The sequence below is a fragment of the Simochromis diagramma genome, unplaced genomic scaffold (assembly GCF_900408965.1).
Source record: "Simochromis diagramma unplaced genomic scaffold, fSimDia1.1 OVJJ01000463.1, whole genome shotgun sequence".
Taxonomy (NCBI): Eukaryota; Metazoa; Chordata; class Actinopteri; order Cichliformes; family Cichlidae; genus Simochromis; species Simochromis diagramma.
The window spans coordinates 4,928,229-5,193,103 of NW_024386941.1; the positions used below are offsets into that span (position 1 = coordinate 4,928,229).

Below are 264,875 nucleotides of genomic sequence, written 5' to 3' on the forward strand. Positions count from 1 at the left end.
TTTAAAATGTAATTTTTAAACACAGGAATTTACAATATATATCTTTAATTGTGTAAATAAGTGTTGTAATGGATTTTAACCAAATGCTTTTGGCAAAATTCAGGCAATGAACCATCACCTGCCTCCAAACATCCAGATATTGATTTGTTTTCCCAGTATTGACTCCATGGCCATCTTTCTGCAATGTTTCTAGTTTTAAAGCTGATGTTTCAAGCAAGGTTTTGACTCAACTCTGTAGACTGTACAACTATTACCTCTGAGGATCCTAAATCATGTCGGTTTTTCCAGTAAAAACTGGATTTTTCTTCAGGGGAGGTTACAGTTTAGGATTACCCAAGGTGTTTTGGTTAAATTTCTTTTAAAAGGGTTTGAGTATGTAACTTCAGTAGTATCCTGTAAAATCATTGATGCAAGCTTAACATGGCATTGGAGAATGTCATCCATCTAGTTCAATGTTTTAGACAAGCCAAAAAAGCAAAATTCACCACCTGACAAAGTTGAACTTGGCCAGAATATTGCTGCTGACATGCTATTCTGAATTACACAGAGGATTTCCCTCTGAGCACAGCACCATTTCACCATCACTCATCACTCCATGTGTGGGTGAGTCCCACTAGGAATTTAATTTGTTTCCTGCAAATAGGTTACAATTCATAGGTGTGTTAGAGGATGTCTGCTTGAGTTATTACACTGTTTCAAATGCCTGAAGCCATTAGACTTTTCATGAACTTGCACCAGCCTGCTGTGCTATTAGGACGGTGTAAATTTAGCACCTTAGTGCAGAAAAGATCTGTAAAGAGAGGAACATCTTCTGTTTTACAGTGTGCATTTGAGAGGTGGTAATGAGTTTTCCTTTATTAACATTTCAGATTTTCATTAGCCGAGCGTAATAAATATCGAGCCTTTCATAACCCACCGGTCTTCTAAAGCTTTTTTGGCCGTTACTAGTCACTCCGAGTGTTTTGAGAATGAAACATTACAGCTTATTTTTCAAGTTGGCAAACAGCCAGTAGAGGAAAAGTTTAATTTTTCAACTGCATGCTCAAGGTCTTTCAAAGACCTTTAATAATGGTCAGCAAATTACTTAGTCCACCAATTAATTAGGAGATAGACAAAAAATGAAAATGAATTGGTTTTGATGTTGTTAAATAATACATTTATTCTTAATACCTTCTTTATGTTAGTATGGCAATGAAATTTTGTGCCTGTGTCTCTATGAGGAAGGAGAACACCTTGAGAAATAGATGATTATGAAAAAAACCCACAATGTAAATAGACAAGTTTAAAAATAAGATGTTTGTCTGTTGTCTGTGCACAGTAGGACTCTTTTAAAAAGTAAACATTTTAAGGGCACAAATTTTCACAATGCTTCTGAGAGAATTCACGCTGCTTTGTAGCTGCACAGAAGAGACTGCTCATATTGTAGTTTTGCCATCTTAGTCATAGCATTAATTAACCTTTAACAACCTCATCATTTATACATTGCCCAGTTAGACTAAATCCTGCAATAGGTCCCAAATGAAAGCAAAAAGCAAAATATTTTGAAATATTAATGCCTTTATGACAAAATAGAGCACATTGTACAGCATTAGTGATCATTGTAAAAGACACCATTTCTCCAAAGAAACGATATGCTCCTCTATAAGGTATTAGATTAAGATATAAATATACACATATTCCCAAATTTGACAGCAACCATAACATGCAACTCAGTCATGAAAACACTCAAATATTAAATCACGGACACATGCTCGCATGGTCCTTCTTTATAACAGCTCAACATCAACATTACAAAAAAACAAAACAAAACATTTACATCTGTGAACTGATAATTTTCCCATCACTCGACATACACACACTGTATATACATATAAAAGTATTCATACAGGCTAGTTTATGTGCTTAAATTCATTATAGTTCAGTTTTTGCACTTTTCAGTTCATCTTGACTTGCTGTGAAGTCATCCTTAAGCCATTTGTTGAAGACAGCAATGGGGTCAATGTTCCAGTGTTTATGAAAAGAGATGGGCACCTGGTGAGCTAGGAAGTCTCTGGCATAGTCCTCTGGGCGTGCCTGAAAGGTAAGATTAAGCATGGTAATTCATATTTGGAAGCTGTCTCAGGAGACGTAGGAGAAAAGGTATGAAAGCACGAGTTTATGTTCAGATGCCTCCTGAAAATAGAGAAAGTAACACTTATGATGCCTAATTATAGGTCATGCATGCTTGTGGTGTAGCGACTCATTTGACATTTAACTTTTTCACGATTGTGAGAAATGACTTAAAGCCATTTTGGAATATCAGAGCAGCAAATGCACAGGTTCAAATGCACTTTTGGATGTGAAACAATCACCTCCCACCTAGAATCAGCAGGCCCTTTTGTTTTATGTCAAACTGCACAGCCTTTTGTCCCCTTCTCCCATGTACTAGGGCAATACATGTGGTTTTGATTGGCTCTAGTAATACTGGAATCTCACAAGAAATGTGTGACCTACAAAGAGATGTGCTTATCTATGAATGCATGATATGCCACTCCATAGGCATATTTTATGCCCACTGTCTGTGGTGCCCTGTTGGCACCCTACCTGTATATAGGTATATATATACACACCTGCTATACTCCCTCACATGGTGAATTAAAGAAAAATGACAGACTTAAGACTGGAAACAATAAAACTGCACGTAAAGACGAAACATGAGTTATTTACATGTAATGTAAACCTGTGGAATTAAAAAGGACTTCATATGAGTTATTTACAGATTATGAAATGTACATGACGAGATTTTATAAGTATATGTTTATACTCCTGGGGATCTGAGCAGGAGAATACTTCACATCGGGTCTATACATAAGCTTTTGGCAGATTATATAAATATTATCTGTCAATGTACACACATGATGTACACGTTGAAGTGAAGAAGCAGTAGGAAATTAAGTGGTCTAAAAACCGATTTAACCCAGTTACATAATCACACATGGTATTAGCAACATTTTAGAGTTTCTTCTTCTCAACCTTAGCTATGTTTGGATAACATCAGGCAAACAGCAATGTCATGGAAATGAGATAATATGAAAATGATTTTGCAAGGATGAACGATTTCGCTTTCTTCCTTTTTTTGACTGACCTAAACACACGCATCTGTAATGATGCCCGACCGCAGGAGCACCAGTGCAATTGTACTCTGCCTTGTTTCTGAAGCTGTCACTAAAACATAACAGGAAGACAGCAAGTCAAAGGAAAAAAATCTCCTGTTATTTTTTTTGGAAAAAGGCTATCTAGCTGTTTTGGAGACTGCTATAAGTCTTCCAATTTTTTTCTGTCTTGCCACTTTCAGTAAACCATTGCTGGATAAAAAAGATCAATATCCTGTGAAGTGTAAATATATTTTTATCACTGAGAAGGGTGGACATACCCTAGAAGTCCCACAGGACTGCTTCTACCCACAGTAAGTCCTATTCACATGTTAAGCGCTCTGCTTGTCGCCCGTAGCTTTGTAGCTCATTACTGGTTGCTGGTGGACATTCCAGTCTTATGTATTTGACATGCCGTGACATATCAGTCAACAGTATCCTCAACCTCAGCTATTCTCTTCCTGTGTTTATGCCCCCATGCTGTCACCCAACCTGTCTGCGTAGCACCCCCTTCATTCAGGCGTATTGATGAGCATTGCACGTTTATATTAGTGATGCTGTAATTACCGGTTTCTGATTTGTAAGTACAGTCCACATCAACGCACCCATAATTACAACTAGGAATTTTCTAAGAGCTCAGCTTACCTAAATGAACCAGGGGAAAAGGATGGTAAATATGAGGTTCAGACTGCATCACACTTTCAGAAGTACAAACTCTAATGTGGATGGTTTCACCGTTCACTAGCTTGAAATTACAGAACCTGTGATAGAAAATTACTTTAGCATATGCAGTGCCTAATCAACCAGAAAAACTAAAAAAAAATCCTGCGTAGGTGTACAGGGCTTTTGAAAATCAGATATCAGCCAGTTCTCAGTCTGCCTGCAGATGATGAGGCTGAAACACCTAAAAAGAAATGTGGTTTCCTTTGCACGGTCTGTTCCTTAAAAGTCATCACATATCTCAATGTAAAATCTCCTTTATCGTAATACCTGAAGAGATTTTTCATTAAAGAAAAAAAGATTATTGACATAAAAAAAAAATCCTTATATTCTTCACACAAAAAAGAATGTATTGTGAGAGTATGATTACAACCTGGTGGAAGAGAGGACTATGTGTGACGGGAAGTCCGAGAGCATTGAGGCACATGCCCAGCACCATGTCATCTGGCGCGTCATTGCTGTAGCACTTGCAGCCACTCTTAAGAAGTCGCACCACAGCTTCCCTGCTGAACACCATACTGCAGCAACGCATAAACATACAAAAAGGCATGTAAAAGACACACATAACACACTTATCTGAAGTGTAAATGATCAATTTAGAAGGAATTTTTTTTTTTGCCAGGAAATTATATATGCATGCCTTTCCGCTATCATTTTAAGGTCCATTATGCGTGTTTCATTCAATTGAGGGGGAGGGCAATAGAATAGGGTAAAATTATGAGCTGAGAGCGAGATGGGTTTTTTCATATAAATTGGCTCTGCGTAACAATGATGCGACAATTCAATGAAAAGAGAAACAATTACAGATGACAAAATGAATATTAAGCTGACAGAAAAATCGCTCATTGCCACTCAGAATGGGTCTTTTTTTTTTTTTTTTTTAGATATTATTCTTCAGAAAACTGGCAGCTGTAGTGTTGTGAAGTGTCACAACAACTGAAGTGTTCCTAAATGGAGTTTCTCACACAGCTCACTCACAGCTCAAGAGGTATCTAAAGCACAGATTTTGCCAAATAGGTGAGATTTGTGCTGTCGAAATAAAAGTGAACTACCACTTTTGCTTTTTGCCCACTTTATGATCTTACAGTTGATGTAAGCAAAATGGCACTAAAATCAGATTTTTAATTAAATTCTGGGTGTTTTTCTTTCACCTGCTTTAACAACTGATGGCCATTTGTGATTCAGTGGGGTTTTATTTCATATTTTTATTGAGTTCTTTTACTGCAATGCAGTCTCCAAACTCATTTCCCTTAGGGGAGCACCACACTTTTAAACTAAATTGAAAGGGTTTATCTGTAAATTACAGATTACGTTTTTTTTTATTACACACTTCATAGTTCCTCTGCTGCCCCTGAATCTTCTATCATCATCATTCCCAGAGCATTTGAGCAGTGAAACTAACTCACCCACCACCTCCTGTTATGTAACTGTAGCCACCTTGGCTCAAGCCATAGCCGTATCGCTCCCCCAGACTCACTGGTTCAGAGGAGTCATAACAGCTCAGCAAGACTTGCAGTCTGGGAATGCTGGAGAAAGCACAGTTCAAACTAATCACACACTCATCATCATCATCATACGCACATTCTGGTGCCTACACACCTAAAAAACTATTCATCTAGAGGGAGAATTAACTGCGCTCCCTCAGGCTATTTTAAACACCCAGAGGCTTCCAAATGAAGAGGCAACCTGACAGAAAGTGAAGCCAGCTGGACATGAAGTTGTATGCTGAGCTTTTTAGATGTTTGATAGGATGGTAATATCTCTGGAACTCATTTTTACAAAGTGACTTCATTCCAAGCGTCTCTCTCTTTCAACCTTTTCACAGCTAAGACAGAATCTGGTAGAAATTTTATGAATAAATGTCAGTCAAACAGTCAGAGATTAGGCCACAAAATCCCAAACAAACACATTTCCAAATGACAAGAACATACCTGATAAGTGTGTCATCATCCACAATGAGGAGCCACTTGGTGTCCGGCACAGCGCTGCTTAGAAATCTTTGAAGGATTGCAAATGTTTTTCCACAGTGGCCTGCAAATACAGACATGCTATCAACAGAATGGCCAGTATGACTTAATCACATATTGACCATCTGGTTTACAAAGATAAATGACCCTGTTAGGAAGAAAATCACAGTTGGTATAAACAGTTATTTATATGCACAGATGCCTTCATGCACACAAACGCAGGCACAAGGCAGTAGCAACAAAAATTATAGTCATTTATTATTCGGACTGGATTTGAAAGGAGTGAAGCTAACCAATAGTCACAGTTGTTAACTACAGAAAGAGCAATGTTTAACTTAGGAAAGCATACGAGACTTGATTTTCAAGCTACGTTTAGATAAAAAGTAACTAATTAGAGTTTTATTTTCTCGATAGGGGCCTTTTCAGAAGGTAAGAAAAATAAGCACGACCATAGGGCTTTTTATTTGTAGCTTTTGCTTGTAGTTCTGCATTAACTTACAAGCGGTGAGGACTGCTTGGGCAAACAAAGAGCAGCTCTGCATTCTGCTCAAAGACACCTCAAAAGTATGTTTGCTTTTACACATGCATGTCAGCAACTGCACAGGTCAAACAGGTGATCGCACATGTAAAGATCTGTTAAAAAAAATGATTCACCTCTTCAAGATTTGGATTGCACAGCAATGAATAAAATCCTCTCTGGGCTTTTCAGTGCAAAGATATGTCCTACAAAGCTTTGTAAGCAAAAAAAAGAAAGAAAAAAAGAAAGCCCTTGTCTACATTCTGACATCTCAAAGAAAAAACAAGGTATGTTTGGAATGATGAGCCCGGAGATCAAACTTTTACTCTGGCAAGTTTGACATGACGGCCAGATGGAACAAAATTTTCTGCCAACTCCTGAAAACAAAAACAGTGATGTGGAAGTAAACAACAAATACAAAGAAACCAAAGAAATATGCCCATCAGAATCCAAATATGTGCACCATCAGGGCTGAGAGCTGAGACATGGAAATCTCTGGTGGCAAGCATCACAAAGAATACTGAGGCCTTACTGTTTTATTTATAAGGCACCCAAGGTGTTTTTGCTGGTATCTGAATATAGAATAAGAAGGGACACCTTGAACTGCTGACAGGAATAAAATCCAAAAACACGCTGATCTCTGGTAATCTTATATCTAGTCGTGGGAGTTTAGGGAAGATCAGGGTCGTGGATAGATAGTAGTTTTCTTCTTCATGTTTAATGCAGTCTTTAGAAGAAAAGAGCAAACAACCACAGCTACATTCATATGAACATAATACTACAGAAAGTTTTGCTTTGGCCCAGCTTTGACATTTTTTTTTTACTCAAGTATTTGTTCATACTCGGCCGTGAATCGTACTCGTACTTGCTTGATAAAGTTCCTATGCCACTTTTCCATTTCAAGGTCTTGCATCATTCTCTGCCTCACTTGCTCAGACTATATAAATTTTTAAACTCAGCCTGTTGAGTGTATTTTTCCATTTTCAAAATAAATGTATACTGTAAAAGATGTGGGTTTTCACCAGACTTAATATTTCTTTGTGGTTTCAGACAGATGCATGATGAGCTAGACAGTTCTGAGTTGGGTGGATACTTGTGTTAGATTTGTATTGTTGATTGTCATTTATGCTTAGAAATATCTACTCATATATGCTTAGAGTTGTATAATCAATGTCATGTTGGTAGAGGTTTGATCCTTAGTAGTCTGTGGAGACTTTGTGTGCATTCCAAAGTGTTCTGGCATTCACACCCACACCCTGGGAGCATGGGAGAGGTCGTACCTTCTCTTATTGTTTTGTGGTAGGATAAACGTATCTATGTCTGTTTTAGGCTAAGTGCCTTTTGTTTAGATGAACTGCTGGACTTCCAGACCAGCAGGTTTAGGGAAGTCTTTATGGGGTCACACTCTGACCCCACACACACACACACACACGCACACACACACACACTTACACAACGCACAGGCAAGGTACTCTTTGTTTGTATGTAGACGTCATATGTTAATGAACCTATGTATATTCATGTGACCTCAATAAAAGAGCAGTGTTACGGGGGAGCGGGCGAGAGCAACTGGGGACAAGCGAAGGGACGGCGTTTGTCCAGTTCTCTCCCGTGCACGAGAAACATAAAGAACTTTGCTTTTGCTGTGTAATTAAATTGTCTTCAACGTTCCAGCGAATAGGTTTAAGCTACAAACCTATCAACTTGTTTTTCAGGACAATGCGAATGAATTTATTTTATGTCAGATCTGTTTTTACATTGGACTCTTGACAATAATTCTGTCTGCCAGTCTGTGCCTCTTTACTTGATAAATGTGACGGCTTATGCTGCATTTCATTTTCTTTGTGCACATGTAAATGCACGATATGGCTTTAAGATTTGCTCCGAGGGCACAGGCAACAATGTTAGTGATGAACACAGACTCTTGACATATCGATGCCTGACGATGATGAACTTCAAGGATGCTCTCAGCAATCATTAGCATAAAGTTTGAGGCCTTGGGAAAGAAGCAGAAAGAAATGAGCAAAAGAAATGGAAATAAATTTTTTATGTACCGATCATCTCCTCCTTTCCTTGAGACAGATATATTCCTTTTATGTCTCATTTCACTGCATTCTTATCTAATAACGTAATGGCCACTGTCCTCATATTGATAAGTACCCAACACTGTTGCATATTTCTAAATATAGATACTGTAAATCAGTGAGGGTTTTTTCTGTTGTCGTGGTTTGTGGCTGGGGCAATCTCATTTAAAGTCTTTTACTAGATCTTTTACATCACACTGCAGAAATCCAATCTACCGTACATCCTCCAGGATGTAAATCCTATTATTAGTTCTGTTTGACTGACATTATGCACTGACAGTAGCTTACGTATCTGGCTATTTACCAGAATCACTGAAGATGCCCCTGCCTTGATGATGGACAGTGGACTGCTGCCATCACAGAAGGCAAAATTGGAAGGGAAGGAGGCCCTTTCTTTTAGATTACCTGGGAGAAAGACTTGGCCAACACTGCCCTTTTGCGGAACAAGGTGTAAAACTCAGGGGCAAGTCATACCAACTCTTAGTACTCTCTTAGGTAATAAAGGTAATGTGTTGACTTATGCAAAAGAATAAACTCCATGAGAATCCTGACAGCTTCAATTTCAGTTTTTTGTCAGAGCACAACCAGCTGCAGGCCTGTCTGGTTGGCTGTCTGCAGACTGTGAATGGCATCTCACCCTTACCCCATGTTCTATTGTCTAGAGAGAAATGATCATGAAATATCAGTTCTGCTTTGGGCAATAATTAAACAAATGTTCTTTAACCTAAATGATCTAAATCTTTAGGTAAGATCAGATCCACTAGACTAAGGAACACTTCCACACTCTGCAATTAATTATCCATATTTATTTATTCTTGCTTGCCCACTAAAACTAAGACAAACTGTAGCTTTAGACAACCATTTACGTATTTGATTGGAAGCAAATCTGTTATAGCGGCCTTAAAATTTAATGGCAATTTCTCATGACCTTTTCTAGGCTAGTGTAGATGAAGTCTACGTGTATACTACAGTAGGCAGCACCTTAGTTTTTACCCCTCAACTGTAAATGGCTGATGGTGTATTTTATATCTTGATAACGTGCTAATGAGGTGATGGAAGACTTTTAAATTCATCCAACAGAAGCAGCTACTAAAAATCTTAGATGGGTTTTAATCTCAGTGGCCTTGATCAGAGGTCAGTTCGAGTTCAGACGTCAGCTTTACTGAAAAACACCTAGTATTTGTTCACATGTATACCATCAGTACATCTACTAGGAGGCTGTTGGGTAGCACTGGGCAGTATCTTTTTAACACTATCAACAGTGTATTTTGCCATATTTATATTTTAGATTTTATATAGTGATCATGTTCCCTTGGTCTGAATGAATTTAGATGTTGTTCTGACTGGACAACCAAAAAAACATTTCAGTCAATACAACATTAGTAATACATGATATGCTACAGTGTCTATGGTAAGAAACCTCCTCATTGTGGATAGTGACAAGCAGCAAAAGAACAAGTAAACAAAAAAGTCAGTTTCCAGATTTAAATCACATCTCCATCAATGAATTCAACATGACTGAGTAATGTATGAGCATTTTTACACTTTCAATTACCCCTAAGCAAAGCAATCACTCTCCATATACATCAGGTAGTGGCATGTTTAACGATTTCTCTTGGATTTTACTGGTTCTAAATCGATGTGGTTTTACTGTTTCAAGGGAACTGAAAGAGGATTACTTTCACTATAGCATGGCCCTACTCCAAACAGCTGTGCATTAGCAATGCATAATAAGTTGCTGAGTGCACTGAGGGGGCCCAGGGGACTCCACTGTCACCTTGTTTTACTCTTCACACATACAACCTCCAACTGTACACCAGTTATGTCACCTTAAGAACTTGTGCATTTAAGACTTTACTACTATGAGATGTATACTTCTGCACTTTCCCCATCCGCATTAGTAAATTTAACAAGACGCAGGTTTGTTTAGGTAAGAATTACATATTCTTCTTGCGGAGTTATTTTAAACCCCAATGCAAGTCACAGAATCAACAGAGGCGTCAGCATGATAGAAATCCAGAAATCCTTTAATCTGATTTGCATATACCGTTTTTTTTCTTCTGTTGAAGTTTGACTTTAAAAAAATCAAAATTATTTCGGTCTGAAGTCTGAGAGCATCGACAGTGCAGAAGAACTATTTGTTTAGTGTTTGAAAAGCAAAGGCTCTCATTTTGGATTAGTTTAAGAGCAAGAAGTGCGTGAGACCTGCCACTATCTACAACGAGGAGGTGGAGATGAGGCAGCTCTCAAGTATGGGGGTTGCATATCAACACCAAACTGCACTGATAAGAGAGTAACTTTGCTAGAGAAGGTTGGCTTTTATTCTTTGGAAGGCTCAGATCTGCATCATACTAGTACAAATTTACTAGCAAGTACCCAGTGGCAGTTTACATCTATACAGCGAGAGGTTGCAAGAGACATCCTTGTTAAAAGTGCTAAGCTGCCTGGAGACAGTAACTGAAGGGAGGCACGGGTCTACACCAGAGCTCTGAACAACAAGTTTTACCTACAGTGGAGTTAAACTGGCAACAGCCGATGCAGCATCTTTTTAAGGTACAGAACGCGGAGTCTTTCGTGTCACTGTGTGCCGATGGCTATGAGGTAGAATAATTTTTTGCCCAAAGCAGAGAGTTTGTACCGTTCTTGTAAACTACCCTGGATTGCTTGGTGCATTCTTCAGGTCTATGTACTGTATATTTGTGCACGTTTCCCATTACCATACCCAGTGTGATGCATTCCATAATTCTATAACATTACTATGATTATGTTACATCTGGACAGGTTCTGTCATTGCAGATGCAATGATGAATTAAATACAAATAAGTACGTTTTTGTGCATGTATCTCTAAAAGTTACAAATAAATAAATCCTTGATATAAAAATGAAGGACCATAAATAAATTAGCTGAGATATCTTATTTTGCAAAAAAACCAAAAACAAAACAGACCTTATTGCTCACACAGAAATGAAGGACGCTTAAGGATGAAGGTAGATGCAAAGAGTATCGGACTAAGCCATATTGAAAATACTTATCATTTCAGTGCACACTACATTGCATTTCATTTATTTATTGTTCTCGGTAGAACAACAATAAATATATCCATCCATCCATGTGTAGACCAGCTCTGCATCATTTAGCTCAACAACATCCCCCAGTTCCTCCCTTAGGATAAGCTTGGTATGTTGTTGGATTAAAGACCCTCCTGGGGGATTACAAGGTTTTCAGTCCACCTGAGGATGTATTTTTCTAGCAGAGAAACCAGGTCTGCCCCAGAGTCTCTTCCCAGTCAATCAAGTCTGGTGCACCCCCTGCGGGAGCCTCCTTTGAGCTTTGTTACTAAGTGTAGCTAGTTGTTGTTAACCGCTGAACATCATCTATGCTACTTATCCTATCCAAGCTCTAAATGTAGATGCAATTTAAACACGTAAACAGGAATTTGAAACAGCTGATGTTTCTCAGAAATGAAAAATTATGCTCAAAAACTGTATTCTTTTCATTTGTATGAAACTTATCAAAACTGGTGTTACAAGGTGCTTCCCAGAAACATAGAATAAACAAACAAACTAAATGATAAAGCATTTTACGTATCAGTCGAAATAGGCCACACTCGAGTGTAACATCAAAATAAGAATGAGAATGAAGTGGTTCCATTGTAAAGAACAAATTAAAATTAACACACATAACCTAAAGGTTAAAAGAATAAGATGCAAGTAGGATATAAAATTTATGTTAAAATGTATATAAAAAGCCTAATGATACAAATGAGACTAGCAGTGGTTTAACAGAAGACACAGACAAGGCCAGCTAGAGATCTTCAGGCAGATCATTTTACAACTGAGGAGCCCTAGCAGCAAATGCTCAATCACCTTTTGCCTTGAAGCAGTTGGTGGGAACAGTTAATCGTGTCTGAGGATCTGCACCTGAACTAGTTAAGATGGGAACATCACTTTGAGTGTATATTCTGGGGCCAGGTGGTGAAGGACTTTAAAAGTAAAGTCCTTCACCAAAAAGTAAAAAAAGTAAAATCTTAAAATCAGTTCTAAAAGTAATGTCAGAAAGCTGCTGCAATCTGAAGTCTAATCTAACCAAGAGAAAATAAAGGCATGGATGACAATCAATGAGTTTCACTAAAATGCAGAAGTGATCATATTTCTTAGATGGCAGTAGCAGGACTGGATGACCTTGCTTATACATGTTTCTTGAGGGTGAGACTAGAATTAAAAAGCACAACCAGGTTTTTGACAGCTGATTTTACATAAACTCGTAAAGGAAAAGGGGGGATTCATACTGGGATGAAGCTTGTGTGACACAACAATAAGAATGTGTTTAATTTTAGAAAATTTGGAAAATATTTCTTAATATCAGTTAATTTGTAAGACTGGACAGGGTTTTGATTTTATTAGAGTGATAGAACAATGTGTCACTGGCATAGCACTGGAAAAAAACAAATGGGCAGGTCCCAGTACAGACCCCTGAGGGTCTCCACAGTACAGAGTAAGCAGCAATGTGGTCACCGTAGAAAAATTCTGTCTGGTCATCGAAAAGTTTTCATTCCAGATACACCTGCTCAGTGCTTTGCCCCCTTGATCAAACTTTTATGATTTACTGTGTCAAAAATTGCAGTTACATCAAGTAACATCAGAGAAGAACAGTGACTGGTATCAGCAGTTCATCTGTTACCTTGCTAAGCACAAAATCTTTACTGTGGTGTCTGACTAAACTAAACCTGACTAAAAAACTTTTAAAATGTTCAGATGTAATGCTTCCAGAAGCTGTAGACAATTGTCTATACAAGTTTTGTTGTAATACTTGTAATCACTCTTTAAGTTTTTCAGTAAGAAGGATTGAGGCCCGATTTTTGGATGAGTGGTTGCACACAGGCTGTCTTTAAATACTCTGGAGAGTGGACAAAGGACAGAGAACTGTTAAATATTTAAAGTAGAAAACTGTTAAGTATTTAAAGGGGCAGTGACATCCAAAACTTCAGATAAGCATGTTGGAAAACAGGTAAGTAATTATACAGTACAGCAGGATGGATTTTACATGATGTATGCCCATTTTCAAAAAAAAAAAAAAAAAGAATGGGAAATGGGTATAGATCTTATAAACAGCACTTGTTCATGAATTAAATTGGAAAGGAGTGCGAGCACTGAAACTGCTACATCGGTGAAATGATTAAATAAACCAACTTTAGGAAACCACCAGCTTTAAAACAAATATTTGGAACAAAGACTAGTCATAAAAAGGTGACCTAGTATTTAAGTCCTAGAGATGGTAGAAGTCACCGGGGGATTATTGATTAAAGTGGTCAGTAGGTTAGAAAATTATAGTTCTTGGTCAAGAGAAGCTCATATCAAACAGAAGGCACAAAGCCAGTTTTCTAAAAGAAAAATATGCCTTACAAAAGAAAAACTGCAGCACACTCCTGCTGCCAACTGAAAAGTTGAAATACCCACTGACAAAAGTACTCCAGCTCAATCTGGTTCCAGTTCTCCTGAAATGTTGGATTTGAATCACATCCCCTTCATGTGGTGGTGAAACGTGTATAACTTTTAAGCCTAATTAGCCAGTTCAACCTGGACCAATATACTAGGCCAGTAAGTGTATCTGCCGGTACAAGTGATGATTGGTGTGATGAAAAGTGAGGCTGTGAAAGGATAACTTACCCCTTTCAGTATTTGGAACACCTAAATTAATGGTTGGTATTGAAGGATCAGCATGATCGCTGTAGTACTCCAAAAATAAGGCGTCCTTTTCCCAAGTCTTCTTTATCACTGGCACTAGAGATAGAAGGAGAAAAATCAATACAGTGTTCAGAGTTTCACAACAAGCAGACCTCATGTTCTGTGCAATGTTTTCTGACCAAATGAAAACATTCTGATATTCTGTATTTTTAAAGTAAATATTTTATTTAGGGAGATGAATCATTAAGGATAGTGAAATGATAAACAATGTTCCCTTTAATCCTTCGACTTTGTTCAGATTAGATTAATTCAGTATGTACCGACACTGTGCTCTTTTGTTACTTGGGGAAAAGCCTCTTTTGATTCTGGCTTGGATGACTGCCTTTCAATATTTGATTAGACATATGATTAGTTACACCAAAGTAAATCGCAAAACTTTTCAAAGTAACTTGTAAAATAAAGGGTTTCTTCCCTTTACTTTTACATTTCAGAGCTTTGACTCTGGGGATTTTTGTCAGGCTTCAAAAATAATTTAACTTCATTGTGCTTAATGCCCAGTAGCACTGTGAAACCTGCAGCTTTTGGCAGTGGAAAGGTACTGCAGATAGCAGATTACTGTATCTGTATTTTTCATTCTATTTATACGCGGCTATCACAGGTAGGATAAGGCACAGTTAGCACCAAGTTGCTGACTTAATTCTTGGTGTCAAAGGTCAGCGTTTTCCTCTACATTTTATTACGATAGGACTCATGAATTTTTGGATATTTGAAAGTTTCTGGGCTGTTTAATTCACAGAGTATTAATGCGGAGAAACACAGGATACCCTGACATCTACAGCAGCATCAGCAGCTCAAGGCTGTGTTCATCTCTCATAAATCATCAAAAATGAATCAAAGTGGCATGTTTAAGATTAAAAGAATAAACCAAAAAACAAAAAAAGTTGTGTTCAGTGCCTGTACAGGTTCTGAACTGATAAGAAACATCAAGTACAATCAAGCTCGAAGTGCACATGTATCTTACATTACCACATTAAACAGCTAAAGCAAACAAGTATATTCCAAAGGCATCATTCAGGTCAGATATTGACTGCTTTAGACAATCATTAGGTTAAAACTTTGAACACAGAGTGAAGCAGCAAACACAACCTACACATGGATTGCTGTTAAAAAAAGACAACTGTGGCTCTTGAGGATATAAAATAGCATTTTATCAGACAAATGCCACTTAAACTGAAGCATACCAGTACATTAAAACACAGTTAAAGCAGAGACTGTGTTACAAGATGGCATGAGGTTCTGTAGTTCTTAAGAAGTGCTGTAAATATTTCATTAAAAGCAAATGGAAAGATAAAGGTGAATAAATTGTGTATCACAGTAAAAATACAGTATTATTATACTACACTATCTGCATGCCACATTTCAACTGGTTTTTAAGAAGGGTAACATGCTTTTCTTTAATGTTTTACTTCATTCTATGTTTTTGTCAACTCATGTTGACTTTTTATGTTTTGGAGAGAATGAAAGCTATAGAAAACAACAAAACTGACTTGATGGTTCTGCATTTATTTCTGTTTCAAATCAGTGCAGAACCACAAAAACGTCCACGTAACAATAGAGCTACATACGGATTTCTTTTTGTGGTAGTACAGGCTAGTTCTAGGTGCAACCTTCTTGTTTAGAAATCAATTTTACAATCACGATTTCGTTGAAAGCAAGCCACTTCAACAATCTCCAACAAAGCACAGTACTTTGGAAAATATGTAAGAAAACCGTTCCCACTAAAGGTGGAAACAAACTTGTTTCTCCACCTGAGGCAAAAACACACCGTTGACTACAGCGGATGATGTGTGACCAAATGCCTGAACCTAAGATCAGTGGAGCATTATGAGGAGCAAACAGTGAATGGAACTAAACTGGTTAAAAAAGCTCAACCCAAAACACAACATGCAAGTTAAATGATGCTAGTTATTGTTAAACTGAAGTGTTAAGCAGTCAGTTATACTTGTAGTTAATGTTTCTAGGAAGAACACTACCCAGGCTACTTTTGTGCTTACAACTGACTTATGCTGTGTTACTGCTATTGCACAACAATGTTGCTGTTGCTGACAACAAGTTTCAATAGGTTCACACTTCTAACTAGGCAATGTGTCATCAACGACAGTAGCTCATAATTGAAAATACCCGTCTTTTATTAACACTCAAAAATGGTGATTGTTGTTCAGTATTTTTTTGTTTATGTATTGCAAATTTTCTTGCAATATCGTAATATAGTTTTGAGGCTCTATTTTCTCACCCCTAATGAGAGTTCATCCTACAGTATTTTATTGTCTTCGTAATCCCGACAGCTACAGAAGATTAAAAAGCCTTCACACTGATTGACATCTTAAATTAAACATGATACACTTTCATGTCTCTTGCTTTACGCAGCTAAGCTAACCTTTGATGTCTGAATCTAATATTCATTTTCATCTTGTCTGCATTTGAAACTGATAATAGCTGCTTGGCAAAGGAAATGTAATTAAGGTAATTAGTGGAATTACTTTTGAGTGACGCCCTTTACGTATAGTGTTCAATTTGTCTGATCCATCTAAAGTTAATTTGAAATTTGATCTATTGACTTAACCCGCAACAGTTTTATCAGTTTAAAAGTGGAGTACATTTACTATAGATAGCTTAATGTTAGGGAGTGCGTGCCAGTAAGTGGCATTGCTGGATGACTGAGCATTTGGAGCAATAAGGGAGACACAGAAAGAAGTATAGCTAAAGGTATTTTTATCAGTCTAGACATAACAGTGATGGAAAGATTTACAGAAAGAGTTTGCTCATACAATCATATAGGTCAAAGGTAAAGCAAATCAATTATAAGAAAGCAAGAGGACAAAAATGTGTGCTGTATAAAGGGAAAATGTTCATTTCTGGATTTGGTATGAGAGGGAATGACTCACCTCTTTCACTGTGAAACTTCTTGCATGTTTTCACAGCAACAAATATATCTTCTTTATTTACAGGCTCCCCCTTTGATAAAAATAGGAGACATGAGTCAAAGACAAAAGCACACATATCACATATAAGTAAACCTGAAGCTCGACATGTATTGCAGCTAAATAGCTGAAACTCACTTTCCAGACTATATTAAATGTCCAAGTGATTAGTGGGAGTTCATATCTTCAAAGTGAAATTAGAATTGGATTTTTTCTTTCATATGGTCTAAGGTCATTTGTCCTTCTAGTTGCCTTAGGTTCTCCTTTTGAAACTAAAGACAGACACTATCTGATAACCGTGCAGCATATTTGAAGGGATGCAGGAATGAATTCAGTTTTCATTTGTAGCATCTGTAGGCTCGGAAATGAAAAAACAACAACAAACCAACAAAAAAAAAACACACATGATGGGAGAGACAGAAAGCAATGAAAGAAAAACGAACATCTAAATGCAATTTGGCAATTTCTTTCTCAAAAACAATTCACTAAATCACCTTCAGACAGAGTGCATTAAAAATGTATGCCACATTAAAACATCATCAGCTGCTGAACAAACTGTCACTTTTTCCACAATATTAATGAAACAAAATGCTACGTAATGTAAAGATCTCTTGTGCCGTGAAGCCTGAGCTACAAATACAAACTAAAAGACACACAAGGTACATTTAAATACTAACGGAGAAAAGAGATTCTTTGCTTTTTTACGTAATGCATAAAATGTCAGAAACGAGTGAAAAATGCTCGTCACAATCTGAGCAGAGCTAAAAGTGGCCTCTTCAAACGGATTTTGAGCGGTCCAAAACATAACTTAAAAAATACAGATCACACAAACACAGAAAAGGAAAAAATAGACCTCAAGGATGCTAAGATTTTGTTTATTCTGGGTCTCACGCCAGAATAAACAAGGCTTCGTTGTTATTCGTTGGCCTGTCTTATTAATTTTTTTGAAAAAGCCTGTTATAGGGTGGGAATTTGAACAATCTTCTGCCCTGAAATGTTTAGCATTTTGATAGAAACCGCTCTACAATAAGTTTAGTTATTGCCTAAAATAAAAACAACAGGCTTTGCTGTCGTTGCCACTTGGGTTGTAATCATTTTGCCCTCTTAAATCTGCCTCTCGAGGCTCCTGATTCTTTTGTCGACGCTGCAGCCGAGTGCTGCTCTTAAGCCACTTGCCAATTTGTCTCACAACTGTTTCGTTCACTGTCCGGTTACAATGCATCCCCTCCTGTTCTGTCTGAATGGAAACTTCTCCCTGAATACTTATTAAACCTGTGACCTTCACGTTTCTCTGCCGGCTGCTTGGCTTGTTGTCCTGTTTTCTGTTTAAATGAATGTCGTTTTATGAGGATAGAAGTTCCGTGGAGAGGGAGGTAATAACCACATGAATATAAATCTGACAGTTTGCACTGCAGCAAACATGTACTAGACTCAAGACCACAAATGCACATACACTATGTGATTTGAATAACAAATGAAAAGATCAGATTCAATTTTTGTTTTTTCTGTCAAAACCAGGAGGGAAAATCATGAAAAATTTAAATGGAAAAACTCAGAAATGGGACACTCAGCAGCAAGCTCTGGCATCTCAAATTCAACTCGCCTCACCTTCTCCACAAAACTCGAGTCGCATCCATCCCAAACAATCACTTCTTACTAGTATTACTGATCAATTTATGGTGTGCGTGGAACCAACTGCTGCAGGCTAAATAATATCATACCCTTCTAATAAGTTCACAAACCAAACTTCTCTCAGCTTGAGCAAACATCATACACTGGAGATCCTGTGGAGAATTTTGCTTAGAATTCAGCACAGCATAGTCAGTTACAGCAAATCTAACCAACACAAAAAAAATCTACCCCAGCAAGTATGATTAAGCTTCAGTAGGAATCCTACTGACCTTACTTACATTCTGACCGAATCAATTTTTTTTTTTCCATTAGTTACACCCACTCACTGGCTCCCACTCAGATACAACGAAAAATAAAAAAAATGTCCTAATGGAAGCTTATAAAGAAAACTAAAACTGCTTTCTTGTTTTGCATGTTTCCCCAGTGCAAAATTTAGACGGTAGAAATATCTGCTACAGATTCATGACACAATAAATGTGCGTGATGATTTATGTTTCAATGACAAATACAGCAAATATTCAAATATAATGCAAGCGTTCAGGTTAAGACACAGCTTGAAAAAAGGCATTGCGATGTTTGACATTTGACAGTAAATACATAGAAAAATATTTAGATATAAAAAAATACAGAATAAAACATCTGATTTGAATTTGGAAACAAACTGAAAGGATGTTGCTTCGCAACTGGCTGATATCTAAATTAATTTGGCAAAACAAATGAAAGACTTCCGTCTTTTCTGGTTGCACAGTATGTGGTATAAAAGCAGTACTTCACCGTGAAATGCCAGCGTGGCTCGGATTCAACCTTGGGCAAGAAGGCCATCATACATCATTACATGACTGCCAATACCTCACAGTGAACCATCCTCTGTTTTCTGCTGTCATTTAATTTTGCTCCCTTTCATTTCCTGGGAATTGAGGACAATCAAACTGATCCAAATACAGAGCAGATACTCACACACAGTGGAGGCTTTTTGCTCACAGTGGTTGCACAGTGGCTGGCCTGGGGAGAGTCCTCTGGCACAGTACACAGCTCAGGAACTGCAGTGAGATGTGGACCCTTCCCATTGTCCCAGATATACAAGGCAACCTGAAAAAATCCAGAATCATGTGGTCAAGCTTATGAGTTAAGGACAGAATGCAATCCTTAAGACATTAATGACTGATTAAAAACATAAACATGTGCTGCTTTTTGTATTATTATTGTCTTATTTTATATTATAATAAAAAAGAACAGTTTAGAAAATTCCAGGAGCATATTCACTATTTAAGCCGAATAACAAAAAAGATTAAGAAGAGGAGAGATTAGAGGAGACTTGAGAACTGGTGAGTATTACTGCATTTCTTCCTGAAGAAGAAAATCTGGGTTTCAAGTTAAATATTCTGCATGGAGAAGACAGAGATGTTGCAGAGTAAGAATGTGTCATGAGATGTGACAGCTAGTGCTGCCTGGAACTGTCTAAAGTAGTAGAAAAATACAGAAACTGTAAACTTACCAGCAATGAACTGCTGCAATTCATGCAGCATATTACATGTACAGTAATATTTAAAGCACACATTTCATTAAACAAAAAAAAAAGAAAACTCAGAATTCTATATTTTTTTTTTTATATAAGGTAGGTAGAAGGTGTAATATTTCTACTCAACTGAAAGAGATCTAACGGCACCACCTTTTTCAGTCTGAGCCAGATAAGTCTGATGTTCTGTTTACTCAACAAAATCCCTAGACGCCTCTCTGGCTGAATTTCAGTGATAAAAAAAATAAGAGCCTCAATACAGCACCATGACAATTCTCCAAAGTAATGAGATTTCACTTCAAGGTTAGATGAATTTCATGCCTTGCTCTTTTTGTGCAAATAAATTATAATGGGCTGGCATTGACTTGAGAGTGAAAAAGCTGTTAGAAAATGGTTGCAAACCAGTAGGCTCGTGATCTCACTCCATGCAAAACCGCATGACTTGCATAGTATCTTACCTCATGTTTAAGGTCAATAGTGAAGTCAGATTTAAGTGGCTCCTCTTTCACTTTCTTTGCAAGCCTAAAATAATAAATAAGATTTTGAAATCAAACACACAGCAAATAAATAGTAAATACATAAATGTATGTGTAAATATACGTGATAGTGATGTAACCTTATTTTCTGAAGCCTGTATGAAGAATTCAGTTTTACAGATTTATTGCACATACTCACCGAACAACTAGGGGGATGCTTAAGGCCCAAGAGGCAGCAAAGTCTGGATATTTAAAGATGGAGGGGTTCTCTGCAAAGGCATAATGATGGATGATGGTCGATTCCTCATCAAAGAGGGGCTTACCCAGAAACCACTCCTGATAAATAAGTTTAAGAGACACATTTCACTATGTCACACATAAAAAGTTTTTTATTGTTTTTCCCCATTAAAATGCTGTGAAACGTCATAAAAAGAAAACTTTGCACTTGTGGCCTAATTTAATTTTCACACTGCACGTCAGAAAATCTTTGAAATTATTTCCAGTGAATAAGTTTGTTGCTAACTGGGGAAATAATACGATTTCTTCACTGAACAAAGTTCAAAGATGACAGATATTGTAGCTACAAAGGCTCTGATCATGGTTCTTGACATATCTGGTGGAAAAAGAATAATCTGACAGTTTTAGAAAATCCCCCTAGAGCTGAAGTAGATAGAGTTAAAAGGAATTGTCCAACAGTTCAGTAAACATATTCATGCTTCTGATGTAGAATTGTTAGGAAGATCAACACTATCCTCTCATATCTGTACAGTAAAGTTAGCTGCCAGTTAGCTTATCTTAGCACCACCAGGCCTAAACCCCTGCTACAAATCCTGCCTTTCATAAAGGTTAAAAAAAAGTCTTCATGAAGTTTCCACTTTTTTGTGTTGTTTTATGCTCACTGTGAACATTACTTGTGTAAAGGTGTTTCTAATATGTTATTTGAACCATTAATATCAATAAGACAGACCAAACTGGGATGTGTCTAAACCAGAACGTCAATGCTGTACTAGCTTAACCAACTCATGAGCCATCATAAATCACAAGTTACTGTAATGTGTGAGAAATATAAAGAAAGTGACACATTTTGATTGGCTGTATTGCAAAAATATAATGAGAATTAAAATTCACTAAGATATCAACGGGGCTCAAAAACCCAGGCCACAAAGTAATCTGGTTGATCACCTAATAAAAGGATTCAAGAGTATTTTGACTGCATGGTCAGTAGTAACCATGGCCATAAAAAGCATGAAAATATGCATCAGAGTAGCACTGACTATATTTCTTCTATTAGCATAATGGAGATAAGAAGACCCCAACCCAACCACGCCTTTCCAATGTGGGAGTCAACCATTAGGACTACTCCATGATTATGACCAATAAGACCATGATCATCAGGAATACATGTGGTGGGCAACATGTGTGGCAAAGCAATATTTCAAGGAATAAATATAATTTGGTGTTCCTCTCGTTTTGTGCATGAAAAATGCATTTTATGTTAACAAGTTTGGTAAATGGTGAGTTCTGAATTTTATTCAGTACATCAGCAGTGGAAATGTGGTGAAATTTAAATTCTAAGTAGTGTTTGTGAAGGTTGTGCTGTGAAAATGGAAATGTCTCTAAAATGACAAATATGACATTAACCTTCAGCAGAGTATGTGTGAAAACCCACTAGGTCATTGCATGTAAGCTTCACTAAAATCTGACCATCACTCAACAGTAGCAGGAGTAGCAGTCTTTGGGAATGGTAGATGGATGATAGAGTGGCTACAGTCTGTGTAATTAAACATTTGCTTTTCTTTATTCAAGCCCAGCAACCAGTGGTCACAGGCTAGTGCACTCTTAGCAGCGGTCACAGCCCTGGATATTATCCCAGTTGCATCAGGAAGGCCATCCAGTATAAAATCTGTGGCAAATCAACATGCGGATCCAGCCACTGAGACAACCTCAGTAAAGACAACCCTCAGTAAATAAGGGAGCAGCCAAAACTACCTTCTTCGCTTCTTTGTTCGATTTAGTTTATCAAATAAATCCACAAACTGCAACTACAGTATATCACAAGTTGCACTGTGTTTAATTACTGTCATGCTCTGGCACCTAACTGGTTGAAGTTAATTGGAAAGTGGCAACTCATTTTTGTGAGGAGCCTTCGCTGCTTAAAACACTCTGATATGAAATCCAATTTTGTGACTTAACATGAGGCTGACCCCACTAAGCTATAACACCTGAGAGAGAAGAGTTTGCCTTTGGGCATGTTGTAATGAATCAAGTCATCAGGACGTTGTATCTGTTGCTGGCTTTGCTTTAGAATGAATTTGCGAAGATGCGTTCAATAATGAAACCGATCCCTAAGTTGGAAGTGAAATCCCACGCAGGGTGGAAATTGCCTTTTATGACAATCCAAGGGCACAGCAAAGCAAACTTCTTACAAACAGCTTAAATCTCAAAAACAAATGTTAAAAATGTGCCACAAATTTGTGTTATTTAAATAATTCATAAATGAAGAACTGAAGGAGAAAGTTATTTTGCTGAGCTCAACTAAGAGAAATGACAATTCCAATGCATGAATTTCTGGAGTGCTCATTCAATATTTATACTTGGCATACTCCACCAACCCATATAGATGAAAAATAATTTCATGAGTGGAGGGACAGGCCTTAAATTAGGTCTACAGCTGAGACTGGAGTGACATATCTGACAGGTTACGCTGTGAGCTGGTGGTGCTCAGTGCAGCTCGACTGTTGCAAAGAAGCTGCAGCCAACCTGATACTGTATCTCATATAACCGAAGCAATGATCGGCTAAGCTGGAATGAAAACAGGAAGCTTTGGTCTCACTGATGAATTTCTTAAAAAGCAAGAGAGAAAGCAATGGGAGAGAAAAAGACAGATGTAGATTAGGAGAAAATATTTTCTGCTTACTTTATTTTTGTCAACTTTTGCAAGGACTTTGATGAGAGCAATCAACTTCACGTTTGTTTCTTCCTCAAGAAATACAATCCACGAAGAGTTTTTCCCAAAGGAATGTGATAAGCTGAGGACACACACGCAGGCAGAAATATATAAAGTTAAATAATAAAAACATTTCACTTCAGTCTACTCTGAGGAGATATCTGAGGCTGAGGCTCCTGACCCAGTCAGATCAAAGCAGTCACAACATTTCCCCAGAGGACAGAAAGACAAAAAAACAACACAAGCACACTGAGTTCTTTCAGGGAGGAAAGCCTTTCTATATAATGGTCTGGGAATATTCTATGCTACAAGTCTATGCCATGGATGATGAGAACACATTTAGATGCTGTTACACACCTCCCTAAAACAATCATAAGACATATTTTTGATTTTTAAAAAGGCTCCGGCATCCAGACAACTGAAGCTAATGCCTTTATCATGCTGTTCATACCGCTGAATACCTGTTGTCACACCTACATGCACATTAAGAAGGTATTTATCATAAAATGAAGCAATAAATCACCGTTACTGTGTTAGTAATGGCTTTTGCACAAATGTGGCAACAAAATGTCCTCAAAACATAAACATATACCTTCAAAATTTCAAATTTACACAGTAGAAATTGACAGAAGACAGTGTTTCTCATATGCAGTCCTCAGCACAAAGCTGAGTTGTGTTAACTGTTTGTTAATCACACCCAATCATTACCAGTTCAGGGATACTTACTAAGGCAGCAGAGGAAGGATGCTCCAGTCGCCTTCATTTTCTGATAAACTGTGAAGGAGCAAAACCACCGGCTGTTTCTGTACGAAACAACACAGAAACGACAGATAAGAATTTCCATTCCCTCCATCAGTAGATTTTTTTCTATATAAGTTTCATAAGACTTATGTCTCTTGTTATTTAACATGTTTCCTTTTTTATGTTTTAGCTGATTTCCTCCAAATCCTACACACTGTACAGTTGTGTAAAATTTCTCGAGATATCCCTCATTTCTTTATATTTTAGTTAGAAAACAATTCAGCAATTTGTCATCATGGAAATGCAGTATTTAAGGCAAAGACAGCGTTTGCATCATTCTAACGAGCTTGGAAGTCAATAGTTTGATTTGAGCACCTTTATTCTTTAACACAGCCTGAACTCTCTTAGACAGGCTTTCTTGAAATTTCTTTAGGTAGTCTTCAGGAACAGTTCTTCAGGCTTTTTGATGGACATTCAAAGCTCTTGTTTGGATATTGGCTGCCTTTTGTTCTATTCTCTTTTAAGATGATCCCACACTGCTTCAATAATAATGAGGTCTGGGCTCTGGGGAGGCCAGTCCATGATTGATAGGTTTCCATTGTGTAGTTTTGTTTTGTTTTTTTTTTTGTGTGTGTGTGTTTGTGTGTGTGTGTGTGGGGGGGGGGGGAGTACTATATTGGCAGCGTGTTGGGCATGTCATGCTGAAAAATTGTGTCAAAAAGTTGCCAATCACATGCTTTCCACATGGTATTGTATGGTGGATCGAAATTCCTTTTCTGTTTTTACAGTTTTTTGTGTTTATAATTATGATAATTCCAACAATTACAAACCCCATCACCACTGGATGAACTCCCAGATGCCCTTAGACTGATGAGGCTCCGGCAAACAGTAGATGGATCAACTGATGGGTCAGATTTAACTCTCAGGTCCCGTAAAAAGGTGTTTGGTGGATTTTTTCCTATTTTCTTAGGGGCATGACTTTCAGGTAGCATTCATCTGATGTAGTTCATTTTTTAGATCTTCCACTTCTTCTTTTGTCCTCACCTGTGTTTTTTTTTTCCTTTTAAAAAAGGCACACTACACTATATGCCAAATTTTTAGCTAAAACCTTTTTCAGGATCACCTTATTGGTGCAAAAATACATTTTTTTGCCTGTCAAATTGTATTATCTTTGGTATTTTTCATAGATTCAGCCAAAGAAATGGGAACAAATGTGTTTTTGGCACAGGCTGCAAGTAACAAAATGCCTAAAAATACTATTTTGTATATGTGTAGAAACAACATGAGTGGCTTTTTTTATGTCTAAATAATTCATAGGTCAGCATTAAGTGGATTAACGAAAGAAAAAAAAAAGGTCAGGTACAAGGAGTGGACTGAAAATAAATGAAAAAGCATCCAGTGTCCAAAGACAAACTTTGAATACCTCCAAAAAGCCCTGAGAACTCATGCTTAAGACCAATTACAAGAAAGTATAGCTCCTTAGACGCTAAACATGAAAAACTGAACTGTGCATTACCAGCTTTGCATAATACTGTACTGTGTACAATTCTGCAAATCAGACTGGTGTGTTTTACTGTTCTGCACAGCACAGCTACTGTTTACTATTAATTTCAGTAAATCAATAAGTAAAGAAGTCAATGATTTCACAAAAATATTGTCACTTTGATGAATGCATTTGTTAAACTACTCTGCTTATAATTGGGTTTTTCAAGTATCTGGGTTGTGTTGCACATTAAAACCTCTCATCATACTTTCATGAATCTGGATATGCTCATTAGAATATTCCAAATTAAATCATCATGCTGAAGTTTTCCCAACAACGATGGTGAGAAATCAGGATATCAGAACGCATGACATTTCTGTCTTTTGAGATGGTCACTGTATCAGATCAGTTGGCTGTGGCATTAGAAAAAACACGATGAAAAAACTATAAAACTAAGTCCAGAGCTGCTGCTGCTGCTACTTCCTGTCCTTACACTAAAATATATACTTTGATAAGAAAGAAATAAACAAGAACAGGATATTTTAGGATGCGTACAGTGCCTACAATCCCTTCTAAATAAAAATTTCCTTTTGAGTGGCCAGAGCTGAGAAATTGTGTGAGGATTGTCTGAGAGAGCCAAGGTTTCATTTCACACTGTGAGGAAAACAAAGCAGCAGAGCGTAAGACCCTGTGGTTCATTACAGCATGGTCCACTCATCATGCAGGAAGTCAGGGAGAACAGTCTCCTCTGAGTCGTTCTGTCTAGCGGCAGCATGTTTGATTTAGCTGATGAGACCGACACTGTGTATACATATTAATCCTTATTAGTCAGCTGAGGTTTATTATCTCTAACCATATTACACACGTTTACTCTTAAAACGATCACACGTCTGACGTCTGCCATGTTTTATTAAACTGTTCTCTACTTGACATTTACACTATTGCTGTTCCATGAAAAAATAAAGGGGAAAAATAAAATCAAAGGCGCATCATCTTCAGATAATAATGCAAATTCACAACGAGGGCTTTTTCTTCGAAGAGCTATCGAAATTCTTTTGATAAAAGAGGCATTCAAGAAGACCAGACAGATAGTTTTATAGCAGTTGGGTGCGAGCTGCAAACTGCTAATCAAAAGATAAGAGCCAGTCCTCACGAGGACATGAACAGGACACTGATTGCTTGCTGACTAGGAAGATAATGGGGGTCAGTGGGACCTGGCTGTAAAACAGTCATAGGAAGCTTTAACCAATAAGGGCTGGAGGAGAGAAAAAAGATCCAGAAGCCACCTGTAAAAATAAGGACTGCAGTTGAAAAGAAAATCCATTTTTCATACGAACAAATTTTCATCACTGTGGCTTCTTATACGCATGAATTGCTATTACAGTGATGAACAGGAAAGCATTAAAAACATGCATATTGCACTACTGCTGGTAAAGGTTTTAGTTTAATCGCATTTTGCTGTAGTCTCAGCGCGTCTCTGTGGATATAAGCATTGGCTAAATGACAAAAACACTATAAATGTAATGTGAATTTTCCCAGAAGGCAGAATGTCAGACTGTAGGAACATGGGCTGTGAACCGACACAGAATGCACAAGTTCCTGTGTGTAAATCAGTGCAACACAACCTTTAGGAGTCCAATGAGGAAAAAACAGAAATATCAGAAAGTTTCCAGTTAACTGACCCTGAAACTTCACATAATTAGAGAAACAGTGTGAGCTTTTAATTATTTAATTATCTAAAACAACATTTTGCCCACATCCAAACTTCATTACCAAAACTATCCAAGGTTATCTCTTTTCTGCATTGTCGTTGCTGTGTTTTCAAAAATGATTTATAGATATTTTCATGACAGTTTTCTGTTCCACAGAACTGTATACATCTAAAATAACAATAAACAGCAAAAGTACAATCTTAGCAAGTCTCTTTGGCTTTGATGGCTTTCTTTCACTGTTTCTATAACACCCTGTAAGACTGTTGGAATTATAAGATTTTCTGTGATGTGCCTCGTAGGTGTGACTGTAGACATAGACAGCTGGTTATAACTTATGTTTGGCTTGGGATGATAGGCTGGCAGACAGTAATATCAATTGGAGTTTACATTTTATCCATGCTATTCGAACACCTTTTCTGCTTTTGTTTTGGCATATTTTTATTCTGACAGCAATTCAACAAAACAGGATCCCGCAAAACAGAAGGAACTTGCACAAAAACTGGCACTTGATGATTTTAAGAGCTATTCTAAATGAAAATATTTTAATATGTTAACTGAAATTGGACCTCAGTAATAGAGGCTAGAGCTCTCTTGGTGATCATTTAGTAACTACTCATGGTGAGGGACAAATGTGCATTCCCTAACAGAAATGTGTATACTTTATCACTGGTTGAGGAAAGGGGTTCCTCCAGATTTCTTTTTTCAGTACATTGTGTTCTGTGTCCTGATTGGCTGTAGATCATTGTCTATTAATCTCGTGCTGTGTCTCCTGTACAGTACAGAATGCGTCCAGCTTGTCAAATTTACATAAATCTTCGATTGCTAGCAGTATGACTCTGAAGTGCTGTACTGTATGTTTGTAAGTTTCTCCCCAACAAACAACAATGTTGACGAAATGTTTTGCACCATCAAAGGCACCAGCTGGTGCCTTTGGTTTCATGCTATAATGCTGGACTTATTTTTCTACGATGGTTTGAACGTGAGCGTTTAAACAAGAGAGAAAAGTGTGAAAATGTTCATGCCTGTCTGAGAAAAGCATATAAAAGTGTGTAGTGAAGGGTTTTAAAACCTTAAAACATCTATAATAATTGTAAAACATAAAGTTGGCTACTTTGCGAATTTCACCTATCGCGGGTTATTTTTAAGAACGTAATCCCCGCGATAAACGGGGGACCACTGTATAGTGCTTTTCTAATCTTACCTAGCACTCAAGCTACCTAGCACAGGTGAAACTGGTCTCAACGAGGTATATGATGCTGCACTGAAAAGCTCCTGCTTTGTACAAACTACTGGAGCTACAGTCACCTGTCAAATGTGTGATGCAAACTGGAATTAGAGAATTTTCACCTTCAAAGTAAAACTTGCAATCTGAATTGTGTTGGCTGTAGTGGTATGACACAACTGTTACTCTGAAGGCCAGTCAAAGTGTGTTTATGTGGCACTCAGGGATGTAGTGAATTAAAATGGTGAGTGTTTGCAGACAAGTCAGCGTCTTCCTAACAAACTACAGGGGACCTCAGCAATCCACTAGTGACAAAAGAGATTTCTGGTGCAGCTCTTTGCAAACAATTTCCCCTGTGGACAGTGAGCAAAATTCCACCCTTCACTCGCTGCATTAACCAACTACTCAAAGATGATTGTGCCTGGATTTATCCAAACCTAAACTATAGCAGCTTCAGATAAGAAAATGTTTTTTTCCATTAAAAATAAGAGATTTGTCGCAGTGAAGTAATTTTTCTTTGTCAATTTTGGCTTTCAATTAAAAAGGAATTTAAAAAGCTGTGCTATTACAGATACAGATGTCCTTGATTCATTTAGTGGACTTATTAAATGAGAATTATTTTGCTGATTACAATTAAAATTAAATGCACAAGCAAAAGACTACATTTTATTAAGTCATGGAATTAAAAACTGAACACGGTAAAGGTAAACAATGAAATAAAAGGTTTTAATGAAAAAGAAATGCAAGTATAAGAGGGAAAATTGTTGTTCCCATTGTCCTCTCTCCCCCTTTTTGCATTTGCATTTTTTCCATCTGATATTTCACGCTTTATAAATTCTACTAGATTTTAATTTTGGGTTAAACCATGTTTCATACAGATCCACATTAAATTTTAACGTGTTAACGTGTTGAATATGCAGCCTTTGTGTAACAGCAGCATTCATTCCCCGTGAGCTTTTTTTGTGCATTTCAATCAAAATTCTGATTTATCACAAATCTTATAACTCTTTAAAAAGCTGTTAAGCCTTTACTGATGTGTCTTTAAGAAGCTGCCGGCTCTGAAATTAGTTTGTGTAATTGCATGCAACAGATGCTAAAATGCCAGTCATCTCTGAGATCACAAATGCAAACAGAACATGATGTGGCAAGTCTGTCTCGTCTCATAAAACTTGATGTGGATTAGTGTAACTAAATCTCATCGTGACAAGTCTTGTCATCTTGCATAAACTGAGGCCACTGTTTATTACAGCAAACATGGAATCTTATTTTTAAAGTGTACCAGCTATTAAAGCATACAAAAAAAAAATCTGACCTATAAAAATTTAATTAGACATTAACTCTAATTTCTTATTTTTGGACTTTGTAATTCTTGTGGTGTAGTGTGCGCCTTTGGGGTTGTTTTCACACAAAGATGAGACAAAAAAGAAGACAACACTGGCTCCAGTAATTTTCAAGGGAAGGGTTTAAAGTTGTTGCTGAAAAACTGATTGCTTTTTAAAAATGGGAACAGACTTTTTTGAAACGCTTCAGTTGGGTTTTAGAGTAAACCACAGCACAGACTCCTTAGAGTGATGATTGCCAGTGATGCTGGAAAATATTTATTGAAATGCCTTTAACAATGTTAAAGGCATTTCAATAAATGTCTTTAAAATGTATTATTATTTAGCATTTCTGGTCCACTTTTAAAGTGATTTTATTCTTATTACAGGATAGGTCTTTTAGTGTAAAACCTGGCAATTCATGGTCATCCTCTATAAAAATGACCCATGGAGTACCTCAGGGGTCTGTCCTTGGACCTTTTTTTGTTCTCTGTACATGTCACCCTTGAGGTATGCCATCTGTAGATATAGTGTGAATTTCCACTTCGGTGCAGATGACATGCAGCTGCACATCTCTTTAAACCCCAATGACATTCATCAACTCAACATACTTTATCCATGATCAAATACTGGATGGCACAGAACCTCCTTTAATAAATATGAATAAGACTGATGTAATCTTTACGTGAATCTTTATTTAGTGGTCCTGATGGAGTGCAAGCATATACGACAACACATCATGGGTGTTTGTTCATGAATTTTGGCCAATATTTTAAAGATCTTGTCACTTGCGACAAAGCTCCTTGGCTTGAACAGGCATGTCATCTCTATTGTCTCTTCATTCTTTATGGAACTCAGGAGACTCACCAATATCAGTTCAATTTCTAAAACTCCTTATACACATGTTTGGGTCAAGAAACTACAACAAACTAAACAACAACTTGTCTATAATCTATTTTTAAAAACACCTAAAACAAACAAACATCTTTACTGCCAGAAGATATTTAAGATCTTCTGGCCACAATCTGAGGTCCTTGACCAAGGCCCTGCTAGCCATCTCAACTCTCAGCTGAGGACGAAGGGTGACCAGGCTTTTCTGATAGGACACCCACTCTCTGGCACAACTTCCCGAAGGAGATCAAATTGACACACTCCCTGTCTTCTTAAATGTCTCTTAAAGCCATGTTTTTAGAAGTGGGCTTTCTCGCTGCTTCCACTTTGAGCTAATTTTATATCATCTATCCATCTGTCCATCCGTTCACCCATCCATTTTCTTCCACTTATCCACTTTTGCTGTTTTCATTTAGAATTTAATTTTTGTGTTTTAATTGTCTTGTGCTGTAAGGTTTCCCTCTATGTATAAATTTCTTCTTAAATGTTTTGTTACATTTAGCTTGTATTGTTTATTAATTGATTTATTTATATTACTGTGGCAACACGAATCAGAAAAAATGACTTGCTCTAAATTCGGCACAGCTAGTCAATACTCTGGATACAAGATACACAGCATTGAGCAGGAGACTGAGACAATATTGTTTCCAACTCAGTGACCAATCCAAGAATATTGAGGAAGAAAAAAAGTCTTTTAATAGAATAAACGCAGCGAGTGATTACGTCCTTTAATTGAATGTAATATTGTTGTTAGCAACACTGCATTGACTATTTAACTGAATAGATTATATCATACATTGCACTACATTAAATCTGCTCTGAATAGATTTGAAGAAAAAAAGCCAGGCTGACATAATGCTGATGTTCTTACTGGGAGTTTACAAATCCCTTAAAGTGCTGAAAACAAACAAACAAACAAACTTTTGATGATGATTATTAAGTATGTAAGTGGTCACAGTGATACATGTGAAAATCAAAGTTAGACAACTCACTGGATTTCCATAACAAATAAAATATTAAAAGCACATGAGAAGCTATTTCAAACTACACTTACTTCATACTTTTGACTTAAAAGTACTTTACAGGTTAATCTGAAACTACCATGAATTATATAATACTAATATTTAATATTTGATCTGATGAGCAATGAGTAACGTTGCAACTAGTAAACAATTAGCAAAGTGTTTATGTTTAAACCCTTTAGTGTGTAGATTTTAAATGAAAAATGAGTTTAACTGAATGTTATGACACCCTGCAGCAACATAAACAGAAAGAACTCATATTCAGATGAGACTGATGCTGAAAGCTGATGTCATGATCAACACATATTTATACTAAAATGTACCACCATAGGAAAAAGGCGTGCACATTGAGTCTTACCTTCGTAAAACCGCGTGCCTGCTTGAGCAAATCCTCTCTCCGTCTTTCTGCCTGCCTCACATGGAAGGTGTTGCTTTGACTCTGGATGACGAACACTATCTCCCGCAGGTCTGGAGGAACACAAAGGACAAAAATGTGTGACAGCTCACATACTGTGAAAAAGGATCATGGCAATCGATGACCTTCTGCAAGCAAGGCAAGATAAGAGCCACAGCCTGAATAACAGAGGTGACTTTTGCTAATATCCATTACTGGCCTGGTGATAATAACCAGGACATCAAGAGCTTAATTGGCTTGGGGAGAGAGTATGTAAATGTCACATCCCAGACTGTTTTAGTTAATAAAAGATTAGCAGTCAGAAGTCTTTCTCTGAGGTGCTGTAACACCCAAAGGTTGACACAGCCCAGCTGTTCATTTCTAGCTGGCTTACACAACTGCAAAATCAGTAGAAATAAGTATTGTTCCAACAATGTTAAGGCCAAGGTTAGGAGAAAGTGATTAGCTCAACAATGTCCATTTGAAATCTGCTAATAGAAGCTATAGAATAGAATGCTGACCAGTGGTGGAGCGCGGGGGGTGGGCTTACTGGGCTTAAGCCCGGGTTGACTTTTGGAGTGTAATTTTTTCATAGTTAGATGCCTGGCTGACAACTGTATAAAACAAAAACTACACACAATATTCGAAGCACAGAGCGCACACTGTGGGAATTTACGACTGCGTAAATCCCCCCTTATATTGGTATGATCCGAGCTCAGACACTATGCGACTGAGCGAGGGGGCGGGGGGAGCTGCTGCCTGCGAGTGCGCTGATGGAGAAACGCAGCCGGGCAGACAGAGGAGAACTGAAGTTCGACCAGGTACCAAAGCAAATCATTCGTACTGTACAAATAATGTAAATATGACGGTGTATCACGAAAGACTGATATCAAACTGATCACTTGACCCATATTAGGTTACTCGTTCTTCAAGTGAATCAAGAAATGGCGAAATGAAAAGCCGGCGAACAACAACAATGCTGTTTCTTTAGAGAGTCTTAGCTTACATGTGTGTTTATTTCATATTTTCAGTTGTTTCCCTCCACGGCTAAATAAATCGGTTTCAGTAAGGCACTGATATACAAGAATGGACATAAGGGGCTTCTTTCAAAGAAAAAACTCTGGTAGATGTTATTTTATATATTATGCTTTGTATGTTGTTCAGTATATTTCTATGCAAAACAAGAGGAATTTCAATACACAGCAGTATATTCACTGTTTAAACCAGGGGCGATTCTAGGATCAGAGCTTTGGGGGTGCTGAGCACCAGCAGAGCTGCCCAGCCAGGCAAGATAAACTTTACTTGTCACAGAGACCAGAGTCTCCGTCAGTCCCTGCATCCCTAAATGTCTCCAGTTGTCCCGAGTTTTCTCTGACTGTCTCCTTGGTGCATTTAAACCCCTGTTCCTCCCTGTCCTCGTTGTCTGTTGTCTTCATCTCCGTTATCAGTCATCATAATTTTACCATCTCTGTGCAAGTCTGCAAATTTCTTTATCAAATCATAAGATTCTTAAATTCATCAAGTCTCTCTGTGCCACGGTCCTCATCAGAAAACAGGAGATCAATGTTTTGTACATTTTAACACAATTTAATGAGCATATGTTTCAGCCAGTACCTTTTGATTAGCCTTGTCTCGTGGTTTCTTGCCCTGTGGTAATCTTTATTCTGTCTTCACTGAGATATTTGAATGCTAATCAATAAATCAATATTCAATTCTAAAAAAAAAAAAAAAATCTAATCCCCACATTTGTGAAAGAAAAGCAAAACACTTTTTTGAAAAGTCTGTAACAAAACCATCAAATCTGATAAAGGTTATTTAAATGCTGCCAAAGAAGAATGGATTGGAATAAAAAAAAAAAAACATATCCTAACCTTAATTACTGGGGGAGAATAATGAATGATGCTCATACTGAGTAAAAAGTAAACTGAATACATTTTTTGGACAGAGATTCACTTTTAAAAGTGTATGTATAATATAATACAGATACATAAAAATACACTCCAAAAATAGAAGAGTCCTTTAAATGTACAAAATATTAATTAAAAAAAATTATAAAAATGGAGGCAACTGTGCCTATGGTACAATGTATGAAAAGATCTTTACTGCAGATACTACTAATATGGCTCTGCAGATTTTTTCTTTTATTTTAATCTATGTCACCTCACCTTGAGGTTGGCAAATCTATCACTGTTTGGTGGTCAACTCTCTCAAGCAGTTTAACAGTTTCAGTTTTGCCTGTCACTATTCCCTGTCTGTTTTCTTACCTGGTTCTTCCTGAACTTGTACTTTCTCCTCACGTTCCCCTCTTTACTCTCTCCCTCATTGGACTGACAATCATACCCAAATAGATTGTATTAGATGAAAAAATTAAATTAATATGAAAAAAATACTATTGAAATCACTAATAAAAAAGTCCTCTCTCAGTGTACTTTCAACCAAAAGGCTAATAACCATACCACATATACATCTAATAAAAGATATAAATACTGAAACTCTGATCCAACATTATTCTTGATTGACGGATCATTTGTTCTTACACTTTTACCTAAATGTGGCTCCTTTTTTGAAAAAAAACTTCCTTATATCCATTATGAACCTGATAATTAATAAGAAAACTCCAGACAATTCCATTCTGAGCTGAAGAAGCTTCTGATAGGTTAGTAGAGTCCATGTGAGTAAATTGGTGGCACACCTGTGGATGCATATAAGGCAAAACACAGAGCCTGTTTCTGTGAAATGGGAAAATCAAGAGATATCAACCAAAACACCAGTAAAAGAACTGTGGAGCTCCATAAGTGTGGCTCAATTTTGAATACAATTTGGTGCCATTTACAATTAAGAAATACAGATAGTTTCTCTCTTTATTCTTAAAGTTAACAAATGTGTTTTTTATATTTATCAATCTAAAAAAAAATAAACATTTAGTCTGATTTGATGTTACAATTAAAAAAGTGTTTGTTTTTATCTGAAGAGTTTGTAAATATCTGCTTTCAACTGTATATTTGATGATGTTGATGTTTGGTTTGATTGTCAGCACAAAGAGGGAGAGAGAGAGGAACAGAGAGGGAGAGAGAGAGGAACAGAGAGAGAGAGAGAGAGAGGAAAAGAGAGAGAGAGAGAGGAACAGACGCGAGGAGATGGTAGCGAGAGAGAGAGGACCACAGAGAGAGAGGAGAGACGAGAGAGAGGAACACAGATGAGAGAGAGAGAGAGCGAAGAGAGAGCGAGCGAGAGAGGAACCAGCAGAGGGAGCGAGAGAGAAGAGAGGGAGAATGAGGACAGAACAGAGATGGAACAAGAGCAGGTGAGACAGACATGTTAGTCAAATGGTTGTTTACCAAAAGTATCACCGTATCATAGGTCCTCATGTATCTCGTACCTAGTGTTTCTTTTTAGGTTTGTTATTTTTCAAATTCTATATTAAGTTATACAGGCTTGTTTGCACAACAAGGCTAAATAATTATATGAACTTTTCTCAATCTAAATAGTGGACTTTGGTAGAATTAAAAAATAAGTGTAGTGCAGGTCTATAATTATTTTTAGTGCTACTATCATCTAGTTCTGATTCTGGTTCTGTCTTGGTTAAGTCCTAAGTAGTCCTGACTTTGAACTGTTGTAGTTTTGTTTTAATTCCGGATCAGTTCTGGGTCTGGTTGAATTGGGGTTTAGTCCGTGTGTCTTGACACAGCCCCGACTTTGTTCTGCCTTGCTGCTTAATTAAAAAACTAGTTTAAGGTGTCCTGCATATGTGATATATATTTTTCCCTATATGAAGTCATTCTTTTTTGAACAAAACTCAAAACAGAGCCTATTAATCTTTCAGTCATTTCAACACCCCCCCCCTTCCCCAAATCCCACATGCATACTATCCTTTAGGGCTAAGCCCCGGGTGTATCAAATGTCTGCCTCCGCCTCTGATGCTGACAACATCTTTAGATTCTACCTTTGTCGTCAACCCAGCTAGCTGCCGTTCCTCTTCATTTGAAATCTATTTACAGGCTAGTAATAGTGACACAGCTCAGTGAAGAATGACATTGGCTACACAAAAAAGTCCATAAAAACCCTGTGGCTCTCACGACCACTACAATCAAACTGAGACCAAAGGACCAGAGGCAGGGAATAAAAAAAAAAAAAAACTAAAAAAAACTGTCATTTTATCCAGCTCTGTACAATTACAGCTGACAACTCCTAAATCCTGTAAGCTGTCCATCACATCAAATAGAGTCTGCAGCACCTGGCTGGAATGACTGTTACAACTGAAAATCTTCTCAAGGATTTAAAGCTCAGAGGTAGGTGAAGTAAGAAAGAGAAACTGGGGAGGTGTAAGAGTTATGGCCGGCACCTCAGAAACTTTGGACGTGCAGGGTTCTTGTGTACACGTTTACTTATTATGAGCTCAAACAAACAACACAGTCTGTGCCAAATAATTCTAACGTGCTTTATCTGTGTCCATTAGTTACTTATTTAAACAGAATACAGTCATAGAGAATACACTGCGTCTTGAATTCTAATTGCCAGCAGGAATTCTCCAACGATGCTTTCCCAGATTTGTGAGAAAGTGTATTTCTTTTAGTCTTTCAAAAACAAATAAGTAGCAGTCACCACTGACAGGTCTACAGTCTTCCCTTCGGAACAGTTGTGCGAGGAAAAAAGGGGAATGGCGAGTGCTGACATTGGCAGGATTAGATGGATTGCCTCCACCTCAATTACACTACTTGAACCTATTCCCATACTGAGTTTGGATATTAGCATCGGGGTCAGGGACAGACACTATGTCAGAGTACAGTATCTGTGTCAAATCTTTTTAATTAAGTGTCGGTGGGTGTGTCGCTGCTTTGCTCAGCTCATAACAAAGATCCCATTCATCCTGGAGCCCTAGTAATGGGGGAGATTACTTGCTAAATCTCAGCATGTCCATCTCCCAACAGATCTAACCTCCACTGAGCTGAGCTTACATAGTGAATACCCCTACACCACCTCTAAATGTCCTTCTGCTGAGTTCGCTAAATGAATGTGTGTGTACGTGTGTGCGCATATGGTTTCACATAAAGCAGTGCATTTTAAAGCCCCAAGTGAGGTACCAGTCTCTTGATACTGCACAGTACAGCAATAATACCAGCTGCAGGAGACTAACAGCAAAATCAGATAAGCAGTTTGCCAATCCCTCATTGTGTAGATAACACGTACCCTACGTCAAAGCAAAGGAGAATGAGGGGTAAAAAAAGAAACTAATTAAAACAGAATTCACTGCTCTCGAGTCCACACTAATGGGTTTCGATTAATCATCAAACAATGGAGAGAAAAGGGGAAGAGGAAAAATCCTGTTATAGTACCCCTCTTCCTTCATCTCTTTTTTTCTCTGTCCTTCTCCTTTCAGGTAAAAATCACCTTTGTATACTCTCTCGATACAATCGATACATCTACCTTTACGTAATTATAGGACCGAGATTTAAAACAATGCCTTCAGCGCTAGCACTTTTCACTGTGGAGGCAAGATTGTACAGGGATGCCTCTAGGCTTAGATCTATATAGATTTAACTTGAGAAAAAGTTACGTGTTTTGTAAATGCACTGTGTGTGGTTTGTGTTTGGAGGTTTGGGGCTAGGTTGAGGTTGCTGGTGTGATCGCTCACATGTACGATTTCTAATTGATTGCTATATTGTTGCTGGGCAATTGTGCCAAGAGAGTGTAAGTGCTGGAGATGGTTGTTAGTTGTTGTGCTATCTGACAAATGGGAGGTATTTTTAGGCCCTATTACAGCGGGAATGTCTGACTGTTTCAAGGACAAAAAAAAAAAAAAAAGAAGCTCGGCATGATTTTCTTACTCCTTCACAGCGTCCTGCAAAGTTAAAAAAGCATCCAAGTAGCCCTGTTTTCCTCTTTCCTTTCCTTCACATGTAATGCAGTTTTGCACTATATAAATTAAGTACCAAGCCTGCTTTTTTTTTAACAGTTTCTAGTGTATTTAGATAGGATGTCAGATGTTTTCGTGGGTGGTTTTGGTCATGGTCATAGCTTTCAGAGTAACTACGCAAGTTTGACAAGTTGCATTTAATGGTTGTTTGGATGTGCTGCTTTCACAGCTGTCACAGAAAAAGTGCTATTAATCTTAGCAGTAGTAGCTGTATTAATAGCAGAATTTCCAGAGGTGAAAGTATGCAATCAATTCATCTATTTAATAACAGGCCCAAGATGTGACGTTGCACCCTGGTGCGAAACACACAACACAGTGCTTTTTTCTGCAGTTAAATTAAATTATCAAAGGATCCCTCTTGGCTGAAAATAATATGCCTTGAATGAAAGAGATTGAAGGTTCCTGAGGAGATGAAGCCAATGCCCTAGTCCCCTCAGTGCAGATGATTTTATTTTGCCAGGTCGATGGAACTAGAAAGCAGTATTCGTTTATCTCCCCTCGTTCAGCATTCCACAGAGGCAACTCCATAGAAAAAAAAAAAAAAAAAAAAAAGGACTGTATCAGCCTTGAAATATATTGGATGAAATGAAACACTGGAGAATTCTGCCTCCTCCTCTCTCTCTGATCTGATGCTTTTCTCAATTCATGAAACCACTCTTTAAAGGCCATCACCATCTGATCTGTGGAAAACTCCACAGGGAGGCTTCGAGTCTCGTGTGTACTCACAGCTTCAGCATCTCTGCGCATAAGAGGGTATGATCAGGCTGATTAAAGAATCAAGGCTGAAGTGTTTGTATTTCTAGGTATGCACACGGAAAGGAGGGCATACAGCGAGAGAGAGATACACGGCTGTATATAGATTGTGTTCTTCTAGTGGCCTGGCCGTGCTGTGTTGTCGCCTCACTGACACAAATCAATAGTGACACTTCCTTAGAGCAGGATTGCAGATGTTGCCAAGTGGCAGCGGAGCTGAGAGCCCACTGACCTCTAGGCTCTCCTGCAGCTCTGTCATTTCCATCAGTGTCACAGAGCAGGTGTGTGTAGTCAGTGGAACTGTCACAGAAACATTTCATCTCAGCCCCAAGTATTTCCATCTCCGCAGTCAAATAAACACACGTTTGAGGCAAGGGGCAGCGAACATATACAAATATGCTTATATGTTTGGGAGAAGATGGAAATCAGATCCATAGTGCAATTTCAGTGACAAAAGTCGGCTAAGATCTAGAGGGATGGGCTTCTGTGGAGGGGGCCATTAGGATGTTGTGGGAACAATACCACTGCCATGACAGATTCAGAGCCCTTCATTGCCAGCACATAGTGAGAGATGACAGAGGATGTCAATAGCTCATTTCCATACTCAGCAGGCCAAACCCCCCATCCAGCAGCTGATTGTGCTGCTGTAAAACCTGCTACACTCCAGTGACTCACATCATTGGACTCCCCGAGACAAGATGGCCCAGAATCATCTATCTCCCAAAAAATCCCCTCCATCTTTCCCTTCCTCGTGTCCAAAACGCAAGAGACAAAATTCAATCGAGCAAACTGTGTTGCAGTTTTCTGTCCAAACTAACCATGACCACCAATACCAACCAGGTCCAGGATTTATTATTCAAAATGAATACACCCTCTTTTTTTTTTTTTTATTCGGTTGAGTTTTAGGAATAAAAATTATTTACCTTCTTGAAAGATGATAATCTAGTGTGGCAAAGGCCCCTGCTGTAAGTAAAAATGATTTTCTATCACCCATCTTCCTCTATTAATACATACTTTTAATTACCCTGCACAAGATCAATAGAGAGCATGGTGTATTTAACTTTTAGCTTACCGCTGAAAAGGTCAGCATCATAAATATCTCTCAATAAAACACAGGGAGGAAAATGCCAAAGTGGGGAACAACAGAAAGGGAGCCGAATGAGGAAGAAAGCCAGCAGACAACGATAGGGAGTCACATGCATTGAAAAACAACAACAACAACAAAAGACTGGAAAGGAAAGACTGTGCATGAAGTAGAAGCAAGATGGGAAAGCCAAGAAAGGAAACAAGCAATCTTTTATAAACATTCTCTTCAAGTAGTAACACAGAAACACATAGAAATTACAACATGTAAAAGGACAGGCTGAAAAAAAGCTGCATCCAACCTGTGATAATCACACTCATTAGAGGTTCTCTGGAGTTCCTGACTCCATGGACAACTCTGCTAAAGACTAATGAGTGCTGAATGCAATCCTTAAACCTCACTTAGAATCAATAATTCAGGAAGCTCAGGCAATTAACGCTTAACAGATTCCAGGTTTTGCTTATGAATCCCATTCGTTACCCATTAAAGTACTGAATGAGTCGAGAATGGATTTGATATCACTTTAAAACATTTTTTTTTCTAATTTCTGTAAAGCTGAATTTTTGGGAATATGTTTGCTTTCATATCTTATTTGGCAATATATGCCACGACTGATTGCATTTCTCAGGATGGTTGCCTGCTTTTTAAATTGCTTTTTAAATTAAATGAAATAAAGCCATCAGCTATGTTCAGGTGTTTGAGCGGGTTTTCCACTAATCACATGGCTAGAGATTTAATCCCTGGCTTCTCCACAAGTGTCCTTGGGCAAAATACTAAACAGGATGCTCCCGGTGGCTGGTGAGCACCTTGCATGACAACTGCACCTCCATTGTAAATATGTGGAAAAAGTGAACGAGACAGAAAGCAGCAACGCAAAGGAGTTTGAGAACTTCTAAGAAGAAAAGACCTATAAGTGCAAGCCATTTACCACTTGAATAAAGGAAAGACACAGACACAATAGAGCATTGTCACAAGCAAGCAGCAAAGCACTGTTTGTAGGGAGGGGGGAAAAAAAGGAAAATAAGAAATACTAGTTAGAAAAAGGAGTTCAGTCAACATCTTGTGAACATTGATATGCATTCTATCTTCTCGCATGTCCTCTTGGCCTGGAGAGGCTGGCTCTGAGCCACTGAATAAATATAATATAGCCGCATACAGGGACAGTAACACAGCTTTCCTAGGATTAACGACTGCTATAGTGATAATTGGATTTAAATTCTGGCATTTGGGTTTTGTTCTGAAAAAGGAGATGTAGAATAGAGTTAGTATATAACCTCGACTATATAACAGTATACATTTAGATCCAGATTTAAAACACAGCTTTGGGCAATACACCTTGGATCTGCCCAATGCTGGTATATTCCCTGAAAAACAATTTAAGGTTATTTATTTATTATATCAACTTTCTAGTACATCAATTTAACATTTTAATAAACATTTTGAAAATGAAAGAAATATACTAGAAAAAAAGACCACACACAGATACTGGTGATGACCCAAATAAACAGCAAAGGTACCATTAGACTATATTAATGTAATTAATGATGTCTGTATTAAGGTTTCCATTCTATTCTTATAATATGCTGCTAATTAATGTGTCCCTAATAGAAGGGGAAAAAAAGACAAAAGTTCAAATGAAAAGTTTTATGACTTCTTATGAAGTCAGTTATAGAGGTATCGCAGCCAGCTGCGATACCTCTAATTAACCTCACACATCTCCACTGATGGTTTTAAAATTAGCCTAATAGTAAAGTAAGTAATGGATTACTATGGTTTAAGTGGTGACCTGGATAGATTTTAGTCAAAAACTGCCTCATTTAGCCACGTATGTAAGTTATAAACACTGCGTTGGATCTACCTAATAAAAATAATTGGAATTGGCAGAAAAGTTATTCTTGTTTAGATGTTTTACCTCCTGATACAGTATTTCTAAATGGCACAAACAATGCACGTGAACTTCTTTTGAAGTTGTTTTAATAGGAGATAGTTTTCTGTTTTTCTTACATGTATTGCTATTCATAACTCGGACTTCTCTGCTGTGCCAGTATGCATATAAAACACAAGTTTTATCCATTTGATCTTTTTCCTCTTTGGACTAGCAGTGTGATAGTGAAATGAAATGACTGAACTGATTAAGCTAGACAGATAAAGGCCTTACAAGCTTTGGATTGTTTAATTGTTTTTGTCATGCTGAACAATAAATTTTTTTTTTTTACTTCAATACAAACTGATCAAGAGAGAAAAAATAAGATGAGAGACACAAACCTATTGTAATGTAATACAATAGTCTCATTTCGAAATTTGCTCACTTTTATCAACAAGTTGAAGACACGTCCTCCTGCCGGGATAGATTTATGATGGTACTTTGGAGCTTCAATGAAAGACCAAACAAAACCTTGGAAATTAATGTGCAGAACACATTTAACCGAGTAAAATGGAAAAAAAAAATCAGATTCCATTCGGTGATAGCGCAGTGGGAGAGACTTGCAGCCCTGGAAACTGATGGGGAACATGCACATCTAAGCATCTATCTGTATTTGAACAGTTCTATACCCAGTGCATTTAGGTAGGTCACACTCTCAACAATTTAGTTATCTGTTGTTAAGATGTAGCATGCTGCATTTTTAAAGCACTACTTATTGCACAATATGGCCGGTGGGCTCACACTGTTTTTTTATTTTTTGTTCCATCTATGAATATCTGTAGCATGTACATACTGCACATAATGCATTTACTTTATTTAAAGTCTGCACCCTGTACTCCCTCTGAAGAAAGATTGCTAAATGAATGACTTCTAATACCCATCAAATGTTACTGGGGCTTTTAAAATAAACAATCCAGTCAGACCTCCTGAAGTTTGCTGTATTGTTAAAACAAAAGGGAGTCTGGCTCTCCTTGATTCATCTTTTACATTCCTGCCCACAAACAACATTCTCTGCAGGCGAGCGTAGCTTTTCTGGTGTGACAAAGGGAATTACTATGGCAGTGCCAGATAGTGTAGCTCCATTTTTCAGATCGCTGTCTGTTTGTATTTCCTTTCTGTGCCGAGGTGCCAAATGAGAGCATTACGAAGTTGCTTTTGTGTGCTTTTGCGTCTGTGGTGACCCAGTTGAATGAACAGGCAGAGGTCCAGAAAGCGGGCTCCAAACTCCTCTGCAGTCTCCCGAAAATCACTCTCAGATGGTGATTGTGCGAGTCCCCTGAAGCGTGAAAAGCATGCATGAGATCTTTTTATTTGCTCTACTTATGAAATTCCTGGTTGCTGTCAAGTCGTTGAAGAAAGATGGGACTTTATTTATGAAGTCTGCGAAACTCTCAAGATTAAATTTTCAAGGTACGCATAAGCAAAACCCATTTTACTATTTTGATTTTGCAGTACTTGCCATTTAAATTTCACACTGTCCAATATTACTCAGTTCAGGTTTTATTATTCATGATTTTATCAAGCAATAATGTCAATTCAATTCTTTCATCATACAGCGCTCTTTAAAATTGAACTATATTAAGCAATCGTTCATCCCTTTGGATGTCATCTGGAATTACGGGTTAGTTCTACTGAGTTAGTCTGATCTGAATTATCAAATACAGTAACATCAAAATACTGTAAATCAAATTGAATACAAGAACTCCACTATCAAAGACAGCAATACCTGTATTTATAATCAAGTACATACAAATATGAATACTTCTAGGAATGTATGGATGTTTATCATACTCCATTTGCCTATAAAATGAAATGTAGGTCAATTAATTGTTTACAATCTCTATTTTTATTAGTAAAGGGAAAAAATTGTGCTTAGACTAAATATGATAACTATTTAGTCTTGTTCCATTACATGGTGCTGTACTATTGCTACCCGGTAGTTAAAAAAAGCCAGTGTTCTCATTGCTATGATATCATACCATGCAAAAAATAATGGTAGAGACACAAATAACTTTTACTGTGGTAAAGCACACAGTAAACCAATGCAACAACCTTTTTATTATCTTGTTATTATAATTATAGTGTACATTATTGCAGAGAATGTTCATCAGAGCATGACCTTCAGTGTCTGGGGCTGTTTGGAGTCAAATGTGAAGCCGCCAGCATGAGATGCTGGATTGCTGCCTTTGGATTAGGGAAGGGTTGTTTCCCTAAAGAAGTTTTACTATACTGTTCAAAAGTAATGGTATATGGCAGCGTGACCTGGAGAGAAAGCTTGCTGTGGCTTCAGCAGCAATGCAGGTGTTGTACAGGTTAGCAGAAAGGATAAGCTTTTAATCTTTTAGTTGATCTACACTCACCAATTAACACGTAGCAACTATATTGACATAATAGCATCATGCAACAGTTGCTACAGATTTCCTGGCTTCACATCCATGACGTGAGCCTTCCATTTCACCACATCCCAAAGTTGCTCTGTTATACTGGGATCTGGTGACTGTGGAGGCCATTTGAGTACACTGTAATGTTCAAGAAACTAGTTTGAGATGATCTGAGTTTTGTGACACGGTACCGTAACCTTCTGGAAACAGCCATCAGAAGATGGACACACTGTGCTCATACAGAACTGAGCATGGTCAGTAAAAATAGGCTCAAGTGTTTAATCGATGTCTGGTTTATGCTTGGTTTGATATTCAGCAAGTTTTTCACCATGTCTGCATGGCAAATATAGACAAATAGGTCACCTTGAGATTGACTGATTAGATATTTGTTCTATTGAGCAGTTGAAAAGATATACCTAACAAAGTGCCCAGTGAGTGTATGTTCCAGTCCTAACCTGCTCTCACGAGCTCTAGGTAGTTTTTGAAAGAGTGAGATCAAGCAGACAAAATTTGTGATAGCTGTGCTAAGGCTTAGAGATAGGGTGAGGAGCTTGTAGATGCAGATGGAGCTCAGAGTAAATCTGTTGCAAGACCCAGACTTCACTGGATTTTATACATCTCACCTCACCCCAATGTTCCTAGGAAGTAGGATGTCTGAAACCCCCTGTATAGCCTCTACACCCAGGACCCAGCCAGAGATAAGTGGTAGAAAACAACTGGAACAATGGGGTGTAATGAATGGATGAAAAAAACCCATCAGGCTAAAAGTAATTAAGTTATAATTCTCAGTTGTGGCTATAAGATTGAAACTATATTTGTTGACATATTGTCAACTAGTAAAATGACCTTTGGGGTCCAAAATAAGTTCCAGTCAGATCTAGAACTAAATCATTTGTATTTTTTAATTAAGCATTTGAAATTACTGTAAAGTGGTACACATGGTATATGTTGACTAATTTTGTGTCCTTAGCTGTATCTACAGCAGATAAGGACATACTGTTTAAGCATATGCTCCCTTGTCTGAGCACTGCAAGTACAGGATAATGTGATTCAGGTTTTCAGTTTCCCTCCTAAACACGAATTTGTTATTTTCCAGTTTCCTTCTGCTTTTAAGTGTTTTATTAGCAAACCACACACACACACACAGAATATTAAAAATTATACACGCTCCACAAACACACAAGTTTTTTTTCACTTTCTATTTTTTACTACTAATTAGGAATAAGAGACTTACCCAGCTGATTGTTGTGAATGACGTGCAAATCATCCTGGCTCTGAAAAGACAGAGAGACTTTTTAATAATTCAAATTGCAGTCTTCAAATAATGACCCACATACATTCTCTTCTTTGTTTTAACATATCATGTAAAAAGTGTCAAAATATGAATTGTGTGAAAATCTTTTTTTTTTTTTTTTTTGGCAAATACTCCATTTCCTCTCGCTAATCACTAATTAAGACTTAGTGATACTAAATATGGAATCCCCTACAGGATATTTGGAAATATAATGGGCGACACCCCACGTCATTAGCCCATCCTAATTGTGTGGGTTTTGTGCCTGCAGCATTAAGCTCTGTGCATGAGGCTCAATTAAGGCATTCTGCACTGTTCCACCTCCAGAGCTGTCAGCACTGGCTGCAGACCATGGAAGGATGAGTAAATCAATCACAAGCCAGGGAAACTTTGAAGAGCTGTCTTTCACCTCTATCTTTCAGAGTAAAAATTTTCAGTCTTGGGGAAGATTGCATGAATGTCTGAGTTGTGCCTGTTTCCAGAACTCTAGACCGAGAGCTGCAGAGTATTAATAGATAATGACAAACCAAACCCTTTTTTGATTTATGACTTCCTCTAGACTAACAATCATTTCACTGGCAAGCTGTTGCAGCCTTCAGATAGCTTAACTAAGTCATAAATTCACTGTCGGTGGGTGTGGTACAGCGGTTACAGGGATTCACAGTAGTTTGGTGGCATTTGCAAAAAGCAGGCTACATATAAATGTGCTATCTCAGCACATTTACAAACTAACAATTTCTAGATTAGAGAACAGCCCATTAATTTACCCACTTTCCTCCTGAACACCTTCCTATAACGGTTGTGAGTACACATCATTTATTTTTGTGGTGTGCACGTTTCCTGCACGTCCCCTCTGTTAATTGACCAAATCTCAAAATTGAGCATTTGACATGAGATGTAATAAACTGGAAAAAAAAAACAAAAAACTGGCATCCATAACGCCATTAACACAGCAGTGATTTGTGCATGTGTGATGCTCTCTGTCTTTTCCTATTTTTTCAGGTGATCAGAGTTAGAGGCAATATATGCACAGGCAGACAAGATCATATCAGGGTGATTTGATTCAGTGGGTACATCAGCTTAATTGGACTCAGTAGCATTAGTCATGCCCACAAGGCTTCTGTCTCATCTTATCAGACATTACTCGTTTGAAATCATTTCGTTAGCTGAAGAGAGAAGGCACCTAAGGAAAAAAAAAGCATCTCATAAGCCAGGAGAATCTGACTTGTTATCAGATAATTAGTCTTATAAAATCTCTTCAACTTGAAAATATAGCAGGTTATTATGGAAGAGAAACTACTCAAAAAGTGGAGGTATGAATTAAAGGGGTGTAGAAATTGCTATATATATGGTGGTTGTGACAGAGGCGTGCCACATGCTTTTCACTCTGTCTCTCCCAGCACAACTTCACTCTAGGGCACAGAAGAAACAGTAAATCACTGCACTGTGACTACAAGGAAAAAATAAATCAAGACACCCATTATGACGAATTACCTGCTCTGTCAAACATTGCCAATTATATTGATTGTATGTGTACAAATGTTTGTGTGTATATAATGTGTACATGAAAATGATTTTTACACAAGCCTTAACAAGGTCTAATGCTTTGTGACACACTTTAATGAGAAATGTCAAAATAGACCCTGTACCCCTACACCAATCTAAATCATTTTGTAATGTTGTGTCTTTTTTCCATTTTAAATCAGTTATTTTGTTATGAACTCTTGTAATACAATCTGTGTTGAGTCAGAAAAAAAAGGAGCCTCCTCATTTATTTTATGTAGACCATTGTTTTGGCACAGCGGGGCTCCTGACGCAGCTGCCTCTGGCCACAAATATTGAAAAAAAAAAAAATCCACTGGGTCATCTGACAGCAAAAGCTGAACATTTCCAACACATCATCATCATCCAGCGAGGGACTGTTTTGACTGTTCAATCACATGCAAGAGCACGTTCTTGGCATATTCCTTTTCTCAGTTACCGATCTCTTGTAGTGACGGGGTAGAAATTGTTGCTGGTACAGCTTCCTAGAATCATGTGCTATTGCACTGTGAAACAGCTGCACAGCATTTTACCCTCTGTTTAGCCTTCAAACTCAGCTCCATTACTCAACCCGGAATTTTCGGCTCACATTTCATCTTCTCACCTGCACACGCTGTAAACTCTTTGTGCTTGTTTATACAATGTTATTTTCAGCTCTAACACCTGCTTAAGCTACCTGATGTACTTTCTTGATGCATTTTCTTTTATTCGCTTACTTCAGCAAGACATTGCTTTAAACACGATTAGTTTTACATAGAGTATCTATTAACCTCCAGTGAATGGTGGATTTTTAAAAAAGTAAAAAACACAACAAAGTTATGTCAAATAATCTTCATTTAGCATAGAAAACCTCAAAACACTAAGCAGAATGAGAAAACAACGTGCCAGACGTTAAAATCTGAATCTTTTTCTGTTTGTTTTTTTTCTTATACTACTTATAGGTGCATTGCCATCGCATTGCGTTTTATCTCTTATCAATTGACGCATTAAAAAATAAATAAATAGTTGACAGAATGAAAATGAAACTTCAGTGAAGCTTCAGCTCCACTGAGAAAAACAAAAACAAAACAAAAAACCTACCAATAAATACAGGCATCAAAACATCAAATCTATGTAGGACAGAGAAGGGGAATATAAAGTATATATATAAAAAAAAAACCCAAACTCTTAACTGAAACTATGAAAAGCATAAAATGTCAGATTTCTATCATGTTTTGAATATGAGGTCTGACTTTCTGTTTTTAATTACTTCATTTTGTTTAGCTCTCTTCTACTGCAAAGGTTTAATGTCACCTCACTGCTGAAATAGAAGTTGGAAAGCAGTCAGTACAATGTGCCGTGAGTTTAATTTTCTTTTGAAGGTTGTTTTTTTTTTTCAAGCTTGTGCAGATTGATCAAATTCTGGGTTGTTGATGTTTAACTGGACTTTTTCTTTCAAAGACGTCATATTATGCTTTTCTTGAGTGTATTTTACATATTGTTTCTGCATGTATAGAATGGTACAAGGTTAGAAGTCTATAACAAAGAGGATTATTTTCTCCCACAGAAAATGAATTTAATTTTAATCCATTGCTGATGGCATCATAACATATGAGATATATTGCTATATATTACAATATTTAAATGTGTGGCTATAAATTAGAAGTCATAGTCGTGAGATTAAAATGATATGATGGTTTTATAAAGTGTTACAGGTGCATAAATATTAAAAATAGCCCATTTTGGTAGGTGGTTGCCAGGCAACATGATTGTGTCATTATATTTAATGCATAATTCAGGTTTTTTCAATACAAATGAATTGTTACTGTTGTGAAATTAAAATGATCCAATGCTTTAATAAAATGCAAAACATTATTCATTTTAGCCTGTTGGTAGGTGGTTTGACATCATAATATCTGATATAGATAAGAACCTTCAGGGACTTAACATGTACCTGTGTGCCAAGTGTGGTCGCTGAAGTCCGGATTGTGTAACAAGAGTTGTGTGGACCAAACATACAGACAAAGATTTTGTGTATTACAGTGAGATGCCTGCTTACTAGTTAGAACAGAGGATGAGCAGAGCAAGCGCAATTTTCTTCAAAACAAATTCCTGATTTATGCGGAGCAAAGAATCAGTGATTAAAATTACGTTTCAACACTGTTACCCGCGTTTTTACTGTCTTCTCTCAAAGGCTGCTGCCTGAACCAGGCATAGTTCAGTGTTGGATTTTTGCAGCAGTTCTCTGGTCTGCAAAAATCAGAAAAGAAGGCATTACATAATGGATAGCTGGCTGACCAATCAAAGCAGACTAGGTTTAATACGGAGGCTTTCGAGAGAAAGAACATAAAACAAAGCGTTTCAGACAAACGGTGAAGTGAAGTGCTGCATGCACGGTAGGAATAAAAGAAGTTTTTTCAAATAGGAAGTGATGTCAACCAATTCCAGAAAACCTCCAGAATAAATTTATGAACCTACAAAAGAGCATATTGTGGCCTCTTTACAAGCTTGATCTATTACCTGCATGTAAACAACATGGAAATAAAATCTGCTTCAACAACAAATTTATATGGTGAAGAAATGAGTCATTGGATTTTACCTAAAATTCCTTTTAAAGCCATCTCTTTGGTTTCACTTCATAAAATCCCTGGGTGACACAAGGGCTACAAATCTTTCTTTGGTAAATGATCTCATATTCCACGCCAGAGTGAACTCACATCAGGTCTCATATCATTTTTACTATTACTGAGAGATTAATTAGTCTCAGCTCACAGAATCCGGCTCTTCTTAGCCTTCTATACTTTTGCACGCAGGTAAGGCTCTTCCTAATCCCATCTGACAGCAGGCTGTCAGCCATTTGCAGCAGGAATCAGACACCCATTGGTGTTAAAAAGAAATTGCTGAGAGTCTATACTGTCCATCTGAAGGGGTTAGTTTCACCATCCCTCGAGCGCTTTTGATCTAAGACACCACAACACTGATGCAGACAGACAGAAAGATTGTGCCTCGTGTAGTGTAACCTTAGAACAAAGGCAGCACCGCAGTAAAGGTACTCAGAGGTGTACATGTGTAAACTGAAGAACGATCTTCAGCCTACCTAATGCGATTGTTACGTAATCAAGGACACCGCAATGACAACCTTTTGATCCCTGCCTTTTATTTGGATGCTCTTCACATACACACAAAGACGAGTTCCCGGCCCTGTTACGGCTCTCAGTCCCCGAGGACACAGACGCTTCACTGACATGAGTGACCCGTCAGGTCACATTAGATTTCTGTTTACTGATGGCAAGCATGTTTCAAGGTTGCAGGATTTTCTGGATTTCGACATATGGAAAATGTGTGATGTTCAGAGAAGCTGATGTCTAGAAGGACTCTGAGCACCTTAAGAATGTGAAAGGTTGGTGATTATATTGGTCTATATTTGTGTTAAAGCTGGGTTCTTGTGTTTTTGTGTAATTTTACACAAAATTATAAAAAACATTCAGAGTATTACAACTAAAGTAGTATAAAAGGGAAATATTGTGTTTAGGCTTTGGCCAATCTGACAACTTTTATACTAGATACAGTGATGCAATGGGCAAAGCAGAACACATTCACCAAAAATCTGCATGCAAAGTCTTAGTATGCATATGCCTGTGCTTTGTGTAGCTGGAATGGTTTAGAACAGCGAGTAGGAACTAGCTCCAGGAGGAGGGCTGTCTATTTTAAAATTGCAGCTTTAACTATAAATTAAGATGATTCCAAATTGTCACCTTCATTTTATGGATGCTTTTAGAGCTATTGAGCGGTTTAAGAATCAAAACGTCTTTCATATCCCTCCCCAATTTTAGGGTGTCCAGAGAACTGACAGATTAAAATTTTATTCTTTGCCAATTTTTCACACAAGCAAAACTGCTAATGTGTAATGACTTAATGAGTTAAAACGTCTTCTGTCTCAACATTAGCAAGCTATTCTATTCAGGTTTTCTTCCTAGCCCTTTTCAGCATTTTGTTGACAGCAGTTGAAAAGTATCATATTAGGCCATAGACATTGCTGTTATTGATGCCAAAAATTAGTAAGCACATGCATGTTATGATGTTCCATAGAAGCATTTCAAAAAAGAAGGAAAGACAAATGTCTTGGTCAACACCTTCCATGAAAGCGATACTGATCAACCATTCACTTAATATTTATTACTATTAAAATAAAAGTCAAATTTCAACAGACAGCAAGGTGACATTCTTAAGTGTCTGGCACTAATAAATAAGAATGACAAAACCTAGAATACATGAAGTTATATGCACTAATATAAAAACATAAAAGATGCATATTTTCACATTTGAGATGTTGCTTGACATTTATTTATTCTGGGTTTTCTTTCATATGATGGCTCATGTGGTTAATCAACAAATAGTTTGAGCTCAAGAAAGACAAAACACAACAATGAATTCATGCAACAAATATTGCCTACATAGCCAAAGCCAAATAAAGCTGTCAGTGAGTCACCAGTGATCCACTTGCACTGGCTGACATGTTCTTTGCTTATGATAAACACGCTGTGGTTTATCTTGAGTTAGTCCCACATGCACCATCCTTCTGCTATACATTCTAAATATGCACCACATGAAAATGAAAGTAGACCTTAACACAGGTGCTTCTTATTCCTGTTTGAGCAACATTTGCAAAAAGCTAAAGTGCCCAGCTCTTCAATGAAATTATTCAACTTTTATGAAAAATGATACTATAATTACTTGTGACGTGTTTGTACTTAGTGGGAACCACTGTGTTTGGATCACAGAAGAAGTAGCAGAAGTAGTCAAAGTACAAAGAGACTGAAATGAAAGCGCCTACACAGCAATTCGTTATTTATTGCAAACATTAAGTAATATGAATGTTATAAACTAAATTATAGTCTGAGGACATATCTCACAAACAGGCCTTCTGCTTTCACAAGCCTTTTTGCTGTTTTTTTTACTTTCCCCCACAATGCCACCATTGTCAGGTTGATGAGTGCTTCCTTTCATGCACCATTTGTATTGGTCTGTTGCAATACAGTGGAAGAAATAATTATTTGATTATTAGCAAATTTGCTCACTCACAAAGAAATGAGCAGTCTCTAATTTTATGGTTGTTTCATTTTAATGGAGAGAGAGAAAACATCAACACATTGCAAAAAAGACATAAACTGAGTGAAATAAGAATTTTAATCCCCAAGCAAAACACGACTTCGTATTTGCCAACCCTTGTTGGAAAGCACAGCAGCCAGATATTTCTGGTAGTTGGTCACCAGTTTTGCATACATATTGGGAGGCATTTTGGCGCTCATCTTTACAGAAATTCTCTAAATCCTTTAGTTTTCTTGGCTGCCAAATGGCAACCTGAACATTCGGCTCCATCAACAGATTTTTCTATAGGATTGAGGTCTGGAGATTGTCTGACCACTCCATGACTTTGTGTGCTTCTTCTTTAGCTACTCCTGCTATGTTTTGGGTCACTTTCATGTTGGCAGACCCATCCATAACCCATCTTTTAATGTTCTGGCTGAAGGAAAGAGGTTCTCGTTAAAGAGTTCACAGCACATGGCTTTGTCAATTGGCTTCTCAGTGATGAAGTCATCCTCCATGCCTGACTGTGGGTTTGGTGTTCTCTTGCTCCAATCATGGCAGGTTGAGTTGATGCCAAATAGCGTTATTTTGGTTTCATCTGACCACAGTAATTTCTCAAAAGCCCGCTTGGACTCAGTAATTCACTGGCAAATTTAAGACAGACTTGTACATGTGCCTACTTGAGCCGGCGACCTTGCGAGTGCTGCAAGATTTCAATCTATTATGGTGTAGTGTGTCACTAATAGTGTTCTTGGTGACTGTGTTCCAACTGCCTCCGAATCATTAACAAGCTCCTCCCATGTAGTTTCTGGGTGATCCACCAGCTTCTTATGGTCATCTACATTCCATGAAGCTGGTGGATCTAGCATGGAGCTCCACCTCTTTATATTTCTTCCTTTTCCAAATAATCATACCAAGAGTTGTCACCTCCCCATCCATGGCTGCTCAGCCATGGAAACCCATTCCACGAAGCTCTCTGTACAGTGTTCTTAGGCGTGAATGTGAAGGCCCGCATGTAGTTTGGAGGTCTGTAGTGTCTGACTCTGGCTAAAGTTGGCGACCTCTGTACTCATGCGCCTTAGCTTTAGCTGAACTTGCTCTGTGATTTTACATGGCCTAATACTTTGCGGCTGACGTGCTGTTGTTCTCAATCGCTTCCACTTTGTTATAATACCACTAATAGTTGACTGTGAAATATTTAGTAGTGATGGAATTTCACAACTTGTTGTGTTGCACTTGCCCAGTACCACACTGGAATTCACTCAGCTCCTGAGAGGAACCCATTTTTCACAAATGTTTGCAGTCTGCTTGCCTATGTGCTTGATTTTGTACACTTGTGGCCATGGAAGTGATTAGAACCCCTAATTTCAATGATTTGGATGGGTGAGTGAATATGATTGATTGATTATAATCTGTATGCCATAAGGGAGCCTGAACTTCAATGATATTCAAACCATGACTCAAGTCAGTTCATCTTTTATATAATGTATTTTCAAATGGATAGATGGATGGATAAATGAACTGATGGATGATATTTTCTCTGGATTTTTGATTCACATTCTGACTCTCTGAAACTACCATAAAAATTAGAGACTGTTTATTTCTTTGGAAGTGAGCAAACTTACAAATTTAGCAGGGGATCAAACAATGATTGTCCCAACTGTACATATGGTTTAGTAACTATAACAATGTATAGACCAAAGACTATCAATCTAAGCAATGTTTGAGCCATTTTGAGTAAAAATATTTACATCGAACCAAAAACATATCTAAGCCTTACAATGAATCTTCCGACGCATTTTCATTACATTAATAGTTTAATAGTTTAATAATAGTTTAATTATTTATATAGCACATTTAATTACAACAGGAGCGTTGACCAAAGTGCTGTACAAGAATACAATATACATAATAAAACAACTTAGAGTATTAAAAGCAAACACCAAATATGAATTAACAAATAACTCTCATGCTGTATTAAAAGCCAGTAAATAAAAATGCGTTTTAAGATAAGATTTAAAAAGACTGACAGTATGAGCCTGTCTGATGTGTAGGGGTAAATTATTCCACAGCTTAGGCGCTACGACTGCAAATGCTCGATCACCTCTATGAACCAGCCTCGACCTTGGTACAGCTAAAAGCAAAAGATCACTTGATCTAAGAGATCTAAGGGGGGTATAAGTCTGCAAGAGGTCAGACAAATACCCGGGAGCCTGTCCATTCAGGGCTTTCTAAGTCAACAATAAAATTTTAAAATTAATTCTGAAGCGGACAGGGAGCCAATGAAGGGAGGCAAGTACCGGGGAAATGTGTTCACATCTTTTAGTACGTGTCAGAAGACGAGCTGCAGCATTCTGGACCAACTGCAGTCTTGCCAGGCAGGTCTGGCTGACTCCAGCATATAAGGAGTTACAATAGTCCAGCTGGGATATAATGAAAGCATGAATCGCTCGTTCAAAGTTTTTAAAAGATAAAAATGATAGCATATTTTTTGTTGCATTTGCTAAATTACAGAGCTAAAAAGTTTATATATTTTTTTAAAACTTTCAGCATTATTTTAATATCAAAAAAGGAGCAAAAAAAAATATATGTTGTTATTTCAGTTCTTCTAATGTGACAACATTTGTGTCAGGAGTAGTGTCGTGGATGAGAGAAGGAGGACCCAAACGCTGGACTCACAGGTAGGTAGGTGAAGGTTGGTGTTTATTGTCGATGGAGTGAACAAACAAAACAGAGGTAGGAAATGGCTGGCTGGCTGGACGACTGACTGAAAGACTGAATGGCTGGCTGACTGATCGCAGGCAGAAACGACAACATAACATCACATGTACATCAATGACACGACAAGGGCTGAAGGGAAGAGAGGGCTTAAATACATGACTACAATGACAACGATTGGAGACAGGTGAGTGAACAGCTGAACCTAATGAACTAATGATAAATGGGAAGAGGACTGAACATAATGCACACAGACCAAGGCTAACACAATAAAACAGGAAGTGGAACAGGCAGTAGATAAACAGTGAACGTGAACTGAAAATACTGGGTCAACGACCCAGAAACCCTGACAATTTGCAATAATATAATGACAGAAAGATCTTCTCTCTGCTTCTGCATCAAATAGAAGTAGAAGAAGTCAAATCACCGGGACTACCATGAGAGATTCACTTGATGTAGATTTGTTCTGAAAGCCCTGGTACTTAAGAAGGCACAGGCAAAGTGTATAGGGAGATTTAAAGCAGGCTATTGTTAGCTAATACTGAGGGTATATCACTGCATGCATCCTTAATCATTTTTACAATTCAGCTAACCAAAATAAATGTAAGTAAGTAATTATATGCATCCAATCAAGTAACTCTAAAATGTAACTAACTGGCATAAAGTTATAGCTGTATCCCTAGCAACAAGCATCATGGATTTGATTAAGAACAGGAGGCTCAGCTTTATTAACAATCCAAAGTAAAAGTAAGAATGAAAGAATGATGCCACTGAATATAAATTTCACATTTGCAAGGTAATGAATTTAGGATGTTAAATTACAAAGGGATTAATATTTAACTCCTGCAAGCCGGGTTTAATTTTTCTCTTTTTTTCCTTTTCTTTTCTAGAGACACCGATCGAGTCTGAAAAGGGGTCTTTCTTGTCAAAAACACAGCACTGATTTACTGAGCTAATAGTTGAAGTGCATTGTTGATTAATCTTTCCATAGGTGACCCGCTGTGTTGGTTTTTGCCCGAACTGATATTGAATTTATCAGGATAAGTCTTTTTTTTTTTTTTTTTTTTTTTTTTTTCCTCTCATGTTGCAGAGTTTAAGGTGCATTTTTCCCCCAAACATACACAGTATTTAACTCCTAAACATTTCTGGAGATTTGGCTTGTCTTATTTGGCAATAATACCGATCTATTGTGTTATTATTCATTTTTTCTTCTATTTCTCACGCAGTGAAATAGTTCAACGAGGGCACTTTTGCTTAGTTTGAAGACTGTTCTCTGAGGGATTTAGCTTTGCTTTTCTAAGCACTGGAGAACTGTTGCCAACACAGGCGACCAGACAGCACAAAATTGTTGACAGCGGTCCAAATCTGGTTGCCTGGGGCAATGGGCAGCCGTTACTGTCAAGCCCCGCTGTGTAGGTTATTCAGGGTCACACTATGCTCCGTGGCCTCTTCATAACATGCCTGATAGATGTTTTTGACAAAATTTTACCTATCAATATTCAGAAAATGAGATCAGTCACACAGGACTACACATTTTTCTTTATTATTTTAACCAACACCTATGTATTTAACAGGTAGACCTACTGTATACCAGTAGGACTACATACATTAAGTTGTTTCTCAGCCAGTGCATTTTACACATGCCATTTATACCAAGACAAAAATGGTTAGACAGACTATAGTTAAACATATTTTTCCTTCCATTTTCTGCGATGGCTGCTACACATAATCCCCTCGTGTCTGTGTTTACATTCATCCAATGAGCTGATACACTTCTGCAACGTTTCTCTCTGTAACATCCATTCATTACCAACAGTAAGAGTTGTGGCAGCTGGTCAGCCCGGGTGGAAAAGGTGGTGGGCGGCACAGCTTTGTGAAACGGGAAGATGGTACAGCCATATGAGACTGTGGATGTTTGTATCACTGATTAGGTCTTAGTTTTGGAACCATTACAATCCTAATGATTGTGGCCTATATCTCGGCATAAATTAATCAGAATATTGTTAGTCCTCTGATGACATAGATGGAGGCCTTGTTTCTGCACAGCTAATTAAAACACCCCATTTTAAACCATGTCTGGATAAAGCAAAAATGACACCATTTGATCAAAGGCAGATGGTCACAGTAACAACCACACAGCAACCAGCTACACACAAGAGGCACAGACTTCAGACAACAACCCACATTAACTTTCATACAAAACTCTCCTTCCTATCTTACTTACAAACAAGAATACTACTTATCTTAGCCCCAGCTTGTTCCTCTCAAGGCATACTTGCCATTTGGAAAAAAAAAAACCCAGAGGACCATTTAAAAACACTTTCCACTGTTATTAAGAGTAACTAGATGAAGATATGTGGGCTTCTATTTAACAGCGGTGTTGTATTTTCTTTTAATCATACTTACTGATTAATTAGCTTTAGAAGAAACTGGCATAGCTACTGATTGATGGAACATTAAAGCTATTTTTGGCTGCTTCCCTATAGGGCTGGGCTATATCATACCGTTCACGGTAATACTGGTGTAATGTTGGGCAACGATAGTATAATGAAATATCGCGATAGAATATGGGTAAAACGCGCATGCGCAGTGCCTGTGTTTACATACGCACATAGCGGCGACGCAGAATGAGAAGAGCAAAAGCGGATCGTTGAATGAAACGGATGAACCAGAACTGGTTTGTAAAAATGCTGCAGCTTCAGTGGTGTGGAAAAGGTTTAGCTTTCGTCCGTCAGATACACAACAAAGCACTATTTTTGGTAGAGCATGCTAGCGGGCCGTCGTTATTACCGTGTTGTTTGGAAAATACGGCACACTTAAAATCAATCCTTTGATTTTTCTGAAAATCGACAGTGTCCCTTATAATCCCGTGTGCCTTATGTATGAATTCTGGTTGTGTTTACTGACCTCGAAACGATTTTATGTGGTACACGGCGCTCGAAAAGCTGTCAAATGTTTTAGTACGACTTTGCTAAGCTACGAACCCGCACCGGTTGATGGATTGTCGGAGCATTACAGCTATATTAGGCAGAAACTTGCGGAGTGATACATACTGTGCTTCAACATAATATTACCGTATTGTGTGTGTATAACCTCTCTTTAAGTTTTGTGGATATTATACATGGTTATGCTGAGGATATGTCGGCCAATTTCCACTGGAAATGCCTTTTGGTTAAACTGTCAGCAAGGAATTTGCACGGTTACATTTTTATATAACTTTAATGCACATGAAAAACAGCTGCTTGTTTAAGTGAAAATACATTATTAGTGCAAAAAACCCCATCAAAGTTGTGGAGTTGTAAAGCATTTTGTCTAGTGTCAATTATATTGTCAGTTATATCGTTATCGTAAATTTTCAAATGTATATCGTGATAAATATTTTTGGTCATACCGCCCTGCTCTACTTCCCTATTCACAAATGTTCACCACAGCAAGTATCTTTGAATGTTTGATTTGGCAGATTTTTTTTTTTTTTTTTTTTTTTTTAATGCCAGCATAATGCTGGCAGTATTTGCTTATTTGGCAAACATGTAAACCACTACACTATGGAGCCATTGCTGAAGGATATAAACACAAAAAAGTCACTGATTTGTTTAGGGTTTCATTATCTGTAAACTAACAAAACAGTATCCGTACACAACAGTGACCCAAAACGTTATGATCAAATATAGATCTACACTGCATTCTCAATTACATTTCAAGGAAACAGATTATCTTTCAACAAAACAACTTAATAAAATAAAATGACTTTTTACCTGGGATATTAAATCATTTTTCTCCTCAAAATCTGACCCCAAACAAACATTCTGGGTAGAAACACTTCCAGTCAAACGAAAAATAAAGTGTCCGCAGGAAAACTACAAACACCCTTACTATTTCCATAGAAATTGAGAGGGTAAGTAGCAACCAGGTGCTGCTAATCAGATACATTTTATCAACTGATCATCTGCAACCATGACCACCATTGTAAATCCGGAGGTTTTAGAATTCTGCAGCATTCAGGTGTAAGGCAAGGCAAGGCAAGTTTATTTGTATAGCACAATTCAACAACAAGGTGGTTCAAAGTGCTTTACAGAGACATTAGAAACAAAAACAAATAAAAAGCATGATTTAAAATTGATTAAAACAAGCAAACAAACAAACAAACTAACAAACAAACAAAACAGTATATAAAATCAAAACAGATTAAATCAGAACAATAGATAAAATCAGTAGTTAAAATGTTAGTTTTGAAATTTAAGCTTAAAAGTGTGGATTTGGTGCTTTATTCAAATGCAGCTGAGAACAGGTGAGTCTTCAACCTGGATTTAAATAAACTGAGTGTTTCAGCTGATCTGAGGCTTTCTGGGAGTTTGTTCCAGATATAAGGAGCATAAAAGCTGAATGCAGCTTCTCCATGTCTGGTTCTGACTCTGGGAACTGATAAAAGACCGGATCCAGATGACCTGAGGGATCTGGAAGGTTCATACTGGGTCAGGAGGTCACTGATGTATTTTGGTCCTAAACCATTCAGAGCTTTATAGACCAGCATCAGAACTTTAAAGTCTATCCTCTGATGGACAGGCAGCCAGTATAAAGACCTCAGAGCTGGACTGATGTGGTCCACTTTTTTGGTCTTAGTGTACGTCAACACAACCTTTTTTAGTGGACATCCCAATAAAAATTTCCCCGGTCAGACCGAGTAATGCTCAGAGAATTGCAAAAAACCCAAGAGTTACAATTAGAAAAAGGAGAAAGCCTAAAAAGCCTAAAAAGAACAGGGTAGAATAAGGAAAAAAAGAAAAAGATCTGAACAAACCTCAAGACTTTTGGAACAATGTCCTTTGGACAAGCTACACCAAACAGAAGATGTTTGGTTATAATAATCAGCATCATGACTGGCAAAAACCAAACACAACATATCAGTAGAAATGGCTCATACCAACTGTAAAGCACGGCGGTGACAAATAAAATTTGAATTTGAATTTGAATTTGAATTTGGTGACTTGGGGCTTCTTTGTAGCCACCATCACTGAGTTCACCATAAAGTCTTTGTATATCAAAGCACTCTTCAGTCAAATGTGAGGCCATCCATCTAACAGATAAGATTGACTGAAACTGGATCATACAACAGGACAGTGATCCAAAGCACAGCAGCAAATCTACACTAGAATTGCCGAAAAAGAAAAGAATCAAGGTACTACAATGGCCCAGCTGAAGTCCATACCTCTGATTACAATGCAGGACTTTAGGAGACCTGTGCATACAGTATATAAATGTATGCAAACTTCAATGAACTGAAGCCATGTTATAAAGATGAATGGATATGAGAAACTGAAAACAGTCATACAGAAAACAATTACTTCCAGTTAATGCTGCTAAAGGTGGTTGTATAAGCTACTGAATCTTGGGGTGTACTAGGTTCTTCACAGACCCACACAGAGTCCTTTGAAAACTGTAATTTTCCTTTCCTTTTCACATGACTGTAATTGTGAATGCACTTTAATTAGCTTAGGAAAATCAGAAACTGCTTGTTTGTTGTATTTTGTCTCTTCTACCTGTGCTTGGTACCTGCAGTCAATTAAACATAGACAATGACAAGCCAGTCAAAACAGATTACGTTTTTTTTTACACATGTGATTGATAACATGACTGATCATCAATCTGTTGAAGTGATGGTATTCTCTTTCAATATAGGTACATTTTTAGGTTAATGTTCCTCACGGTTTCATTCAGACATTACCTCGATTGTGATAGAGAGGATATTGTTGTTATGCAAGATTAGATAGTACATCAAGTTATTTTTCGTTACTGCAGACACCAGTCTGCTGTTCAGACCTGTGATAGACTGAAAAGTGATGTTTTTTTTCACAAAGTTTGATCAAGTGCTACTGTGACTTTTATAAGGACTTAAGATCTGAAGCCAACACATTTAGATGCCATCTGATTAATGGACTTAAGTGCACATCTGAAACAGGCTTTAAGTATAAGCTCATTTTGCATCCTTTTTTAATGATAAAAACATTATTAATAATAACGTCTAAAAAAGTTACAGTATTTTTGACCGTGAAAGCAATGATGTACATAATGTGATTCAGACAAAGACTAATTGGGCTACTAAGAATTAAGATTAAATGCTTTTGGCTAATCTATAGCTGCATGTGTGTACACAGGTTTTCTCCAAACATGAGATTTCCAGATATAATAGATAATGTTGGAGCTTAATGCAAATTAGTGTGTAATATCTGGGAACTGCTGGTACTTGGGTTTTTTCCAGGTGCTGTGGGATCTTTGAATGAATATTGACAGCATTCACAAAGGTTTGTTATCTCAGAAAAAATAATCATTTTTCCTGAGCTGAGGTCACTGCAGACGAGTTGAAGCAATGATTCAGACATCAGACGTCTCTTCTTGAGTTTGATTTCTGCAAAGCAACTGCCCAAGGTGAAGAGAATAGGAATAATAAGAAAAACTCTTTTTGCTTCTAGTGACAGCCATTTAGGCTCTACAGATTAATTCTGGCAGAAAAACAACAACCTGCAAACGCTGGGGAAGGTGTTATTGTTCAATCAAACACGGTGAGTCAAATAGTGCTTTTTTAAGGAATCACTTTTCTTTATCTTCAAGACTAATCATTATGTCAACCACTGAAATGTACTCAAAACTTGAAACCTACAAAAGACAAAAAGCACTCTTCTCTGCTGGTCACAGTTGAAAATAAGTGGTTGTTATATTTGTTATCTGGATTACTTCACAAAGAAACCATATCATTTTGGAGTAACTGGAATGCTTGTCCCAACCTTCAGAGAACACCATGTCCCATCCTGCACAGTGTACATTCATACTCAAGAAAATGTTTATATTATGTAACTTTGTGAAACTATACCACTTAGTCTCAAAAACACATTAAATAACTCATTGACTCACAAAGATGCACTTTCGGTTACATTTGTTCTGCTTGTCTCCATGTGTGTGGTAGATGACTGCTCTGTGCTTTCCCCCCACATATATTAACACCACCAGAAGGTGATGCTGACCCTTTCAGAGAGGAACGCTTTCAGGCTGGGTCATGTATTTAATTTTAGAAGTGTATTCATAACTTGCAAAGCCTCAAAGTCAAGCATTAGAGAAATGCTTTTCACTGGCTTTGCAGGACCATCAGCAGGAGGTTTGTTCTCACATTGTATAGTTATCTTGCATCCTTCCTCATGAGTCCTCAAAGTACACACAATCAAGGTACTTGTGCTTACATAAGCAAATGTGTAGTATTCTTGTTGTTTCTGAAGCCCTGAAGCGACAGATAATCGCAGCACCTGTGCTTGCCTTTGCCACCTTCTCCAAGTCATTTTCAGTTCAAACTGCTGCAAGTCATCAGCGGCTTCAGGCCATCTTCAAAGGAAAAGGAGGTGGGGAGGGGGTCGATATGCAAGCCACTGACTGTGTTGAAAGATGACAACTGATTACGCCGATATTTACAGCTGCAACTGTGTTTCTTGAATTACATATGATGAGTCTCTTGTTGCAATGGTATAATCAAAAAGCTGATTAAAGCAAAGTATGAATCAAAACTTCTTCTTCCATTGGAAGAAGTAAACAGTAAGCAGCAGTAAAATTGGTTGTAGCTTCTTTGCATTCTGATATTAGCATTTCCCATATCACACACCACACGAGCCGTGCAGATTTATTCGGATCTGATGAGCACAGCTGTTTGAAGTCAGTTGGGGAATCCTCTTTCATGCAGCAGCAGATCTTCTGAGCTGACCATTTGGTCTGAAAATCATGTGAAATACGCTCTGAAGAAGTAATTTAGTTAAAAGGCTTACTCTACTAAATATCTATACCAGGGGTAGGAAACCTTTCTGATGACGAGTGCCATTTAAAATTTCCTCAGAAGTCAGTGTTCCATATGATTGCATTAGCAATAAATTTAATAACGCTCTATATGAACAGTTACACACTATATAGAACCACTTTATAGAATTATATTTGTTCGCACATGTTGTCAGCTATCAGCGAATAGTTATCAGCTATTTTGAAACAAAAAAAAGACACATTTTATCCATAACAAGAACTCCATAACAGCAAATGAACTGTACAACAGAAAATGCAAATGCTATTTATGGTCTCCTCACAACAATGATAAGAAAAATTAACTGGGCCAATATGGCATGTCTGTTAATACACTCTGATCTCTGGTCTCCCACTCAGAGACACAGGTCTCCAAGTGTCCAGCATTCAGACGGCTACCTGAGGACACTCATGTGAGAGAAAATCTGCTCACACAGATATGTAGAGCTAAATACTGTCAATAATGCCTCTGCAATGTTCTGAAGACAGTTAAACTTGTCAGGTAGTGATGTCCAGCAGGTGAAAATGCAAGCTCCATGAACACGCACAGCTATGGATTCCAGCTGCTTCGATGTTATATGTATGATTTCTATACATTTTACGTCAGATAAAAACTATGGTTGTAAGCTTCAGATAATTATTTAATAACAGCTAGACATTTTAAATGAGAATAAGAAAGTATTTCTTTGTGCCCCCCTTTCCCTGTTAATGCCCTACCTGGCCCCCTGGCAAAACTTTGCTAGACCCGCCCCTGCATAGTTACCAGCTGTCAGCTACATAAAAAAAAAAAAAAAAGGATCCTGGTGTTATTTGTCTCTCGGAAACAGTTCATAACTTCCCTTCAACTCATTCATGTCACCTTAAAGGTAAACCTGTTTCTCCATCACCTGTTCAGCTCTGATGATTCAGTAAGGACATCTCCTGGTTTCATCTTCATGTTTCCCTCTCACCAGATATACAAACCGACATCATGACCAGCAGCTTTTACAGCTGTGGCTCCAGCAAACATCAGCTGATACTAGAAATTAATATTAAATAAATTCTAACAACAGCTGATCAAGCTTAAAGGTGCTGCTGTTGTTTAGCACGACATCCGCCAGTTTCCTCTTTCTGGCGCAAAGTGGGCGATAAACAAACAAGAGAGACAAGCCGATCAGCTGATCATTGATCAGTTTCATGATTGAAGAAGAAACAGGAGAGGAAGGGGGGAGGGAATGAGAGAAGAAGAGGCAGCTGTGCAGCATAATGACAGAATAACTCCAGCTTTGTGTCTTTTCCCATTCTAGCTGAAGTACGGGACAAACTGTCCCTTTTCACCTCAACACGAAACGCGTAATATTTTCTCTCAATGCAGGACGATTCCATCTTTTTACGGGACGGTTGGCAACTCTACTAACTAACCTTATGAATTAAATAAAGTTCAACATCAGTAACATCAAAGCACCCACCCAGCTGTATAGAAACTCTGTCATGCTAGCATGACGGTACGAGCAGTACGAGTTATTGTAACTGACTGTAAAAAGTCAGCACAACGAAAATAAACTCCACCTAAACTTGGTTTATATCTGACCCAGATAGACAGCAGGTCATAACTTCTTACCTGAAGTTCAGTTCACCTGACACTCTGACCAGCGGCTGTCTCAGGTCTCTGCTCCTCCTTCCTCCCCTTTATCTCATCCACCTGCTGGCCTCCACCACTTGCTAATTTAACTGAATCTGAGGAAGCACCGCCATAGCCACCACCAAACAACTGAGTTATTTTTACACACCAGCCAGCACCTGGCCAATCCACCACCACCTACAAAGAAAAAAAAAAGTCACCGGGCCACCGAGCAAATGCCCAGTATGCCCGATGGCTAGTCCAGCTATGGTCGTGCCATCAGTTAACCCTTCGCGTGCCACAGTTGGCACGCGTGCCTAGGGTTGCCGACCCCTGATCTATACAATGGCATTTACATATATATTGCTTCTGAAATTTCTATTGAATATACTAATTAGTATTTGCTTATTTTTAGTGGATTCTTTAAGCACTTCCTGTTTTTGCACTGATGAGGCCCTGTTAATGATCGGAACCACTTATTGCACAATAACAAGTGATTACAAAAACATCAACCAAAAATAAATAAATATGAATACAGACAAGAGAATCAGGAAGCAAAATCTAAACTACAAAAACAACTCATTTTTGATGTAAAGCAGGAAAAATTTGTTGTTTCATATTACCCCTGCCACAAAAAAGGCTGTACAAGCACTTTTGTAAAATGTCAATAACTATCAGTGGGACAAGCATTTAAAATGCTTTATTCATAAACGGTATAAAATTCCAAACATTAACATTGTTTTCTTACTCTTTGATAATTTCTAAGGATATGTTGCAAAATGTTTTATGTGTGAGTGACCTTCAAGCCTCCTGCCACAGCCCTGATCTATATTTTATGACTTTTCATAACTAAACTGGAGCACTTCCATGACCTAAAAATTTGTATTCCGTTCTAATTTGTTAATGTTGTTTCTCAGCTCGGAAGATCTAAAAAGGAAAATAAATCACCTGGTTCACATTTGACCTGAGTTACACAAACACACACACACACACACACACACACACACACACACACACACACACACACACACACACACACACGCTAAATACAACAAATGTATATACAGAAGGCAAAGTGTCTTTATGTCTGAGAAACCTGCTAAAATTTTCTAAATGGTAAATGGATTTTATGTAGTGTTTTCCTATTCATTACACACTCAAAGTGCTTTCCATTATAATCAACATTCACTTATGCACCCACACGTCAGTGCATCACTTTTCACTGTAAACATGGTCCAAGGACACTTGGACGTGCAGCCTGGAGTAGGGGTTATTGAACCACTAAACTTCTGAGCAGTGGGTGACCTACCCTGCCCCTTTAGCCACAGCCTGTGCAGTGGGTAGTGAGTGCATTAGGAAATTCATAGTATGCTAGGAGTATAAAGAGATCATGAGCTTTCAAAACCATTAGCAACCTCATGCAAGGGTAAATATAGGAAAAGACAGAAATAAATGTTGAGCTGTTTCCCCATGCTTTTTGCAGACATTTAAGTGTATGAATAGATTCATTGCGGCAGTTTAGACATAAAGGAACTCCATAAACTGGTTTCTCTGCTTTTATCATTGTGGCATGATTCACAATCACGTCTTTTTTTCAGCACATTAGCAATTTTATTCCTGATTATCTTTTCATTGTTGTAAAAACTCAGCTCTTTTCAGTGCCCCCAATGGGTTTCTTCTCCTGGGTGATTATTATATAAATCGTTTTACTTCATCACTTTGATGGGCAGCAGTGCCAAATGGTTCCCTAGTTAAAAAAGGGGGATCATGATTTGAATGAGTATCTTTTCTAATAGATACCTTAATAATTTGATAATTTTATTAGGAAAACTGCCTTCTTTTTTTGTTTAAATTGGATGCCAATAGCTTCTGCAGTTCTCACGAATACAATCCAACAAAGAACCAACTGTTTTAGGGTATTTATATTCAGTTGGATCACACTGGAGGTTTAGTTAACCCCTTAGCAGTCCTACAAATTTTGCCTAAAAGGGTTAGGAGTCGGACGTACCGTGGGCGGTACGTCCGACTGCTAAGGGGTTACAAACAATTTCTCCATCGTTTATAAGAACATGGGGGAACAAAACTGAAAAAGTATCAAACTAAAAGAGCAAAACTTCCTCAGCAGGAAAAGAATTAGTTGACATCAGTAAAAAAGTAAGACAGTAATTTGCCGTTTTTGTGATGCTAAGCACCTCTGCCAGGAGGCTTACTGTCAACATCTTCTCACACCAATAAGAAGTAGAGCAACTGAAAATGTTAATTATTTATCACACAGCAACTGCAGACTACAGAAAGTGCAAGAGCAAGAAAACAACACTGAACTTGCAGAAAATCGACTTTGTGCTGAGCAAATCAAACTTCTGATCTAGAGGCCAATATGCGTTCAATTACAAAAACATGGCTAATTTGAGCTGGTCAGGAAGTGGAGGCTTCCCGACCAACTGAAAAGCAAGAAACAAATGATTAACTACTTACAACACCTCAGTGTACTGACAGTGTAAAGTTTCAGGTATCATATCAAGTTTCATTTTCACATAGGAAACAAAGAATAATGGGGGTCAACTGTTTTTCTTACCTGTGTGTCTTTTCCTGAGCTGCCAGCAGCAAGGTGAACTGAAACAATGGAAAAAGATTATGTTATTCCAAATAATCCTGCAAAAAGAAATAAAATATTCAAAACTGAAACAGTCTCCTTTGTGCTTCAGTCTTCACTATCTAAAAGTTGTCATACAAATGCAACGCTAAAAGAAAACAACTTGTTTATTATTATTTGTGGAAAAACAACATATTTAAAAGGTATTTGAGGGTTTTCTTCCATTCGGAGTTGCTGCTGGATGTCTAAAAGCGTACGGCACCATTTCACCATTCGAGATTATAATTAGAGCCTTGAGAGCTTCTATCCAATTACATTGCCATCGATTCAGAGACAAGAAAATCTTCTCAGAAAGGTTCTCAGGATTTCAAATCAATACATCAAAAACGGCAGCGTTGCTGAGAATGAATTAATAAAGCAATTTATATTAAATTACACTGCCTTCACTCCCACATCACTCAGCTTTAAATCTGACTTTAATTAGATGATCTAACATAAAAATTGTTAAATTTCCTCTGCTGACTCACTGCACTGTGGCCATTAAAAAGGTCAAAAGAGAGTTCAGATTAAAACCTAAAAGCAGCAGATATGTTTTCGAGCTTCAACCGAACCACTATGTAATATCCAAAATATAGGCTCTACAGAAAAAGATATAACTATCTGTATTTCATAAGATTGATACAATCTCTGTGAACCACTCTGCAATAATTTGGTCAGATATTGATTCCAGCCATAGTAAGGAAACCCTTAACTTAAATTATTCAACAAGCACAAAAAGTCCATTTAAATACTTCTGTCTGCAAAGCCTGGAATGAAGCTGCCACATCAAAACGAGTGACTGCTATTATTCTTATAATGAAAACACTGAAAATAACAGTGGATGCTGACAGTTTTAAAACTATCTAAAGGAAATGAAGGGATTTTATTTTTCCTAAGAATGGAAGAGACGGTCTGATTTTTACTAGTTAGGTTTTCTTGCATTTAAAAACATAAATAAATCCTGTTTCTTGATTCTGTTTACAGCAGTTCACAGTTAATTTAAAGTGCTTGTGTGACAAGGACAAAATGAGACAAATGGAGAGAAGACAGAAAAGATGATGCTGATGAGCTGTTAAATCAACCAAACATGAATGACATTCAAATAATTAACAGAGAAACAAAACACAGCACATAGTGTCTTGAAAGAAATTCCACAATGACTCAGCAGTGACTTTGTTAATTAAAAATAACATTAGTACCATTATATAATAGTGCAGAATGAACCATCATGCTCAACTTTAAGGCTAATGTGAAAGAAATTACTTAATAATGGTTTCATTTCCTGATTAAATACTTCAGATAAAATGGGTATAAATTGACATTAAAAAAAAAAGCAAATAGATAAACGCATGTGCAACAACATTGTTCAGTATAGGAAAAAAAAAATCGTGGATAGCAACTTCCCACTGAATAAAGAAAAGCAGTTATTTCAAACATTGCTGAACAAGGTCAAATATTTCCCTTTGGAGTGTAAAATCATGGTGTCTGCAAATAAAATGGATTTCCAGTGTGTTTCAGGCAGCTTTTGTGATGTGGTCCATGCTCATATTTCAATGAATATAAAGAATGCAATGTATTGACCAGCACTACTGACAAATCTTTGATTTTTTTTAGACTATTATATTTTACAGGTAACTCTCTCTTCAAACATTTCCCACAAAAAGAGTCTGCATCTAACAGACACAGGGTGCCCAAAGAAAAAGGTAAAAGAAAGAAGAGGGGGAGCCTGATCGTATTTATAAAATGAGAAGCTCAAAATAAATCTTGCATAGTGGGAATCACAATCTGGATTAAACTGCCTCCTTTTTTCTTCATTATACACAAGAAGCCAGCAAAACTCAATTTTGTACACCCCCACCCCCCTCCCCTCACATCATTATCTGATATCTGTATATCCTAAAAGCTATGTGAAGTTCACAAACATAAAGCGAGAGCCAGCAAAGCTTTAGGTATGTAGACACTACACACGACATCATGATATTGCATTCTGGTTTCTGTCGTTATTAAAAATGCAACATTTGGTATGAAACTGGGCTTCCTACAGGAATACATACAAGTTAACAATACATTCTGCTACCTCTGCTCAAAATTCCCATCTTTTCATGGCTCACCCTGGAGAGGCAGAGATGCACAGAAAGGAAGAGGGGGAATAACTCCATACATAACATCAGGAGCGGTGACTGGAGCACCTCCATCTCATTGCTTCCTCAGCCTGCATAATCAAGTCTGTTGTTTCCAACCGTGTTTTCAATTGAGCCACACTGAGATGAAGTGGCTTTGATTTCAGAAAGTCTCGAAATTCCTTTACACAATGACGGCGCTGAATGGTTTAGCTTTTAAACAAGCCTGTGCAGAATATACGCTGTTGTCATAATGACAGAACATGTCCAGTGCAATTATCAAGGAAACGCTGCACTCGGGTTTCATCTTAGGAGAATCCAAATTCAAGACTGACAAAGAATGTATGCAGAGCAGCTAGATACTTTATTAAATTCAAACAGGTTGAAGGGTTCTACTGAGAGCCATTTCCTGCTAATGAAAAATGGATTCATAGTAATTAAACAATGGCTTGCTTGTTTGACAATTGGTCACTGTCTGACTTTAATTACTTCCAGCATTTAATGGGCGCTGAGAGAGCTGGGAAAAATAGAGACACCACATGAAAAGTGCTTTGAAGTAACTAAATCGTATTAACAAAGGCAGTTATTCAGGTGTATTATATTAACTTGAATGCAAATTAGCAATCAGTGTCTGCTTTAAAAGAGCTCTGATAATCACCATGTCCATGTGGGGTATTCAAAGCAACATGAGACAACTAAGGGCTTCCAAATAGACTGAATAGAGAAAGCTCTGAACTGCAGCTGCAGTGGTTCAAAAAACAAAGTTATTTAATTTGGCAAAAACAATAAAATCTAAAATCCTGTTAGCTTCACAGTGCTGATGTATGTGGCAGGGCTGCCATCCAGAAACCACTTTTGAGACCAGCGTGCAAACACTGCCAAGCTGAGAGCCATTAAACATGGATTCAGCTCTTACCAACCTCTTCTGAAAGGCCATCCATAGCCCTCCTCTTTACACAACAACACTACCTGGCACAAGATGTTGTAAAGTGGCTGGTGAAAAGAACAAACATTTAGGAAAATGAAACATGAGAAAAAATGCACGAATATTTGTCTTGAATAACACAGGTGGGGAAAAACATACTGCTTTGTTTTCTAATGTTGGTCTATTTCGATCATTAAGTAGCTTCAAGTTGAAGACAAAGTTAATTTTCATCCTGCTTTATTAATGTTAAATGTTTTGAAAATATCATCACAACATGAGCCAGGCCACAGCTTTTTTATCTTCTTCTTCTTTCAGCTGCTCCCTTTAGCAGTCGCAACAGTAGATCATCTGACCCCATCACTTGCATCTTCATCTATCAGTCCAACACTCTGCATGTCCTCCTTCACTACATCCATTAACCCCCTCTGTGGTCTTTGTCTTTTACTCCTGCCTGGCAGCTCCATGTTCAACAGTACATATCCAAACCATCAACCATGGCTGTCTAACTTTGTGTCCAAATCACTTAACCTGAGCTGCCCTTCTCGTTTCTATTCTGCAATTCATTTCAACTCTGCCACCTACGGCTCCGCCTACTGTCTTTTTGCCACTGAAACATCTCCAAATCACACATCATATCAGGTTTCTGTACAATTTTATAAACCTTCCTTTTCATAGTTTCTGCTATCCTTCTGCTAACGACTGTGTGACTGCAATCTACATCCAAATCCCATCATACCGTTTAAGTCCACTACCAACATCCCCTGATGAACCTCTGTTGGTAAGATCAGTTTTGCCATTCATATCTAATAGATGGGTTGGAGTCAGGGTTACTTCACAGCAAATTAAAAGAACAAATTATAAATATGACAAATGTTAGGATCCCTTTCTACTTTTTCTTTTCCCTCTACATTAAAAATCGGATCCCTTCTGGTTTCCTACTTGTGCGGGCAGACTTTGGCATTGATTGTGTCTAGGGGTGGTCAATAATGCCTCAAAATTATATCACGAAACTTCAAGAAATTTTGTGATAATGATATTTCACACAAAAAAAAAACAAAAACTGCACAACATTTTATCAATGCCTGCACCTTGCAGGCAGCAGCATTTATGAGTGCAAGTAAATGAAGTGCATTCTCTACCCTTCTTTTCCAATGAGTTACTGTCACTGATGACAGACTACCTAATTTGAAGTGTGAATCCATTGAAACAAGGTCCCAGCAGCAGCAGCATTACAGTACAATAGAGGTGACTCATGAGTCAAGTGTAAGCACAAAAGTAGTGTTTCCCTTGGAATTTAAAATAAAAGTCTAAAATAAAAATGTAAAATAACTTCTTAGCACTAGTTTAACAATAACTGAAGAAACTTCATCTTGCTTGATTCATTGCTTTTCAACTGTTTGAACTGGTATCATATACTTGGCCAAACTATATGGAACAGCATCAGTAATTTCCTTCCACCATCTTCTCTTCCTGTCACATAAATTGCAGCTAACAAGAGCAGCTAGCGATGCTTGGTTGAGTCATTCGTTTAAATTTGAGTCGCATATCACCACCTGTTAGTTTTTGCCTCTAATGGGGAAACAAGCTTGTTGTTTCCACCCTCGATGGGAATGGGGACAAATGGTTGCTGGCAGTTGCTACAGTGGGTGAAATCAGTCACAAAAAGTTATATGTTGGTGCATCAAAAACCTTTTTTGCAGATATTTCTGTCACTGGTGGAATTTGGACACAAGTCGATCTGCTAGTGACCAAGGCAATCACAAGGAGGTTTTTGATGCAGCAACCCCTTTCACCTAGTGACAGTCAGCAACCACTGGGGCAGCACATCAAGGGCTGTTATGATGAATTTTCATCAGTAATGATCAATAATAACCCCAGGCTGAAGAAAACTTACCATAACTTATACGTGAGGTAAGATGATTTCAGGATGCCAGCATTTCTCATTGAAAAATTATAGAACTTAGCAGCAACAAGAACAATAAAAGCTATTATAAGTAAATCTCCTCAAAGGGCTGGCACAGATGGCACACAGTTTCACACACAGTTGTAATAATTCATTTGGTTTATATTTTTTGACAACTGCTCTGCAAACTGTTCGGCATGCAAGATGCAGAAGCTTCATCTGGGATTGTGTCATATTAAATTTAAACTTTCTCTCCCAGCTCGAGCACCGCCAGCAGCCATCCAAGATCCATACTAGCAACACGTAATCTAGTTAGAGCTATGGCGCTCACTCTCAGTGCAAATGTTTTATTGTTTGTTTGGTTGGTTTTTTAAATATATAAATGCTGATTACATTAAATAAATGTTATCATACTTTTGTAGCAGCTTTTAATCATGAAATTATTATTTGTTTATACAGCTTCATGTCTCGTTCACAGACTGTCTCAGATATATAAAGATACCAATGTACTAAAACCACCAATGCTATAGTGGGTGTCTCCAAGATTAGATTTTGCCAGAATGACACACAAACACATGCACACATACACACACACACACACAAACTCACAAGGTGAAAACAACAACCAGACAGCTGCAGAGGGCTCATATAGCAGATTAAGATGCTGTATTCCGCAAATATATTAAAAAGTAATGGACAAGGACAATGCCATACTCAGCAAACATAAGTTGGACCACATCCATTCTTTAACTTGACCTTCATTTTGTTCTGAGCTACAGATCTGTCAAGTCCAGTGACTGTGTCAATATCAGGCTGCAGACATTTAGAGTGACAGGAAAAATAAAGGAAACTGCCTTTGTTGTGGGGTTTTTTCTAATGAAACTAGGTGTTTCCAGGAGCACATTTTGCAATGATGGCACCATATACTGCACAAGTATGTGTGTAGCCTTCCAACACGATTTTATAAGAAAATGACCCTACCAGATCTATAACATCAGTATACACATTCCAAACTAACCAATAATTTCAATAGTTTTAGGTCTATTTTATTAAAATGTAATGCTCATATTTAAAATTATGGTCCCACATTAAATGACAAAGCAGGGTATATTTTTAGGCATAGCTACTTTTTGACTGACATGTCACTACCATATGAGCGCAACATCACAAAACATGTTGCCAATGGGAGAGCAAAGTGTCCAGGTTATCTTGCAACAATATGCAAATGTACAGGTACACAGTCTGCCAAAATGAGAGCACATCAGGTGGTCAAACCCTAATGAGGCTGACAAAACAACAAAAACAGTGGTATAGTAAGACAGCATAAGCACACATTTTACAGTTGAGTTTCAACAGCATGCTAATCGATATGTTTCTATATAAGGGTGAACTCTTCTGTCAGAAAATTGATGGAGACTGTGTTGGGTCTTTAAGGTTTTGAGCAGTGGTCGTCTGCTTAAATCTCACAGCTCAGGTAGAGTAACAAACACATCTGAAGTATAAATCTTAAATCCGTGTATAACAGGTGATCAGCAGGATACACAGAAGAGAAAGAACAAAACATTTTTTAAGTTCAGATCCTGACTGATCTACGAGTTAATAAGGTTGCTATGCCATGTGCTGAAATGTATGCATGTTGTTTTATCTGCCTGCCACAAGAGGCTGCAGTTATTTATTAAAGTCAAAGGAATTAATTTGATTTGCTGTGGGCAGCAAAGAAACATTAATAGCTATATTTCTACAGACATTTCATATTAGAGAGGAGTAAAGATAAATAATACTAAAATAATGGGAAAAACAAAACATGAATGTGATTTGTGAGTTGCATGGCCGAGTGTGTGTACTTGTGAGTAAAGAAACACACAGTTTGCTCTGCAGTTTTTCTTGTGGACTGATATTGGAACATGAAGCACCCCAACAACTAATTCTGGTGCTTGCATTACTTCCATAGCACCTATGCTAGCATTTGCAAACTATTATCCCCCCTCTCTCCAACACTAATATACAAGTAATATCAATATTAAGGACCAGAAATACATCAGATGCAAGCACTAAGGATGGAGACTCACTGAAGAGTTACACGACAAAGGCAAAACTTTGGCTTTCTGCTCCAGGTGTTTCACTCACGCCTTTATTCTCATAACATCTCTCACTGCCATTCCTACTAAAATTAATGCTTCAAGTGATGACTATCACTACAAAAAAATATCACATGCTTTTATTCTTTGCTTTCAGCAGCTGGTAGTTAATTGCTGGCTGCAAGCCTTAGTAGATTTTCTAACTCACTGAATCCAAGTTTTGCACTCTAATAGGGAAACTCCCACAAATACATATGCAGCAGCAGAAATAACGGTATCCACGCCTTTCTGTCACAAAGATGCCAAAACTAATTTATGCTGGCGCAAACTGTTCCTTAATTTAAGCTAAATTGATGTTTTTAAATCAACAATCTAAACAGCTAAAGGACTTCTAAGCACCAATTTGTCACTTAACCAAAATCTCGTCGTTCATTGTCGATATAGTCATATCTTTTTGCTCCCCCTATGGGATAAGATCTGTTCCAAGACCTGCGAGAGAGTAATCATGAATCCTAATCCTCCTCACCATGTGAGCTGTATGCCTTCAGTCACTTCTAAAAATCCAAAAGTGACCACAGCTGAAGGTCAGAACAAAGACTATTGTTTAAGAGCTGGCTCAGCTCTCCTTTCTCCCCATCATCGCCCACTTCAATCTCACAGTCCTTTTTACTGTCTCTGAACTGAGTCATCCTAAGGTAGAGGAATGGGGAAAAAATTTTGAAGATAAATTGGCAATCTGTCACTTAGACACATGATGAAAAAAAAAAAACAAATAAAAAAACAAAAACCTTTAAGAAGCTGTTTTCTGGATTGCAATGAAAATGTCAGCAACCAACAAACCAACTGCTCGTGTTTAGACATTTTTTACAGTAAATAAATAACTAGTGTTTTAAATTTAATTGCTCTAAATTAATAGCACAGTTTTACCGGCTTCTCCAGCCACAAGTGATAAATGTTGCTGTTCACCAACAGCATAAGAAAAGCTGAATCCACATTTTTATATAGCTCTACAACCCCACATATTGTACATCACTGCACTGCACTGCACTATCTCTAAGTCAACAAGCAATTGCACACTCTATGGAAATACTGCATGTACCACAATTGAAATGCGCCCCATGTGGACCCAGAAAATGCGCTGTGGTCTCAAACTGCTGGTCCCGACTGCATCACACTCAACGTCAAACCACTTGAGTGAACATCAGAAATGACAGTTGGTTGAGGCTCCATGGACAACATCATTGAAAAACAGCAGAGGTGGCACCCTAATGTCACCAAACTGGCTGTTCTCCAGACCTCGGCTGTACTTCAATGTTAGGTCCATGAATATTACATACAGGGGGAGCAGACAAGCAGCCTTGTCTGAGTGTGATGCCCAGCTAAATGTGCTTGACTCAGGGCCAAATACACAAACAGAGCTTTCACCCAGGCACAGGGTCAATTGCAGCAGACACCATGGCTGCTCATACTGCCCAGAATGTAGTGCATATTTTACATCACACATGCATTGACTTGAGGACTTGTTCAAACTGCTACGGTTTTGTTTAATGTGCAACATCCGCAGGTAGGCGTCAAAGCAGCACTTCCTTCTTTTCCGGTTATTAGGAATTAATTGAACTGAGACAAGGCTTGATTTATTTACTTATTTATTTATTTTTGCCAGAAATAAGCACCCAAGGAAGGAAGCTGATCAGAAATTATATGCGATATATGTTTCTCCTTTTTCTAGTGAAATTCTACAAAATAAAAAGTCATGAACATATTCATGTTTGGAATAAGCAAAGCAAAGCAAAGAAAGGAACGTAAAACAGCGGCTAACTGTAGGTTAAAATCTTAATTATCCTAGGTCGAATCCAATTAATAATGAATCAGTAGTACTGAGAATGGCCTGTGGTAACGCAACACGTTTGCAGATCCTTGTGTATTTAGCTATTTAGCTTTTGTCACCATGACAATTTTCAGTCCCAGTGAGGCAGGCAGCTCAGCGTTTATCTCATCTTGTTCAGGTGGACCTTCACCATGGTACACTGGGCAGATATAATATTGGTCACTCAGTCCAATTCTCTTCCCAGCTGCAGCCACAAATTGTGTGCTGCAACGTCCATGTCACATCACTGAATATGTGACTGTATGTGCACGGAACATGTACACGCAGAAGAACATGCACACGCAGAAGAACATGCACACATATGCTAATGCAAATATACGTGGAGCATGCATTAATTCGTGTTAAACCAATTCAACTAAAAGATTCAACATATCAATTAAACATTTATCAAGTTAAGAAATCAACTTCATTGAGGGAATTATGAAACAATTTTGCCAATATTTGTGCTACAAATTAAAAACATATATATATATATATATATATATATATATATATATATATATATATAGTCAAAGCGCAAAGATATCCTTTCACTTGTTTTTCAGTCTGTGGACATGATTTCCTTTTACTCTCTTACAGCGACAAAAAGAGGAACAAGTCATGCTTTTAACTGTGGCTTTTGTTTAATCTTCTGCGTTTGTTTTTTAAATTCCAAGCGCACATCCAGGGCGACAAAGAAACCCCCAACTTAAAGCTTTTGGGAGCTGTAGCCTGAGGTGCATTGATCCTCGGGCTTGACTCCTGTCGGTGCAACGTCGATATGTCAGGGAAAAAAGCAGCCCCGCTTGTCGCGAGGGGGGGATTGATTTCAACAGAAATGCCACGAGAGAGCTTCCAAACCCTCTCCTCTGCCGTTAACTCTAATATAAACTCATTGGTCTACATAAAGCCACATGGCACCCGGTGAGTGCAAATCGCCTTTAAACTCCTCAGGAAGTTGAGGCGGATCATGGTTCCGCACTTCACACTTAAGAAAATACACTCGCAGCTCGCCTCTTCGCGCTGTTGGCAAAACTGTATCAAGCGCAACACTGTCCCTTGTTTCCAAACAAAAATCAGCTTCGCCTTGAAAAACGGAACAAACTGTTTACTGTTGCCGGGATCGTTACGTCCCTCACAGCTGTCTGGTCCGAGCCCCCTGACTTGAAGATTAGAAAGTAAAGTGAGTACTTACAGAAAGAGAGGAAAAGCAAACAGCCTGCCACTTTGTGACCGACGTGTGGGCTGTTCGACAGCATCCCGGGAGAGTCGTATTTGAGCTGTGTAGGTGGTGGAGGAAGCTCGCAGAGCATGGGCTTTCTGACTGTTAAAAAACAAACAACTGGGCTTTTCCTTTTCACGGAAAACGGGGAGTAGATCTGTGCTCCGGCAGGAGGCATCGCCACTTTCTGTACGAGGCGCAGGGACGCGCTCTGCTGGCGGGATGAATTCACTGAGCTCAGCTGACAGGCTGCCCGGCCAGATGGTGGAAAAAACAGAAACGCTTACTGGAGGCTAACTGCTGCTACCTTCAAGTGCTCCCGTGAAACTCCCGACTTAGCTCTAGAGCTGGAAATACATCTTACCGAGCAGTCTTTTTTTTTTTTTTAATCAAAACGTGTTCGAAAAGGTCAATGTAGGTTTATCAAAGGTTATAATTATAATTTTAATTAAATGAAATAAAAAATAAGCCATGAATTGCTTTAAAATTTAACCCATAGCTCCAACTAAAGCATAGCAATAATTTTAGAGAATTCAAAATGCTAAAAAAAAATCCACCCAAATAACCCAAATATTTAAAGTTTACTGTTAATTAACGGAGCACCAAATCCACACAGTTAAGAAGCTGATACCAAGAAATGTTCGCCAGCCTGTTAGAAATGTTATGTTTACCTGAGTAACTAATCGATTATGTAGTTCCAATTCTACTCTGGAGATAACTGTTCAGTTTTCTCTACAGTTATGTCACTCCCTCCCCCACAGTAAACATTTGTCATGTCTTACCAGAGGAAATCACACGGGCAACTAGTGACATGAACTAATTGGTTCCAGTTATGCCTTCTTATAAACCATGCCATTAGGTCAGCTTAGATAATTGCCGGATCCTGAAACTGGGACGCCTAAGTAGGATGCAGCTTATTGTTGAATTTCATCGAATGGTTTCCTTGCTTTATGTTGAAATATATTCCTGGAAAATGTCAGTAAGAGGTCACAACTTACATTCATGATAATAATGATGTGCAGATCTGCTATATACAGCACTGCAGACTGTTAGTTTTTCACATAAAGAAACCACAGGGAGACGTTTATCAAAAACTCTCCACACTCACCCAACACTTCTTTGTAGATTTTTATAGAGCCCCATAAAGCAGCTGTCTCCATGTTTCTGACTCACATTTTGCAAAGCCTTCATTTTTCACGTTGTTTTTTATACACGCCATTAGTTGTTTTGTTGTTGTTGTTGTTTTTTATTTAGGTGCACTTGTTCAGTTATTTGCTAATGCAAATATCTTATATCTCAAATATCAGTTAAGACTATTTAGGCATATATTCATATATGACCTGCTGAAGATCAAAATGAGCATCAGAATGGGATTTAAGTGACTCTGACTGTTGTTGGTATCAAACAGGCTGCTCTGAGTACTTCACTAACTGCTGATCTACTGAGAATTTTTCAAAAGAAGAAAAATCAAGGGAGTAGCAGTTCTTTGGGAAACTGGGTGAAAAGGCCTTGTTGAGGTCAGAGGAGAATGACTAGAATGCTTCAAGCTGATGAGAAGCCAAATAACTCAAATAACCACTCGTTACAACCAACTGAACATAAAGCAGATGGGTTATAGTAGAAGAAGATCACTCTGAGCACCACTTCTGTCAGCTAAGAAGAGGAAACTGAGGCTAAAATTCACACTGACTCACCAAAATTGGACAAACAGAAGAAAGAAAAAATGTTACTTGGTGTGACGAGGCTTGATTTCTGCTATGGCATTCAGGTGGTCGGGTCAAAATCTGGTACAAACAACATGAAAGCATGGATCATGATGTCTGCTTCCAACAGGATAATACACCATGTCGTGAACTCAAATGATCTCATACTAGTTTTCTGAACACTACGGTAAGTTCACTGAATTCAATTGACCTCTGCAGTCACCGCGTCTCAATCCAAACAGAGCACCTGTGGGGTGTGGTGGAACAGAGATCGTGCTCATGTATACACAGCTCACAAATCTGCAGCAATTGGGATGCTACCATGTCAATATGGACCAAAATTTGTGAGGAATGTTTTTAGCACCTTGTTGGATCTGGGCCATGAATTAAAAGGCAGTTCAGAAGGCAAAAGGAGATCCAACCCCCTTCTTTAGCTCTTTCAATGTCATGATAGCGTTGCGCATCTAGTTTACTGTTTCCATTTTATTATGTCTTACTGTTTCCTGCTATGACAAGAAACGTATATCTAGTAAAACACCTGCAAAGTCAATGTGCATTTTTGCCTGATTACACTTCTCCTGAAAAAACTCTGGTTCCTTCATATCTGGAGTTAATTTGAACTTGTGAGAGTGGGACAGCTTACACCTTTATCATTCTAATTAGGAGACAGTGGATTAGTTACGTCATTAAGTCCCAGCAAAATGTGAGCAGGGGCCTAATTAGCACAATAACTTAAAGCCCTTATGTGCTGGGTCTGAAACTGTGTTATGTCGTAACATAGCCATTACCAGCTGCATAACCATATTACTTTGTTCTATTGAGAATATGGTAATATTGAGCTTCTTATGGTATGGTATGAATAGCCAAATCAATAGCTTTCTGTAGCCATGTCAATATGTTGTAAAATGTGACATTATGGGAACAGATCTAAAAATTGAGGGGACATTTTTGCATCTGAAACAGAAGCTTAACTAACATTATAGCATGTTAGCTATATTGCATTTTAGTTGTTGTTGTTTTAAGTTTTTTTCTCTTGTATATGTTTTTCAGATTTTTCTCTTCATTTTTTTCATCCTTGGAAAAGGAATGCTTTTCTGAGGGCTGCATTGTACAAATGTACAAATTAGGCATCTAAGATCAGCAGTAGTTTAATTGTTTTATTGTTATTTGCTTATTGGGGGAAAAAATCACTGTTAAAACTAAGACAAGTAATGAAAATCAAAATGTCTTTTTATCATTATACAGAAGAATAGGCCCAATTGACTTTGAATTTCAATTGGTGGCAGCACCTCTGTGCTCCAAACTCCATAAATGTTACATTTTGGCAACTGGGGTGGCTCAAATTCACTGCTTTCTGTTATTCATCTTTCACGTGGGATGTGAGAAACACGCTTTTCAACATCCTGTGAAGGCAGCATTCATTCAGATGCACTTTGACAGATCTGTCCAGATTTGTGACTATGAACACAGCTAGAAACAAGAAAATCAGGACAGTGTCTTGTTTTGTTTTTTCCCTCCAGTGACAGTACATGAAAGAGCAAGTTGTGAACAGTGACGGTGACTTGATTTTACAGAGACAAAGTAGACTTGACTGGTTTCTAAGTGCTAACATAAGAATCAACTTGCCCCCAGTCTACTGTTACTGAAGTTACTACATGTTCTGTCTATATTAAACATTAAATAACAACATTAACATGTTTTTGTGTCCTAAATGTGTAACTAATGTGAATTTCTGAGAGCTTTAACCTGTAATTATAATGTTATTAACTATAAACACAAATTATTATATGATTTAATAGTTACTGTAATCAAAAACCCATCAGATGTGTATAACCTCCCCTGGGTTTCTCTTCTAATTATTGTTTGTTAACCTTATATTACAAACCCTCATACTTTCCCAGTAAGAGAAGGACTGGGGACTATTCAGGTCTGTCTGTGTGAATGCATGTGTAAGAAAAAGGATGATGGATTGCAGGTTTTAAAGTTCTTCATGGATATTGTTTCTACGGCGGTCCAGAAGAAAAAAATAAATACCACAGTGACAATTTACTTGATGAACTACACACTATGCACACTATCTCAGTCCCTCATTTTTCATTTTATGTCACATTTCATTTTGTTTTCACAAAGTTGACTCTGTCTACAATGGTGCATTCCCCTTACTTTTACCTGAAATACATGCAGCAATTCCTTCTAAAATATTGCAATCCACACTACTTGGTTTATACAGGCAGGTGACAAATTAAAACCCCTGACCCCTACAGTGAAGTGATTTGGTGGCTCTTGGAGCTATTTTACTAAGAGAATCAGGATCCACTTGTCCCCTTAGAGGGAAATCAATACAGAATGGTTGTGAGAGATTAGCCTTTATCCTGTGATGAAACATTTCCATCCCGATGAGTGGTCTCTTCCAGGATGATGAGACTCCAATCTATAGGGGTCACTAAATGGTTTAATAAGTATGAAAATGTGATGTGAATCACATGGAATGTTCTGGATGTATTAGACACATCTTTTTTACCACAGTCACTAAAACATAAAGATACTTTCTGTTTTGTTTTGTTTTTTTCCCTTAATTTGCCCATTGTCTTTATTCTGATAAAGGTCTCCATCTTTGTTATACTTTAAGCAGGTGTCTCCTGTTTAGACTCAAGGATCAGATAGATCCTTCTCATTCATGTGCTCAGAAAAAACAAAGAAGGGCATTTAATGTAAACTGCAATGCTTTATTTCTAAATGATAAGAATGAAAAATCTGAAAGCAAAGCAGACTTTTATTAAGAAGACAATGTACAGTACTGTGGATGGGGTAATTTATTGAAATGCACTGACATACGATGTATATGTTTATACAGTGCTATTGATCTTGAAAGTCAATATTGAACCTTTATTCTTCAAAACCGCCTGAACTCTCTTAGATAAGCTCTCCTGTACTTTCTTTAAGTAAGTAGTCTTCATGAATAGTTCTCCAGGCTTCTTGAAGGACATTCAAAGCTCTTCTTTGGATGTTGGTTGTTTTGTTCCATTCTTTGTCAAGATGATCCCACACTGCTTCAGTAATGTTAAGGTTGGAAGTCTGAGGACATCAGCCCATGGCTGATAGAGGCCCATTATGTGTTTTTCTATCCAGGTATGCATTTCTTCTTTGGGATTATTGTTATGCTGATAAATGAAGTCATTGTCAGCCAGATGTTTTCCAGATGGTACTGCATAGTGGCACTTTTTTGTGTTCCCAATTCTATCAATTTTGACAAGATTCCCAACAACACTGGCTGAAATTCTGCCCAAACAGATGGTTGTAGACACTCATTGTTGTACCTCTTTCTTGACCTCCATATATATATATATATATATAAATATAAGAACTAACTTCAGGTATGGCCCCCACAGAGCCCAGATCTCAACATCATTGATTGTGTCTGGGATTACATGAAGAGAGAAGGATGCGAGGAAGCCTTCATCCACAGAAGATCTGTGATCAGTTCTCCGGGATGTTTGGAACAATCCACGAGCCGAATTCCTTCAAAAACTGTGTGCAAGTGTACCTAGAAGAATTGATGCTGTTTGGTCACACCAAATATTGATTTGATTTAGATTTGTCTTTTGTTAATTCAGTGCACTTTGCTGATTAATGAAAATAACTGATTAACATTTCCATTTTTGAAAGCATTCTTTGTTTACAGCATTTTTCTCGCCTGCCTAAAACTTTTGCACAGTACTGTGTAATTGTTTTCTACATTCAAAACAAAAACAAATGATTTGTTTTTGTGACAGGCAGCTAACTGACCGTGGCTCAGGGGGTTGGGAATCGCATCTGTAACCGGAAGGTCGCCGGTTCGATCCCTGGGCTCTCTGGCCTGGTCGTTGTGTCCTTGGGCAAGACACTTTACCCTACTTGCCTACTGGTGTTGGCCAGAGGGGCCGATGGCGCGATATGGCAGCCTCGCTTCTGTCAGTCTGCCCCAGGGCAGCTGTGGCTACAACTGTAGCTTGCCTCCACCAGTGTATGAATGTGAGAGTGAATGAATAAGTGGTATTGTAAAGCGCTTTGGGTGCCTTGAAAAGCGCTATATAAATCCAATCCATTATTATTATTATTATAAACACCTAAAATACAATTAAAATTGGTTCTTTGCTATGGCACTGGTTCTTCCCTTGCACTGGGTGACTTTTTAATGCTTGAATGATTCATAAGTCAGTGCTGTCTTTTAACGACCTTCGGAAAGCCTGGAGAATTACTATTATTATTTTTTAAAGGCCACTTTAAAAAAATTACAAAAGTCTGACTTCTTGGAACCAAAATATAAAAGAATAAGGGGTGGATCAAGACTTTTGCACAGTACTGTATGTTAGTCTGATAAAAAAAAAAAAAAAAATCATGAATAATGCACATATAAATCTGCATATACATATACATATATTTTGGTTAAAAATCTCATTAAATTGTGCAAACCAGAGTTCTGCTCATTGAAACCACATTTTTTTTCCCTATGATTCTGTGTTTTTTTCCCCAATAATGTTAAATTTTCAACCAAACAACAAAAGGAATAAAGAATAATATTAATGAATTCATGTTTTCGCATACTCTCGTACATTTAAATATTTACTAGCCAATTATATTTTGGTGACTCTGAGTAACTGATTCATGATGGAAGAGTAAAAACAGTGGAAGTGAAAACAATAACGTTTTAGGTTGTACCTAAAAGTATGAGCTATGAGATGTTGTAAAGAGAAATGTCAGGTGATCATTCCCTGTTGCTTTGTCACTTCTCTCAGAAAAATACAGGAGTGTGTGGGATCTGTTCTTATGAATTTAGATACTAATTATAAAGTACAGAGATTTGAAAAATAATCATCCTTTGGGCAGCAGACCTTCTAAGAGGTTTGCTGTCTTAATATTCGACTAGGATATAAAAATAAAATTTAGCATGTTTCTTTTTCTGTTTGTTCAACACAAAGGTATTTTTTGAAAAAATCAATAGCTAAATTAGTTTACTCAGTGACACGGAAGAAAATGTCATCTTAACAGTTTAAAGTCATGAGTGTCAAAATTCAGCAGTGTTCCTTCCTACTTTTCTTGCTTACTTTGCTTTATGTTAGCAATGAGATCAAAAGTGTTTCAAAATAGAAACAAGAGCAGAACTAATTTTTGTAACAGCAGGTGACCTAGCGTCCTCCTGAATATGAACAGCTTCACATCTTCCATAAATTGTATAAATCTCCTTTTGGGTGAACTCGTGCTGTCTTTGTTGGTTTAATGAACTTGGTTTGATTTTCCTGATGAGAGAGTCAACTGTATATGATTACATGAGGCCTAATTGTTTGATATTATTTCATTCTACTGTATTTTCCATGTTCTGTCTTTAAAAGTATTGGATGCTGCAATGACCCAGTTTCCCAATACTGGTCAATACAGTTTCATTTTTTTTTTTCAGTTGACTCAGTTCATCAGTGCTGCTTATGATAGGATCAATAGAAGCGAGGGAGAGGTGAGGTGGTTCACTGGTGTGTGGTGGCGCCACAGCATCAAAGCATTTCAGAGCGGAGTGGTTCGATAGCTTGTTAGTATGCCTGACAATTTCATCGCAAAGTCTGAAATGCAAAAGAAGACACACTTGCTCTAAATTTAAATCTCCCACTTTTTTCAGCTGAGACTGAGTTAAGACTTGCATTGCATATGTACAGTAGTCTTTGCCATAAGAATAGTTATAACTCTGTAACACCCAGCCTTCTATTCCTTTCAGCAAAATTTGCATCTTTTTTCTTCTTCTTTTTGCAGGGGAAGTAAAAAAGGTACTGTATCTTGCACAGCTCAGGTAAGTTTTTGTGAAATAATGCAGTTCACCTTTAGTTCCCCTCTATCCTCCTCAGTCATGTCGGGATTGATTGCATGAGATAGACCTGTTTTTACATTCAAAATTTCATGATCTGGCATACTCAGTGGATCAGTCAGAACCTCAAAGGGGACACCAGGATGAATCCAAGATGAAGAAATGTGAATGCTCCAGCTCTCAGCCTGCCCAAAGGTGCCTGTGGGGAGGGAACTAAATGATCAGTTTTGATATTTTACCAGTTTGCACAGCGTGGTGCTTAACACAAGTGACATGGCCAAAACTACGGCTTCTTAAAATGTCACAATGTCTGAATCCATTTAAAGTCATTTTTCTGCAGCGCTATCCAACTGGGCAGCAGACCTTCTAAGAGGTTTGCTGTCTTGTAAATAACAAAAAAAAGGGAAATTATTTTTTGAATTTTTCTTTCAGTTTTCTGTGCAATTCAGTCAGTGGATGAAACTTTATTAAAATGCATCTGGCTCAAAGTGGTGGCTCAAATTGAGTTTTAAAAGGATATTTATATGTCTCTGTGATGAAAACTTGATATCAAACACATTTTCCTAAGGACTCCAGCTTCAGAAGGCTCCCACTTTACTGTTTTCCAGCTGGTTTGTTTAAACATCCTCTTCTGGTTTGAAAAGAAGCAATTACAATTCTAGCCAAACTGTTACAGCTCTTCTGCTCCAGTTGCTGCCACACAAACCAGCAGGAAACCAAACAGCAGGTACTGCTTGTTTAATTACTAGTTTAAATGATACGTAATGGGTATTTGAAGCTGAGAGAACATATACATAATACAGAAAGAATTGACCGCCGGCCCCTCCAGTTGGTCAGTAGAGCCATGTCTCTCACACTGAATTCATTAACATTAATGCTGTTTTGTTTAATAAAGTCTAGAACAGGAGGATTGACATGTGCAAAATGTCACCTACCTATGAATTCTCCTTGTGTACTCCAAAGACGCACCGTGTAGTCAGTGGATGAGGTAAGCACCACTTGATCATTGTCAACAACGTGCAGGCTGGACCAGAATAAAGAGACATGAGATGAAATGGGAGAAGGCATTTCTGGAGGAACACACTAAATCATCTACCCTGTTGGTACGTAAGATGGCAGATGCACCGTGGGCAGCTTCTCACCTATACTGATTGTACATTTAAGCCCTTCCCACATGCAGTCTCTTCTATACTTTGTTTATGTACTGCAGCAGCAGGAAGTTACCGGTAAGCTGTTTCTGTTGCTGCTGCTGCTGCTGCTGCTGCTGCAGCTGCTGCTGACACCTCAGACTGAGAATGAGTGGATTCACTAAGGATGTACCCATGAGGAATTTTAAGCATGCAACTAACTAAAAGTTAAACACACAAAGAGTCTAATTCAGTCAGATCCACTATAGTCAAAAAAGGGATGGCATTTCCAACTGTAGTAATTTATATTTCATGGCATGGCTCTTTTCCGTGCCTTCCTACACTTTCAAATGCATACATGTAAAGCCAGAGCTGGGGAGAGCAGCAGCAAGACCTCTGAGCAAAAAGAGCAGGCACCAGTGATAACACATATGACACTGATTAAGTCAGACACAGCATGAAAAGAGGAGCTGGCCTGGAGGTGGGTTGCAAAGCAGTTTGCAGATACACAGTAAAGCAGACTAAAACAGCTTAAATACCATGTCCTATATGAAATGTGTGAATTGGATCCTAGAAGAGTGGTTCGTGTGGGCTGGCACTGATGTCAGCTGCCTGGCTTGAGACTGAGCTTGATTTTGTGACCCACCTGAATTAATGCTATGCTCTATTTCTGTATTTTACATACCCAGTAACTGTGTTGGTGTGGGCACGCCAAAAGGTTTCAGCTAAAGGAATAAAGGAAAAAAAAGTGTCCTGATAAAGACAATATCTAAATTTCACCATTTGCCAAACAAAAGAAGAAATCAAAGAAAAAATAATATACTAACCTCTTAGTGATTTCTTCTCAGGGTCTAGCTTTTCCATGCTGTAGACATAGATGTAACCAATTCTGTCAGCCATGTACAGCAGAACATCCTTCTCTGCTTTGGCCAGTTTTGTTATCTTTTGTTGAAATTTGGACTGAAAAGTGCAGATGAAAATAAAAATTGGAATTTACTTAATACTTCTGTACAAACCGATCACTGATTATTCAAATTCATTATTTGGTAATGGATCTCTTCAGCTCAAATAAACAGAATAAAAGGAACAAAATCAAACAATAACAGTTATCTCCCCCGTCGTGACCAAATGTTACCTTCCCCACCGAGGGACTTAATAGCCTACATTTCACTGAATAACGTTCCTCTTCAAATAATATGACATATACATAATAGAATAAAAGCTGTGTTGACTGTTAACAAAAAATTGCAAGTATGCGACCCATTGATGGTTGGTTAATAAACACGGGTGAAGCCAACAACTCTTTTGATTCGGAAGATTTTTGCAGGTCATTTGTGTTAATATTTTTGTGCTGCTTCTTGTGTTATTTGGGCTGACTTTAGCAGAATTGCTTAGGCACACATTGCATTTTATTTCAGCTTTGAGGAGGTTGGAGAACTGCTTGGATGTCCTCATGTTCACCCACCTCCCAAAGCAAGAGGCCCCGCTTTGCATTACTTAGCTGCAAGGAATGTACCTGGGAGTTTCTTAAAATCTAGAGCTAAGCAAAGAACATGCAGACTATATATTATCTTGATTTTTATTCAGTTGTTTTAACGATAAGAGAAAGAAAATAAGTATTCCTTGATTGCCAAAAGGGAAACAGGGAAACATTGCAGAGTAAAAGATCTTACAGCTTTGAAGCTGCTAACAAACTTTCCTCTGCCGAGCACATTCCAGAGATTTACACAGCCTTTAAGAAGAGAAAAATATATAATTGACATTATAATGGAGGACACTGTAAGGTTGCACAAGTGCAGTCTTGCTTATTAGACCTGTTTATAGCACTGACCTTCGGCCCCAGATGACAGGAGAGCTGTAGTTGAGGAAAGCTCTTTTAAATAGGAATCCTTCAGGAAAACTATGCTTGGAACACTCGTATCCAGACCTAATTGAGAGAGAGAAAATGTGAGACAAATGCAGTGATTTTATCTCATTAAATTTCACTTTGAAGCTCCAAAATCACCTTTAACATCTTGCTGTTCAGCTACAATGGGACTAACAAACCGACACTGTATACGTCCAGAATCCACGTTCCACACTATAATCTCGCCATCAGAGCTGCCAGTGGCCACAAAAGATGGGGGACACTGTGCCATACAAAGGATGTCATCCTTATGACCATTTTTCTGTAGAGAGGCAAACTGTTAGTTTTGGTACAATTGCAAAAAGATTAATTTGTTAATCCTAAACCCAAAACTGCAGTTCAGTCTGAGTTATTCAGAGTAATTATCCATCTTTACAAAAGGTAAAATGCATAGCTTATGGTTATTTTTATGGGGGTGGGTGCGTGGGGGGTATTGTTAACATATATAACAAGTACTATATAAAGATTTAAAATATCATGTCACATTTCACCTCTGACACTTCATTTAAGGGCAATAGACTGAACGGAAGGTCAAAGTGATTGCAACACTATGTTCGATCAGTAAAACTATGTTCTATTTTTTTGGGATTGATAACATATGCACGCACGCACGCACACACACACGCACGCACGCACGCACGCACGCACGCACACACACACACACACACACACACACACACACACACACACACAGATAGATAGATAGATAGATAGATAGATAGATAGATAGATAGATAGATAGATAGATAGATATGGAACTATTAATAGGGATTATATACACATACACATATGTTATTTCATTGTATTTCATTATCTACATTACAGTCTATATCAGTCTTCTCATTTAACTCTGCGTTATTGTGAATACTTTGTAAAATATTGCCAAAACAATTCCTGAATCTCATCAGCTTAGAAATGATCAAGAAGTTTGTGCACCTCATGGAATACGTAAATGCCAGAAAGGTCAACTTCTGTTAAGCAATAATTTACAGGAAATGAAAAATCAAAGGATTAAAGAGCTGGGAGGAATCAGGATGGAGAATATTTTGAGTTATTTCAGGCCTAATATGAATGTCAAAGAGCTTTCACTGAAGTCTTGATTTTGCCTAAAATATTCAAGCCAAATATGTCACACATGGATTAGCAACTCATTTGATGTCAAACCCCTGAGCAAGCAGACAAGCCAAACATTAGTCCTGCTGCTGTACTTCACACATTGATACAAAGTGATTCATCTCGTTCTTCATGTGCCTATTTCTCACTGCACTCAACAGGAGGATTTTGCTTGGAGTGATGCTGCCAATGTGTAACTGTATACACCACTAACTGGGAAAAGCAGATGGCATTTTGAACTTAGATTATATTCCGTGCCAAAGTGAAATATTTAGCGGAACTAGGTCATGTTTTTAAAGTTTAATGAGATGCAACACAACACTGACCATCTGGAGGAACTGAAAAATTCACACTGAACTGGAGGCTCAGTGGGTAATGGGGAGGAGAGCAGTACATATAAAACAACCCATTGATCTTCCTCCTCCAGGCCATTAATGAAAAACAATTTCAAGAGAGCCCGCTGTAGATAATCAAAGGGGTCACTTTTCTTCTTGGCCACTGTAATGTAGCCTTTCTGCTCTGTTAATGGGCGTCTTTGAGGGTGAAAGGAACCATGAGGCATAATGAAAGAGATGGAAGGGCATGGGACTTGCCTCATCCAATGAATCATACGGCATTAATGAGAATCAGTTTTTCTCCTGCAGCTCATGTATGCAGAACTGTGTCCCGCTGTCAGAGATAACTCCACCAAATTAGTCAGGTGAGATCAGATGAAACAAAAACTGTAATTTATGAGCTGATATTTGAGGGGGTTGATTACGCAGCTTTGAGAACACTAGTCACTTTCAAAAAAAATGGAAAAAAATCTGAGCACTTGGCAGTTTTACCTGGTAATGAAGTGAGGATTCGCTTGGTCTGCGGAGGCGATTAAATGTTTAGTGTCCAAAGCAGCATAATTTGTTGTCTCATCATATCCAGATATGATGGTCAATCAAAAGAGATTATGTTGAGCTTTCCTTTTGTGTCTTATAATAGAACAAAACATACTTCTGAATTTTATAACTACATATATGTCTCCAAATGCCATTATATAAGAACATAGAGTCCTTGTTTATTAATCAACTAGAAGGTGGTAAAAGAACACATCTTTTCTGATTCTTCATTAAGAAAAGATTGCATTTTAGTGGTATTGCAATAACAAGTGTTTTTTCTTTAGTAAAACTCTTGATATAATTTTATGTATACACAAAATAATAAGAAACCTTATAAGACACTGTAATATTGGTGTTCAAGGTCTGCATTCTGGACTAAATCAGTGAGAGAAACATCATTTCAGCAGAATCTCAGATTGTGTGGAACAGAGCGTGCCATGAAATACAAGTATAGGTGACAGGTTAGAGTTCAGCTGCACTGGAACTAAGACCCAAAGAAGTGATGTGAGGACGCTGATGTGTATGGAATAAAATTAGTAAAATGCCAGCATAATTAAGTATTGTCAGACATTTATGAGGACAATTTTATGAGAGGAGTAAAGGTGGAAAACTGAGGAGAGGAGAGTGAGGCGGGAAGGGATATTTCACTGCTTGAGTTTAAAATCTGTCTGCAGGCAATGCTACGCAGCAGGGCAGAGATCAGGGAAGCTTTGTTACCCATCTTTCCCTCTGAGCTTTTCAGCCAGTCAGCAAAAATTATTCTTTGGACTTTCATAAGACTATAGTATTCTTTATATGTCTGTATAATATGAACACAGGACCAGTAGGGAAGCTTTATTTTCAGTGTTTGTAGGTGCAACAGTGACTGAGGCAAAGCATGGTCAGGACTGGCCCGGCAGCCCCTAGTAAATAATGTACAAAGATGATTTGTTCTGTGACAGGAAGGATAAAATGCACCACGGTGTGGTGTGTAGCATTCTGATTACACAGACAAACCTAAGTAGGTACTGAAAAATCAGATGCAGGCTTCAGCTTGTCTAGAAATACAAGAGGTAGGTGTAGCTATTTTCTTTTCCTTAAATATAGCAATGCCACACTGTGTCAATTTTCCGCATTTAAAATTTCACACAAACGTATGACCAGCAAAATGCTGTGGTAGTCCAAGAATTTACACTGGCACATTATGAGAATGCATTACAATTGTTGTATGAAAAGCATTTTAATAGTCAATGTGATTCAATGTTTTGTATACAACCAGGTTATAACAGTTATTATAAGATTATGTTCCATGCTATGATCATGTGCATTGTTGAATAATCTCCAATGTATATTTAAAACAACACACTGACTTCACAATGATAATCTGACACAATAATAATAATCTGTGATTCAGCTAGATAGACTACAACTCTAGTTTTTTAATGTGTTCCGCTAGACTCACTTTGCCCTTTTTTCAATTTAGTACAAAAGCCTGTGCTTTGGCTGACATCAGCTTCACCTAAAATACATGTCACAAAGGAACACAAGCTCACTCAGAGGGCACTAAACACTTTTTTAAAGATGTTTTTAACTTGAGCTTCTGTTGTTAGACTTGTTGTTGTCAAAAGAATATTTGTAGTAGTGTTCGTAATTACCAGATCATCCTGCCATGAAGCCCTTGGCCTCTGGACATGATGAAGATCCTCAGGTAGGTCCTGACAAAGTACAGACGCTTAATCAGCAAACAGGGAGGCATTTTGAATTTTTTATATTAGCAATACCTTTTTTTCCTTCATCTTTAAAACATCCTTTAAGGATAAAACATGTCATTAGACATGGGATTAAAAATGTGCATCATTTTTTCTCCTTCATTTGTCTGGTTTTATAAAACAATTTTAAGAAGGGCATATGTGATATGAACCGTCTTTATTTTCTATTTCAGAATGGAGGTTAGCTGGTAATAACAGTGTAAACAAATCCAAATAGGATGCAACATGATGGAAGGATGGAGGAAAGAAGAAATAATTGGATGGGGATTTCTGAAATACAACTGACAGATAATACCTTGAATTCGTTCATTTCTTTTGTACTCACTGGGTAAATGTCAATCTTCCGGTCCCTTCCCACTGACATCACATAGCTTCAAACATAAATTGCACAAGCTCAGCGTGGATTCAAATTTATTCTAAGCCAAAAACACTTCCAAATATCACATCATTACTCACAAATTCCTGTGGACTTGGAGAAAGATGCAGTCACACACCTCACGACATTCACCATCTACAGGGAGAAAAAAATTCAAAGTAACTTTTCAATGATCAGATAATTTAATGTTTCAAACTTTCTGAGAGAGTAAAAGAAAAAGAAAAAAAGAAACCCATGCCTTTCTTTAATGTCTTCAGGCATAGACCATTGTTGAAGTTCCAGATCTTTAAAGATCCATCTCTTCCACCAGTGACGAGTCTGCAGACTCAAGAACATACGATGTGAGAATGGCATCTTATGGCAATGTAATATAAGTATGATAAGGTAGTGGCTTATTATATTATATAAAAGGTGACACTAAATATTGTATCATACCTTCTCCCTTTGGGATCAAATGTCAAACAAGTGATAGAAGACAGTTCGTGAGAGCCACCAAACTCAAAAAGTTGACACCCAGTGTCAAAATCCCAGACTCTCACAACCTAAAACCAGTAACAGCTCAGGTTTATTAAACACTTGATTTTGAGAATATCTAATATGATGGTGGGGTATGTTTTTTAACAGACACTGGAATCATTATTAATAGAATTCCTAAGGTGGTTAACATGTTGCAAAGCAGTAATTTACTCACAGATCCTTCAGTGCAGCTGACTACCTGACGAAACTCCTTACTGTAACCGCAGCACAAAACAGGCTCATTATGAGAAACAGTGAAGTGACGGTGAAGCCGCTGCCTGACAGAAGAAAAAGATAAGAAGATGAATGAAATAACTAGAGCGAGATTAGTATTAAGGAGACACAGTCATCTCTGCAAAAATAAATCTCCATGTTCAGAATGAAAGTAGGATTTTAGTTTAAAATCAACAGCTGTATTGAACTTCAGAGCATATTGGATCCCCTCGCTAACTGAGCTCAAAGGCATGACATCCTACCTTAACTTCAGAGGGAGCATAGTCATACAGTCCGCTGCAATATACAGAGACTTCATTGCAGGGGAATATGCGCATGCAGAAATATCACCGTGAATCCGGCTTGCTCTGGGGTCTGCTGTAAACAGGCAACACTGATCCTGAAGATGCCAAATCTGAAGTAAACAGATGAACAGCAGTGAAAGACCTCACACTGTTTACTGTTTATCCTTTTAACCACAGTATAAATTATGTCTTATGAGAGAATAAAGTATACTAGAGTTATACATTTATGTGAAAAATAAAGTAAAATATTTTTTACATCTTACATTTAAATACTATGAGTTCAATAGTTCGCAGATTCACTTTTAGTAGCAAAAACCTGAAGTAATCATTTTCTGTATTACTTGATCAGCTTCTCATATTGGTGTGTGAGAAATTGGTGTGCAGGAATTTTGGCCCACTCGCCATTGTGATACCCTGATTACTTTCTTTGTAGATTTGTTGATGTGTCTGGGATAACCGTCCTGCTACATAATCCACTTTAAGCTTCAGCTGTGAGACAGATGGCCTCAAATTTGTCTCTAGAATATTTTGGTATACAGCAAAATGTATAGCTCACTCTATGACTGTAAGGAGCCCAGGTCTGGTGCAATACAAGCCTAAATCATCACCCCTCCACCACCATGCTCGACTGTTCACATGAGGTGTTTGTTCTAATATGCTGTGTTTGATATTTGCCAAACATAGCATCATTCACTGTGGCTAGAGAGCTCCACTTTGGTTTGGTGTGTACAAGGAACATTATTTCAGATGTCTTGTGATTTGTTAAAATGCAGCTTTGCAATCCTAAACCATGTTGCTGTTCTTTGTAGAAAGAAGAGGCTTTCTCCTAGCAACAAGAACGGTCATTTTTTTTTTTTTGTTGTTGTTTTTTTTTTTTTTAATAATTGTACCGTCGTGAACATTTCATATGCTAACTCTGACCTGTAGTTTCTGAGATATAGATTTTGGAGTTTTCTACTTTCTCTGAGAATTGCATGGTCTGAAGTTGGGGTGAATTTGTCTACTCCTGGGAACATTGATCATTGTATTAACACACAATGATTGCTCCAAATCAGCAAACTCAATGATGATCGGTCAATCAAGTGTGTTTCATTAGCAGCCCAGGCCAACACTAATGGGGCACTTACTGTTTCACAGAACAGCATAGAAACTTTCTTTTTGACGTGACCGTATATACAGTCAGATGGCTTCTATCAGTATTATATTGTACCACTGAATCCTTATTATTATGGTTCATCTGTAATCATCTATCAAGTAATGTGATACAATTGAAACTCACTGTCAAATTTAAAATGTAGTGGACTAAAAAGAAAAGTATAAGTATCCCCACTGGAACATGGTGGCACTAAACTGGCAAAGTTAACCTTATATCAAGTTTTCTAATACTGTTGGAGAAATGCACATGGGCTTGATGACTGTACATCAATAAGAATCACAAATCATTTGTATAATTTGGAAAACATAAAATCACACGTAAAACATAAAAATGAGTCATCAGTCACTTTCACAGTGCAGTCTGTTGAGACAGAGAAGATTTGATTGTCTTCTGAGGAGATGCGGATGGAGATGATAGGAGCAGAGTGGCCTTTCAAAATACCAGTTGGTTTTCTAAAATTGAAATTGAATCAGGTGAAAAAATGATTGTTTTTTAAAAACATGATACTTCAAAGAACAAAATCCTAGTGACTCTAGGTCCCTTACCCAGAATAATGTGGATTCCACAGGCGTATAAGTTTATCCATGCCTCCAGTAATCAGCAATCTGTGCTTCTGACAGAGGTCAAAGGTCCTGACACCTTTGTAGATGCTAAAGACAGTCTGATCACACGATGCCCGGACCTGTGGTGTCCAACTCAGCTGGATCTTCTTGGATTTACCTTCATAACAGGTCTCTTTAATTTCACTCAGCTGTTGCTCAGCATCTGTTAAAGGCAGCAGGCAGCCTCAAGAAGGAAAAAACAAAATAAAACATAAACAATACACATTTTAGTTAGGCTTTGTGTACGAGCATCAATCAAAACATTCCTTTTGCACCAAGGGTAAGTCATTATCAGAATAAATGACCAAGTCTGCAAGTGGACATGCCCACATGCAGGGTGATCACGCACACAGACAGGTGGGAATAGATTGGTGAATTTGTGATAGATGAGTCATCATGAGTCATTTCTCACAGCTATCCATCCAGGCTACCTAATGTTCAAAACTGAGTTTAATTACTGAACACTGCAGAATACAAAGGAGTTGATTTTTTAAATCTATTTTTTAACGACCATCCTAAGGATGCGTGATTTTCGATTTGGTTCTCTCATTACAGACACTGTGTATGCATCCAAAACAGACAAGTAAATATGTACATCCAAGTAACAACAATAAATGTATGATTTTATGGTATTGTACTGAACATACTATATAGGAAAGACGGAAATAGAGCTGAACAGAAATTACCTATAACAAGAGAAGAAGATTCTTCATTTGATGAGGAGACAACAACCTGAAGACTATGAAAATATTTAATCTAAATTGGGAAAGAAATGTTTCTGTTTTAGGACTTTCATTTCATAATATATGTCAAATATCACACCATGACCAAACCTCAATATATTTCTTCGTATGGAGCATAACCACAGAAAGGTAAAACGTCACCTGTGTCACCCAGTCATGATGAACCTTCCATCTAATAAAAGCCAGGTTTGGAGAAAGAACTGCATGGTTAATTGATATGTTAGGTATAGTTTCAGTCTTTGGTAGTTTATTCCATAACCTACAAAAAGAGATGTGGAGATGTTCAGTCATGCCTGAAAACCATCAGACATTCAGAGATGCAACTTCATGTAGATTATGTATAATTAGGGGACACATAGAATCTGAGGTGTAATTTTAAATCACATAACAATAACCAGCAACATGAAGTTGCCAATTTGACTAATATTCTCTATTACATTCTTGTTTACAGATGATCATATTCTCGTTTACAGATTGTTGCTTTATAATTTGAATTAAATGACAGCAGTAGTAACACTACTAGTAAAATACACATGTTTTAATCCTCCGTGAAACAGTCTAAAAATAAACTCTCAAAAGTGTTAAAAAGTGTATCAAATCAAGGTAACTTACCTTTAAACTGCATGATAATTAAAATAAAACAAAATAAATTAATAAAAATCACTGAGTTAAAAACCAGGTGGCACCAAAAGTGACTGATGATAAAATTTCTTCACTTGGCTTTTATAAATATATAAACGTTGAAAATTATACGGTGCTAGAGGAAGCAGTAAATTGGATTTACATTGTATGTAGAGGATCCTCCACTGAGGATCCATATTCCACAATCAGTGGAGGATGAAAAACTGGCCTTAACTTTAAAATAAATAAAAAAAGAGAGAAAAAGAAAATCTCAAGAAAGCAAATCATAATAGCCATCTTATAATAGCCTCAGTATTGCAGTTACCATGCAACTGAAGTGGTGTGGGAGTTATTGTAAAGTGGGTGATATTACTCAGTAGAGCATCCCAAACTTTTAATTGCTGTGTATTATGCTCTAGAATCACCAAACACATTTTAAATATATCTTGTCTTCTGAGGTATTTCTTTTTAACTTGCAAATTCTTTTTGACCAAGCAAGATCACAATTTGAGAGAAAAACTAATACTGAAGTACTGACATATGATTGTCTATGAATGGTTAATGCCTCTCCCAGGCTTTTCTTTGATCATCTAGTAGTGGAGAAAATCAGAGGTAATACTTAACTTTGAATAGCCAAAATGTTTTGCTTAAAGTCACAAAAATATGTCACAAAAATATCTTCAAATGCATTCATAATATATACAGAAACAACTTGAATTTAAGTGAGTGTAAGTATTTGAAAAAACAACATTACCTGAAGGTATCTTCAGCAGAGGATATTAAAATAATAGTCACACATCCCTGAGAGACAAAGCAGTTAGATCTCTGCCAGATTTTTGTTTGATAATTCAATCAGCTTTTAATAACAAGACCTACTTCAGAGTCTCCATACAGAACACAGCATTTATCCTGGCCATTGTAGCTATGAGCAGAAAAACAAACACAGTGTAAAGAATTCATTTAGGTAATCATAAGACGATGCTAGCGTGAAGAATTGCTGCTCACCTGTAGTCCACTGTTAGGGGTATTGTTTCTAGTTCACTGATCTGACAATAAGGCTCCAGAGAGAAAAGGTTATAAAGCTGGAGCTCTCTGTCCCTGCACAATAGTAAAGATATCTACATAAACAAACTTAGCAGAGCCCAGGACCTGTAGTTAATGAGACTAAATTTTATTTCACCACTTCTCATTACCCTGTCGCGATCATCAGCTTGTTGTACTCGCTCATCAGAGCAAAGTCACTTGCCCATTTTGACTTTGTATTTGTTGGATCTTCATTCTGTGAGAATTAACAAATACATTAAAAACTCATATTTACAAAATTCAAGGTCACTTTGAAATTACAATTGACCTGCTGTTCTGAGTTTGCTGTTTGTTATGTTAGCTAAATAATATGAATATGCTACAATCACCGTTAGAACAATTTTAAAGGTTTAAATGCTTTTCAAAAATTTTTTTTTATTTAAATGCCCTCGTCGCTGATGTGCTGCATATTCCAGTATCAGTAATTATTTCCACAGTGTCACAATACCTGCCTCTTTTAGGAATTTACTGATCTTTTTAAAAATATATACACTGGCAGGCTGGTTTGAAAGAATGTTCAACAGGAACTATTTAACTCAAGGCTGAATGCAACAGACTTTAAAAAGTCATCAGGAAGTAATCATCAGGAAGTGGTGTTGACAGTAAGCATTCAGGTAAATGTGCACAAGCTGAAACATACAAACAGGTGTTTGGTCTTCTGGGGTTTAAGTTCAGGACTCCAGTGGCAAGCACACCCGTCTTCTCGCACTGTTACGATGGTGCCATCATGAGTAGACTGGATGTTGACAATAGGAATCCCATGATTAAAGGAATTCATGGTGGCTGGCAGAATGAAGGCCACCTGGTTGTTGCGTCTTGCAGTTTCCTCCTGCCCTTTATACTGCTGCAGCATGTATGTGCAGAACTCACCCTGTATCACATTATGTTGTGTGTTAGAAATGCCAGTGTTCTTCTGTATATTATTATTATTACATTTGTATCAGTTCTTTATGGAATTATTTTTAGCCTTTTCTTTACTAACCTGAAATTTTGCAATTAAATTAAAGGTCATAATCCAATGTCCTGGGAAGATACATTACTATTACTGCACAAGATGAATATATTAGTTTACAGTCAACCTAGGGCTAGGAGGACTCTGATAATTATTAGTTATACTTGGTTCACAAATCCCCACTAGCCAAAGTAATTTTACTGCTGTCTAGCTTTTGTTTTTTTTAATTGCATAATCCTGGTGTTTACATACATGGGAAAGTGTTTTGAAGGGGTGTATGCTTCACAAAAAAACATAAATAATCTCACCCATGAAATCGTCCCTTTGCCTAAATAATCAATCTTCTTAAATAACCCTTGAATCTCCATGTAGGTCTGTGAAATTTAAAGAGTGGAAGAATGAACTGACACTTTTCTACGGTAAATTCTTCAGGCAATTTCCTTAATTGTAGATAAAGGGAAATACAGACGAGGCAGATTTAAAAAACATCTGAGACAGAGATGCAAAAAGAGGTGTGATGCTATCTTACTGCATTAGGTAAATCCAAACACTTCTTCATCATAGGTCCAAATTTGGCCACATCAATGTATCTCAATCCACCTGATTCAAATTCCTTTGCAAGAAAAAAAAAATTAAATCACATTTCAGAAATGAATAACCAGACAATACATTTTTTAAAAAACAGAAGAGGTCACACAATACCTCAAATGCTAGTTTCAGTTTCTCAAGGGTCTCAAGTGATATTTTCTCATCAATCTTAATCAGAAGGAGGGAATTGTGACAGTTACTATTATGCAAGGCAGCCTGGATTATTAGAATAAATCAGCATGGTGAAAAATAAAACAAGTAATTAAGTGTAATTGGCAAATATGCTTCTTCCATTTTTTTTTCACTCCATTTAAGCAGTTCTTAAAATCTGAGTGCTAAAAATGCAAATTAAAAGTATTTATTTTTTTATGTATATATTTATTTTACACTGAACCATTATCAGCACATATGATTAGGGCTCAACCTCAGAGTATAATTACTATCTGTAATGGTCACCACAGGCACCACCAGCAATGTCATGTCTCAAAGACGCTTCCACAAGGCCGGATGGCAGGCCATGCTCTCTGTGTTAATGGCCTATCCTCAGATTTTCCATGGTTTCCTAGCAACTGGTCCTTGATCCATGAAGCTCTTTGATCTATCATTAATAAATAACACGGATAAACAGCCTAATTCCTCAAGGATGAAACTAGGGTTGAGGTTTCCCCACGGTATCTCCTGAACTGGGGAGATAATTGTTTAATCAGTCAGAGTGATGGAAGGACTAAAAGTGTTCACATAACCTCGACTGCTTTGCAGATCCCTTTATAAGAGATGCATAACTTTGAACTCCTGAGCCTTTTCTGCCTAATCTGTTAAGGCGCACTGCTCATTACATTAGCTAGGAGTCTGACTGACATCTGCAACTGAAACCCACAAAGTTGAGCTGCTGCATTTGCACCAGCCTCCCACATAATTCTATCATTTTTGTCAGCTTGAAAGCTTGAATTTGAATCTACTGGGGACCTTTTAAGTAGTTGGCTCAGCCACAATGTTTGTTTTACTTTGGCCTGAAACATGGCCATCCTGGGCTCTGGGATAGATTGTCCTGCCCGATGTGCTGTCAGGGAGCAAGTAAATTGATCATCAACTTGATTTAAAATTGCATTTTTGGCATTAGCTCACATCCATGCTGCTACTGGTAGGATGTGCTTCAGCTGTAGTCAAGTTTAAAAGCTCTTCGGGATCTGTAACATGGTCTGTAAAGTCAAGTTCAGAACTGCAGCACTCTAGTGACATCTTCAGGCTAAATGTAGCAACTCTAGAAAAGAAAGCTCATGGGCAAGGGGTGAAAATCTATAATGATGTTATCCCATCTGGACTTTGTTCTTGGAGAGATGGTTTGGTTAACATTTATTCACTCATTTCATTTCGCATTTAGCTTGATATTTAGATTTTTACCTTGAGGTTGTAAGTTGAATTGATGAGGTGATATTGCTGTCTCGTGATTTTCTCATTATCTCCGAGTGTGACAGAGTGTCTCCGTCTGCTCTGTTTGAGCAGCTCTTTCACCAACCAGTCAGGCTGTTCTTTTCCATCCTCGCTGTCAGTCAGTTGTCTTGGTACTGAAGAATCATCTGCTTTCTCATCCCGATATCCAAGCCCAGATGTGTTTCTTGTCCTCTCCTCTAAACCACTCAGTTCTGAGAGGATGCTGGAGGATTTGATATATGGGTAAGTAACGTTTGACCTTCAGTTATACAAGAAGGGACTTATTAGAAGAATCAAAATTCTCACGTTTGAAAAAGAAACATTAGCGATGTTGCATATGATCTGTTTAATCCTAGGAATGTGATTATGGTTCCCAGGTGACAGTGCTTCCTGCATTACAGGATAACTACTAAGTACTATCACAGATGGTAACACAAGCCCCATGACTACAGCAAACATTTTGTAACCAAGACTGAGAATAAAGCAAGGCTTCAACTTTTATCACTTGTATAGACATTTAAACTCTGTTAGAGCTGACATTTAAAAGCAATGTGATTTCCAGTGGCGGCAGGGTAAACAATAACAGAGCAGATTACCTGTGTACATGTTGAGTCTCTAATCTTCCCGAAGCTGAAGAAGAGCGAACCTTTTTCTCCAAAGGCATTCTTTTTAATTCCTGTATCTTAAAGGTTGGTGTGACGTAAAAGGCACATTTTAGTGTTAAACATTTCTTCAAAGAGACCTCCAAACAGACGTTAATCAGTCAGATCTTACACTAGCTCACCTGATACTCACTTATGCATTACACCTGAACAGAGCAGGTGGCCCCGTGGTAACTAAGACACCAAAAGTGACAACTGAGACTACACAGCTCAAAACAAGACCCAGTGCTTGCAAAGAATCAGGGCTGTGATCATGTAAACATTGCAAATGGATAAAAATAAGCTATTGAGATATTGTGCTGTATTTTAAACTACTGTGCCACGTTTTAACTTTCACTTCGTTTAATTTACATTGCACACCTACAGTTGCTAATACAGGGAGTGCAGAATTATTAGGCAAATGAGTATTTTGTCCACATCATCCTCTTCATGCATGTTGTCTTACTCCAAGCTGTATAGGCTCGAAAGCCTACTACCAATTAAGCATATTAGGTGATGTGCATCTCTGTAATGAGAAGGGGTGTGGTCTAATGACATCAACACCCTATATCAGGTGTGCATAATTATTAGGCAACTTCCTTTCCTTTGGCAAAATGGGTCAAAAGAAGGACTTGACAGGCTCAGAAAAGTCAAAAATAGTGAGATATCTTGCAGAGGGATGCAGCAGTCTCAAAATTGCAAAGCTTCTGAAGCGTGATCATCGAACAATCAAGCGTTTCATTCAAAATAGTCAACAGGGTCGCAAGAAGCGTGTGGAAAAACCAAGGCGCAAAATAACTGCCCATGAACTGAGAAAAGTCAAGCGTGCAGCTGCCAAGATGCCACTTGCCACCAGTTTGGCCATATTTCAGAGCTGCAACATCACTGGAGTGCCCAAAAGCACAAGGTGTGCAATACTCAGAGACATGGCCAAGGTAAGAAAGGCTGAAAGACGACCACCACTGAACAAGACACACAAGCTGAAACGTCAAGACTGGGCCAAGAAATATCTCAAAACTGATTTTTCTAAGGTTTTATGGACTGATGAAATGAGAGTGAGTCTTGATGGGCCAGATGGATGGGCCCGTGGCTGGATTGGTAAAGGGCAGAGAGCTCCAGTCCGACTCAGACGCCAGCAAGGTGGAGGTGGAGTACTGGTTTGGGCTGGTATCATCAAAGATGAGCTTGTGGGGCCTTTTCGGGTTGAGGATGGAGTCAAGCTCAACTCCCAGTCCTACTGCCAGTTTCTGGAAGACACCTTCTTCAAGCAGTGGTACAGGAAGAAGTCTGCATCCTTCAAGAAAAACATGATTTTCATGCAGGACGATGCTCCATCACACACCAAGTACTCCACAGCGTGGCTGGCAAGAAAGAGTATAAAAGAAGAAAAACTAATGACATGGCCATCCTTGTTCACCTGATCTGGACCCCATTGAGAACCTGTGGTCCATCATCAAATGTGAGATTTACAAGGAGGGAAAACAGTACACCTCTCTGAACAGTGTCTGGGAGGCTGTGGTTGCTGCTGCACGCAATGTTGATGGTGAACAGATCAAAACACTGACAGAATCCATGGATGGCAGGCTTTTGAGTGTCCTTGCAAAGAAAGGTGGCTATATTGGTCGCTGATTTGTTTTTGTTTTGTTTTTGAATGTCAGAAATGTATATTTGTGAATGTGGAGATGTTATATTGGTTTCACTGGTAAAATAATTGAAATGGGTATATATTTGTTTTTTGTTAAGTTGCCTAATAATTATGCACAGTAATAGTCACCTGCACACACAGATATCCCCCTAAAATAGCTAAAACTAAAAACAAACTAAAAACTACTTCCAAAAACATTCAGCTTTGATATTAACGAGTTTTTTGGGTTCATTGAGAACATGGTTGTTGTTCAATAATAAAATTATTCCTCAAAAATACAACTTGCCTAATAATTCTGCACTCCCTGTATGTGTCAGCAAAGGTTAAGCATTTTTCTTTTATTGTTATCAAGCTGTATAAGAATTGAGTTAAGTCCGATTGGGGAATACTAAGAGGAGCACGAGAACATTTGATTATTGGGCACAGACGTTAGGTCACAATTATCACACACACAAAAACTAGATCAGCAAAAATGAATTCTTTCATCTTTAATTCATAATATTATTGTGCTGATTTTATAGAGTGAACTGAGATTACATAAAAACACAAACAGCTAATATAAAATGATGAAATTCAGTGAGGTCCTGGCCAGCTTGATCTCCACTCTGGCGAGTCTGAGTTACGCACAGCTGCTGGAAGTTTATTGACTTTCTCCTTATTGTTTGGATAGACATCTTTACTCAAAACCACTTTTAGAGCCTCCTGCTCTGTAAAGCCAAAAGATAAAAACCAACATAAGCACATCTGTCAAACCACAATCACTGAACAATCTGTTATAAAGCTAAAACATCAAATAAATAAATAAATAAATAAATAAAATAAACTGGTGCTAACCCCTTTTAGGTATAATTCTGTGTAACTGCTCCAGCTCCTGGGGTGTCAGAGACTTCATCACAGATGTGACAGTATTGACTGGCTTTCCGAAAAAATGGTCATAGGTTGTTACATTAGCACGATTCTTCTGAATCTGCAAGTTTCTTGGTACAACAGTGGGAACTGTAACATAGACAATCATCATCTAATACACTGCAAATCACCAGAGCTGCTGTTTACATGCATCTTCTATAGTTTTTGAGTAGACAGTACCTATACCGGGGCAGGTCACATTTGGATCTGTTTTGCAGCAGTGAGAAACACTGACCATGAGTTCAGATTTTTGGTTTGGCTGGCGATAATTGGCCCTCATCACAGTGTCAGTAGAGAGTGATATGCGGTGCCTGTTGTGCATAGGTGCAAACCATCTGGCTGCTTTTTCAGTGTCATTGTACTCTGTCAAGAAGAAAATACCATGACAAAAAGAAAATGAATGGCAAATGGAAAATGAACTGTAGAGAGAAATGTCATGAAATGTTATGACATCTGGATATTCCTGTGTGCACAGATGTAGTCAGCCATTCTGACGAGTTCTCGTACATGAGATTGACTGAAAATTGTGTACCTTGAGGTGTACCCATGAAGTCACATTTGTAAGTGGAGAGGTACTGTGCGGTTAGGGCCTTACGGATCTCACTCTCAGAAGGGAGGCATTTCAAAGGGAATGCAATATGGTCAGAGTTTCTTGCAACATCCCTTGGCAGCCTCCACATCATGAAAGACTTGGGGGAAAATAGCTTAATTTAAAGGTTACAATACACTGTGAAAGGTCAAGCATGCCATTTCACTATAAATGTAAAAACTGAGGGTTGGTGCTAACCTTGCTGGGATGTGGGTTATTTCTCCTCTGCCCTGAGGCTGTTCCTGTACGAATGCATTCAGGTTTACAGGCAGGCTTCCAGCTAAAGTCCTTACTGTATATACTTGAACCAAAAGGTCCAGACTGTGAATATGAGTCTATCAATGACGTTGACAGGGGCTTCCTACATAAGTACCAGCACAGACACATAATTACACACACAACCATGCATAATGTGTATGCTTATTTAGAGCCTCATAAGTCCATGATTTTACTTACAGGAAAATATCTGCAGCTGAACTTGGCTGGTAGACGAATTGCCTTTTGTGAGTTGTTTCATATGGATCCCACCACTGTTTCCCCCCTGGAAAAAATACTACTATACTGTAACTACTTTTTTTTTAAGTATTTCAATCAGTGTAGACATGGCACATCTAAAGCTGAGTTCAAATTAAACTTTTTGATCTACATATTAACACAGTATAACACAGGCTACTGTATACCTCTGTAATGTAACTGTGCTTAAAATAAATGTTACTTTTTGATCTATTAAAATGTAGACTTGTACTAAAAAAATGAATCTGTACTTCTAAGTTCTGTAGTTCTCTGTAATTTTAATATTATGCAGATTTTGCTTGAAATATTAACATGGACTTCAAAAATCACATAAAACAAAAGCATACTGGAAAATTTACTGTTAGTCAATTTGGTCAAAATTGCCACGTAAAACATGAGTAGTAATTGGTGCATCTGTTTAATAAGAGAGTATAAAATGGGATATTGTGACTGTGGTGCATGTGCTTGCATTATAAGGATTTGTTAGAGGTGCCTTATATATATAGTAACAGACATATAAGGTGCCTTATATGCAATGTTCTCTATAATTTTTCATGTGTCTGAGCGAACGCACAAACTCCCTGAGCGATCCCTTGGACCACTGTGAGCAACAGTAGACGTGTGCACTGTGGTCATGCCAGCATCGAATCCATCCAAGTTACATGGTTTATTAAAATAATCAAATTACAGCATTTACATTTATGTTAGACTACTTTTAATTAACTGCTTTAGCCCACTTACAATGAAAATTTAAAAACATCTTGTTCATGACCTGTGTAGTATGTTAACACTATTGGAAGTAAAAATAACTTAAACTCTAATTTTGAAAACACAACTTTCTTTTTTTTTTTTTTTTATAAAGCGGACTTGTATTATGAGTCTGTGGTCTGGTAGAGAGTCCTGTAACTCTCTGTCTGCAAAATAAAGTATATAAAGACCAATGTTGGGCAATTAATTATATAGTTACTTCTTAAAAAAGTTACTGAGTTTTGCAAACAACAAAGTTTTTTGCAGCTGTTTACCTAAAAATGCTGCCAAGGCGTTTTTTAAACAAACATTTCAAAAATATTTACAGAACAACCAGCTGTTCTGCATCAAATCTGATGCCACACAAATTATTTGTGCTACTCCAAAAAATCATTTCTGTCCACTATGAGATAAAGGAGAACATCAAAAGCCTGATACCTGCAGGCCTGGCAACAGGAGATGTATCACTGCTGTAACACCTGTATCATTCAGCAGTCGCCTCATTGTTCTGACGCACACAACAAAACTATTGACTACACTACACACTAACTACACAAGATTTGCGCTAAACGTTGCAAATCTCTGGCATTTCAAAACCGCCGTCACTCCTAAAACTTCCTGGAGTGCTTTCGAGCGTTTTCCTTATATGTTTTTACCGTTTCTTCCCGCAGTAAATATAAACAACGATAGTAATCCAGAAGAAAACCAAACATTGCATATATTTTTATCATAACTCTGGTTTTACGTGGCCGATCAACACAATTTAAAAACTGGTATAAAGTCCACACTTTTTCCGTCAATTGTTCCGTCTGTCCTGCTCACATCTCCAATGGTTGTACACGTTGTCATTAACGTGGCTTCACTCCACATCAGCCACGCCGCTTTGCTAGCTAAAACACCGGTGTCGGCACATAAGGACGCTGTCATAGCCTGTCAACGACGTTGATTAGCTGTGCATTTACGTGAATGTGAATTGCGTGATTGGCTGGACTATGGGATAAGGTGGGATCGTTCTAATCCCATACTGGAGCAGCCAGTCACTTATTGACTAACATTGCAAAACAGAATTGTTAAAGTTTTAATTTTAATTTCAATTCAGGTTAGATTTTTTTTTGTGCGTAACGCAGATTTTTTCTGCGCAGAGACCGTGCCATCAGTGCGCAATTGCGCACGCATGCAGTTTAGAGGGAACATTGCATATGTCTGCTACAGGTGATAGTGGGCAAAACAATTCCTAACTTCTCAAATCTTATAATCTGACAAATACTCATATTACAACCACAAACAACTAAAAATAACACCCCAAAATAATAAAAACTAAACATTTTAAAACAAGAAAAAACAAAACATAAAAAAGCAGATAAGTAAGTTTAAAAAACACAAAACTGGTATAACATGTACGTTAATTAAACAAAACCTCTTGATGTTACAATAACATGCAAAATAAATGCAAGAAAACATTTTCAGTTCCATACTGGGTTTCTTTTTGTGTTTACCTATCCTTGGTTTAACATTACCTTGCGTTGCCATTGGTGACTGCTGGTTTGTTCTAGCATCTCCTCTTATAGCTGATTTCAGTGTATTTAAATCCATTTAATTTTTAGATGAAAAGTTACTTCATTGGTATCCTGATGAAAAGCATATGCTGACAATTCCTGTGGGTATTAAAATTAGAGCATTATACGTACACAAGCTTTATCTACACAGTGTCAAAGCTGATCCAAGCAGGATGTAGTATGCACTGTGGTTATGGAGACCTACAACATTTAAACAGAAGCACAGCAGGGGAGATGTTGAATTAAAAATTTAGCATTGTTACAGGCGCCTTATATGTCTGTTACTGGTGATAGTGGGTAGTAACTAAGTACATTTGGGTATATTTTTCGGTAATCAATATTCAACTCATCAACAATTCAAAGAGAAATAACTTACAGCAATAGATTTAATAGTTCCTGAACATTTTATAAATAAAAAACATTAAAAGAGAAATGGGCAATTCTTCCGTACTGCACTTCTTTCAACTGTATTACACATCTTTTAACTGTATAAACTAAACTTTAGATAATATCATGATTCGTTTTTCTAAAAAATAGTACATGACATAAAATAAGATATTTCATAGTTGGAGGAGGTAAACATTTAACATTTTGGCTTTGTTCATCCATCCTTGTCCACACAAAAAATGGACTTCAGAAGTTTTTACTATTAGAAGTCACCTCAAAGCTTTGCTATTATTACTTTTGCTGCTGCTAAAAATGATAACACTACATTCCCTAACTTAAAAGTGAGTGCTTCCTAAACCTAATAACTAGTTTGACCACTTTTGGCAGCAATGACTATAGTATATACAATCAAGCATTTGTGATAACTGGCAATGAGTCTTGGAATTGTTTTAATTTAGGCCCAGTGAAGGATTTTAAAACATGAATGACCTGTTTAAGGCCACGCAAAAGCATTTCAATTGGATTTAACCTTGGTCTCTGAGTGGGCCGCTCTAAAACCATCCTTTTATTTATTATTTTTTGAGACATTCAGAGACTTAGTCTTGTGCATAACCAAACTGTACTTCACAGCTTTGGGTCACAAACTGATGGCCGGATATTATTCTTCAGGATTTTCTGATAGAAAGCAGAATTCATGGTTCCATCAGTTTCGACAAGTTGGCCAGAACCTGAAGCAGTATAGCATCCTGAAATCATCACATTAGCACCACCATGTCTGACTGCTGATATGATGTCCTTTTTATGAAATGCTATGCTAGTTTAATGCAAGGCTTCCAAAAAGTTGTACTTTTGTCCCATCAGTCCACAGAATATTTTCTCAAAAGTTTTGGGATGTTCTTTGGAGGATGTTTTTTGGCAAATGCAAGACAAGCCTATGTATTCTTGTTGATCAGCAGTAAACTCACCCATGGATGCTACTTTTTTCCCCAGTCTCTTTCTTATTGTTGAATTATGAACACTGACCTTATTGGCACATTCCAGTTACCTCATACGTTGGGTGACAGAACTCAGGAGGGATGTTACTCCCGAGTTTTAGTAATAAATATAAAGAAAAACAGGATTTGATTTGCTTCTCAACAAGGAAGAGCCATTCCTGTGTCGCAAACAATACAGCATAATACTTGCTTTTTGTAATATGCTGTATTTGTATTATGCACAGTTGCAGGTTGGTGGGGCTGGTATACTTTCAGAAAAGAAAACTGGAGTCGAAGGGACATTCCAGACCAACAAAAAAAAAACATCTTAAGGCAACTGTTGTTGTAATTAAAATATTTTTTTCTAAATTCAGTATTTTATTTTTTAGATTGTTTAAAACTGGCTGTGTTTCTCCAAAGACAATGTCACCAAAAGAGAAAGGCAAGTTTGAAGACATGGCCAAGCAAGACAAGTTGCGTTATGAGCGGGAAATGAAGAATTACGTGCCTCCCAAGGGCCAGAAGACAAAGCGATTCAAGGACCCCAATGCCCCCAAGAGACCACCGTATGTGCCATAATCTACACTTTCTCATTTTCTTTCAGACTGTAGGGGTATTTTGAGCAATTAAACGGCAACGTTTTTGTTTTTGTTTTTTCTGTTTCCTTCTTTCCCCCCACAGGTCTGCATTTTTCCTCTTCTGTGCAGATTTTCGCCCAAAAATAAAAAGTTAATTAATTGAACTGAAATAAATATAACAATTGCAACTGGGAACTTGGAAATTCCGACTTAATCTGAAATGCAGGATAACTGAAGGAAGTGAGACTGCGAGTTTTTTTTAGATATTGCTCTGGGTTCTTTTATGACCTCATGGACGAGTTGTCAATCCACTCTTTTGAGTCCTTTTAGTAGGCTGGAAAATCCTGGGAAGGTTTCCTGTACAAAGTTGTTGCATGATGTGCTTTTTGAGATCTTTAAGACCACTAGTGGTGTGCGGATCGATACTGAAATATCGATTCTTCTGACACCAGTAAGTTATGTTGTAGAATCGATTCTCATATTAAAATATCGATATTTTAGTACTTTGGAGTAAATTTGTAGTTTATCATTAAAAGGAAAGAAACTATATCATTCGGATCGTCTAAATTGGAAGGAACTACTTCCTCTTACGCCTTTCATAGTCATATGTGAAACACGGCTGTACATGATGCTACATGTTACATGATGATGTGTTTCCCTCTTTATGCACTGAAGCTGGCACGTTCCCTGACCTTTTCCAGCAAGATGGTGCACCACCACATTATGGGTGCCAGGTCCGAGCATTCCTATAGATGAAGTTTCCTGGAAAGTGGATTGGTCGTCGTAGGCCAGTTGAATGGCCCCCAAGGTCCCGCTTAGACTTTTATCTTTGGGGGTCATCTGAAGGCAATTGTCTATGGTGTGAAGATATGAGATGTGCAGCACCTAAAACTACGGATACTGGATGCCTGTGCTGGCATTTCTCCTGCGGTGTTGCTATCAGTGTGTGAAGAGTGGGAGAAGAGGGTTGCATTCACAATCCAACACAATGGGCAGCACATTGAACACATTTTATAAGTGGTCAGAAACTTGTAAATAACTCATGAAAGAATAAAGTTACGTTGAAACCAAGCACACCATTGTTTTTCTTGTGACATTACCAATAAGGCTGATGTGTCACATGGCCCTCTTCCTATTGAAAAAACAAAAGTTATATCCAAGATGGCTGACTTCTAAATGGCCACCATGGTCACCACCCATCTTGAGGAGTTTGCCCCCTCACATATACTAATGTGCCACAAACAGGACTTTAATATCACCAACCATTCCCATTTTATTACGTTGTATCCATATAAATGGCCCACCCTGCATAAATGTGTGGCAGCCCCTTGGCGTACGCACTCACAACAATGGCAGAGTGTTAACAGAGTCATGTGCGGATGTATTTTACATCCACAAACAGCCAAGACGCGGTTTGCGATACATGTGGCAAGACAGTGAGGTGTTGTGGCAACACCACTAACCTCGTCAAACACCTCAGAGTAAATCATATCACAGAATATGATGAGCTTATGTTGAGGTGAACTGAAGAGGAGGAGAGGGACAGGTGCTGCTAGGGCGAGGCAGACGTATCTCGCGGAGTCCTTTAGTGTTGCAGGCAGGCAACATGCTCAAATAGAGCACAACTTCAAGTTTTTTTTTTAAAATTTCTATATGATAATTCTGCATTATTAAGCAATGAGAACAAGTAGTCTAATGTTCTGTAATCATTATGAAGCTATATTATTATATTATTATTACAATTACATAATACAATTATATATTGTATTATGAAATACAATAATACAATTATATATTGTATTATGAAATACAATGCAGACAATGAGACTGCAGCGTGTTGTGCGCTCTGCTGAGAAGGTGATTGGCTGCAGACTCCCATCTCTGCAGGACCTGTACACCTCCAGGACACTGGGGCGTGCAGCTCGGATCACAGCTGACCCTTCTCACCCTGGACACAGTCTGTTTGACCTGCTCCCCTCAGGCAGGAGGCTCCGGTCCATTCGCACCAGAACCTCTCGCCATAAGAACAGTTTCTTCCCCTCTGCTGTTGAACACATGAACAATAACCGTATAACTGTTCCCACCACTAACACATGACCCTACGCTGTGTTCACTGCATCATTCCATGTTTGGCACTGATCACCACCTGCACTCATGTATATATCATGTATATATCTATCTATCTACTTAGCACTTTTAATTCTTATTCTCATTTTTATTTTCATGTCTATTTAAGCTTAATTTATAACAGTATGTTTGCACTGAAGCACCGCAGCAATTTCCTAATGTTGTAAACCCGCTCAACATTTGGCAATAAAACCCTTTCTGATTCTGATTCTGATTCTGAAACATTAAGTTTTTGTACAAAGTATTGGTATCGGATCAGTATCGTCGATACCACCCTGGAGTTTACTTGGTATCGGATCGGAAAGGAAATCAGTGGAATCGCACATCACTAAAGACCACTTCATTTTGTCAAAACCTAATTAAGTGCTTTCCATAGCCAGTGAAATTGAACTCCGCTTTTCAAAAAATGTGTTAAATCATACCTAATTCATTAATATTTAATAATAATTAATATTTCGCTGAATAAATGAAACTATCATTTAAAAACATTTTTAATTTATTCTTGTCTAATATTAAAACTTGCTTTAACATGCACATGTGGTAAAATAGACAATAAATAAATCAGAACGGGGACAAACACTCTTTCTCAAAGCAGTGTGTTACGTAAACGATATGATTCGCTGATAATGCTCCTTTAACGTAAGCTTAGGAGTAACTTAAAATTGCTAGTCTTTCCTTTTTGTTTTTTACTAATGGGCTCTGCATTTCTTTCCGTTTGTGTTTCCCTGCAGTTAAACTCACTGCCATTCAAGCCGAGCGCCATCACACCGCCGTGTTTTGAACAACCAACCGTTCAACAAGCAGGACTGACAGCGCGTGTCCAATAAGATACTCCAAGGAGTTGGCGGCAGCCAATGTCCGACAGCCGGTGCCCAACACACAGAATAAACACAGACGGATTCTCGCAGCCGAAAGACCGCGCACTGACGGTGCTTTTCGTCCCATTGTTTGAGACGTACCGACGTGCGGCTGGCCTCATATAGCGCTGTAGGGGTAAGCACTATAAACGTAATCTTAAACAAAGCGAATAGTGTGCGGCTCTTATGAATGAAACGATGCTCTGGGATATGCTTTGCACAGTATACATTAACGTTGTACGTAGTTGGTTGTATGGCTGAGCTGAATGGGATGCTAACTCAGTATCACGCTCCTGGTGTTTAACGTTATCTTGCTAACTTGGCTAAGTAGTTACCGTACAGTGACATTCACCACGGCCATGAGTAATAACTAAAATAAAGTGCCCATTGGGTTAAAGGACAAGAGCCCTGATGGTCGAGTTAACTGTCTGCCACACTTCGCTTAACGTAACGTCCGCTGCTGTGGTGCGTGCTAAAGGTGGCTGGATGCTACCATAAAGGCTAGCGCTAGCTGGCTGTTGAATGTAGGTTAATACCGTTGACTGGTGCTGAGGCAACCGGAGTACGGTGATACAGGCAGAGCATCATTCTCCGGCATTAGTACGGCTTTCACTAAACTTTTAGTCGAATAATATTTAGCGTTTAGATGGGTGACAGCAGTAACAGGCAAATTTGTCCTGAAGGACGTAAGGGGTGTTTGAAAAACGGGCAGCTAGCCATTGTTAGCAGTCTAATCAGCCATTTTCATAATCGTCTCCCGAGATGAGCACCGTGACATGCTAGCCTAGCTTGAAGGCTAACGCTGATAGCAAGAGGACACAAAGCAAGATGGCTAAAAGCTAATGAACAATCAAATGAGGTGGACGCTAATGTGTTCACGTAGAACCTTTAGCCGGTTAGCTTCACGTTATATTGTCGGAGTGCTAAAATTAAGCAGCACTATACTGTTTTTACTAGCTTGTATAGGTAAACGTTTGATCTAACGCGCCAGTAATGTGTAGCTGATTGTAGTTTTAATAAATGCTAGCCTCTTCATACAATGGATCATCAGTCACCCCAGGCACCCTCCTCCCACCACCCAGTTTAAACAATAGATGTGAGGAACTGATGGAGTAGGAGGCAGACAATTGGCGAGGGCCATTCAGATGCTATTACTTACATTGCATGAAAGTGCTGGTATACTTTGAATTTAAAACTGTATTTTCTCTCCTTAAAATTTAGTAAGCCAAAATGGGGAAGGATCCAAAGAAGCCGAGGGGCAAAATGTCCTCATATGCCTACTTTGTGCAGACATGCCGGGAGGAGCATAAGAAGAAACACCCTGATGCCAGTGTCAACTTCTCAGAGTTCTCCAAGAAATGCTCTGAGCGATGGAAGGTAAAAGGAATTATTCATAATATTAGATTTTATTTTCAGTTTTCTAAATTCAGTATTTTATTTTTTAGATTGTTTAAAACTGGCTGTGTTTCTCCAAAGACAATGTCACCAAAAGAGAAAGGCAAGTTTGAAGACATGGCCAAGCAAGACAAGTTGCGTTATGAGCGGGAAATGAAGAATTACGTGCCTCCCAAGGGCCAGAAGAAGAAGCGATTCAAGGACCCCAATGCCCCCAAGAGACCACCGTATGTGCCATAATCTACACTTTCTCATTTTCTTTCAGACTGTAGGGGTATTTTGAGCAATTAAACGGCAACGTTTTTGTTTTTTCTTTCCGTTTCCTTCTTTTCCCCCCACAGGTCTGCATTTTTCCTCTTCTGTGCAGATTTTCGCCCAAAAATAAAAAGTGAAAATCCAGGCCTTTCCATTGGGGACACAGCAAAGAAGTTGGGAGAGATGTGGAATAGCTCATCTGCAGAAGAAAAGCAGCCATATGAGAAGAAGGCTGCCAAGTTGAAGGAGAAATATGACAAGGTGATAATCCAAAATGACATGGAAGTTAAACTTGTTGATTTGATAGAAAAATGTTATTGTCTTTGGAGCATGGAAAAGAGCCTATCTCTCTGTTACAGGATATTGTTGCTTACCGCACAAAGGGAAAAGTGGATTCAGGACCAGCTGCTGCAGCTGATGATGATGATGATGATGAAGAAGAAGAGGAAGGAGAAGAAGAAGAGGAAGATGAGGATGATGATGATGAGTAGCTCACTTGGGATGGGACCTGCAGTTTTGTTTATGCCATATATCCTTATATCTCAATTCACCATCTTGAAAAACCGAAGTCAGATTGACCAAGATCATGTGTATATTTAATGTTTTTAAGATGTACAGTGTTATTCTCCTTTTCTTTTTCTTTTGTTTTTTTTTTGTAAAGTCAACACTACATATCTTACGTTTGGAATTTTCTAGTGGTAGTACTTTATCCCTGCCATATTATGTAACAGTCTAGGAGGACTACAAATAAGTATGAAAGTAACTAGTCCTTAGGTGTTCCAACTCAAAAATGAGATTTCTGAGTTGCTAGTGTATTTTTGTTTATTTTGAAAAATATTTTTTTATGTGCTGTCCCAATGTCTTTTTATTGTTCTTTGAATACCACTCTAATATCAAATGCAGCTGTCGACATTCAAGAATGTCTTCAATAAAGGTCGTTTTTTTTTTTTTTTTTAACAAGTTTGTTTTTTTTTTTTTTTCCTCCTAATTTTAATCATCTCACAATATCTAAAAACTACCAAACTTCCATGTATTCTATATTCATTACATGCAAATAGGGCCCTTCAGTCCATCTGTAATTCTGTGTTGGGTGTTTCTCATCTTCCTCTTGGGTTCAGGTTTGTTAGCAGTCTAATAAATGCGGTCAGCAAGCTATTTGATAGTTTTGGCGCTGTGGGAAGTTTCTAGGTCTTGCTGTAAAAGGAAATAAGAATCTCTATAAAGCCTGTCAGCAGTGGAAAGCAAGAAGTACTCTAAAATCTAGTGGTTCAGTATTAGGAATGCGGCAGTTGTAGCTCCTTTCCTAGTACTGAGCCACTAGATGTCCATGTGTGGTGGATCTTAATCCTCTGTCACCGGCCTCAGTTCTCTGTTTGCAAAGCTCTCCCAAGTTCCTGATTTGACTTACCTTGACAATCTTCTCTTTATATCACACTTCCCTTTTAGACAGATGTTTAAATACAGCAGTCTGCAAACAGCTTGCCTTTTTCACAAATGAGACTTAACCTCTTGTGGAGGATAACCATCATTATCTGCAAAACTGTCAAGTCAGTAGTCCATTTTTTAAGTCTTGAATAATAAATGTACCTTTTTCAATCAAGTTCACAATACTAGTTAATCTATGAGTAATTCAGAGTTTGAGGCTTTTTATGTAAACAGATTGCTAATGGCACAAATGACTAAGGATAATTGACAAGTAATAATTCTTACTTACCAGTACTGGACTCATAGTATTATTAAACCAGAAGGTCAGATATTTGACAATAGCAAGTAATACGAACACAATTAAGGATATCACATTGTTCTATTGGAAAATAAACAAACTTTTATTGATTTTAACAATTTAAGAAAAAGATATTGCCCAATGGCTGTTATTTGCAAAGTGCTAAGGCATTCACATCCTCAGCAATGTTTTATAAACTCTCTGGAAAGTAAGAAACATCGATCATGCTACAGTAGTTTGAGCAACCTCAATCCAGAAGGTGGCGCCATGATATAAAAAACCTGTATGTGTATGTGTGTGTGTGGCATTAAAAAACTTTAAACTACACTTGTTTTGTCATGCGCACACAAGTGACAAGTCCATATAGGTTCCACAGAGTGTTTTTTTTTTTTTTTCAGGATGATAATGACTCCATCTGTAGGACACGGAGGATCACTGCCTGGTTTAAAGGGACAGCTGTTAGCAGTCACCCAAAAAATGATCAAAACACCAGATTAGGGAATTTCTTTTGTAGGAATAGTTTTTGCTTTCCTCCTGGAGAGTTCCAGAGGCTTGGATAATCAATGCAAAAAGCACAAGAAGATGCTCCACTACACGATATTATTATGGATGTATTTTATTCCCAGCCAAGTACCGAATGAACATAAGAAAAGTACTCCTTCTCCGAGTGCTCTCTTTCCCAAGGCAGGGACCTTTTGTGATCCCTTGGTCGTATTGAGTTGCAATTCCTTGTAACTGGAGGCAAGCTCACAGGCACGTTGGCCTCACCATCACTTAGAGGGGGTTCACATGTCCATTCATCAGGCTTTTCTCAGTAGTGTTTTCCTTTGCAGTAACCGTTCTTAGAAGTGTTAGCAAATATGAATGAAACCTCTGTGTTCTCCTTTCAGTAGGTCTGACACACAAACAAGCTCAGTGTTCCTGCATGTAGTTAACATTAGGGTCACAACAGTTGTTTTTTATTGGAAGCAAGCATAAAGATGGTAAAAGCCCTGTTTCTTTAGAAAGAAGAGTTTAGTGAGTCCAGCAGCAACTGAATTTTGAATATTAAATAAAAAGTTAATAATTCAATATCAGTTAAAATGATTAAAAATGAATTACATTTGCTCTAAAAGATATTGCCTTGTAGTTGGCAAATGGTTTCTGTCTGTTTGACATTGCTCTACAGTATCATGTCAAGTCAGTTTTGAGACCTGTGATTCTGAATAGTTTTTTCCCCTTCTTTTCACTCCCTTTTTACCAATTGAATGAATGCCATTCTGTCTCTGAATGAAACCCCCCCCCCATCTGATATGCAACAACAAAGTCTGCCTCTAGGCTACCTTACTGCAGGCAACTGTTCAGAGAGTCCATTTCATGCCTACGCTGAATAACCTCAATAGCAAAATCCATGTCGAGAATATAAAACATACTGATTCAGTAAACCATAGCTGGATATACTATTAATGCTTTTTACCTGGTAATTTTTCTTCAACCTTCTGCTTTTTTCACAAGCAAATAAATAGAAAAGAAAATGTAATCTGCTTCACTCTCAAGTCCCACAAAACTTTTTTTTCCTCCCCAGCTGCAGGATTTGCATAGAGTGATGTCAAAGAGGCGTGTCAGTCAGGATTACAAGCTGAACAGATTGAGTAATCACCATGGATACAGCTTTAATACTTTACCATTTGTTGGGCTTGTGTGGGGGCTGCACAGTTCTGGGATTTTACCTTTTAGTGCCACGTCTGTTTTGTGTGCTATTATTACTTGATTTTGTAACTATGGTCAACAAAGAGGTGCTGAAGAAGTAAACTTTATAATGGATTCTACCGGATGTAGGAGGAAATATATAATTATTATTATTCACTTTGTGGTAAGTTGGCCTGTTGGTTGATGTGTTTTGATAACTGGCTTCGAATTTTTTTTAGATGTCTATTTGTGTTTAAGGCTTCCAGCACATTTTACATATCTCCAATAATTTCATTACTTCAGAAGTTGACAATTTATGCTTGCTTCGAAACTGTGACTCCTTGCCTTCTTCAGGTGTTTATTACTACATCATCTCATAAACTTTCATCTGGAAATAGGGTGAATGTAAGTAGTGTGAGGGAGCTTGCAGATATCATACTAGGGCAGCAAACGCTCCCCTCCTGGTATCCTTCGTCTGTTGATGCTGTGCTGGAGCATGGTGAAGTAAGCCTACACCCTCATAACAGATGGCAAACACAGATGGCTTTCTCCAAAACTGTTTACTCGTTTCAAGTGAAAGAAGACACACTACCAGGTTAGTCATCTTTCCCCATGTAAGCGCATATGCATGTTAGCTGACAGATTATTTTTTGAAATATTAATGTGTAACTTTGGGTCCCCATTTCAAATATACTTCAAATTATTCCATTTTGACATAACTTTGCTGCTCAATCCACTATTATTATTTATTTATTTTTTATTTTTTCACTGTGTTCACAGGAACAATCGTGGGAAAAGTGGAAACACAGTTTGAGAGTCTCACAGCTATCACATACTCAGTTCAGGAGGATGACGGTGAGAACCTATTCCTTCTCAGCCCTTTCTCGGGGGAGTTCCTATTAACCCGCAGCCTGGATTTTGAAGCACAAAGGTTCTACATTCTCACAGTGGAGGCGCAGCAGGGGGATCTGCAGGTATCTGGTATCAGGGTGTATTTCAATTTGCTAGATGTGAATGACAACCTCCCTGTTTTCAGTCAAGATACCTTTTCTGCAGTGTTATTGGAGAACACAAACATTGGAACTTGTTTCCTGTCTCTGAATGTGTCAGATAAAGATGAGGGTAAGTGTGCAAAGTGAATATGAAATGTTACTGCCATCATACGTTCAATGGATTTTACTTTCACCTTAACCCTTTCACACATAGTGATCACTACATTGGACAGCTATTCAAAGGCCGTTTTCTTGTATTTGTGTCAGTGTGTACTTGCACATAAACCACTACATTGGAAACTGATGTGTCACTCCATACCCTGCCACCCACTCCAAAGGTGATGTTGTCCACCTAAGTGGGCATTTAAAAGACAAGATGTTAAGAAAAAATGAAATTCAAAAATATTTTTTCATGCCTACAGATGAATAAGAAAACTTAAGAAAACAATCCTGATTGAGGTTGTCATAATTCATGCACGAAAGGGTTAAAGCAACATTTTCCTAATCTTCTATTGTCCAATTTTGGTGAGCCAATGTGAATTTTAGCCTCAGTTTCCTGTTCTTAACTGACAGGAATGACGCTCAGTGTGGTCACCTGCTTTTGTAACCCATCTGCTTCAAAGTTTTGAAGTATGTAGAAGAGCAGAAGAAATGTTCTTCTAAATATTTTGGTAGTAGCAAGTGATTATTTAAGTTACAGTTGTCCTGCTGTCTCTGCTTGAAGCAGTCCAGCCATTCTTTTCTGACCTCTGGCATCAACAAGGCATTTTCTCTAACAGAACTGCCACACTGGACATTTTCTCTTTTTCAGACCATTCTCTGCAAACCTTAGAGATGGTCTCCAGATCCATCCAGCACTAACAGTCACACAACATTCAAAACCACTTAAATCACCTTTCTTTTGCCTTCTGACACTCAGTTTTAATTTCAGCAGTTTGTCACGACAATGTCTACATGCCTAAATGTGTTGCTGCAATGTGATTGGCTGATTCCTTTGTGTTAAAGAGCAGTTGAACAGCTGTACCTAACAAAATGGCCAGTGACTGTACATTATATTACATAAAATATATAAATGAATCCTGCATTTGTAGTAATACAGGATACATTCTATCCGCATTGCATTATTATTATTATTATTTTATTGGAGCTGCTCCTCAAGCAAATGATTTATACATTCATGTAGTCAGTGGGGATCACACCCATAACCATCCCTGTATTTCACTGTTCAGATAAAGTTAATGAGAGGCTGTTGTCAAGTATTCTGTGGAATAGTGTATTTGTTAAGAAAACATATTTCATATAAATAAAATGACAGAAAGGAATCAGCAGCTAGATTGAACTTTAGCCCTGTAAGTCATTGATGTAAAAACACACATTTTTCACAGTTCACATTCAAGTGCCTCATTTTGTCCTTCGATTTATACAGGTTCAAGACAACTGCAATGAAAATATAAGGATTATGATACAAATGTGTTTTCAGAAAGTATAATATAATGCATTTATCATTTTTAGTTATGCTTCCAAGAAAGGTCTCTAATCAATGTCTATAACTGATATCTTACTTGACAACAAGTCTAAACCCATTTTATCCTTTTTAATAATTTACATGCTATATTTTCTTGTCTGCAAGGTGATAATGGAAAAATGACACTGAGAGTGATCAGTGGTGACGACGAGGAAGTGTTTGTCACGGATTCAACTGGTACCTTATGCCTTAACAAACCTCTGGACAGGGAGAGACAGTCCTACTACAATCTGACTGTGGCAGCCAATGACTGTGCCCAGCCTGCATCTTTACAATTCACAAGTACAGCGCGTGTTATTGTGATTATTGAAGATGTCAACGACAATGCTCCAATGTTTGTGTCAGCCGAAAGTGTTAGTATACCAGAAGACACTGCACTGCATTCTGTTGTAATAACTGCTCATGCTGAGGATGAAGACGCTGGATCCAACGGGAGGGTTTTGTATTATTTAAACACCTCCGGTGGGATATTCAGCGTTGATAACAGAAGTGGAAAGATATACCTGGAGGAGTTATTAGACAGAGAAGAAGTAGATACTCTGACTGTTACTATAATAGCTACTGATGAAGGCTTACCCATGCTGGCAACCACTATGAAACTCACAGTGCATGTTGAGGATGTGAATGATCATGACCCTGAGTTTTTACAAAGCAGTTATAACCTGACAGTCAGAGAGGATATCCCCAGGGGAACAAGCCTGCTGCAGGTTCAGGCTCACGATCAAGACATTGGATCCAATGGACAAGTACGGTACATGTTGGCCCAGATTGGTCCATTTGTGGTGGACATAATTCGAGGAGTTCTCACAGTCATGGATGAACTAGATAGAGAGAGGGACTCAAACTACACATTGATGATAACTGCTGTAGATCGGGGGAACATACCCAGATCTGCTAGTGCTGCAATCCATATCACAGTGATGGATGTCAATGACTTTGCACCCCAGTTTGTTCCAGAAACATTGACCATTCATGTGAAGGAGAATGAGGAGGATCCAACTCAGCTAACATATCAGGTGCAGTAAAATTCTGCTGAAAAACAACAGCATTTTAATGTTTGTATTTTTATTTATTTATTTTCTGTTATTATTTTTTCTTTTTGTTTTTAAAATTTTGCTAGGTCTCAGCTTTGGATGAAGATTTAGGAAACAACAGTCAGCTTACCTATTTTATAGAGAAAGGAAATGGATATAATTTATTTTCTATCACTCCCAGTGGCACATTTCATATTTTGCACACCTTAGACAGAGAGAAGGAGTCGCTCTATATAGTCACCATCACTGCTGTTGATTCAGGTAACTTATATCCAAATAAAATTGCACGATACTTAATTCAGTATGGAAATAATGGTCTATGTTTTTCTAATACTCACTTCACACTGTTTGATGATGACTTCCACTGTCATTTGAAGGACTGCCATCCCTAACAGGCACTTTGACTGTGCACATCATAGTTGACGATGTCAATGATAATCACCCAGAGTTTACCGAGGAAGTCTACAACACCATAGTGCCTGAGGACAGTCTTATAGGCACTGTGTTTGCTGTGATAATTGCTTCTGATGTCGACGAGGGTGTCAGTGGGGAAGTAAGGTAAATGTGATAATTTGTTTCTTAAAACAAAATGCTTTTATAGTATTTTTATAATCTTCTGAATTTAATGACTGTGTTATATTAGAGTAACTTTCAGGGTTTTGCATAGCGCACTGCTTTATTTTTATTTGTTTTGTTTAGCTATTCTATGGAAAACCTCAATGTGCCTTTCGCCATTGATGAAACATCTGGAGAGCTATTTACAACAAACATACTGGACAGGGAGACAGTGGCCATTTACAATTTGGAAGTGACTGCGAGTGATAAGCATCCTATTCAGCCTCTGTCCAGCTCTGTGCTTGTTACTGTACTTATTGGAGATATTAATGACCACTGGCCCCAGTTTATGAATGGGCCTTATGTGGCCTATGTGCCAATCGAGTTAGCTCCAGGTGAGAGATTACCTTTCTATTTGACAGCTATATGTTTTATTCTGGGTAATATTGGCAATTGTATTAATATTGTATTATCCCCCCCCCCCCCTTTTTTTTTTTTCTTCTTCTGCAGGCTCTGTTGTTTGTGCAGTGAGAGCATCAGATGACGACACTGAGATCAATGCAGAACTACATTATTCGTTACAGGGAGAAAGCTCTGATATGTTTTCAATCGATCCTTACAGTGGCACTGTTTTCACTTCAGCAGCTCTACAGTCAGTGGATGATGTTATTGTCACTGTGCGTGTGGAAGATTCTGGGGAAGATCCCAAATTTGACACCACAACTATTAGTGTCAGGTTTCAGAACACCGCTGATTTCCCAAAGATGAACGTGGATGTTCTGAGTTATTCCCTCACAGAGGATGAGCGAGTAGAAACACTGGTGGCTGTGGTATCTGCCCTGAGTATTAGAGCTGAACCTGTCACTTTTTATCTCGCTTCTGGAAACTTTGAAAACATGTTTCACATCGATCATTCAAGTGGAGCCCTGATAGTAGAGAGACCATTGGATTTTGAGAGCAAAAAAGAGTTTTCTTTGTTGATAGAAGCCAGAGACTCAGGCTTGCCTCCTTTCTCCTCTTTTTCTGAAATTCACATAAACATCACTGATGCAAATGATAATTTCCCACAGTTTACTCAAGCTGAGTACAGGTGTGAGGTTTTTGAGAACTCCCCGCCTACCGTGGTTTGTGATGTACTTGCAATTGATGCAGATTCTGGCTATTATGGCACAGTGCAATACAACATAACAGACGGAAACCACGGTAACTTCTTCACAATTGACCCTGAAAATGGTTACTTGAGTACCACTGTAAGTTTAGACAGAGAACATATTCCTGAATTTAATTTAACAGTTGAAGCAGAAGAACTAGAAAACACGCTTCACAAAGACAAAGCAACTGTTATCATCACTGTTTTAGACAGAAATGATAATGCCCCTCTATTTTCTCAGATTTTTCTCACAGAGGTGTCTGAAGATACCCCTGTTGGACAGACAATTATAAAAGTCACCTCTACAGATGATGACACTGATGCCAATGCAATGATTAATTACTTGATAGTTGAGCAAAGTGATGACATGCTTTTTAATATTGATTTCACCACTGGCTACATCACCGTTGAAGGAGTTTTGGACAGGGAAATGCAGGATCATTATATCCTTAAAGTAAGTGCAAATGATTCAGCATGGAGTATAAGCACAGATGTGACTATAGTCATTTTAGACGTCAATGATAACAGACCAGTATTTTCTGAACATTTCTATAGCATTATCCTCCCTGAAACAAAAGATGAAGAGGCGTTTGTTTTGCAGATTCTTGCTACAGATGCAGACATTGGGAAAAACAGTGAGATTTTCTATGTTATTGACCCTCCACATGAGGAGTTTTGGCTGAACGCTACCACTGGTGAAATCTATACAAAGCAGCCCATGATGTTACGTGACTGTAATTTTGAGATCTATCAATTTATGGTTACTGCTTTTGACCGTGGCAGTATCCCCCTACATAGTAATGTCACTATCAGAGTAAGATTAGAACACTACAACAACCACCCTCCTATGTTTTTCCCTTTACAACCCTTGATGGCTATTCCTTATCACCTGGCTGTGGGAAGTGAGGTGGTCCAGTTTACAGCAGTAGATCTGGATGTCAATGGCAATAGTAGCATTAAGTATTTTTTGAATGGAGGAAATGCATCTGATTTCTTTTGGATTCAAGGTGACACTGGAAAACTAATTTTAAATCAGACTTTAGGAGAGAATGAAAATCAGATCCTCACTTTAATAGCTGTGGCTGAAGATGAGGGCACCCCCCCTTTAACATCCCAAGCTGAAATCACTTTCCAAATTACTGGGAGGAATCAATTTACTCCGAGCTTTAGCGAATCTTATGTTATTTTCTCTGTCCCTGAGGACCTGCCTGTAGGATCAGTAATAGGAAATATTCAAGCAGAAGATGGGGATTATGGTCCCAATGGGGCGATCACATACAACATTACCCCAGAAAAACAATTTTTACCACTATCTGTGGGAGAATTTTCAGGACTGATAACACTGATCAGAGAGCTTGACTTTGAAGAACAAAGTATTTATCATTTCCAAATCAAAGCTAAAGATGAGGGCTGGTTCTCTAAAACTGGCACATTAAATGTCACGGTGTTAGTCATGGATGTGAACGACAATCCCCCGGTCTTTTCATCCTCAGAGTACATAACATCAATTTGTGAAAACTCAGCTGTTGGAACGAATGTTCTCGATGTAACAGCCACAGATATTGACTCAGGTGCAAATGCACAAATATTCTACTCTCTCATTGGTGGCCATATAGATAAATTTGCAGTTGATTCAGGAAATGGCACCATCACCACTTTGGCCATGTTTGATTATGAGCAAGAACAGATGTTTGATTTAACAATCAAAGGTTCCAATACTGGAGGACATGCTTTATTTAGTTTAGCACATGTTGTCATCCAAATCTCAGATGTTAATGAGTTCACGCCTAGATTAATCAAAAAAGAATTTAACTTCTCAGTACTTAAAAACGTGCCTATTGGAACTGTTGTTGGAAAAGTAACGGCTACAGATGGTGACCGAGGCTCTGAAGGTCAAGTGTTTTACTTTTTGTTTGCCAGGAAAAAAAAAAAGAGCTTTGAAATTCACGAACGTTCTGGAGACGTATATACGACCAATAGTTTGAGGAAACAAGGCAACAGTCATGTAGTTTTGAAAGTTCTGGCCAAGAACTCTGGTGTTATTACTGGCACAGATATAGATGAGACTTTTGTCCACATCAGTGTGATTGACACAAATGAAGCTCCCATGTTCACATCTCCACGCTATATGGCGAATGTTACAGAAGACACCCCAATTGGGACATCTGTTGCAACTGTGAGTGCTGTGGACGAGGACTCCATTGTTAACTGGAATCATTTCTTCTTCACCATTGAGCATGGAAACACAAATTTCTCCTTCTCTATTGATCCATCTAATGGTATCATTTCTGTGAATTCTCCACTGGACAGAGAAGTCTGGCCAGTCTATAATCTTACTGTTATAGCCACAGATAATGGCTCTCCACCAGCCACTGGGACTACTAATGTCATTGTGACTATTGGTGATATTAATGACAATGCCCCCAAACTCACATCAACTGAAGCTCATGTGAGAGAAAATCAGCCTGAAGGCACCATAGTCACTAAATTAACTGCATTTGACTCTGATTTACCACCCAACCAAGGCCCTTTTATGTACTGGTTATTAGACTCGTCGGTGGCCAGTGCTTTTTCTCTCACTCCTGATGGAGTTCTGCTCACCACCCGCCCAATTGATCGGGAACAAATCTCTGCATATCAAGTGCTTGTGGCTGTCAGGGATTCAGGATTTCCTTTGCCACTATCATCAACTTCAACCTTCCACATCAGGGTTGTGGATGAAAACGATAACCCTTCAATGGCAAGAAATATCTTTATTGAGGTGAAATATTTTGGTAGTTCTTTCCAAGGTGGCATGATTGGTAATGTCCATCCTGAGGATCAGGATGAGTCTGACAGATTCAACTGCACCATCAAAAGTGGGCCAACTCACATGTTCACAATCCTTAATGGCACATGTGAGCTGTGGTCTTTTCCCTTTCAAGGCGAAGCTACGTTTAACATCTCCATTGAAGCTACAGACCAGCTGCACTTTCCCGTAAACAATAGCGTCTACGTTAACTACAAAGGTTTTACAAACGCTTCTATAGACAATTGTATATTATTCTATGTGTCATCATCTTCAGTAGAGCAGTTTTTGTCTAATAACTATTTGAGGTTTGTAAAAGCTCTGGACAGTCTGTTTAACCTACAAGCCTCTAAGACTCATGTATTTGGAATCAAACATATTGGGTGGGAAATCCTTCTGTTGGCTGCAGTCAAAAATTACAACGGTCAGTACCTTAGCAGAGAGGTGGCGAGTGGTATATCATCTGGACACAAGAAATTACTGGAGGCTCAGAGCAATGTGACAATTTCTCACATCACCAGTGATCCATGTCTGAGCAGCCCTTGTCAAAATGGAGCATCATGCCACAAAAATATTTACATCAGCCAGGAGGTTGCTGTCCTTGAAAGTGTAGCGGTCATCTTTGTTGCGCCAAAGAAAGAGATTTTTAACTGTACTTGTCCATCTGGATTTACTGGTTCACTGTGTGAAGAAGAAATTGATGAATGTGAGCTAAATCCCTGTGAGAATAAAGGCACATGTGTGAATACAGTGGGAAGTTTCTTCTGTCACTGTCAGGTTGGCTTCTCTGGTTCCCACTGCGCTGCTGATGTCAATGGATGCCTGAAGGTGAAGTGCCAAAATGGTGGGACTTGTATCCCCTCCGAGGATGGATATCAGTGCCACTGTGTGCCTGGATTTGGAGGTACATTTTCTCATGTATAGATAGAGAGGAAAAAAATTAATATGTGAGAACCAACTGTTAATTTGTTTTTTAAAATAAAACTTCTTTTTTATTTAATTGTTTCAGGAGAAACCTGTGATGAGTTCATAGACTACTGCAAATCATCACCCTGTGTTCATGGTATCTGCATTAATTCACAAACAGGATTCTCTTGTAATTGTCACTTTGGTAAGAATGATACATAATGCTAGATGTACATTTGTCTACAAAAGTGTAAAATCTTAGGAAAGAAACACTTTCTTGCATATATTTAGAAAAAAAAGGGTTGCTTGTAACAAACTGTATACAAATGATGGACATGGCAAAGCTGATGACACCCACTGTTTAGTTATGTCTCATTGTGAAGCTTTAAGATGAGCATTTTTTAGCATCATTTTTAATCCAGGAAGAGTAATAACTTGTCAGTCACAAGGTAAACCCACTCTAACACCTAATTTATGCTTCAACTGGAAACTTCACAATGTAACCTCCAACATAAGTGCAAACTCCTCAGTCCCCTTGGACACATGTAGGTTACACTGTAGGCTCTACAAAGATCTAAATCAGGCCTAAAGCATGCCCTGCTTTATTTTCCGTCTTGACTCTAACTGGGGCCACAATTTACAAAATAAGTATAAAATCAACACAAAAATATTTACTGAGGTCGAAGCATGGGTACTAAAGGGTCATTTATCCACTGACCTATGTACAGGCCTCTACTTTATGGCTTGTAACTTTGTCAACACATCTGTCAATCAAAGTGACTACCCCTAACTTGAAGCTTAACAAAATTCAAGAGTGGTTGTATCACCAAAGGTGGTGTACAGTGGTTAAAAAAAAAGAGAAATTAACTATTGAGACCAAACTCATGTTCTGTACCTGGCTATAATCATATTCATTTTATCCTTAAGTTGATTATTTTAAAACATACAAGTCAATGGGAACAGACTGATTTTTGGAGCCAGTGTCAAGTAGCCATTTAAAGAACGGCTGTTTTTTTGTGTGTTTGTGTTCATTTTCATCCACAGCAGACGTACATAGCTTCTGTCTAAAAAGTGAAACCAGTACAGAATTGACTTAAATCTGCATTCATTGTCATGTGTACCAGTTTGTGACTCCTCTGGGTGCAAAAGATGTTCTCAACTCGCTTGGTCTATGAAAGCTTTCCTCATGAGATTCCGGCTGAGCTGCTAGTTTCATGTCATACTGAATATAAGATGAGATTAATTGTGTAAACTATGATGCATATTAGTGTCCAGAAGAAAGATAAAGCTTGTCTATATGAAGTATTCCTTGCATTATCAGCAAGATCCACCGTTTGCTTGTTATACACCAAAATAGCAACAGCAAAGCCTAAGACTTCACATCAATGGGTGATATCAGTGGCTATATATGCTATCTGTTTATGCGCATATATGAAATATGCTAAGAGGTTTTCTAAGAATTAAATGGGAAAAAATAATATGGAACTCATCTTTATGTTAGGAGTCAGTGGAGTCCGGTGTGAGGATCACAGTTATGGCTTTGAGGAGCTGTCCTTCATGGAGTTTCCACCACTGGATCGTAGGACTAATTTAATCTCTTTGGAGTTTGCCACAATGCAGAGGGACTCCCTCCTCCTCTACAATCCAGGAGGTTCAAACAGCAGAGAGTTCTTTGCACTGGAGATACTGGATGGAGCAGTACATCTCTCTTATGATCTGGGTTCAGGACCTGTGAGGTTGCAAACATACAAGCAAGTTGCAGATGGATATTTTCACAGTGTTATTGCCAGGAGGATTGGCAGTGTGAGTTTTAAACATATCAGTATAAGAGATTTACAAAAAACAACAACAAAAAAAAAAACCAACTGCCAGGTTACAGGGTTGCCTGCAGAGAAATGTTTACTCATTAGAGTACTTTGCATTACATGAGCAACTTAGCAATACATTTACTTCTGAGTATACTGATCTTTTAGATCAGCAGTTTCTGAAACACTTAGATCAGCCCAACTGGCACCAACAACAATGCTATGTTTAAAGTCATTTAAATCATCTTACATTCCCATTCTGTTGCCTGAATCCCTTGAGGTGCTGCCATGATTAGTTGATTAACAAAGAGTTTGACTGTTGTACCCAACAAAGTGGCTAATAGTATGTCTACTATCAATGGATTACTTATTTAAATAAGAAAATAACTGTTTACTTGAACTGCAGAAGTAATGTTTTGTTTCTTCATTGAAAAAGTAATCTGAGTACTTTAATACATTAGCATATTTTATTGAATTTGAGTTACATTCATATATCTTTATTGCATTTCACAGATGGGTTCACTGCATGTGGACAACTGCACGGATGACGAAAACAATAGATTCTGTTTTTCAACGAATGATGGAAGTATTTCAGAAAGGTAGCAGTGAAATTTTTAATTGGAATAGTCCTCATTTCTAATTTTCATCTTCATGTAAGCAATATTTTTCGTTTTTCAATTTTTTTCTTTCTTTGTCTTTATCGCCAATTAGGACACTTGATGTTGGCAACAGTAATATGACCTTTGGAGGATTAAGAACTACTGAAGCTATTTTAGTGCATCCCTCTCAGATAAGAACCCATGACTTTGTTGGATGTATCCGAAACTTTCATGTTAATGGCATCCTCCTGAGACCCTCAATGGCCCTAGCGGCATATAACATCTTTGACAGGCAGGCTTATTAAAATTAGTGCATGTAGATGTCTTTATACTTTAAACATTGCTGGTTATATATATATATAAAAAATGTCTTACTGTTTATCTTTAGGTGTCCTCGAGCAGCAGTGTCATTATGCTATAGTGTCCCATGCAAGAATGGTGGTGTGTGTCATGACCTTTGGTCCAACTATTTTTGCGAGTGCAAAAGCCCTTTTACAGGAAAAAACTGTGACAAAGGTATAAATAATAGTGCATATGATATTGAGCTTCTGTTTTAAAATCAGGTGCAGAAGATTAAATTGAGTTTTTTTAAACTTTGTTTTTTCAAACAGAAATGTCAGAGGAACTTGTTTTGAAATTTAATGGCAGTGACTACATTGATTATGTTATTAAGGAGAAATTTAAGAGAGACTACCTGATGAAAGAGATTTTGGATGAAAATTTGGGATTAAACAGAGACCAACAAACGATTAACATCAAGTTCAAGACCAAACATGATGGTGTGCTGATGTTTATCCGTGGACAGAGAGCATATATTATGCTGAAGGTAGGTGAAATCCATTTAACTATATACACGTCTTCTATTCTATATTCAAGTATGAAACTGTTTTTCCCCTTTATTCAGATAAAAGACAAGAAGCCTGTCTACATTTTTGAAGATGCACTTTTGGGACACCTGTCAGACTTCTCTGTGGACCCTCCTGTGGCTGATGGGGTTTGGCATCTCCTCTCCTTGTTCAACAGGGGACAGAACACTTTCCTCTCTGTGGATGGTAAACCAGTTTTGAACATCACTGGCCAAAGTATGGATCTCACTCCACTTAGCGTAGAAAAGATCACTCTTGGTGCTGCTCCCACAAGAGAAACAGTCAATCAATCAGGTAAAGTTTATTCTTAAAGTCAGTTTTTAAAATGCCAACTTTTGTACAACATGTGAAATGAAGGCCAGAAAATATACACTGCATACAGTCTTGTCATTGCACTTGATGAGAGTTTTGGATAACTGTTTAATCAGACTGGATCTTCTTACCTGTTTAAACTGATCACTCTAAAAGCAACATGTACCAGTAAAGTTAAACTGAAGGAGTAACGTGGAAGTAAGTGGACCTCTGAACCTGCTTTGTTTTTTATGACAGGGTTCAGTGGATGTGTGCAGTATTTCAATGTGACAGGTTACTCTCTGCCTGTCAGCGGACACAGCATAATGGTGGATGTCAGGCCAAGCTCGACTCTCACCCAGACCAACTGCAGCTTTCCGCATTTTTGCCTCCCTTCAGGATGCTCTGAGAAGAATGGTCCCAGCAGGACTTGTCTCTCACACTGTCAAAATCACTGGACATGTGAACCTGGTGTGCAGAACAACTCCTGCATCTGTTTACACAATGTTACTGACCATTTCTGTGATATATGCATCTCCACAAAGGATAGCCATGATCACTGCTCTGAAATGCAAGGCAACCTGCCACTGTGGCTCATTGCCGTGGTTCTTCCTCTCATTGCCATTCTGGTGATTGCAGTAATGTGTGTTGGCCTTTACAAAGTAAGACATTCTCATTCAAGATGTCAGAGTGCGAGCTTACCAGTGAAAACAGAGCATGGGGCAGACAACAAAGCATTTTCGTTTGATGACAACACAATGCCCACAGAAGCAGTGTCACCAGAAAAAGGGAACAGACCTGACCTCATGAGTACCAATCAGTCAAAGTCAAGTGCAGAGATATACTGTGATAACAGTCTGTCAAATGTTCAGCCATTACCAGAGAGTGAGGTTGAGTATTATGAAATCGGCAGCATCTGTAGTGCATTTCATTCAGATGATACCTCACTGAAACTCAGCTGGCAGAAGCATCTATACAGCTCAAAATGTGTGAAAGCTGATCCGAAACAGTGGGGAGATTTGAGGATGCTGTTTGCAGGATATAAGAAAGAAAGCTCTAGTGATGACAAAAGCTCCCCAAAGCCTCAAAATGTTACTTTGATAAATGAACAGTTGCTGAATAAGTTTCATTCAAAACAGTCCCAGCAGACAGATTCTTGTTACACAAAGAGATTCATACAGCCAGAATTCCTGGAGCCAATGCAATGTCTCACTTTTGAAGAAATTAGCAAGCTAAACACACCTGTGAAAAAAACATTGCATCAGTCAGCTCTGAAATGTACAGCCACAGACCAAATCACAATGGTGGATGACTCATGTGATAGTGAAACACAAGGCATGCTTATGTGCTCAGAGTCTGAGTTCAGACAGTTTTCTGTTGCCACTGGTGGAAATTACATACATGATCATTCATTAAGGCAACAACAGAACCTACCTTTCAACCCAGAGAGTATTCCCTTAGGTATATTTGAGCAGTGGGAAAATATTTTAAATATGCACCTACCTTTTAGCAGCTATGCCCCTGTATTTGAAGATATTGCATGCCTATCCAGTGAAGCCAGTAATAGTAATGGCATGCAAAGTGACATAGAAGAAATTATTTGATTTTCATATCACCCATATAGATTTAACAAAGGTTTCATCTGGATAGTCTAACTGTTGCACATTTTAGAATTTTTGATATTATTATCTATAGTTAAAATGTCTACCTGATCAATAACATAACAACATAAATTAATTACTGAGTGGACAAAGAACCTGTTCACTTTTACTTCATCAATTTGTTGCTGGTTATCTTTAAAGACTTGTCAGGTAAAAGTTAATTATGTATCTTCAGAATAGCCAGAGATTTTGTCTCACAGTTCACTTTATATGAACACACATAGATCAATAACAGCATTTAATCTTAATGGACAATAAAATTGTTCATAGGCTTCAAATTGTTCTCAACATCTAGACATATTTCTTTCACCGATTGTTTTTTAATCTGTTTTTTGATGCTGCACGAAGATGCTGTTTGCATACTGGGAATAGGGAACTAGTTAAAACATGCAAAAGGAAGGTTTATACTAAAGAGTAGGGATGGGTACCGGTATCCGGTGCCATGATGGCACCAGTTCTGACATAAACGGTAGTAACCAGACCGAAAACCAGCGCACATTTCGGTGCTTTATTTCGGTGCTAATTTTTCCTTAGCTGTGATACACTTTAGATTCTAGCCAATCATTTTACGTTTCCAAGGATAGTAAGTGGGTCCAGGTACGTACGTTCTTTTAGAGCAGAGCTACAGATTAAAAATGACCAAGGCGAAGCGGTCAAAAGTCTGGCTGTACTTCACAGCAAAAGATGCAAACTCAGCAGCCTGCAACAAGTGCTTTAAGGTGATACTGTGATACTGTCAAAGGAGGTAACGCCTCGAAACCGATGAAACACCTGGCGACGCATAGCGTTTTTTTAAAAGCCTGAGAAATGCGCCGTATTTGATAGCTTAATGCGAGACCTCACACCGAGCACATCTACTGCGGGTGTGGTGCCTGTTATCGGACCCGGAGTTAGCAACATCCCTCAAAAACACGAAGAGGAGAGTCCTGGCCCCTAGCCCTGCCAGTGTAGCAGAAATGATGACGGATGATGATGGCAGCAGCAGCCGTTCTTCTCTGCATGAGTAGCTTAATGTTGTTCGTGTGTAATTTATGTTGAGTAGGCTCACCACGTTATTACATTAATGCATGTAAGGTGAACTAGCAAACATCATCATAGCTACATGTGGCTGTCTTCTTGTTTGATGGCAGATACTCCCTTCACCCTGGCCAAAAAGGCTAAAATGGCCAAAGAAAAAGTGGAAAACAGCTAAACATGAGAGGTTTTTGGACAAAGTTTGTGTTTTTTCCATTGATTAAGCACTGCTTCCAGCCAAGAGTGATGCCATATATGCCCCATAGCTGCAGAAAAGGCTAACATTGTTATCTTTTTACAAAAAAACAGCTGAACATGAGAGGTTTTAGGACCAATTTTGTGTTCTCCATTCTTTAAGCACCGGTTTGAGCACCGTTTAAGCACCGGCACCGTTTCAAAAGTACCGGTTTGGCACCGGTATCGGATAAAACCTAAACGATACCCATGCCTACTAAAGAGATAAGGAAATCTGCTTTGAGAGTCTCAGTTTCAGTCTATAATGTCCTGTAACATTTAGAATTTTCAAATAAATAAACAATCTCCTGCACATACCTTCAATATACCCACGTGTATCTTAATTTTCTAAAATTCAGTGATAAAATATTATTAAGGATATCACCTGGTAACACTTGATGGGCTGTTTTGGCGTGGTTGCTGGCCTGGTTGCTTGTGGATTATAGATACAGGGTGGCTTAGACCTCTTCGTGGCACGGTGAGGGGTTGGGCTGGAGTTGGGTGAGTCTAGGGCAACTTCCTGCTGCCTCTGGTCCCCTGGCACTCCTGCCCTTGGCTGCGAGAGCTCCATCCGCGGCCTCCCTTTTCGCTAACCTGGGGTGGATGCACGGCTGTCATCAGGATATGGACTCAGATCTTCAGCTCTCTTGGGGGCCATGGACAGCCAGGGTCTCTTCTTTCCTTGTCAACCTCTGGCTTGGGGGAGTAAAATTGTGTATTTGTTGTTGTGTCGTCTGAATGTGCTTTGTTACAAATGCGGGAACTGGAGACCCAGCATGTGTGTTCATCCTTTGCTCCCGGCTCCCCTAACCCCATTTTTTCTCCCTTTCTTTCTTCCCTTTTCTTTTTCAATTCCTCTCCTTTCTATTTCTCTGCTTTTCTATTCCCCCTCTTCGCCTACCTTTTGCCAATCTGACCTTCACCCCCTGTCTGTGCCAGCATAATATCCAATCAGATAATACTATGAATAATAACAGAGAGTCTGCTTGCTACAACTGCTGGACAGGACAGGTTTAAAAAAAAATGCAACCCTGGTTATTTTTTCATTGGGAAATTTATTCTCATTGAGAGTAAAATTTGAAATTATATGTAATGTGAAAATTAAAATTTAAAATGAATAAATATATTTATTTTCAAAAACATCTTTCAAAGGCAGCTGAAGAATTCACTAAATTTGGGAGAAAAAAAAACTATATTTCCCCACCTTCTACATGCCCTGCCTTCCCCTCCTGTGAAATGAAAATTATTTTTTGCAAATAAAAAGTGTAACTCGGTCTTCACTCCATCAAATATACTGAGCCAATTAGTTTTAAAACTTATTGTAAAGTGACCTCTAGTGGTCATATGACGTAGTATCAGTTGTTTCAGAACCAAATACTCTTGTTATTTATTACAGAAAGCCAAGATAACAGCCTGATTAGAAGACTTCTTCGGTGTTATACTGTTTGGAGTTTGTAAAGATTTATTTGCATTCAGTTTTTAATCCAGTGCTCACTTTTCCTTTTTTAAATCTCCGCATCAAAACATTTTTTATTTCTTTAGTCTTGAAACAGTATATGATTGGATTAACAGCAGCAGGTATGAGGCTGTACATCATTGTAATAATAATCCGAATAACAAGATTAAAATTAAATCCTAAAACGTTAGCAAGATAAACAAAACATCTTGGCACATAGTAAAGGCAGGTAATAAAGAGCTGAGGGGCACAAGTGGACAGCACTTTGTGACGTCTCTCAGTTTGAGACATCCTCAGAACAGCTATGATGACAGAAAAATAGGATAAAATTATGAATGTTAAAGGAACCAGGAGAGTGACCATTGCATTAGCAAGTGCAACACTGTTCACATATGCCAGCCCATCACCACAACCCAGCCTTGTTATTGATATATGATCACAGTAACACTGCATGATAATATTCTGGTCACAGTAAGGTAAAGTTAAGGCATGAAGCACAATTCCCAGCAAACGTATAAATGTTAAAACCCAGCACATGGTGCAAGCAATAGCCACTGCTTTGTTTGTAAATAAAATGGGATATTTGAATGGAAACCATATGGCAACAAAACGATCCAAAGCCATCATCAGCAAGTTTAAAGACTGAATAGCTCCCAAAGAATGAACAAAATACATCTGTGTAAAACAAGCTCCAAAAGAAGTGATCATGTCATTCCACCAGTATCTGGCTATGATTTTTGGAAGAGTCACCACGCCAAAGCAGATGTCTGTCATTGCAAGGTTAGAAAAGATCACATATATTGGTTTGTGCAGAGTCCGCTCAAAAATGATAACAGCTATAGTGAAACCATTTCCAATTACAATAGCAAGGAAAACAAGAAGAAGAAGAACGGACACTGGACCATAATATTCAGGAGGAAGTCCAGGAAATCCAATAATAATGAACTCTTTTATAGTGGTAATATTGGTGTATTTCATAATTATATATACAAAGAAATAATCATAAACCAAAGGTAAAATTAAACAAACCACATTTTAGTCCTATGACAAAAATGATACAAATGTTTGGATTAGATACTCTATTATAATAATGATTAAGTTGCTCTATTCACATCAATACACCTCAGCTCTTTAGCTCTAACTATGCAAGAACATAACCCACTTTCCAAAACAGTGTTGATGGTTTTATATTGTAAATGTTTCCAACAGAGTCTGAACTAATGATGTGTGGGGTAAATAACACTCAGAGGAAACAACTCCCATGTGCACTCAAACTTTTGAAGTGACTCGTTGCTTCTACTGTATAATGAAGTGATTTGCACTGAAGATTGTCAGAGCTTCACTGTGCAAAACTAAAGAAAAAGTTTATTTAATCCAACAAATCACAGATAAAATCTTTCAAATTACATAGCTTGCTGTGCTGTTAAGCATGCTCTTGATCTTCCCAGAGTTTGTGATAAACTTTTGGCAATTGAAATTCTTGTATTTTAGCTGTGTGTTACTTGTTAATAATTAACACAAATCTTTTTCCATTGTGTTGCACCATGCACCTTACTACCAAATTTACTAGTCTTGAATGATAACATAGCTCTCAATACTCTGGTCCACACCAGGGTCATATAGTGAATTCATCATTTCTACATTTTTTCTGTAAACTGGGGATATGTGTTATTCATCCAGTACTGTACAAGAATCTTCAGTCACCTTACATTTCTTTATATTTTGCAACGAGACTTTAGTTCTCCAAGCTTTCTGAAGTTCTTTCAAAGTATTTATTTGGACATTTGCTGCTTTTTCACTTGTTATCAGGTCAGTCTTTGTACCTAGGACAATTTCCAGAGGAATGTTTTATTTGTTAAATACTGGCCCATGAGTCTTTTAATCACTAAAAAAGACACCTGATTTAAGGGATAAACCATTGTTGTGTCTGCACATAACAGACAATTTAGCAACAACCACCTGCAAAACACAATTTGGTCCCATTAACTTAACTGAATCTAAAAATTATTAGCCAAAACATACATATATCTGGACATTTGGTTGTGTGTCCTTAAAAACTTTGAGGAAACTGGTCCCAAAAAAGTCTCACTTTTAACTTTTAACTCCTACATCAATAGACCCTGATATCTGAACACACAGAGCCTGCAATGATGGATGACTCATGCAACAGAGAAGCAGATAGCAAATTCACCTGTTCTAATTGCAGGACTCTCCAAATCATCAGTAGGATTATTTCATCTTATTCAAAATGCAGCATTCCGAGGTATGGGGAAATTTTTTACCAAATTACCCCCGTATTAAAGGCACTTCATTGTCTCCAGGTACAATATAGAATAGAATAGTCTTATTGAAATGCTACCTTATCATGGTTGAGGGGTTTGTGTGTCCCAGGGGTTGCTGGGGCTGTGTTGTCGGGGGGCTTTTGCTGCTTGGTAGGATCTCCCATGGGAAATTAGTCCTGGGTGAGGGACCAGACAAAGAGCGATTCAGAAAACCCCTATAAGTAAAAGGGCGAGGGACCAGCTCACCCTGCCCGTTATAGGGTTAACAGGGCCTCACTCTGGAGCCAGGCCTGCATAACGTGCCCAAGAGGGAGCATCTGGTAATTGGGCCTTAGGCCATGGGCCTGCCGGGCACAATCCAAAAAAGGGACATGGGCCCACCCTCCTGTCTGCCCACCACCCATAGGAGGCGCTGTAGGAGTCTGGTGCATTGTGTGTCAGGCAGTGGCCACCAGGAGGCCCTGGTGGACTGATCCCTAGCTACCGAGACAAGTAACTGGGACACTGAATGTCACTTTTCTGTTGGGGAAGGAGCCTGAGTTAGTGCGTGAGGTTGAGAGGTACCAGCTAGATATAGCTGAGCTCAGCTCAACGCATGTCAACGGGCTGGGGTGCATCTCTTAGCATGCCCTTGGCTTGCTGTCTGTACGTGGGTTTTTTTTTGGTGGACAAGAGCATTTTCTCCCTGCGGAGAATGGGTTCTGACTGTCGTCTACGCTTATGTGCCAAACGACTGTTAAAATACCCGGCCTTCTTGGATCTGAACCTGAAGGGTGTTCAGTTACTGGACTTTTGTGCAAACCACAGTTTGTCAATAACGAGAACCATGTTCAAACATAAGAGTTTACATAAGGGAACGGACTCCAGAAGACACTCAATTTTGGAAACGTATCATTAGATCTGTGGCTATATGTTCTGGACACTTGGGTGAAGAGAGGGGCTGAGCTGTCAACTGATCACCACTTGGTGGTTTGGTCCACCAAATGGTGGACACCAGAGGTGAAGGGAGCCATCAGGCTAAAGACGGAGTCCTATCGGGCTTGGTTAGCCAGTTGGACTTTGGAGGCAGCCAGTAGGTACCGACAGGCCAAGTGGAAAACTGCCCGGGCAGTTGCTGAAGCAAAAACTGGGATGTGGGAGGAGTTTGGAGAGACGATGGAAAAAGACTTTTAGACTGCCTCAAAGAGATTCTGGCAAACCATCAGGCAACTCAGGAGGGGAAAGCAGTGCTCTATCTGCACTGTGTATAGCAAGGATGGAGTAATGCTGGCTTCAGCTGAAAACATTTTGGGGCAGTGGTAGAAGTACTTCGAGCCTTTTGTGGAGAAAGCAAAGTCTGGGGGATGACTTGTCTATCTTTGGGGGTGAAGTCACTTAGGCAGTTAAACAACTCTTTGGTGGCAGGGCCCCTGGGGTGGATGAGGTGTTCTACTGGTGTTCCTGTAGTTCCTGGAGGCTCTGGATGTTGTACGGCTGTCGTGGTTGGCATGCCTCTACAATGTTGCATGGAGATCAATTCAATTCAACTCAATTGTATTTATTAGGGGTGCAACGATACACAAAATTCACGGTTCGGTTCGGTTCGATACTTTGGTGTCACGGTTCGATATTTTTTCGATACAAAAAAAATGTTCATGCCTTTTTAATTTGTCATTTATTAAAATTATAAATATATATTTTAACTCAAAAGTACAGTTTTTAAATTTAACCCTAACCCTTGTGCGTGTTTTTTATTTTGACAGCGAATGCGCACCTGCGGACCACTTATGTGCAGCCCCGGTTATTTAGCTCGTCATATTGCAGCCACAGAAATTCTTTTGTCCATGAAACCATAAAGCTGCACTTTCTTTTTGCCTTATAGTCTGATTTGTCATAACTTTTCCGTTTTGTGGTAAGCTTTTCTTTGGCTGTCACTTCTTCACCCTGACCTGTCTTATTTGGCTCAGCAGAACTAAAATATATATCTGTCTGTGAAGGTTCTCAGTCATCCAGGTCATCGTAGTCAAATATATATCCTGCTGCTTTTACACACGCACTCACATAAGCTCAGCGATTCTCTGCGCAATCAACCTCTCACATGTTTAAGCTTGCTGCGTGAGATTTCACTTGTCATGTTTGCATAGTAAGCTAACGATTAATAAGACGATGTCAGAGGAATTGGTGCGCAAATTATCATCACTCACAGATCAGTGCTGTCGCTCGCTATACACAGTTCGCGCGATTGCAAAGTGAAAGCAAAAAAACAAGCGCAAATTCAAACGCGATTGCAATATGTCACATATTGACAGTGGCTCATCGATGCCAATTACATAATTACCCAGCTACATTTCTGAAAGAATGCAAAAGCATTGACATATATTTTTCCTTCCTACAATAGCCCGACGGGCAGGGCAGAGATAGATTTTGGTAAACCGACTGAAGAAAAACCTCGATAGCCCCGGGACGTTGGGCTAGCGATATTGCGAGCCCTGTATCTGATTGAGGAATCACTCATCTTTGTAAAAGAGAGTTTATTACAGAGAAATGTCTCTTTCCAAAATAAAAGCTATACTATCCGCTTCTTCTGGGCTATATTCTCAGCAGCATATTAAACATATAAGGAGAATCATGTGCTAACAGCTGTCTAAATGACTCGGCTAAAGTTAGTAGCATGCTTGCTTGTTTTTTTTCTGCTTCCACTTGTCTTTGCACTAGGATGATGTCGGCGTAAATGTGCAGTCATATTCGTTGTGTTCCCACTAGTGCTTTCAGGTTTATCTCGTTGAAATGACCTTAACGCCACAACACGGCAAATCTCCGTTAACGAGCTACCGCCGATCGCCCCGTGCATGGGGCTAGACGGCCAACACGTTAACGAGCTAACTGCGCTAACACACTAGTTCCCACCCATGTAATTGAGCATTGCGTGGCACATCCAACATACTGTTTTACTTTAGTCCATGACTCGCTTACCTTCAGGGTCATACGTCACATGAAAACCAAAATAATTCCAAACGCCAGATCTGAATGAGGGTGGGGGAGGTCCATGTTACAAGGAGAGCTTAACTTCTGTCTCGCTAGCTTGCCCTGCGCTCTTCCTTCTGACGATGCTGTCTGTGTTGAGCGCTCAGTGAATCTGCGTTCGACTACTCCGCCTAGGCTGCACTGTCGAGCCTAGGCGGAGTAGTCGAACGCAGATTCACTGAGCGCTCAACACAGACAGCATCGTCAGAAGGAAAGTTGATAAAATAAATTACAAATTTTGTATTGTTCGATACATATGCGTACCGAACCGAAAGCACTGTATCAAACGGTTCAATATCGATACGAATATCGTTGCACCCCTAGTATTTATATAGCGCCATTGTTTTCTATTTGAGTCAATGATGTACTGGTGCCTTGGTTTATGATCGTTTGACGCTGTTATCCATCCGATCTTCAATGATGGCTCAAGATGTCTCATCCTCCTCCTCCTTTGGCACTTTCCATCCTCCGCCAGTGGCTGGATCCTCGGCCAGCGTCCTCAGCGATCCCCGCAGACCACGGAGAAGTAGAGGAAGAAGAGCAGGTATCCAGGTGAAGCTTAGGCTTTTCTGGTGGCGGGGTCTGACTGGAAAGCAATGTCGAGCATGCTTTGTTACCTATCCTCAGAATAGCTCCATGGAGGGGAATTTGTTTTCCATGTCCCTGCTTGGATATGCAGAGCCTGGCTCTCCGATACCGTGCTGCCTCAGGAGGGTTCATCCAGACTCTCCTGCTGACTGGCTTTTCATCCCCTCATTGAGTAGAATCTACGAGCGTGAAGGTTCAAACCCCGAGTATTTGCGTCCTTTAACTTGAGCCTCTGCTAAAAATGATGCTTCCACCCCGCTGAACATGGCGCTTTTTAATGCCCGATCATTGACTAATAAATTGTTCGTTCTTAACGACTTTATATCTTCTAAAAAACTGGACTTCTTATTTCTGACTGAGACCTGGCAGTGGGACTTGGACTATTCGTCCCTCATTGAACTGTGCCCAAACGGCTATTCCGTCATTAGCCAGCCTCGGGGATCTGGTCGTGGAGGAGGTCTTGCTGTGGCATTTAATGGGCCATTTCTCCTGCCGCTCAGTGAAAGTTGGACATTTTCTTTTGTTTGAACTACAGCTGGTTAAAATCAGAAATAAGGATCCTTTTTATTGTGCTGTGGTGTATCATCCACCTGGCCCAAATAGCTTGTTTTTATCAGAGGTCAGCGACTTCCTGTCCTCTACTATGAGGTTGTCCAGACTGCTTTTAGTTGGGGATTTTAACATGCATGTTGATGATGACTCCGACCTCTTTGCCAGAGGTTTTATCAACATTATGGATACTTTTCATTTTACCCAGCATGTGTCAGGCCCCACACAAAACAAAGGACACACACTGGACCTTGTTTTTACTTTGGGTTTGAATATTGATTCTATTTGTTCTGAGGACATTTTTTATCTCTGATCATCACTGTATTCTTTTTAACATGTCTTTTCACGAGCCTTTGTCTCCTGTCCACCGGACAATTATCTTGCGCATCATAAATTCCTCCACAGCGGAGAATTTCTCAGATGCTTTTAATTTAACTATCCCCACAAAATGGCGTTGATTTCTTAACAGATCTATTTAATCACCATTGTTTTTCGATCATAGATGAAATCTGTCCAGTTAAAATGAGACCAGTTTCTGTTTCCAAGTCCTTACCCTGGCTAAATGACCATATCCGCTCCATAAAACGTGATTGTCGTAAAGCTGAGCGCTTGTGGAAGAAAATTCATTTAAATGTTCATCTCCTTTACTTAAAGGATCTTTTAGCCTCTTTTAACAGTGCAATTAGAGATGCAAGGGCTGCTTATTTTTCTCATCTTGTCGCAAAGAGCAGAGGTAATCCTAAGGTGTTATTTCACACTATTTCTGATATTATTACTCCTGCTCCACCTGCTGCCATTATTTCATCTAATGAAGACTGTGAAACATTTCTTTCTTTCTTTCTAGAAAAAATTAGTAATGTAAGGAAAAAAATGTCCCCATCAGCATCTGCATTGTCAATGGTTAATCGTAGTTTTCTACATATTAGACGTAACAATTTCTTATTCCAAACAGATAATATCCTTCCCTAGATGTTACTGCATATCATCATATTTTTTTACCTGTTGGGCTCTTTTAGCATAGAAGGATTGACAGGATATGCCAGCAGTGGTCGGCAGGGGTGACAGTTTGTCTGCCATCTTTGATTCAGAGGAAATTTACTTGCAGTTGCACTAACTGAACACTGAATTGACCTCAATGGAGCATGGCAGCAGAGAGCACTCTAGAGGCTAATATGCAGTTCCACCATAGAAACCAATGCGTTAAAGAAATATGTACGTTTTAGTAGCTGTCCACTCCAGTGACCACTATGCATCAGAGGGTTTTTAATGCAACGAAAGCATCCTCCTGTTCACTCTAAATTTGACCTGTAACGTTATTCAAAAATGTCTTCCACTCTATTGGTCCCTGTGTGCACACCATAGTTATCACCTCACTGGGGTCTGGTGAAGTCCCTGCTTATTTTAAAACTGCTGCTATACACCCCCTGTTAAAAAACACCCACGCCGGACCCATTTCTCACTAGCAATTACAGACCAATCCCAAAAATACAGTTAATTGCTAAGATATTAGAGAAGGTTGTGGCTAAGCAGCTTACAGCAGTTTTAGACAAACATAATATATTTGACAAATTTCAGTCTGGCTTTCGTAGAGCTCATTCTACTGAGACATCCCTTCTTAGAGTTTCCAGTGACATTCTGATGCAAAATGATGCAGGAAAATGTTCTGTACTCCTAATGTTGGACCTCACGTCAGCCTTTGACACCGTTGACCATTACATTTTGCTTGAAAGACTAAAGTACTGGGTTGGAGTATCTGGGTCTGCCTTAGAGTGGTTCTCCTCATATCTCTATGAATAGGGATGGGTATTGATAAGATTTTCACGATTCCGATTCCATTTTCGATTCTGTTTAACGATTCAATTCTTTATCGATTCTCTTATCGATTCTTTTTAAAAAAGGAGAACACTAAGGTCGATTAGCTTAGAACTTTGTGTATATCTTTTCTTTGAACAAGATAGAAATTTAGGAGTAACATGGCCTTACAAACCCAACAGTGAGATCTTAAGAGATCCAGCCTATGGCTCTTCAATGGGTCACAGGGTCCCCAGGAAAAAAAATTGTGAATGTAAAATAATAAAATAAATATTCATCTGTAGCAATAACAAAGTATAACATAAATTATTCTGTAGCAATTACACAAGAATATCCAGTAATGTCCCTGCCTACAATTAAACACATTCACTTACCGAAAATCGGGGGCATCTGCTGTGGCAAATGGGTACAAGCCTTTTACCACAAACTTAGTCACTGCTTGGTGACACTCGTCTATCCTGGCCTGAAAGGAGACGCTACCGGTAGACTGCAGCGAGAACTGCCAGCATCTGAGCCAGCCAGACTCTGTCTGTCTCGCTCATCGTGGTCACTTAAATGCAGCGCACAGTAATGGTAGATTTTGCAATGAAGCAGATTGCGCTAACATAATATGCACTGTTAGTTGATTATTTACCTGCCGCATTAACGGGAGAGGACGTGCAAACGTTACCGCTGCTGCTGGGTTGAGATTCACGAGTCCGGAGCGGAATTAAAAACACAACATTCATTTAAGGTTATCGTGTGTTTTGTGAGCAAATGCTTTTGCATATTCGTAGTGTTTCCTCCCTTAAATGAAATATCTACTTTGCAAGTATTGCAAGTTGCCCTGTTGTCATCCGTTCTCGTAAAGTATAATCAAACTTTTGAGCGTTTGAGCCGCCATGTTTCCTGCCAGGTAAATGACGCTCCGCAACGTGGTGACGTCATTAGGGGCGACTGGAATCGATAAGGGAATCGTTTGCAAAAATGGCAAACAATTCCAAGGAATTGAAACAGTGGGAACCGGTTCTCAACAAGAACCGGTTTTCGATACCCATCCCTATCTATGAATGATACTTTTCTGTGGCGGTCTCTAAGTTCAGGTCATCTTCCACATCCCTGTCCTATGGTGTGCCACAAGGTTCTGTGCTGGGGCCCTTATTGTTTTTAATATATCTACTTCCTCTCCAGCATATTTTGAGCCCCTTTGAGGACATTCGCTACCACTGTTACGCAGACGACATCCAGCTATATATTTCTTTTAAACCCGAAGATGTTTCTAAGCTGCAGATTCTAAATGAGTGCTTAGAATCCATCAAAGGTTGGATGGCTGACAACTTCCTCCAACTTAATGAAGAAAAGACTGAAGTCCTTGTATGTGCTCCAGACAGACATGTACCTAACATAATGAATGCTCTTGGTCCTCTTTCAACATTTGTAAAATCGTCTATCAGGAACCTAGGGGTAACCTTTGACTCTGCTCTTACCCTGGATGTTCACATCAAATCTCTGGTTCGGTCCTGCTTCTATCATTTAAGAAACATTTCTAAATTGAGCCCTTTAGTATCTCATACTGAACTGGAGATTGTTATTCATGCATTCATTTCACCACGATTGGACTACTGTAATTCACTGTTTACATGTCTAAACAAAAACTCCCTGGAGTGTCTGCAGACTGTCCAAAATGCTGCAGCAAGGCTTCTGACAAAAACATCTTACTCTCATGTAACATCATTGCTTATGATGATGGATTTTCTATACAGGCGCTGTGGAGAGCATCCTCACACAGAACATGACATCGTGGTTTGAGAACAGCTGTGTGAAGGACCAAAAAGCTCTCCAGAGAGTGATCCGTACAGCAGAACGCTGCTGCAGGATTGCTCTCCCCCCGCTTCAGGACACCTACACCAGGAGATGCCGGACTAGAGCAGCGCAGATACTGAAGGACCCGTCCCATTCTGGCAACAAACTGTTCCAACTTCTGCTATCTGGTAGAAGGTTCCACATCATCCGGGCAAGGACAGAGAGACTCAAGAGGAGCTTCTATCCCCAAGCCATCCGTGCCCTAAACACACACACACCCGCCCTCTCACATCATCTATAATTGACTGAGACAGGACTCTTCCAGACACTAAACCAAGGCACAATGTACATTTCAAATTCCTTTAATTTTAAATATGTTTATATTGTCTATCCTGTAAAATAGTCAGATGTCTATTCATATTAACGTACAGAATTCACCTGCTTGCTGCTACTACTGCACATTCACCCAATGTATATACTATATATATATATATATATATAATGTTCTTCCTCTACACCCCCCCCAATTTTTTGCACATGTCGAGGAGCGTGTCAGGCTACATTTCACTGTGTGTTATACTTGTATAACTATGCATGTGACAAATAAAGAACCTTGAACCTTACTATACAGCTGCACTGGCTCCCTGTTGAATTCAGAGTCCATTTTAAGATACTGGTTCTGACATTTAAAGCTCTTCAAGGACAAGCACCAGCCTACATCATTGAACTTTTACAGCCCTATGTCCCTAGTAGGTCCCTGAGGTCTTGTGATCAGGGCCTACTTGTTATTCAGCATATAAGGCTGAAAACCAAGGGAGACATAGCTTTTGCCACTGTGGCCGCCAGACTGTGGAACTCTCTTCCTCAGAACTTAAGATCTGCGGACTCAGTGATCACTTTTAAAAAACAACTAAAAACACATCTTTTTAGAATTGCATTTTGTTAACTTTTGTCTGTTTTTGTTTTATACCTTGTGAAGCACTTTGTGGTTTTTTATCTAGAAATGTGCCATATAAATAAAATTTTACTTACTTACTTACTTACATACAGAGAAAAACCCAACAATCAAATGAGCCCCTATGAGCAAGCATACCACTGACAGTGGGAAGGAAAAACTCCATTTTAACAGGAAGAAACCTCTGGCAAAACTAGGGTCAGGGAGGGGCGGCCATCTGCTGCGACCAGTTGGGGTGAAAGAAGGAAGACAGGATAGAAGAGAGACAGCTATAAAAGACACATCTCCTGGATGCACTGGTACGCATCTTCAGTGATGTATCCTGGGGTCATCAGGTGTTTCGGGTCTCACAACATCATACACCCTCGCCCAGGCGACCCAGAGATGCCCAGAGATTAATAACAAGTACGATCTAATGCAGAGCGGTCTATTAACATATAGTGAGTGAGAAAGGTGAGTGAAAAGGAAAAACTCAATGCATCATGGGAATCCCCCAGCAGCCTATGCCTATTGCAGCATAACTAAGGGAGGGTTCAGGGTCACCTGGTCCAGCCCTATGATTTAGCAAAAAAGGAAAGTTTTAAGCCTAATCTTAAAAGTAGAAATACTGTCTGTCTCTCAAATCCAAACTGGAAGCTGGTTCAATAGAAGAGGGGCCTGAAAACTGAAGGCTCTCCCTCCCATTCTACTTTTAAATACTCTAGGAACAACAAGTAAGCCTGCAGTGTGAGAGCGAAGTGATCTAATGGGGTGATATGGTACTAGCCCCTATCAGTACTCTTGTTGCAGCATTTTGGATTAATTGAAGGCTTTTCAGGTAGTTTTTAGGACTTCCTGGTAACAATGAATTACAGTAGTCCAGCCTAGAAGTAATAAATGCATGAACTAGTTTTTCAGCATCACTCTGAGACAGGATATTTTAAATTTTTGGGCCATTCAATCCTTAAACAACCGTTGCAAGAGCTTGTTCTACATAGCCAGCAATAAGTCGGACTTGTTTCCAGTGGGTGTTAGAGTCTGCCAGGGTCGCTCTTTGTCATCGATTCTGTTCAGAATTTTTATGGACAAAATTTCTAGGTATAACTGAGTGGCTTAAGGATTCCACTTGAGTGGTGTCAGAATCTTATCTCTGCTTTCGCAGATGATGTGGTTCTGTTGGCTTCATCAGGTGATGGCCTCCAGCTTGCACTGAAACGGTTCACAGCCAAATGTGAAACAGTGGAAATGAGAATCAGCACCTGCAAATCTGAGGCCATGGTCCTCAGCCGGAAAAGCTTGAAGTGCCCACTCTGGGTCAGAGACAAGTTCCTGTCCCAAGTGGAGGAGTTTAAGTGTCTCTGGGTCTCGTTCAGAAGTGCTGGGAGAAAGGAGCAGGAGATCAAAAAGCGGATTGGTGCTGCAGCTGCACTGATGAAGATGATGTACTGGTCCGTTGTAGTGAAGAGAGAGTCGAGTGTAAAAATCGAAGCTCTCAATGTACTGGTCGATCCACGCCTCTACCCTCACCTATGGTTGCAAGCTGTGGGTAGTGACAGAAAGAACGAGACCGTGGATACAAGCGGCAAGAAATTAGCTTCCTTCGGAGGGTGGCTGGTTTCTCCCTTAGAAATAGGGTGAGGAGTTCAGTCATTTGGGAGGGGCTCAGAGTAGAGCTGCTACTCTTCCACATTGACAGGAACAAGTTGAGGTGGTTTGGCATTTCACAAGGATGCCTCCTGGGCACCTCCTGGGTGAGGTGTTCTGGGCATTTCCCACCGGGGGGAGGCCCTGGGGCAGACCCAGGACATACTGGAGAGATTATATCTCTCAGCTGGCCTGGGAACACCCTTGTGTTCCCCCTGACAAGCTGATGAAGTGGTCGGGGAGAGGGAGGTCTGGACTTCTCTGCTTAGGCTCCTGCCAAAGTTTGAGAATGAGTATGGACAATTTTTGTTATCACAGACAAGCAGAGGTGTGGACTCGAGTCACATGACTTGGACTCGAGTCAGACTCGAGTCATTAATTTTATGACTTTAGACTTGACTTGAAAAAATGTTTCTACGACTTGTGAGTTGACTCGGACTTTTACAAGCAAGGACCTGGGACTTGACTAAACTGGGACTTGAACCGGCTTTATTGAAAAGGACTTTGATGTTCACCCCAAAAATATAAAATTAAACATGCATATTATATAGAGATTGAAAATGTGACGTTCATTCACGGGTAGAACGCACCGGATATGGTAAACTCGTGGCACGTTTGGTACTCGAGCACTGGGCAGGCTTTCTATTTAACAATCCAGTTATACAGCGATTAAAAAAGAAACACAAAAATGTCAAGAAGCTGTTGTATTATTAACTGCAATAGCCGGTCGCATGACAGCCACGGGAAGCCGACGGGTAAAGAGATCGGTTGTTATCGGATTACGTCGTTGAAGAGAAATTGTTCGAGCCATGTTTCCGAAGTAACAAAGAGGCAACGGATGGCCTGGATTGCAGCCATTCAAAGATCAAATATAACGTCCCAGAACACTCCAGCTCACAGGTTAGTCTGCTCCAAGCATTTACACGAAGGTCAGTGTTTTTTAGTAGTTAATACGTCATTTTCATAACATAATTAGTGATATAGGTTACAAGCAAGTCTGACGCTGAACAGAAATTGTGGCACTATGCTCCTTTATTTATTGTGCATAAATAGTGAATTGTCCTGACACAATATTGCGTTTCGCTTCTGTTATTATGGTACACTGACAAAAACATATACTTTTATTCACAGGATAAAACAGGTTTTTTGTATCACTAATTGCCCAGTGCGATTACAGCATACAATATTATTGTCACTGCTACATTTCTGTAATGCGTACCAGAAATTATTTTCACTACTAATTAATTACCGTTGAGCTCGTTAAGGAATGTGTATTTATGACGACAATTTGTGAGACTGGTAAACTTATGATACGTACGATGGTCTTTCGTTCTACACGGTGCATTTCAAGGTCCTGTACCCATCCGTCGGTAAACTGTACCTGGGCTTGTTGCAGTGACCGGAAGTTACTAAACTTCATGAGTGTATGCACTCACTCCAAGAACCGTATGATTATAAATATGCATATAAATATGCTAAGATGAGATAGCTGACATCATCTAACTAGCAAATGTTGTCCAGGCTAAGTTGGTGATGCAGTTTTTTATTTAAATGATATTTTAAAAAAAATATCATTTATTTATGTATGATATTTTTGTCATGCGATTTTAAAGCCGGTCCTACAACCGCATCCAAGAATAACATGCAGCTTATCTCAGAACTGTCGGTGAAAATTATTCTTGGAGCTAGGTTTAATTGAGCTGCATTTTAAAGAGGTGCAATTTCACAATTTGTGTATATTTTCTAAGTTCACTATTTTGTCATGTGTTGAGAAAAACACAGATTTTAAAATTACATGGTCTAATATTTACATTTAGCACATAACTGCAACATTATTTTTTCTTTTTTCTTTTTTTTAAAGACTCGAAAGGACTTGAAATTCAAAGTTTCAGACTTGTGACTTGACTCGGACTTTTACACCAGTGACTTGAGACTCGACTCTGACTTGCCTGACATTACTTGAGACTTGACTTGAGACTTGAGGATAAAGACTTGAGACTTACTTGAGACTTGCAAAACAATGACTTGGTCCCACCTCTGCAGACAAGAATGATAAATATATGACGTTTGATTAGTTTCAGTTTGGTACTTAAGGCAACAAGAGACCTACCTTTCAAACCATTTTCAAAAGAACTACAATGGTGTGAAAAAGTCTTTATTTTTTTGTTTGTCACGCTTAAATGTTTCAGATCATCAAACAAATTTAAATATTAAACAAAAATAACAAAAGTAAACACAAAATGAAGTTTCTAAATGAAGGTATTTATCAATAAGGCAAAAAAATAAAATCTTAACCACATGACCCTGTGTGAAAAAGTGATTACACCTACTAACTGGTTGGGCAACCCTTAGCAGCAACAACTGCAATCAAACATTTGCAATAACTGGTTATGAGTCTTTTACAGCACTGTAGAAGAATTTTGGCCTACTCATCTGCGCAGAATTCTAGAGGGTTAGAGAGGGTTTTCAAGCATAAAACATTGTCATGCCACACCATCTCAATAGAATTCAGGTCAGGATGTTTCCCCCCCTGATAATAAATAACTTGGTTTAGAAACTGCATTTTGTGTTAACTTGTGTTATCTTTGTCTAATATTTAAATTTTTTTGATGAGATGAAGGATTTAAGTGTGACAAACATTTAAAAATGAACGATCATCATATCACTCATATAAGGATTAATGCAGTTTAAGTGCAGAGAAGAGAAAAATTCAGTTTTAAAAAGATGCAAAACAATTGATATCAGAAGAAGACTTGATAAAGTTATCACATTAAGACATGTCAGCAGTTAATGTTTTTCTGTTTCATTCTGTAAGTTAATTTGAGTATCACAAACCTTTCTAAAAATATTATTAAACTAAACATTTGACATAAAAACACATTTTAAAATGATATATATTAATAAAGACCCAAATATTTTGTTTGACAACTTACATATAATGCAATATATGCAATTGCAATTAATAACTTATGAGCATCGTTATCAGTTGTTAGTATTCCTAAATAAAATTCTTAAATAAAATAAAATAAAATAATGCAAAAAACATATTTGTTTTGTTGAAGCAGGAAAATATTAACAATTTATTTGCATTCAGTTTTTAATCCAGTGCTCACTTTTCCTTTTTTAAATCTCCGCATCAAAACATTTTTTATTTCTTTAGTCTTGAAACAGTATATGATTGGATTAACAGCAGCAGGTATGAGGCTGTACAACATTGTAATAATAATCCGAATAACAAGATTAAAATTGAATCCCACACCATTAGCAATATAAACAAAGCATCTTGGCACATAGTAAAGGCAGGTAATAAAGAGCTGAGGGGCACAAGTGGACAGCACTTTGTGACGTCTCTCAGTTTGAGACATCCTCAGAACAGCTATGATGACAGAAAAATAGGATAAAATTATGAATGTTAAAGGAACCAGGAGAGTGACCATTGCATTAGCAAGTGCAACACTGTACACATATTCCCGCTCATCACTACAACCCAGCCTTGTTATTGATATGAGATCACAGTAACACTGCATGATAATATTCTGGTCACAGTAAGGTAAAGTTAAGGCATGAAGCACAGTTCCCAGCAAACGTATAAATGTTAAAACCCAGCACATGGTGCAAGCAATAGCCACTGCTTTGTTTGTAAATAAAATGGGATATTTGAATGGAAACCATATGGCAACAAAACGATCCAAAGCCATCATCAGCAAGTTTAAAGACTGAATAGCTCCCAAAGAATGAACAAAATACATCTGTGTAAAACAAGCTCCAAAAGAAGTGATCATGTCATTCCACCAGTATCTGGCTATGATTTTTGGAAGAGTCACCACGCCAAAGCAGATGTCTGTCATTGCAAGGTTAGAAAAGATCACATATATTGGTTTGTGCAGAGTCCGCTCAAAAATGATAACAGCTATAGTGAAACCATTTCCAATTACAATAGCAAGGAAAACAAGAAGAAGAAGAACGGACACTGGACCATAATATTCAGGAGGAAGTCCAGGAAATCCAATAATAATGAACTCTTTTATAGTGGTAATATTGGTGTATTTCATTGATTATCAATTATGTATACACAAAGAAATAATCATAAACCAAAGGTAAAATTAAATAAACAACATTTTAACCCTATGACAAAAATGATACAAATGTTTGGATTAGATACTCTATTATAATAATGATTAAGTTGCTCTATTCATATCAATACACCTCAGCTCTTTAGCTCTAAATATGCAAGAACATAACCCACTTTCCAAAACAGTGTTGATGGTTTTATATTGTAAATGTTTCCAACAGAGTCTGAACTAATGATGTGTGGGGTAAATAACACTCAGAGGAAACAACTCCCATGTGCACTCAAACTTTTGAAGTGACTCGTTGCTTCTACTGTATAATAAAGTGATTTGCACTGAAGATTGTCAGAGCTTCACTGTGCAAAACTAAAGAAAAAGTTTATTTAATCCAACAAATCACAGAAGAAATAACTTGATGTGTAGCTCTAACAGTTTTATTAGAGACATGTTTGTCACATGTTGTCTTTGATCTGAATGAATATTACTACTCTTGGGAAACACACGCACACACACGATCATAGAATCATTGACATCACCCTTAAAGCCTGAATTATTCATTTCTTTTAGAACTCTAATTTTATTTCTGTTAAAAATTTGGGGAATTATTAGGTTCTTTTTTTCTTTATGATTAAATGTTCTCACAAATCATGTCTGCAATCAAAAGCTGTGTGTTGTCTGGTTAACAGCCCTTTGTGTTCACTGCTTGCTTTGTAGTGATGGGTCGTTCGCGAACGAAATAGCTCTTAGAGCCGACTCTTTGACGTGAACGACGCGAGCCGGCTCCTTATCGCGAGCCGTACATGGGTTTTTTTTTTTTTCTTTCTCTCACCCTCTCTCTCGCACTTTTTTCCCGCTGCACTCTGCACGCGAGCCTTGTGCTTTACGCTGGGCAGAGGGGGGGATGGGCAGTTACACTCAGTAGCACAGGAACAGAGCCAGAGGGAGAGAGAGAGAAAGAGAGCCAGGGACAACAACATCACATTAGAAAGGTATAGTAATCATCCACAACTATTTTTGGTTGCAGATGATAAAGGATTCTGAAAGTTTATTCATGCGGGCCCATATGACAGAGAATATGCGTGTTCTTTTTGTTTTCATATTATAATTTACATTTAACTGTGTTGTGGTTTGCAGTGTTTTGTGTTGTTTTCACTTTAAATTTGTAAAAGGAAAAAGCTGAAAATTTAAATAGTTAAAAGTTGAAATGTAAATAGTTGATTTTTGTATTATATGATTTATTTATTACATTTTATGTGGAGTGTTAAATAAAAGTATATTTACGGTGGCCCCTAGAGACAAAGCACATACAAACTTCAAATCACATACGAACTCTGAAGCATGTACGAACTCCAAAACATGTAAAAACACGTACACACTCCAAAACACGTAAAAACTCCAAAACACGTAAAAACATGTACAGACTCCGAAGCATGTAAAAACTCAGAAGCACATTAATACTCAAAACACGTACAAAAGACAACAGAAGTGCTCCAGGATGCTGGGCGCAGTGTTGAGCTTTTGTTATCTTGTGGCTACACAAGCCAGCAAGTACCAACAACCGGATTTGGTGTGTGGTAGTAACAGGTAAATGGACTTTTTTTTTAAATTATTTGAATATATATGAGTGCCTGTGTATAAATACACAAACAATACACACATGCTTTCAATTGTGTAATTTAAGTGATCTAGTAGCTCTGCTTTGGAAGTTCAGTTCATGCTAGAAATGTGTTTTGGAGTTTGTACGTGTTTTGTCTCTAGGGGCCACCGCATATATTTATATATAAACATATATAAATAAAACCACTTTTTTTTTAAATTAGTAATTCCTTTTGTGCATAATTTTATATTATTGTTAATAATAAATTAATTAAAGCAACAAAACAACCTGAAGAGCCTGTTCGGAGCCGAAAGAGCCGGCTCTTTTTAGTGAGCCGAACCGAAAGAGCCGGATCTCTAAAAAGAGCCGGAAATCCCATCACTATTGCTTTGGATTCAGTTTGACTTTTGCTTGTGGACTCTTTGCTGGACTTTGCATCAGACAAAATAAATGCTGACTTTGTGTTACTCAGTCTGTTTGCACTTGGATTGTAACTGTGCAAAGCGTGATTTCATGACACAGCAAGTAGAAATCCAGCAGATGTCTACCAAGAGCTGTTAGTTAAAAACTTTACACATCCCTTCATGGTATGGAGTGTGTGTGTTGTTGTTGATTTTTTGGTTTGCTTGTGTAGTGGCAATTCCTTTTGTTTGACAGACCAAACATCCCACAATTAAAAGTCCACAAGCCACTGCTGCACTGAGATAATATTTCGTACGCAGGCAAAAGAAGTCCACTGTCCAAACTTGAAAGTTGCGTTTTTATGGTTTATTTTATCCAGTTTGGCAAGCAATAACAAGACCCATTTTTTGTTACTTCCTACTGCTTCACCTGCTCTGGTAAAAAACCATAGGTCCCCCCAGTGCATGCTGGTCCTATTCCAGTCTCTTTATTTATAGAAACAAAATGGCCCTACAGCTCTTACTGACTAATTTAACAAGGTAACATCAAACAAACAAAACATTGAAACAAATATTAACCTACAAATAAACTTGTAAATAAACCCCAAAATATAAGTAAACTAACAACAAACTTTAACTAATTTCAAAATAATAAAAATAAAGAACAGATAGCTCCAACAGCTTGTTTGCTTTAACACATTGCACAGAAACTACACTAGTAGAAGAAAAAAAGAAAAGGTGTCAGACTTTAAAAAATAGATGAACAATATCCAAAAAGCCATAAGAAATACAAAAAACCAGCATGGGCCATGGACAGGATCTGAGAGGTCCATCTGATCCCTCAGCTTATTTTGCTACTTGTTAGCGTACCTGGGTTGTTGACCCAGTGTTTTGAGTTTTGCATTATCATTTACCTTTGATTTTGCCATTATTTATCATTTCTAGTCTTTTGGTTTCTATGTTAGAATTCTCTGTCTTCTGGTGTCTGTCTCTGTGTTCCATGGTTGCTCTGTCTCCCCTGTGAGCTGTATTCCCTTGTCACGTCAACATCTACTGTATGTGTTAACCATCCTGTTTAACCCTGAAAGTCTGTCTCTCATGTCAGTGTTTCTAGTTTTGCTGTCCCTGTCTCGTTGGGTCTGATTTGTCCGAGCTGTGTTTCCCATCTGTCTTCCACTGCCTCCTCTGTGTATTTAAACCCTGTGTCTTCCTTCGCCTGTGTTGCTGTCTCCCCCATCCGATGCTGTGTGTTTCTGCCAGTTTAAGCTTTGTTATAATTTCCAGTATAGTTAGTTTTCTGTTCCTTTTGCAATCCAGCAATAAAAGATGAGTTTTGAGTTTACATTTGCCTCTGTGAGTCTGCATTTTTGGGTCCACCGTGCCTGTCCGCACACAGTACATGATACTACTGTTCATCAAAGCCTCATGAGAAACTGTTACAAAGCTTCTTGTAGACAATGAGCTATGTATAAAGGTGTGAGGGCAGTCAAACCGAGAAAGCACAGGCAATGTACACCTGTTCTACTCATGTGTTTTCCTGAAGTCTCATTTTTATGAAATTATTTATTTTGGATTTTAAAAAAATGTATTATTAACCCTAGAACACTATCGCTAAAAATAGTAACACCATCACTAATGCCGGGTGATTTTTACCAATATAATATACCCAACAAAAAGTACTTGTCATTAAAATATATAAAATATATGACAACACGTGACAAATTAGAGTGGTTTTCTTTTATTTTCAGCTGTGCCATATCTAACAAAATGGGGAAAAAAGTTTCATGGGGGACCCTAAAAAATGCTCCAAAATTTGTGGAAAATTAGTAGTTGGAGAACAAAACAAATCCTAAACAAAAATATAATGATGCTGGAAACTTGGTCTTTGGTTCACCCATTCCTGGGATATTTGAGTCTTCCCTGGTAAAGGCACAGTCTCCTTGACACGCGAACAGCTGCAGGAGAGAGAAACAAAAAAATAGCATTTTTTGAGTGGGTAAAAATGACCAGTTGACTAAAATATATTTTTTTACCATATGAATTCCCTTGGAAATCACCACTTGTTGATATTTATTCATAACCACTGCACTAAATAAGGATACCATGCAAATTCCAGGACCACTCTTACTTACCTATTCCTTACATGCAGTCAGTACACACAGGGTAGTAATGGCGTGGACACACCGGTCGACGGCAGACATGGCACCTGTATCGCATCTTCCTGTCCAAGCCTGTGGGGAAGTCAGCACACCTCACTAAGGGACCACTGCTTTCTGCTGCCACTGGTCCTGCCTCACGTTCAAGAGTGCCAGGGGTAGGGATGTCGAGCACGCTACAGATCAGGACTCTGAGTTGACGTGACAGATTTGAAGAGGGGAACCTCTGCTCTGCCCATGGTTTGATGAGTGCCAATGCCAAAGCCTCCTCTGCATTTGGTTGTCACCTCTCTTTATTGCATTCTCATTGTGAATGATCCATGAGTTTATCACACCAGCATTGATCATGCCATAGAACACGCAAAGGGGTCATCTCTTGGTTTTTCTTCCATAACCATAGTGAGCGCACATCTGGTCAAAAGTATCGACATCTCCCTTTGTTTTGTTGTAAAATTCAATCACTTTGGGCTTACAAGTGGGTCCTATGCTTGGTTGTGTATGCATGGATGACAGGAGCAGTACAACCTTCTTTTTTGAAGCTTTGTCAGGGAGGAAGGACACCAATGTTAGTTCTTTGGTAAAGAGAAATGCACTGGAGCCTGGCGCGTGATTTTCTTTAACTTTCATCACTTGTGGGATCTCCCTTTTGTTTGCTTTTATTGTTCCCACTAAGGTCATGCCACAGTTCTGCAGCAGATCAATCGCCAGTGGCACAGAAGTGAACCAATTATCAGTGGTCACATTCCTGTTTGTATGGTGATATTGTTTGGTCAGCTCCTTGGTGAAATGCTGGCCAAGACTTTGTCCATCCTGTCGTTGTGTTACAAGTTTCCCCAGGTATGGTATTCCTGTCAGCAGGTACTTGCTTGGGCATCATTGGCAAGGACAAGCTTGATACCATATTTGGCAGGTTTGTTGGGGATGCACATTCTAAATGGACACCTCCCTCTAAATCCAAGCAACTGTTCATCTACAGTTATGTTTTGACTGGGCACATATAAGTTTTTACAGTTGTCAATGAATATTTGCCATATGGGAGCAAATTTGTCCATGGCCTGTCTTTCTTGCCGTGTGTCAGGGTCATCAAATCGGAGACAGCTAAGGAGGAATGAAAAGCGACCCTCAGACATAGCAGCACGGTACAGAGGTGCAGCAGTAGCAGGGTTCCACATTTCTTTAGTAGACAAATGGTTGTCCATCTGGCAACCACTAAAGATACAAATCCCTAGCATTGCACGCACCTCTGCTGGGGTTGTTCTCTGGAAAGTACCTGTTATCTTCCGATACTTCACAGCTTCAGCATCAATACGGATGTTCGTCCATGTCACAATTTCGTCGATGATTTGCTCCTCAAAAAATAATGTGAAACACTTCTCAGGGGTGTCAGCATTTGATGCTTCTGGTGTTGGTCCTGGTGTAAAAGCAGGCATCGTGCAGCTGTCCTGGTAGCTGCCAATGTCTGAGGCCGAGAACTCCACTGGAAACCAGAAGTACTCCTGTAAGACTTGTTTTGGAGTCTCACAATATAGGCCATGTTATCATTCACATGGCGGTGTCCTCTCCCCCTGTGACCCACATCAGGCGTGGCAGGGACCGCATCAGGCGTGGCAGGAACCACATCAGGTGTGGCAGGGGAAGTAAGATGGGCAGTAAACCTAGAGGCAAAAGGTCCTGAGGTGGGAATTTGTCTGGTGGTCAGTCTACTTGAATCATGATGTCGCATTTTTTTTCTCCGATGACTTGAAGTGCTAGGCTCAAAGCCATCACTATCACTGTCATCATCACCCGGTTTTGGAATGTAGTCCACGTCACTGTCGCTGTCATACATCTCTTCTGCTTCCACATGATCAACATCTTCATCACTGCTTTCCCTGAATAGAATCTCTTCTATTTCTTTTTGGGTCAAGTACTTCAGTGGTTTCCTTTTTGGCATTTTTTCCCCCTAGAGGACTGCTAGAACTTCACCAGCTAGCTATCTTGCTAGGTATTTGCTGAAAGAAATGTGCACAGTTATCTAGCTAGCTTTTAGATTAAAAGAAAAGAAAAGAAAAAGAAATCTAATCAGCTAACAATTGCCAAGTTAAAGAAACCTTACCTATGTGTTACTCACTAGCTGGGATGCCAAAAACACTAAACCTGCAACAGGGTGACAGCTGTAGTTGAAGAGGGACAGTAAATATGGTGAGCCTGAATGTTGTCACCCTTGAAATGCGGCAAGATCGCCTGATTTTATACACTAACACTATCACCGGGTGAAATCCACCCAAAACCTACTTTACCCTCTATCACTATTGCCGGGTGAAATTCACCCGAACACATGCCTGTAGGAAAAAGCGGGATTTGGGGTAGGGAAACACCCACGCCTTCAAAGACGTCAAAGACAATGCTGAAACTACCCAGAGACCCACCACACTCAGACAAACGCAACATATTGAAAATTATGTAAATACATTTGCTCGGGTGAAAATCACCCGGCGATAGTGTTCTAGGGTTAAAAATGATAAACCCTGTCCAGCATGTTACTTAAAGAATATGGAATCATAACAGAGACGCTGTACACATATGTCTGTATTTAATTCTTGGTATGTCTGCCTAAATACACAGTGACACATCATAAACATATACAGCAATAGTTTGATCAGTTTCAACAATATACTGAGTCTATGTCTATAACATCACATACTATTTTATAATCATTACATCTTTATAATGAAAGAAAAAATTTAATTAGATTTTGCACATCTTAAAAATTAGATGACAGGATACTAATGAAGGCTTGACTTGAAAAACAAAACAAAGACAAGTTGAAAAATGTGTCTTGCCTACATGCAAATGTGTAACTGTAGTTACGGGTTCAAGGCAACAGCTTCAACAAAAACCACCCTGATATGTCTAATTACTAATATGTACTAAAGTAGGAATATGTATGTATTTTCAATGATTGCATAATTTGATTGATTTCATACAACCTATGTTTAATATTGTGGGTAAACAGCATACTTTTACACTTTTACAGATTTTGAGCATTACACCTTACAAGAGAAGTAACATTTTTCAGTACAATTTGCCATAATTATGTACAAAATATATGTACATAAAATAACATTGTGAAAATCGAGTAGTCTACTTTCATAAAAGTGTCTGAGAAAGAGATATCCTGATTTTGGCTTATCGACTTATTTCTCAGAGTTACATATTAAAGGGCAAGCTTTATCTCTAATCCGATTTTAGTTTTCTTCAGCCTCTTCATCAGCATGTGTTTAATGTCGCGAGTCTTGAAACAGTATATGACTGGATTAACAGCAGCAGGAAAAAGACTGTACAGCAATATCAACCCAATGCGGACATCTAAACTGAAAGAAAATCCAAAAGCATTAGCCACATAAACAAAACATCTGGGTAGATAAAAAAGACATGTGATAAATATTTGTGAAGTACAAGTGGATAAGGTTCTTTTGCGCCCTGCAGAACTGGACATTTTCATAATAACCACAATAATAGAAATGTAGGAAAACAAAATGAATGCAAGAGGAAGCAAAAGACAAAACATGGCTAAACAGAGTGAAGTGACTACAACAATTCTAACATCGTCTCCACAAGCCTGGCTTACTATGGATATGTGGTCACAGTAGCACTGAACAATGATGTTTGATTTACAGAAAGGCAAAGTTAGGGCATGGAGTACAACAGCTATCATCAAAGGCAGAGGTATGAACCAAGCAAACCCACACAACACAGATATGACACTGTTTGTAATTAGAACAGGGTAACGAAGAGGAATACATATTGCAACAAATCGATCAAGAGCCATAACCAGCAAGATGAAAGATGTTACTGATCCCAAATAATGAACAAAGAACATTTGCGTAAAACAGCCATAAAATGAAATAACACTATTGTCAAACCAATATTTTGACATGATTTTTGGCAGTGTCACAGTGCCAAATGTCAAGTCATTCAGGGCCAGGTGACAAAAGACCAGATATGTTGGCTTTTGCAGGGACTTTTCATAGGCAACAAATGATAAAATGAAAATGTTCCCCACTGCAATGGCTAGGTAAACAAAAAAAAGAAAAGTTGATATGGGTCCATAATACTGTGGTGAAAGTCCAGGAAATCCAAGGATGAAGAAGCTTTTCATCCTTGTTACATTGGTGATCATAGTTTCAGTAACAAATTTGATTAGAGCTTTGAAATATTGATATGAGAATATACTACTAACATGCACTATAACATTTATACATTAATCATTTTTCAGAAATCATTAAAAAAAGCTATTTAAAAGGTGGTCTTAGAAAAAAGCAATTAATTAGATGATCTCTGTTACAAACTTTGAGTATGGCTTTTGCTTCTGATTGCAGCTCTATATTCAAAAGAGTGTCTGGGTGGTAGGCAGCATCCATCTTTTATGAGGTCTGACCTGTTGTATCCTCAATGGACACCCTTCAGCACATCCTTCTCTCTTCCTGCTAAGCTAGCTTGTAATAAATTATTCTTGGTCAAAAAGTGCTGTTCCCTAAAGATTTGGCAGTGCATTGGCTGCAAAATTCCATGCCAATAACTGAAGTCTGGAGAAACAAGTACTAAACAAGAGTGTACATAAGTAAAGTAAGTCAGTAAAATTTTATTTATATAGCACCTTTCAAGATAAAATCACAAAGTGCTTCACCAAAGCTAAAACATAAAAACAAAAATCAGCCAAAGGCAAGTTTAAAAAGATGAGCTTTTAGCTGTTTTTTAAAAGAGGTGAGTGAGTCCACAGATCTCAAACTCAATGGGAGAGAGTTCCAAAGTCTGGGGGCCATAGTTACAAAAGCTCTGTCACCTTTTGTTTTCAGCCTCGTGTGCTGGACAACAAGCAAGCCCTCATCACATGACCTCAGGGACCTGCTGGGGATGTAAGGATGTAAAAGATCACTGACGTTTTTTGGTGCTTGTCCATGCAACGTCCTGAATGTCAAAATCACAATCTTAAAGTGGACTCTGAATTTTATGGGGAGCCAGTGCAGCTGGATCAGCAGGGGTGTGGCATGGGAGTACTTGAAAGACTTGGTCAAAGCCTTGCGGCAGCATTCTGATCATCCTGCTGATGTTCCAAGGAGGTATTACATAAACAGGTGAACAAGGAATTACAATAGTCCAAATGAGAGGAAACAAATGCATGAATGATCATTTCCATTTCAAAGCATGAAACAATAGGACTCAGCTTCACAATGTTTCTTAAATGGTAAAAACAGATGCGGACCAGAGATTTAACATGAGCGTCCAATGTCAGAGCTGGGTCAAAAGTAACACCAAGATTCCTAATAGAAGATTTTGCAAATAAACCAAGAGAGCCTAAAGATAGAAAGACGATGATTATTAAAAAGGTTTTTTAATAAATCAACATTGTTATAGGAATGTAAAAATAAATTAAAAACATCAGAAAATTTAGCAGCAGTAGAGGAATTTAAGATGCAAGAGCTAACCACATGTCAAACAGGAGAGAGAGACAGATGGAAAAGACAGGAAAAAACAATACAACAATGGTCCAAAATAAAAATGTCCTCAGAACTAATAAAATCACTGGTTAATCCTAAGGTAAAAACAAGGTCCAGTGTGTGTCCTTTGGTGTGTGTAGGGCCAGACACATTCTGTGTAAAATGAAAATAATCCATGACGCCAAGGAAACTTCTGGCAAAGAGGTCAGAGTCATCCTCAATGTGTATATTAAAATCCCTGACTATAACCAGTCTGGACAGCTTCAAAGTGGAGGATAAAAAGTCAATGAACTCCTTTAAAAATTGACCATTTATGCCAGGTGAGCAGATGTCTACCAAGAGCTGTTAGTTAAAAACTTTACACGTCCCTTCATGGTATGGAGTGTGTGTGTGTGTGTGTGTTGTTGTTGATTTTTTGGTTTGCTTGTGTAGTGGCAATTCCTTTTGTTTGACAGACCAAACATCCCACAATTAAAAGTCCACAAGCCACTGCTGCACTGAGATAATATTTCGTACGCAGGCAAAAGAAGTCCACTGCCCACAGAACAGATAGCTCCAACACTCCGGCCCCTAATTGTGCATACAGTCACAATTACTTTAACCCTTTAAGACCTACCATAGAACCAAGACCGCCAGAGCTTACTTTATATTTTTACATGTTGTAGTGCCATTTTTGAGAGTATTTCAAGTTGTTATATTTTATTTTAAGCAGTGCAATTTGAGTTCTAAGCATCCCAGCAACTATTCAGAAAAGCATAAAGTCAAACATGACTTATAAAAACACCAGTATAGGCCTACAAGTAAAAAAAATAAATTTTTCGCGAAAATGACATCACTTCCGGTTTCGGGCAGGTAATGGCGGACATGTGATCCTTCGCGCTGATGTCTGTTTCAATGTGGGAAGTGTTACGAACAGCTGATCGGATCAGCAAAGCCTGTTTCTGGAATATTATGTTTTTGTTCCTGCAAGTGCTTTTTATGCAATATTTGCAAAGCTATATGTGGAAGGAAACCGTGACCTAGGACAAGCTGATGGCATAAGATGTAAGTACAACTCCTCCGGTTTCATATGCAAAAAAAATTATTGCGCTAGCTTACGCGGTTCCGGTTCTACAGGGATTTAAAAATAGTTACGCAAAACCAACCGGCTTTAAAGGGTTAAAGTCCGAAAAGGAGGAGCTATTCCCTTAAGCAGGTCCTTAATCTTCCTTGATGATTTTCTACATGATAAGGCTTCCAGTAGCAAAATAAGTTTTGTCACTGGCCTTTCCAAAACACTGGTCTTTGTTTGTAGTCTCACAGAACGCACCCAGCCTTTTGCATCCTGGTTTACACTTAAGACTTTCGCCATCATCCATGATCCTCTTGGAGCTGTAGTGTCTGCAATTAAAACAACATCTCCAGGTATAGGTCATCTTTTAGTCCTCATCCATTTTTGTCTTTCTTGCATCAGAGGTAGGTACTCAGAAAGCCATCTCTTCCAGAACAACTCTGCCATGTACTGTACCTGTTTCCACCTTTTCCTGACATGAAGATCACTTGGATCAAACAGTCCTGGTGGTAAAACTGGTTTACTTGTTAGCAACAATAAGTGATTGGGTGTCAGTGCTTCAAGACCATTTGAGTCATCTGAAATCTGATACTCTTTATTGAACGAATGAGGCGCTCCCACACACCGCCTTGGTGAGAGGCCGCTGGGATGTTAAAGTTCCATTTCATGCCATCCTGAACAAAAGCCTTTTGAATTTTAGCATGGTCCAGCCCAGTCAAACTTTCTTTAAACTCTTGAGTCGCCCCAACAAAATTTGTAGCATTATCAGATCTGATGGTCGAAACTGGGCCTCGTCTACAGATGAACCTCCGCACAGCATTTATACAGGAGTCTGTATCAAGTGTACATGCAATCTCCAGATGTACTGCACGACTAGTCAAACAAGTAAAAAAAACTCCATACCTTTTAAGGAGACTTCGTCCTCTTTTAACACTTATAGGTCCAAAATAGTCCACTCCAACATTTGTGACTGGAGCTGTGTCTGGTAGGACTCTCTCTTCAGGCAGATCCGCCATCTTTTGTTTAACAAACTTTCCTCTGTTGCGTCTACACATGATACAACGGGAGATGATTTTCCTGGTAGCAGAATTTGCATTTTGTATCCAGTATTTTTGTCTTAGTTTTGACAGCATGTGTGCTCTTCCTGCATGTCCCAACCTTTGATGGATATGGCGTAAAATCAGTGTTGACACATGCATATCTTTTGTCAAAATTGCAGGATGCTTTACTTCCATGGGCATGGCTGCTTTATTCAATCGGCCACCCACTCTGAGGATCCAACAATGGATCAAGTTTGCAAAGACAACTTCCCTTGGAGACTCCATTGCTGATTAAAGCCATTTCAGTTTTAAATTTCTGTTGTTGTGCATATTGAATAATAGGTTGTTCTGCCTTTACTAAATCTTCTGAAGTCAGATTTCCTTTCTTCAAAGTGGTCCTAAATCTTTCCATTCTTATCTCCACTTCTTTCTGACTTTCCAGATCATTCTTATTCAAACCTGCAGCAAGCAACTCTTTCCTCTTCTGCGCCAGCAACACCAAAGCCTCTTTCAGGTTTAAAAGCCAGGCTACAGAGATTTTAAGTTTTGCCCAAGACGAGAAGTAATGGATAAGATAGTTGGTAGGATTTTGTAATTCCTTCACAATGACATTCATTGTCAGGTCCTTTTTGACCTCTGGGTCATCTGCAGAAATTACACTGTACTCCACATCCAGTTTAGGCCATTCCTTTTCTGACTTATAGAGAAATTCTGGCCCCTTTATCCATCTTCTACATTTGAGGAAATCCCCAGCTCTCATGCCTCTGGATGCATCATCTGCAGGGTTCTTCTTGGAAGAAACGTATCTCCACTGATTCACATCTGTTGCTTCTCGAATGACAGCAATTCTGTTTGCAACAAAAGTATTAAATCTTCTGGTTTCATTGGAGATGTATTTCAGTACTGTTGTACTATCAGTCCAAAAAACTGATTTTTCCAACCTTACCTGCAGCTCTTTTTGCAGAAGTATGTTCACTCGAACTGCAAGAACTGCAGCCGTCAATTCCAGCCTGGAAATTGTAGTTTGCTTGAGAGGAGCAACTCTTGCCTTTCCCAGGATAAAAGCAACATGCGTGATGTTATTCTTTCCCAACTTTAAATATGAGACTGTTCCATAACCATCTTGACTTGCATCAGAAAAATGATGAAGTTGTGCCTTATCTGGTCTTCCAAAGCAACTTGGTTTAATGCAACATTCCACTTTGAACTTTGAAATCAGCTGGAGATCCTCCAGCCAATCACGCCACCACTGGAAAAGAGAGTGGGGAATAACTTCATCCCACTTCAAATTTTGTCGGCAAAGCTCTTGTAGCAACAGTTTAGCTGGCATACTGAAGGGAGACAAGATTCCCAATGTCCAAATCCAGATCCTTAATTTCCTTTGCTCTTCTTTCCTCTGGGATTGACATGAGCACTGTGCGACTGTTGCTGATCCATTTTGAAAGCTTAAATCCTCCTTTAGCGCAGATATCTGTCAGCCTCTTCACCATGTGCACTGCCTCCTCTTCTGAAGCAACAGATTTTAAACAATCATCCACATAAAAGTTTCTTTTGACTGTATCAACCTATTCAGCTGGAAACTGTTGTGCATTATCATCTGCAGTTCTCTGTAGAGCATAATTTGCACAGCTTGGCGAAGATACTGCTCCAAACAAATGCACTTTCATCCTGTATTCCTGTGCCGACCTTGTAGTGTCGCCATGTTGCCACCACAGGAAACGGAGAAAGTTGACGTGTTTTTCTGAGACGTGAACTTGATGAAACATGGAATCAATGTCTGCCATTAATGCAACAGGCTCTTGTCTAAATCTGATCAGAACTCCAACCAGCGAGTTTGTGAGATCATGTCCCTGTAAAAGCTGACTGTTCAATGATGCTCCTTTATAAGTTGTTCCACAGTCAAATACAACTCTTAACTTGCCCTTTGTGGGATGATACACTCCGTGATGAGGGATGTACCACACCTTTCCATCATCTTTGTGCAACTCATCTGCAGACACAAGCTTGGCATATCCTTGTTCAAGAATGTTGTTTACACATTCAGTGTATTCATCCATATAATGAGCATCCTTTTCAAATCTCCGTCTGAGACTCTGAGAATTCTGAGATGCTGCTCTGCGACACAGAGGTTATTTGGCAAGCTGGGACCTTCTCTCCTGAAAGGCAAATCAATAATGATTTCCAATAAGTTTTATTGAACTACTAACAATATCCATGAAACACAGATCCTCTCTGGACATTTCAGTCTGCTCCTCCGATGATCTTTCATTAAAATCATGATTGTACTGTTTAATCAACATTTCTTCAGAAATCCTATTGGCTGTTACAGCAGTGCAGTTGTTTTTTATTTCCACTGTTACTTCCAGTGCGCAGGGGACCATTTATGACCCAGCCAACTTTTGTTTTTACAGCATAAGGTCCACCCTCCACACTGTTTATCACCTTCCATGGCTCTAAAACATTGGAAGCATCAGTGCCTATCAGTAGCCCCACCTCTGCATCAATGTTGTGAAGTTTAACAGGTTTAAGATGAGGCCACTGATCAATGTTGCCTTGCTGGGGAATATTGACTGTAGAAACTGGCATGGTCTTTTGAGTCAAAACATCTGGCAGCGGCATGAAATCATTTGCTTCCAAACCAGACAGAACTTGTGCACTAACAATCCTATCTTGACTCATTGTTCTCAAAAGGATATTGGTCTTTTTACCTTTTAGATTCAGTCTTTTTGCCAGGGTTTCTGTACAGAATGTACCTGAACTTCCAGGATCCAGGATTCCTTTTGTTTGACAGACCAAACATCCCACAATTAAAAGTCCACAAGCCACTGCTGCACTGAGATAATATTTCGTACGCAGGCAAAAGAAGTCCACTGTCCAAACTTGAAAGCTGCGTTTTTATGGTTTATTTTATCCAGTTTGGCAAGCAATAACAAGATCCATTTTTGTTACTTCCTGCTGCTTCTCCTGCTCTGGTAAAAAAAAAACATAGGCCCACCCCAGTGCATGCTGGTCCTATACCAGTCTCTTTATTTATAGAAACAAAATGGCCCTACAGCTCTTACTGACTAATTTAACAAAGTAACATCAAACAAACAAAACATTGAAACAAATATTAACCTACAAATAAACTTGTAAATAAACCCCAAAATATAAGTAAACTAACAACAAACTTTAACTAATTTCAAAATAATAAAAATAAAGAACAGATAGCTGCAACAGCTTGTTTGCTTTAACACATTGCACAGAAACTACACTAGTAGAAGAAAAAAAGAAAAGGTGTCAGACTTTAAAAAATAGATGAACAATATCCAAAAAGCCATAAGAAATACAAAAAACCAGCATGGGCCATGGACAGGATCTGAGAAGTCCATCTGATCCCTCAGCTTATTTTGCTACTTGTTAGCGTACCTGGGTTGTTGACCCAGTGTTTTGAGTTTTGCATTATCATTTACCTTTGATTTTGCCATTATTTATCATTTCTAGTCTTTTGGTTTCTATGTTAGAATTCTCTGTCTTCTGGCATTTGTCTCTGTGTTCCATGGTTGCTCTGTCTCCCCTGTGAGCTGTATCCCATTGTCATGTCAACATCTGTGTTATGTTTGCTGTTTAACCCTGAAAGTCTGTCTCTCATGTCAGTGTTTCTAGTGTTGCTGTCCCTGTCTCGTTGGGTCTGATTTGTCCGAGCTGTGTTTCCCATCTGTCTTCCACTGCCTCCTCTGTGTATTTAAACCCTGTGTCTTCCTTCGCCTGTGTTGCTGTCTCCCTCATCCGATGCTGTGTGTTTCTGCCAGTTTAAGCTTTGTTATAATTTCCAGTATAGTTAGTTTTCTGTTCCTTTTGCAATCCAGCAATAAAAGATGAGTTTTGAGTTTACATTTGCCTCTGTGAGTCTGCATTTTTGGGTCCACCGTGCCTGTCCGCACACAGTACATGATACTACTGTTCATCAAAGCCTCATGAGAAACTGTTACAAAGCTTCTTGTAGACAATGAGCTATGTATAAAGGTGTGAGGGCAGTCAAACTGAGAAAGCAAAGGCAATGTACACCTGTTCTACTCATGTGTTTTCCTGAAGTCTCATTTTTTATGAAATTATTTATTTTGGGATTTAAAAAAAAATGTATCATTAAAAATGATAAAGCCTGTCCACAATATTACTTAAAGAATATGGACAGAAACAGAAACGCTGTACACATATGTCTGTATTTAATTCTTGGTATGTCTGCCTAAATACACAGTGACACATCATAAACATATACAGCAATAGTTTGATCAGTTTCAACAATATACTGAGTCTATGTCTATAACATCACATACTATTTTATAATCATTACATCTTTATAATGAAAGAAAAAGTTAAATTAGATTTTGCACATCTTAAAAATTAGATGACAGGATACTAATGAAGGCTTGACTTGAAAAACAAAACAAAGACAAGTTAAAAAATGTGTCTTGCCTACATGCAAATGTGTAACTGTAGTTACGGGTTCAAGGCAACAGCTTCAACAAAAACCACTCTGATATGTCTAATTACTAATATGTACTAAAGTAGGAATATGTATGTATTTTCAATGATTGCATAATTTGATTGATTTCATACAACCTATGTTTAATATTGTGGGTAAACAGCATACTTTTACACTTTTACAGATTTTGAGCATTACACCTTACAAGAGAAGTAACATTTTTCAGTACAATTTGCCATAATTATGTATGAAATATACACATAAATAAAAAATAAACAAGAGTGGAATCCATGTTTGGGAGGAAAAATACTGAAAAGGGGCTACATTGTGAAAATCATCACGTCTTTACTCTCATAAGTGTCTGAGAAAGACATATCCTGCTTTTGACTTATTTATTCACTTTTCAGAGTTACATATTAAGGTGAAAGATTTATCTCTAATTCAATTTTAGTTTTCTTCAGCCTCTTCATCAGCATGTGTTTAATGTCGCGAGTCTTGAAACAGTATATGACTGGATTAACAGCAGCAGGAAAAAGACTGTACAGCAATATCAACCCAATGCGGACATCTAAACTGAAAGAAAATCCAACAGCATAAGTCACATAAACAAAACATCTGGGTAGATAAAAAAGACATGTGATAAATATTTGTGAAGTACAAGTGGATAAGGTTCTTTTGCGCCCTGCAGAACTGGACATTTTCATAATAACCACAATAATAGAAATGTAGGAAAACAAAATGAATGCAAGAGGAAGCAAAAGACAAAACATGGCTAAACAGAGTGAAGTGACTACAACAATTCTAACATCGTCTCCACAAGCCTGGCTTATTATGGATATGTTATCACAGTAGCACTGAACAATGATGTTTGATTTACAGAAAGGCAAAGTTAGGGCATGGAGTACAACAGCTATCATCAAAGGCAGAGGTATGAACCAAGCAAACCCACACAACACAGATATGACACTGTTTGTAATTAGAACAGGGTAACGAAGAGGAATACATATTGCAACAAATCGATCAAGAGCCATAACCAGCAAGATGAAAGATGTTACTGATCCCAAATAATGAACAAAGAACATTTGCGTAAAACAGCCATAAAATGAAATAACACTATTGTCAAACCAATATTTTGACATGATTTTTGGCAGTGTCACAGTGCCAAATGTCAAGTCATTCAGGGCCAGGTGACAAAAGACCAGATATGTTGGCTTTTGCAGGGACTTTTCATAGGCAACAAATGATAAAATGAAAATGTTCCCCACTGCAATGGCTAGGTAAACAAAAAAAAGAAAAGTTGATATGGGTCCATAATACTGTGGTGAAAGTCCAGGAAATCCAAGGATGAAGAAGCTTTTCATCCTTGTTACATTGGTGATCATAGTTTCAGTAACAAATTTGATTAGAGCTTTGAAATATTGATATGAGAATATACTACTAACATGCACTATAACATTTATACATTAATCATTTTCCAGAAATCATTAAAAAAAGCTATTTAAAAGGTGGTCTTAGAAAAAAGCTATTAATTAGATGATCTCTGTTACAAACTTTGAGTATGGCTTTTGCTTCTGATTGCAGCTCTATATTCAAAAGAGTGTCTGGGTGGTAGGCAGCATCCATCTTTTATGAGGTCTGACCTGTTGTATCCTCAATGGACACCCTTCAGCACATCCTTCTCTCTTCCTGCTAAGCTAGCTTGTAATAAATTATTCTTGGTCAAAAAGTGCTGTTCCCTGAAGATTTGGCAGTGCATTGGCTGCAAAATTCCATGCCAGTAACTGAAGTCTGGAGAAACAAGTACTAAACAAGAGTGTACATAAGTAAAGTAAGTCAGTAAAATTTTATTTATATAGCACCTTTCAAGATAAAATCACAAAGTGCTTCACCAAAGCTAAAACATAAAAACAAAAATCAGCCAAAGGCAAGTTTAAAAAGATGAGCTTTTAGCTGTTTTTTAAAAGAGGTGAGTGAGTCCACAGATCTCAAACTCAATGGGAGAGAGTTCCAAAGTCTGGGGGCCATAGTTACAAAAGCTCTGTCACCTTTTGTTTTCAGCCTCGTGTGCTGGACAACAAGCAAGCCCTCATCACATGACCTCAGGGACCTGCTGGGGATGTAAGGATGTAAAAGATCACTGACGTATTTTGGTGCTTGTCCATGCAGAGTCCTGAATGTCAAAATCATAATCTTAAAGTGGACTCTGAATTTTATGGGGAGCCAGTGCAGCTGGATCAGCAGGGGTGTGGCATGGGAGTACTTGAAAGACTTGGTCAAAGCCTTGCGGCAGCATTCTGAACATCCTGCTGATGTTCCAAGGAGGTATTACATAAACAGGTGAACAAGGAATTACAATAGTCCAAATGAGAGGAAACAAATGCATGAATGATCATTTCCATTTCAAAGCATGAAACAATAGGACTCAGCTTCACAATGTTTCTTAAATGGTAAAAACATGTGCGGACCAGAGATTTAACATGAGCGTCCAATGTCAGAGCTGGGTCAAAAGTAACACCAAGATTCCTAATAGAAGATTTTGCAAATAAACCAAGAGAGCCTAAAGATAGAAAGACGATTGTGGCGGAGGCGGGGCCCCGGGCGCGGCTGCAGGGGAGGAGTGGTGCAGTGGGCTCAACGGGGCGGTACGGGAGACGCCGGTAAGAACAGCTGATGGTGATTATGGACTGACGATGGTTTTCCCTCCCCTGTTTTATAGTGAGACGGAGAGCGGTGGCGGGATGAAAAAACGACACACGTCAGCTGGGAACGAGCTGTCAGTCTATGTGAAAAGCATAAACCTGTGAAACGTGTGAATAAATGTGGAACTTGGCAATACCTGTGCGTGTACCTGTGCCTCGTATATTCCACAACGATGATTATTAAAAAGGTTTTTTAATAAATCAACATTGTTATAGGAATGTAAAAATAAATTAAAAACATCAGAAATTTTAGCAGCAGTAGAGGAATTTAAGATGCAAGAGCTAACCACATGTCAAACAGGAGAGAGAGACAGATGGAAAGACAGGAAAAAACAATACAACAATGGTCCAAAATAAAAACGTCCTCAGAACTAATAAAATCACTGGTTAATCCTAAGGTAAAAACAAGGTCCAGTGTGTGTCCTTTGGTGTGTGTAGGGCCAGACACATTCTGTGTAAAATGAAAATAATCCATGACGCCAAGGAAACTTCTGGCAAAGAGGTCAGAGTCATCCTCAATGTGTATATTAAAATCCCTGACTATAACCAGTCTGGACAGCTTCAAGGTGTATGAAAGTCAATGAACTCCTTTAAAAATTGACCATTTATGCCAGGTGAACACTACAGTGTCCTCTCTCGAGAGCGGGAGAGGGATAGGCCCTGACCGTCGACACTCCCGGCCCCTGGGCCAGGGACAGGGAGGTGTCAGAAGAGTTGGGTCCAGGGGCTGCCTACATGTCCAGCAGCAACCACAGAGCTTGTCTGGGGGCCACCCATGTGGCATGTGGCAGTGACGCAGCAATCACGGCCGTGAGCCAGGGCTCACAGGTAGCTCGACGGGCATCCAGCGCAGGAGGCGTGGATGTGAGGGGAAGCTCCCAGGCGGCTTGCCATATGGCCAGCGCACAGGACCACTCAACGTGCTGACATCTGGCAGATCTGAGGCTAGTCTAGCCAGCACGCCAACCTCAAGTGGTGGGCCCAGCAGTTGTTCAGTGGAGCAGGGGAGCAGGAATGGGTGCAGGCCCCTGCCGGGCACCAGTCGCTCTCACCCGAGCTTTGGGGACGGATGCAGAGGCAGGCTGCATCCTGGCTGGCTTCACCCATGGGTGCCGGACTAGTCCGGGCTCCAGTTCCAGTGACGTCGAGGGTCGCTGGTGGGGGTGGCAGCAGTGTCGGCCAGGAACCAACCTGAGCTGCCAGACTCATGATCAGCTGCACCCGGTGGTCAGATCAGTCCTACTCCCTGTGGCCCATTTGGGCCAGCTCCTTCCCTGGCTGGCCCGGTCCTGAGTCTGCGGTGTCCCCCTGCTGGGTTTCGACACCACTGTAACAAAACCACAGCAGACCTGATGACAGCTTCATGATTTTCAGCATCTTTTATTACTATAGTTGCTGTACACTCCAGGCAACTGCAGCTTTGCAGCTGAACTGAGTCCTGTTATGTAGCCTTTATTTGTTTTCCCTGTGTCTGTGTGTGTCTTCTCTGGGTGTTCTGATTTCTTCCTACAGTCCAAAGACATATTGACAGATGCTTTTAATTAATAATAATAATAACAATAATAATAATACATCAGATTTACATAGCACGTTTTAAGAAGCCCAAGTTCGATTTAAACAAAAATATCAAAGGCCAAAGGCATCAGTGAATAGGTGGCATTTCAAGTTTTTAGAAATTGACCAGAGACAGGGCATTACGATTCTCACAGGTAGCCTGTTTCAGAGAATGAGGGCAACAGCACTGAAGGCTCTGTGCCTAAATGACCATAGTCTGGTGTGACATATGGAGAGTTCCTTTATGTCTGAAACGAAGGATCCAAGATGGAATATAGTGGAAAAGATCAGATCACTGAGAAGCAATAGGGCCAATGGAAGTGTGTAAGTGAGGGAGTGATATATTTGCAGTACTTAGTGTGGGTAAGAACTCTGCAACTGAGTTTTGAACAAACTGCAGCATGTCCAGGGCTTTAATAGGCAGACAAAACTGGACAGCTTTGCAGTAGTCCATGCTGGAGGTATAAGGCTGGAGTCTCAAGATGTTATTTAGATGAGAGTGGACAGTTGTAGAGATAGATATTTAATATGAAATGTGAATTAATTCAGTGGTTATAATGGCTGTAGGATGTGATAGTGAGTGTTTGATTGTCTGTCTCTCTGTTATCCCTGTGATGGAGTGATGCCCTCTGCAGGGGTTGCTGCTATTTGCCTAGCGTCCCTGCAATGGTAAATTTGATGTGGTTAAAAAAATGTTAATAGAGCCCAAGTTCATGTTCTTATTCTGATTGAGGATTGATTTAAGACTTTCCCATAATGAAAGTGATACAAGTGCTAATAGAAGACAAACAATTCACAGCAGAAAAAGTCTGTGGAGGTGTCTGAAATTTATGGTGCTTTGGAATTAAAAATAAAGTCAGAATAACATTTACTAATCTATAATATGCCAATTTGCTTATCAGATAAAGAGAGACATGTATGATGCAAAGCTCTTTTCCTCAAATAACATATATGAACACTATATACTTTCCTTAAAGTTGCTTCAGGAATTGGTTTTGTTTTATTTTGGGGTTTTTTTTTCTAAAAGGGTTGAATTATGAATTCCTGACTGAGAGAGGTAATGCTGCACTAATGAATTAGACTAACTATTCACTTTAGCTAAAGTTATTAAGTTAGCTAAAGAGTTGGGATGCTGCAAGACATAAATAAAGCTAAACTACAAAGGTTTGGACACTGTTTTGCATGTTTCCCTACTGTAGGGGTCTCTGCAAGCATACAGGGCTCTAAGAGGGTACAAGATGACAACTTTGGAATTCTACTAGAAACAGTCGATCATATTTGTTTGTCAAAGCTGAATCCAGGGCGTTTTTAGCTAAAAGCTACAATAAGCATAAAAGTTACTGTATGGCTATCATTTGTTAACATGACGCTCGTTCTTATACATGTAATACATTTATTACCAACCTGAGAGTTTATCCGCTGGTCATTCGACATGACTTCTGAAGTCTTAATTCAGCTCAAGATGCTGTAGATTCCCATCAGTGACACTTTCGGTCCGCTAGTAAAACGTAGTTCTATTAATCGGCGCTCTATTACTCTTGAACCGGAACCAGATGTAAGTCCCAGAAAACGGAATTTTGGAAATGAAATTGAATTGTAGAACTGAAACTGAATGGTGAGAAGTGAATCTGAAATTATTCGAGAACTAAATTTTTAAAGGATAAAATACAGTTTCAAAGCAAATGAATTCATTTTCAAACTATAAAATTGAATTTCAATTTAGTGATGATCATTTTCAAACCAATAAATTGAATTTCAAATTAGGCTAATTCAAATTCAGTTTTTAAAAGCATTTATTCAAGCTACAATTCAGATTCAGTCCGAATAATTCAAATTTAACTTATTCAAATTCAGTTTCTGATGGCACAGATTTCTGCCCATATAAATGACCGTCTTTCAGATGCTGTAGTTACCTCCACAGGGTCACCACCAGACTGGTGTTTGAAACCAAACACTTCAATTCAAGATTCCAAGAACACTGTGTTGATTTCTACTCTCAGAAGTCCTCACTTCATCTCAACTGTAGGTGTAAAAGGGATGGTGCTAAAGGGGGAATTTTAAATTTAATTGAAATGAAAATTTGAAATCATACACACATACATATATTAGCAAAATTTGTTATAAATGATGATTAAGCTGCATCATTATTTAAAACATAAAAAATATCACAGTAAATAATAGAAATGATGCATTTTCCCCCTCTAATTTATTCAGTTGCATACCAGTTTAAAATGATTTAACAGACACTACAATTAATTCCTTCTATAATTACATTCCAATACAATTTCTCCTTAAAAAAAATTATAAACAAAGTGAAGCATCCCAAAAACAGAAAAAGTAAAACATACACCTTAATATTATACAGCAAAGTTCTTGTTATTGTGGGGTTTTTAAATTAAAAAGCAAAACTAAAGAACTAAATGTTAAACAGCCAATTTGATTAACATAGAACTACTTTGTGCTCTGAGATTATTTTCTAGATTCAGTAGAAGCAATAAATAATTTAAGTCACATGCCAGGAAGTGTCGACTCTGTACCCTGCGAGAGATACCACTGAAAATCAACTATATAACACTTTTCTATACACTAACCAAGCAAAAGACTCTTTAATGAAATACAAGAATCACTTTGGCTCCCCATTAGAATAGGATAATTTAAAGCATGTTAAGGTGATGTTTTTAACGAGTTACTAATAGCTGCAACCTGAGCTTTTTCTGGAACAATTCTTCTGCAGAATTGTTTCAACAGGCTTTCTCTCATGTCTTTTGCTCTTAAGCAGTATATGAGTGGATTGATCATTGGTGGGGCAAGGCTGTACAGCATGATGATCACTATTCGCACATCAGCACTAAATGTAATGCCAACATTTTGGGCTAAATATACAAAACATCTGGGTATAAAGTAGAGGGATATTATAATCAGCTGAGTACTACAAGTGGACAATGATTTCATGCGGCTTTGCACATTTGCTATCTTATACACTGCTATGAGAATAGAGCAGTATGAGAAAATGATAAATGCCAGAGGCCCCAGTAGCACAACCATTGCAAATACAAAAGCAGGAATGGCATAAGGGGTCCTGTCAGTGCACGCCAGGACTGTTATACCAATATGGTCACAGAAGCAGTGAGTGATTATGTTTGAGGCACAGTAAGGAAGAGGATATGCTCTAATGACCATCATTAAAGGGGATGCCTTGGCAGCAGTCCATCCAGTAATACTAAGAATTAAAATATTCGATTTTGTGAGAATATGTGAATATTTGAGAGGATGGCAGATAGCCAAGTACCTATCTAAAGCCATCTGAAAGAGAATGTATGCAACAGCTGTGCCAAAATAATGGACAAAGTACATTTGGATAAAACAGGCAGTAAATGAAATGCTTCCTGACTGAAACCAATATCTGCTTATGATCTTAGGTAAAGTGGTTGTGCTAAAGAGAATATCACATACACTCAGATTTAAAATGATATAATACATTGGCTTATGGAGGCTGTGGTTGGTTGCAAATAAAAAAATAACTGTAGCATTTGCTATCAGAGTTATCAAATACACAAAAAACAATACAGCTGAGACAAGACCATAGTACTCTTGATGAAGTCCAGGGAATCCGGTAAGGACAAACTCCGTCACACTGCTATGATTTTCCACAGGCATGATGGAGGGGAGACGTCCTTAAAACACTAGTAAATATAATACTTTAGATAAAACACTTAAGGCTCATCATTTACATGATGACATTTAAACTCACAATAAAGTACAGCATCAAACCAATTCATTTAGATTCTTTTCACTGTACTGTTAACCCTATTGTACCATTTAATGCATTTATATTGCTAAGATTATAAATTATTGTTTTTCATCCTTTTTGATTACTTATTTCTTTTAACAAAGGATTTCGATCCATGAATGTTTGTATACAAACAAAGCTTTTTTGTGTTAAATTTTAACAATATAAATTAACATAGTAATGATTTATACTTTAATTAGCTCAGTTTATATATACCTTTCTCATACAGCCTTGGGGTAGACTCTGCTGACTTGTCTCCTGGTTCTCTGCTTAAAAAGACTTCTTGCACTATATGGCCTTGTGATGAAGGTGTGCTATTGGCCATTTTTCTATTCTCTGTGGATCAGTCAGTGCTCAATATTCAGTCAGTCCATGAGAGCATCATTAATGGTATTTTTTAGTAAAGGAAAAAGTCCTTTACTACGGAGCCCCGCAAGGGACATGGGAGGAAAAAAAAATTACGATGAACTTTTGCGAGATCTCGCAAAACTAACTCGGGATCTCGCAAAACTTTTGCAAGATCTCGCAAAAGTTGAATTCCAACAATGGTGGCAGCTACTTAGTTGTAATATTACTCATTCTGGGTCACAAAATAAACTTTTAAGATATTTTGAGGTGTGAATGTAGTTCAGACATCTGCTCGGTTTACAAGACATCACATATTTGCAAAAGTGCTCCGACGTTTTCGGAGATCTGACACCCACCATCTCGAAGCTAACGGGAGGTCAAGACCTACTACTGTCATGAGTCGCTGTGTGGCAGGAGTTGGACCCAAAATGCAGGCACTCAGGTATGAGGTTTAAACACAAAAACTCAGCTTTATTTGCTGGCAGGGGAAAGTCATTAAAAAAAGCAAACTAAACTAAACTGGAAACTCATAAACAAAACACACAAGGCGATCCACACAGCATGAGGGACGACGCGACACGGACACAGAGAAACACAAGGTTTAAATACACAGAGGGAGCAATCAGGGAATGAGTAACAGGAGGGAAACACAGCTGGGGCAAATCAGGCCTAACGAGACAAAGGAAGCACAGCCAGACGCATTTACATGAGACACGGACTTTCAAAGTAAAACAGGAAACATAACACAGACTGAACTTAGACACACAGACAGGCACTACAGAGGGAACAGAGACGTGGGACCAGGGCAGACACAGACAGGACACGGGGATATAGCCGACAGGGGAGACAGCAACTAAGGATAACACAGAGACATAAACCAAAAGACAGAACTCTAACAAAGAAACCAAAGACTAAAAATTATAAATAATATAATAAACTCAAAAACCCTGGGTCAACGACCCAGGCATCCTAACAACTACAGCCGGGAGGAACACCACTTTCCTGGCACATCGTGCCTCGACCTCCCAGTTGGCTTCGAGCTGGCGGCCTCCGAAGAATGTGGCTAAAACTTTTGCGAGTTTTGCAAGATCCCGAGTTTGTTTTGCGAGATCTCGCAAAAGTCCGTCTTAATTTTTTTTTCTCCCATGTCCCTTGCGGGGCTCCGTACTTTACCAGTTACTCTTAAGATTAATTAAAAACTGTATACATGCTCAAAGTACTAATTCTGACCACTACGCCATCTTCCTCATTCCCCAGTATAAACAAAGCATACAGAGGGAAGACGTGACCACGAGGGAAGTAAAACGGTGGACTGCCCAATCAGAAGCTACGCTACAGGACGCACTCAACAACGTAGACTGGGACATGTTCAGAGCATGCGCAGTCGACATCAACGAGTTTACGGAAGTAGCAGTATGCTTCGTCAACATGCTAGCGGAGGAGATTATCCCCACTGCGAGAGTCACCACATTCCCAAACCAGAAACCGTGGATGGACAGATCGATCCGCACTGCAGTAAACGCCAGGACCGCCTCCTACAACGCGGGTCTCACCACTGGCGATATGAGCGCCTACAAAGCGGCCTCGTGCAGCGCGCGGTGAGAGATGCCAAACGCCGGTACCGGGAACGTGTGGAGTCCCGCTTCCACTAGGGCGACACACGGAGTATGTGGCACGGACTACGCACCATTACGGACTACAAAGCCAGGGACACTGCGCCGATCAACGCCGACTCTGCATTCACCAACGAGCTGAATCGGTTCTATGCCCGTTTCGAGGTTAGCCAGGCGGCTAATGCTATCTACCGCCTGACTACCGAGGACAGTGACGTCATCAGCGAGAGACCGGTGACCAGCATCGCGGAGCATGATGTCCGAGCGGCACTGAGGAGAGTGAACACAAGGAAAGCGGCGGGGCCAGACGGCATCACCGGCCGTCTGCTGCGCTGCTGTGCTGACCAGCTAGCAGGTGTGTTCACTTACATCTTCAACGAGTCCCTGGCGAAGTCTGTGGTCCCCACATGCTTCAAAAGATCCACCATCATCCCTGTGCCCAAGAACAGCAAACCCTCATCCCTGAACGATTACCGGCCAGTTGCACTGACCTCAGTAGTAATGAAGGTGTTTGAGAGGCTGCTGAAGAACATCATCTCCTCCTCCATCCCAGACACCACAGATCCGCTGCAGTTCGCCTACAGATCCAACAGATCCACAGAGGATGCCATCGCCCACGTCCTACACACCACTCTCAGCCATGTGGACAAGAAACAGGGTAACTATGTGCGAATGCTGTTTGTTGATTACAGTTCAGCGTTTAACACAATAGTGCCCTGCAGACTGTTCACAAAGCTGAGGGAACTGGGACTTAACAGCCGTCTGTGTGCATGGGTGTTGGACTTCCTCACTGGCAGAACTCAGGTGGTGAGGGTGGGCAGGTGCTTCTCCAACAGCATCACCATCAACACAGGAGCACCTCAGGGATGTGTCCTCTCGCCACTGCTCTACTCCCTCTACACTTCAGACTGTGTGGCCACCCACGACTCCAACACCATTGTGAAGTTTGCTGACGACACAGTGGTGTTGGGTGCCATCTCCAACAACGATGAGGCGGCCTACATGGATGAAGTGAAGAATCTGGCATCGTGGTGCCAGGACAACCACCTCCAGCTGAACGTCAGCAAGACCAAGGAGCTGGTGGTGGACTTCAGAAGGGGTCAGCACAGAGACTACAAGCCCATTATCATCAATGGAGCTCCAGTGGAGAGGGTGCAGTCCTTCAAGTATCTTGGTGTCCACATCTCCTCAGACCTGACATGGGCTGCCCACATTCAGGTTCAGACCAAAAAGGCTAGGCAGCGCCTGTATCACCTACGACAACTGAGGAAGTTCAGGGTCTCTCCAAAGATCCTCAGGATTTTCTATACAGGCGCTGTGGAGAGCATCCTCACACAGAACATGACATCGTGGTTTGGGAACAGCTGTGTGAAGGACCAAAAAGCTCTCCAGAGAGTGATCCGTACAGCAGAACGCTGCTGCAGGATTGCTCTCCCCCCGCTTCAGGACACCTACACCAGGAGATGCCGGACTAGAGCAGCGCAGATACTGAAGGACCCGTCCCATCCTGGCAACAAACTGTTCCAATTTCTGCAATCTGGTAGAAGGTTCCGCATCTTCCGGGCAAGGACAGAGAGACTCAAGAGGAGCTTCTATCCCCAAGCCATCCGTGCCCTAAACACACACACCCGCCCTCTCACATCATCTATAATTGACTGACTCTCTTCCAAACACTCTAAACCAAGGCACAATGTACATTTCAAATTCCTTTAATTTTAAATATGTTTATATTGTCTATCCTGTAAAATAGTCAGATGTCTATTCATATTAATGTACAGAATTCACCTGCTTGCTGCTACTACTGCACATTCACCCAGTGTATATACTATATGTAGATATATATATATATATATATATATATATATATATATATATATATAATGTTCTTCCTCTACACCCCCCCCCAATTTTTGCACATGTCGAGGAGCGTGTCAGGCTACATTTCACTGTGTGTTATACTTGTATAACTATGCATGTGACAAATAAAGAACCTTGAACCTTGAACCTTGTGTGACATGCTTTAAGTTAAAAAAGTATATTTTAGGTAGTTATATTAGGGGTGCAACGATACACAAAATTCACGATTCGGTTTGGTTCGATACTTTGGTGTCACGGTTCAATATTTTTTCGATACAAAAAAAAATGTTCATGCCTTTTTAATTTGTCATTTATTAAAATTATAAATATACATTTTAACTCAAAAGTACAGTTTTTAAATTTAATGCTGTTGAAACAAAAAAGTAATAAAAAAAATAAATATATCTCAGGGCTCGCAAAATTTCAAAATCCCCGATAGCCCTTCGGGCAGGGACTCTTCAGTTTTTGGTAGCCCAAAATAAATTTAAGTAGCCCGAATAAAAAAGAGAGCAATTTTTTGATTGATGTTTTGTTTCCTTTACAATATTATACATTAAAGTATAATATTGTAACAGAAACAAACATTAATCAAAAAATTGTTGAAAAACAAATTACAACATTGTATAAAAACTACAATCATCAACTCAAATATTTGGTTCTAATTGAACAGAAATTTCTAGAACATGAATCAGTCTGTGTCAGATCCTGAATTTGAAATTTCCACTGAAGTCACGGGTAAGAGGCAAGTGGAACCAAGATCTAGGCCATTTGCTTTTTGAAGTTTGCAAAGACTGCTAAATTTTGCCAGTGGTAGTTCACTCTTTGCAACATAGTACACTGTTTTAAACTGATTTTCAGGTTTATTTTTAGTATGTTATTTGCAATTGCTGTTTGTTCTGGGAAAGATATTGCAGACTGAACAATAATGCATTTCTTGCATTTCTCATGGGTTCTAATGGGGGCCTTTCTTAAAATGACTGGTCCCAGTAACAAAGGCGCTTGTCGACTCAGAAATCGAGGGAAAACCAACAACACACCCAGCAGAACATTATGTTATTTACACAGGTGCACATAAGTGGTCCGCATGTGCGCATTTGCTGTCAAAATAAAAGACGCGCACCAGATAAGAAGTTGCAACGCGCGTTTGCGTCCATATAAAAGGCACTGTTTTTGTCCGCAGGAGTGGGATTTTCACGGCACGTTCCGCACCACATCTCTGTGTGTTCATCATTTGTTTGAAGCCAGCTCACCTCCTGCAACCACTTTTCCGAGAATACGCGCTTCTTTTGTGGTTCGGACTCCTTCTGACATTTCTTTGGAGTTGGAGGAAAACCAAAGTAATTGCTTAGAGGATCTTGCTTCTTCGACATCTAAACAAATGTCTGTCCTCCTCCAGAAAATCTTATGTACGCAAACACGCGTTGCAACTTCTTATCTTGTGCGCGTTTTTTATTTTGACAGCGAATGCGCACCTGCGGACCACTTATGTGCAGCCCTGGTTATTTAGCTCGTCATATTGCAGTCCTTTAAATTAAATAATAAATAGGTTAAAATCATGTTGTTGTTTTTTTTAAAAAATTTTTTTATTAACTGCATATGTTTTTTACAGCCAGCAGAATGAATTCATTCCACAGTTACAGTGAAAAGATTTTCTTCCTAAAAAAAAAAAAAAAAAACTCAACAAAACTAAAAGCCACAGAATGAAGCAAAAACAGGGAAAAACAAATGGATACCTTGTTACAAGGGCAGTCAGAAAACATTTTAAACTTGTGAAACAGTATAGATATTTGATAGATGTCTTTCGTATTTTATCATTCTGTTTACCGCTGTTAGTGTCCTTACTGATTTACTCTGAAGGAGGCTGTCAGTGCGCAATGCTGTTTTTGTTGCTGTTATCTGCTGTTAGCCAGCATTAGTGAAGCTTCCTTTGAAGTCGATCAAACATTGTTGGACTTGGAAACTTAGTGAATAAACTCTCATGTGATGTGAGAATACAGTCAAACTGCTTATCAGAGGGAAAAATGTGAATTTAGTACACTCGCAGCTAAGCTGTTCTTGTTGTTTAGTCAGCCATTTTCAGCTGTCAGGAAACTGGAGAGTCGCGTGTGTAATCTGATGACAATAAATAATTGTGATTGGGAATATGGAGGATAAATAAGCATGTTTATGGCCATTTTTTGTGTTAGAGTCCAGACTTTAGTTCAGAAGATGAAGCTTAAAGTGAGGAGAAAGTGGATGAAGTGGAAATAAGGCAGGAGAGAGCGCATTGTGAAAGGCATTATGAGAAAGATGCATATGAAGTGATCACATATAGTTTGAAAAACGTATTTGGTATCCTAAAATTAAAAGTTACAACTTTTAAAAACTTACAAAGAGTACTGTGTATGTGCCTGGTCTCTAGCAACATACATTAAAATGTTATTAGGTAGAATGTCTTAGCCACTGTATTCAAGATGGTGGGGAAACTTCCACAAACCAGCACCTGCTCCTATATATTTTCAAATGAATAATTGGGTGGTGTAATTACACATTAATTAAAGTATATTTATCAGGACACTATTATTTTTTATATTAGATAACCTTAAGAAATTACTTAGTATAACTTTAAATTAAAAAAAAAAATGGACATAAAAAACTACTTGATTTTAATAACAAGGAGCAGGTAAGAAGAATTTTAAATTTGGTGAGGGCATAAACACATGAAAAAAAGCACGTGAGAAGTTCAAAGCCTGGTTTGTTTTATCAGTAGAAAAATGGGGTCAATAGAAGCAATAAACATATTCTGTCACATTCCAGGAAGTGCTTACAAATGTTTTTTTAGCGTTTGTTCCTCTGTGTCCTGCAACAGACACCACTGAACATCAACTACATCAACTTTTTTTTTTTTTACATAAATCCAGCAAAGGTTTCTTTCATAAATGCAGTACAACAAGACAATCTATTTGCCTTCCCTTTAGAATGATTTACATTAAGGCCTGTTTGAAAAATATGTTAACTTATGAGTTACTAATAGCTGCAACCTGAGCTTTTCGTGGAACAATTCTTTTGCAAAATTGCTTCAACAAGCTTTCTCTCATGTCTTTTGCTCTTAAGCAGTATATGAGTGGATTGATCATTGGTGGGGCAAGGCTGTACAGCATGATGATCACTATTCGCACATCAGCACTAAATGTAATGCCAACATTTTGGGCTAAATATACAAAACATCTGGGTAAAAAATAAAGGGAGATTATAATCAGCTGAGTACTACAAGTGGACAATGATTTCATGCGGCTTTGCACATTTGCTATCTTATACACTGCTATAAGAATAGAGCAGTATGAGAAAATGATAAATGCCAGAGGCCCCAGTAGCACAACCATTGCAAATACAAAAGCAGGAATGGCATAAGGGGTCCTGTCAGTGCATGCCAGGACTGTTATACCAATATGGTCACAGAAGCAGTGAGTGATTATATTTGAGGCACAGTAAGGAAGAGGATATGCTCTAATAACTGACATTAAAGGGGATGCCTTGGAAATAATCCATGCAGTAATACTAAGAATTAAAATATTCGATTTTGTAAGAATATGTGAATATCTGAGAGGATGGCAGATAGCCAAATATCTATCTAAAGCCATCTGAAAGAGAATAAACGAATTGACTGAACCAAGATAGTGAACAAAGTACATTTGGATAAAACAGGCAGTAAATGAAATGCTTCCTGACTGAAACCAATATCTGCTTATGATCTTAGGTAAAGTGGTTGTGCTAAAGAGAATATCACATACACTCAGATTTAGAATGATATAATACATTGGCTTATGGAGACTGCGGTTGGTTGCAATTAAAAAAATAACTGTAGCATTTGCTATCAGAGTTACCAAATATACAAAAAACAATACAGCTGAGACAAGACCATAGTACTCTTGATGAAGTCCAGGGAATCCAGTAAGGATGAACTCAGTCAGAACACTATGATTTCTCTCAGGCATGATGAAACAGAAATTTGTTTAAAACACTGGTAAACATTGAGAAACCACCGTTAAGCCTTATCAATTACACAATCTTAAATTTACAATACAGTATAGTATTAACTCAAAGATTTAATCCGACTAATTGTTATTGTTATTATTTTTCAATTCTTTTTCAATTCTTTTTCTTTATCAAAGCCTTTTGATCTAATCATGTTTGCATGTGAAAAATAAACATTCCGTTTTATTGTAAATCTTTAACTATGCACATAAACATAAGGATGAGAAAGACTTTAATTAGCTCAGTATATATGTACCTTTCTCATACAGGATGAGAGAAGGCTCCGCTGTGTTGCCTGCTGATTCACTGCTTAAAAAGACTTCTTGCAGTGTGGTATCATGATGGTGGTGTTCGATAGGTTCACTTTATATTCTCTGTGGATCAAGCCAAGCCTACTTTATTTATAAAGCACTCTAACTGAACACTGACCAGAGTGCTGAAAATAAAATAATAAAAAATAAAAATACATAAAATCAAAAACAGTGACAGTAAACAATATACAACACCAACATCAGAAAGACATTAAAATCCAAATAAAATTGGCCTTTCTATACGGTGTTAAAAGCCAAACCAAAAAGGTGCATCTTCAGACCAAAATGAAAGATATCAAGTTGGAAAGACTTTGTAATTTGTAATGGCAGTGCATTCCAGAATTTGGGAGCCGCATATGCAAAAGCCCGATCTGAGAGACCGACGAGGGGTGTGAAGGTGCAGTAGTTAAAAGAGGTAGTGTGGGGCAAGACCATTTAAGGCTTTTGAAACCAAATTAAAGAATTATTAATTGAACCCTAAAATGCACAGGTAGCCACTGTAGTGAGCATAAAACAATAGTAATATGCTCCCTCCCTTCTCCGTTTACCAGTTAAAAACCGTGCAGCAGCATTTTGCACCAGTTGAAGACATGACAAGGGTGCCTGGCTACTACCAAGGTACAACAAGTTACAGTAATGCAGCTGAGTTGTAATAAAATAATGGATTACTGTTCTAAAATCAGCTATCTTGGAAAACCAAGATAACATGACTCCCTAAAGTTGTAGCCAGGAGGGTGTTCTTAACAACTCTAAGCAACACACCACATGGACAATGAAATGTCAAATAACACAAACTTATGATCTGAAACACTGCATCTAAAATCATGAAGTTAGAAACAGGCCAATGATGGGATAAAACAACATACAATGTATGTCCACATACTTGTGTAGGTCCAGTCACTAGGACCAGGCATCATAGCGGCTAAGATGAACAGGGATATGACTCAAAACATGAGTGAGGCACAGTAAATAATTGGCAGGAATAACAGAGGGGTGAAACACCAGCTCCTGGTAGACAGAACAGTCTCGAGATTGCAAGACTAGAGTGACCAAACTTTGTACTGCCTGGATTGACTACAAGAAAGCCTATAACTCAGTGGCCCACACATGGATCCTGGAATGCCTAGAACAATAAAAGATCAACAGGACCCTAAGAGCCTTCATCGGGGATTCAATGGGGATATGGCGAACAATAGTAGAGGTCAATTTCAGACATCAAGGACAACTGCAATTACTTGGGAATCCCAAAGACATGTCCTGAGTAGTCAGCTGAATGGTAAGAACAAGATCCCTGCAATCAACACCTACGCCCTGCCAGTGATCAGGTATCCTGCCGGTGATTAGGTTACATTCTGGGATAATAAACCGCCCAAAGAAGGAGATCAAAGCCACTGACATCAAGACAAGGAAGCTTGGATTTTAACCCAAATGCACCACCACGAGACTGTTGGGACTGTACGCTAAGCAGAAGGAAGGAGGCCAAGGACTGGTGAGTGTTAAAACCACTATCCATGATCACATGATGACAACAAACATCCATGAGTACATCAGGAAGATGGCCACAACTGACCATGTATGTACTAAATACCTCAGGCAGCAGAAACCTGAGAAAGAAGAGGATCAATGAGAAGAACGATTGTAGAAGGACAGGCCCCTGTACCGTATGTACCACGGGGAGGTATAAGACGTGGCTGACATCAAGAAATCCTACCAGTGGCTGAACAAATCTGGACTGAAAGACAGCACAGAGGCACTAATAATGGCAGCACAGGAACAGGCTCTTAGCACAAGATCGATAGAGGCAGGGGTTTAACACACCAGGCAATACCTTAGGTGCAGGCTGTATAAAGATGCCCCTGAGACAATCCAGCACAACAGCAGGGTACAAAATGATAGCAGTCAGGGCATAGATGGAATACCATAAGCACGTGGCTGGCATAGTATAAAGGAACATCTGTGCCGAGTACGGCCTGGAATTCCCAGATACAGGCAGATAAACTGGTGGTGACTAACCAACCTGACATAGCAGTGGTGGACAAGCAGAGGAAGACAGCAAAATTTAAAATTATTTTCTTTCTTTCTTTATTTTTACACACAACACAATAAATTTATTCTATAGTTACACACCAAGTGATTGTCTCATTAAGAAAAAACAAAGAATCCCCCCCCCCCCTCCTGGGACAGTACAAATGTTGTGGTATGTTTTGACATTTACAAAAGAAAATTCTGCCCTCAGGTCAAAAATGAAATGTACATTATCTAAGTAATAATTTAATTCAATTTAATTTATATAGTGCTAAATCACAACTGGTGCCTAAAGGCTCTTTAACAAGTGGGTAAGACAAAATTTGAATCTATTCAGGCCACAAATACATGAAATGGAAAGCTGTGTGAGACACTGTGAGTGTGAAGCTCAGCCTGTTTTTTTGAATATCGAACTCTGTTTGTGCTCCCTTAAAAACTTGACAGAACTCTGCATACATATCTGGGGTCAAGAGAACATATAAAGATATCGGGTTACAAGTAAGGAAATGCTTGCTAATGGTTTTATTTCCTCTGTGACCTGCAACAAATAGCACTGGATCTCAAGTATATGTAATTTTTATATGTAATTTTTCTCCAACAACTCATGGACTTTTTCATGCAATACAAGAATCCCAATGACTTAAACTGTTTAAAAGATCTGTTATTTGTGATTTATGATATTAATAACTGCAACCTGTGCTTTTTGTGGAATGGTTCTTCTGCAAAATACCTTCAACAAGCTTTCTCTCATGTCTTTTGCTCTTAAGCAGTATATGAGTGGATTGATCATTGGTGGGGCAAGGCTGTACAGCATGATGATCACTATTCGCACATCAGCACTAAATGTAATGCCAACATTTTGGGCTAAATATACAAAACATCTGGGTAAAAAGTAGAGGGATATTATTATCAGCTGAGTACTACAAGTGGACAATGATTTCAGGCGACCTTGCACACTTGCTATTTTATGTACTGCTATAAGAATAGAGCAGTATGAGAAAATGATAAATGCCAGAGGCCCCAGTAGTGTAAACATTGCAAATACTAAAGCAGGGATGGCATAAGGGGTCCTGTCAGTGCACGCCAGGACTGTTATACCAATATGGTCACAGAAGCAGTGAGTGATTATGTTTGAGGCACAGTAAGGAAGAGGATATGCTCTAATGACCATCATTAAAGGGGATGCCTTGGCAGCAGTCCATCCAGTAATACTAAGAATTAAAATATTCGATTTTGTGAGAATACGTGAATATTTGAGAGGATGGCAGATAGCCAAGTACCTATCTAAAGCCATCTGAAAGAGAATGTATGCAACAGCTGTGCCAAAATAATGGACAAAGTACATTTGGATAAAACAGGCAGTAAATGAAATGCTTCCTGACTGAAACCAATATCTGCTTATGATCTTAGGTAAAGTGGTTGTGCTAAAGAGAATATCACATACACTCAGATTTAAAATGATATAATACATTGGCTTATGGAGGCTGTGGTTGGTTGCAAATAAAAAAATAACTGTAGCATTTGCTATCAGAGTTATCAAATACACAAAAAACAATACAGCTGAGACAAGACCATAGTACTCTTGGTGAAGTCCAGGGAATCCGGTAAGGACGAACTCCGTCACACTGCTATGATTTTCCACAGGCATGATGGAGGGGAGACGTCCTTAAAACACTAGTAAATATAATACTTTAGATAAAACACTTAAGGCTCATCATTTACATGATGACATTTAAACTCACAATAAAGTACAGCATCAAACCAATTCATTTAGATTCTTTTCACTGTACTGTTAACCCTATTGTACCATTTAATGCATTTATATTGCTAAGATTATAAATTATTGTTTTTCATCCTTTTTGATTACTTATTTCTTTTAACAAAGGATTTCAATCCATGAATGTTTGTATACAAACAAAGCTTTTTTTGTGTTAAATTTTAACAATATAAATTAACATAGTAATGATTTAGACTTTAATTAGCTCAGTTTATATATACCTTTCTCATACAGCCTTGGGGTAGACTCTGCTGACTTGTCTCCTGGTTCTCTGCTTAAAAAGACTTCTTGCACTATATGGCCTTGTGATGAAGGTGTGCTATTGGCCATTTTTCTATTCTCTGTGGATCAGTCAGTGCTCAATATTCAGTCAGTCCATGAGAGCATCATTAATGGTATTTTTTAGTAAAGGAAAAAGTCCTTTACTACTACTAAATTTAGTCGTAAATAAGCTGAAAGCCATCTAGGATTGTTTTTGTTGTTGTTAGAAAATGATATTTCTTGCTTTGAAAGCACAGCGTTTGTTTACAGTGTTGGTCAAGTTACTTGAAAAAAGTAATCAGTAACTAATTGCTGATTACTCCTCCAAAAAAGTACCCCATCACTTTACTGATTACTTATTTTCAAAAGTACTTAGCTACTTAATTACATTTTAAAAACATGATACAAAATCTGATTACGTAATAAAGCAATAGATCTTTTAGCCCAGACCTTTCTACTTATTCTGCATAATCTATCATATAAAATGTAATCAAATGAAAAAGTCTCTTTTTAAAACTTGTTTTATTAGTTTTAATCTTTTAACTTTATGCACATTGCATCAAGCAAAAGTTATATGCAACAGTCTTTGACTTGAAGAAATTTGTTTAACATTTAAACCTATTTTCTGCATATTCCAGCATATAAAATAACATTTTTTGTTTTTACACCCACTCTTTCAAATAGATGCAAGTAAAACACAGCAGAAAATAAATAAAATCAAAGACTTAGTGGCACTAAGTCCTGTTGCTCATAATTCTATTTTCACCTGTTTAGCAGGAGTGGGGCATGTGGAGGTTTGCCCTGGTGCAGGTTTTTTTTTTTTTTTTGCTAACTCGTTGCCTTACAAAACATGTGATTTATTGCCTGTACTGTTTGGCAGTGTAGCAATCAGAATAGTTGTTTGAAGGCCAGAAAAAATGATCAACAGATTTATTTTCCCAACTGCACCATTACGGCTTTTACTATACTGGTCAACTTGACACAGTATTAATGATACACGCCATGTTTCGAGGCAGCAGTAAACTAATATAGTGTGCATTTGTAAGTACCTGTTTGTACACATGTGTGAAAACTTGTACGCTTGTGTGCACACCTGTGTGTGTGAGCTTGTGCTCATAAGATTTCTCCATTTAAGTATCTAATAGTAGGTTTGGGGAGCCACAGCCCTGACCCCATTTCATAAAGCAGGCATGGAGGAGACCCAGGCCCCAGACATCCATAGCCCCCCTAGAGTACAAGAGCAATCACAGCACCCACCTAGAAAAGTGTTAAGGAGAGCCCTTGACAGGGATCACCCAGGGGCCATGGTGCAGAAGCCACAGGAGGCCTCAGTGGCGAGCTTGGGGGCTCCACAGGCAATCTGGCTAGAAGACTGTGCCCCGGGCCCAGAGACCCCCAGCAGGGGCCCAATAGAGCCAGGCCCCACCAAGCAGCCACCAGGAGTGAGCCACTAAACAGCCAAACACCCACCCAGAGACACAGAGAACCACCAATACACCGGTGTGTGTTGGCACCAGCAACTGGCAGTGAGTGTGGTGGGGGGAAATAGGCCATCACACCTGAGGGAGCCTAAGATGTTCTGAGAGAGTGAGAGTGTAAGACCTGACCTGACACATAGACATATACAATCAGAATCAGAATACTTTATTAACCCCTAGGAAATTATGTCACAAGCATGCATTTCCAGCCTCATGCACACACATACAAATACTCACATGCTCGTCCAACATGGAGACACACAAAAATGTTGTTTGCTATTTCCCCCATTGAACAGCAATTTTAGCTTTTTTTAAATGTGAATTTTCACTGGTGCTATAATTTAAATATAACACTATTCTAAATGTAGTCCTTTAAATTCAATAATAAATAGGTTAAAATCTTGGTTTTTTAAAAAAATTTTTTTATTAACTGCATATTTTTTTACAGCCAGCAGAATTAATTCATTCCACAGTTACAGTGAAAAGATTTTCTTCTTAAAAAAAAAAAAAAAAACTCAACAAAACTAAAAGCCACAGAATGAAGCAAAAACAGGGAAAAACAAATGGATACCTTGTTACGAGGGCAGTCAGAAAACATTTTAAACTTGTGAAACAGTATAGATATTTGATAGATGTCTTTCGTATTTTATCATTCTGTTTACCGCTGTTAGTGTCCTTACTGATTTACTCTGAAGGAGGCTGTCAGTGCGCAATGCTGTTTTTGTTGCTGTTATCTGCTGTTAGCCAGCATTAGTGAAGCTTCCTTTGAAGTCGATCAAACATTGTTGCACTTGGAAACTTAGTGAATAAACTCTCATGTGATGTGAGAATACAGTCAAACTGCTTATCAGAGGGAAAAATGTGAATTTAGTACACTCGCAGCTAAGCTGTTCTTGTTGTTTAGTCAGCCATTTTCAGCTGTCAGGAAACTGGAGAGTCGCGTGTGTAATCTGATGACAATCAATAATTGCGATTGGGAATATGGAGGATAAATAAGCATGTTTATGGCCATTTTTTGTGTTAGAGTCCAGACTTTAGTTCAGAAGATGAAGCTTAAAGTGAGGAGAAAGTGGATGAAGTGGAAATAAGGCAGGAGAGAGCGCATTGTGAAAGGCATTATGAGAAAGATGCATATGAAGTGATCACATATAGTTTGAAAAACATATTTGGTATCCTAAAATTAAAAGTTACAACTTTTAAAAACTTACAAAGAGTACTGCGTATGTGCCTGGTCTCTAGCAACATACATAAAAATGTTATTAGGTAGAATGTCTTGGCCACTGTATTCAAGATGGTGGGGAAACTTCCACAAACCAGCACCTGCTCCTATATATTTTCAAATGAATAATTGGGTGGTGTAATTACACATTAATTAAAGTATATTTATCAGGACACTATTATTTTTTATATTAGATAACCTTAAGAAATTACTTAGTATAACTTTAAATTAAAAAAAAAAAATGGACATAAAAAACTACTTGATTTTAATAACAAGGAGCAGGTAAGAAGAATTTTAAATTTGGTGAGGGCATAAACACATGAAAAAAAGCACGTGAGAAGTTCAAAGCCTGGTTTGTTTTATCAGTAGAAAAACGGGGTCAATGGAAGCAATAAACATATTCTGTCACATTCCAGGAAGTGTTTACAAATGTTTTTTTTAGCGTTTGTTCCCCTGTTTCCTGCAACAGACACCACTGAACATCAACTACATCAACTTTTTTTTTTTTTTACATAAATCCAGCAAAGGTTTCTTTCATAAATGCAGTACAACAAGACAATCTATTTGCCTTCCCTTTAGAATGATTTACATTAAGGCCTGTTTGAAAGATATGTTAACTTATGAGTTACTAATAGCTGCAACCTGAGCTTTTCGTGGAACAATTCTTTTGCAAAATTGCTTCAACAAGCTTTCTCTCATGTCTTTTGCTCTTAAGCAGTATATGAGTGGATTGATCATTGGTGGGGCAAGGCTGTACAGCATGATGATCACTATTCGCACATCAGCACTAAATGTAATGCCAACCACGCTGGCTAAATATACAAAACATCTGGGTAAAAAATAAAGGGAGATTATAATCAGCTGAGTACTACAAGTGGACAATGATTTCAGGCGGCCTTGCACATTTGCAATCTTATACACTGCTATAAGAATAGAGCAGTATGAGAAAATGATAAATGCCAGAGGCCCCAGTAGTGTAACCATTGCTGCTGTAAAGGCAGGAGTGGCATAAGGGGTCCTATCAGTGCATGCCAGGACTGTTATACCAATATGGTCACAGAAACAGTGAGTGATTATATTTGAGGCACAGTATGGAAGAGGATATGCTCTAATAACCATCATTAGAGGGAATGCCTTGGCAATAATCCATGCAGTAATACTGAGAATTAAAATATTAGATTTTGTAAGAACACGTGAATATCTGAAAGGATAGCAAATAGCCAAATACCTATCTAAAGCCATCTGAAAGAGAATAAACGAATTGACTGAACCAAGATAGTGAACAAAGTACATTTGGATAAAACAGGCAGTAAATGAAATGCTTCCTGATCGAAACCAATATCTGCTTATGATCTTAGGTAAAGTGGTTGTGCTAAAGAGAATATCACATACACTCAGATTTAAAATGATATAATACATTGGCTTATGGAGGCTGTGGTTGGTTGCAAATAAAAAAATAACTGTAGCATTTGCTATCATAGTTATCAAATACACAAAAAACAATACAGCTGAGACAAGACCATAGTACTCTTGATGAAGTCCAGGGAATCCGGTAAGGATGAACTCCGTCACATTGCTATGATTTTCCACAGGCATGACAGAGCAGAAATTTCCTGAGAACACTGGAAAACCCACAATGCTAAGATAAATGATAACATTTAAACTTATAATGCCTTGAAATCATTGTGCTTTAAACTATTTTTTGGTACTTTGTGCATATTGTTAAGAATATTTTAGTAAGTTTTAGTTCTCATTTGTTTTTCCTTTAGGTCTGTGAATTTATGTTACAACTAAACATGTTCCTGACTGCATAACATACATGACATAATCTTTTTTATGGGATGAATAACGCATAACATAACATAATAATGACTCAGACTTCCTTTCGCTCACTTTACACTTACCTTTCTCATACACCGTGGCAGCATAATCTGCTGAGTTGCCCGCTGGTTCTCTTTTTAAAAAACTTCTCGCAGTATGTTTTTGTGATGAAGGTGTGCTATAGGCCATTGTTATATTCTCTGTGGATCAGTCAGTGCTCAATATACAGTCAATCAGACCCAGATTAATGATTTTTTTTTTCTAGGAAACAAAAAAGATCTTCAACAATAACTCAGAAGATTAGGAAAAAGAACAGTCGTGTATTTGCTGAAGATTGTATGACTCGATCATATTATATAAAGTGCAGTTTTTGTTTGAGCTGGATTTAAGTTAAAGCACCTTCTTTGTTTTTTAAAGATCCTTGCTGAGGACCAGTGAGGCCCCAGTTTGTCAAACTAGAGATTCATGAACTTGTCCTGCATTTTGGAAAATTAAAAGTTAAAATCTTATTTTATGACATCTTAAAGTTTGCGGGGTTTTTTATTGGTTCTTTTGCCCATGGAACAGTCTTTATTTTTCAGAAAGAGATGGGTTTTCTGACTATTATTGTAGGGTCTTTACCTTACAGTATAGGGTGCCATGGGGGGTCAGTTGTGATTTAGTATTATATAATTCAAATGGAATTGAATTGAACTTAAAATCAACTGTACAACGGCTGATTATGCTCAACTCGCTACTTGAGCAAAACGGGTAAGGATAAGTAACAAAGTGCAATGGTCATATTACTTGTTGTGATTTATAATAGGAAAAAAAAAAGACACAGACAGTCTAAGGAGGAAAACTTTACCCTACCGCTTATTAGCTCTGAAGCTAATGGATTATAAATCCCATAGGAGTAAACAACTGCACCTTAACGAAACCCCAATGTGCACCTAAATTGATACTGTGGTAGAAGTGCTGAAACCCCTTTGTGTTTAATGATGCTCTCTAATCACACATCTTAGATTGCTTCACAACATAAGGCCCAAGGTCATAAGCACATAACATGCACAAAATTGTAAGCCCGCGTAAGGGGCGCGAAACACACAATAATGTGTCTTCTTGTGTTCTTTCATTTAATAAGATTAAAATTTAATGTAATTGCTTAGAAGATGAGTAGGCCCCGCAACAAAAATGATGAGGTTTTTTGCCCTAACACCGTTTCAAATTTTTTTAAACAAAGCTGAAAAACAGCAACACCTCCCAGTAAAAATGGTCTTTAAGAAACCTGCTGTTTAATATTTTGTGCTTTAATATTTTTTTTGACTTGAAAAAGGGTAAGAAAGCCAATTTTTTCTTTTTTCTATATGTGTGTGTGTGTGTGTGTGTGTGTGTGTGTGTGTGTGTGTGGTCTCGGTTCATTTGTTTTTGGCACTTTACAGCATTCATATTTCAACTTTTCTGTTGAACTTAACTAAAAGGTGAGCTAATGTTTATAGTTCTTAGATACTTTCAAATGCTAAACTTAAAAATAACCACGGCTGTTCAGGTGAAAACAACATTGCATAAGAGTGTTTTGAGAATAGAATACGGTGAGGAGCAAAGACAAACATAGAAGACACACACTTTAATTACACACATGAGACCACTGTTGCCATAAGATGGTAATTAGCTCCCTTGTGTAGCTCATTTGTGTTGTTGCTTCTGAGTATCTGTAGACTGAGGCAACATGTTTCTTTGCCCCAAAGACAAAACTTTTTTGATTGTTAACCAGCAGCTGAACACAACAACAGTTAATTGTATATTACACCTATAGCATTCACATAACCTAAAAAATGAGAAACCTAAAGAAAGTTTTCTTACTAAAAGTATCATATCAGTGATATATAATATCATTAGAGTGGACTAGATAACAGTGATCGACTTTTGAAAGTGATGTGCTGTTGTGATTTGCTGCTATATAAATAAAATGTGCCATTTATGATGGCAAGGTATTACATGTTACTGTAATCACATTATATTTTTCAGTAATGCAGTAATTTTAGATGTTACTGTACTACATTAAACAAATACATTAGAGTTACAATCATGTCATTATGTATTGCTGCAAAGGTTCTTTGGTTCTTTGGCTGCTAACACAACTTTGGCTCTTTAGAAACATCTGCACAGACGGCATGCTAACATAAAGCTAGCCAAAAACCAATAGTGAAGTTAAAGTTGAGTGCATGCTGACCACAGCCCAGCAGTCAGATTCTGAACTTCAACAGGTAGAACCGGTAATGATAAGTAGTCAGGCCTGCAAAATTGTAGCCTCAATTTTACCTGTTTTTGTTTCTACAGTCTATCCCTTTAAGGTCTCTTTGGGATAGTTTTCAGCTTTGTTTTGCCTTGTATTGCCTTTTATGCTCATGTATAAAAAAAGAAAGAGCCAGTGTGTTTTTGACTGACCACTGGAGAAGCTCAAAGAAAAGTGACTATTGCTTTGAGCACGTGAAAAATCCGCTGCCGTTTATAAGTGGATATGATATTTAATTCTCAAATTCTTTTACTTTGTCTGATAAGCCAAAGGTCGTTTGGCTAAGCTTGATACTGATTTGTGAAATTTGTTAATGCTGTTTCTGACAGCTTTAAATATGCAAATTTATTTAAAATTTTTGCTGTGATTTGTTGTTTATTGATCCTTTAAGTTTAACTACAATCTACTTGTTGTAATTTAATATTTTATGTAATATGTATTTACAGAATGCTTCAATGAAAGTAACACATTTTATTATGAATGGTTTTGACACAGTCAAAAGGCCAGTGGCTGTCGGTGTGGTTATACTGATAATCTATCTTGTTTCTATTGTAACCAATCTACTAAACATCCTTTTCATTATTTCTGACAAGAGATTACATAAACCAATGTAAATTGCAGGTGTTAATACACTATAGACCACAGTTATTTTAAAAATACATGCATTCTTCTTTATACATATATCTTGTGGGTTGTTGCTGAGGTTTTGTGGTTCTGCCTGCAACAGTTGCACCTCTCCCTCATTGTTATTCAAGCCTCAGGTATTCTTTCTGTGACTATGCTGCTGTAGTACGAACCACTTGTGTTGACCCCACTTACTTTTTCAATATAGGTGCAATTATATATTCTTTCCTTTTATTTCTGACATTTATTTTCATTTGCCTCTCATATTGTGTTATATTAATTTTTGTCAAATTATCATCAAGTAATGACAAAAATAAAATAGGGAGCACTCTTGTGAGTCACTTGATTTGTGTAATATGTCATTACTGTCCTGCATTTGTAATCATTGTCTTGACCAGATTAGGCGTGGTAATAACTCTCGAGGAGCGTCAGGGTTTACTGATTGCGAATATCCTTGGGCCATCTGTTGTAAATCCTTTTGTGTACTGCCTTAGGACAAAAGAAATAAAAAATAAAATCTATATGATATTCAAAACATTATTTATTCAGTTTTGTTAACCTTTAACTCTTAACTGGTAACTTTTTTTTCTTCTTATCAGAATTGTAAGGCACTGAGTCCCAAACAGTTGAGAATCAACAAATCATTAAATGCATTAATCATTTTAAACAGTCGACATCTGCAGAGTATGTACAGTGAATATACTGAGCAAAGGACATTGGTGGAGTTACTAGGCAGGAGGAAAAGATGACAGCCTCAAAGCAGGTTCATGGATGAAGTGAACAAGGACAGGCATATGGTTAGTGTGACAGAGGAGAAGGACCTAAAATGCAGGACTCGCGGAAGCGAAAGTGAATTAAGAAAAACCGGCTTTATTGCAGTGGTGACTGAACAGAAAACTAACTATACCGGAAAATAACTAAACTGGCATGCAGGTAAACAGAACACATGGAGGTAAGAGAGAGAACAGACGTTAACAATGTGACCCCGAGTATGGGAAGACACAGGCTGTGTCCCAATTCAGGGTCTGCACGCTTGAAGTACGCATTTTAAGTGCGGTTACGTCACCGCCACACGACGACGGCTGTCCCAATTTGAAGTGTACTTCAAATGCATACTCCAAATGCGCCGTCGATTTCCCCAAATATCAAGCGTGGTCCGGTGCACGCTTCATGGTCCCATATATCCCACAATTCATAGCGCGGCGGTGGGTGTGGATAATTTTGCCGCAAAATACGGCAGAAGGGAGCGGCCGAAGAGGTTTTTTTTTTTCTTTTCAAAACTTTATTGAAATTATAAAGCGAACAGTCAGTCATTCCAGTTCAGTTTGTACAGTAGACATACAAGGCAAATAAGAGTAACAATATATAGTACAATGAAATAAGAAGGATAAATAAATAAAGGATAAAAAAGAAAAAAAGAAAAAAAAGGGGGGGAATGTGACAGACTTCATAACAACTTTGTACTTGAAAGTTGTGACAGCTCATTTGTTAAACATTTCTGAATGAATTTCAATCAATGATAAACCTTTTATATTGGAAGTTAATTTAAGAGAGTTTAAGTAATATTCAACTTCAATCAAAAACAAATTAAACTAGAAAAATTTGCATTTCCTGCGAAAATGCAGTGTGGATGCTTTAAAGCTAAAGCTGTATGCAAAAACTAGCTGAAAAAGCTGAAAATTTGCAGAAATTGTAAAAACTTTGCATAAGCAAAGGAACTTTGCTAAAATGGAATAACTTAGCAGAACTGCAATATCTTAGAGGAAACATAATACTTGGCAGAAATACAATAGCATAGCAGAACTTAGCAGAAATATTGTAACTTACCAGAAACACGATAACTTCTCAAAAATACAAGAATTTAGGAGAAATAGTATAAGATAACAGAAAGAATATATTTAGCCAAAAATACTTAAACATTACAGGAACACTATGATTTAGAAAAATAGTACAACATAGCAGAAATACTGTGTTTTACCAGAGACACTGTGATGAACTATGAGTATTGTAATTTTGAATTAAGACTATGTTTTAGCACAAATACTCTGGTTTAGCACAAATATTATAACATAGCAGAAATACAATTATATAGCAGAAATGCTGTATTTAGAAAGAAAAATATAATATAGTAGAAATAGTATGATTTAGCAGAAATACTGTAATCAGCACATATACTGTAACATGACAGAAATTCCTCCACTTAGTAGTAATACTTTAATATAACACAAATGTTATGATTTGGCACAAAAATCACGATTTGTCAGAAATACTTTAGCAGAAATACTATGATTGAGCAGAAGTACTAAGATGTAGTAAAAGTACTTTGATTTAACAGAAATACAATTATGGAGGAGTAATACTTTAAAATGGGAGAAATATTGATACACACACACACATACACAGAGCCTAAAGGGAAGAGTATTTGTGCCATGGAGTGTTAACAAGAATGTGAGGTCCATATTAGAAAAGCTGGTAAAATCATAAAAGTTTGCAGAATTGTAATAAATGATGAATATGAATTACTGGTCTGTGACAGTGTATTAATTTGTAGGGAAAAAAACATGTTGACCAAGGTGGAATCGAACCCACGATCTTTGGCTTGCAGACCCGTGTCATTACCAACTGCGCCACTGGGAAAGAGAGCAGCCGCTTTGGAAAAACAGGGTGATGAGGAGTCAGAATTAGATCGCGGTGAGAGGCGAAAAATGCCGTTTTTTGGAGTTACAAAACGTTGTGTAACTCAAAAACTAGGTGGACTAGAAGCATAATTCTTCTACTGGCTGAATCAGCGGACTTTGGTGTACTTTGACTGCGATTTTCATTGCTCTATGTACATCCGTCGCTGAGATATGACGAGAGAGGAAACGGAAAACCTCAGATATGATTGGCTGGCTGGGAAGCCGTGCAGGCCGTGATCTGTATACTTGAATGTCTGAGTCCTCACAGAGGATTGGCTGCCTGGGGACCTGGCAGAAATATATAGAAATAGTATGATTAAGCATAAATACTACATTTAGCAGAAATACTATATTAAGCAGAAATCCTATAAAAAGCAGAAATAGTATATTAAGCACAAATCTTATGAAATAGCAGAAATAGTATGATTTAGCACAATAGTAATAACTTAAACAGAAAAAATGGAAAAGCAAAATGGACAGCTGAAAAAATGCTGAACATGCTGAGGGTCCGTCAAATATACTTGTTAAATGAAAAAAATCAGCAAAAAAAGCTACAACAGCCAGAAAATCACAAATATGTACACATGAGGAAACACACATGCACAGAGAGACACACACAAGATCCAATTCAGTCAACCAGTCTAAATATATTGAATTTGAATCTTAGAATGAGATCATCCCATTAAAAGGCTTTCTCTCTCTCTCTCTCTCTCTCTGTCACACACACACACACACACACACACACACACACACACACACACACACACACAAGATCCAATTCAGTCAACCAGTCTAAATATATTGAATTTGAATCTTACAATGAGATCATCCCATAAAGAGGCTCTCTCTCTCTCTCTCTCTCTGTCACACACACACACACACACACACACACACACACACACACACACACACACACACACACGAGAGAGAAGTAAGTTTCTAGGTCAGCCTGGGAGCTGCTGAATTTGAATCCACCAATCAGAGAGGCTGTGTACTTTTTCCCGCCAAAACAGGTGCACGCAGCACAGAGAGACACAGGATTTTTGCAGTCTATTTCTCATAATGACGACTCCCCTCAAACAAATGGCCATAATTTCCTAACCGTAGGGGCTATAACGTTCATTCTTACACCGTTTTGTTCAGAAGAGATGGGGGAATCTTCCAGTGTTGACAATTTATCATTAAAATATGAATTATTAAAGATATTTGACTTCTAATGCACCATAACTGAGTAGAGCGAAGCAAAAACTGCCTCGACTTGCCCTCAAACAACGCTTTGTAACTCTAAATCTATTTGGAGTATCGATATCATTCTTTCACCGTAAGAGACAGCAGGCTTTGGTGAACAGTCATGGAAATTTTCAGGTCTCTGTGGAAATCCAACAAAAAGTTATGACGAGAGAAAAAAGTGGTTCATTTCCAGAGTTTGGAATCTGAAGAAATCTGAGCGACGGACGAATTTCCTACCCTCAAACAAGTCCAACTCATTTCAGAACGGTAATAGGTGAGAAAGAAATTCTTGAATTGTGAGCGTCAGGAGTGTCTGAAGATATACGGGGACAAGCCTCATGTTTTAACTTCGCTTCGTTAAGGAGATATGACGATTCGAATATGCCTCTCATTACAGAAATCCAGCGGTTATTTTGAACAAACTCTCCATTGACTTCCTATGGAGAGTTTTGCGACTTTGTGTTGGTCTGAGGAGATTTGCAAAAATTCTATAAAACCCACAACAATGATGGTGACATTTTCTGAAAGCCAGCAAAAATACCTATGTTTTGATGTATAATTTGTGGAAGTTGAGTGAAAATTGAGCAAGTAGCAAACAGTTGTTCGGACATGAAGAGAAGACTGCAAAACCTTCAGTGGGACACTGGAAGCCAAGAGCATAGCAACCATAACGATGCATGCATTTTGTGAAAAATCACAATTTTGCAACTCAAAACTTTAAGAGGCATAAAAGTAAAACGGTAAAAGATTTGAAAAAGCTGATTTATACCCGAATAGCCCAATAATTTGAGAACATTTTAAAGTTTGAATGGTTGCTCTATGTGAAAATATGAGGAAGTAGTTAAGTTTCAAAAACAAGCAAATTTTAGCAGAATTGCAGAAGTTTCCCATTCATTTCAAATTAAAGGAAAAAAGCTTAATATTTTAAAAAGTATAATAGTGAAAAATACCAAAAGACATAGCCGTCATTAGCAGAAATAGCAGAATAGTTTAAAATTTGAACGGTGAAAATAGCACAAAAATTGTGGAAGTAGATCCACGGCGAAAAGTGTACGGAAACACCAAGAAGGAACTCAATAGTGTGGATGCTTAAAGCATCCACACAATGATCGGGTTGAGTTTTGAAATTGACATTTATGTATGTGGAATTTCCCTAATAAGATGGAGCGGCCGAAGAGTGAACTGTCAAAAGTACTGAATATGACGTCACTTATTTATGTGCGAATGTTTAATAATTAAAGTCAGTCATATATCCACAAACACAACAAGCTGAAAGTCAGTGATTATATATATATATATATATATTAGGGGTGCAACGATACACAAAATTCACGGTTCGGTTCGGTTCGATACTTTGGTGTCACGGTTCGATATTTTTTCGATACAAAAAAAATGTTCATGCCTTTTTAATTTGTCATTTATTAAAATTATAAATATATATTTTAACTCAAAAGTACAGTTTTAAAATTTAACCCTAACCCTTGTGCATGTTTTTTATTTTGACAGCGAATGCGCACCTGTGGACCACTTATGTGCAGCCCTGGTTATTTAGCTCATCATATTGCAGCCACAGAAATTCTTTTGTCCATGAAACCATAAAGCTGCACTTTCTTTTTGCCTTATAGTCTGATTTGTCATAACTTCTCCGTTTTGTGGTAAGCTTTTCTTTGGCTGTCACTTCTTCACCCTGACCTGTCTTATTTGGCTCAGCAGAACTGAAATGCTTTTACACGCTCACTCACATAAGCTCAGCGATTCTCTGCGCGATCAACCTCTCACATGTTTAAGCTTGCTGCGGGAGATTTCACTTGTCATGTTTGCATAGTAAGCTAACGATTAATAAGACGATGTCAGAGGAATTGGTGCACAAATTATCATCACTCACAGATCAGTGCTGTCGCTCTCTATACACAGTTCGCACGATTGCAAAGTGAAAGCAAAAAAACAAGCGCAAATTCAAACGCGACTTCAATATGTCACATATTGACAGTGGCTCACCGATGCCAATGACATAATTACCCAGCTACATTTCTGAAAGAATGCAAAAGCATTGACATATATTTTTCCTACAATAGCCCGACGGGCAGGGAAGAGATAGATTTTGGTAGCCCGACTGAAAAAATCGCTAGCTCCGGGACGTCGGGCTAGCGATATTGCAAGCCCTGTATCTGATTGAGGAATCACTCATCTTTGGAAAAGAGAGTTTATTACAGAGAAATGGCTCTTTCCAAAATAAAAGCTATACTATCCGCTTCTTCTGGGCTATATTCTCAGCAGCATAAGGAGAATCATGTGCTAACAGCTGTCTAAATGACTCGGCTAAAGTTAGTAGCATGCTTGTTGTTTTTGTCTTTGCACTAGGATGATGTCGGCGTAAATGTGCAGTCATATTCGTTGTGTTCCCACTAGTGCTTTCAGGTTAATCTCGTTGAAATGACCTTAACGCCACAACACGGCAAATCTCCGTTAACGAGCTACCGCCGATCGCTCCGTGCATGGGGCTACACGGCAAACACGTTAACGAGCTAACTGCGCTAACACACTAGTTCACACCAATGTAATTGAGCATTGCATGGCACATCCAACATACTGTTTTACTTTAGTCCATGACTCGCTTACCTTCACGGTCATACGTCACATGAAAACCAAAATAATTCCAAACGCCAGATCTGAATGTTGCAAGTAGAGCTTAACTTCTGTCTCGCTAGCTTGCCCTGCGCTCTTCCTTCTGACTATGCTGTCTGTGTTGAGCGCTCAGTGGATCTGCGCTCGACAGTGCAGCCTAGGCGGAGTAGTCGAACACAGATTCACTGAGCGCTCAACACAGACAGCATCGTCAGAAGGAAAATTGATAAAATAAATTACAAATGTTGTATTGTTCGATACATATGCGTACCGAACCGAAAGCACTGTATCGAACGGTTCAATATCGATACGAATATCGTTGCACCCCTAATATATATATATATATATATATATACAGGGCTCTAGAGTGCGACCAATTTGGTCGCAAATGCCATATTATATTTACATTACCACAGTGAGATGACTTTAGTCTCATGAACAACATTAACTAATTGTTATTTACTAACTAATCTTAAATGACTGTTCAGCACAGAAATGAAGCCCAACAATCATGTTTTACAGTCCCGTGGTCTCAGCCTCAGATACTCAACTAATCAAAGTGATGTCATGACAAAAATGAATGACCAACAAAACATTTTTCTCCTTCATTTCTGTCAAACAATGCTGTATGTAACGTGTCTCGCGGCTAGTATCATGGTTGCTAGGCAACCTGAACAGTGCGACGAAGCGTATACCGTCCCATTTCACAAGCCTCTCACTTCCGCACTTCTCGTACTTATAGTACGCACCGTACGTAGTACGCGTAGTGCGCGTACTTCAAGCGTGCAGACCCTGAATTGGGACACAGCTACAGACACTAAATACAAGAGGTGAACGGAGCGAAGAGGAAACAGCTGGGAGACACGGCTGACGCTGATTACACTGACGAGACAGGGAGAGCACAAAGCTGAACGCACTGACATAGGACACAGACCTACAAAATAAAACAGGAAGCACATGACAGACAGAGACACAGACGCAGACTCATAAGCAGGCATAATGACATCATGGACAGACAGGGGGGACATGGAAGGAGGGACCACGACAGGCACAGAACAGAAACCTAACAAAATGGCGAATAATAATGGAATACCTAATCAGAATAACAAAAGCATAAAGAAACACAAAACACTGAGTCAACAGGCTCAGGACCACGACAGTTGAACATGGGAAGGACACATTGACTATATTAATTTCTGTGTAGATGATGCCATAGACCACCAAGAATAGAATGGAATAGAATAGAATAGAATAGAATAATCATTTAATTGTCCTACAAGGGGACATTTGGGTGTAACAGCAACAAGAAAGACACATATACAAACAAACAGTACACAAGACACAAAACAGATACATACACAATTTTTACATATTTACATCAAGGACAAGCACAATATTTACATATAATAAACATATAATATCCAATAAACCACGGATCACTTCTGACATGAAGCAGAAAAGGAGAGTTCATGTTAGGAAATAAGGTCAATAGTGTGTAGTGTAGAGTGATTGGGAGTTATTGCCCTTTCCCACTATGAGCTACTCGGCTTTACTTGACGCGGCTCGACTAAAAACTGAGTAGGTGCTAGTGGAAAGGGGCTATTAGTGCAGTGTAGAGATGTCTTAGTATCATTTCCAGTTATAATGAACACAGTCCTCCGTATGTAAGGAACACTAAGTCAGAAAAAAGCTGAATCCCTTTTTCAGCACATTTGATTCATCATCCACCCCTCTCCCATGTTTGTCCCTACTGTTGCACCTACAGCTACTGCCATCATAACATGGCGCCCCTGGGGAACGCCCCAGCTCTACTCCCACCTCAGCTCCTCTTTGCACTTCCACTACATTCCCAGTGTGCTGCCCCTCCCCCTCAACCATGACTTTCAATACACAGTTGCTCCCAGTTCCAACATGCAACCCGCAATAAACGAGGTAAAGTGTAAACTCAGGAGGATCAAAACAAGGATAGCAACAGATCCAGATGGCATCAGCTCTGAGGGGAATGGACATCAAGATCGTGAACGCAAATAAGTACCTGAATGTTCATCTGACCAATAAACTTGACTGGATTAACAACACAAATGCCATTTACAATAAAAAAAACTGAGCAGGCTGTATGTGCTATGGAGTCTTGAGCCATTTTTTAGTGCATGGTGAGCTTCAGAGTTGGCAAAAGTACAGACATTCTGTACTTAAGTAAAAGTACAGATACTACTGTTAAAAAATCCTAAAAAGTCGAAGTACTGATTCAACTTCTTTATTTAAGTAAAAAAAAAAGTACAGGCACTGAAATCTACTCAAAGTAAGAAAGTAAAAAAGTATCTCTTTGGAGGATGTCTATGCTGTCCTCGCCCTGAGTCTCTTGGTTTCACCAGCTAGACAGCAAGATAACGATGCTCCAATAACCAGACTTATTTTCCTTTTTGCGCTGATTTATTGAAGAATGGCCTCTGACCATTGTCTTCTCTTTGACCATCGTAAAACTGAAAGTACAAAATACTGTATTAGCTAACTAACATTGTAAACTAGCTTGTTACACTCTTACTGCAAGCTAACAAGATAAAACTTTCAAATGTACAAATTATCGTACCATTTTTACACAAAACAAAAGATAATAATTATTTTATCGACACTCATACTTACAGACATATCTTGTCCAAGGCAACAACATTTTAAGGTCCGTATCAGCTTAGAACAATAACATTACAGTATCACTTTCCGCCATCTTTTATTTCTTCTTCACGTTCTCATTTTTTTCCTTTCCCAAAGTAACCGAACCCATATTACAAAGCAGCCACTAGAGGGAGCTCTAGGGCAGTTTATAACTATAATATCCAATTTAAGTTATAAAAGGCAGAACAATGTCTCTATTTTTATGCAATGAATCTGAAGAAAATGAAGGAAAATAAAACATATTTCCTGTTCCCTACATTGTAGAGAGTGGCTTTTCAGTAGTATACAGGCTGTTCTCTGTGTTTTTGCTCCTCTTCAGTAGCGCTAATAAGATGCTCAAGTACCGTTGTGCCAAAAAAAAAACAAACCAAAACACAACAACGAAAAAATGGCCCACACGTTAACCCCTAACTTTGGTTTGAAAGGGTGGTATTTAGAATACAGTTACTTTGTTGAAATAAAGGGATTACATGGCGGTCTTTTCCTGTTTCATATGTTAGGCTATGCCGTCTCTATTTTTAATTTCAAACAAAACACACATTAAGAGGCTCAAATGCCTGTTTCTCAATCTCGCTTCTCATAATGACATAAAGAAACATTTTTTAAATGATTTAATATGAAGGCAATAGAAGAGTGTTACAGGCATCGCCCTAAAGAATGTACCCTCATGGGCAGTGTAGTCCGTGCTGCAGGGAGAATGGACTGCCATACCCGTTATGTGTCTGTGAGAGCAAGGGAGGTTGAAAAAGGAGAGTGGAAAAGTACGACTTGTCACCGACCAGAAACGGGAGCTGGAAGCATGTAAATATAATAATAACCACTGCAGCCAAAAAGAGTGCCTGACGAACCCAGTTGTAAGGAAAGCTATTAAGACTCGACTGTACACTGTGTTCCTGTTTTGCTCTGAAACAATAAATTCCGCTGGAGCAGCCTTTAAATGCCTCTCTCTGTCTCTCGCTAGCAAAGTTGACCCAGACAACAAAGTAAAGCTAGTTTTCGGCTACGAGCCTGACACGGAACCCAACGTACTAGCCAAAGGTCCCTTTACTACGGTTCGGAGCTGCGGCCCTGTTTTATATACGCGCAGAATAGTTTTCTATATGAGATGACTGCAAAAAGTGCAGCCTTGCGTAATGTCCACCCTACTGTTACTCATTTTATATTAAGGTTTTAAAATCTAGTTGCTATTGGTATGGCGAGTAGCCTTCAGTAATAGTACTAAATCACACAGCAATAGGACATTCATTGGTTGTAAAAAAGCATGATAATATATTAAGTAATCCAAAGTATTCAGAATACGTTACTCTCATTGAGTAACGGAACGGAATACATTACAAAATACATTTTGGGTAATGTATTCTGTAATCTATAGTGGAATAGATTTTAAAAGTAACCTTCCCAACACTGTTTACAGCAGGGATCAGCTGTTAGCCCTCGGGGCCTCCGCTGAGCAAGCCAACATTCCCTGCGAGGTGAGGAGGAAGAGACGCAGTACTCGGGCTGGGATCGGGCGTCGCAGTAAAGTTAGGAGGTACTGGCCAGCAATTCCATCTATTATTATGGGGAATGTGAGATCTCTCCCCAATAAAGTAGACGAGCTGACGGCTCTTACCCGAATTCAGAGGAGCTACAGGGAGTGCAGCCTGATGTGCTTCACAGAGTCGTGGGTAACTGCGCTAACTCCGGACTCACACGTAAACATTAGGGGTGCCTCTCGGCCTGGGGCTCGGTCACTCAGGCACAGCTGGGGGCCGGCGGAGCTCACGGGCGCGTCACTGCAACTCCCCCTGGCTTCTGCTCCGCGGCTGCTGGGCGAGCCCTCATCTGGGACTCTCCTCAGCTCTTACTGGAACAGTGGCGCGGCTGCCCCTCTGTTGGTCTTCCATGGTCTCTTGTGTTCTGGGGGCCTCTGGATGTCTGGAGTTTTGATCTCCTCCATACCCGCTTCACACCCTGGAGGACGGGGCTGTGGCCCCCCCACACTCCCTAGCAGATCATTACATGGAGAAACCTTTGGAATGCAAACATGCTGATCCACACAGGTATGCACACAGGTGTACACATGGGTATTCACAGACGCGGACTAAAGCTTTCTTGGCTGCTGCCTCAAAGCACACTGTGCGCTGTCTATCTTGCGTGCGGCACAATATCGTTTATTATTTAGTAACTATTGATATCTATGACTAGCTAGTTTATTGTGATGGTGCTTTGTTTTCTCTATTATTATGTTGCTCTTTGTTGTTTGCTGTCTCCTCTGTTTTTTTGTTTGTTTGTTTTTTTTCTCCATACAGGTGACCCAGGAGTTTTTTTTTTTTTTTTTTTTTTTTTCCTTTTTTTTTTCTCTCTATTCCCCCCCCTTCTCACCGTCTCTTCTCCCCTTTGGTTTTCTTTCTTTCTCTCCCCCTCTTTCTCTCATTCATTCCCCCTGTCCTATTTATTAAAAAAATAAATAAATAAAAAATTTAAAAAAAAAAAAAAAAAAAAAAAAAAAAATGACAAAGGATGAACTGAAGCTCTGCCATCACGTAATGTCGCATACTGCTGTTTCTGATGTCATTTAAAAAAAAAAAAAAAAAAAAAAAAGGGGTGCAACAATATTCATATCGATATTGAACCGTTCGATACAGTGCTTTCGGTTCGGTACGAATATGTATCGAACAATACAAAATGTTTAATTTATTTTATCAACTTTTCTTCTGACGATGCTGTCTGTGTTGAGAGCTCAGTGTTCGACTACTCCGCCTAGGCTGCACTGTCGAGTGCAGATCCACTGAGCGCAGTGCAAGCTAGCGAGACAGAAGTTGAGCTCGTTGCAACATGGCAACTTCCTCAACGCTACCCAAAATTGAACCTCCCCCACACTCATTCAGATCTGGCGTTTGGAACTATTTTGGTTTTCTTGTGAAGCATGACCCTGATGGTAAGTGTGTCATGGACAAAAGTAAAACCGTATGTCGGATGTGCCACGCAATGCTCAATTGGTGGGAACTAGTGCGTTAGCGCAGTTAGCTCGTTAACGTGTTGACGCCGTCCAGCCCCACGCACGGGGCGATCCGCGGTAACTCATTAAAGGAGATTTGCGGCGTTATGGCGTTAATGATATTTTAACGAGATTAACGCTGACAGCACTAGTGGGAACACAACGAATATGACTACACATTTACACCGACATCATCCTAGTGCAAACACAAGTGGAAGCAGACAAAAACAACAAGCACGCATGCTACAAACTTTACCCCAGTCATTTAGACAGACGTTAGCACAGCCATTGACATGTCGAAGAGGTTAACACGTGAGGAGCGGATCGAAATTGTGTTGATATCTGGTGAACGCCGTAACTGGATCATTGCAGCAGATTTCGATGCAAGACACCCTACGACACCACCCATCTCCCATGCAAACTGCTTGCTAAGTTTCGTGAAACTGGTTCAGTGTTGTGGACGCAAGAAAACTGTCACTAATGAAGAAACATCAGTGGCTGTCCTAGCTTCATTCAGCAAGAGCCCACAGCGTAGCACTCGCCGCATGTCACTGGAGAGTGGCATTAGTTGAACATCCCTTTGGCGGATATTAGCTACTCATAAATTGCACCCTTACAAACTCCAGCTACTCCAGCATCTCAGCGAAGATGACACAGATCGGCGCACAGAATTTGCAGAATGGGCACAACAAAAATTGGAACAGGACCCTCAGTTCATGCAGAAGATTTTGTTCAGTGATGAGGCAAACTTTTATGTGAATGGTGAAGTTAACAATCAAAACCATCGCTATTGGTCTGACACTAACCCACATTGGATGGAGCCCTCCAAGACTGTTGGAACAACAAAAGTGATGGTTTGGTGTGGTATATGGGGTACAACGATAGTGGGTCCATTCTTCATCAATGGTAACCTCAAGGCCACTGGATATTTGAAATTGCTACATGATGATGTGTTTCCTCTTTATGCACTGAAGCTGGCACGTTCCCTGAGTTTTTCCAGCAGGATGGTGCACCACCACATTATTGGTGCCAGGTCCGAGCATTCCTAGATGAACAGTTTCCTGGAAAGTGGATTGGTCATCGTGGGCCAGTTGAATGGCCCCCAAGGTCTCCCGATCTGACCCCCTTAGACTTTTATCTTTGGGGTCATCTGAAGGCAATTGTCTATGGTGTGAAGATACGAGATGTGCAGCACCTGAAACTATGGATACTGGATGCCTGTGCTGGCATTTCTCCTGCGGTGTTGCTATCAGTGTGTGAAGAGTGGGAGAAGAGGGTTACATTGACAATCCAACACAAAGGGCAGCACACTGAACACATTTTATAAGTGGTCAGAAACTTGTAAATAACTCATGAAAGAATAAAGTTATGTTGAAACCAAGCACACCATTGTTTTTCTTGTGACATTACCAATAAGTTTGATGTGTCACATGACCCTCTTCCTATTGAAAAAAGTTGTATCCAAAATGGCCGACTTCCAAATGGCCACAATGGTCACCACCCATCTTGAGGAGTTTGCCCCCTCACATATACTAATGTGCCACAAACAGGACTTTAATATCACCAACCATTCCCATGTTATTATGGTGTATCCATATAAATGGCCCACCCTGTATTCTATATCATCTTTTTGCAATATCTGATGCAATATAGACTAATTTGACTGGAAGAGGGAGCTCTCCAATCAAAACTTACTGTTCTTCCAATGCCTTAAGATGAGAAGTTTAAATGTTGCCCAGTAAAAGCAAAGGTGTTTGACTGAGCTCAGAGGTGTCTGTGAAGTCTGATAAAGAAGATTTACCACGTATTTTATCCAGATTTGCTTTCCTTTTTTCCCTTCTTCTTCTTAAACCTCCAAACAGAATATGTCTTTGCAGAATGCTTCAATCAATGTAACACACTTTATTATAGGTGGTTTTGACACACTCAGTAGACCTATTGCTGTTGGCATGGTTATATTAATAATCTATCTTCTTGCTGTTCTTGCCAATATGATAAATATCATGTTTATTATTTCTGACAAGAGATTACATAAACCGATGTATCTTCTGATTTGTAACCTTGCTGTTGTTGATATAATGTACACCTCCAGTTGTAGTCCAACAATGATTGGGGTTCTACTCGCAGGTGTTAATACTATATCCTATGTGGAGTGTTTAATTCAAATGTGTGTTGGCGCTTTGGGAACAATAATGGAGTCATTTGTTTTAGCAGTTATGGCATTGGATAGATTCATTGCAATAATTTATCCTTTCCAGTATCAAAGTTATTTAACAAACACACGTGTTCTTGTTCTTACATTTATCGTGTGGTTCGTTGCCTGGTGTTTTGTGTTTTATATGCCTGCAACTGTTGTCCCCCTCCCACACTGCAGCTCCAGGCTCAGGTACACTTTCTGTGACTTTGCTGCTGTATTAAGAACAACCTGTGTTAACCCAGAAAAATATTTCAATGAAGTTGCCATTGTCTCATTTTTTATTTTCTTTTTCACTTTCATTTTCATTTGTCTTTCATATTGTGGAATCTTACTTTTTGTAAAATTATCTTCAAATAATGAAAAAAAGAAAATGGGGAGCACTCTTGTGAGTCACTTAATTTGTGTATTTGTTCATTACTCTCCTGCATTTGTTCGCAATATCTTCACCAGGTTTGGTGTGGTACTAACTCTTGAGGTACACCAAGGTTTATTAATTGGTGCAGTCCTCGGTCCATGTCTTGTAAATCCTTTTGTGTACTCTCTTAGAACAAAAGAAATAAAAAAAAAGTTCTATAAGATTTTCAAAAAGTTTCACACATTTGACTAAAGTCTTGTGAACAGAGTGTGACTTTTTTTTGTTGTTGTTGTTAAGATGAATACAGTAATAGCCTTAACTGATGTTGGTGTAAATTTTCTGAACATTTTATCACAAAATGTTTGAAACACCAACCATTTACTTTGATTCTGGCACAGAAGTGAGAATTATTCTACTTTGTGGGTTTTACACAAAATATTTGCACCTTAACTATTCAATAAAAAAAAATACAAATTTAGAAATAAAGGTTTTGATTTTTTTTTTAATTTACTGAAACTGTTTTTGTGTTTGTGAGCAACAGTATGTTTTTTCCTGCTACGCTGTAAATAATCATATTGTATTCAACAAAAATTAATCAGCTTTAGCAATTATTTATTTGAACTGCCTCAATAATTCTTTAGCTTGTTTCCAGACCTTCAGTTGTGTCTGGTCATGTGTTTTTGGAAACCAGCAATGAGTTTTTATTGCATTTCAAAAATGATCAAAATGAATGAATTTCTCCAAAAACAGCCTAACATAGTTGACATGGCTGCTACATTTTGACAGACATTTCAGTTTGGTCTGTTAAATGATTATACATCAGAGAGACGTAAAATAAACAAACAAATAAAGCTACTTTGTGTGGACACATCTGGAAAAAGTGACACGAGTAACTTGGCAAGATCCTTGCTCGTACTGATAACATCACCCTCTCTGCCAAATAGCTTAGCACTGCTAGCAGCAACTCTTACATCTGCATTGACAAAATAAGAGACACGTTTTTGGTAATATATTCAGCTTAATATGCATTAAATTGCTTCTTCAAAAAAAATCATTCCTCTAACAAATGGTCATTTGGCTCTTTTAAAACTACTCTTTGAAGAATTGTTTACATAAAATAAAGTTGTAAATTGAAATATAATTAGCTAAGGTAGCTGGGTCAAGTGATGGCTTTTTGATTAATGTTTTAATTACCGCTACCTTGAAGCCTGTGGCACATAGACCATTAATAGAGATGGCCCTATTATTTGGAATGGAACAATATTTAATGGTAGGTCTTTGAATCGAATCGAATCGTATAGACACATTGATGGTTTAAGGAAGTGTTTACTGAACAAGCATCAATCAGAGATTAAGACTATATAAATATCAATAGTAATGGAAGTTGCTGGACGTAATGATACATCTGTGAGACAGTTATTATAATTTTTGTAAAATTTAGTGAAGAAACTAACAAAATCATTACTAGCTACGGTTAAAAGAATACTTGGTTAACACAGCTTACTCTTTTCAGTTTGGGTGCAGTGCTGAAGAGAAACCAAGTGCAGTTCTTATTTTCTTTAATATGATGAATAATAAGCATGCCTTAGCTTTACAAATGGCTTTGTTATAGATCTGCTATCTGCTACAGCTATGCATTTCATAGTTATACAAGGGAGTCAAGTACTTCTGATTTAAGACTTTGTTTTTCACAGTATCCAGAGCAGGGGTCTCAAACTCACGGCCCGCGGGCCATTTGCGGCCCACGTCTTCTCTACTTGCGGCCTGCATATTGATGTGAAGAAATATTTTTAAAAAATTATTATAAGAAAAATGATTTAATATGACGGCAGTGTTACAGGCATGGCCCTTTAAGACTGTAGCCTCATGGGCGGTGTAGTCCGTGCTGCAGGGAGAACATGTGGGACCACCCCTTCCGCTGTGTGTGTGTGAGCGTGAGGGAGGGAGAAAAAGGAGAAAAGTACGAGGTGCTACTGACCAGAAACAGAAGATGGAAACATGTAAAGATAAAAATAACCACTGCAGCCAAAAAGAGTGCCTGATGAGCCCAGTTGTAAGTAAGGTATTAAGACTCGACTGTACACTGTGTTCCTGTTTTCCTCCGAAACAATAAAGTTCTGCTGGAGCAGCCTTTCAAAGCCTCTCTCTGTCTCTCGCTAGCAAAGTTGAACCAGACAGTAAAGCTAGTTCCCGGCTATGAGCACGACACGGAACCCAAAGTATTAGCCAGAGGTGTCCTTACCACGGTTTGGAGCCGCGGACCTGGCCGAGGTAACGAGAGTGCAAACATGTTGAGGGATTGGCTGTGTTAGTTCAGTGACAGATTTATTTGGAAAGAAAACAATTTTCACTTGCAGTCGAAAACTAATGTGTACGCTTATGCCTGCATTTTTATTTTGTTAAATACAAACAGAATTGTAGCAAAAGTGCTGCCACGTGTCTGGCCAGACAGAGCTGTTTATTTTGGTAGTTCAGTGGAAACCCAAACAAAACACGCATTAAGAGGCTCTCATGTCTGTCTCAATCTCGCGGCCCGCATAATGACATGAAGAAATATTTTTAAAAATTATTCACAAAAATGATTTAATATAAAAGCAATAGGCAGAGTGTTACAGGCATAGCCCTGAAAAATGTAGCCTCCGGCAGTGTAGTCCGTGCTACATGGAGACTGGACTGCCATATCCGTTATGTGTCTGTGAGCGAGGGAGGGAGAAAATGAGTCGAAAAGTAAGAGATGTCACCAACCAGAAACGGGAGATGGAAGCATGTAAATATATATATATAAAAAAAACACCCAGCACGCCCTTGCGGGCTGTTTATCCTTCAAGCTCGGGTCCTCTACCAGAGGCCTGGGAGCTTGAGGGTCCTGCGCAGTATCTTAGCTGTTCCCAGGACTGCGCTCTTCTGGACAGAGATCTCCGATGTTATTCCCGGGATCTGCTGGAGCCACTCGCCTAGCTTGGGAGTCACCGCACCTAGTGCTCCGATTACCACGGGGACCACCGTTACCTTCACCCTCCACATCCTCTCGAGCTCTTCTCTGAGCCCTTGGTATTTCTCCAGCTTCTCGCGTTCCTTCTTCCTGATATTGCTGTCATTCGGAACCGCTACATCGATCACTACGGCCGTCTTCTTCTGTTTGTCTACCACCACTATGTCCGGTTGGTTAGCCACCACCATTTTGTCCGTCTGTATCTGGAAGTCCCACAGGATCTTAGCTCGGTCATTCTCCACCACCCTTGGGGGCATCTCCCATTTTGACCTCGGGACTTCCAGGTTATACTCGGCACAGATGTTCCTGTACACTATGCCGGCCACTTGGTTATGGCATTCCATGTATGCCTTGCCTGCTAGCATCTTGCACCCTGCTGTTATGTGCTGGATTGTCTCTGGGGCATCTTTACACAGCCTGCACCTGGGGTCTTGCCTGGTGTGACAGACCCCAGCCTCTATGGATCTTGTACTCAGAGCTTGTTCTTGTGCTGCCATGATTAGTGCCCCTGTGCTGTCTTTCAGTCCAGCTTTGTCCAGCCACTGGTAGGATTTCTGGATATCAGCCACCTCCTCTATCTGCCGGTGGTACATACCGTGCAGGGGCCTGTCCTTCCATGATGGTTCCTCGTCTCCCTCCTCTTTCTTGGGTTTCTGCTGCCTGAGGTATTCACTGAGCACTCGGTCAGTTGGGGCCATCTTCCCAATGTATTCTTGGATGTTCGTTGTCTCATCCTGGACTGTGGTGCTGACACTCACCAGTCCCCGGCCCCCTTCCTTCCGCTTAGCGTACAGCCTCAGGGTGCTGGACTTGGGGTGAAACCCTCCATGCATGGTAAGGAGCTTTCTTGTCTTTATGTCAGTGGCTTCTATCTCCTCCTTTGGCCAGCCTATTACCCCAGCAGGGTACCTGATCACGGGCAGGGCGTACGTGTTGATGGCCCGGATCTTGTTCTTACCATTCAGCTGACTCCTCAGGACTTGCCTGACCCTCTGCAGGTACTTGGTGGTTGCAGCTTTTCTAGCGGCCTCTTCATTGTTCCCATTCGCCTGCAGGATACCCAGGTACTTGTAACTGTCCTCTATGTCTGCCAATGTTGCCTTCTGGTAGTTCATCCCTCAGTTCTGACTACCTTCCCTGATTTTGTTACCATCCGACTACACTTCTCCAGTCCGAACGACATTCCAATGTCATTGCTGTATAGCCTGGTAGTGTGGATCAGTGAATCGATGTCTCGTTCACTCTTGGCATACAGCTTGATGTCATCCATGTATAGGAGGTGGCTGACAACTGCTCCGTTCCGTAGTCGGTATCCGTAGCCAGTCTTGTTAATGATCTCACTGAGGGGGTTCAGGCCTATGCAGAACAGCAGTGGGGACAGAGCATCTCCTTGGTAGATCCCGCACTTGATGGTGACTTGTGCTATGGGCTTGGAGTTGGCCTCTAGTGTTGTACGCCACATCCCCATTGAGTTCCTGATGAAGGCTCTTAGGGTCCCATTGATCTTGTACAATTCTAGGCATTCCAGTATCCAGCTGTGGGGCATTGAGTCATAGGCCTTCTTGTAATCAATCCAGGCAGTGCACAGGTTGAAGTATGTGTATATATAGGGAGATGGAAGTATGTAAATATATATATATATATATATATATATATATATATATATATATATATACACATACATACATACAAAGCTGACCCAGACAACAAGGTAAAGCCAGTTTTCGGCTATGAGCCCGACACGGTACCCGACGTATTAGCCAGAGGTCTCTTTACGGTTTTATGCCTTTACGGTTCGGAGCCGCGGACCTGTTTTATATTCGCGCAGAATAGTTTTCTACATGAGATCGCTGCAAAAAGTGCAGCCTCACCTATTGTCCACCCTACTGTTACTCATTTTATATTAAGGTTTTAAAATCTAGTTGGTATTGGTATGGCGAGTAAACTTCAGTAATAACAGTAAATCACACAGCAATAGTACATTCATGTAGTTGTAAAAAGCATTATAATATATTAAGTAATCCAAAGTATTCAGAATACGTTGCTCTGATTGAGCATCGTAACGGAATACGTTACAAAATACATTTTGGGTAATGTATTCTGTAATCTATAGTGGAATACATTTTAAAAGTAAACTTCCCAACACTGGCTAACTTGCATATGACAAATGAAACTGAAAGGCTTCAGATAGTTAAGAGTGAGAAAAAAAATGTGTTCAAGTGTGCAATTTGGTCTTGTTACACAATATTTGGAATTAAAGAAAACAAACAAAACACTACATTTTAGGAAATATTAGTGGGTGTTTTTGTGTTTGTTTTTTTGTACTACTTGGACATAAAAGTGGCCCTCCAGTGAGATGATGGTGCCAGGAGTGGCCCGCGGCTCATTTGAGTTTGAGACCCTGATCCAGAGCCATACAAAGTGAGGATGTAACACTATTAAAGAGGTTATTGACTTAGGTAGCTGCTCTTTAAAAAATTGTGGAATCTAAGATTGTTTCATAAAGTTGCTTTCACTCTAATATGCAAGGAACTTTATGACACAATCACACATCAAATGGTTGAGGACCCTGCGTAGAATCTTTCCTGTTCCTACAACTGTGGTCTTCTTGATAGAAATCTTGGATGTTGTTCCAGGGACCTGCTGTCATAAACCGAGTGGTTTTCCCAAGGAGTGGACTCAAAAGCAGACACACGGGAAAACTTTTTACTGAGATTTATTGAACTCCGATAATCACAGGGTAGAGGGGATCTGGGGTTGGAATAACTAAAGGGGACAACAAGTTGACTGGCACTGGAGAGGGGGTCATGAGGGCTGGATAACGGAGGGGAGAGTGGCAACGAGGAACAGAGAAATGAGGAAGGGTCTGCAAGAAGATGGAGAAGCTGTTATTGTTATGAGGTAAGGAGCAGGTAACAGAAAGGAGTTTCCTGGTGAGTTTGTACTTCTTACTTGCAGGTCCAAGCTCAGGGGGCACTGAGGAGGGGAGCTCAGTGGAAGTGTTGAGAGGTAGTTGAGCAGCCAGAGTATCTGGGATACAGTGCCAGCCTTTGGTACTTCTTGAGTGACAAAAATGAGGACCCACGCATGCACCTTGCTTTGCGTGTTACTGATACAGGCTTTTACACACTCTGTATGAGCAGCTTTCCACACCACTCTTTCCTCTGGTCTTCTGGCAAATTAACAGCCATTTAACAGCCGCTCACTTTTGGCCTTTATGTTGTTGCTGCTTTAAAATGACCCGGTCTACCTATGCTAGCCCTGAATTGGCACAAAGGCACAGTAGCCCTCAGTACAATTTTACACAGCCATGTTAACATGACACAAAGTTACTTGACTTTATAAAGGTAGCTCTCCATCTTCTACATCTATAACAGTTCCAGCACATAGCTACACTTTAAGGGTGTTTACTAGCAAAAACATATAGCTACATAGACCAAAGTTTCACTGTGAAAGCTGCCTAAAAGTTTTATAACATTTTTTTCTTCTCCAGAAAATGCAATAAAATACTTTAACTTCCTGCTAATATTAGCTCCATCCTAGCCTTGAAGAGGTTGTAGTGTTAAAGAGATGTAGCGGGACACTTTTAACATGAACCTGGATTTCTTTCATTTTGTGCTTTTGTTTTTTGTTTAATTGATCTAAATCAGGGGTGTCAAACTCAAATACACAGTGGGCTAAAATTCAAAACTTGAACAAAGTCGCCGGCTAACATTAATATTTATTGAAATATATTTATTCCTCCAGATATAAGAATGAATCTTTTCTTATGGACTCAAACACGTTTTGCTGAAAAACTGAATATGGAACAAGCAAAGCTTAATACTAAACAATATATATATCAATATATATATTAGCTGTATAATACCAGTAGGCCAGCTCTAATAGTAATTTGGTATGGCTTCGCGGGCCAAATGTAATTAGGCTGCGGGCCAAATTTGGCCCGCGGGCCAGAGTTTGACACCTATGATCTAAATAGTCTGCTGAAAACAAACAAAATAAAGGTTATTGTAAGCATGTGAACATTTACAAGCGGATTTTGCGGGGATGACATAATCTTTTTCCAATATCTGATGCAATATGGACATTTCACATTCTTATGTCTAATTTGACTGGAAGAGGGAGCTGTCCAATCAAAATTAACTGTTCTTCCAAGCCTTAAAGTGAGAAGTTTAAATACTTCCCAGTAAAAGCAAAGGTGTTTGACTGAGCTCAGAGGTGTTTGTGAAGTCTGATAAAGAAGATTTATCATATACTTTATCCAGATTTGCTTCTTCTTCAACTTCCAAATGGAATATGTCTTCACAGAATGCGTCCATCAATATAACACACTTTATTATAGGTGGTTTTGACACACTCAGTAGACCTATTGCTGTTGGTGTGGTTATACTAATAGTCTATCTTCTTGCTGTTCTTGCCAATATGATAAATATCATGTTTATTATTTCTGACAAGAGATTACATAAACCAATGTATCTTCTTATTTGCAACCTTGCTGTTGTTGATATAATGTACACCTCCAGTTGCAGTCCAACAATGATTGGGGTTCTACTCGCAGGTGGTAATACTATATCCTATGTGGCATGTTTAATTCAAATGTGTGTTTTCCATTTGGGAACAGCAATGGAATCATTTATTTTAGCATTTATGGCATTGGATAGATTCATTGCAATAATTTATCCTTTCCAGTATCACAGTTATTTAACAAACACACGTGTTCTTGTTCTTACATTTATCCTGTGGTTCGTTGCCTGGTGTTTTGTGTTTTATATGCCTGCAACAGTTGTCCCCCTCCCACACTGCAGTTCAAGGCTGAAATACAGCTTCTGTGACTTTCCTGCTGTAATACGAACAACCTGTGTTAACCCAGAAAAATATTTCAATGAAGTTGTTATTGTCTCATTTTTTATTTTCTTTTTCACTTTCATTTTCATTTGTCTTTCATATTGTGGAATCTTACTTTTTGTAAAATTATCTTCAAGTAATGAAAAAAGGAAAATGGGGAGCACTTTAGTGAGTCACTTAATTTGTGTAATCGTTTATTACTGTCCTGCATTTGTTCGCAGTATCTTCACCAGGTTTGGCGTGGTATTAACTCTTGAGGAACGCCAAGGTTTATTAATTGGTGCAGTCCTCGGTCCATGTCTTGTAAATCCTTTTGTGTACTCTCTTAGGACAAAAGAAATGAAACAAAAGCTCTTTAAGATTTTCAAAAGGTTTAACACATCTAACTAAAATATTGTGAACTGAGTGTGCTTTTTTCTTTTTTTTAGATGAATACAGTGATACCCCATAACATTCTGAACATTTTGTCACAAAATGAAACACAAACCATTCACCCCAATTCTGGCACACCTTGATTGGCACAGAAGTGCAAATTATTCTACTTTGTGGGTTTTACCCAAGATATTTTCCTTATCTTAACTATTCAATTCAATTCATAAAAAATTTAGAATGAAAGGTTTTGATTGTCTTTTTTACATTTTGTGAAACTGTGTCTGTGAGCAACAGTATGTTTTTTTCCTCCTATGCTGTAAATATTTTAATCAACAAAAACTTTAGTAATGATTTATTTGAACTGCTTCAATAATTCTTTTGTTTGTTTCCAGACCTTCAATAATGTCTGATCAGGTGTTTGGAATACAAGGATAGTATTCAATACCTGAAAGCAGCAACACATTTTTATTACATTTCAAAAATGATGAAAATGAAAGAATTGCTCCAACATCGACCTAACATAGTTGAGATAGCTATAAATAACAATAAAAATTGCTCACTGTAGGCACACCTGAAAAAAATGACATAAGTAACTTGATGCCTTGTAAAAGAAGATGCATGTATGTCTTGGTATCACCTCCCTCTCATGCCAGATATCTGAGCACTGCTAGCAGAAACTCTTACAGCTACATGTGCAAAATAAGACACGTTTTTGTTGATAAATTCAGCCTAATATGCATCAAATTGCCTGGCACAGACTTTAGTAATTCATGTTTCTATACAGCCTCCTCCCATAATTTTGCAATCTGAAAAGGAAACTTCTGCACATAGATATGCAATAAGGTCAGACACAAAGACACCTTTGTGACAGATTTTTAAAGCCTTATACACAGCCTCTCTTATACACATGACTGACTTTTGAAAATGCATGATTGAAATTGTGAAATGTTTTTTTTTTTTGTTTTTTGTTTTTTTTTAACAAATTTGTTAATTACTTGAAATCTGTTTACAGAAGTAGCTGTTGTTGAGGAATCATTGAGGATCTGGACTTGGGCACTGCTAACAATCACACTATATAAATTCCATACCCGAAACTTACTTAACTGTGCCTAATCCCACTTCTTTAAGACTTGGTTTACTTGTTATGTAGTTATTACTCATCTCCAGCTGAACCCCTTAGGTCACAACTTGCATTTTGCTATGCACGATCACATGTGGCAACTTTTTTGATTAACGGGGTTTACTCTCATGGCAATTTTTAGTTTTATTTAAAATACCTCTAAATGAACTTAAAATAATCATAGAAAGGATTTCCACATTGATAAATGCCTTTGTTTTAGCATTAAGTTTTTTTCTTAGACTAACGTAATTTTGTATGGGTTGGATGGAGTGAATTAAATTAAACTGCACTCAACTGCAATAAATAAATTGATATGTCATCAATTATTTAAGTTTGTCCAACTCAATTACCGTTTTTATCCTGTTACAGTCTTTATCCATAAGTTGTTATATATTAAAGATGTAATTGATTTCTACGGAGCCCCGCAGGGGACATGGGAGAAAAAAAAATTAAGACGGACTTTTGCGAGATCTCCCAAAACTATCTCGGGATCTCGCAAAAGTTTTGCGAGATCTTGCAAAACAAACTCGGGATCTCGCAAAACTTTTGCGAGATCTCGCAAAACAAACTCGGGATCTCGCAAAACAAACTTTGCGAGATCTCGCAAAACAAACTCGGGATCTCGCAAAAGTTTTAGCCGCATTCTTACCGTTAGCTCGAAGCTAACGGGAGGTCGAGACCCACTACAGCCGGGAGGAACACCGCTTTCCCGGCACATCGTGCCTCGACCTCCCGGTCGGCTTCGAGCCGGCGTCCGAAGAATGTGGCTAAAAGTTTTGCGAGATCTCGCAAAAGTTTTGCGAGATCCCGAGTTTGTTTTGCGAGATCTCGCAAAACTTTTGCGAGATCCCGAGTTTGTTTTGCAAGATCTCGCAAAACTTTTGCGAGATCCCGAGATAGTTTTGCGAGATCTCGCAAAAGTCCGTCTTAATTTTTTTTCTCCCATGTCCCCTGCGGGGCTCCGTAGATTTCTTATTGAATTGAATTGAATTTTATTTTTATAGCATCATATGACCCCCTATGAGCAAGCACTTTGGTGACAGTGAGGAGGAAAAACTCCCTTTTAACAGAAAGACACCTCTAGCAGAACTAGACTCAGGGAGGGGCAGCCATCTGCTGCGACCGGTTTGGGTGAGAGAAGGAAAACAGGATAAAGACATGCTGTGGACCAACGACAGAGATTAATGACAGGTACGATTCAATGCAGAGAGGTCTATTAACACATAGTGAGTGAGAAAGGTGACTGGAAAGGAAAGACTCAATGCATCCTGGGAATCCCCCCAGCTGTCTACATCAATTGCAGCATAACTAAGGGAGGATTCAGGGTCAGCCCTAACTATATGCTTTAGTAAAAAGGAAAGCCTAAACTTTAAAGTTAGAGATACTGTCTCTCCCCCAAATCCAAACTGGGAGCCTGAAGGCTCTCCCTCCCATTCTACTTTTAAATACTCTAGGAACAACAAGTAAGCATGCAATGCGAGAGCGAAGGTCATTAAGATAAGATGGGGCCTGATTATTTAAGATCTTGTATGTGAGGAGCAGGATTTTGAATTCAATTCTGGATTTAACAGGAAGCCAATACAGGAGAAATATTCTATCTCTTTCTACTCCCTGTCAGTACTCTTGCTGCAGCATTTTGGATTAACTGAAGGCTTTTCATGGAGTTTTTAGGACAGCCTGATAATAATGAATTACAGTAGTCCAGCCTGGAAGTAATAAATGCATGGTTATTGGGTTTAAGGGACAACAATTCCTCCCACGGTTGGACATTTGGATGAAGAGGGTAGGAGGGGAAGAGAGCAGAAGTACAATGCCGTGCCTGAAAGTAACGAAATAGATGGGTAGCCATCGACCCATCTCTGTTTTCAGACCTGAACAAAGTTCTGAAAAACTTGTGCCATCTTCATAAAGATCTTTAAAAGTGTTAATACCATGATGTTTCCACTGTACATAAGTACCATCAAAGAGACTGGGAGTAAACAGATGGTTCTGTGTGATGGGCATGTGTACTGATGCAGAGGTGTACTTATAATGACTCCTGAATTGTGACCAAATCCTAAGACTAGACTGTACCACAGGGTTTTTTCTGTGAAATGAGAAGGGTTGAGTAGTATTGGAGAGAACACTAAATCTTCTAAGGGGGAGGAAGTGCACGACAGGTGCTCCAGTTTACACCAGTTTCACACCAGCAATTCTTGAGATTCAAGCCAGTGGGTCAATTTGTGAATATGAGAGGACCAATAATAAAATAAAAAGTTATGCAAGGCAAGACCACCATCAAATGTCAGTCTCTGTAGGAGTGATTTCCTCACCATGGGATGTTTCCCTCCCCACAAAAATAATATCACTACCTGATCTAACTTTTTGAAAAAAGTACAAAATACAGGAATACTCTGAAACAAAAACGCTTTTAAATTAACATAGGGTTTAGAGATCAGGCACCTGTCCGGGACAGAAACAGGTTAACTGGTTAGCAAAGTTGGACATGGACAAATAAGATTTTAAAGTTGTCGAAATTGTGTAGGGACGACTGGTACCAGTGGAGGATGACGTAAAGTGTGTCATGGAAACGTTGAATAATGTGTCTTGGCATTTGGTGTCTTTTGTTATACGTATACATGTGTGAATATATAGTGAAGTTTAAATTGTCCTTTGGATGCATGGGCAGAAGTGCATATTGTTTTGAAGGTGTGACATAGAATGGTGTGATAAGGGTGAGAAGAGCTACTAAAAGACCTGAGTGAATTGTGCTAAAATGGTGCTGAAAGTATTGTGTGAATTGTGCTGCAGAGCTGAGCTAAAAGAATTTTGATGTGAGTTGAAAAACGGTGTTAATTTTGCTGAAGATTTGTGCCAAAGGAATTCTGCTAACCACGCTGAGGACTTTAATATGAAGGATTTCTTTTTGTGAATGCTTGCAAGTGTAAAGATCTGAGTATATACTTGTGTGAAACTTTTCAGTTTTCTGTGTGTGGCTGAGGGTGCATTCTTTTTATATTAAAAGTGAGTAGAATTACAGAGGGTACAGTATACAGAGTGTGAACATAGAACAAGAGTTCGATTAGGATGTAGAAAATGATCAAATTCAGTGAAGTGAAGAGGGTGTGTATGAAAACCGCTGTGTGTGTGTGTGAGACTGAGGGACCCACTGCTGCACATCATCTGTGAGGCTTTGCACCCCTGATGATCCACCAGGACAAACTCAGCAGTGTGGAAGGAAGAGGAGGAGGAACAGCCAGCAGCAGCTGACAGACGGAGAGAATAGACAGACTTTTCCCTGTTTGTGAAGGACTGCTAGGAAAGTTTAAAAGAACTAATTGTATGTCCTGAATCAGTCTTATTAGGTAATGTTCAAATAATTTTATCATTCCAGTGTTTTCAGTGTGGGAGAAAGTACTCAGGGCCTTCAAGTTAAACACTATGAAAGGCAGTAACAAGTTTAATATTCAGAAACCTAAAGTATATATCGGCAGCAGAATGGATCTAAAAATAAATGTTTGTTTCAGTTCTATGAAGCTTTGAGTATTTTGGATTAGTAGTACTGCTGTGTTTGTTGCATCATATTGCTGTAATTGTTTATATGCTTTATATATTCTGAGATATAGTGTTACATCATATTCTATAAGGATGTTATGTGTTTGTATACTTTCTGCCCAGTTTGACCCATTTAGCAGAAGTTAGCCTGTTTAAGGCTCTGATATCTATTCTGTATGACTTAAAGCAGTTATGAGATGGTATGATTTTCTCACCCAATAAAGGAATATTTAATATATCAGTCTACTCTTCATTTTATCAGCAACAGTTATCACAGCCAGGGTTTTAATAGTTTTGCAATTTTCATTAGTTTTTATTTTTATTTAGTTTTGACTTCAGATTTTCAATTTTATATCAGTTTTAATTAGTTTTTACCAATTGTTTGCTAGTTTAGTTTAGTTTTTATTTTTTGAAAATCCTTAGTTTCAGTTTAGTTTTGATTAGTTTCAGTTATAGTTTTAGTTGTGTTTGCAATAATTAAGTGTAACAAAATCCCAGTTTCATCATATCAGTCATTCTCTTCTGCTTATCCTTGGGTATGTTGCTATTCCAGCTACCATATCCTGCACCCTGGACAGGTCGCCTGTCTGTTGCAGGGCTAACACGCCGAGACAGACAACTCACATTCCCACCTATGGGTTCTTTAAATAAATAAATAAAGGCAGATGAACAACCATTGATACCAGGCAACTATAAAATGTATATCTTGGCCCCAATGAGACTATTAACTCTTGCAGCACCAGGTGTTCGTAATTTTGGTTCAAGTGAATTGATAAACTTTTTGAAGGCAATTGACTCACACAGTTGTGTAGATATCCCAGTCCTGTTGTCTCGGGATGCATCACGCTGCCTTGCCTGGGGTTAGCTTCTGTTTTCTGGGGATGAGGGTTGAGTGTGCCCCCTTACCTTCTCAAGGTAAGCTAGGTTAGCCTTCTTGTGTGAGCTTTTCAAGTGCACTTTAAGGTTTGTGGGATTTTTTTCCCTTTAGAAATGTCCCTCATAATTTGTCTCTTTCCACTACAAGACACTTGCTTGATCCAAAACACAGTCATATTCAAAGTAATCCCAAATTGGACTCTGGCGCTTTCTCCTGACTTTTCCTGACACACAACATGCAACACAGACGACTCGACTAACGTACTTGCCACCTGCTGACATAATTAGACAGCAAGAAAAAAATCTGGAAACTAAACTTCATTTTCACCCTTGACTATTGTATGACACGCACACATGAATGAAAACTAAACACATTTTTGCTATAAATTCAGTTAATTTTAGTTAGTTTTGTGAACATTCATTACAGTTTTAGTTAGTTTTTGTTTTTATTTCCGTTAACGAAAAAATTATTTTACTTCTAGTTTTCGTTATTTCGTTAGTTTTCGTCAACGATAATAACCTTGATCACAGCTCGTACATTTTGTTTTTACACATATGTAAGCACTAGGGGTGCAACGATACACAAAATTCACGGTTCGGTTCGATACTTTGGTGTCACGGTTCGATATTTTTTCGATACAAAAAAATGTTCATGCCTTTTTAATTTGTCATTTATTAAAATTATAAATATATATTTTAACTCAAAAGTACGTTTTTTAAATGTAATGTTGCTGAAACAACAACATTTTAAAAAAAAATCTATCTGATTGAGAAATCACTCATCTTTGGAAAAGAGAGTTTATTACAGAGAAATGGCTCTTTCCAAAATGAAAACTATACTATACGCTTCTTCTGGGCTATATTCTCAGCAGCATATTAAACATGTCAGGTCCCCATAAGGAGAATCATGTGCTAACGGCTGTCTAAATGACTCGGGTAAAGTTTGTAGCATGCGTGCTTGTTGTTTTTGTCTGCTTCCACTTGTCTTTGCACTAGGATGATGTCGGTGTAAATGTGCAGTGATATTCGTTGTGTTCCCACTAGTGCTGTCAGCGTTAATCTCGTTAAAATGACATTAACGCCATAACATAGCAAATCTCCTTTAACGAGTTACTGCGGATCGCCCCGTGCGTGGGGCTGGACAGCGTCAACACATTAACAAACTAACTGCGCTAACGCACTATTTCCCACCAATTGAGCATTGCGTGGCACATCTGACATACGGTTTTACTTTTGTCCATGACGCGCTTACCATCAGGGTCATGCTTCACATGAAAACCAAGATAGTTCCAAACGCCAGATCTGAATGAGGGTGGGGGAGGTTCAATTTCGAGCTTAGCTTCTGTCTTACTAGCTTGCACTGCGCTCAGTGGATCTGCACTCGACAGTGCAGCCTAGGCGGAGTAGTCGAACGCAGATTCACTGAGCAGTCAACACAGACAGCATCGTCAGAAGAAGAGTTGATAAAATAAATAAAATTTTTTGTATTGTTCGATACATATGCGTACCGAACCGAAAGCACTGTATCGAACGGTTAAATACCAATACGAGTATTGTTGCACCCCTAGTAAGCACTGAGCCAAATTTAGTAGCCAATATTTGTCTCTTATATATGATACATCTATATATACACTTTCAAAGATACTTGACTTTGAGTGAAGATTTAAGGTGATAGGAAATATAAATAACTGCAATCTAATTGAATAATAATTGAATCTTTGACACAGAGTTCAAGCTGCTGTAATAACCAATAATGACTAATATAATAACTTTAACCCTCTGGGGTCGCCGGATGCGCTGGCGCGTCAAAATCACATGACCAATTTAAGACAACACAGCTACAAAATGCAGCGATTCGGAGTCTCTATTTCAACTTGGGTCGAAAGTGCGGACTTCAAACTACATAGCAGTTTTTGAATTGTGTCGATGGGCCACGTAAAACCAGAGTTATGATAAAAAATACACGCAATGTTTTTTTCTGAACAAAACAGTGGTGTTTACAGCAGGAAGAACGGTAAAAACGGCGTTTTCTACAGACAGCGCTAGCAAACACTCTCCCTCTGCTAGTGAAAAAAGAAAAAGAAAAAACACCCCTTCCCTATTGGTGTTAGACTTTACCATGTCAGCCAATCAAAAAAATGATAAGGCAACATGTGGCACTTGGTTGTTTAGGGAGAAGGAGAAGTTTTTAGGAGTGACACCTGCAACCGAAAGGGGGCGAGCGAAAGAAAGAGAGCGAGCGAGTTTTCATATGTGAGACATTAGTGACGTTTAGCGTGTTTGGAGGCTATAGTTAGTTTGTTGTGTAGTTATTGTTTCGTATTGTGTGTCAGTTATACTGCTGAATTTCACATTTTCTCCAAAAAAAAGCCGTCAAAGACAGATTCCAGTGTAAACGCTGTTCCCACATGGAAAACTGGACTGATGCACCTCCTGCTGTCAGACCTGCAGGATTTAGGCCTTTGGTGTTCTCCTCTGTCTTATACTGAACACAAACTACATTTTTTGGACTGGCACAAATAATTTGTGTGCCTTCTTATTTGATGCAGCACACCTGATTGTTCTGTAAATAGATTTAAATGGTTATATCACAACGCCTGAGGCCTTGGCTGCATTTTTAGGTAAATAGTACCATATAACTTTGTTGTTTGCAAAACTTGTGCATAATTTTTAGAAATATACAATTTCTATTTGCATTTCAAGTTATGAAAATGATTCGTTAAACATGTTTGTGGGTTTTACAGTAAGAAATATAACTTTTTTCTACTCTGATTTTGAATTTTTTGTCTTAATTTAGATCAACTGTGGCAATATAGTATACCAAAATGAAAACATAACTCAAATTTCAGACATTTGAGGTTGTGCTGAAAAAAATGGTACCAAACAAGGCAAGAAAAACATATTTTAAAGGTGAAATATAGAGGTAAAATCAAAAGTAGTCAAAAACGGCCAATTATACCCTGGATCCCAGAGGGTTAATATTGGCCATATTATATTTACATTACCAAAGTGAGATGACTTAAGTCTCATGAACAATATTAGCTAATTGTTATTTACTAGCTAATCTTAAAATGACTGTTCGGTACAGAAATGAAGCCCAACAATCATGCTTTTACAGTCCTGTGGTCTCAGCCTCAGATACTTATCAAATCACACAAAGCTCATGTAGAAACAAACAAACAAATGAACAAAATATTGTGGCATGCAGAGGAATCTTAACAAAGAAGCTCACAGAGAGAGATTGAGCTTGTTATTCAACCCCAAGCTGGTAGGGGGAGCTCTTTATTAAAACACTTGCCGGTGCTACAATGTGCCTCAAGGTTCAACAACAGCACAACAGAAGTCACTCATGGTACAGCACTCTCTCTACAAAACAACAACTGTTAGTGACTCTGCACCACAGCGTAAACATAACATTCAAGATAACAGTTAAAAGTAACGTAACCATAAACAATAAAACAAGAACATCTAAACAGCAGCACATGTCCCAAGGCATGATGGGAGAGAACTAGCTGCTCCCCCAACACGCCACACAGCCCCCACCTGAGTGGTTAGCTGTCCCCAGCAACCGGCATGTCCATAGCAAAGTCTCTGAGGTGTTGGGGAAGGTGACGGTGTCGTTGAGGACGTTCCGTGGGTCCCCCAGCCGCCTCTGAGGCCAGGTTGGGGGCCTGCAGTTGAAGCTGGGACCCTGACTCCTCCCTGGATGGACTCAAGGGCTGATAGGGTGCCAGGCGATCACGATGGAGTACGACCACCCTGTTCCGTTTGACCAGCCACACCCTGTAGACCACGTCGGACAGCCTTTCGAGAATGGTGCAGGGTCCAACCCACTGGGTCATCAGTTTGGGAGAGAGCCCTTTCTTCCTCTCCGGGCTGTAGACCCACACATGCTGACCTGGCGAGAATCCTTCCCCCTTGCAGCGGGTATCATAAGCTCGTTTCTGCCGGGAGCCTGCATCTCGGAGAGCCTGCCTGGTCAACTGGTGCACCTCCCGTAGCCGGGCGAGGAGGTTGTGGAGGTAGTCCAACCCGGGGTCCCCGCACACTTCCTGCTCGGGGGGGGGGAATCCAAACACCAAGTCCACTGGGGTACGAAGCTCATAACCAAACATCAAGGCCGCTGGAGTGCACTTAGTAGATTCCTGGACTGCAGAACGGTAGGCCATTAGGACCAAGGGAAGGTGTTGATCCCAGTCACGCTGCTGGCGGGAGGTCAGGATAGCAAGCTGGGTGGCCAGGGTGTGGTTGAAGCGTTCCACCAACCCATCGCTTTGGGGGTGTAGTGGCGTCGCCCGGGTCTTCCTGATACACAGCCGCTGACAGACCTCCTTGAACACCGCAGCCTCAAAATTCCGGCCCTGGTCGCTGTGCAGTTCCTCTGGTACCCCGAACCGGCAGAACATCTCGTTGACCAGACGCTCAGCAGTGGTAACAGCACTCTGGTCAGGGACTGCATAGGCCTCAGGCCACTTAGTGAAGTAGTCCATGGCAACCAGGACGTAGCGGTTCCCCTGGTCAGTGGTGGGGAAGGGTCCCAGGATGTCCACACCAACCCGCTCCATGGGAGCCCCCACCTGATACTGCTGCAAGGGGGCATGAGAGCGTTGGGAAGGCCCTTTCTGAGCCGTGCAGGCATTGCACCGATGGACATGGAGCTCTACGTCCTGGCGACACCCGGGCCAGTAGAACCGAGACCGAAGTCGCCGCAGAGTCTTGGTAACTCCAAAGTGTCCTGCCCCCACCGTACCATGGACCAGCTGGAGGACCCTGGACCGCAACTGTTGAGGTACCACGAGCTGGAAAACCTCACGGTGACCCCCAGGAGCCTGCCAGTGGCGATAGAGGAGGCTGTTTCGGTTTGTGAGTTTGGTCCATTGGGAGTAGAGAGCCTTGGTCTCGACGTCCAGTGCAGATACTTCTGGCCATTATGGTCTCTAACCGGCTCCAATCCAACATTGAACCTGGGAAAGGGCAGGGTCTTGGTTCTGGTCGCGTTGCAGCTGCTGGGGATCCATGGCCTCCAGATCCTCGGTATCCCCTGCGGCGGACTGGACCTGAAGACTGCTACAATGCCCACCCGGAACAGAGTCATTCTCAGGGCCGCCATGTGGTGACGCGATCACTGAAGTCATGCCCTCCCAGTCCTCCAAGTGTTGGCAGTACCTGCACTGTTTTTCCTCACAAGGGCATCGGGAGAGGGCATCTGCATTGGTGTGGAGACGTCCCGCCCGGTGACGAACCTCAAAGTGGAGTTCCAGTGGAACTCCCGGCCCTTCTGTGTGAGCCAGTGCAGGGGGCTTGCAATGGTAGCAAAGTCCTTGACGAAACGCTGGTAGTATGATGCCAGGCCAAGGAAGCTCCGCAACTCAGCAGTGTTGCCCGGAATGGACATTCGCTGGGTCAGTGGAAACCCCTGCTCCGCTGACAACGTGACCCAAGAAGGTCGTCTCCTTTCGGAAGAGGTAGCACTTTTTGGGGTGGAGATGAAGGCCAGCCTGGCAGATAGCATGGAAAACAGCAGTCAGGTTAGCCAAGGCTTTCTTGAAGTCTGTCGCGTGGACGAGGTGGTCATCCAGGTAGACCACATAGCGGTCGCCGGGAATGTCAGCCAGAACCCTCTCCATTAGGCGCTCGAATGTGGCTGGGGCATTGCAGAGGCCGAAGGGCATCACCTTAAACTGCCGCAGTCCCTGGCCAATGGAGAAAGCAGTCTTTGGGCGGGCCTCTGGTGTCAGCTCCACCTGCCAGTAGCCACTGCGCAAATCGAGGGAACTGAACCAGCAGGACCCAGCAATGTTGTCGAGGGCATCATCAATCCGGGGCAATGGGTAGGAGTCCTTGTGTGTGATGCTGTTGAGTAGACAATAGACGATAGTCCACCAGGTACCATCCTTTTTCCAAACCAGTACAGCCGGGGCTTCCCATGGGCTGTTTGAGGGTTCAATGATGCCCGCCTCTGCCATTTCCCTGATCTTCTGCTCTGTTGCAGCACGCTTGGCAAGGGTAAGGCGACGAGGGTGGAGGCGGATGGGCCGTGCATCCCCAGTGTCAATGTCATGTTGTACCAGGCTGGTTTGCATGCAGTCCTCATCCTTGGCTGCAAAGATGTCGGCAAACAAGTCGAGTATCTCTCGCAGCTGCCGTTGCTGATCAGCCTGGAGACCCTCGCAGCTCCTCTGGTATAGGTCCTCGACAGCTTTCTTGGTCTCTGTGGACAGTTGCTGTACTGCTGGTGAAGGAGAGGCCCCTTCCACTGCCAGCGGCGACAGGTCCTCAGGCTTCCTGACGCTGGCTGAAAAAGTGGAGGCAGACAGCGGGACTTCCTTGGTGGTGTGGAGCTTCAGAGCCTCCGTGCCCAGGTAAAGGATTGCTCGGGACATGTCCACTGTGGCCTCCCATTTGGCTAGCAGGTCCAGACCAATGATGCATTGGTCCTGGATGCTGGCTAGCCAGAACTGGTGGTCCACAGTGCAGTTAGCAACAGTCACCGGGAGGGATCTTTCCCCCTTAACTTTGGCACGCTCCCCTGTGACTGTGGTGATGTGGAGCTGAGTAGGCTGCCAACCCTGCGGTCTTGGGCCGTCAGTACCAGGGAGGACTCCGGCCTGTACCAAGGAAAGCATGGATCCAGTGTCTACCAGGGCTCTACAGGTGGTGCCGGCAAGGTCACAGTCCAGATACAGTCCCCGTGTCTGGCCCAGCCGGCCAACCCGCAAGTGTGATTCGGAGGACAGAGTGGTAGGGGGGGCAGTTCCTCCATTGTGCCACCCCGCCTTCATTTAACGGCAGCTGGGGTGCCAGGCTTCATGGGCTTGGTGCTGGACAGTAGCGTGCGATGTGGCCTGGTTCTCCGCACCGATGGCAGTTGCCCCTGGATTGGCCTCCTGCTCGTCTATTCCCTCGCCGAGATCGCCAGGGTGGTGTGATGGTGGTTTGGAGGGCCTCCTCCTCCTGGTCGCTCCTTTCGTAGTCCGTTTGGCGCACTCGGTGACTTGTGCCAGGGCTGCATGCACCTGGGCTGAGCACATGCTCCACTCTTTCGGCCTCAGTTAGAGCGGCTGCCAGGGTTTCTGGTGCATGCAGACGGATGTGCTCTTGTAGTCGTTTTGGCTGGAGACCCCGGACGAAAGCCTGGAGAGCAAGCTCTTCTTGTGCTGCAGCATCAAAAGCAGGGTACCCTCTTCGTGCATAAAGACGTAGGTCGGCAGCATAGGCACCCAGACTCTCCTCTTGTCTCTGTGGGCGGCTAGCAAGTTTATCTCGGGCATCATCTGCATGTGTACGGAGGCCAAACCTGCTCTGCATCACTCTGGGAACAGCAGGTCAACTTAAACGCTCTTCTGGCTGAAGATCTGTGAGGATCTGCAGGGCCCTGCCTTCCAAGGCGAGGGCGACTTGGACAGCTGTCTCTTCTGTTGACCATCCGTTTAGCTGAGCAGCCAGCTGTACCTGGATAAGGTAGGTCTCTGGAGGTGCCTCCCCATTATAGCGTGGCAGCTTCATGCTCCCCTGGACAGGAGCCCCTGATGGCAGCGGCGGCTGCACTTGGTCCAGGAGGCAGTTGGCGTTGTCCCCCTCGGCTGCCAGTAATGACGGTGTGCTGCTCCCAGGCATCACAATGAGTGGAGGCTGGCTGGCTGCTCGTGGTCTTGGAGCCTGCAGCATGCCTTGGCGGCTCCGACAGCTTCCCAGTGGGTGGGGGTGTGAGGCTCCATCTGGTAAGCCCAACAGATCTTCCCCTGGCTGGCTTGCTGCTGCCCAGGGCTCTACCCGCTTCTCGCGGTCGTGCTCCATTCACCACTTCCAGGCGAGTGATAAGCTCCTCTTAACAAAGAAGCTCACAGAGAAAGATTGAGCTTGTTATTCAACCCCAAGCTGGTAGGGGGAGCTCTTTATTAAAACACTTGCCGGTGCTACAATCAGAAATCAGAAATCAGAAATCAGAAAGGGTTTATTGCCAGATGTTGAGGAGGTTTACAACATTAGGAAATTGCTGCGGTGCTTCAGTGCAACATACTGTCATAAAAATATAAAAATAAGAATAAGAATTAAAAGTGCTAAGTGGATAGATATATACATGATATATACATGAGTGCAGGTGGTGATCAGTGCCAAACATGGAAAGATGCAGTGAACACAGCGTAGGGTCATGTGTTAGTGGCGGGGACAGTCATATGGTTATTGTTCATGAGTCCAACAGCAGAGGGGAAGAAACTGTTCTTATGGCGAGAGGTTCTGGTGCGAATGGACCGGAGCCTCCTGCCTGAGGGGAGCAGGTCAAACAGACTGTGTCCAGGGTGAGAAGGGTCAGCTGAGATCCGAGCTGCACGCCGCAGTGTCCTGGAGGTGTACAGGTCCTGCAGAGATGGGAGTCTGCAGCCAATCACCTTCTCAGCAGAGCGCACAACACGCTGCAGTCTCTGTTTGTCCCTGATAGTGGCTCCAGCGTACCACACAGTGATGGAGGAGGTGAGGATGGACTCGATGATTGCAGTGTAGAACTGCATCATCGTCCGTGTTGGCAGGTTGAATTTCTTCAGCTGCCTCAGGAAGTACATCCTCTGCTGGGCTTTTTTAATGACGGAAGTGATGGTGGGCTCCCACTTCAGGTCCTGGGTGATGGTGGTACCCAGGAAGCGGAACGAGTCCACAGAGGTGATGGGGGTGTCAGTCAGGATGATGGGGGGGAGTGGAGCTGTGTGCTTCCTGAAGTCCACAGTAATCTCCACTGTCTTCTGGGCATTCAGCACCAGGTTGTTGTGGCTGCACCAGGACACCAGACGTTCAACCTCCCTCCTGTAGGCAGACTCATCCCCGTCCGAGATGAGTCCGATAACGGTGGTGTCATCTGCAAACTTGATTAGCTTGACAGACTGGTGGGTGGAGGTGCAGCAGTTGGTGTACAGGGAGAAGAGCAGAGGAGAAAGAACACAGCCCTGAGGGGAGCCGGTGCTGATGGTCCGGGAGTCCGAGACATTCTTTCCCAGCCTCACATGCTGCTTCCTGTCCGTCAGGAAGTCAGTGATCCACCGGCAGATGGGATCAGGCACATTCATCTGGGAAAGCTTGCCTCGGAGATGGTCTGGAAGGATGGTGTTGAAGGCAGAGCTGAAGTCCACAAACAGGATCCTGGCGTAGGTTCCTGGGGAGTCCAGATGCTGCAGGATGAAGTGTAGGGCCATGTTGATGGCGTCATCTACAGACCTGTTGGCTCTATATGCAAACTGCAGGGGGTCCAGGAGGGGGGCCGTGAGGGTCTTGAGATGGGAGAGAACTAGGCGCTCAAATGACTTCATGACCACAGATGTCAGAGCCACGGGTCTGTAGTCATTTAGTCCAGTGATCCTAGGTTTCTTGGGGACAGGGATTATGGTGGAGGACTTGAAGCAGGCAGGCACATGACATGCCTGCAGTGAGGAGTTGAAAATGCCAGAAAACACTGGGGCCAGCTCGTTTGCACAGTGTCTGAGGGTGGCAGGAGACACACCGTCTGGGCCGGGAGCTTTTCGAGCATTCAGATTCTTAAACTGCTTCCTCACATCTGCTTCATGAATATGAAGAGTTGTGGTGGGAGGAGGTGGTGTGAAATCCTCTTTTGTGTGGGGTGAGGAGGGGGGTGTTGCAGGTGAAGTGATTGAAGGTGGTGATGGCTCTATGGAGGGGGGAGAGGTGGGGGAATGAGTGTCCAAAGTGTCTCTATTGTTGGGGCCGTTGGAGGTGTGAAGGCTGCCTGATGGCTCGTCAAAACGGCAGTAGAAGTCGTTAAGGGTGTTGGCCAAGAGCAAGTCGTCAGTGGAGTGGGGGGTTTTAGGCTTGTAGTTGGTGATATTCCTAAAACCTTTCCACACAGAGGCCGAGTCATTCTCTGAGATCTGCTGCTGCATCTTCTCAGAGTGCTGATGTTTAGCAATGTCCACTTCTTTAGTGAACCTGTACTTGGCCTCTCTGTAGCAGTCCCTGTCTCCGCTTCTGAACGCCTTACTCTTTTCCAGCCACAGCTTTTTGAGTTTAGGAGTAAACCAGGGTTTGTCATTGTTATAACTCACCCTGGTGCGTGATGGCACAATGCTGTCCTCACAGAAGTGGATATAGGAGGTGACAGTGTCCGTAAACTCGTCCAAGCTGTTAGAAGCAGCCTTCATTGTGTCCCAGTCTGTAGACTCCAAACACGTGCGAAGCTCCTCCACAGCCTCGTTGCTCCACAGTTTTTTAGTCCTCACGACAGGTTTGGAGAGCTTCAGCCTCTGTCTGTATGCGGGGATTAGGTGGATCATGACGTGATCAGAGAGTCCGAGTGAAGCACGCGGCACTGCACGATAGGCCCCGCTGATCGTGCTGTAACAGTGGTCTAATGTCCTCTCCTCTCTGGTCGGGCATTTAATATACTGCTTGTATTTGGGAAGCTCATGGCTCAGATTGGCTTTGTTAAAGTCCCCAAGAGCAATGATGAGAGAGTCCGGGAATGTCCGCTCCATGTGCAGTATCTGCTCCGCGAGTGCGCACTGAGCTGCCTGCGCATCTGCGTCTGGCGGGATGTAAACAGCGGCCAGGATGAATGAAGCAAACTCCCGCGGAGAATAAAACGGTTTGCAGTGAATGAAAAGGTATTCCAGAGAGGAAGAGCAGTGCTGAACAATCACTGTTACATCTGTGCACCAGCCACTATTAATGTAGAAGCAGACACCTCCACCTTTGGTCTTACCAGAGAGAGAGGCCTGCCGGTCAGCGCGCAGCAGATGAAAGCCCTCCAGTTTGAGCGCGCTGTCCGGGATGTCCTCACAGAGCCACGTCTCCGTAAAACATAACACACAGGAGGAGGCAAAGTCTCTGTTCATGCTTCTCATCAGGGCCAGTTCGTCTGTCTTATTCCTGAGTGATCGTACATTAGAAAGGAAGATCCCAGGAAGAGCGGTTCGCAGTCCGCGTCTCCTCAAACGCACGAGTGCGCCGGCTCGCTTCCCTCTCTTTCGGCGTCTCGCTTTCCTGGTCAGGGTCAGCAGTAAATCTGCCGCAGATGCGACAAATATTGGAAATAGATCCACAAACGTTGTAGTCCTGTAGTTAAGGAGCTCTTCTCTGGTGTACGAATATCCAGAGGAGTGCCCAGACACAGAAGAAATGCACAAAAACAAAACAAAAGTAACGCACTGAAGCACCAGGGCGACCATCCGCGGCGCCATCTTGGTTGAGAAGATGTGCCTCAATGTTCAACAACAGCACAACAGATGTCACTCATGGTACAGCACTCTCTCTACAAAACAACAACTGTCAGTGACTCTGCACCACAGCGTAAACACAACATTCAAGATAACAGTTAAAAGTAACGTAACCATAAACAATAAAACAAGAACATCTAAACAGCAGCACATGTCCCAAGGCATGATGGGAGAGAACTAGCTGCTATGTTCTCCTTCATTTCTGTCAAACAAAGCTGTATGAAATGTTTCCAGCTGTAAGTATCATGGTTGCTAGGCAACCTGGGCAGCGCGACGGAGGCTAGACCGTCCCATTTCGCAAGCCTACAAGCCTCGCACTTCCGGCCTTAGCGGTCTTTGAGAATCAGAATCAGAATCAGAATACTTTATTGGTCCCTAGGGGAAATTATTTTTCGTTACAGTGCTCCATTCTAAACAAACATTAACAGAGACAGACAATACACTAACTAAGAATAGCACAATATATACAGGCATATATATACATAAAAGTCACTTATTAATAAAAAGCTGAAAAAGAACATGTGAAAGAAGGGTGTAGCTGTTGCAGTAAACAGTGTGTTAAGTGGATGAGTTGTACAGAGAGATGGCCACAGGCAGGAATGATTTCCTGTGTCGTTCAGTGGTGCTTTTCGGTAATCTCAGTCTTTCACTGAACGTGCTTCTGTGACTGACCAGCATGGAGTGGGTGGGAGGTGTTATTGTTATCCAACATTGTCTTTATCTTGGACAGCATCCGCCTCTCCGACACCACCTTGAGGGAGTCCAGCTCCATCCCCACAACATTAATGGCCTTACAAATCAGTTTATCAAGTCTGTTGGCATCTGCAACCCTCAGCCTGCTCCCCCAGCATGCAACAGCATGAGGATTGCACTGGCCACAACAGACTCATAGAAAATCCTGGGCATCTTCTGGCAGATGTTGAAGGACCTCAGTCGCCTCAAAAAATAGAGACGACTCTGGCCCTTTCTGTAGAGTGCTGTGGTGTTTTTAGCCCAGTCCAGTTTATTGTCAATGTGTACTCCAAGGTATTTATAGTCCTCCACAATGTCAACACTGACCCCCTGGATTGGAACAGGGGTCAAGTGTCTCCTGGTCTTCCTGAAGTCCACTATCAATTCCTTGGTCTTTGCCATGGTGTTGAAAGCACTGGAAAAGTCAAAAAACATGACCCTCACAGTGCTCGCTGGCTGGTCCAGATGGGTGTAGACACGATTTAGCAGGTAGATGATGGCGTCCTCTGTTCCGAGACGAGGCTGATATGCAAATTGAAGGGGATCCAGATGTGGGCTGACAATGGGTTGCAGCTGCTCCAGGATGAGCCTTTCCAGGGTCTTCATGATGTGGGAGGTCAGTGCCACGGGCCTGTAATCCTGGGGGCCACTGAAACGTGGCGTCAATATAAACAGAAAATAAGCACTAAGAATATATATTTTACCTTAACAGTACATTTCCATATTTTTATATCTATTAGATAAAATCTGATACTTGCGAGACTTTATCAAAAGTGTAATTATTTTATTCAAGCATTACTTTCCAGAAAGGGATGTGCACAGGCTAAATCCTGAGCAGATCTGAAGCATTAGAAGCCAAAATGAGCATAACATAATCAGTCATACGTCACACATAGTCACAGATAGTTTCAATATAAACAACTCTGCAGTGCGCTCTGCCTAGTTTCACTTCCTGTCTACATCCTGTTGTTTTGCAGCGGTGCACAAAGCGTCGCTTGCAGTTTCCTGTCTTAAACAGTACTCTGTGACCTTTAGCACACATTGTAACTCAAAGTGGCGTTTTACTACACCGGCCTATATAAAACAATATAAACAGAAAATAAGCACCAAGAATATATATTTATTCCATGACATAGTTCTTATTGTCTTTAATATGATGGATAATAAGATTCCTTAGTTTTACAGATAGCTTTGTTATAGAGCAACAAACTCTTTATGAGCTAAATAAAATTTTTAAGTAGTAAGACGACATTTGATCTCAAGTTTTAGGGTTATCTGCTATAAGCTATGCATTTCACATTTATACGAGGGAGTCAAGTACTTCTGATTTAAGACTTTTTTTTTTCACAGTATCCAGAACTATACAAAGTGAGGATGTAACACTATTAAAGAGATTATTGACTTCTGTGCGGGCTTAGGTAGCTGCTCTTTAACAAATTGTAAAATCTAAAATTGTTTCATAAAGTTGCTAGCACTTGGATGTGCAAGCAACTTTATGACACAATCACACATCAAATGGTTGAGGGTCTTTGCTGTTCCTATAACTGTGCTCTTCTGGATAGAAATCTTGGATGTTGTTCCAGGGACTTGCGGTTATAAACCAAGCGGTTTGCCCAAGGAGTGGACTCAAAAGCAGACACACTGGAAAACTATTTACTGAGATTTATTGAACTCCGATAATCACAGGGTAGAGGGGATCTGGAGTAGGAAAACCTAAAGGGGACAACAAGTTGACTGGCACTGGAGAGGGGGTCATAGGGGCTGGATCATGGAAGGGAAAGTGGCAACAAAGAACAGAGGAACGAAGGATCTGCAAGAAGATGGAGAAGCTGTTATTGTTATGAGGTAAGGAGCAGGTAACAGAAAGGAGTTTCCTGGTGAGTTTGTTATTTTGACTTGTAGGTCCCAGCTCAGAGGGCTCTGAGGAGGGAAACTCAGTGGAAGTATTGAGAGGTAGTTGAGCAGGCAGAGTATCTGGGATGCAGTGTCAGGCCGGAGGGCAGGCAAGCAGGCAGGGAATGCAGCCAGAGATTTCCAGAGTGGAGGAAAGAAAGATATAGCTACATAGACATTTCACTATAAAAGCTACCTAAAAGTTTTGTGGAAAAATTTCCTTTCCAGATATAATAATAAATGGAATAAAATACTTTAACTTCCTGCTAATATTAGCTCCATCCTGGCCATGAAGAGGGTGAAATGTTAGATAGATGTAGCGGGACACTTTTAACATGAACCTGGATTTCTTTCATTTTGTGGTTATTGTAAGGTTATTGTAAGCATGTGAACATTTACAAGGGGATTTTGCGGGGATGACATCATCTTTTTGCAATATCTGATGCAATATGGACATTTCACATTCTTATGTCTAATTTGACTGGAAGAGGGAGCTATCCAATCAAAACATACTGTTCTTCCAAGCCTTAAAGTGAGAAGTTTAAATACTGCTCAGTAAAAGCAAAGGTGTTTGACTGAGCTCAGAGGTGTGAAATCTGATATAGAAGAAAATTGACCACATACTTTATCCATATTTGCTTTGCTTTTTCTTTTCTTCTTCTTCTTCAACTTCCAAACGGAATATGTCTTTACAGAATGCTTCAATCAATGTAACACACTTTATTATAGGTGGTTTTGACACACTCAGTAGACCTATTGCTGTTGGCGTGGTTATCCTAATAACCTATCTTCTTGCTGTTCTTGCCAATATGATAAATATCATATTTATTATTTCTGACAAGAGATTACATAAACCGATGTATCTTCTGATTTGCAACCTTGCTGTTGTTGATATAGTGTACACCTCCAGTTCCAGTCCAACAATGATTGGGGTTCTACTCGCAGGTGTTAATACTATATCCTATGTGGCATGTTTAATTCAAATGTGTGTTTTCAATTTGGGAACATCAATGGAGTCATTTGTTTTAGCATTTATGGCATTAGATAGATTCATTGCAATAATTTATCCTTTTCAGTATCAACGTTATTTAACAAACACACGTGTTCTTGTTCTTACATTTATCATGTGGTTCATTGCCTGGTGTTTTGCGTTTTATATGCCTGCAACAGTTGTCCCCCTCCCACACTGCAGTTCAAGGCTGAAATACAGCTTCTGTGACTTTGCTGCTGTAATAAGAACGACCTGTGTTAACCCAGAGAAATATTTCAATGAAGTTTCCATTGCAGCATTTTTTATTTTCTTTTTCACTTTCGTTTTTATTTGTCTTTCATATTGTGGAATCTTACTTTTTGTAAAACTATCTTCAAATAATGAAAAAATGAAAATGGGGAGCACTCTTGTGAGTCACTTAATTTGTGTAGTTGTTCATTACTGTCCTGCGTTTGTTCGCATTATCTTCACCAGGTTTGGTGTGGTACTAACTCTTGAGGAACGCCAAGGTTTAGTAATTGGTGCAGTCCTCGGTCCATGTCTTGTAAATCCTTTTGTGTACTGTCTTAGAACAAAAGAAATTAAACAAAAGTTCTATAAGATTTTCAAAAAGTTTAACACATCTGACTAAAATCTTGTGAACTGAGTGTGCTTATTTATTTTTTATTTTTTTGTAGATAAACAGATGTCGGTGTAAATTTTCAGAACATTATTTCACAAAATGTTTGCAACACCAACCATTCACTTTGATTCTGGCACAGAAGTGAGAATTATTCTACTTGTCGGTTTTACACAAGATATTTTCCTAACCTTAACTATTCAATTCACTTCATACAAAATTTAGAACTAAAGTTTTTGATTTTGTTTTTAATTTAGTTAAACTGTTTATGTGTCTGTGAGCAACAGTATGTTTTTTTTCCCTGCTATGCTGTAAATAATCATATTTTAATCAAGAAAAACTAATCAACTTTAGTAGTCATTTATTTGAACTCCCCCATATGGAAAAGATATATATAAATCTTATAAAGTTTGTATCTGTCTTGTGTGAAACTTGTATGAAAAGCATATGAGAGTGAAAACAGATATAAGATCCCTTGAAAAATTATATAATGAAACTTGTATGATTTGGATACTTACTAAAACAATATATGAAAGTAACCTTGAAAGTGATTTACTTTCATGAGTAAATCATATAAGGCTTACATGATTTACTCATGAAAGTAAAAAAAAAAAGTTTTTACTATTTCTTTTCCATATGGGTAATTCTTTTGCTTGTTTCCAGACCTTCAGTTGTGTCTGATCATGTGTTTTGGAAACTAAGTATTGTATTTAATACCTGAAAGCAACAATCAGTTTTTATTGCATTTCAAAAATGAATGAATGGCTCCAACACCAGCCTAACATAGTTTAGATACCTAAGCTAGTGGACTGCTGTATTTTGACAGACATTTCAGTTTTGTTTGTTAAGTGATCCTATATCAAAAAGACATCAAACGATCAAAAAAAGTTGCTCTGTGTGGGCACACCTGGAAGAAATGACACAAGTAACTTGGCTTCCAGTAAAAGAAGATGCTTTTTTGTATTGGTAACATCCTTCTCTCATTCCAAATACCTTAGCACTGCTAGCAAGAACTCTTACAGCTACATGTGCAAAATAAGACACGTTTCTGTCGATAAATTGAGCCCAATATGCAGTAAATTGCCTGCAACAGACAGTTATTCATTTTTCTATATAGTCTCTTCCCATAGTTTTCCACCGATGAAAAGGAAACTTCTACACATATATATGCAATAAGGTCAGACACAAAGACACCTTTGTAACAGATTTTTGAAGCCTTATACACAGCCTCTGTTATACACATAACAGGCTTTTGAAAATGTATGATTTTATCTATTTGTTTTCTTATTTGGGGAAATTGTTTTGTTTTTTAAACAAATTTGTAAATTACTTAAAAAATGTTTACAAAAGCAGCGAGTGGCAGTTTTTGATATAAGCGACATGGGCCATTGCCCAGGGCGGCATTGTGGTGGGGGTGGCATCATGGCATCGGCAAAAAAAAAAAAAAGTTGCTCGCACCCATGCTGCCCTGACAACATGCCAGCGTATTTTGGGTATTGCATGGGCACCGAACAGTTTTCTATTGCCCATTTGAGAGGAGTAACGATGCCCTCCATTTACGAGGTGCGCCTGCTGCTTGCTACACAGGAAGGAGAGGGGCGGGACGGCGGGTCATTCTCTGGCTGGCGGAGCAGCACCTAATAACCAGCTCGCAAAATTAAAAAAAAACAACCCCAAAACAAACAAACAAACTAGGGCTGTCAATGTTAACACTGTCAACATGGTTAACGCGATTAAAGTTTTTAATATAATTAATCCATCTGGAGCGCAGAATGACTCAAAATCCCTGAAACAAGGACAGGATGTCTGAAAAATAAATTGCTGTTATCAAGATAAAAACAAGCAAAGTCAAGTAGTCAAGTAAGTAATAAATGTTGTGAGCCAATTAAATTAAATTCAACCAGCCCGCTGGGGTCTTCCTGGTTAAAGGTTTCATGTTCTCCCTGTGCCTGGGGGAATTCTCTATGGTACTGCAGCTTTCTCCCACAGTCAAGAAAACTTGCATGGAAAGTTAATTATTGGTTCTAAATTGGCCACAAGTATGAAAATATATATGGAGTTGTCTTTCTCTCTGTGTCAGCCACTGTGACTCGCAACCAGTCCAGGGCATTCTTTGCCCTGTTGTGGCTGGGATATGCTCCAGACTTTTAGATAAGTAGAAGGAAATAATAATAATAATAATGGATTGGATTTATATAGCGCTTTTCAAGGCACCCAAAGCGCTTTACAATGCCACTATTCATTCACTCTCACATTCACACACTGGTGGAGGCAAGCTACAGTTGTAGCCACAGCTGCCCTGGGGCAGACTGACAGAAGCGAGGCTGCCGTATCGCGCCATCGGCCCCTCTGGCCAACACCAGTAGGGTAAAGTGTCTTGCCCAAGGACACAACGACCAGGACAGAGAGCCCAGGGATCGAACCGGCGACCTTCCGGTTACAGATGCGATTCCCAACCCCCTGAGCCACAGTCGCCCCAAATGGATTGATGGGGTTGAGGCATTCTAATCGAAATCAACATGCGCATAACCAAGTTGTCTTTTATTTACCTTTGCAAAGGAGTCAAACAACAGTACAGAGTACAAAAGTAATTTACATTTAATGTCATTCTTAAGGCCCTTTCACATCAGACATGGCACGCATTCCAAGCACTGCATTGACCACTAGCTGGAGCAAATAGCTCAAAATTTGTGTTGCGTTGGCTGCCTGCACTCTGCATGTGCGTCATTTTTTGCGCCTGCTGCACGTGTTCTAGATGCTCCCTGTCATTTCGAAACACATATCTCTCATGCGTACTTGAATGGAAATATGTAGTTTGAGTTTCATATGATGTCCTAGAACAAAGATTAAGACATTACTGTCATGGGTGGCAATGTTTTTCTTGCTGTCCTTCATGTCGTGGGATGTCTTAATATAAAACTCCTGCATGGACCTCAGTACATTTTGCTGTGCATTTTATATTGTTTTGCAGCTGACAACAAGTGTGTTTAATATAACATTAATATTATTTCAGATAACAAAAAAGGAGTTAATTGAACCTTTTTGATTACATAAACAGAAACCATACATATTTTACACATATTTACATATTTCACCTTTTAGTGGTGAGTTGGATAAATGTGCAGGATTCTTAACATAATGTTTGCTTCTGTTTCGCCAATAGTGGCACCTCTGATGACGGAGCTAAACTTGCCGTTTTCGCCCAGTTATTGCGCGACCGTGCACTGAAGTGGGCACAAGTCATGTTACTTACTAACCTTGAAATCTCTTACTCAGATTTTTTGGCTAAATTTAAGAATGTTTTTGACAAGGGATCCATAGCAACAGCAGCCTCTCACCAATTACTAAACCTCAAGCAAGGTAAGCGGAGCGTGTCCAACTTTTCAATTAATTTTTGGATACTGGTCGAAGAAACAGGTCAGGGTCAGGAAGCAATCAAAAGCACTCTTCTAAATAATGTGTGAGGATGAGCTAATTATGCGTGAACTGCCATTTTCTCTATATGCTCTCATGACCCTATGCATCCGGGTGGATGATTGCCTCCAGGCTCGCCGGCGTATGCGGGGTCGTGGTTTCTGGGAGCCGCTGGCACCTGTGGGCTCACTACCAGGTGACGGAATATCCAAACCCAGACGCACACGTATATGGTGATGGTGAAAAGGGAGAACAGTCCATGCAGCTGGGGCGCTCACGACTTACACTTGCAGAACATCAACGCCACCTAACCACTGGTGAGGACAAGTGACAGGGTGGCTCTGTCACTTCGTGTTCACTCTCTTTGCGGTAGAGTATCACTTCCTGTTCCTGCTCAAACACCGTGGTGTTTTTGAGTGGCTTATCTGCTTAGCAATTTAATTAAAAACTTTTAGATACATTCTTTTTGTCATAGCATAATCTTCACGTGCTTCATCCGAAGCACACTTTCTGTGTACTCACTACCTAATTTATAGCCAAAGTATTCACCCACTGTGTCTTTACTGTTTCGCTAGCTTAGCATAGCTTGCAGCCCACTCGCTAGCAGCATGGGCTCTTCACCTGTCCCTCCTGCACTTTCCTGCTTATTGTGTCAGATGTTTAGTTACTCCTCGGCCTCCTTTAGCAGTAGTGATACTTGTAACAAATTTAGCATATTTGCTGCTCTGGAGGCCAGGATACCTGAATTGGAGACTCGGCTTCGCACCCTTCATTCACCTGTAGCTAGCTAGGCCCCTGTAGCTGGTGCAGCCAAAGATAGCATAATGATAATAATAATAATGGATTGGATTTATATAGCGCTTTTCAAGGCACCCAAAGCACTTTACAATGCCACTATTCATTCACTCTCGCATTCACACACTGGTGGAGGCAAGCTACGGTTACGGAGCTAAGCTCTGTCAGTCGGCCCTGGGGCAGACTGACAGAAGCGAGGCTGCCATATCGCACCATCTCTGGCCAACACCAGTAGGGTAAAGTGTCTTGCCCAAGGACACAACGACCAGGACAGAGAGCCCAGGGATCGAACCGGCAACCTTCCGGTTACAGATACGCTTCCCAACCCCCTGAGCCATGGTCGGGCTCAGGGGGTTGTAAGCATAGGCCCCGCTAGCTGTTCCCCAGCAGACCCCAAGCACCTGGGGAAAGAGGGCGGCTGGGTCACGGTGAGGAGGAAGCATAGTCTTAAACAGAAGCAAACTAGGGCTTCTGTTTAAGCACTAGTTTGGTGGTGTACCTACATGAACAGGTACACCACCAACCTCTTCATGTGTCTAACCATTTTTCCCCACTCGTCGACACACCCGCCGGGGGTCAAACTGTGGTAATTGGTGATTCTGTTCTCAGACATGTGAAGCTAGAGACACCGGCAACCATAGTCAATTGTCTTCCCGGGGCCAGAGCAGGCAACACTGAGGGAAATTTAAAACTGCTGGCTAAGGGTAAACGGAAATTCAGTAAACTCATAACTCACATCGGCAGTAATGGCACCCAGTTACACCAATCGGAGGTAAGTAAAATCAATATTGAATCTGTGTGTAACTTTGCCAAAACAATGTCGGACTCTGTAACACATTTCATTGCAATGTTTACCCTGTGCTAACTTGCATATGACAAATAAAACTGAAAACTAGTTTTTTCTGGTCCCCTCCCCAATCAGACCAGGAGTGACATGTTTAGCCGCATGTTCTCCTTAAATTTCTGGCTGTCTGAGTGGTGTCCAAAAAACGATGTGGGCTTCATAGATAATTGGCAAACCTTCTGGAGGAAACCTGGTCTTGTTAGGAGAGACGGCATCCATCCCACTTTGGATGGAGCAGCTCTCATTTCTAGAAATATGGACAACTTTATTAAACCCCCCAAAATATGACTATCCAGAGTTGGGACCAGGAAGCAGAGTTGAAGTCTTACATGCCTCTCTGCAGCTTCTCTCCTCCTCTTATCCCCCCAAAACCCATCTCCATAGAGACTGTGTCAGCTCCCAAACATAAAAAATCACAAAGAAAGAACAATACAGTATCCACATCTGAACCAAAGAGTAAACAGTGAAATGTGGATTATTAAATATCAGGTCTCTCTCCTCCAGGTTTCTGTTAGTACATGACTTAATAATTGATCAACAAATTGATTTACTTTGCCTTACAGAAACCTGGTTGCAGCCGGATGATTATGTTAGTTTAAATGAATCAACACCCCTGAGTCATTCTAACTACCAGAAATCTCGAAGCACAGGCCGAGGGGGCGGTGTGGCAGCAATTTTTCACACCAGCCTATTAATCAACGAAAAACCAAGACAGACTCTTAATTCATTTCAAAGCCTGATGCTTAGCCTTGCCCACCCCAGCTGCAAAACTCAGAAACCAGCATAAAAGCATATAGTCAAAGTCAAAGTCAAAGTCAACTTTATTTGTCAATTCTGCCACATGTACAGGACATACAGAGAATAGAAATTTCATTACTCTCAAACCCTAGATGAAATAGCAAATGAACATTTAAATATAAGAGAGTGATTAAAAAATGCAAATAAAATAATTAAAAAGTAAAAATTTAAATAAATAAATACAATACAAATTAACAAGAAAGCTATGCAATATACAATATACAATATTCAGGTAAGGGTAAATGACATTGAGTGTAAACCAGGCAGAGTAGCGCAAATAGGCAAATAGTGCAAATGGAGATTTAGTAATGTACGGTAAGAGATAGTATAACAACAAAGTCTTATGAGGTAATGGCAGTCCAATGCTCCACAAAGTGACTGGTAACTGGTGCAGGCCAGTGAGTGAGTCAGAGAGTGTGTGTGTGTGTGTGTGTATGTGACAGAGTTCAGTGAGACCATGGAGGAGAAGAGGGGAGAGGGGGCAGAATTGGGAGGGAGTTAAGCTTCCTGACAGCCTGATGGATGAAGCTGTCCTTCAGTCTGCTGGTCCTGGCCTGGAGACTCCGCAGTCTCCTCCCTGACGGCAGCAGCTTGAAGAAGCTTTGCATTGGGTGCGTGGGATCAGCCGCTATGCAAAGGGATTTTTTAGTGAGACGGGTGCTGTATAGTTAGGGCTGGACCAGGTGACCCTGAATCCTCCCTTAGTTATGCTGCAATAGACGTAGGCTGCCGGGGGATTCCCATGATGCATTGATTTTTTCCTTTCCAATCACCTTTCTCACTCACTATGTGTTAATAGACCTCTCTGCATTGAATCGTACCTGTTCATACCTGTTCGTACTCTTCATGTTAAAAGGGAGTTTTCCCTTCCTGCTGTCGCCAAAGTGCTTGCTCATAGGGGGTCATATGATTGTTGGGTTTTTCTCTGTATCTATTATTGTACGATCTACTGTGCAATATAAAGCACCTTGAGGCAACTATTGTTGTGATTTGGCGCTATATAAAGAACATTTAATTGAAATTGAATTGGCATATTGAGTCTGTGTTTGGGTCCTGCCTCCATGCGAACTCCGTCTGAACCAAAGTTTTCAGTTGCCTGATCCCACTTATTGAATCAGTCACTCTTTTGGCAAAACCATAAGCACTTTTCCCCTGTGTAAACACATCTTGCAACACATTGTCATTGTGATGCACCTGTGTTGCATAATGGTGAGCACAGGTGGCAAAAGTCAAACACAATTAAAGCTCAGGTGTCACCAGTTGAACACAACAACTCAAAATGTATCACACTTGTGGCTAATGATGTGAGGGTACATATCAGCCAGGGCACTGGTTTGTGAGGCACTACAATGGATAGAAATCCAAGAAGAGGAGTTTGTGTGAGAGAAAGTTGAGCAGGTCAAGGTGGTGGAGGTGGTCATCGAGGACAAAGAACAGTAGTATCAGATGAAATCAGAGCTACTGTGATTGACCATGTTCTTGTCCATGGTATGACAATGAAGAAGCCGGACAAAGGGTACAACCAAACATCAGTAGATTCACCGTGTCTCTCTAAGAGAAGAGAACAGGTAGTTACCTTTTTTGATATCATAGTATGTAAATGTTGACAGCAATTACATATGTACAATGACTGTACTACATACTGTAACACAGTAAACATGTTTAGGTACAGAGAGTTTTTGAACTGGACGCAATGGAAAAACTCCATGAATGCATCTGCATGGATGAAGCTGGGTTTAATCTTACCAAAAGGAGAAGGAGAGGCCGTAGTGTGATTGGCCAACGGGCCATTGTTGGTGTCCCTGGGCAGTGTGGTGGCAATGTCACATTGAACATGTGTGCTGCCACCAGCAATCATGGTGTTTTCCACCATCATGCCAGCCAAAGCCCCTACAACACTCACCAGCCCCTCATCTTCCTCAATCACATGCGAGATGCTCTGTTAGGGCAGTAGGATGAGCTGCCCATTTATGTTGATGTTTGGGACAATCTGAGTTTTCACAGAGGCCTCCGGGTTAGGGAGTGGTTCAATATGAACCAAGCTTTTATCAATCTTTGCCTTCCACCATACTCCCCTTTCCTGAACCCCATTGAAGAATTCTTCTCCTCATGGTGGTGGAAGGTATATGAATGCCAACCTTACTCCAGGGTAAATCTCCTGCAAGCCATGGAACTGGCCTGTGGTGACATTGGTGTGGAGCCATGTCAAGCCTGGATATGACATGCCAGGGTTTTTTTTACCCCGTTGCCTGGCCAGAGAACATGTGGCCTGTGATGCAGGTGAAGTCCTGTGGCCTGACCCAGTATGGAGAAATGATGCTGTGGCGGAGTAATGCACCTTTTTCCTTTTGTACTTCATTTTTATACTTGTGTGCTTTATTTCTACGTACAAGTGCTACATGTAAATGCACAGGATTTCTGTTTTTTGGCAAATTCTCTTTTCTATGTACAAGTGTAAGAAATGCCCAGTTATTTTCTTTTGCAACATACATTTAGACTAAATAAACATTTATTTCTACCGCTTTGTCCTGAGCATTGTGTTTTCCTTTTTTCTATGTAGTGTTTAGTGACTACTCAGTAGAGTATATAATTTAGATTGACTTGAAGCATGATTTGACGGCATAGTTCAATTTTGAGCACAGATTGAACTGTTTTGGGGTGAAAGTTTGGTTTTGCAAGAAGAGTCAGAGGTTTTGTGAATGTAGCTTGAAAACTGGGTTTTGTGTTCACAGTTTGGGGAAAAGGAGAGCAGCTTTTCAGGAATGTGTCTTAAGTCTGTGCTCTCCAGTCCTTTCCTGGATGCCTGAGCGTGAGTGTTGGACTGAGCAGTGTAGTGTGTTTGTGAGGAGTGTGTCGGAGTACAAGAGCGGAGCAAGTGTACGAAGGAGTGGAGTGTGAGGAGCGAGGATAGTGGAGCAAATGAGGAGTGTGCATTACTCCCCACCTGCCGTGGATCCCTGGAGCCCCTGACCTTCCCCCCGACTTTGAATATAGTTCACTTGCTGACTGTAAAGACTGTTTGCTTGATTTCCAAGTTTGCACATGAGTCCATTCCGTCAGCCATGAAACTAGGGTAGTTCTTATTTTCTTTAATACGATGAGTAAAAATATATCTTATATCTTTATAGCGAGCTTTGTTATAGAGCAACAAACGTTTTGGCTAAATAATGTTCTTAAGTACTGATATGACATTTCGTATGCATTTCAGAGTTATATGAGTCAGTCAAGTACTTATGTTTTTAGACTTTGTTTTTCAGAGTATCCAGAGCGATACAAATAGAAGATCTAACACTATTCTTTTCCGTTTTAGGTAACTACTCTTTAACAAATTGTGCAATCTAATGATTGTTTCATAAAGTTGCATATGATTGGATACGCAAGCATCTTTATGACACAATCACACATTAAATGCTTGAGGGTCCTGCGCAGTATCTTTGCTGTTCCTACAACTGTGATCTTCTGGATAGAAATCTCGGATGTTGTTCCTGGAATTTGCTGGAGCCAATCACCTAGCTTGGGGGTCACTGCCCCGAGTGTTCCCATTACCACTGGGACCACTGTTGCCTTCACCCTCCACATTTTCTCAAGTGCTTCTCTCAGCCTTTGACAAGAATCAGGACCCAGACACACGCCATTGCACCTTGCTATGCGTTTTATTGATACAGGCTTTTACACACTCTGTATGAGCAGCTTTCCAGTCATTCCACTCTTTCCACTGGTCCAAGAAAATCCTTAAAAAGGGAGACATGATTTGATAATGGAGGTCAGGTTCCATATTTGTTCTGTAAAGTGTCCTTGAGTGTTTTGAAAGGCGCTTTTAAATAAAATGTATTATTGTAACCACTGAATTGGCACACAGGCACAGTAGCCCTCAGTACATTTTTTTGACAGCCATGTTAACATGACACAAAGTTACTTTCCTTTATGAAGTTGCCATCTTCTCTATCTGTACTAGCCATTAAGAGGGTGTAGTGTTAGAGAAATGTAGTGGGACACATTTAACAAAGACCAAGCTTTCTTTCATTTTGAGCTTTTGTTTTGTTATTTGATCCAAATGGTTTGACAAAATCCACTGAAAACAATCAAAATAGAGATTATTGTAAGTGTGTGAGAATTAACTTCCAATCAACCGTTATACTGTCATTTAGGGGATGACATTATCTTTTTGCAATATCTGATGCAATATAGACATTTTACATTCTTATGTCTAATTTGATTGGAGGAAGGAGCTGTCCAATCAAAACTTACTGTTCTTACAAGCCTTAAAATGAGAGGTTCAAATACTTCCCAGTAAAAGCAAAGTTGTTTGACTGAGCTCAGAGGATTTTGTGAAGTCTGATAAAGAAGATTTACTACGTATTTTATCAATATTTGCTTTGCCTTTTTTCTTCTCCTCTTCAACTTCCAAACGGAATATGTCTTCACAGAATGCTTCAATCAATGTAACACACTTTATTATAGGTGGTTTTGACACACTCAGTAGACCTATTGCTGTTGGCGTGGTTATCGTAATAACCTATCTTCTTGCTGTTCTTGCCAATATGGCAAATATCATGTTTATTATTTCTGACAAGAGATTACATAAACCAATGTATCTTCTGATTTGCAACCTTGCTGTTGTTGATATAATGTACACCTCCAGTTGCAGTCCAACAATGATTGGGGTTCTACTCGCAGGTGTTAATACTATATCCTATATGGCATGTTTAATTCAAATGTTTGTTTTCCATTTGGGAACAGCAATGGAGTCATTTGTTTTAGCAGTTATGGCATTGGATAGATTCATTGCAATAATTTATCCTTTCCAGTATCAAAGTTATTTAACAAACACACGTGTTCTTGTTCTTACATTTATCGTGTGGTTTGTTAACTGTTTTTTTATGTGTTACATGCCTGCAACAGCTGTCCCCCTCCCACACTGCAGCTCCAGGCTTAGGTATACTTTCTGTGACTTTGCTGCTGTAATAAGAACGACCTGTGTTAATCCAGAGAAACATTTCAATGAAGCTGCCATTATAGCATTTTTTATTTTATTTTTCACTTTTGTTTTCATTTGTCTTTCATATTGTGGAATCTTACTTTTTGTAAAATTATCTTCAAATAATGAAAAAAAGAAAATGGGGAGCACTCTTGTGAGTCACTTAATTTGTGCAATCGTTCATTACTGTCCTGCGTTTGTGCGCATTATCTTCACCAGGTTTGGTGTGGTATTGACTGTTGAGGAACGCCAAGGTTTATTAATTGGTGTAGTCCTCGGTCCATGTCTTGTAAATCCTTTTGTGTACTTTCTTAGAACAAAAGAAATTAAACAAAAGCTCTTTAAGATTTTCAAAAAGTTTTACACATATTACTGAGATCTTGTGAACTGAGTGTGCTTTTTATTTTTTTTTAGATAAACACAGAAATACCCCTAACTGATGTCGGTGTAAATTTTCAGAACATTATTTTACAAAATGGTTGAAACACCAACCATGCACTTTGATTCTGGCACAAAAGTGAGAATTATTTTACTTTTAGAATACACAAGATATTTGCACCTTAACTATTCAATTAAAATCATACAAAATTTAGAACAAAAGTTTTTAGTGTAACTGTTTATGTGTCTGTGAGCAACAGTATGCCTTCTTCCTGCTATGCTGTAAACAATCATATTTTAATCAACAAAAACTAATCACCTTTATTTGAACTTTATCCCTCAATAATACTTTTGCTCGTTTCCAGACCTTCAGTTGTGTCTGATCAGGTGTTTGGAAACTAAGGGCGATCATGGCTCAAGAGTTGCGAGTTCGCCTTGTAATCGGAAGGTTGCCGGCTCGAGCCCCGACTTGGACAGTCTTGGTCGTTGTGTCCTTGGGCAAGACACTTTACCCGTTGCCTACTGGTGGTGGTCAGAGGGCCCAGGGGCGCCAGTGTCCGGCAGCCTCGCCTCTGTCAGTGCACCCCAGGGTGGCTGTGGCTACAACGTAGCTTGCCATCACCAATGTGTGTGTGAATGGGTGGATGACTGGATGTGTAAAGTGCTTTGGGGTCCTTACAGACTAGTAAAGCGCTATACAAATACAGGCCATTTAAGGATAGTATTTAATACCTGAAAGCAATCAGTTTTTATTACATTTCAAAAATGATCAAAATGAATGAATGGCTCCAACACCAGCCTAACATAGTTTAGATAGCTAAGAGAGTGGACTGCTGTATTTTCACAGACATTTCAGTTTGGTTTGTTAAGTGATCCTATATCAAAAAGGCATAAAACAAACGAACAAAAAAAGTTGCTCGGTGTGGGGGACATTTGGAAGGAATGACACGAGTAACTTGGCTCCCAGTAAAAGAAGATGCTTTTTTGTATTGGTAACATCCTCCTCTCATTCCAAATAATTGAGCACTGCTAGCAGCAACTCTTACAGCTCCTTCCATAATTTCGCACTCTGAAAAGGAAATTTCTACACATAGATATACAATAAGATCAGACACAAAGACACCTTTGTGACAGATTCTTAAAGCCTTACACACAGCCTCTGTTATACACATAAAATCATACATTTTCAAAAGCCTGTTATCTACTTGTTTTCTTAATTGGAGAAATTGTGATATTTTTTTTTAACAAATTTGTAAATTACTTAATATAATGTTTACAGAAGTAGCCAGTGGTGGGGAGGGAAGGAAGGGGGGGGGAGGGTTGATATGGGGACATGGGCCATTGCCCAGGGCGGCATCGTGGTGGGGGTGGCATCATGGCATCGGCAAAAAAAAAAAAAAGTTGCTCAAACCCATGCTGCCCTGACAACATGCCAGCGCATTTTGGGGATTTCATAGGCACCGAACGGTTTTCTATTGCCCATTTGCGAGGAGTAAGGGCGCCCTCCATTTACGAGGTGCACCTGCTGCTTTCTACACAAGGAGGAGAGGGAGGATTCTCTGGCTAGCTGGAGCACCTAATAACTAGCTCGCAAAATAAAAAACCCCCAAAACAAACAAACTAGGGCTATCAACGTTAACGCTGTCATTGTGATTAACGCTAGGACTGGGCAATACATCGAGTTTTTAAATATATTGATATATTTTTTTATACGAGATACGAGATGTGACAATATTGTTTATATCAATATAGTCTATGTTACATTATAATTATACTTGTGGAGCCGCAAGTTTGCCTCTCTTTTGTCCACTTTGTCTCTGCACAACGTTACTCTGCCTCCCCCTGCCCCATCGTTTCAGCTGCAGGCAACACGGCAGCTATCAAAGAGGAGCTGGTCGGTAAAAACAAAACATTTGGAGATTACTATTTTAGTGCTGGTAGTGGTAATCTCATTAAAATGATGTTAACGCCATAACGGCATTAACACGGCAAATGTCTGTTAACAAATTACCGCGGATCGCTCCATGCGTGGAGCTGCACAGCGTCAATGAGCTAACCGCGCTAACGCTAACGTTGATGCCATGCAGCCCCGTAGCCCCATGCATGGGTCTGCACGGCCTAAAATCCTTTCATTTTCTCAAAAATCGACAGTGTGCCTTATGTATGAATTCTGATTGTGCTTACTGACCGCGAACCGATTTTATGTGGTACACGGCGCTCAGCAATCTGTTAAAAATGTTTTAGTACGACTTTGGTAAGCTACGAAGCTGAACCACTTGATGGATTATCGGCGCATTACGGCTACCGTAGTGTGGAGCCTCACGGAGTAATATGTACTGTGCTTCAACATAATATTACCGTACTGTGTAATACGGTAATATTATGTTGAACAAATGGCACCTGTTAAGAGACATGGTTACGAAGCGGATTTCAAACTCCAGGCTGTCAGTCACGCAGTAGAACTTGGGAACAGAGCAGCTGCGAAATTGTGAGCTTTTTGTTATGCACCAAAACAACATTGTTTTCTTTTATTTATGGAGCATTATTATTAAATGCTGATAATTTATTTCTAAATTATGTACATCTGTACATCTGCGCTGTATGTTAATAAAAGTGCCTGTGTGAGATATGGGACACAGCTTTGACTAAGAACTCTCTTTTTGTTCTTACTTTATGGCTTAAAAAAAATATCGAGATATATATCACATATCGCCATCCAGCTAAAGAATGTCGAGATATGAATTTTGGGCCATATCGGCCAGCCCTAATTAACGCAATTAAAACATTTTTAATGCAATTAATCCATCTGGAGCACAGAATGACTCAAAATCCCTGAAATGTCTCTGTCAACACATTATGGGCAGTTTGTCCATTCAGCGTTAATCGCGTTAATCATGATGACGGCATTAATGCGTTGACATTGACAGCCCTACAACAAACACAAAAACAGAAGACATTATGATATAGACTTAAGATTTGCACCAATGTGTTTTCTAAATTCTATCACACTCATATATGCAAAAAGAGAACGCGAGGGCCCTCGGTACGCCTGCTTGTTGCTGCTGCTCACACACAACCTGTTGAAAGGTGAAGGGGCGTGCTACTTCCAAATAGTGCACATTTCATTCATAATGTTGTCAATCCAAGCCCATTATGTATTAATTATTTTACCTGGGTTATGTGAAATCCCAGAAAAAAACAGGGAGTGCTCGCCCAGGGCACCAAACAGGCTAGGACCACCCCTGGAAATAGCTGTTGTTGAGAAAGCATTGGGGATCTCTGCTTGGCCACAGGTAGCACTCACACTATATAAATTCCATGCCCAAATCTCAACTAACTGTGCCAAGGCCCAAATCTGTAAGAATACCAAGGCATGGTTTAATTGTTAGTTTGTTATTATTAGCTACGGCCCCTGGCCTTAAGAAGAAGTGAGCCAGCCTTTCTTCAAGCAAATTCAAGCGTGCCAGCACCCACAGATGATTGACTGGCTGGGAACCCGTGCCAGCTCTCCTGCATGTAAACACAATGTTTGCTTCTGTTTCACCAACAGTGGCACCTCTGATGACAGAGATAAAATTGCCTTTTTTGTCCACTTTGTCCACTTTTGTCCACTGAAATGGGCACAAGTCATGTTACTTACTAACCTTGAAATCTCTTACTCAGATTTTGGGCTAAATTTAAGAATTTTTTAGACAAGGGGCAGCCTCTCACCAATTAAACCTCAAGCAAGGTAAGCGGAGCATGTCCAACTTTTCAACTGATTTTTGGATACTGGCCAAAGAAACAGGTCAGGGTCAGGAAGCTATCAAAAGCACTCTCCTAAATAATGTGTGAGGAAATCAAGGATGAGCTAATCATGTGTGAACTGCCATTTTCTCTATATGCTCACATGATCCTGTGCATCGGGGTGGCTGATTGCCTCCGGGCTTGCTGGAGTCATGGGGTCGTGGTTTCCGGGAGCCGCTGGCACCTGTGGCCTCACTGCCAGGTGACGGAATGTCCAAACCCAGACACACACGTATATGGTGATGGTGAAGAGGGAGAACAGTCCATGCAGCTGGGGTGCTCACGACTCACACCTGCAGAACACCAATGCCGCCTAACCTCTGGTGAGTGCCTTTACTGTGGCCATAAGGGCTGCTTCATCTCAACCTATCCATCTTGATCAAAAGGGCGCTCCCATCCATGGTGAAGAGAGTACTGGTGGGCGACCTGTCTAGCAAATGCTCTCTTCCATACTTCCAGGTCAGCGCCCTGGTTCCAACAGCACAACCCTCATATTGACTAGTAAAGTGCTGGGGTCACATAAACTGCCTCCGGGCTGCCACCCCTCAACCTGTGCCATCAGAACCTCTCGATTTAACGTCTGTTCCACTGGTGTACCATGATCTTGCTGAAGTGTTTTGTAAAGATCAAGCACTGTCATTACCTATGATTGTGCCATAGATCTCCTCCATGGTGCTTCACTCCCCACTAGCTGCCTCTATAGTCTCTCTCAGCCTGAAAGAGAGGCTATGGAGAAATATATTACCGTCATGGCTGCGGTGGCAGGCGTGTGGTGTGTGAGATAGGACCCAAACGCTGGCACTGGCTTGGATGTGAGTGAGCTTTATTTAAACGTTGGTGGCACAAACAAAAACACAGCAAGCAAAAACAGAACCTAAAGATAACCTAAACTGGGAATAACTAACAAAACTAACCTGTACTGGCGACTCTGAGAAGAAACACAGACGGACTAGTGGCAAACACGAGAGAACACACACTATTAATACACAGACGGGAACGAGGAAACTACACACAGGAGGGAGGCACAGCAGATTCTGACTGACTGAAGACGAGACTCGGGAAATGCAAAGTGAACACACTGTCATAAGACACAGACCTTCACAATAAAACAGGAAACGCGGAACACAAGGAAGCCACATAACAAACCCTAAAACTAGAACTCAAGGAACACTAAAAAAACTAAGGAACTTGACACCATGAGAAGAAACCAAAACCCAAAAGTACAAAACTCAAAAAACACTGGGTCACCGACCCAAGACCATAACAATTACAGACTCTCGAATAGCTGGAATTATCCAGCCGTCCTCCTCTCCTGTAGGAGCCGAATCTTTCTTTGTTGAAAAGAAAAACAAATCCCTCCAACCCTGTATTAATTTTTGTGGTCTCAATAACATTATCGTTAAAACCAAATACCCATTACCAATTCTCACCTCTGCCTTCGAGTTGCTTCAGGGAGCTACCATTTTCAGTAAACTCAATCTGTGAAATGCCTATCATTTTGTACGGATAAGGGAAGGCAATGAATGGAAAACAGCATTTAACACTCATCTTGGGCATTTTTAGTATCTCGTATTGAGTTTCACGTAGACTCTGTGGCATTCCTGGGTTACATAATTGAGCAGGGAAATGTGAAACCAGACCCAGAGAATTGTCCAAGCAGTTGTCAACTGGCCCAAACTGCCAACTCCAGCTTTTTCTGGGGTTTGCCAATTTTTACCGTCGCTTTATTTGGGACTTTAGTAAACTCTCACTACCTCTCCCAACCCCTGCCACCCGGAACTGAATCAGCCTTTCGTGGTTGAAGTGGACGCATTGGATTCTGGGGTTGGAGCTGTATTATCGCAGCAAAATGATGGTAAGCTCCACCCATATGCTATATTCTATCATCGTCTTTCCCCAGCGAAGTGGAACTACGACATCGGTGACTGGGAGCTGCTGGCAATAAAACTGGCTCTAGAAGAATGGAGACACTGGCTGGAAGGCACCGTTCAACCATTCATTGTGTGGACTGACCACAAAAACTGAAAAAGGTTTTCAATAACCTACAGACATGGGACCTGCAATGTGAAACCTCTCTTGACAATACGCTCTAGCAGCCCCACTATATCCATTGCAATGTGACTGAATGGAACCTCAATAACAGGTAAAGGCTATAAAGGAAACTTTGGGACATTTTTATCCCCGGCCACCTGACAGATTTAGTAAGACTCCTCAACCTCTCTCTTCGTGCCTGGCCAATAGAACCTGCTGGCAATTTGGTCTCTTATCTTCTTTGTTCCCAGATACCCTGCCCAGGGAATACAATGCCCCAATCTTAAAACTTGTTCCCGCCACTGCTAGGGGACTACTAACTTTCCTTTGTCATCCCTGCTGGCTTTGTAGTACAACACTTGTCCTTTGAGGTAATATCCCTCTTCTATCAACTGGCCGGGCTGCTCATCCGCTGCCTGTTTAAAAGGGCCTTCCAATGTCACATCCTGTTTCTGCAGCTCTGAAAAGTCATCATGGACAGTTTCTCCGCTATCTGGGACTGGCAGCTCAACAGTATTCCTAACCGTCCCTGCCATTTTCTCTAATCTTCTTTGCCTTTTGCTTTTCCTAGCTTTAATGGCAATTTCTGGAAACACCTCTGCATAAAATGGCAATTCAGAGAAATTGACAGATTGCTCACTCTGGCCCTCCACCCCATTTTGAGTCTGACACACGTGCTTACTAATAAGCTTTGGGACTGCACTGACACCACTCTCAGCCTCTGACACCTGCTCACTGCGCTGTTCCTCCTCCTTCTGCTTTTGTCCCTATGACCTTGTGACAGTATTTACAGGTTTACAAGTTTGTACCAACTCCTGCAGAATAGGCACATCCCGACCTGAAATTATGGGGTATGACAAGCTTTCCACCACCCGAACAGAGATAAGGTACTTCTGTCCCGAAACTTCAAGATAAACTACCATTACTGGGTAGGCCTTACAATCACCATGTACACATGAAATATTAAGGACAGGCTTATCCAGAGGCAACTCTTGCTGGACTAGCACTGGATATATTAATGTTTGCACACTACCTGTGTAGCTGACGCTGAAATGTTTGTGTGGGTTGCCATGACAACACCAGAAGCGCGTCTGAGATCGTTATATTGTTTTCTATTTGTTTTCTTTATTTGGTACATTTGCAGTAGGAAAAGATAATCTATGAATCCAGTGATACAGCTTTCTTATAAGAAATGTTTCTGTTAAAAATTATTGTGAAGTAGTAAATTCCTGTGAGTCGCGGGAACCGGAAGTTGTGCGCGGGAGAGACAAGACAGAACGGTAACACGGCGGACCTTTTCGGAATGTACAAATTTTCTACTGCTGGTTTTACAAGGCATAGACGGTAAAAAACATTATGCTGTTATTTGTTTAACACTTGTGCACTTTGTGAAAGGAAATAAGTGGCTGAGATGAATATCATATGTGCTATTGATATTATTTTACTTGTTTCTAGTTTTCATGGTGCTCCATGATTGTGAGAGGAATAAAAGAATTTTGGACATCAGTACGAAGCGTGGATGTTTTCGACCAGAGTAGATACAACCAGTGTCCAGGAGGGTTTGGGCTTTCCTACCATTTATCTTCACGGCAGTGGATTGCTGCTTCCCTTCCCAAACTTCATTCTCACAGGGCCTTGGAAGGGTACACACATATGCTGCTCTGGCCTTTCTGGCTGGACACATGCTTAATGTGACCCTCCACCCCACAATAGAAACAAACAGGTTTGGTGGTTAACTTACTTCAAAGACCTTAACTCCTTAGGACCACCCCCAACCCCAGATGACTTATCATGTGAAGTGAAAGATTTGGCCGAAGCCCCGAACCAAAAGCTTCTGGCTCCTCGCCTTGCTGCTTGAAACGTTTCCACCAGCTGAGCAGCTTCCTGTGCTGACTTTGGACCCCTTTCTTTCAGCCACACCTGGAGTTCTGGAGTCAACGAGCGATAAAACTGCTCAAGGATAATTGCGTCTCCAACCTGCTCCTTGGTTTTCTTATCTGGTTCGATCCATTTGCCATACAGGTCCTTCAGACGATTATAAAACGATTTTGGACTCTCACCGGGCCGGTTGTCAGGCTCCCAGAACCACTGTCGGTATACCTCTTCATTAATGTCATACTTTGAAAAAAATTGCTTCTTTAACCTTTTGGTAATCCCCAGTGTCCTCTGCTGCCATAGCCACATAAGCTGCTCGACCTCTTCCTGCCAGGTAAGGAACCAGTCTCACCCTCCACTCCACTTCAGGCCCCTGATACGCCACTGCCAGCTTCTCAAAGGTTATCAAGTACTGCTCGATGTCATCACCTACCTCCAGCTTTGGTATCACTGCTTTCCCCCAGCTCCGACCTTCTTGGTCTCTCGAAACACTGGGCTGGATCACCAATTGCTGCCAGGGCGGCAAAGGCTCCTGGGGCTAGCCTGCTGCACTTTGTTGCTGCTCCAAATCATCTCGAAGATTGTTTATTTGGATCTGCATCTGGCGCCATCTTTTATCTTGCTTTATTGATTCTTTCTCCCACCTGTCACTCATGTCCTGCTGGAAGCGTACGCACTGTTGTAGCAAACCTGCAATAGAATCTAAATCTGTAGTATTGGGATGCAGCTGCACCTGCCTAGGCTTCAAGATCAGGAGCAGTCCTCCTATAGCGCCCTCCTCCAGGCAGTCCTCTGCCACCTCCATCTTCTAAACTTTGGCTTGTGACTTCGGACCCATTTTGCAACTATTAATATGTTCCACCCCCACTCACCAAGCGCCGCATCCCACTTCTGACACCAAAATGTAGGTAATGGTAATGTGAAGGTAATGTGAATGAGACCAGATGGGAAAAAACTGCCAGTTGTTTTTCAAAGCTTTGAATATATTGTAACGATAGTTAAAGGTTATTTTACAGTGACAGGTTGGTTTTCTCTGCAGACTGTTGTTATTTCTTTAAGATACATGTTTAGTTGTGCTGCAGGAAAAAGGGAGTTAATGTGTGCATGAAGGGGAGGGGGGTCCTTGTTGTTGTGTGACTGTATGGGGCTGAAGTGAGGGGTTGTACGTGAGCACTCTCCCTGGAGTTAACGGCCCGTTTGCCTGTGTAACCGAATAAATGGACAAACTGAGATCAAAACGTTTGGTTCTTGAGAACGTTACAATATTCTTTTTTCCACGTACAGAGGTTTAACATGCTCACCAGCAACACATCTAAAAATGAGCCACCAAGCCTCTCACAAAAACCCTCCTTAAAAGAATGCCGGTCATACTACCACCAATAAAATATTAAAGGAGGGCAGGGATAGCTCAGTAGGTAGCATGTTCGCCCCATGATCAGAAGGCCGGGGGTTCGCATCCACCAAACAGCTACCCTGAGGTACCCCTGACCAACCTACACACTGCTCCCCGGGCACCTGATGAGTGGGTGCCCACTGCTTCACTGAGTGAATGGGTTAAACACAGAGAGAGCAATTTACCCACGGGGATCAATAAAGTATACATTATTTTATTATTATAAAAGATTCCCCCCCGACACAGCCCAGCTACAAAAAACCTATACAGTGAAATGCTGCAGTTATTCTAACACACCTCACATATATGTGATTACAAACACACCCCAGCTAAATAATATACAAATTAACTAAATCAAATCAAACTGAAAATTCAGCTCATGCCCCAGCTTTCATCTGATGGTTTGACCCACTATCAGTGGATAATTGGATTACTCCTTTCAGGTGAACATCATTAGGCCATAATCATGCGGGCACTCCATGACTCAGGCCTTCAGGAAGTTGACCTAAAAAGAGAGAGAGAGACTTAATGGACTTCAAAACAAAAAAAAGTTGAAATGTAAATAGTTGGTTTTTGTATAATATGAATTATTTGTTACATTTTATGTGGAGTGAATAAATAAAAGTATATTTACGGTGGCTGCTAGAGACAAAGCACATACAAACTCCGACGCACGTACAAACCCGAAGCATATAAAAAACTCCAAAACACGTAAGAACTCAGAAGAAGAACGTATAAACTCCGAAGCATGTACAAACTCCAAAACACGTACAAAACACAACAGAAGTGCTCCAGGATGCTAGGTGCAGTGTTGAGCTTTTGTTACCTAGTGGCTACACAAGCCAGGAAGTACCAACGACCGGATTTGGTGTGTGGTAGTAACAGGTAAATGAACTTTTTTTTTTTATTATTTGAATATATATGAGTTCTTCTGTATAAATAAACAATACACATATGCCTTCAATTGTGTAATCTACGTGATCTAGGTAGCTCTGTTTTAGAAGTTCAGTTAACATTAGAAATGTGTTTTGGAGTTTGTATGTGCTTTGTCTCTAGGGGCCCCGTGTATATTTATACATAGACATATATAAATAAAACCACGTTTTTTTACATTAGTAATTCCTTTTGTGTATAATTTTATATTGTTATTAATAATACATTAATTAACGCAACAAAACAACCTGAAGAGCCAGTTGGGAGCCGAAAGAGACTCGGATCTCTAAAAAGAGCCGGAAATCCCATCACTATCAAGCACTTCTCTCACTCTTGGGTACTTTTTAAGTATGACAAGAATGAGGAATGAATTAGGTAGCTGCTCTTTAAACAAATTGTGCAATAATGATTGTTTCATGAAGTTGCATATGATCAGTTACACAAGCAACTTTATGACACAATCACACATCAAATGCTTGAGAGTCCTGCGTAGTATTGCTATTCCTACAATTCTTCTGGATAGGAGTCTTGGATGTTGTTCCTGGGATCTGCTGGAGCCACTCACTTAGCTTGGAGGTCATTGCTCAATTGCTCCCATTACCACTGGGACCACTGTTGCCTTCACCCTCCACATCTTCTCAAGCGCTTCTCTCAACCTTTGGTACTTCTTGAGTATGACAAGAATGAGGACCCGCACACACACGGCATTGCACCTTGCCATGCGTTTTATTGATACAGGCTTTTACACACTCTGTATGAGCAGCGTTCCAGTCGTCACAGCACTCTTTCCTCTGGTCTCGGCAAAATATTTAAAAAGGGAGACATGATTTGATGATGGAGGTCAGGTTCCATTTAACAGCCACTGACTTTTAGACCTTATGTTCTTACTGCTTTCAAATTACCTGGCCTATGTATGCTACCGCTGAACTGGCACAAAGGCACAGTAGCCCTCAGTACATTGTTTTGACAGCCATGTTAACATGACACAAAGTTACTTTCCTTCATAAAGTTGGCTCGCCATCTTCTCCATTTGTAACATTTCCAGACCCAAGTTTCACTATAAAAGCTATCTAAAAGTTTTGTAAGATTTTTCTTCTCAAGAAAATGGAATACAATATTTGAACCCCCTGCTAATATTAGCCCCTTCCTAGCCATTAATAGGGTGTAGTGTTACAGAGATGTAGCGAGACAAATGTAACATAGATCAAGCTTTCTTTCATTTTGAGCTTTTGTTTTGTTATTTGATGCAAATGGTGTGACAAAATCCATTGAAAACAATCAAAATACAGGTTATTGTAACTTCCAATCAACCTTTATCCTGTCATTTAGGGAATGACATCATCTTTTTGCAATATCTGATGCAATATAGACATTTCACGTTCTTATGTCTAATTTGATTGGAGGAAGGAGCTGTCCAATCAAAACTTACTGTTCTTACAAGCCTTAAAATGAGAGGTTCAAATACTTCCCAGTAAAAGCAAAGTTGTTTGACTGAGCTCAGAGGATTTTGTGAAGTCTGATAAAGAAGATTTACTACGTATTTTATCAATATTTGCTTTGCCTTTTTTCTTCTCCTCTTCAACTTCCAAACGGAATATGTCTTCACAGAATGCTTCAATCAATGTAACACACTTTATTATAGGTGGTTTTGACACGCTCAGTAGACCTATTGCTGTTGGTGTGGTTATCCTAATAACCTATCTTCTTGCTGTTCTTGCCAATATGGCAAATATCATGTTTATTATTTCTGACAAGAGATTACATAAACCAATGTATATTCTGATTTGCAACCTTGCTGTTGTTGATATAATGTACACCTCCAGTTGCAGTCCAACAATGATTGGGGTTCTACTCGCAGGTGTTAATACTATATCCTATGTGGAGTGTTTAATTCAAATGTGTGTTTTCCATTTGGGAACATCAATGGAGTCATTTGTTTTAGCAGTTATGGCATTGGATAGATTCATTGCAATAATTTATCCTTTCCAGTATCACAGTTATTTAACAAACACACGTGTTCTTGTTCTTACATTTATCGTGTGGTTTGTTAACTGGTTTTTCATGTGTTACATACCTGCAAAAGTTGTCCCCCTCCCACACTGCAGCTCCAGGCTCAGGTACACTTTCTGTGACTTTGCTGCTGTATTAAGAACAACCTGTGTTAACCCAGAAAAATATTTCAATGAAGTTGCCATTGTAGCATTTTTTGTTTTATTTTTCACTTTCATTTTCATTTGTCTTTCATATTGTGGAATTTTGCTTTTTGTCAAATTATCTTCAAATAATGAAAAAAAGAAAATAGGGAGCACTCTTGTGAGTCACTTAATTTGTGTAGTTGTTCATTACTGTCCTGCGTTTGTGCGCATTATGTTCACCAGGTTTGGCGTGGTATTAACTCTTGAGGAACGCCAAGGTTTATTAATTGGTGCAGTCCTCGGTCCATGTCTTGTAAATCCTTTTGTGTACTCTCTTAGAACAAAAGAAATTAAAAATAAGATCTTTAAGATATTCACAAAAAAAGTTCTATAAGATTTTGAAAATGGTTAACACGTATGACTAAAATCTTGTGAACTGAGTGTGCTTTTTATGTTTTTAGAGAAATATTGAAATAGCCTTAATTGATGTCAGTGCAAGTTTTCTGAATGTTTTGTCACAAAATGGTTGAAACACTAACCATTCACTTTGACTGGCACAGAAGTCCACTTTGTGGACTTACACAAGATATTTGCACCTTAACTATTCAATTCAATTTGTAAAAAAATGTAAACAAAAGTTTTTGTTTTTGTTTTTTTATTTAGTGAAACTGTGTTTGTGAGTAACAGAATGTGATTTCCTGCTATGCTGTAAATAATCATAATTTAATCAACAAAAACAAAAAAATCAACTTTAACAATTATTTATTTGAACTGTCTCAATAACTCTTTTGATTTCATCCAGACCTTGAGTTGTGTCTGATTATGTGTTTGGAAACCAAGGATAGTATTCAATACCTGAAAGCAGCAAGAGGTTTTCATTCAATTTAAAAAGTGATAAAAATGAATAAATGGCTCCAACACCAGCCTAACAAGGTTCAGATAGCTAAGAGAGTGGACTGCTATATTTTGACATTTCAGTTTGGTTTGGTAAGTGATCCTATATCAGAGAGACATAAAACAAACAAAAAAAGTTGCTGTGTGGGCAAACCTGGAAAAAGTGACACAACTAACTTGGCGCCCTGAAAAAGAAAATGCTTGCTTGTATTGGTATCATCCCCCTCTCATTCCAAATATCTGAGCATTGCTATCAGCAACTCTTACAGCTACACTGAAAAAGACATGTTTTTGGTTCTAAATTCAGCCTAATGTGCAGTAAATTGCCTACCACATATAGAAATCATGTTTCTATACAGTCTCCACCTATAATTTTGCACTTTGAAAAGGAAATGTCTACACATAGATATGCAATATGGTCAGACTCAAAGTCACCTTTGTGACAGAGTTTTAGAGCCTTATACACAGCCTCTTTTATGGATGGAAATAGATGGATGGATGGATGGGGGTATTCTGATGTAAATCAAGGTGCACATAATCAAGCTGTCTTTGTGAGTTTTATTTACCTTTGTAGTAGTCACACAACAGTACAGAGTACAGAGGTATTTTGCATGTAATGTCATTCTTAAGTAGTGATGGGATTTCCGGCTCTTTTTAGAGAACCGGCTCTTTAGGTTGTTTTGTCGCTTTAATTAATTTATTATTAACAATAATATAAAATTATGCACAAAAGGAATTACTAATGTAAAAAAAAGTGGTTTTATTTATATATGTTTTTATATAAATATATGCAGTGGCCCCTACAGACAAAGCACATACAAACTCCAAAACACATTTCAAGCGTTAACTGAACTTCCAAAACAGAGTTACCTAGATCACTTAAATGACACAATTGAAAGCATATGTGTATTGTTTCTGTATTTATACACAAATATACTTTCATTTATTCACTCCACATAAAATGTAATAAATAAATCATATAATACAAAACCAACTATTCACATAGTAAAGTAAACTAATTTAAAGTGAAACAACACAAAACACTGAGAACCACAACACAATTAAATATAAATTAAAATGTGAAAACTAAAAGAACATGCATATTCTCTGTCATATGAGCCTGCATGAATAAACTTTCTGAATCCTTTATCATCCGCAACTGAAAATAGTTGTGGATGATTACCATACCTTTCTAATGTGACGTTGTTTGTCCCATTGGTTGCTCTGTTTCTGTCTCTCCCTCCAGCTCTGTTCCTGTGCTACTGCGAGTGTACTGTAACTACCATCCCTCCCCCCAGCGCAAAGCACAAGGCTTGTGTGCGGAGTGAAGCTGAAAAAAAGTGCAAGAGAGAGGGTGAGAGAAAGAAAAAAAAACAAACCACGGCTCCCAATAAGGAGCCGGTTCCCGTCTTTCACTTCGAAGATCCGGCTCTAAGGCTACATTCACACTGCAGGTCTTAATGCTCAATTCAGATTTTTTGATCAAATCTGATTTTTTCGTCTGCTTGTTCACACTACAAATGTGTATCGGATTCAGTACCACATACGAAAGTGACCCAGATCGGATTTGAAAATATCGGATTTGTGCCTCTCATTTTTTAGGTTATGTGAAGCTATAGGTGTAATATACAATTAACTGTTGTGTGTTCAGCTGCTGGTTAACAACAAAAAAGTTTTGTCTTTGGGGCAAAGAAACATGTTGCCTCAGTCTACAGATACTCAGAAGCAACACACAAATGAGCTACACAAGGGAGCTAATTACCATCTTATGGCAACAGTGGTCTCATGTGTGTAATTAAAGTGTGTGTCTTCTATGTTTGTCTTTGCTCCTCACCGTATCTATTCTCAAAACACCTTATGGCAATGTTGTTTTCACCTGAAAGCCGTGGTTATTTTAAGTTACATTGAAAGTATCTAAGAACTATAAAACATTAGCTCACCTTTTAGTTAAGTTCAACAGAAAGTTGAAATATGAATGCTGTAAAGTGCCCAACAAATGAACCGAGACCACACACACACACAACACACACACAACACACACACCACACAACACACACACAATATAGAAAAAAGAAAAAATTGGCTTTCTTACCCTTTTTCAAGTCAAAAAAAATATTAAAGCACAAAATATTAAACAGCAGGTTTCTTAAAACCATTTTACTGAGAGGTGTGTTGCTGTTTTCAGCTTTGTTTAAAAAAAATTGAAACGGTGTTAGGGCAAAAAACCTCATCATTTTTGTTGCGGGGCCTACTAATCTTCTAAGCAATTACATTAAATTTTAATCTTATTAAATGAAAGAACACAAGAAGAACATTATGTGTGTTTTCGCGCCCCTTACGCGGCTTACAATTTTGTGCATGTTATGTGCTTATGACCTTGGGCCTTATGTTTGTGAAGCAATCTAAGATGTGTGATTAGAGAGCATCATTAACACAAAAGGGTTTCAGCACTTCTACCACAGTATCAATTTAGGTGCACATTGGGGTTTCGTTAAGGTGCAGTTGTTTACTCCTGTGGGATTTATAATCCATTAGCTTCAGAGCTAATAGCGGTAGGGTA

The 264,875-nt window shown here is 39.3% G+C and overlaps 16 protein-coding genes and 2 long non-coding RNA genes across 21 annotated transcripts; 5 read left to right on the forward strand and 13 right to left on the reverse strand.

Moving 5' to 3' along the window:
- Nucleotides 1-1,537: 1,537 nt before the first annotated feature.
- b3glcta (beta 3-glucosyltransferase a) lies at nt 1,538-77,594 on the reverse strand. The gene is made up of 15 exons (XM_040037592.1): nt 77,262-77,594; nt 67,117-67,154; nt 45,731-45,770; nt 32,405-32,514; nt 24,383-24,459; nt 23,627-23,738; nt 20,909-21,045; nt 20,692-20,755; nt 19,675-19,806; nt 17,050-17,119; nt 14,087-14,200; nt 5,783-5,882; nt 5,258-5,377; nt 4,225-4,369; nt 1,538-2,073 (listed from the first exon to the last, which is right to left on the reverse strand). The coding sequence occupies exons 1-15, from the start codon at nt 77,464-77,466 to the stop codon at nt 1,912-1,914; spliced, it is 1,626 nt and encodes a 541-aa protein (XP_039893526.1). The 5' UTR covers nt 77,467-77,594; the 3' UTR covers nt 1,538-1,911.
- Nucleotides 77,595-83,385: 5,791 nt separating this feature from the next.
- Nucleotides 83,386-91,522, reverse strand: LOC120737121 (WD repeat-containing protein on Y chromosome-like). The gene is made up of 8 exons (XM_040037618.1): nt 91,474-91,522; nt 87,954-88,116; nt 87,780-87,875; nt 87,622-87,680; nt 86,776-86,908; nt 86,634-86,673; nt 85,757-85,845; nt 83,386-85,020 (listed from the first exon to the last, which is right to left on the reverse strand). The coding sequence occupies exons 2-8, from the start codon at nt 88,084-88,086 to the stop codon at nt 84,803-84,805; spliced, it is 768 nt and encodes a 255-aa protein (XP_039893552.1). The 5' UTR covers nt 88,087-88,116; nt 91,474-91,522; the 3' UTR covers nt 83,386-84,802.
- Nucleotides 91,523-92,532: 1,010 nt separating this feature from the next.
- LOC120737123 (WD repeat-containing protein 49-like) lies at nt 92,533-95,488 on the reverse strand. Its single transcript, XM_040037624.1, has 5 exons — nt 95,442-95,488; nt 94,699-94,939; nt 94,500-94,605; nt 92,956-93,107; nt 92,533-92,757 (listed from the first exon to the last, which is right to left on the reverse strand). Exons 2-5 carry the CDS (start codon nt 94,737-94,739, stop codon nt 92,556-92,558), a joined length of 501 nt encoding a protein of 166 aa, XP_039893558.1. The 5' UTR covers nt 94,740-94,939; nt 95,442-95,488; the 3' UTR covers nt 92,533-92,555.
- A 705-nt stretch (nt 95,489-96,193) lies between these two features.
- LOC120737124 lies at nt 96,194-97,249 on the reverse strand. Its single transcript, XR_005696675.1, has 3 exons — nt 97,125-97,249; nt 96,996-97,041; nt 96,194-96,920 (listed from the first exon to the last, which is right to left on the reverse strand). It is a non-coding gene; the product is annotated as an uncharacterized LOC120737124 (long non-coding RNA).
- Nucleotides 97,250-97,314: 65 nt separating this feature from the next.
- Nucleotides 97,315-98,525, reverse strand: LOC120737125. Its single transcript, XR_005696676.1, has 3 exons — nt 98,463-98,525; nt 97,843-98,073; nt 97,315-97,398 (listed from the first exon to the last, which is right to left on the reverse strand). It is a non-coding gene; the product is annotated as an uncharacterized LOC120737125 (long non-coding RNA).
- A 6,556-nt stretch (nt 98,526-105,081) lies between these two features.
- Nucleotides 105,082-115,393, forward strand: hmgb1b (high mobility group box 1b). Of its 4 annotated transcripts, XM_040037621.1 has the most exons (6): nt 105,082-105,095; nt 111,752-111,829; nt 112,915-113,070; nt 113,170-113,315; nt 113,430-113,604; nt 113,703-115,393. In XM_040037621.1, exons 3-6 carry the CDS (start codon nt 112,924-112,926, stop codon nt 113,832-113,834), a joined length of 600 nt encoding a protein of 199 aa, XP_039893555.1. In that variant the 5' UTR covers nt 105,082-105,095; nt 111,752-111,829; nt 112,915-112,923; the 3' UTR covers nt 113,835-115,393. The 4 variants fall into 4 exon arrangements, with proteins under 4 accessions (XP_039893555.1, XP_039893554.1, XP_039893556.1 ...); XM_040037620.1 differs by lacking the exon at nt 105,082-105,095 and having other exon boundaries at nt 111,595-111,829; XM_040037622.1 differs by lacking the exons at nt 105,082-105,095; nt 111,752-111,829 and adding an exon at nt 112,168-112,293.
- Nucleotides 115,394-115,424: 31 nt separating this feature from the next.
- On the forward strand, nt 115,425-123,426 carry LOC120736992 (protocadherin Fat 4). The gene is made up of 9 exons (XM_040037424.1): nt 115,425-116,918; nt 117,089-117,329; nt 117,515-117,856; nt 119,357-120,267; nt 120,372-120,546; nt 120,663-120,843; nt 120,985-121,235; nt 121,351-123,305; nt 123,388-123,426. The coding sequence occupies exons 1-9, from the start codon at nt 116,865-116,867 to the stop codon at nt 123,424-123,426; spliced, it is 4,149 nt and encodes a 1,382-aa protein (XP_039893358.1). The 5' UTR covers nt 115,425-116,864.
- On the forward strand, nt 123,298-131,416 carry LOC120737118 (protocadherin Fat 4-like). The gene is made up of 9 exons (XM_040037615.1): nt 123,298-125,682; nt 125,788-125,889; nt 127,186-127,487; nt 128,003-128,088; nt 128,201-128,380; nt 128,477-128,604; nt 128,700-128,914; nt 128,993-129,248; nt 129,504-131,416. Exons 1-9 carry the CDS (start codon nt 123,444-123,446, stop codon nt 130,847-130,849), a joined length of 4,854 nt encoding a protein of 1,617 aa, XP_039893549.1. The 5' UTR covers nt 123,298-123,443; the 3' UTR covers nt 130,850-131,416.
- A 1,785-nt stretch (nt 131,417-133,201) lies between these two features.
- On the reverse strand, nt 133,202-136,106 carry LOC120737120 (olfactory receptor 52B2-like). The gene has a single exon (XM_040037617.1). It carries the CDS (start codon nt 134,586-134,588, stop codon nt 133,617-133,619), a length of 972 nt encoding a protein of 323 aa, XP_039893551.1. The 5' UTR covers nt 134,589-136,106; the 3' UTR covers nt 133,202-133,616.
- Nucleotides 136,107-149,284: 13,178 nt separating this feature from the next.
- LOC120736993 (olfactory receptor 1500-like) lies at nt 149,285-150,574 on the reverse strand. The gene has a single exon (XM_040037425.1). The coding sequence runs from the start codon at nt 150,254-150,256 to the stop codon at nt 149,285-149,287; it is 972 nt and encodes a 323-aa protein (XP_039893359.1). The 5' UTR covers nt 150,257-150,574.
- Nucleotides 150,575-157,624: 7,050 nt separating this feature from the next.
- LOC120736994 (olfactory receptor 52E8-like) lies at nt 157,625-159,343 on the reverse strand. Its single transcript, XM_040037426.1, has one exon. The coding sequence runs from the start codon at nt 158,588-158,590 to the stop codon at nt 157,625-157,627; it is 966 nt and encodes a 321-aa protein (XP_039893360.1). The 5' UTR covers nt 158,591-159,343.
- A 7,537-nt stretch (nt 159,344-166,880) lies between these two features.
- Nucleotides 166,881-168,010, reverse strand: LOC120736995 (olfactory receptor 52E8-like). The gene has a single exon (XM_040037427.1). The coding sequence runs from the start codon at nt 167,844-167,846 to the stop codon at nt 166,881-166,883; it is 966 nt and encodes a 321-aa protein (XP_039893361.1). The 5' UTR covers nt 167,847-168,010.
- A 5,361-nt stretch (nt 168,011-173,371) lies between these two features.
- LOC120737119 (olfactory receptor 2AT4-like) lies at nt 173,372-174,394 on the reverse strand. Its single transcript, XM_040037616.1, has one exon. It carries the CDS (start codon nt 174,372-174,374, stop codon nt 173,382-173,384), a length of 993 nt encoding a protein of 330 aa, XP_039893550.1. The 5' UTR covers nt 174,375-174,394; the 3' UTR covers nt 173,372-173,381.
- Nucleotides 174,395-181,321: 6,927 nt separating this feature from the next.
- Nucleotides 181,322-182,359, reverse strand: LOC120736996 (olfactory receptor 2AT4-like). The gene has a single exon (XM_040037429.1). It carries the CDS (start codon nt 182,297-182,299, stop codon nt 181,322-181,324), a length of 978 nt encoding a protein of 325 aa, XP_039893363.1. The 5' UTR covers nt 182,300-182,359.
- Nucleotides 182,360-184,654: 2,295 nt separating this feature from the next.
- On the reverse strand, nt 184,655-186,560 carry LOC120737026 (olfactory receptor 2AT4-like). The gene has a single exon (XM_040037464.1). The coding sequence runs from the start codon at nt 186,321-186,323 to the stop codon at nt 185,337-185,339; it is 987 nt and encodes a 328-aa protein (XP_039893398.1). The 5' UTR covers nt 186,324-186,560; the 3' UTR covers nt 184,655-185,336.
- Nucleotides 186,561-190,028: 3,468 nt separating this feature from the next.
- On the reverse strand, nt 190,029-191,006 carry LOC120737236 (olfactory receptor 2AT4-like). Its single transcript, XM_040037824.1, has one exon. The coding sequence runs from the start codon at nt 191,004-191,006 to the stop codon at nt 190,029-190,031; it is 978 nt and encodes a 325-aa protein (XP_039893758.1).
- Nucleotides 191,007-193,982: 2,976 nt separating this feature from the next.
- LOC120736997 (olfactory receptor 148-like) lies at nt 193,983-194,737 on the forward strand. Its single transcript, XM_040037430.1, has 3 exons — nt 193,983-194,116; nt 194,211-194,557; nt 194,730-194,737. The coding sequence occupies exons 1-3, from the start codon at nt 193,983-193,985 to the stop codon at nt 194,735-194,737; spliced, it is 489 nt and encodes a 162-aa protein (XP_039893364.1).
- A 21,079-nt stretch (nt 194,738-215,816) lies between these two features.
- On the forward strand, nt 215,817-216,962 carry LOC120736998 (putative olfactory receptor 13C6). Its single transcript, XM_040037431.1, has 2 exons — nt 215,817-216,720; nt 216,927-216,962. The coding sequence occupies exons 1-2, from the start codon at nt 216,157-216,159 to the stop codon at nt 216,960-216,962; spliced, it is 600 nt and encodes a 199-aa protein (XP_039893365.1). The 5' UTR covers nt 215,817-216,156.
- Nucleotides 216,963-264,875: the final 47,913 nt, after the last annotated feature.

Excerpts from the sequence above, each read along its gene's own strand:
- LOC120737026 (XM_040037464.1), bottom strand. The coding sequence starts at position 186,323 with ATGCCTGTGGAAAATCATAGCAGTGTGACGGAGTTCGTCCTTACCGGA.
- LOC120737123 (XM_040037624.1), bottom strand. The coding sequence starts at position 94,739 with ATGGATAAACTTATACGCCTGTGGAATCCACATTATTCTGG. Across the intron at positions 94,606-94,698 it reads TGGAATCCACATTATTCTGG|AAAACCAACTGGTATTTTGA; the intron begins GTAAGGGACCTA and ends TTTCAATTTTAG. Across the intron at positions 92,758-92,955 it reads ATGCTCCCTCTGAAGTTAAG|GCAGCGGCTTCACCGTCACT; the intron begins GTAGGATGTCAT and ends TTCTTCTGTCAG.
- LOC120737120 (XM_040037617.1), bottom strand. The coding sequence starts at position 134,588 with ATGAAATACACCAATATTACCACTATAAAAGAGTTCATTATTATTGGA.
- LOC120736995 (XM_040037427.1), bottom strand. The coding sequence starts at position 167,846 with ATGATCACCAATGTAACAAGGATGAAAAGCTTCTTCATCCTTGGATTT.
- LOC120736996 (XM_040037429.1), bottom strand. The coding sequence starts at position 182,299 with ATGCCTGAGAGAAATCATAGTGTTCTGACTGAGTTCATCCTTACTGGA.
- LOC120737236 (XM_040037824.1), bottom strand. The coding sequence starts at position 191,006 with ATGCCTGTGGAAAATCATAGCAATGTGACGGAGTTCATCCTTACCGGA.
- LOC120737121 (XM_040037618.1), bottom strand. The coding sequence starts at position 88,086 with ATGGCACAGTGTCCCCCATCTTTTGTGGCCACTGGCAGCTCTGATGGC. Across the intron at positions 87,681-87,779 it reads CCTGTCATCTGGGGCCGAAG|GCTGTGTAAATCTCTGGAAT; the intron begins GTCAGTGCTATA and ends CTCTTCTTAAAG. Across the intron at positions 85,846-86,633 it reads CACACCAACACAGTTACTGG|CCTGCACGTTGTTGACAATG; the intron begins GTATGTAAAATA and ends ATTCTGGTCCAG.
- LOC120736994 (XM_040037426.1), bottom strand. The coding sequence starts at position 158,590 with ATGATCACCAATGTAACAAGGATGAAAAGCTTCTTCATCCTTGGATTT.
- LOC120737118 (XM_040037615.1), top strand. The coding sequence starts at position 123,444 with ATGGATGTGAACGACAATCCCCCGGTCTTTTCATCCTCAGAGTACATA. Across the intron at positions 127,488-128,002 it reads TTGCCAGGAGGATTGGCAGT|ATGGGTTCACTGCATGTGGA; the intron begins GTGAGTTTTAAA and ends TGCATTTCACAG. Across the intron at positions 128,381-128,476 it reads GCATATAACATCTTTGACAG|GTGTCCTCGAGCAGCAGTGT; the intron begins GCAGGCTTATTA and ends GTTTATCTTTAG.
- LOC120736992 (XM_040037424.1), top strand. The coding sequence starts at position 116,865 with ATGGATTCTACCGGATGTAGGAGGAAATATATAATTATTATTATTCAC. Across the intron at positions 120,844-120,984 it reads GGTGTCAGTGGGGAAGTAAG|CTATTCTATGGAAAACCTCA; the intron begins GTAAATGTGATA and ends TGTTTTGTTTAG. Across the intron at positions 123,306-123,387 it reads AACAATTTTTACCACTATCT|CTAAAGATGAGGGCTGGTTC; the intron begins GTGGGAGAATTT and ends TCCAAATCAAAG.
- LOC120736993 (XM_040037425.1), bottom strand. The coding sequence starts at position 150,256 with ATGAAATACACCAATATTACCACTATAAAAGAGTTCATTATTATTGGA.
- LOC120736998 (XM_040037431.1), top strand. The coding sequence starts at position 216,157 with ATGTCTTCACAGAATGCGTCCATCAATATAACACACTTTATTATAGGT. Across the intron at positions 216,721-216,926 it reads CTGTAATACGAACAACCTGT|TATCTTCACCAGGTTTGGCG; the intron begins GTTAACCCAGAA and ends ATTTGTTCGCAG.
- hmgb1b (XM_040037621.1), top strand. The coding sequence starts at position 112,924 with ATGGGGAAGGATCCAAAGAAGCCGAGGGGCAAAATGTCCTCATATGCC. Across the intron at positions 113,071-113,169 it reads AATGCTCTGAGCGATGGAAG|ACAATGTCACCAAAAGAGAA; the intron begins GTAAAAGGAATT and ends GTTTCTCCAAAG. Across the intron at positions 113,316-113,429 it reads AATGCCCCCAAGAGACCACC|GTCTGCATTTTTCCTCTTCT; the intron begins GTATGTGCCATA and ends TTCCCCCCACAG.
- LOC120737119 (XM_040037616.1), bottom strand. The coding sequence starts at position 174,374 with ATGCCTGTGGAAAATCATAGCAGTGTGACGGAGTTTGTCCTTACCGGA.
- b3glcta (XM_040037592.1), bottom strand. The coding sequence starts at position 77,466 with ATGCCTCCTGCCGGAGCACAGATCTACTCCCCGTTTTCCGTGAAAAGG. Across the intron at positions 21,046-23,626 it reads CAAAAGTTGACAAAAATAAA|GAGTGGTTTCTGGGTAAGCC; the intron begins GTAAGCAGAAAA and ends CTTATTTATCAG. Across the intron at positions 5,378-5,782 it reads GATGATGACACACTTATCAG|CATTCCCAGACTGCAAGTCT; the intron begins GTATGTTCTTGT and ends TGCTTTCTCCAG.
- LOC120736997 (XM_040037430.1), top strand. The coding sequence starts at position 193,983 with ATGAATGGTTTTGACACAGTCAAAAGGCCAGTGGCTGTCGGTGTGGTT. Across the intron at positions 194,117-194,210 it reads AAGAGATTACATAAACCAAT|TTTTGTGGTTCTGCCTGCAA; the intron begins GTAAATTGCAGG and ends TTGTTGCTGAGG.